This window comes from Ascaphus truei, chromosome 1, assembly GCF_040206685.1.
Source record: "Ascaphus truei isolate aAscTru1 chromosome 1, aAscTru1.hap1, whole genome shotgun sequence".
Classification (NCBI taxonomy): Eukaryota; Metazoa; Chordata; class Amphibia; order Anura; family Ascaphidae; genus Ascaphus; species Ascaphus truei.
This window is the reverse complement of record NC_134483.1, coordinates 288,401,808-288,690,165: the sequence shown is the minus strand read 5'-3', so window position 1 is coordinate 288,690,165 and position 288,358 is coordinate 288,401,808.

Below are 288,358 nucleotides of genomic sequence, written 5' to 3'. Positions count from 1 at the left end.
CCATTAACCCCTGACTATACCGGGGATACGCTTATCACAATGCCTTTCTGGTCTGTGCTGAAGCAGGGCATTCTGGCAGCCAAGTGGCTTGACCTTTATTAGTGAGCCTGGTTACCCCCTCTCGGAACCACAGACTTAGAAATCGCCAGCTCATATACAGTGCATAAAATATATTTTTTTATATACCCTTATACACCATTTTAATAAAAAATATCACAAAATTCTTCTAAGTCCCTCGGGAAGAGTGAAAGACGCGCACGTTCATTTTCAGAGCTCCTAGACCTTCCTATAAGAAGTTAGCCAAAAAGTAGCTTCGAAAAACGCTTAGGTTAAGTTTCAGAGTTGCTTCTAATGTACCAAAGCTGGACTTAGACATAATTTCACTCTCACAACATTATGGCTGGTTGGAGACAGTCCGAACCACAAGTACCGGGTCGATGGTTCTGGGCGTATACTGGGGGGACGGGGACGACTCCCATTAACCCCTGACTATACTGGGGATACGCTTATCACAATGCCTTTCTGGTCTGTGCTGAAGCAGGGCATTCTGGCAGCCAAGTGGCTTGACCTTTATTAGTGAGCCTGGTAACCCCCTCTCGGAACCACAGACTTAGAAATCGCCAGCTCATATACAGTGCATAAAATATATTTTTTTATATACCCTTATACACCATTTTAATAAAAAATATCACAAAATTCTTCTAAGTCCCTCGGGAAGAGTGAAAGACGCGCACGTTCATTTTCAGAGCTCCTAGACCTTCCTATAAGAAGTTAGCCAAAAAGTAGCTTCGAAAAACGCTTAGGTTAAGTTTCAGAGTTGCTTCTAATGTACCAAAGCTGGACTTAGACATAATTTCACTCTCACAACATTATGGCTGGTTGGAGACAGTCCGAACCACAAGTACCGGGTCGATGGTTCTGGGCGTATACTGGGGGGACGGGGACGACTCCCATTAACCCCTGACTATACCGGGGATACGCTTATCACAATGCCTTTCTGGTCTGTGCTGAAGCAGGGCATTCTGGCAGCCAAGTGGCTTGACCTTTATTAGTGAGCCTGGTTACCCCCTCTCGGAACCATAGACTTAGAAATCGCCAGCTCATATACAGTGCATAAAATATATTTTTTTATATACCCTTATACACCATTTTAATAAAAATTTCACAAAATTCTTCTAAGTCCCTCGGGAAGAGTGAAAGACGCGCACGTTAATTTTCAGAGCTCCTAGACCTTCCTATAAGAAGTTAGCCAAAAAGTAGCTTCGAAAAACGCTTAGGTTAAGTTTCAGAGTTGCTTCTAATGTACCAAAGCTGGACTTAGACATAATTTCACTCTCACAACATTATGGCTGGTTGGAGACAGTCCGAACCACAAGTACCGGGTCGATGGTTCTGGGCGTATACTGGGGGGACGGGGACGACTCCCATTAACCCCTGACTATACTGGGGATACGCTTAACACAATGCCTTTCTGGTCTGTGCTGAAGCAGGGCATTCTGGCAGCCAAGTGGCTTGACCTTTATTAGTGAGCCTGGTTACCCCCTCTCGGAACCACAGACTTAGAAATCGCCAGCTCATATACAGTGCATAAAATATATTTATATATATACCCTTATACACCATTTTAATAAAAAATATCACAAAATTCTTCTAAGTCCCTCGGGAAGAATGAAAGACGCGCACGTTCATTTTCAGAGCTCCTAGACCTTCCTATAAGAGGTTAGCCAAAAAGTAGCTTCGAAAAACGCTTAGGTTAAATTTCAGAGTTGCTTCTAATGTACCAAAGCTGGACTTAGACATAATTTCACTCTCACAACATTATGGCTGGTTGGAGACAGTCCGAACCACAAGTACCGGGTCCATGGTTCTGGGCGTATACTGGGGGGAGTGGGACGACTCCCATTAACCCCTGACTATACCGGGGATACGCTTATCACAATGCCTTTCTGGTCTGTGCTGAAGCAGGGCATTCTGGCAGCCAAGTGGCTTGACCTTTATTAGTGAGCCTGGTTACCCCCTCTCGGAACCATAGACTTAGAAATCGCCAGCTCATATACAGTGCATAAAATATATATTTTTATATACCCTTATACACCATTTTAATAAAAAATATCACAAAATTCTTCTAAGTCCCTCGGGAAGAGTGAAAGACGCGCACGTTCATTTTCAGAGCTCCTAGACCTTCCTATAAGAAGTTAGCCAAAAAGTAGCTTCGAAAAACGCTTAGGTTAAGTTTCAGAGTTGCTTCTAATGTACCAAAGCTGGACTTAGACATAATTTCACTCTCACAACATTATGGCTGGTTGGAGACAGTCCGAACCACAAGTACCGGGTCGATGGTTCTGGGCGTATACTGGGGGGACGGGGACGACTCCCATTAACCCCTGACTATACTGGGGATACGCTTATCACAATGCCTTTCTGGTCTGTGCTGAAGCAGGGCATTCTGGCAGCCAAGTGGCTTGACCTTTATTAGTGAGCCTGGTTACCCCCTCTCGGAACCACAGACTTAGAAATCGCCAGCTCATATACAGTGCATAAAATATATTTATATATATACCCTTATACACCATTTTAATAAAAAATATCACAAAATTCTTCTAAGTCCCTCGGGAAGAGTGAAAGACGCGCACGTTCATTTTCAGAGCTCCTAGACCTTCCTATAAGAAGTTAGCCAAAAAGTAGCTTCGAAAAACGCTTAGGTTAAGTTTCAGAGTTGCTTCTAATGTACCAAAGCTGGACTTAGACATAATTTCACTCTCACAACATTATGGCTGGTTGGAGACAGTCCGAACCACAAGTACCGGGTCGATGGTTCTGGGCGTATACTGGGGGGACGGGGACGACTCCCATTAACCCCTGACTATACCGGGGATACGCTTATCACAATGCCTTTCTGGTCTGTGCTGAAGCAGGGCATTCTGGCAGCCAAGTGGCTTGACCTTTATTAGTGAGCCTGGTTACCCCCTCTCGGAACCATAGACTTAGAAATCGCCAGCTCATATACAGTGCATAAAATATATTTTTTTATATACCCTTATACACCATTTTAATAAAAATTTCACAAAATTCTTCTAAGTCCCTCGGGAAGAGTGAAAGACGCGCACGTTAATTTTCAGAGCTCCTAGACCTTCCTATAAGAAGTTAGCCAAAAAGTAGCTTCGAAAAACGCTTAGGTTAAGTTTCAGAGTTGCTTCTAATGTACCAAAGCTGGACTTAGACATAATTTCACTCTCACAACATTATGGCTGGTTGGAGACAGTCCGAACCACAAGTACCGGGTCGATGGTTCTGGGCGTATACTGGGGGGACGGGGACGACTCCCATTAACCCCTGACTATACTGGGGATACGCTTAACACAATGCCTTTCTGGTCTGTGCTGAAGCAGGGCATTCTGGCAGCCAAGTGGCTTGACCTTTATTAGTGAGCCTGGTTACCCCCTCTCGGAACCACAGACTTAGAAATCGCCAGCTCATATACAGTGCATAAAATATATTTATATATATACCCTTATACACCATTTTAATAAAAAATATCACAAAATTCTTCTAAGTCCCTCGGGAAGAATGAAAGACGCGCACGTTCATTTTCAGAGCTCCTAGACCTTCCTATAAGAGGTTAGCCAAAAAGTAGCTTCGAAAAACGCTTAGGTTAAATTTCAGAGTTGCTTCTAATGTACCAAAGCTGGACTTAGACATAATTTCACTCTCACAACATTATGGCTGGTTGGAGACAGTCCGAACCACAAGTACCGGGTCCATGGTTCTGGGCGTATACTGGGGGGAGTGGGACGACTCCCATTAACCCCTGACTATACCGGGGATACGCTTATCACAATGCCTTTCTGGTCTGTGCTGAAGCAGGGCATTCTGGCAGCCAAGTGGCTTGACCTTTATTAGTGAGCCTGGTTACCCCCTCTCGGAACCATAGACTTAGAAATCGCCAGCTCATATACAGTGCATAAAATATATATTTTTATATACCCTTATACACCATTTTAATAAAAAATATCACAAAATTCTTCTAAGTCCCTCGGGAAGAGTGAAAGACGCGCACGTTCATTTTCAGAGCTCCTAGACCTTCCTATAAGAAGTTAGCCAAAAAGTAGCTTCGAAAAACGCTTAGGTTAAGTTTCAGAGTTGCTTCTAATGTACCAAAGCTGGACTTAGACATAATTTCACTCTCACAACATTATGGCTGGTTGGAGACAGTCCGAACCACAAGTACCGGGTCGATGGTTCTGGGCGTATACTGGGGGGACGGGGACGACTCCCATTAACCCCTGACTATACTGGGGATACGCTTATCACAATGCCTTTCTGGTCTGTGCTGAAGCAGGGCATTCTGGCAGCCAAGTGGCTTGACCTTTATTAGTGAGCCTGGTTACCCCCTCTCGGAACCACAGACTTAGAAATCGCCAGCTCATATACAGTGCATAAAATATATTTATATATATACCCTTATACACCATTTTAATAAAAAATATCACAAAATTCTTCTAAGTCCCTCGGGAAGAGTGAAAGACGCGCACGTTCATTTTCAGAGCTCCTAGACCTTCCTATAAGAAGTTAGCCAAAAAGTAGCTTCGAAAAACGCTTAGGTTAAGTTTCAGAGTTGCTTCTAATGTACCAAAGCTGGACTTAGACATAATTTCACTCTCACAACATTATGGCTGGTTGGAGACAGTCCGAACCACAAGTACCGGGTCGATGGTTCTGGGCGTATACTGGGGGGACGGGGACGACTCCCATTAACCCCTGACTATACTGGGGATACGCTTATCACAATGCCTTTCTGGTCTGTTCTGAAGCAGGGCATTCTGGCAGCCAAGTGGCTTGACCTTTATTAGTGAGCCTGGTTACCCCCTCTCGGAACCACAGACTTAGAAATCGCCAGCTCATATACAGTGCATAAAATATATTTATATATATACCCTTATACACCATTTTAATAAAAAATATCACAAAATTCTTCTAAGTCCCTCGGGAAGAGTGAAAGACGCGCACGTTCATTTTCAGAGCTCCTAGACCTTCCTATAAGAGGTTAGCCAAAAAGTAGCTTCGAAAAACGCTTAGGTTAAATTTCAGAGTTGCTTCTAATGTACCAAAGCTGGACTTAGACATAATTTCACTCTCACAACATTATGGCTGGTTGGAGACAGTCCGAACCACAAGTACCGGGTCCATGGTTCTGGGCGTATACTGGGGGGGACATGGACGACTCCCATTAACCCCTGACTATACCGGGGATACGCTTATCACAATGCCTTTCTGGTCTGTGCTGAAGCAGGGCATTCTGGCAGCCAAGTGGCTTGACCTTTATTAGTGAGCCTGGTTACCCCCTTTCGGAACCACAGACTTAGAAATCGCCAGCTCATATACAGTGCATAAAATATATTTATATGATATATTTATATATATACCCTTATACACCATTTTAATAAAAAATATCACAAAATACTTCTAAGTCCCTCGGGAAGAGTGAAAGACGCGCACGTTCATTTTCAGAGCTTCTAGACCTTCCTATAAGAAGTTAGCCAAAAAGTAGCTTCGAAAAACGCTTAGGTTAAGTTTCAGAGTTACTTCTAATGTACCAAAGCTGGACTTAGACATAATTTCACTCTCACAACATTATGGCTGGTTGGAGACAGTCCGAACCACAAGTACCGGGTCGATGGTTCTGGGCGTATACTGGGGGGACGGGGACGACTCCCATTAACCCCTGACTATACTGGGGATACGCTTATCACAATGCCTTTCTGGTCTGTGCTGAAGCAGGGCATTATGGCAGCCAAGTGGCTTGACCTTTATTAGTGAGCCTGGTTACCCCCTCTCGGAACCACAGACTTAGAAATCGCCAGCTCATATACAGTGCATAAAATATATTTATATATATACCCTTATACACCATTTTAATAAAAAATATCACAAAATTCTTCTAAGTCCCTCGGGAAGAGTGAAAGACGCGCACGTTCATTTTCAGAGCTCCTAGACCTTCCTATAAGAGGTTAGCCAAAAAGTAGCTTCGAAAAACGCTTAGGTTAAATTTCAGAGTTGCTTCTAATGTACCAAAGCTGGACTTAGACATAATTTCACTCTCACAACATTATGGCTGGTTGGAGACAGTCCGAACCACAAGTACCGGGTCCATGGTTCTGGGCGTATACTGGGGGGGACATGGACGACTCCCATTAACCCCTGACTATACCGGGGATACGCTTATCACAATGCCTTTCTGGTCTGTGCTGAAGCAGGGCATTCTGGCAGCCAAGTGGCTTGACCTTTATTAGTGAGCCTGGTTACCCCCTCTCGGAACCATAGACTTAGAAATCGCCAGCTCATATACAGTGCATAAAATATATTTTTTTATATACCCTTATACACCATTTTAATAAAAAATATCACAAAATTCTTCTAAGTCCCTCGGGAAGAGTGAAAGACGCGCACGTTCATTTTCAGAGCTCCTAGACCTTCCTATAAGAAGTTAGCCAAAAAGTAGCTTCGAAAAACGCTTAGGTTAAGTTTCAGAGTTGCTTCTAATGTACCAAAGCTGGACTTAGACATAATTTCACTCTCACAACATTATGGCTGGTTGGAGACAGTCCGAACCACAAGTACCGGGTCGATGGTTCTGGGCGTATACTGGGGGGACGGGGACGACTCCCATTAACCCCTGACTATACTGGGGATACGCTTATCACAATGCCTTTCTGGTCTGTGCTGAAGCAGGGCATTCTGGCAGCCAAGTGGCTTGACCTTTATTAGTGAGCCTGGTTACCCCCTCTCGGAACCACAGACTTAGAAATCGCCAGCTCATATACAGTGCATAAAATATATTTATATATATACCCTTATACACCATTTTAATAAAAAATATCACAAAATTCTTCTAAGTCCCTCGGGAAGAGTGAAAGACGCGCACGTTCATTTTCAGAGCTCCTAGACCTTCCTATAAGAAGTTAGCCAAAAAGTAGCTTCGAAAAACGCTTAGGTTAAGTTTCAGAGTTGCTTCTAATGTACCAAAGCTGGACTTAGACATAATTTCACTCTCACAACATTATGGCTGGTTGGAGACAGTCCGAACCACAAGTACCGGGTCGATGGTTCTGGGCGTATACTGGGGGGACGGGGACGACTCCCATTAACCCCTGACTATACTGGGGATACGCTTATCACAATGCCTTTCTGGTCTGTGCTGAAGCAGGGCATTCTGGCAGCCAAGTGGCTTGACCTTTATTAGTGAGCCTGGTTACCCCCTCTCGGAACCACAGACTTAGAAATCGCCAGCTCATATACAGTGCATAAAATATATTTATATATATACCCTTATACACCATTTTAATAAAAAATATCACAAAATTCTTCTAAGTCCCTCGGGAAGAGTGAAAGACGCGCACGTTCATTTTCAGAGCTCCTAGACCTTCCTATAAGAAGTTAGCCAAAAAGTAGCTTCGAAAAACGCTTAGGTTAAGTTTCAGAGTTGCTTCTAATGTACCAAAGCTGGACTTAGACATAATTTCACTCTCACAACATTATGGCTGGTTGGAGACAGTCCGAACCACAAGTACCGGGTCGATGGTTCTGGGCGTATACTGGGGGGACGGGGACGACTCCCATTAACCCCTGACTATACTGGGGATACGCTTATCACAATGCCTTTCTGGTCTGTGCTGAAGCAGGGCATTCTGGCAGCCAAGTGGCTTGACCTTTATTAGTGAGCCTGGTTACCCCCTCTCGGAACCACAGACTTAGAAATCGCCAGCTCATATACAGTGCATAAAATATATTTATATATATACCCTTATACACCATTTTAATAAAAAATATCACAAAATTCTTCTAAGTCCCTCGGGAAGAGTGAAAGACGCGCACGTTCATTTTCAGAGCTCCTAGACCTTCCTATAAGAAGTTAGCCAAAAAGTAGCTTCGAAAAACGCTTAGGTTAAGTTTCAGAGTTGCTTCTAATGTACCAAAGCTGGACTTAGACATAATTTCACTCTCACAACATTATGGCTGGTTGGAGACAGTCCGAACCACAAGTACCGGGTCGATGGTTCTGGGCGTATACTGGGGGGACGGGGACGACTCCCATTAACCCCTGACTATACTGGGGATACGCTTATCACAATGCCTTTCTGGTCTGTGCTGAAGCAGGGCATTATGGCAGCCAAGTGGCTTGACCTTTATTAGTGAGCCTGGTTACCCCCTCTCGGAACCACAGACTTAGAAATCGCCAGCTCATATACAGTGCATAAAATATATTTATATATATACCCTTATACACCATTTTAATAAAAAATATCACAAAATTCTTCTAAGTCCCTCGGGAAGAGTGAAAGACGCGCACGTTCATTTTCAGAGCTCCTAGACCTTCCTATAAGAGGTTAGCCAAAAAGTAGCTTCGAAAAACGCTTAGGTTAAATTTCAGAGTTGCTTCTAATGTACCAAAGCTGGACTTAGACATAATTTCACTCTCACAACATTATGGCTGGTTGGAGACAGTCCGAACCACAAGTACCGGGTCCATGGTTCTGGGCGTATACTGGGGGGGACATGGACGACTCCCATTAACCCCTGACTATACCGGGGATACGCTTATCACAATGCCTTTCTGGTCTGTGCTGAAGCAGGGCATTCTGGCAGCCAAGTGGCTTGACCTTTATTAGTGAGCCTGGTTACCCCCTCTCGGAACCACAGACTTAGAAATCGCCAGCTCATATACAGTGCATAAAATATATTTATATAATATATTTATATATATACCCTTATACACCATTTTAATAAAAAATATCACAAAATTCTTCTAAGTCCCTCGGGAAGAGTGAAAGACGCGCACGTTCATTTTCAGAGCTCCTAGACCTTCCTATAAGAAGTTAGCCAAAAAGTAGCTTCGAAAAACGCTTAGGTTAAGTTTCAGAGTTGCTTCTAATGTACCAAAGCTGGACTTAGACATAATTTCACTCTCACAACATTATGGCTGGTTGGAGACAGTCCGAACCACAAGTACCGGGTCCATGGTTCTGGCCGTATACTGGGGGGACGAGGACGAATCCCATTAACCCCTGACTATACCGGGGATACGCTTATCACAATGCCTTTCTGGTCTGTGCTGAAGCAGGGCATTCTGGCAGCCAAGTGGCTTGACCTTTATTAGTGAGCCTGGTTACCCCCTCTCGGAACCACAGACTTAGAAATCGCCAGCTCATATACAGTGCATAAAATATATTTATATATATACCCTTATACACCATTTTAATAAAAAATATCACAAAATTCTTCTAAGTCCCTCGGGAAGAGTGAAAGACGCGCACGTTCATTTTCAGAGCTCCTAGACCTTCCTATAAGAAGTTAGCCAAAAAGTAGCTTCGAAAAACGCTTAGGTTAAGTTTCAGAGTTGCTTCTAATGTACCAAAGCTGGACTTAGACATAATTTCACTCTCACAACATTATGGCTGGTTGGAGACAGTCCGAACCACAAGTACCGGGTCCATGGTTCTGGGCGTATACTGGGGGGACGGGGACGAATCCCATTAACCCCTGACTATACCGGGGATACGCTTATCACAATGCCTTTCTGGTCTGTGCTGAAGCAGGGCATTCTGGCAGCCAAGTGGCTTGACCTTTATTAGTGAGCCTGGTTACCCCCTCTCGGAACCACAGACTTAGAAATCGCCAGCTCATATACAGTGCATAAAATATATTTATATATATACCCTTATACACCATTTTAATAAAAAATATCACAAAATTCTTCTAAGTCCCTCGGGAAGAGTGAAAGACGCGCACGTTCATTTTCAGAGCTCCTAGACCTTCCTATAAGAAGTTAGCCAAAAAGTAGCTTCGAAAAACGCTTAGGTTAAGTTTCAGAGTTGCTTCTAATGTACCAAAGCTGGACTTAGACATAATTTCACTCTCACAACATTATGGCTGGTTGGAGACAGTCCGAACCACAAGTACCGGGTCCATGGTTCTGGGCGTATACTGGGGGGACGGGGACGACTCCCATTAACCCCTGACTATACTGGGGATACGCTTATCACAATGCCTTTCTGGTCTGTGCTGAAGCAGGGCATTCTGGCAGCCAAGTGGCTTGACCTTTATTAGTGAGCCTGGTTACCCCCTCTCGGAACCACAGACTTTGAAATCGCCAGCTCATATACAGTGCATAAAATATATTTTTTTATATACCCTTATACACCATTTTAATAAAAAATATCACAAAATTCTTCTAAGTCCCTCGGGAAGAGTGAAAGACGCGCACGTTCATTTTCAGAGCTCCTAGACCTTCCTATAAGAAGTTAGCCAAAAAGTAGCTTCGAAAAACGCTTAGGTTAAGTTTCAGTGTTGCTTCTAATGTACCAAAGCTGGACTTAGACATAATTTCACTCTCACAACATTATGGCTGGTTGGAGACAGTCCGAACCACAAGTACCGGGTCCATGGTTCTGGGCGTATACTGGGGGGACTGGGACGACTCCCATTAACCCCTGACTATACCGGGGATACGCTTATCACAATGCCTTTCTGGTCTGTGCTGAAGCAGGGCATTCTGGCAGCCAAGTGGCTTGACCTTTATTAGTGAGCCCGGTAACCCCCTCTCGGAACCACAGACTTTGAAATCGCCAGCTCATATACAGTGCATAAAATATATTTTTTTATATACCCTTATACACCATTTTAATAAAAAATATCACAAAATTCTTCTAAGTCCCTCGGGAAGAGTGAAAGACGCGCACGTTCATTTTCAGAGCTCCTAGACCTTCCTATAAGAAGTTAGCCAAAAAGTAGCTTCGAAAAACGCTTAGGTTAAGTTTCAGAGTTGCTTCTAATGTACCAAAGCTGGACTTAGACATAATTTCACTCTCACAACATTATGGCTGGTTGGAGACAGTCCGAACCACAAGTACCGGGTCCATGGTTCTGGGCGTATACTGGGGGGACGGGGACGACTCCCATTAACCCCTGACTATACCGGGGATACGCTTATCACAATGCCTTTCTGGTCTGTGCTGAAGCAGGGCATTCTGGCAGCCAAGTGGCTTGACCTTTATTAGTGAGCCTGGTTACCCCCTCTCGGAACCACAGACATAGAAATCGCCAGCTCATATACAGTGCATAAAATATATTTATATATATACCCTTATACACCATTTTAATAAAAAATATCACAAAATTCTTCTAAGTCCCTCGGGAAGAGTGAAAGACGCGCACGTTCATTTTCAGAGCTCCTAGACCTTCCTATAAGAAGTTAGCCAAAAAGTAGCTTCGAAAAACGCTTAGGTTAAGTTTCAGAGTTGCTTCTAATGTACCAAAGCTGGACTTAGACATAATTTCACTCTCACAACATTATGGCTGGTTGGAGACAGTCCGAACCACAAGTACCGGGTCCATGGTTCTGGGCGTATACTGGGGGGACTGGGACGACTCCCATTAACCTCTGACTATACCGGGGATACGCTTATCACAATGCCTTTCTGGTCTGTGCTGAAGCAGGGCATTCTGGCAGCCAAGTGGCTTGACCTTTATTAGTGAGCCTGGTAACCCCCTCTCGGAACCACAGACTTTGAAATCGCCAGCTCATATACAGTGCATAAAATATATTTTTTTATATACCCTTATACACCATTTTAATAAAAAATATCACAAAATTCTTCTAAGTCCCTCGGGAAGAGTGAAAGACGCGCACGTTCATTTTCAGAGCTCCTAGACCTTCCTATAAGAAGTTAGCCAAAAAGTAGCTTCGAAAAACGCTTAGGTTAAGTTTCAGAGTTGCTTCTAATGTACCAAAGCTGGACTTAGACATAATTTCACTCTCACAACATTATGGCTGGTTGGAGACAGTCCGAACCACAAGTACCGGGTCCATGGTTCTGGGCGTATACTGGGGGGACGGGGACGACTCCCATTAACCCCTGACTATACCGGGGATACGCTTATCACAATGCCTTTCTGGTCTGTGCTGAAGCAGGGCATTCTGGCAGCCAAGTGGCTTGACCTTTATTAGTGAGCCTGGTTACCCCCTCTCGGAACCACAGACATAGAAATCGCCAGCTCATATACAGTGCATAAAATATATTTATATATATACCCTTATACACCATTTTAATAAAAAATATCACAAAATTCTTCTAAGTCCCTCGGGAAGAGTGAAAGACGCGCACGTTCATTTTCAGAGCTCCTAGACCTTCCTATAAGAAGTTAGCCAAAAAGTAGCTTCGAAAAACGCTTAGGTTAAGTTTCAGAGTTGCTTCTAATGTACCAAAGCTGGACTTAGACATAATTTCACTCTCACAACATTATGGCTGGTTGGAGACAGTCCGAACCACAAGTACCGGGTCCATGGTTCTGGGCGTATACTGGGGGGACGGGGACGAATCCCATTAACCCCTGACTATACCGGGGATACGCTTATCACAATGCCTTTCTGGTCTGTGCTGAAGCAGGGCATTCTGGCAGCCAAGTGGCTTGACCTTTATTAGTGAGCCTGGTTACCCCCTCTCGGAACCACAGACTTAGAAATCGCCAGCTCATATACAGTGCATAAAATATATTTATATATATACCCTTATACACCATTTTAATAAAAAATATCACAAAATTCTTCTAAGTCCCTCGGGAAGAGTGAAAGACGCGCACGTTCATTTTCAGAGCTCCTAGACCTTCCTATAAGAAGTTAGCCAAAAAGTAGCTTCGAAAAACGCTTAGGTTAAGTTTCAGAGTTGCTTCTAATGTACCAAAGCTGGACTTAGACATAATTTCACTCTCACAACATTATGGCTGGTTGGAGACAGTCCGAACCACAAGTACCGGGTCCATGGTTCTGGGCGTATACTGGGGGGACGGGGACGACTCCCATTAACCCCTGACTATACTGGGGATACGCTTATCACAATGCCTTTCTGGTCTGTGCTGAAGCAGGGCATTCTGGCAGCCAAGTGGCTTGACCTTTATTAGTGAGCCTGGTTACCCCCTCTCGGAACCACAGACTTTGAAATCGCCAGCTCATATACAGTGCATAAAATATATTTTTTTATATACCCTTATACACCATTTTAATAAAAAATATCACAAAATTCTTCTAAGTCCCTCGGGAAGAGTGAAAGACGCGCACGTTCATTTTCAGAGCTCCTAGACCTTCCTATAAGAAGTTAGCCAAAAAGTAGCTTCGAAAAACGCTTAGGTTAAGTTTCAGTGTTGCTTCTAATGTACCAAAGCTGGACTTAGACATAATTTCACTCTCACAACATTATGGCTGGTTGGAGACAGTCCGAACCACAAGTACCGGGTCCATGGTTCTGGGCGTATACTGGGGGGACTGGGACGACTCCCATTAACCCCTGACTATACCGGGGATACGCTTATCACAATGCCTTTCTGGTCTGTGCTGAAGCAGGGCATTCTGGCAGCCAAGTGGCTTGACCTTTATTAGTGAGCCCGGTAACCCCCTCTCGGAACCACAGACTTTGAAATCGCCAGCTCATATACAGTGCATAAAATATATTTTTTTATATACCCTTATACACCATTTTAATAAAAAATATCACAAAATTCTTCTAAGTCCCTCGGGAAGAGTGAAAGACGCGCACGTTCATTTTCAGAGCTCCTAGACCTTCCTATAAGAAGTTAGCCAAAAAGTAGCTTCGAAAAACGCTTAGGTTAAGTTTCAGAGTTGCTTCTAATGTACCAAAGCTGGACTTAGACATAATTTCACTCTCACAACATTATGGCTGGTTGGAGACAGTCCGAACCACAAGTACCGGGTCCATGGTTCTGGGCGTATACTGGGGGGACGGGGACGACTCCCATTAACCCCTGACTATACCGGGGATACGCTTATCACAATGCCTTTCTGGTCTGTGCTGAAGCAGGGCATTCTGGCAGCCAAGTGGCTTGACCTTTATTAGTGAGCCTGGTTACCCCCTCTCGGAACCACAGACATAGAAATCGCCAGCTCATATACAGTGCATAAAATATATTTATATATATACCCTTATACACCATTTTAATAAAAAATATCACAAAATTCTTCTAAGTCCCTCGGGAAGAGTGAAAGACGCGCACGTTCATTTTCAGAGCTCCTAGACCTTCCTATAAGAAGTTAGCCAAAAAGTAGCTTCGAAAAACGCTTAGGTTAAGTTTCAGAGTTGCTTCTAATGTACCAAAGCTGGACTTAGACATAATTTCACTCTCACAACATTATGGCTGGTTGGAGACAGTCCGAACCACAAGTACCGGGTCCATGGTTCTGGGCGTATACTGGGGGGACTGGGACGACTCCCATTAACCCCTGACTATACCGGGGATACGCTTATCACAATGCCTTTCTGGTCTGTGCTGAAGCAGGGCATTCTGGCAGCCAAGTGGCTTGACCTTTATTAGTGAGCCTGGTAACCCCCTCTCGGAACCACAGACTTTGAAATCGCCAGCTCATATACAGTGCATAAAATATATTTTTTTATATACCCTTATACACCATTTTAATAAAAAATATCACAAAATTCTTCTAAGTCCCTCGGGAAGAGTGAAAGACGCGCACGTTCATTTTCAGAGCTCCTAGACCTTCCTATAAGAAGTTAGCCAAAAAGTAGCTTCGAAAAACGCTTAGGTTAAGTTTCAGAGTTGCTTCTAATGTACCAAAGCTGGACTTAGACATAATTTCACTCTCACAACATTATGGCTGGTTGGAGACAGTCCGAACCACAAGTACCGGGTCCATGGTTCTGGGCGTATACTGGGGGGACGGGGACGACTCCCATTAACCCCTGACTATACCGGGGATACGCTTATCACAATGCCTTTCTGGTCTGTGCTGAAGCAGGGCATTCTGGCAGCCAAGTGGCTTGACCTTTATTAGTGAGCCTGGTTACCCCCTCTCGGAACCACAGACATAGAAATCGCCAGCTCATATACAGTGCATAAAATATATTTATATATATACCCTTATACACCATTTTAATAAAAAATATCACAAAATTCTTCTAAGTCCCTCGGGAAGAGTGAAAGACGCGCACGTTCATTTTCAGAGCTCCTAGACCTTCCTATAAGAAGTTAGCCAAAAAGTAGCTTCGAAAAACGCTTAGGTTAAGTTTCAGAGTTGCTTCTAATGTACCAAAGCTGGACTTAGACATAATTTCACTCTCACAACATTATGGCTGGTTGGAGACAGTCCGAACCACAAGTACCGGGTCCATGGTTCTGGGCGTATACTGGGGGGACTGGGACGACTCCCATTAACCCCTGACTATACCGGGGATACGCTTATCACAATGCCTTTCTGGTCTGTGCTGAAGCAGGGCATTCTGGCAGCCAAGTGGCTTGACCTTTATTAGTGAGCCTGGTAACCCCCTCTCGGAACCACAGACTTTGAAATCGCCAGCTCATATACAGTGCATAAAATATATTTTTTTATATACCCTTATACACCATTTTAATAAAAAATATCACAAAATTCTTCTAAGTCCCTCGGGAAGAGTGAAAGACGCGCACGTTCATTTTCAGAGCTCCTAGACCTTCCTATAAGAAGTTAGCCAAAAAGTAGCTTCGAAAAACGCTTAGGTTAAGTTTCAGAGTTGCTTCTAATGTACCAAAGCTGGACTTAGACATAATTTCACTCTCACAACATTATGGCTGGTTGGAGACAGTCCGAACCACAAGTACCGGGTCCATGGTTCTGGGCGTATACTGGGGGGACGGGGACGACTCCCATTAACCCCTGACTATACTGGGGATACGCTTATCACAATGCCTTTCTGGTCTGTGCTGAAGCAGGGCATTCTGGCAGCCAAGTGGCTTGACCTTTATTAGTGAGCCTGGTTACCCCCTCTCGGAACCACAGACATAGAAATCGCCAGCTCATATACAGTGCATAAAATATATTTATATATATACCCTTATACACCATTTTAAAAAAACATATCACAAAATTCTTCTAAGTCCCTCGGGAAGAGTGAAAGACGCGCACGTTCATTTTCAGAGCTCCTAGACCTTCCTATAAGAAGTTAGCCAAAAAGTAGCTTCGAAAAACGCTTAGGTTAAGTTTCAGAGTTGCTTCTAATGTACCAAAGCTGGACTTAGACATAATTTCACTCTCACAACATTATGGCTGGTTGGAGACAGTCCGAACCACAAGTACCGGGTCCATGGTTCTGGGCGTATACTGGGGGGACTGGGACGACTCCCATTAACCCCTGACTATACCGGGGATACGCTTATCACAATGCCTTTCTGGTCTGTGCTGAAGCAGGGCATTCTGGCAGCCAAGTGGCTTGACCTTTATTAGTGAGCCTGGTAACCCCCTCTCGGAACCACAGACTTTGAAATCGCCAGCTCATATACAGTGCATAAAATATATTTTTTTATATACCCTTATACACCATTTTAATAAAAAATATCACAAAATTCTTCTAAGTCCCTCGGGAAGAGTGAAAGACGCGCACGTTCATTTTCAGAGCTCCTAGACCTTCCTATAAGAAGTTAGCCAAAAAGTAGCTTCGAAAAACGCTTAGGTTAAGTTTCAGAGTTGCTTCTAATGTACCAAAGCTGGACTTAGACATAATTTCACTCTCACAACATTATGGCTGGTTGGAGACAGTTCGAACCACAAGTACCGGGTCCATGGTTCTGGGCGTATACTGGGGGGACGGGGACGACTCCCATTAACCCCTGACTATACCGGGGATACGCTTATCACAATGCCTTTCTGGTCTGTGCTGAAGCAGGGCATTCTGGCAGCCAAGTGGCTTGACCTTTATTAGTGAGCCTGGTTACCCCCTCTCGGAACCACAGACATAGAAATCGCCAGCTCATATACAGTGCATAAAATATATTTATATATATACCCTTATACACCATTTTAATAAAAAATATCACAAAATTCTTCTAAGTCCCTCGGGAAGAGTGAAAGACGCGCACGTTCATTTTCAGAGCTCCTAGACCTTCCTATAAGAAGTTAGCCAAAAAGTAGCTTCGAAAAACGCTTAGGTTAAGTTTCAGAGTTGCTTCTAATGTACCAAAGCTGGACTTAGACATAATTTCACTCTCACAACATTATGGCTGGTTGGAGACAGTCCGAACCACAAGTACCGGGTCCATGGTTCTGGGCGTATACTGGGGGGACTGGGACGACTCCCATTAACCCCTGACTATACCGGGGATACGCTTATCACAATGCCTTTCTGGTCTGTGCTGAAGCAGGGCATTCTGGCAGCCAAGTGGCTTGACCTTTATTAGTGAGCCTGGTTACCCCCTCTCGGAACCATAGACTTAGAAATCGCCAGCTCATATACAGTGCATAAAATATATTTTTTTATTTACCCTTATACACCATTTTAATAAAAAATATCACAAAATTCTTCTAAGTCCCTCGGGAAGAGTGAAAGACGCGCACGTTCATTTTCAGAGCTCCTAGACCTTCCTATAAGAAGTTAGCCAAAAAGTAGCTTCGAAAAACGCTTAGGTTAAGTTTCAGAGTTGCTTCTAATGTACCAAAGCTGGACTTAGACATAATTTCACTCTCACAACATTATGGCTGGTTGGAGACAGTCCGAACCACAAGTACCGGGTCGATGGTTCTGGGCGTATACTGGGGGGACGGGGACGACTCCCATTAACCCCTGACTATACTGGGGATACGCTTATCACAATGCCTTTCTGGTCTGTGCTGAAGCAGGGCATTCTGGCAGCCAAGTGGCTTGACCTTTATTAGTGAGCCTGGTTACCCCCTCTCGGAACCACAGACTTAGAAATCGCCAGCTCATATACAGTGCATAAAATATATTTATATATATACCCTTATACACCATTTTAATAAAAAATATCACAAAATTCTTCTAAGTCCCTCGGGAAGAGTGAAAGACGCGCACGTTCATTTTCAGAGCTCCTAGACCTTCTTATAAGAGGTTAGCCAAAAAGTAGCTTCGAAAAACGCTTAGGTTAAATTTCAGAGTTGCTTCTAATGTACCAAAGCTGGACTTAGACATAATTTCACTCTCACAACATTATGGCTGGTTGGAGACAGTCCGAACCACAAGTACCGGGTCCATGGTTCTGGGCGTATACTGGGGGGACTGGGACGACTCCCATTAACCCCTGACTATACCGGGGATACGCTTATCACAATGCCTTTCTGGTCTGTGCTGAAGCAGGGCATTCTGGCAGCCAAGTGGCTTGACCTTTATTAGTGAGCCTGGTTACCCCCTCTCGGAACCATAGACTTAGAAATCGCCAGCTCATATACAGTGCATAAAATATATTTTTTTATATACCCTTATACACCATTTTAATAAAAAATATCACAAAATTCTTCTAAGTCCCTCGGGAAGAGTGAAAGACGCGCACGTTCATTTTCAGAGCTCCTAGACCTTCCTATAAGAAGTTAGCCAAAAAGTAGCTTCGAAAAACGCTTAGGTTAAGTTTCAGAGTTGCTTCTAATGTACCAAAGCTGGACTTAGACATAATTTCACTCTCACAACATTATGGCTGGTTGGAGACAGTCCGAACCACAAGTACCGGGTCCATGGTTCTGGGCGTATACTGGGGGGACTGGGACGACTCCCATTAACCCCTGACTATACCGGGGATACGCTTATCACAATGCCTTTCTGGTCTGTGCTGAAGCAGGGCATTCTGGCAGCCAAGTGGCTTGACCTTTATTAGTGAGCCTGGTAACCCCCTCTCGGAACCACAGACTTTGAAATCGCCAGCTCATATACAGTGCATAAAATATATTTTTTTATATACCCTTATACACCATTTTAATAAAAAATATCACAAAATTCTTCTAAGTCCCTCGGGAAGAGTGAAAGACGCGCACGTTCATTTTCAGAGCTCCTAGACCTTCCTATAAGAAGTTAGCCAAAAAGTAGCTTCGAAAAACGCTTAGGTTAAGTTTCAGAGTTGCTTCTAATGTACCAAAGCTGGACTTAGACATAATTTCACTCTCACAACATTATGGCTGGTTGGAGACAGTTCGAACCACAAGTACCGGGTCCATGGTTCTGGGCGTATACTGGGGGGACGGGGACGACTCCCATTAACCCCTGACTATACCGGGGATACGCTTATCACAATGCCTTTCTGGTCTGTGCTGAAGCAGGGCATTCTGGCAGCCAAGTGGCTTGACCTTTATTAGTGAGCCTGGTTACCCCCTCTCGGAACCACAGACATAGAAATCGCCAGCTCATATACAGTGCATAAAATATATTTATATATATACCCTTATACACCATTTTAATAAAAAATATCACAAAATTCTTCTAAGTCCCTCGGGAAGAGTGAAAGACGCGCACGTTCATTTTCAGAGCTCCTAGACCTTCCTATAAGAAGTTAGCCAAAAAGTAGCTTCGAAAAACGCTTAGGTTAAGTTTCAGAGTTGCTTCTAATGTACCAAAGCTGGACTTAGACATAATTTCACTCTCACAACATTATGGCTGGTTGGAGACAGTCCGAACCACAAGTACCGGGTCCATGGTTCTGGGCGTATACTGGGGGGACTGGGACGACTCCCATTAACCCCTGACTATACCGGGGATACGCTTATCACAATGCCTTTCTGGTCTGTGCTGAAGCAGGGCATTCTGGCAGCCAAGTGGCTTGACCTTTATTAGTGAGCCTGGTTACCCCCTCTCGGAACCATAGACTTAGAAATCGCCAGCTCATATACAGTGCATAAAATATATTTTTTTATTTACCCTTATACACCATTTTAATAAAAAATATCACAAAATTCTTCTAAGTCCCTCGGGAAGAGTGAAAGACGCGCACGTTCATTTTCAGAGCTCCTAGACCTTCCTATAAGAAGTTAGCCAAAAAGTAGCTTCGAAAAACGCTTAGGTTAAGTTTCAGAGTTGCTTCTAATGTACCAAAGCTGGACTTAGACATAATTTCACTCTCACAACATTATGGCTGGTTGGAGACAGTCCGAACCACAAGTACCGGGTCGATGGTTCTGGGCGTATACTGGGGGGACGGGGACGACTCCCATTAACCCCTGACTATACTGGGGATACGCTTATCACAATGCCTTTCTGGTCTGTGCTGAAGCAGGGCATTCTGGCAGCCAAGTGGCTTGACCTTTATTAGTGAGCCTGGTTACCCCCTCTCGGAACCACAGACTTAGAAATCGCCAGCTCATATACAGTGCATAAAATATATTTATATATATACCCTTATACACCATTTTAATAAAAAATATCACAAAATTCTTCTAAGTCCCTCGGGAAGAGTGAAAGACGCGCACGTTCATTTTCAGAGCTCCTAGACCTTCTTATAAGAGGTTAGCCAAAAAGTAGCTTCGAAAAACGCTTAGGTTAAATTTCAGAGTTGCTTCTAATGTACCAAAGCTGGACTTAGACATAATTTCACTCTCACAACATTATGGCTGGTTGGAGACAGTCCGAACCACAAGTACCGGGTCCATGGTTCTGGGCGTATACTGGGGGGACTGGGACGACTCCCATTAACCCCTGACTATACCGGGGATACGCTTATCACAATGCCTTTCTGGTCTGTGCTGAAGCAGGGCATTCTGGCAGCCAAGTGGCTTGACCTTTATTAGTGAGCCTGGTTACCCCCTCTCGGAACCATAGACTTAGAAATCGCCAGCTCATATACAGTGCATAAAATATATTTTTTTATATACCCTTATACACCATTTTAATAAAAAATATCACAAAATTCTTCTAAGTCCCTCGGGAAGAGTGAAAGACGCGCACGTTCATTTTCAGAGCTCCTAGACCTTCCTATAAGAAGTTAGCCAAAAAGTAGCTTCGAAAAACGCTTAGGTTAAGTTTCAGAGTTGCTTCTAATGTACCAAAGCTGGACTTAGACATAATTTCACTCTCACAACATTATGGCTGGTTGGAGACAGTCCGAACCACAAGTACCGGGTCGATGGTTCTGGGCGTATACTGGGGGGACGGGGACGACTCCCATTAACCCCTGACTATACTGGGGATACGCTTATCACAATGCCTTTCTGGTCTGTGCTGAAGCAGGGCATTCTGGCAGCCAAGTGGCTTGACCTTTATTAGTGAGCCTGGTTACCCCCTCTCGGAACCACAGACTTAGAAATCGCCAGCTCATATACAGTGCATAAAATATATTTATATATATACCCTTATACACCATTTTAATAAAAAATATCACAAAATTCTTCTAAGTCCCTCGGGAAGAGTGAAAGACGCGCACGTTCATTTTCAGAGCTCCTAGACCTTCCTATAAGAAGTTAGCCAAAAAGTAGCTTCGAAAAACGCTTAGGTTAAGTTTCAGAGTTGCTTCTAATGTACCAAAGCTGGACTTAGACATAATTTCACTCTCACAACATTATGGCTGGTTGGAGACAGTCCGAACCACAAGTACCGGGTCGATGGTTCTGGGCGTATACTGGGGGGACGGGGACGACTCCCATTAACCCCTGACTATACTGGGGATACGCTTATCACAATGCCTTTCTGGTCTGTGCTGAAGCAGGGCATTCTGGCAGCCAAGTGGCTTGACCTTTATTAGTGAGCCTGGTTACCCCCTCTCGGAACCACAGACTTAGAAATCGCCAGCTCATATACAGTGCATAAAATATATTTATATATATACCCTTATACACCATTTTAATAAAAAATATCACAAAATTCTTCTAAGTCCCTCGGGAAGAGTGAAAGACGCGCACGTTCATTTTCAGAGCTCCTAGACCTTCCTATAAGAGGTTAGCCAAAAAGTAGCTTCGAAAAACGCTTAGGTTAAATTTCAGAGTTGCTTCTAATGTACCAAAGCTGGACTTAGACATAATTTCACTCTCACAACATTATGGCTGGTTGGAGACAGTCCGAACCACAAGTACCGGGTCCATGGTTCTGGGCGTATACTGGGGGGGACATGGACGACTCCCATTAACCCCTGACTATACCGGGGATACGCTTATCACAATGCCTTTCTGGTCTGTGCTGAAGCAGGGCATTCTGGCAGCCAAGTGGCTTGACCTTTATTAGTGAGTCTGGTTACCCCCTCTCGGAACCACAGACTTAGAAATCGCCAGCTCATATACAGTGCATAAAATATATTTATATAATATATTTATATATATACCCTTATACACCATTTTAATAAAAAATATCACAAAATTCTTCTAAGTCCCTCGGGAAGAGTGAAAGACGCGCACGTTCATTTTCAGAGCTTCTAGACCTTCCTATAAGAAGTTAGCCAAAAAGTAGCTAGAAAAACGCTTAGGTTAAGTTTCAGAGTTGCTTCTAATGTACCAAAGCTGGACTTAGACATAATTTCACTCTCACAACATTATGGCTGGTTGGAGACAGTCCGAACCACAAGTACCGGGTCCATGGTTCTGGGCGTATACTGGGGGGACTGGGACGACTCCCATTAACCCCTGACTATACCGGGGATACGCTTATCACAATGCCTTTCTGGTCTGTGCTGAAGCAGGGCATTCTGGCAGCCAAGTGGCTTGACCTTTATTAGTGAGCCTGGTTACCCCCTCTCGGAACCATAGACTTAGAAATCGCCAGCTCATATACAGTGCATAAAATATATTTTTTTATATACCCTTATACACCATTTTAATAAAAAATATCACAAAATTCTTCTAAGTCCCTCGGGAAGAGTGAAAGACGCGCACGTTCATTTTCAGAGCTCCTAGACCTTCCTATAAGAAGTTAGCCAAAAAGTAGCTTCGAAAAACGCTTAGGTTAAGTTTCAGAGTTGCTTCTAATGTACCAAAGCTGGACTTAGACATAATTTCACTCTCACAACATTATGGCTGGTTGGAGACAGTCCGAACCACAAGTACCGGGTCGATGGTTCTGGGCGTATACTGGGGGGACGGGGACGACTCCCATTAACCCCTGACTATACTGGGGATACGCTTATCACAATGCCTTTCTGGTCTGTGCTGAAGCAGGGCATTCTGGCAGCCAAGTGGCTTGACCTTTATTAGTGAGCCTGGTTACCCCCTCTCGGAACCACAGACTTAGAAATCGCCAGCTCATATACAGTGCATAAAATATATTTATATATATACCCTTATACACCATTTTAATAAAAAATATCACAAAATTCTTCTAAGTCCCTCGGGAAGAGTGAAAGACGCGCACGTTCATTTTCAGAGCTCCTAGACCTTCCTATAAGAAGTTAGCCAAAAAGTAGCTTCGAAAAACGCTTAGGTTAAGTTTCAGAGTTGCTTCTAATGTACCAAAGCTGGACTTAGACATAATTTCACTCTCACAACATTATGGCTGGTTGGAGACAGTCCGAACCACAAGTACCGGGTCGATGGTTCTGGGCGTATACTGGGGGGACGGGGACGACTCCCATTAACCCCTGACTATACTGGGGATACGCTTATCACAATGCCTTTCTGGTCTGTGCTGAAGCAGGGCATTCTGGCAGCCAAGTGGCTTGACCTTTATTAGTGAGCCTGGTTACCCCCTCTCGGAACCACAGACTTAGAAATCGCCAGCTCATATACAGTGCATAAAATATATTTATATATATACCCTTATACACCATTTTAATAAAAAATATCACAAAATTCTTCTAAGTCCCTCGGGAAGAGTGAAAGACGCGCACGTTCATTTTCAGAGCTCCTAGACCTTCCTATAAGAGGTTAGCCAAAAAGTAGCTTCGAAAAACGCTTAGGTTAAATTTCAGAGTTGCTTCTAATGTACCAAAGCTGGACTTAGACATAATTTCACTCTCACAACATTATGGCTGGTTGGAGACAGTCCGAACCACAAGTACCGGGTCCATGGTTCTGGGCGTATACTGGGGGGGACATGGACGACTCCCATTAACCCCTGACTATACCGGGGATACGCTTATCACAATGCCTTTCTGGTCTGTGCTGAAGCAGGGCATTCTGGCAGCCAAGTGGCTTGACCTTTATTAGTGAGTCTGGTTACCCCCTCTCGGAACCACAGACTTAGAAATCGCCAGCTCATATACAGTGCATAAAATATATTTATATAATATATTTATATATATACCCTTATACACCATTTTAATAAAAAATATCACAAAATTCTTCTAAGTCCCTCGGGAAGAGTGAAAGACGCGCACGTTCATTTTCAGAGCTTCTAGACCTTCCTATAAGAAGTTAGCCAAAAAGTAGCTAGAAAAACGCTTAGGTTAAGTTTCAGAGTTGCTTCTAATGTACCAAAGCTGGACTTAGACATAATTTCACTCTCACAACATTATGGCTGGTTGGAGACAGTCCGAACCACAAGTACCGGGTCCATGGTTCTGGCCGTATACTGGGGGGACGGGGACGAATCCCATTAACCCCTGACTATACCGGGGATACGCTTATCACAATGCCTTTCTGGTCTGTGCTGAAGCAGGGCATTCTGGCAGCCAAGTGGCTTGACCTTTATTAGTGAGCCTGGTTACCCCCTCTCGGAACCACAGACTTAGAAATCGCCAGCTCATATACAGTGCATAAAATATATTTATATATATACCCTTATACACCATTTTAATAAAAAATATCACAAAATTCTTCTAAGTCCCTCGGGAAGAGTGAAAGACGCGCACGTTCATTTTCAGAGCTCCTAGACCTTCCTATAAGAAGTTAGCCAAAAAGTAGCTTCGAAAAACGCTTAGGTTAAGTTTCAGAGTTGCTTCTAATGTACCAAAGCTGGACTTAGACATAATTTCACTCTCACAACATTATGGCTGGTTGGAGACAGTCCGAACCACAAGTACCGGGTCGATGGTTCTGGGCGTATACTGGGGGGACGGGGACGACTCCCATTAACCCCTGACTATACCGGGGATACGCTTATCACAATGCCTTTCTGGTCTGTGCTGAAGCAGGGCATTCTGGCAGCCAAGTGGCTTGACCTTTATTAGTGAGCCTGGTTACCCCCTCTCGGAACCACAGACTTAGAAATCGCCAGCTCATATACAGTGCATAAAATATATTTATATATATACCCTTATACACCATTTTAATAAAAAATATCACAAAATTCTTCTAAGTCCCTCGGGAAGAGTGAAAGACGCGCACGTTAATTTTCAGAGCTCCTAGACCTTCCTATAAGAAGTTAGCCAAAAAGTAGCTTCGAAAAACGCTTAGGTTAAGTTTCAGAGTTGCTTCTAATGTACCAAAGCTGGACTTAGACATAATTTCACTCTCACAACATTATGGCTGGTTGGAGACAGTCCGAACCACAAGTACCGGGTCCATGGTTCTGGGCGTATACTGGGGGGACTGGGACGACTCCCATTAACCCCTTACTATACCGGGGATACGCTTATCACAATGACTTTCTGGTCTGTGCTGAAGCAGGGCATTCTGGCAGCCAAGTGGCTTGACCTTTATTAGTGAGCCTGGTTACCCCCTCTCGGAACCACAGACTTAGAAATCGCCAGCTCATATACAGTGCATAAAATATATTTATATATATACCCTTATACACCATTTTAATAAAAAATATCACAAAATTCTTCTAAGTCCCTCGGGAAGAGTGAAAGACGCGCACGTTCATTTTCAGAGCTCCTAGACCTTCCTATACAGTAAGAAGTTAGCCAAAAAGTAGCTTCGAAAAACGCTTAGGTTAAGTTTCAGAGTTGCTTCTAATGTACCAAAGCTGGACTTAGACATAATTTCACTCTCACAACATTATGGCTGGTTGGAGACAGTCCGAACCACAAGTACCGGGTCGATGGTTCTGGGCGTATACTGGGGGGACGGGGACGACTCCCATTAACCCCTGACTATACTGGGGATACGCTTATCACAATGCCTTTCTGGTCTGTGCTGAAGCAGGGCATTCTGGCAGCCAAGTGGCTTTACCTTTATTAGTGAGCCTGGTTACCCCCTCTCGGAACCACAGACTTAGAAATCGCCAGCTCATATACAGTGCATAAAATATATTTATATATATACCCTTATACACCATTTTAATAAAAAATATCACAAAATTCTTCTAAGTCCCTCGGGAAGAGTGAAAGACGCGCACGTTCATTTTCAGAGCTCCTAGACCTTCCTATAAGAAGTTAGCCAAAAAGTAGCTTCGAAAAACGCTTAGGTTAAGTTTCAGAGTTGCTTCTAATGTACCAAAGCTGGACTTAGACATAATTTCACTCTCACAACATTATGGCTGGTTGGAGACAGTCCGAACCACAAGTACCGGGTCCATGGTTCTGGGGGTATACTGGGGGGACTGGGACGACTCCCATTAACCCCTGACTATACCGGGGATACGCTTATCACAATGCCTTTCTGGTCTGTGCTGAAGCAGGGCATTCTGGCAGCCAAGTGGCTTGACCTTTATTAGTGAGCCTGGTTACCCCCTCTCGGAACCACAGACTTAGAAATCGCCAGCTCATATACAGTGCATAAAATATATTTATATATATACCCTTATACACCATTTTAATAAAAAATATCACAAAATTCTTCTAAGTCCCTCGGGAAGAGTGAAAGACGCGCACGTTCATTTTCAGAGCTCCTAGACCTTCCTATACAGTAAGAAGTTAGCCAAAAAGTAGCTTCGAAAAACGCTTAGGTTAAGTTTCAGAGTTGCTTCTAATGTACCAAAGCTGGACTTAGACATAATTTCACTCTCACAACATTATGGCTGGTTGGAGACAGTCCGAACCACAAGTACCGGGTCGATGGTTCTGGGCGTATACTGGGGGGACGGGGACGACTCCCATTAACCCCTGACTATACTGGGGATACGCTTATCACAATGCCTTTCTGGTCTGAGCTGAAGCAGGGCATTCTGGCAGCCAAGTGGCTTGACCTTTATTAGTGAGCCTGGTTACCCCCTCTCGGAACCACAGACTTAGAAATCGCCAGCTCATATACAGTGCATAAAATATATTTATATATATACCCTTATACACCATTTTAATAAAAAATATCACAAAATTATTCTAAGTCCCTCGGGAAGAGTGAAAGACGCGCACGTTCATTTTCAGAGCTCCTAGACCTTCCTATAAGAAGTTAGCCAAAAAGTAGCTTCGAAAAACGCTTAGGTTAAATTTCAGAGTTGCTTCTAATGTACCAAAGCTGGACTTAGACATAATTTCACTCTCACAACATTATGGCTGGTTGGAGACAGTCCGAACCACAAGTACCGGGTCCATGGTTCTGGGCGTATACTGGGGGGGACGGGGACGACTCCCATTAACCCCTGACTATACCGGGGATACGCTTATCACAATGCCTTTCTGGTCTGTGCTGAAGCAGGGCATTCTGGCAGCCAAGTGGCTTGACCTTTATTAGTGAGCCTGGTTACCCCCTCTCGGAACCACAGACTTAGAAATCGCCAGCTCATATACAGTGCATAAAATATATTTATATAATATATTTATATATGTACCCTTATACACCATTTTAATAAAAAATATCACAAAATTCTTCTAAGTCCCTCGGGAAGAGTGAAAGACGCGCACGTTCATTTTCAGAGCTCCTAGACCTTCCTATAAGAAGTTAGCCAAAAAGTAGCTTCGAAAAACGCTTAGGTTAAGTTTCAGAGTTGCTTCTAATGTACCAAAGCTGGACTTAGACATAATTTCACTCTCACAACATTATGGCTGGTTGGAGACAGTCCGAACCACAAGTACCGGGTCGATGGTTCTGGGCGTATACTGGGGGGACGGGGACGACTCCCATTAACCCCTGACTATACTGGGTATACGCTTATCACAATGCCTTTCTGGTCTGTGCTGAAGCAGGGCATTCTGGCAGCCAAGTGGCTTGACCTTTATTAGTGAGCCTGGTTACCCCCTCTCGGAACCACAGACTTAGAAATCGCCAGCTCATATACAGTGCATAAAATATATTTATATATATACCCTTATACACCATTTTAATAAAAAATATCACAAAATTCTTCTAAGTCCCTCGGGAAGAGTGAAAGACGCGCACGTTCATTTTCAGAGCTCCTAGACCTTCCTATAAGAGGTTAGCCAAAAAGTAGCTTCGAAAAACGCTTAGGTTAAATTTCAGAGTTGCTTCTAATGTACCAAAGCTGGACTTAGACATAATTTCACTCTCACAACATTATGGCTGGTTGGAGACAGTCCGAACCACAAGTACCGGGTCCATGGTTCTGATCGTATACTGGGGGGACTGGGACGAATCCCATTAACCCCTGACTATACCGGGGATACGCTTATCACAATGCCTTTCTGGTCTGTGCTGAAGCAGGGCATTCTGGCAGCCAAGTGGCTTGACCTTTATTAGTGAGCCTGGTTACCCCCTCTCGGAACCATAGACTTAGAAATCGCCAGCTCATATACAGTGCATAAAATATATTTTTTTATATACCCTTATACACCATTTTAATAAAAAATATCACAAAATTCTTCTAAGTCCCTCGGGAAGAGTGAAAGACGCGCACGTTCATTTTCAGAGCTCCTAGACCTTCCTATAAGAAGTTAGCCAAAAAGTAGCTAGAAAAACGCTTAGGTTAAGTTTCAGAGTTGCTTCTAATGTACCAAAGCTGGACTTAGACATAATTTCACTCTCACAACATTATGGCTGGTTGGAGACAGTCCGAACCACAAGTACCGGGTCCATGGTTCTGGCCGTATACTGGGGGGACGGGGACGAATCCCATTAACCCCTGACTATACCGGGGATACGCTTATCACAATGCCTTTCTGGTCTGTGCTGAAGCAGGGCATTCTGGCAGCCAAGTGGCTTGACCTTTATTAGTGAGCCTGGTTACCCCCTCTCGGAACCACAGACTTAGAAATCGCCAGCTCATATACAGTGCATAAAATATATTTATATATATACCCTTATACACCATTTTAATAAAAAATAACTCAAAATACTTCTAAGTCCCTCGGGAAGAGTGAAAGACGCGCACGTTCATTTTCAGAGCTCCTAGACCTTCCTATAAGAAGTTAGCCAAAAAGTAGCTTCGAAAAACGCTTAGGTTAAGTTTCAGAGTTGCTTCTAATGTACCAAAGCTGGACTTAGACATAATTTCACTCTCACAACATTATGGCTGGTTGGAGACAGTCCGAACCACAAGTACCGGGTCGATTGTTCTGGGCGTATACTGGGGGGACGGGGACGACTCCCATTAACCCCTGACTATACCGGGGATACGCTTATCACAATGCCTTTCTGGTCTGTGCTGAAGCAGGGCATTCTGGCAGCCAAGTGGCTTGAACTTTATTAGTGAGCCTGGTTACCCCCTCTCGGAACCACAGACTTAGAAATCGCCAGCTCATATACAGTGCATAAAATATATTTATATATATTCCCTTATACACCATTTTAATAAAAAATATCACAAAATTCTTCTAAGTCCCTCGGGAAGAGTGAAAGACGCGCACGTTCATTTTCAGAGCTCCTAGACCTTCCTATAAGAAGTTAGCCAAAAAGTAGCTTCGAAAAACGCTTAGGTTAAGTTTCAGAGTTGCTTCTAATGTACCAAAGCTGGACTTAGACATAATTTCACTCTCACAACATTATGGCTGGTTGGAGACAGTCCGAACCACAAGTACCGGATCCATGGTTCTGGGCGTATACTGGGGGGACTGGGACGACTCCCATTAACCCCTGACTATACCGGGGATACGCTTATCACAATGCCTTTCTGGTCTGTGCTGAAGCAGGGCATTCTGGCAGCCAAGTGGCTTGACCTTTATTAGTGAGCCTGGTTACCCCCTCTCGGAACCACAGACTTAGAAATCGCCAGCTCATATACAGTGCATAAAATATATTTATATATATACCCTTATACACCATTTTAATAAAAAATATCACAAAATTATTCTAAGTCCCTCGGGAAGAGTGAAAGACGCGCACGTTCATTTTCAGAGCTCCTAGACCTTCCTATACTGTAAGAAGTTAGCCAAAAAGTAGCTTCGAAAAACGCTTAGGTTAAGTTTCAGAGTTGCTTCTAATGTACCAAAGCTGGACTTAGACATAATTTCACTCTCACAACATTATGGCTGGTTGGAGACAGTCCGAACCACAAGTACTGGGTCGATGGTTCTGGGCGTATACTGGGGGGACGGGGACGACTCCCATTAACCCCTGACTATACTGGGGATACGCTTATCACAATGCCTTTCTGGTCTGAGCTGAAGCAGGGCATTCTGGCAGCCAAGTGGCTTGACCTTTATTAGTGAGCCTGGTTACCCCCTCTCGGAACCACAGACTTAGAAATCGCCAGCTCATATACAGTGCATAAAATATATTTATATATATACCCTTATACACCATTTTAATAAAAAATATCACAACATTATTCTAAGTCCCTCGGGAAGAGTGAAAGACGCGCACGTTCATTTTCAGAGCTCCTAGACCTTCCTATAAGAAGTTATCCAAAAAGTAGCTTCGAAAAACGCTTAGGTTAAATTTCAGAGTTGCTTCTAATGTACCAAAGCTGGACTTAGACATACTGTAATTTCACTCTCACAACATTATGGCTGGTTGGAGACAGTCCGAACCACAAGTACCGGGTCCATGGTTCTGGGCGTATACTGGGTTGGACGGGGACGACTCCCATTAACCCCTGACTATACTGGGGATACGCTTATCACAATGCCTTTCTGGTCTGAGCTGAAGCAGGGCATTCTGGCAGCCAAGTGGCTTGACCTTTATTAGTGAGCCTGGTTACCCCCTCTCGGAACCACAGACTTAGAAATCGCCAGCTCATATACAGTGCATAAAATATATTTATATATATACCCTTATACACCATTTTAATAAAAAATATCACAAAATTCTTCTAAGTCCCTCGGGAAGAGTGAAAGACGCGCACGTTCATTTTCAGAGCTCCTAGACCTTCCTATAAGAAGTTAGCCAAAAAGTAGCTTCGAAAAACGCTTAGGTTAAATTTCAGAGTTGCTTCTAATGTACCAAAGCTGGACTTAGACATAATTTCACTCTCACAACATTATGGCTGGTTGGAGACAGTCCGAACCACAAGTACCGGGTCCATGGTTCTGGGCGTATACTGGGGGGACGGGGACGACTCCCATTAACCCCTGACTATACCGGGGATACGCTTATCACAATGCCTTTCTGGTCTGTGCTGAAGCAGGGCATTCTGGCAGCCAAGTGGCTTGACCTTTATTAGTGAGCCTGGTTACCCCCTCTCGGAATCACAGACTTAGAATTCGCCGGCTCATATACAGTGCATAAAATATATTTATATATATACCCTTATACACCATTTTAATAAAAAATATCACAAAATTCTTCTAAGTCCCTCGGGAAGAGTGAAAGACGCGCACGTTCATTTTCAGAGCTCCTAGACCTTCCTATAAGAAGTTAGCCAAAAAGTAGCTTCGAAAAACGCTTAGGTTAAGTTTCAGAGTTGCTTCTAATGTACCAAAGCTGGACTTAGACATAATTTCACTCTCACAACATTATGGCTGGTTGGAGACAGTCCGAACCACAAGTACCGGGTCGATGGTTCTGGGCGTATACTGGGGGAACGGGGACGACTCCCATTAACCCCTGACTATACTGGGGATACGCTTATCACAATGCCTTTCTGGTCTGTGCTGAAGCAGGGCATTCTGGCAGCCAAGTGGCTTGACCTTTATTAGTGAGCCTGGTTACCCCCTCTCGGAACCACAGACTTAGAAATCGCCAGCTCATATACAGTGCATAAAATATATTTATATAATATATTTATATATGTACCCTTATACACCATTTTAATAAAAAATATCACAAAATTCTTCTAAGTCCCTAGGGAAGAGTGAAAGACGCGCACGTTCATTTTCAGAGCTCCTAGACCTTCCTATAAGAAGTTAGCCAAAAAGTAGCTTCGAAAAACGCTTAGGTTAAGTTTCAGAGTTGCTTCTAATGTACCAAAGCTGGACTTAGACATAATTTCACTCTCACAACATTATGGCTGGTTGGAGACAGTCCGAACCACAAGTACCGGGTCCATGGTTCTGGGCGTATACTGGGGGGACGGGGACGACTACCATTAACCCCTGACTATACCGGGGATACGCTTATCACAATGCCTTTCTGGTCTGTGCTGAAGCAGGGCATTCTGGCAGCCAAGTGGCTTGACCTTTATTAGTGAGCCTGGTTACCCCCTCTCGGAACCACAGACTTAGAAATCGCCAGCTCATATACAGTGCATAAAATATATTTATATATATACCCTTATACACCATTTTAATAAAAAATATCACAAAATTCTTCTAAGTCCCTCGGGAAGAGTGAAAGACGCGCACGTTCATTTTCAGAGCTCCTAGACCTTCCTATAAGAAGTTAGCCAAAAAGTAGCTTCGAAAAACGCTTAGGTTAAGTTTCAGAGTTGCTTCTAATGTACCAAAGCTGGACTTAGACATAATTTCACTCTCACAACATTATGGCTGGTTGGAGACAGTCCGAACCACAAGTACCGGGTCCATGGTTCTGGGCGTATACTGGGGGGGACGGGGACGACTCCCATTAACCCCTGACTATACCGGGGATACGCTTATCACAATGCCTTTCTGGTCTGTGCTGAAGCAGGGCATTCTGGCAGCCAAGTGGCTTGACCTTTATTAGTGAGCCTGGTTACCCCCTCTCGGAACCACAGACTTAGAAATCGCCAGCTCATATACAGTGCATAAAATATATTTATATAATATATTTATATATGTACCCTTATACACCATTTTAATAAAAAATATCACAAAATTCTTCTAAGTCCCTAGGGAAGAGTGAAAGACGCGCACGTTCATTTTCAGAGCTCCTAGACCTTCCTATAAGAAGTTAGCCAAAAAGTAGCTTCGAAAAACGCTTAGGTTAAGTTTCAGAGTTGCTTCTAATGTACCAAAGCTGGACTTAGACATAATTTCACTCTCACAACATTATGGCTGGTTGGAGACATTCCGAACCACAAGTACCGGGTCCATGGTTCTGGGCGTATACTGGGGGGACGGGGACGACTCCCATTAACCCCTGACTATACCGGGGATACGCTTATCACAATGCCTTTCTGGTCTGTGCTGAAGCAGGGCATTCTGGCAGCCAAGTGGCTTGACCTTTATTAGTGAGCCTGGTTACCCCCTCTCGGAACCACAGACTTAGAAATCGCCAGCTCATATACAGTGCATAAAATATATTTATATATATACCCTTATACACCATTTTAATAAAAAATATCACAAAATTCTTCTAAGTCCCTCGGGAAGAGTGAAAGACGCGCACGTTCATTTTCAGAGCTCCTAGACCTTCCTATAAGAAGTTAGCCAAAAAGTAGCTTCAAAAAACGCTTAGGTTAAGTTTCAGAGTTGCTTCTAATGTACCAAAGCTGGACTTAGACATAATTTCACTCTCACAACATTATGGCTGGTTGGAGACAGTCCGAACCACAAGTACCGGGTCGATGGTTCTGGGCGTATACTGGGGGGACGGGGACGACTCCCATTAACCCCTGACTATACCGGGGATACGCTTATCACAATGCCTTTCTGGTCTGTGCTGAAGCAGGGCATTCTGGCAGCCAAGTGGCTTGACCTTTATTAGTGAGCCTGGTTACCCCCTCTCGGAACCACAGACTTAGAAATCGCCAGCTCATATACAGTGCATAAAATATATTTATATATATATACCCTTATACACCATTTTAATAAAAAATATCACAAAATTCTTCTAAGTCCCTCGGGAAGAGTGAAAGACGCGCACGTTCATTTTCAGAGCTCCTAGACCTTCCTATAAGAAGTTAGCCAAAAAGTAGCTTCGAAAAACGCTTAGGTTAAGTTTCAGAGTTGCTTCTAATGTACCAAAGCTGGACTTAGACATAATTTCACTCTCACAACATTATGGCTGGTTGGAGACAGTCCGAACCACAAGTACCGGGTCCATGGTTCTGGGCGTATACTGGGGGGGACGGGGACGACTCCCATTAACCCCTGACTATACCGGGGATACGCTTATCACAATGCCTTTCTGGTCTGTGCTGAAGCAGGGCATTCTGGCAGCCAAGTGGCTTGACCTTTATTAGTGAGCCTGGTTACCCCCTCTCGGAACCACAGACTTAGAAATCGCCAGCTCATATACAGTGCATAAAATATATTTATATAATATATTTATATATGTACCCTTATACACCATTTTAATAAAAAATATCACAAAATTCTTCTAAGTCCCTAGGGAAGAGTGAAAGACGCGCACGTTCATTTTCAGAGCTCCTAGACCTTCCTATAAGAAGTTAGCCAAAAAGTAGCTTCGAAAAACGCTTAGGTTAAGTTTCAGAGTTGCTTCTAATGTACCAAAGCTGGACTTAGACATAATTTCACTCTCACAACATTATGGCTGGTTGGAGACATTCCGAACCACAAGTACCGGGTCCATGGTTCTGGGCGTATACTGGGGGGACGGGGACGACTCCCATTAACCCCTGACTATACCGGGGATACGCTTATCACAATGCCTTTCTGGTCTGTGCTGAAGCAGGGCATTCTGGCAGCCAAGTGGCTTGACCTTTATTAGTGAGCCTGGTTACCCCCTCTCGGAACCACAGACTTAGAAATCGCCAGCTCATATACAGTGCATAAAATATAATTATTTATATACACTTATACACCATTTTAATAAAAAATATCACAAAATTCTTCTAAGTCCCTCGGGAAGAGTGAAAGACGCGCACGTTCATTTTCAGAGCTCCTAGACCTTTCTATAAGAAGTTAGACAAAAAGTAGCTTCGAAAAACGCTTAGGTTAAGTTTCAGAGTTGCTTCTAATGTACCAAAGCTGGACTTAGACATAATTTCACTCTCACAACATTATGGCTGGTTGGAGACAGTCCGAACCACAAGTACCGGGTCGATGGTTCTGGGCGTATACTGGGGGGACGGGGACGACTCCCATTAACCCCTGACTATACCGGGGATACGCTTATCACAATGCCTTTCTGGTCTGTGCTGAAGCAGGGCATTCTGGCAGCCAAGTGGCTTGACCTTTATTAGTGAGCCTGGTTACCCCCTCTCGGAACCACAGACTTAGAAATCGCCAGCTCATATACAGTGCATAAAATATATTTATATATATATACCCTTATACACCATTTTAATAAAAAATATCACAAAATTCTTCTAAGTCCCTCGGGAAGAGTGAAAGACGCGCACGTTCATTTTCAGAGCTCCTAGACCTTCCTATAAGAAGTTAGCCAAAAAGTAGCTTCGAAAAACGCTTAGGTTAAGTTTCAGAGTTGCTTCTAATGTACCAAAGCTGGACTTAGACATAATTTCACTCTCACAACATTATGGCTGGTTGGAGACAGTCCGAACCACAAGTACCGGGTCGATGGTTCTGGGCGTATACTGGGGGGACGGGGACGACTCCCATTAACCCCTGACTATACTGGGGATACGCTTATCACAATGCTTTTCTGGTCTGTGCTGAAGCAGGGCATTCTGGCAGCCAAGTGGCTTGACCTTTATTAGTGAGCCTGGTTACCCCCTCTCGGAACCACAGACTTAGAAATCGCCAGCTCATATACAGTGCATAAAATATATTTATATATATACCCTTATACACCATTTTAATAAAAAATATCACAAAATTCTTCTAAGTCCCTCGGGAAGAGTGAAAGACGCGCACGTTCATTTTCAGAGCTCCTAGACCTTCCTATAAGAAGTTAGCCAAAAAGTAGCTTCGAAAAACGCTTAGGTTAAGTTTCAGAGTTGCTTCTAATGTACCAAAGCTGGACTTAGACATAATTTCACTCACAACATTATGGCTGGTTGGAGACAGTCCGAACCACAAGTACCGGGTCCATGGTTCTGGGCGTATACTGGGGGGACGGGGACGACTCCCATTAACCCCTGACTATACCGGGGATACGCTTATCACAATGCCTTTCTGGTCTGTGCTGAAGCAGGGCATTCTGGCAGCCAAGTGGCTTGACCTTTATTAGTGAGCCTGGTTACCCCCTCTCGGAACCACAGACTTAGAAATCGCCAGCTCATACACAGTGCATAAAATATATTTATATATATACCCTTATACACCATTTTAATAAAACATATCACAAAATTCTTCTAAGTCCCTCGGGAAGAGTGAAAGACGCGCACGTTCATTTTCAGAGCTCCTAGACCTTCCTATAAGAAGTTAGCCAAAAAGTAGCTTCGAAAAACGCTTAGGTTAAGTTTCAGAGTTGCTTCTAATGTACCAAAGCTGGACTTAGACATAATTTCACTCTCACAACATTATGGCTGGTTGGAGACAGTCCGAACCACAAGTACCGGGTCCATGGTTCTGGGCGTATACTGGGGGGACGGGGACGACTCCCATTAACCCCTGACTATACCGGGGATACGCTTATCACAATGCCTTTCTGGTCTGTGCTGAAGCAGGGCATTCTGGCAGCCAAGTGGCTTGACCTTTATTAGTGAGCCTGGTTACCCCCTCTCGGAACCACAGACTTAGAAATCGCCAGCTCATATACAGTGCATAAAATATATTTATATAATATATTTATATATATACCCTTATACACCATTTTAATAAAAAATATCACAAAATTCTTCTAAGTCCCTCGGGAAGAGTGAAAGACGCGCACGTTCATTTTCAGAGCTCCTAGACCTTCCTATAAGAAGTTAGCCAAAAAGTAGCTTCGAAAAACGCTTAGGTAAAGTTTCAGAGTTGCTTCTAATGTACCAAAGCTGGACTTAGACATAATTTCACTCTCACAACATTATGGCTGGTTGGAGACAGTCCGAACCACAAGTACCGGGTCGATGGTTCTGGGCGTATACTGGGGGGACGGGGACGACTCCCATTAACCCCTGACTATACTGGGGATACGCTTATCACAATGCTTTTCTGGTCTGTGCTGAAGCAGGGCATTCTGGCAGCCAAGTGGCTTGACCTTTATTAGTGAGCCTGGTTACCCCCTCTCGGAACCACAGACTTAGAAATCGCCAGCTCATATACAGTGCATAAAATATATTTATATATATACCCTTATACACCATTTTAATAAAAAATATCACAAAATTCTTCTAAGTCCCTCGGGAAGAGTGAAAGACGCGCACGTTCATTTTCAGAGCTCCTAGACCTTCCTATAAGAAGTTAGCCAAAAAGTAGCTTCGAAAAACGCTTAGGTTAAGTTTCAGAGTTGCTTCTAATGTACCAAAGCTGGACTTAGACATAATTTCACTCTCACAACATTATGGCTGGTTGGAGAAAGTCCGAACCACAAGTACCGGGTCCATGGTTCTGGGCGTATACTGGGGGGACGGGGACGACTCCCATTAACCCCTGACTATACCGGGGATACGCTTATCACAATGCCTTTCTGGTCTGTGCTGAAGCAGGGCATTCTGGCAGCCAAGTGGCTTGACTTTTATTAGTGCGCCTGGTTACCCCCTCTCGGAACCACAGACTTAGAAATCGCCAGCTCATATACAGTGCATAAAATATATTTATATATATACCCTTATACACTGGCGACACACTTTATTCGAGCTCGGCTAGTCCCACGAATTCGGGTATACCCGGGTGTATTGAGGTTTGTGACTGTTTTCTGCCCGAGTGCATTGAGGTATTTTCCATGCAGGGATTGAAGCATTTTATTCCCGCTGGCTGCAATACTGCACAGTATACATATATATACTGCATTACAATTCATGAATTTATGCCATCTGGTAGACACGCGAAGCATTGCAGCCTATTAAATCCTAATCATTATCATTTAACAGATTTGCCGCCCGTCAGCCAGGCATGAACCCAGGCTGGGAAGGCAAATGCAACGGGGCTTGTCAGAGGTGAGGAGCGGCGCATTCCAGGTATCTGCCAGGTACATACTGGGTATTTGCTCGAATAAAGTGTGTCGGTGCAGTACACCATTTTAATAAAAAATATCACAAAATTCTTCTAAGTCCCTCGGGAAGAGTGAAAGACGCGCACGTTCATTTTCAGAGCTCCTAGACCTTCCTATAAGAAGTTAGCCAAAAAGTAGCTTCGAAAAACGCTTAGGTAAAGTTTCAGAGTTGCTTCTAATGTACCAAAGCTGGACTTAGACATAATTTCACTCTCACAACATTATGGCTGGTTGGAGACAGTCCGAACCACAAGTACCGGGTCGATGGTTCTGGGCGTATACTGGGGGGACGGGGACGACTCCCATTAACCCCTGACTATACTGGGGATACGCTTATCACAATGCTTTTCTGGTCTGTGCTGAAGCAGGGCATTCTGGCAGCCAAGTGGCTTGACCTTTATTAGTGAGCCTGGTTACCCCCTCTCGGAACCACAGACTTAGAAATCGCCAGCTCATATACAGTGCATAAAATATATTTATATATATACCCTTATACACCATTTTAATAAAAAATATCACAAAATTCTTCTAAGTCCCTCGGGAAGAGTGAAAGACGCGCACGTTCATTTTCAGAGCTCCTAGACCTTCCTATAAGAAGTTAGCCAAAAAGTAGCTTCGAAAAACGCTTAGGTTAAGTTTCAGAGTTGCTTCTAATGTACCAAAGCTGGACTTAGACATAATTTCACTCTCACAACATTATGGCTGGTTGGAGAAAGTCCGAACCACAAGTACCGGGTCCATGGTTCTGGGCGTATACTGGGGGGACGGGGACGACTCCCATTAACCCCTGACTATACCGGGGATACGCTTATCACAATGCCTTTCTGGTCTGTGCTGAAGCAGGGCATTCTGGCAGCCAAGTGGCTTGACTTTTATTAGTGCGCCTGGTTACCCCCTCTCGGAACCACAGACTTAGAAATCGCCAGCTCATATACAGTGCATAAAATATATTTATATATATACCCTTATACACCATTTTAATAAAAAATATAACAAAATTCTTCTAAGTCCCTCGGGAAGAGTGAAAGACGCGCACGTTCATTTTCAGAGCTCCTAGACCTTCCTATAAGAAGTTAGCCAAAAAGTAGCTTCGAAAAACGCTTAGGTTAAGTTTCAGAGTTGCTTCTAATGTACCAAAGCTGGACTTAGACATAATTTCACTCTCACAACATTATGGCTGGTTGGAGACAGTCCGAACCAAAAGTACCGGATCGATGGTTCTGGGCGTATACTGGGGGGACGGGGACGACTCCCATTAACCCCTGACTATACCGGGGATACGCTTATCACAATGCCTTTCTGGACTGTGCTGAAGCAGGGCATTCTGGCAGCCAAGTGGCTTGACCTTTATTAGTGAGCCTGGTTACCCCCTCTCGGAACCACAGACTTAGAAATCGCCAGCTCATATACAGTGCATAAAATATATTTATATAATATATTTATATATATACCCTTATACACCTTTTTAATAAAAAATATCACAAAATTCTTCTAAGTCCCTCGGGAAGAGTGAAAGACGCGCACGTTCATTTTCAGAGCTCCTAGACCTTCCTACTGGTATAAGAAGTTAGCCAAAAAGTAGCTTCGAAAAACGCTTAGGTTAAGTTTCAGAGTTGCTTCTAATGTACCAAAGCTGAACTTAGACATAATTTCACTCTCACAACATTATGGCTGGTTGGAGACAGTCCGAACCACAAGTACCGGGTCCATGGTTCTGGCCGTATACTGGGGGGACGGGGACGACTCCCATTAACCCCTGACTATACTGGGGATACGCTTATCACAATGCCTTTCTGGTCTGTGCTGAAGCAGGGCATTCTGGCAGCCAAGTGGCTTGACCTTTATTAGTGAGCCTGGTTACCCCCTCTCGGAACCACAGACTTAGAAATCGCCAGCTCATATACAGTGCATAAAATATATTTATATATATACCCTTATACACCATTTTAATAAAAAATATCACAAAATTCTTCTAAGTCCCTCGGGAAGAGTGAAAGACGCGCACGTTCATTTTCAGAGCTCCTAGACCTTCCTATAAGAAGTTAGCCAAAAAGTAGCTTCGAAAAACGCTTAGATTAAGTTTCAGAGTTGCTTCTAATGTACCAAAGCTGGACTTAGACATAATTTCACTCTCACAACATTATGGCTGGTTGGAGACAGTCCGAACCACAAGTACCGGATCGATGGTTCTGGGCGTATACTGGGGGGACGGGGACGACTCCCATTAACCCCTGACTATACCGGGGATACGCTTATCACAATGCCTTTCTGGTCTGTGCTGAAGCAGGGCATTCTGGCAGCCAAGTGGCTTGACCTTTATTAGTGAGCCTGGTTACCCCCTCTCGGAACCACAGACTTAGAAATCGCCAGCTCATATACAGTGCATAAAATATATTTATATATATATACCCTTATACACCATTTTAATAAAAAATATCACAAAATTCTTCTAAGTCCCTCGGGAAGAGTGAAAGACGCGCACGTTCATTTTCAGAGCTCCTAGACCTTCCTACTGGTATAAGAAGTTAGCCAAAAAGTAGCTTCGAAAAACGCTTAGGTTAAGTTTCAGAGTTGCTTCTAATGTACCAAAGCTGAACTTAGACATAATTTCACTCTCACAACATTATGGCTGGTTGGAGACAGTCCGAACCACAAGTACCGGGTCCATGGTTCTGGCCGTATACTGGGGGGACGGGGACGACTCCCATTAACCCCTGACTATACCGGGGATACGCTTATCACAATGCCTTTCTGGTCTGTGCTGAAGCAGGGCATTCTGGCAGCCAAGTGGCTTGACCTTTATTAGTGAGCCTGGTTACCCCCTCTCGGAACCACAGACTTAGAAATCGCCAGCTCATATACAGTGCATAAAATATATTTATATAATATATTTATATATATACCCTTATACACCATTTTAATAAAAAATATCACAAAATTCTTCTAAGTCCCTCGGGAAGAGTGAAAGACGCGCACGTTCATTTTCAGAGCTCCTAGACCTTCCTATAAGAAGTTAGCCAAAAAGTAGCTTCGAAAAACGCTTAGGTAAAGTTTCAGAGTTGCTTCTAATGTACCAAAGCTGGACTTAGACATAATTTCACTCTCACAACATTATGGCTGGTTGGAGACAGTCCGAACCACAAGTACCGGGTCGATGGTTCTGGGCGTATACTGGGGGGACGGGGACGACTCCCATTAACCCCTGACTATACTGGGGATACGCTTATCACAATGCTTTTCTGGTCTGTGCTGAAGCAGGGCATTCTGGCAGCCAAGTGGCTTGACCTTTATTAGTGAGCCTGGTTACCCCCTCTCGGAACCACAGACTTAGAAATCGCCAGCTCATACACAGTGCATAAAATATATTTATATATATACCCTTATACACCATTTTAATAAAACATATCACAAAATTCTTCTAAGTCCCTCGGGAAGAGTGAAAGACGCGCACGTTCATTTTCAGAGCTCCTAGACCTTCCTATAAGAAGTTAGCCAAAAAGTAGCTTCGAAAAACGCTTAGGTTAAGTTTCAGAGTTGCTTCTAATGTACCAAAGCTGGACTTAGACATAATTTCACTCTCACAACATTATGGCTGGTTGGAGACAGTCCGAACCACAAGTACCGGATCGATGGTTCTGGGCGTATACTGGGGGGACGGGGACGACTCCCATTAACCCCTGACTATACCGGGGATACGCTTATCACAATGCCTTTCTGGTCTGTGCTGAAGCAGGGCATTCTGGCAGCCAAGTGGCTTGACCTTTATTAGTGAGCCTGGTTACCCCCTCTCGGAACCACAGACTTAGAAATCGCCAGCTCATATACAGTGCATAAAATATATTTATATATATATACCCTTATACACCATTTTAATAAAAAATATCACTTAATTCTTCTAAGTCCCTCGGGAAGAGTGAAAGACGCGCACGTTCATTTTCAGAGCTCCTAGACCTTCCTATAAGAAGTTAGCCAAAAAGTAGCTTCGAAAAACGCTTAGGTTAAGTTTCAGAGTTGCTTCTAATGTACCAAAGCTGGACTTAGACATAATTTCACTCTCAATACATTATGACTGGTTGGAGACAGTCCGAACCACAAGTACCGGCTCGATGGTTCTGGGCGTATACTGGGGGGACGGGGACGACTCCCATTAATCCCTGACTATACCGGGGATACGCTTATCACAATGCCTTTCTGGTCTGTGCTGAAGCAGGGCATTCTGGCAGCCAAGTGGCTTGACCTTTATTAGTGAGCCTGGTTACCCCCTCTCGGAACCACAGACTTAGAAATCGCCAGCTCATATACAGTGCATAAAATATATTTATATATATATACCCTTATACACCATTTAATAAAAAATATCACAAAATTCTTCTAAGTCCCTCGGGAAGAGTGAAAGACGCGCACGTTCATTTTCAGAGCTCCTAGACCTTCCTATAAGAAGTTAGCCAAAAAGTAGCTTCGAAAAACGCTTAGGTAAAGTTTCAGAGTTGCTTCTAATGTACCAAAGCTGGACTTAGACATAATTTCACTCTCACAACATTATGGCTGGTTGGAGACAGTCCGAACCACAAGTACCGGGTCGATGGTTCTGGGCGTATACTGGGGGGACGGGGACGACTCCCATTAACCCCTGACTATACTGGGGATACGCTTATCACAATGCTTTTCTGGTCTGTGCTGAAGCAGGGCATTCTGGCAGCCAAGTGGCTTGACCTTTATTAGTGAGCCTGGTTACCCCCTCTCGGAACCACAGACTTAGAAATCGCCAGCTCATATACAGTGCATAAAATATATTTATATATATACCCTTATACACCATTTTAATAAAAAATATCACAAAATTCTTCTAAGTCCCTCGGGAAGAGTGAAAGACGCGCACATTCATTTTCAGAGCTCCTAGACCTTCCTATAAGAAGTTAGCCAAAAAGTAGCTTCGAAAAACGCTTAGGTTAAGTTTCAGAGTTGCTTCTAATGTACCAAAGCTGGACTTAGACATAATTTCACTCTCACAACATTATGGCTGGTTGGAGAAAGTCCGAACCACAAGTACCGGGTCCATGGTTCTGGGCGTATACTGGGGGGACGGGGACGACTCCCATTAACCCCTGACTATACCGGGGATACGCTTATCACAATGCCTTTCTGGTCTGTGCTGAAGCAGGGCATTCTGGCAGCCAAGTGGCTTGACTTTTATTAGTGCGCCTGGTTACCCCCTCTCGGAACCACAGACTTAGAAATCGCCAGCTCATATACAGTGCATAAAATATATTTATATATATACCCTTATACACCATTTTAATAAAAAATATAACAAAATTCTTCTAAGTCCCTCGGGAAGAGTGAAAGACGCGCACGTTCATTTTCAGAGCTCCTAGACCTTCCTATAAGAAGTTAGCCAAAAAGTAGCTTCGAAAAACGCTTAGGTTAAGTTTCAGAGTTGCTTCTAATGTACCAAAGCTGGACTTAGACATAATTTCACTCTCACAACATTATGGCTGGTTGGAGACAGTCCGAACCAAAAGTACCGGATCGATGGTTCTGGGCGTATACTGGGGGGACGGGGACGACTCCCATTAACCCCTGACTATACCGGGGATACGCTTATCACAATGCCTTTCTGGACTGTGCTGAAGCAGGGCATTCTGGCAGCCAAGTGGCTTGACCTTTATTAGTGAGCCTGGTTACCCCCTCTCGGAACCACAGACTTAGAAATCGCCAGCTCATATACAGTGCATAAAATATATTTATATAATATATTTATATATATACCCTTATACACCTTTTTAATAAAAAATATCACAAAATTCTTCTAAGTCCCTCGGGAAGAGTGAAAGACGCGCACGTTCATTTTCAGAGCTCCTAGACCTTCCTACTGGTATAAGAAGTTAGCCAAAAAGTAGCTTCGAAAAACGCTTAGGTTAAGTTTCAGAGTTGCTTCTAATGTACCAAAGCTGAACTTAGACATAATTTCACTCTCACAACATTATGGCTGGTTGGAGACAGTCCGAACCACAAGTACCGGGTCCATGGTTCTGGCCGTATACTGGGGGGACGGGGACGACTCCCATTAACCCCTGACTATACTGGGGATACGCTTATCACAATGCCTTTCTGGTCTGTGCTGAAGCAGGGCATTCTGGCAGCCAAGTGGCTTGACCTTTATTAGTGAGCCTGGTTACCCCCTCTCGGAACCACAGACTTAGAAATCGCCAGCTCATATACAGTGCATAAAATATATTTATATATATACCCTTATACACCATTTTAATAAAAAATATCACAAAATTCTTCTAAGTCCCTCGGGAAGAGTGAAAGACGCGCACGTTCATTTTCAGAGCTCCTAGACCTTCCTATAAGAAGTTAGCCAAAAAGTAGCTTCGAAAAACGCTTAGATTAAGTTTCAGAGTTGCTTCTAATGTACCAAAGCTGGACTTAGACATAATTTCACTCTCACAACATTATGGCTGGTTGGAGACAGTCCGAACCACAAGTACCGGATCGATGGTTCTGGGCGTATACTGGGGGGACGGGGACGACTCCCATTAACCCCTGACTATACCGGGGATACGCTTATCACAATGCCTTTCTGGTCTGTGCTGAAGCAGGGCATTCTGGCAGCCAAGTGGCTTGACCTTTATTAGTGAGCCTGGTTACCCCCTCTCGGAACCACAGACTTAGAAATCGCCAGCTCATATACAGTGCATAAAATATATTTATATATATATACCCTTATACACCATTTTAATAAAAAATATCACAAAATTCTTCTAAGTCCCTCGGGAAGAGTGAAAGACGCGCACGTTCATTTTCAGAGCTCCTAGACCTTCCTACTGGTATAAGAAGTTAGCCAAAAAGTAGCTTCGAAAAACGCTTAGGTTAAGTTTCAGAGTTGCTTCTAATGTACCAAAGCTGAACTTAGACATAATTTCACTCTCACAACATTATGGCTGGTTGGAGACAGTCCGAACCACAAGTACCGGGTCCATGGTTCTGGCCGTATACTGGGGGGACGGGGACGACTCCCATTAACCCCTGACTATACCGGGGATACGCTTATCACAATGCCTTTCTGGTCTGTGCTGAAGCAGGGCATTCTGGCAGCCAAGTGGCTTGACCTTTATTAGTGAGCCTGGTTACCCCCTCTCGGAACCACAGACTTAGAAATCGCCAGCTCATATACAGTGCATAAAATATATTTATATAATATATTTATATATATACCCTTATACACCATTTTAATAAAAAATATCACAAAATTCTTCTAAGTCCCTCGGGAAGAGTGAAAGACGCGCACGTTCATTTTCAGAGCTCCTAGACCTTCCTATAAGAAGTTAGCCAAAAAGTAGCTTCGAAAAACGCTTAGGTTAAGTTTCAGAGTTGCTTCTAATGTACCAAAGCTGGACTTAGACATAATTTCACTCTCACAACATTATGGCTGGTTGGAGAAAGTCCGAACCACAAGTACCGGGTCGATGGTTCTGGGCGTATACTGGGGGGACGGGGACGACTCCCATTAACCCCTGACTATACCGGGGATACGCTTATCACAATGCCTTTCTGGTCTGTGCTGAAGCAGGGCATTCTGGCAGCCAAGTGGCTTGACCTTTATTAGTGAGCCTGGTTACCCCCTCTCGGAACCACAGACTTAGAAATCGCCAGCTCATATACAGTGCATAAAATATATTTATATATATACCCTTATACACCATTTTAATAAAAAATATCACAAAATTCTTCTAAGTCCCTCGGGAAGAGTGAAAGACGCGCACGTTCATTTTCAGAGCTCCTAGACCTTCCTATAAGAAGTTAGCCAAAAAGTAGCTTCGAAAAACGCTTAGGTTAAGTTTCAGAGTTGCTTCTAATGTACCAAAGCTGGACTTAGACATAATTTCACTCTCACAACATTATGGCTGGTTGGAGACAGTCCGAACCACAAGTACCGGATCGATGGTTCTGGGCGTATACTGGGGGGACGGGGACGACTCCCATTAACCCCTGACTATACCGGGGATACGCTTATCACAATGCCTTTCTGGTCTGTGCTGAAGCAGGGCATTCTGGCAGCCAAGTGGCTTGACCTTTATTAGTGAGCCTGGTTACCCCCTCTCGGAACCACAGACTTAGAAATCGCCAGCTCATATACAGTGCATAAAATATATTTATATATATATACCCTTATACACCATTTTAATAAAAAATATCACTTAATTCTTCTAAGTCCCTCGGGAAGAGTGAAAGACGCGCACGTTCATTTTCAGAGCTCCTAGACCTTCCTATAAGAAGTTAGCCAAAAAGTAGCTTCGAAAAACGCTTAGGTTAAGTTTCAGAGTTGCTTCTAATGTACCAAAGCTGGACTTAGACATAATTTCACTCTCAATACATTATGACTGGTTGGAGACAGTCCGAACCACAAGTACCGGCTCGATGGTTCTGGGCGTATACTGGGGGGACGGGGACGACTCCCATTAATCCCTGACTATACCGGGGATACGCTTATCACAATGCCTTTCTGGTCTGTGCTGAAGCAGGGCATTCTGGCAGCCAAGTGGCTTGACCTTTATTAGTGAGCCTGGTTACCCCCTCTCGGAACCACAGACTTAGAAATCGCCAGCTCATATACAGTGCATAAAATATATTTATATATATATACCCTTATACACCATTTAATAAAAAATATCACAAAATTCTTCTAAGTCCCTCGGGAAGAGTGAAAGACGCGCACGTTCATTTTCAGAGCTCCTAGACCTTCCTATAAGAAGTTAGCCAAAAAGTAGCTTCGAAAAACGCTTAGGTAAAGTTTCAGAGTTGCTTCTAATGTACCAAAGCTGGACTTAGACATAATTTCACTCTCACAACATTATGGCTGGTTGGAGACAGTCCGAACCACAAGTACCGGGTCGATGGTTCTGGGCGTATACTGGGGGGACGGGGACGACTCCCATTAACCCCTGACTATACTGGGGATACGCTTATCACAATGCTTTTCTGGTCTGTGCTGAAGCAGGGCATTCTGGCAGCCAAGTGGCTTGACCTTTATTAGTGAGCCTGGTTACCCCCTCTCGGAACCACAGACTTAGAAATCGCCAGCTCATACACAGTGCATAAAATATATTTATATATATACCCTTATACACCATTTTAATAAAACATATCACAAAATTCTTCTAAGTCCCTCGGGAAGAGTGAAAGACGCGCACGTTCATTTTCAGAGCTCCTAGACCTTCCTATAAGAAGTTAGCCAAAAAGTAGCTTCGAAAAACGCTTAGGTTAAGTTTCAGAGTTGCTTCTAATGTACCAAAGCTGGACTTAGACATAATTTCACTCTCACAACATTATGGCTGGTTGGAGACAGTCCGAACCACAAGTACCGGGTCCATGGTTCTGGGCGTATACTGGGGGGACGGGGACGACTCCCATTAACCCCTGACTATACCGGGGATACGCTTATCACAATGCCTTTCTGGTCTGTGCTGAAGCAGGGCATTCTGGCAGCCAAGTGGCTTGACCTTTATTAGTGAGCCTGGTTACCCCCTCTCGGAACCACAGACTTAGAAATCGCCAGCTCATATACAGTGCATAAAATATATTTATATATATATACCCTTATACACCATTTTAATAAAAAATATCACAAAATTCTTCTAAGTCCCTCGGGAAGAGTGAAAGACGCGCACGTTCATTTTCAGAGCTCCTAGACCTTCCTATAAGAAGTTAGCCAAAAAGTAGCTTCGAAAAACGCTTAGGTAAAGTTTCAGAGTTGCTTCTAATGTACCAAAGCTGGACTTAGACATAATTTCACTCTCACAACATTATGGCTGGTTGGAGACAGTCCGAACCACAAGTACCGGGTCGATGGTTCTGGGCGTATACTGGGGGGACGGGGACGACTCCCATTAACCCCTGACTATACTGGGGATACGCTTATCACAATGCTTTTCTGGTCTGTGCTGAAGCAGGGCATTCTGGCAGCCAAGTGGCTTGACCTTTATTAGTGAGCCTGGTTACCCCCTCTCGGAACCACAGACTTAGAAATCGCCAGCTCATACACAGTGCATAAAATATATTTATATATATACCCTTATACACCATTTTAATAAAACATATCACAAAATTCTTCTAAGTCCCTCGGGAAGAGTGAAAGACGCGCACGTTCATTTTCAGAGCTCCTAGACCTTCCTATAAGAAGTTAGCCAAAAAGTAGCTTCGAAAAACGCTTAGGTTAAGTTTCAGAGTTGCTTCTAATGTACCAAAGCTGGACTTAGACATAATTTCACTCTCACAACATTATGGCTGGTTGGAGACAGTCCGAACCACAAGTACCGGGTCCATGGTTCTGGGCGTATACTGGGGGGACGGGGACGACTCCCATTAACCCCTGACTATACCGGGGATACGCTTATCACAATGCCTTTCTGGTCTGTGCTGAAGCAGGGCATTCTGGCAGCCAAGTGGCTTGACCTTTATTAGTGAGCCTGGTTACCCCCTCTCGGAACCACAGACTTAGAAATCGCCAGCTCATATACAGTGCATAAAATATATTTATATATATATACCCTTATACACCATTTTAATAAAAAATATCACAAAATTCTTCTAAGTCCCTCGGGAAGAGTGAAAGACGCGCACGTTCATTTTCAGAGCTCCTAGACCTTCCTATAAGAAGTTAGCCAAAAAGTAGCTTCGAAAAACGCTTAGGTAAAGTTTCAGAGTTGCTTCTAATGTACCAAAGCTGGACTTAGACATAATTTCACTCTCACAACATTATGGCTGGTTGGAGACAGTCCGAACCACAAGTACCGGGTCGATGGTTCTGGGCGTATACTGGGGGGACGGGGACGACTCCCATTAACCCCTGACTATACTGGGGATACGCTTATCACAATGCTTTTCTGGTCTGTGCTGAAGCAGGGCATTCTGGCAGCCAAGTGGCTTGACCTTTATTAGTGAGCCTGGTTACCCCCTCTCGGAACCACAGACTTAGAAATTGCCAGCTCATATACAGTGCATAAAATATATTTATATAATATATTTATATATATACCCTTATACACCTTTTTAATAAAAAATATCACAAAATTCTTCTAAGTCCCTCGGGAAGAGTGAAAGACGCGCACGTTCATTTTCAGAGCTCCTAGACCTTCCTACTGGTATAAGAAGTTAGCCAAAAAGTAGCTTCGAAAAACGCTTAGGTTAAGTTTCAGAGTTGCTTCTAATGTACCAAAGCTGGACTTAGACATAATTTCACTCTCACAACATTATGGCTGGTTGGAGACAGTCCGAACCACAAGTACCGGGTCCATGGTTCTGGCCGTATACTGGGGGGACGGGGACGACTCCCATTAACCCCTGACTATACCGGGGATACGCTTATCACAATGCCTTTCTGGTCTGTGCTGAAGCAGGGCATTCTGGCAGCCAAGTGGCTTGACCTTTATTAGTGAGCCTGGTTACCCCCTCTCGGAACCACAGACTTAGAAATCGCCAGCTCATATACAGTGCATAAAATATATTTATATAATATATTTATATATATACCCTTATACACCATTTTAATAAAAAATATCACAAAATTCTTCTAAGTCCCTCGGGAAGAGTGAAAGACGCGCACGTTCATTTTCAGAGCTCCTAGACCTTCCTATAAGAAGTTAGCCAAAAAGTAGCTTCGAAAAACGCTTAGGTTAAGTTTCAGAGTTGCTTCTAATGTACCAAAGCTGGACTTAGACATAATTTCACTCTCACAACATTATGGCTGGTTGGAGACAGTCCGCACCACAAGTACCGGGTCCATGGTTCTGGGCGTATACTGGGGGAAGGGGACGACTCCCATTAACCCCTGACTATACCGGGGATACGCTTATCACAATGCCTTTCTGGTCTGTGCTGAAGCAGGGCATTCTGGCAGCCAAGTGGGTTGACCTTTATTAGTGAGCCTTGTTACCCCCTCTCGGAACCACAGACTTAGAAATCGCCAGCTCATATACAGTGCATAAAATATATTTATATATATACCCTTATACACCATTTTAATAAAAAATATAACAAAATTCTTCTAAGTCCCTCGGGAAGAGTGAAAGACGCGCACGTTCATTTTCAGAGCTCCTAGACCTTCCTATAAGAAGTTAGCCAAAAAGTAGCTTCGAAAAACGCTTAGGTTAAGTTTCAGAGTTGCTTCTAATGTACCAAAGCTGGACTTAGCCATAATTTTACTCTCACAACATTATGGCTGGTTGGAGACAGTCCGAACCACAAGTACCGGATCGATGGTTCTGGGCGTATACTGGGGGGACGGGGACGACTCCCATTAACCCCTGACTATACCGGGGATACGCTTATCACAATGCCTTTCTGGACTGTGCTGAAGCAGGGCATTCTGGCAGCCAAGTGCCTTGACCTTTATTAGTGAGCCTGGTTACCCCCTCTCGGAACCACAGACTTAGAAATCGCCAGCTCATATACAGTGCATAAAATATATTTATATAATATATTTATATATATACCCTTATACACCTTTTTAATAAAAAATATCACAAAATTCTTCTAAGTCCCTCGGGAAGAGTGAAAGACGCGCACGTTCATTTTCAGAGCTCCTAGACCTTCCTATAAGAAGTTAGCCAAAAAGTAGCTTCGAAAAACGCTTAGGTTAAGTTTCAGAGTTGCTTCTAATGTACCAAAGCTGGACTTAGACATAATTTCACTCTCACAACATTATGGCTGGTTGGAGACAGTCCGAACCACAAGTACCGGGTCCATGGTTCTGGGCGTATACTGGGGGGACGGGGAAGACTACCATTAACCCCTGACTATACCGGGGATACGCTTATCACAATGCCTTTCTGGTCTGTGCTGAAGCAGGGCATTCTGGCAGCCAAGTGGCTTGGCCTTTATTAGTGAGCCTGGTTACCCCCTCTCGGAACCACAGACTTAGAAATCGCCAGCTCATATACAGTGCATAAAATATATTTATATATATACCCTTATACACCATTTTAATAAAAAATATCACAAAATTCTTCTAAGTCCCTCGGGAAGAGTGAAAGACGCGCACGTTCATTTTCAGAGCTCCTAGACCTTCCTATAAGAAGTTAGCCAAAAAGTAGCTTCGAAAAACGCTTAGGTTAAGTTTCAGAGTTGCTTCTAATGTACCAAAGCTGGACTTTGACATAATTTCACTCTCACAACATTATGGCTGGTTGGAGACAGTCCGAACCACAAGTACCGGGTCCATGGTTCTGGGCGTATACTGGGGGGACGGGGACGACTCCCATTAACCCCTGACTATACCGGGGATACGCTTATCACAATGCCTTTCTGGTCTGTGCTGAAGCAGGGCATTCTGGCAGCCAAGTGGCTTGACCTTTATTAGTGAGCCTGGTTACCCCCTCTCGGAACCACAGACTTAGAAATCGCCAGCTCATATACAGTGCATAAAATATATTTATATATATACCCTTATACACCATTTTAATAAAAAATATCACAAAATTCTTCTAAGTCCCTCGGGAAGAGTGAAAGACGCGCACGTTCATTTTCAGAGCTCCTAGACCTTCCTATAAGAAGTTAGCCAAAAAGTAGCTTCGAAAAACGCTTAGGTTAAGTTTCAGAGTTGCTTCTAATGTACCAAAGCTGGACTTAGACATAATTTCACTCTCACAACATTATGGCTGGTTGGAGACAGTCCGAACCACAAGTACCGGGTCGATGGTTCTGGGCGTATACTGGGGGGACGGGGACGACTCCCATTAACCCCTGACTATACCGGGGATACGCTTATCACAATGCCTTTCTGGTCTGTGCTGAAGCAGGGCATTCTGGCAGCCAAGTGGCTTGACCTTTATTAGTGAGCCTGGTTACCCCCTCTCGGAACCACAGACTTAGAAATCGCCAGCTCATATACAGTGCATAAAATATATTTATATATATATACCCTTATACACCATTTTAATAAAAAATATCACAAAATTCTTCTAAGTCCCTCGGGAAGAGTGAAAGACGCGCACGTTCATTTTCAGAGCTCCTAGACCTTCCTATAAGAAGTTAGCCAAAAAGTAGCTTCGAAAAACGCTTAGGTTAAGTTTCAGAGTTGCTTCTAATGTACCAAAGCTGGACTTAGACATAATTTCACTCTCACAACATTATGGCTGGTTGGAGACAGTCCGAACCACAAGTACCGGGTCGATGGTTCTGGGCGTATACTGGGGGGACGGGGACGACTCCCATTAACCCCTGACTATACTGGGGATACGCTTATCACAATGCTTTTCTGGTCTGTGCTGAAGCAGGGCATTCTGGCAGCCAAGTGGCTTGACCTTTATTAGTGAGCCTGGTTACCCCCTCTCGGAACCACAGACTTAGAAATCGCCAGCTCATATACAGTGCATAAAATATATTTATATATATACCCTTATACACCATTTTAATAAAAAATATCACAAAATTCTTCTAAGTCCCTCGGGAAGAGTGAAAGACGCGCACGTTCATTTTCAGAGCTCCTAGACCTTCCTATAAGAAGTTAGCCAAAAAGTAGCTTCGAAAAACGCTTAGGTTAAGTTTCAGAGTTGCTTCTAATGTACCAAAGCTGGACTTAGACATAATTTCACTCACAACATTATGGCTGGTTGGAGACAGTCCGAACCACAAGTACCGGGTCCATGGTTCTGGGCGTATACTGGGGGGACGGGGACGACTCCCATTAACCCCTGACTATACCGGGGATACGCTTATCACAATGCCTTTCTGGTCTGTGCTGAAGCAGGGCATTCTGGCAGCCAAGTGGCTTGACCTTTATTAGTGAGCCTGGTTACCCCCTCTCGGAACCACAGACTTAGAAATCGCCAGCTCATACACAGTGCATAAAATATATTTATATATATACCCTTATACACCATTTTAATAAAACATATCACAAAATTCTTCTAAGTCCCTCGGGAAGAGTGAAAGACGCGCACGTTCATTTTCAGAGCTCCTAGACCTTCCTATAAGAAGTTAGCCAAAAAGTAGCTTCGAAAAACGCTTAGGTTAAGTTTCAGAGTTGCTTCTAATGTACCAAAGCTGGACTTAGACATAATTTCACTCTCACAACATTATGGCTGGTTGGAGACAGTCCGAACCACAAGTACCGGGTCCATGGTTCTGGGCGTATACTGGGGGGACGGGGACGACTCCCATTAACCCCTGACTATACCGGGGATACGCTTATCACAATGCCTTTCTGGTCTGTGCTGAAGCAGGGCATTCTGGCAGCCAAGTGGCTTGACCTTTATTAGTGAGCCTGGTTACCCCCTCTCGGAACCACAGACTTAGAAATCGCCAGCTCATATACAGTGCATAAAATATATTTATATATATATATACCCTTATACACCATTTTAATAAAAAATATCACAAAATTCTTCTAAGTCCCTCGGGAAGAGTGAAAGACGCGCACGTTCATTTTCAGAGCTCCTAGACCTTCCTATAAGAAGTTAGCCAAAAAGTAGCTTCGAAAAACGCTTAGGTTAAGTTTCAGAGTTGCTTCTAATGTACCAAAGCTGGACTTAGACATAATTTCACTCTCACAACATTATGGCTGGTTGGAGACAGTCCGAACCACAAGTACCGGGTCGATGGTTCTGGGCGTATACTGGGGGGACGGGGACGACTCCCATTAACCCCTGACTATACTGGGGATACGCTTATCACAATGCTTTTCTGGTCTGTGCTGAAGCAGGGCATTCTGGCAGCCAAGTGGCTTGACCTTTATTAGTGAGCCTGGTTACCCCCTCTCGGAACCACAGACTTAGAAATCGCCAGCTCATATACAGTGCATAAAATATATTTATATATATACCCTTATACACCATTTTAATAAAAAATATCACAAAATTCTTCTAAGTCCCTCGGGAAGAGTGAAAGACGCGCACGTTCATTTTCAGAGCTCCTAGACCTTCCTATAAGAAGTTAGCCAAAAAGTAGCTTCGAAAAACGCTTAGGTTAAGTTTCAGAGTTGCTTCTAATGTACCAAAGCTGGACTTAGACATAATTTCACTCTCACAACATTATGGCTGGTTGGAGAAAGTCCGAACCACAAGTACCGGGTCCATGGTTCTGGGCGTATACTGGGGGGACGGGGACGACTCCCATTAACCCCTGACTATACCGGGGATACGCTTATCACAATGCCTTTCTGGTCTGTGCTGAAGCAGGGCATTCTGGAAGCCAAGTGGCTTGACTTTTATTAGTGCGCCTGGTTACCCCCTCTCGGAACCACAGACTTAGAAATCGCCAGCTCATATACAGTGCATAAAATATATTTATATAATATATTTATATATATACCCTTATACACCTTTTTAATAAAAAATATCACAAAATTCTTCTAAGTCCCTCGGGAAGAGTGAAAGACGCGCACGTTCATTTTCAGAGCTCCTAGACCTTCCTACTGGTATAAGAAGTTAGCCAAAAAGTAGCTTCGAAAAACGCTTAGGTTAAGTTTCAGAGTTGCTTCTAATGTACCAAAGCTGAACTTAGACATAATTTCACTCTCACAACATTATGGCTGGTTGGAGACAGTCCGAACCACAAGTACCGGGTCCATGGTTCTGGCCGTATACTGGGGGGACGGGGACGACTCCCATTAACCCCTGACTATACTGGGGATACGCTTATCACAATGCCTTTCTGGTCTGTGCTGAAGCAGGGCATTCTGGCAGCCAAGTGGCTTGACCTTTATTAGTGAGCCTGGTTACCCCCTCTCGGAACCACAGACTTAGAAATCGCCAGCTCATATACAGTGCATAAAATATATTTATATATATACCCTTATACACAATTTTAATAAAAAATATCACAAAATTCTTCTAAGTCCCTCGGGAAGAGTGAAAGACGCGCACGTTCATTTTCAGAGCTCCTAGACCTTCCTATAAGAAGTTAGCCAAAAAGTAGCTTCGAAAAACGCTTAGATTAAGTTTCAGAGTTGCTTCTAATGTACCAAAGCTGGACTTAGACATAATTTCACTCTCACAACATTATGGCTGGTTGGAGACTGTCCGAACCACAAGTACCGGATCGATGGTTCTGGGCGTATACTGGGGGGACGGGGACGACTCCCATTAACCCCTGACTATACCGGGGATACGCTTATCACAATGCCTTTCTGGTCTGTGCTGAAGCAGGGCATTCTGGCAGCCAAGTGGCTTGACCTTTATTAGTGAGCCTGGTTACCCCCTCTCGGAACCACAGACTTAGAAATCGCCAGCTCATATACAGTGCATAAAATATATTTATATATATATACCCTTATACACCATTTTAATAAAAAATATCACAAAATTCTTCTAAGTCCCTCGGGAAGAGTGAAAGACGCGCACGTTCATTTTCAGAGCTCCTAGACCTTCCTACTGGTATAAGAAGTTAGCCAAAAAGTAGCTTCGAAAAACGCTTAGGTTAAGTTTCAGAGTTGCTTCTAATGTACCAAAGCTGAACTTAGACATAATTTCACTCTCACAACATTATGGCTGGTTGGAGACAGTCCGAACCACAAGTACCGGGTCCATGGTTCTGGCCGTATACTGGGGGGACGGGGACGACTCCCATTAACCCCTGACTATACCGGGGATACGCTTATCACAATGCCTTTCTGGTCTGTGCTGAAGCAGGGCATTCTGGCAGCCAAGTGGCTTGACCTTTATTAGTGAGCCTGGTTACCCCCTCTCGGAACCACAGACTTAGAAATCGCCAGCTCATATACAGTGCATAAAATATATTTATATAATATATTTATATATATACCCTTATACACCATTTTAATAAAAAATATCACAAAATTCTTCTAAGTCCCTCGGGAAGAGTGAAAGACGCGCACGTTCATTTTCAGAGCTCCTAGACCTTCCTATAAGAAGTTAGCCAAAAAGTAGCTTCGAAAAACGCTTAGATTAAGTTTCAGAGTTGCTTCTAATGTACCAAAGCTGGACTTAGACATAATTTCACTCTCACAACATTATGGCTGGTTGGAGACAGTCCGAACCACAAGTACCGGGTCCATGGTTCTGGCCGTATACTGGGGGGACGGGGACGACTCCCATTAACCCCTGACTATACTGGGGATACGCTTATCACAATGCCTTTCTGGTCTGTGCTGAAGCAGGGCATTCTGGCAGCCAAGTGGCTTGACCTTTATTAGTGAGCCTGGTTACCCCCTCTCGGAACCACAGACTTAGAAATCGCCAGCTCATATACAGTGCATAAAATATATTTATATATATACCCTTATACACCATTTTAATAAAAAATATCACAAAATTCTTCTAAGTCCCTCGGGAAGAGTGAAAGACGCGCACGTTCATTTTCAGAGCTCCTAGACCTTCCTATAAGAAGTTAGCCAAAAAGTAGCTTCGAAAAACGCTTAGGTTAAGTTTCAGAGTTGCTTCTAATGTACCAAAGCTGGACTTAGACATAATTTCACTCACAACATTATGGCTGGTTGGAGACAGTCCGAACCACAAGTACCGGGTCCATGGTTCTGGGCGTATACTGGGGGGACGGGGACGACTCCCATTAACCCCTGACTATACCGGGGATACGCTTATCACAATGCCTTTCTGGTCTGTGCTGAAGCAGGGCATTCTGGCAGCCAAGTGGCTTGACCTTTATTAGTGAGCCTGGTTACCCCCTCTCGGAACCACAGACTTAGAAATCGCCAGCTCATACACAGTGCATAAAATATATTTATATATATACCCTTATACACCATTTTAATAAAACATATCACAAAATTCTTCTAAGTCCCTCGGGAAGAGTGAAAGACGCGCACGTTCATTTTCAGAGCTCCTAGACCTTCCTATAAGAAGTTAGCCAAAAAGTAGCTTCGAAAAACGCTTAGGTTAAGTTTCAGAGTTGCTTCTAATGTACCAAAGCTGGACTTAGACATAATTTCACTCTCACAACATTATGGCTGGTTGGAGACAGTCCGAACCACAAGTACCGGGTCCATGGTTCTGGGCGTATACTGGGGGGACGGGGACGACTCCCATTAACCCCTGACTATACCGGGGATACGCTTATCACAATGCCTTTCTGGTCTGTGCTGAAGCAGGGCATTCTGGCAGCCAAGTGGCTTGACCTTTATTAGTGAGCCTGGTTACCCCCTCTCGGAACCACAGACTTAGAAATCGCCAGCTCATATACAGTGCATAAAATATATTTATATATATATATACCCTTATACACCATTTTAATAAAAAATATCACAAAATTCTTCTAAGTCCCTCGGGAAGAGTGAAAGACGCGCACGTTCATTTTCAGAGCTCCTAGACCTTCCTATAAGAAGTTAGCCAAAAAGTAGCTTCGAAAAACGCTTAGGTTAAGTTTCAGAGTTGCTTCTAATGTACCAAAGCTGGACTTAGACATAATTTCACTCTCACAACATTATGGCTGGTTGGAGACAGTCCGAACCACAAGTACCGGGTCGATGGTTCTGGGCGTATACTGGGGGGACGGGGACGACTCCCATTAACCCCTGACTATACTGGGGATACGCTTATCACAATGCTTTTCTGGTCTGTGCTGAAGCAGGGCATTCTGGCAGCCAAGTGGCTTGACCTTTATTAGTGAGCCTGGTTACCCCCTCTCGGAACCACAGACTTAGAAATCGCCAGCTCATATACAGTGCATAAAATATATTTATATATATACCCTTATACACCATTTTAATAAAAAATATCACAAAATTCTTCTAAGTCCCTCGGGAAGAGTGAAAGACGCGCACGTTCATTTTCAGAGCTCCTAGACCTTCCTATAAGAAGTTAGCCAAAAAGTAGCTTCGAAAAACGCTTAGGTTAAGTTTCAGAGTTGCTTCTAATGTACCAAAGCTGGACTTAGACATAATTTCACTCTCACAACATTATGGCTGGTTGGAGAAAGTCCGAACCACAAGTACCGGGTCCATGGTTCTGGGCGTATACTGGGGGGACGGGGACGACTCCCATTAACCCCTGACTATACCGGGGATACGCTTATCACAATGCCTTTCTGGTCTGTGCTGAAGCAGGGCATTCTGGAAGCCAAGTGGCTTGACTTTTATTAGTGCGCCTGGTTACCCCCTCTCGGAACCACAGACTTAGAAATCGCCAGCTCATATACAGTGCATAAAATATATTTATATAATATATTTATATATATACCCTTATACACCTTTTTAATAAAAAATATCACAAAATTCTTCTAAGTCCCTCGGGAAGAGTGAAAGACGCGCACGTTCATTTTCAGAGCTCCTAGACCTTCCTACTGGTATAAGAAGTTAGCCAAAAAGTAGCTTCGAAAAACGCTTAGGTTAAGTTTCAGAGTTGCTTCTAATGTACCAAAGCTGAACTTAGACATAATTTCACTCTCACAACATTATGGCTGGTTGGAGACAGTCCGAACCACAAGTACCGGGTCCATGGTTCTGGCCGTATACTGGGGGGACGGGGACGACTCCCATTAACCCCTGACTATACTGGGGATACGCTTATCACAATGCCTTTCTGGTCTGTGCTGAAGCAGGGCATTCTGGCAGCCAAGTGGCTTGACCTTTATTAGTGAGCCTGGTTACCCCCTCTCGGAACCACAGACTTAGAAATCGCCAGCTCATATACAGTGCATAAAATATATTTATATATATACCCTTATACACAATTTTAATAAAAAATATCACAAAATTCTTCTAAGTCCCTCGGGAAGAGTGAAAGACGCGCACGTTCATTTTCAGAGCTCCTAGACCTTCCTATAAGAAGTTAGCCAAAAAGTAGCTTCGAAAAACGCTTAGATTAAGTTTCAGAGTTGCTTCTAATGTACCAAAGCTGGACTTAGACATAATTTCACTCTCACAACATTATGGCTGGTTGGAGACTGTCCGAACCACAAGTACCGGATCGATGGTTCTGGGCGTATACTGGGGGGACGGGGACGACTCCCATTAACCCCTGACTATACCGGGGATACGCTTATCACAATGCCTTTCTGGTCTGTGCTGAAGCAGGGCATTCTGGCAGCCAAGTGGCTTGACCTTTATTAGTGAGCCTGGTTACCCCCTCTCGGAACCACAGACTTAGAAATCGCCAGCTCATATACAGTGCATAAAATATATTTATATATATATACCCTTATACACCATTTTAATAAAAAATATCACAAAATTCTTCTAAGTCCCTCGGGAAGAGTGAAAGACGCGCACGTTCATTTTCAGAGCTCCTAGACCTTCCTACTGGTATAAGAAGTTAGCCAAAAAGTAGCTTCGAAAAACGCTTAGGTTAAGTTTCAGAGTTGCTTCTAATGTACCAAAGCTGAACTTAGACATAATTTCACTCTCACAACATTATGGCTGGTTGGAGACAGTCCGAACCACAAGTACCGGGTCCATGGTTCTGGCCGTATACTGGGGGGACGGGGACGACTCCCATTAACCCCTGACTATACCGGGGATACGCTTATCACAATGCCTTTCTGGTCTGTGCTGAAGCAGGGCATTCTGGCAGCCAAGTGGCTTGACCTTTATTAGTGAGCCTGGTTACCCCCTCTCGGAACCACAGACTTAGAAATCGCCAGCTCATATACAGTGCATAAAATATATTTATATAATATATTTATATATATACCCTTATACACCATTTTAATAAAAAATATCACAAAATTCTTCTAAGTCCCTCGGGAAGAGTGAAAGACGCGCACGTTCATTTTCAGAGCTCCTAGACCTTCCTATAAGAAGTTAGCCAAAAAGTAGCTTCGAAAAACGCTTAGATTAAGTTTCAGAGTTGCTTCTAATGTACCAAAGCTGGACTTAGACATAATTTCACTCTCACAACATTATGGCTGGTTGGAGACAGTCCGAACCACAAGTACCGGGTCCATGGTTCTGGCCGTATACTGGGGGGACGGGGACGACTCCCATTAACCCCTGACTATACTGGGGATACGCTTATCACAATGCCTTTCTGGTCTGTGCTGAAGCAGGGCATTCTGGCAGCCAAGTGGCTTGACCTTTATTAGTGAGCCTGGTTACCCCCTCTCGGAACCACAGACTTAGAAATCGCCAGCTCATATACAGTGCATAAAATATATTTATATATATACCCTTATACACCATTTTAATAAAAAATATCACAAAATTCTTCTAAGTCCCTCGGGAAGAGTGAAAGACGCGCACGTTCATTTTCAGAGCTCCTAGACCTTCCTATAAGAAGTTAGCCAAAAAGTAGCTTCGAAAAACGCTTAGATTAAGTTTCAGAGTTGCTTCTAATGTACCAAAGCTGGACTTAGACATAATTTCACTCTCACAACATTATGGCTGGTTGGAGACTGTCCGAACCACAAGTACCGGATCGATGGTTCTGGGCGTATACTGGGGGGACGGGGACGACTCCCATTAACCCCTGACTATACCGGGGATACGCTTATCACAATGCCTTTCTGGTCTGTGCTGAAGCAGGGCATTCTGGCAGCCAAGTGGCTTGACCTTTATTAGTGAGCCTGGTTACCCCCTCTCGGAACCACAGACTTAGAAATCGCCAGCTCATATACAGTGCATAAAATATATTTATATATATATACCCTTATACACCATTTTAATAAAAAATATCACAAAATTCTTCTAAGTCCCTCGGGAAGAGTGAAAGACGCGCACGTTCATTTTCAGAGCTCCTAGACCTTCCTACTGGTATAAGAAGTTAGCCAAAAAGTAGCTTCGAAAAACGCTTAGGTTAAGTTTCAGAGTTGCTTCTAATGTACCAAAGCTGAACTTAGACATAATTTCACTCTCACAACATTATGGCTGGTTGGAGACAGTCCGAACCACAAGTACCGGGTCCATGGTTCTGGCCGTATACTGGGGGGACGGGGACGACTCCCATTAACCCCTGACTATACCGGGGATACGCTTATCACAATGCCTTTCTGGTCTGTGCTGAAGCAGGGCATTCTGGCAGCCAAGTGGCTTGACCTTTATTAGTGAGCCTGGTTACCCCCTCTCGGAACCACAGACTTAGAAATCGCCAGCTCATATACAGTGCATAAAATATATTTATATAATATATTTATATATATACCCTTATACACCATTTTAATAAAAAATATCACAAAATTCTTCTAAGTCCCTCGGGAAGAGTGAAAGACGCGCACGTTCATTTTCAGAGCTCCTAGACCTTCCTATAAGAAGTTAGCCAAAAAGTAGCTTCGAAAAACGCTTAGATTAAGTTTCAGAGTTGCTTCTAATGTACCAAAGCTGGACTTAGACATAATTTCACTCTCACAACATTATGGCTGGTTGGAGACAGTCCGAACCACAAGTACCGGATCGATGGTTCTGGGCGTATACTGGGGGGACGGGGACGACTCCCATTAACCCCTGACTATACCGGGGATACGCTTATCACAATGCCTTTCTGGTCTGTGCTGAAGCAGGGCATTCTGGCAGCCAAGTGGCTTGACCTTTATTAGTGAGCCTGGTTACCCCCTCTCGGAACCACAGACTTAGAAATCGCCAGCTCATATACAGTGCATAAAATATATTTATATATATATACCCTTATACACCATTTTAATAAAAAATATCACAAAATTCTTCTAAGTCCCTCGGGAAGAGTGAAAGACGCGCACGTTCATTTTCAGAGCTCCTAGACCTTCCTACTGGTATAAGAAGTTAGCCAAAAAGTAGCTTCGAAAAACGCTTAGGTTAAGTTTCAGAGTTGCTTCTAATGTACCAAAGCTGAACTTAGACATAATTTCACTCTCACAACATTATGGCTGGTTGGAGACAGTCCGAACCACAAGTACCGGGTCCATGGTTCTGGCCGTATACTGGGGGGACGGGGACGACTCCCATTAACCCCTGACTATACCGGGGATACGCTTATCACAATGCCTTTCTGGTCTGTGCTGAAGCAGGGCATTCTGGCAGCCAAGTGGCTTGACCTTTATTAGTGAGCCTGGTTACCCCCTCTCGGAACCACAGACTTAGAAATCGCCAGCTCATATACAGTGCATAAAATATATTTATATAATATATTTATATATATACCCTTATACACCATTTTAATAAAAAATATCACAAAATTCTTCTAAGTCCCTCGGGAAGAGTGAAAGACGCGCACGTTCATTTTCAGAGCTCCTAGACCTTCCTATAAGAAGTTAGCCAAAAAGTAGCTTCGAAAAACGCTTAGGTTAAGTTTCAGAGTTGCTTCTAATGTACCAAAGCTGGACTTAGACATAATTTCACTCTCACAACATTATGGCTGGTTGGAGAAAGTCCGAACCACAAGTACCGGGTCGATGGTTCTGGGCGTATACTGGGGGGACGGGGACGACTCCCATTAACCCCTGACTATACCGGGGATACGCTTATCACAATGCCTTTCTGGTCTGTGCTGAAGCAGGGCATTCTGGCAGCCAAGTGGCTTGACCTTTATTAGTGAGCCTGGTTACCCCCTCTCGGAACCACAGACTTAGAAATCGCCAGCTCATATACAGTGCATAAAATATATTTATATATATACCCTTATACACCATTTTAATAAAAAATATCACAAAATTCTTCTAAGTCCCTCGGGAAGAGTGAAAGACGCGCACGTTCATTTTCAGAGCTCCTAGACCTTCCTATAAGAAGTTAGCCAAAAAGTAGCTTCGAAAAACGCTTAGGTTAAGTTTCAGAGTTGCTTCTAATGTACCAAAGCTGGACTTAGACATAATTTCACTCTCACAACATTATGGCTGGTTGGAGACAGTCCGAACCACAAGTACCGGATCGATGGTTCTGGGCGTATACTGGGGGGACGGGGACGACTCCCATTAACCCCTGACTATACCGGGGATACGCTTATCACAATGCCTTTCTGGTCTGTGCTGAAGCAGGGCATTCTGGCAGCCAAGTGGCTTGACCTTTATTAGTGAGCCTGGTTACCCCCTCTCGGAACCACAGACTTAGAAATCGCCAGCTCATATACAGTGCATAAAATATATTTATATATATATACCCTTATACACCATTTTAATAAAAAATATCACTAAATTCTTCTAAGTCCCTCGGGAAGAGTGAAAGACGCGCACGTTCATTTTCAGAGCTTCTAGACCTTCCTATAAGAAGTTAGCCAAAAAGTAGCTTCGAAAAACGCTTAGGTTAAGTTTCAGAGTTGCTTCTAATGTACCAAAGCTGGACTTAGACATAATTTCACTCTCAATACATTATGACTGGTTGGAGACAGTCCGAACCACAAGTACCGGATCGATGGTTCTGGGCGTATACTGGGGGGACGGGGACGACTCCCATTAATCCCTGACTATACCGGGGATACGCTTATCACAATGCCTTTCTGGTCTGTGCTGAAGCAGGGCATTCTGGCAGCCAAGTGGCTTGACCTTTATTAGTGAGCCTGGTTACCCCCTCTCGGAACCACAGACTTAGAAATCGCCAGCTCATATACAGTGCATAAAATATATTTATATATATATACCCTTATACACCATTTAATAAAAAATATCACAAAATTCTTCTAAGTCCCTCGGGAAGAGTGAAAGACGCGCACGTTCATTTTCAGAGCTCCTAGACCTTCCTATAAGAAGTTAGCCAAAAAGTAGCTTCGAAAAACGCTTAGGTAAAGTTTCAGAGTTGCTTCTAATGTACCAAAGCTGGACTTAGACATAATTTCACTCTCACAACATTATGGCTGGTTGGAGACAGTCCGAACCACAAGTACCGGGTCGATGGTTCTGGGCGTATACTGGGGGGACGGGGACGACTCCCATTAACCCCTGACTATACTGGGGATACGCTTATCACAATGCTTTTCTGGTCTGTGCTGAAGCAGGGCATTCTGGCAGCCAAGTGGCTTGACCTTTATTAGTGAGCCTGGTTACCCCCTCTCGGAACCACAGACTTAGAAATCGCCAGCTCATACACAGTGCATAAAATATATTTATATATATACCCTTATACACCATTTTAATAAAACATATCACAAAATTCTTCTAAGTCCCTCGGGAAGAGTGAAAGACGCGCACGTTCATTTTCAGAGCTCCTAGACCTTCCTATAAGAAGTTAGCCAAAAAGTAGCTTCGAAAAACGCTTAGGTTAAGTTTCAGAGTTGCTTCTAATGTACCAAAGCTGGACTTAGACATAATTTCACTCTCACAACATTATGGCTGGTTGGAGACAGTCCGAACCACAAGTACCGGGTCCATGGTTCTGGGCGTATACTGGGGGGACGGGGACGACTCCCATTAACCCCTGACTATACCGGGGATACGCTTATCACAATGCCTTTCTGGTCTGTGCTGAAGCAGGGCATTCTGGCAGCCAAGTGGCTTGACCTTTATTAGTGAGCCTGGTTACCCCCTCTCGGAACCACAGACTTAGAAATCGCCAGCTCATATACAGTGCATAAAATATATTTATATATATATACCCTTATACACCATTTTAATAAAAAATATCACAAAATTCTTCTAAGTCCCTCGGGAAGAGTGAAAGACGCGCACGTTCATTTTCAGAGCTCCTAGACCTTCCTATAAGAAGTTAGCCAAAAAGTAGCTTCGAAAAACGCTTAGGTAAAGTTTCAGAGTTGCTTCTAATGTACCAAAGCTGGACTTAGACATAATTTCACTCTCACAACATTATGGCTGGTTGGAGACAGTCCGAACCACAAGTACCGGGTCGATGGTTCTGGGCGTATACTGGGGGGACGGGGACGACTCCCATTAACCCCTGACTATACTGGGGATACGCTTATCACAATGCTTTTCTGGTCTGTGCTGAAGCAGGGCATTCTGGCAGCCAAGTGGCTTGACCTTTATTAGTGAGCCTGGTTACCCCATCTCGGAACCACAGACTTAGAAATTGCCAGCTCATATACAGTGCATAAAATATATTTATATAATATATTTATATATATACCCTTATACACCTTTTTAATAAAAAATATCACAAAATTCTTCTAAGTCCCTCGGGAAGAGTGAAAGACGCGCACGTTCATTTTCAGCGCTCCTAGACCTTCCTATAAGAAGTTAGCCAAAAAGTAGCTTCGAAAAACGCTTAGGTTAAGTTTCAGAGTTGCTTCTAATGTACCAAAGCTGGACTTAGACATAATTTCACTCTCACAACCTTATGGCTGGTTGGAGACATTCTGAACCACAAGTACCGGGTCGATGGTTCTGAGCGTATACTGGGGGGACGGGGACGACTCCCATTAACCCCTGACTATACCGGGGATACGCTTATCACAATGCCTTTCTGGTCTGTGCTGAAGCAGGGCATTCTGGCAGCCAAGTGGCTTGACCTTTATTAGTGAGCCTGGTTACCCCCTCTCGGAACCACAGACTTAGAAATCGCCAGCTCATATACAGTACAGTGCATAAAATATATTTATATATTTACCCTTATACACCATTTTAATAAAAAATATCACAAAATTCTTCTAAGTCCCTCGGGAAGAGTGAAAGACGCGCACGTTCATTTTCAGAGCTCCTAGACCTTCCTATAAGAAGTTAGCCAAAAAGTAGCTTCGAAAAACGCTTAGGTTAAGTTTCAGAGTTGCTTCTAATGTACCAAAGCTGGACTTAGACATAATTTCACTCTCACAACATTATGGCTGGTTGGAGACAGTCCGAACCACAAGTACCGGGTCCATGGTTCTGGGCGTATACTGGGGGGACGGGGACGACTCCCATTAACCCCTGACTATACCGGGGATACGCTTATCACAATGCCTTTCTGGTCTGTGCTGAAGCAGGGCATTCTGGCAGCCAAGTGGCTTGACCTTTATTAGTGAGCCTGGTTACCCCCTCTCGGAACCACAGACTTAGAAATCGCCAGCTCATATACAGTGCATAAAATATATTTATATATATACCCTTATACACCATTTTAATAAAAAATATCACAAAATTCTTCTAAGTCCCTCGGGAAGAGTGAAAGACGCGCACGTTCATTTTCAGAGCTCCTAGACCTTCCTATAAGAAGTTAGCCAAAAAGTAGCTTCGAAAAACGCTTAGGTTAAGTTTCAGAGTTGCTTCTAATGTACCAAAGCTGGACTTAGACATAATTTCACTCTCACAACATTATAATGGTTGGAGACAGTCCGAACCACAAGTACCGGGTCCATGGTTCTGGGCGTATACTGGGGGGGACGGGGACGACTCCCATTAACCCCTGACTATACCGGGGATACGCTTATCACAATGCCTTTCTGGTCTGTGCTGAAGCAGGGCATTCTGGCAGCCAAGTGGCTTGACCTTTATTAGTGAGCCTGGTTACCCCCTCTCGGAAACACAGACTTAGAAATCGCCAGCTCATATACAGTGCATAAAATATATTTCTATATATACCCTTATACACCATTTTAATAAAAAATATCACAAAATTCTTCTAAGTCCCTCGGGAAGAGTGAAAGACGCGCACGTTCATTTTCAGAACTCCTAGACCTTCCTATAAGAAGTTAGCCAAAAAGTAGCTTCGAAAAACGCTTAGGTTAAGTTTCAGAGTTGCTTCTAATGTACCAAAGCTGGACTTAGACATAATTTCACTCTCACAACATTATGGCTGGTTGGAGACAGTCCGAACCACAAGTACCGGGTCCATGGTTCTGGGCGTATACTGGGGGGACGGGGACGACTCCCATTAACCCCTGACTATACTGGGGATACGCTTATCACAATGCCTTTCTGGTCTGTGCTGAAGCAGGGCATTCTGGCAGCCAAGTGGCTTGACCGTTATTAGTGAGCCTGGTTACCCCCTCTCGGAACCACAGACTTAGAAATCGCCAGCTCATATACAGTGCATAAAATATATTTATATATATACCCTTATACACCATTTTAATAAAAAATATCACAAAATTCTTCTAAGTCCCTCGGGAAAAGTGAAAGACGCGCACGTTCATTTTCAGAGCTCCTAGACCTTCCTATAAGAAGTTAGCCAAAAAGTAGCTTCGAAAAACGCTTAGGTTAAGTTTCAGAGTTGCTTCTAATGTACCAAAGCTGGACTTAGACATAATTTCACTCTCACAACATTATGGCTGGTTGGAGACAATCCGAACCACAAGTACCGGGTCCATGGTTCTGGGCGTATACTGGGGGGACGGGGACGACTCCCATTAACCCCTGACTATACCGGGGATACGCTTATCACAATGCCTTTCTGGTCTGTGCTGAAGCAGGGCATTCTGGCAGCCAAGTGGCTTGACCTTTATTAGTGAGCCTGGTTACCCCCTCTCGGAACCACAGACTTAGAAATCGCCAGCTCATATACAGTGCATAAAATATATTTATATAATATATTTATATATACCCTTATACACCATTTTAATAAAAAATATCACAAAATTCTTCTAAGTCCCTCGGGAAGAGTGAAAGACGCGCACGTTCATTTTCAGAACTCCTAGACCTTCCTATAAGAAGTTAGCCAAAAAGTAGCTTCGAAAAACGCTTAGGTTAAGTTTCAGAGTTGCTTCTAATGTACCAAAGCTGGACTTAGACATAATTTCACTCTCACAACATTATGGCTGGTTGGAGACAGTCCGAACCACAAGTACCGGGTCGATGGTTCTGGGCGTATACTGGGGGGACGGGGACGACTCCCATTAACCCCTGACTATACTGGGGATACGCTTATCACAATGCCTTTCTGGTCTGTGCTGAAGCAGGGCATTCTGGCAGCCAAGTGGCTTGACTTTTATTAGTGAGCCTGGTTACCCCCTCTCGGAACCACAGACTTAGAAATCGCCAGCTCATATACAGTGCATAAAATATATTTATATATATACCCTTATACACCATTTTAATAAAAAATATCACAAAATTCTTCTAAGTCCCTCGGGAAGAGTGAAAGACGCGCACGTTCATTTTCAGAGCTCCTAGACCTTCCTATAAGAAGTTAGCCAAAAAGTAGCTTCGAAAAACGCTTAGGTTAAGTTTCAGAGTTGCTTCTAATGTACCAAAGCTGGACTTAGACATAATTTCACTCTCACAACATTATGGCTGGTTAGAGACAATCCGAACCACAAGTACCGGGTCCATGGTTCTGGGCGTATACTGGGGGGACGGGGACGATTCCCATTAACCCCTGACTATACCGGGGATACGCTTATCACAATGCCTTTCTGGTCTGTGCTGAAGCAGGGCATTCTGGCAGCCAAGTGGCTTGACCTTTATTAGTGAGCCTGGTTATCCCCTCTCGGAACCACAGACTTAGAAATCGCCAGCTCATATACAGTGCATAAAATATATTTATATATATATACCCTTATACACCATTTTAATAAAAAATATCACAAAATTCTTCTAAGTCCCTCGGGAAGAGTGAAAGACGCGCACGTTCATTTTCAGAGCTCCTAGACCTTCCTATAAGAAGTTAGCCAAAAAGAAGCTTCGAAAAACGCTTAGGTTAAGTTTCAGAGTTGCTTCTAATGTACCAAAGTTGGACTTAGACATAATTTCACTCTCACAACATTATGGCTGGTTGGAGACAGTCCGAACCACAAGTACCGGGTCCATGGTTCTGGGCGTATACTGGGGGGACGGGGACGACTCCCATTAACCCCTGACTATACCGGGGATACGCTTATCACAATGCCTTTCTGGTCTGTGCTGAAGCAGGGCATTCTGGCAGCCAAGAGCTTGACCTTTATTAGTGCGCCTGGTTACCCCCTCTCGGAACCACAGACTTAGAAATCGCCAGCTCATATACAGTGCATAAAATATATTTATATATATACCCTTATACACCATTTTAATAAAAAATATCACAAAATTCTTCTAAGTCCCTCGGGAAGAGTGAAAGACTCGCACGTTCATTTTCAGAGCTCCTAGACCTTCCTATAAGAAGTTAGCCAAAAAGTAGCTTCGAAAAACGCTTAGGTTAAGTTTCAGAGTTGCTTCTAATGTACCAAAGCTGGACTTAGACATAATTTCACTCTCACAACATTATGGCTGGTTGGAGACAGTCCGAACCACAAGTACCGGGTCGATGGTTCTGGGCGTATACTGGGGGGACGGGGACGACTCCCATTAACCCCTGACTATACTGGGGATACGCTTATCACAATGCCTTTCTGGTCTGTGCTGAAGCAGGGCATTCTGGCAGCCAAGTGGCTTGACTTTTATTAGTGAGCCTGGTTACCCCCTCTCGGAACCACAGACTTAGAAATCGCCAGCTCATATACAGTGCATAAAATATATTTATATATATACCCTTATACACCATTTTAATAAAAAATATCACAAAATTCTTCTAAGTCCCTCGGGAAGAGTGAAAGACGCGCACGTTCATTTTCAGAGCTCCTAGACCTTCCTATAAGAAGTTAGCCAAAAAGTAGCTTCGAAAAACGCTTAGGTTAAGTTTCAGAGTTGCTTCTAATGTACCAAAGCTGGACTTAGACATAATTTCACTCTCACAACATTATGGCTGGTTGGAGACAATCCGAACCACAAGTACCGGGTCCATGGTTCTGGGCGTATACTGGGGGGACGGGGACGATTCCCATTAACCCCTGACTATACCGGGGATACGCTTATCACAATGCCTTTCTGGTCTGTGCTGAAGCAGGGCATTCTGGCAGCCAAGTGGCTTGACCTTTATTAGTGAGCCTGGTTACCCCCTCTCGGAACCACAGACTTAGAAATCGATAGCTCATATACAGTGCATAAAATATATTTATATAATATATTTATATATATATACCCTTATACACCATTTTAATAAAAAATATCACAAAATTCTTCTAAGTCCCTCGGGAAGAGTGAAAGACGCGCACGTTCATTTTCAGAGCTCCTAGACCTTCCTATAAGAAGTTAGCCAAAAAGTAGCTTCGAAAAACGCTTAGGTTAAGTTTCAGAGTTGCTTCTAATGTACCAAAGCTGGACTTAGACATAATTTCACTCTCACAACATTATGGCTGGTTGGAGACAGTCCGGACCACAAGTACCGGGTCCATGGTTCTGGGCGTATACTGGGGGGGACGGGGACGACTCCCATTAACCCCTGACTATACCGTGGATACGCTTATCACAATGCCTTTCTGGTCTGTGCTGAAGCAGGGCATTCTGGCAGCCAAGTGGCTTGACCTTTATTAGTGAGCCTGGTTACCCCCTCTCGGAACCACAGACTTAGAAATCGCCAGCTCATATACAGTGCATAAAATATATTTATATAATATATTTATATATATACCCTTATACACCATTTTAATAAAAAATATCACAAAATTCTTCTAAGTCCCTCGGGAAGAGTGAAAGACGCGCACGTTCATTTTCAGAGCTCCTAGACCTTCCTATAAGAAGTTAGCCAAAAAGAAGCTTCGAAAAACGCTTAGGTTAAGTTTCAGAGTTGCTTCTAATGTACCAAAGTTGGACTTAGACATAATTTCACTCTCACAACATTATGGCTGGTTGGAGACAGTCCGAACCACAAGTACCGGGTCCATGGTTCTGGGCGTATACTGGGGGGACGGGGACGACTCCCATTAACCCCTGACTATACCGGGGATACGCTTATCACAATGCCTTTCTGGTCTGTGCTGAAGCAGGGCATTCTGGCAGCCAAGAGCTTGACCTTTATTAGTGCGCCTGGTTACCCCCTCTCGGAACCACAGACTTAGAAATCGCCAGCTCATATACAGTGCATAAAATATATTTATATATATACCCTTATACACCATTTTAATTAAAAATATCACAAAATTCTTCTAAGTCCCTCGGGAAGAGTGAAAGACGCGCACGTTCATGTTCAGCGCTCCTAGACCTTCCTATAAGAAGTTAGCCAAAAAGTAGCTTCGAAAAACGCTTAGGTTAAGTTTCAGAGTTGCTTCTAATGTACCAAAGCTGGACTTACTGTAGACATAATTTCACTCTCACAACATTATGGCTGGTTGGAGACAGTCCGAACCACAAGTACCGGGTCGATGGTTCTGGGCGTATACTGGGGGGACGGGGACGACTCCCATTAACCCCTGACTATACCGGGGATACGCTTATCACAATGCCTTTCTGGTCTGTGCTGAAGCAGGGCATTCTGGCAGCCAAGTGGCTTGACCTTTATTAGTGAGCCTGGTTATCCCCTCTCGGAACCACAGACTTAGAAATCGCCAGCTCATATACAGTGCATAAAATATATTTATATATATATACCCTTATACACCATTTTAATAAAAAATATCACAAAATTCTTCTAAGTCCCTCGGGAAGAGTGAAAGACGCGCACGTTCATTTTCAGAGCTCCTAGACCTTCCTATAAGAAGTTAGCCAAAAAGTAGCTTCGAAAAACGCTTAGGTTAAGTTTCAGAGTTGCTTCTAATGTACCAAAGCTGGACTTAGACATAATTTCACTCTCACAACATTATGGCTGGTTGGAGACAGTCCGGACCACAAGTACCGGGTCCATGGTTCTGGGCGTATACTGGGGGGGACGGGGACGACTCCCATTAACCCCTGACTATACCGTGGATACGCTTATCACAATGCCTTTCTGGTCTGTGCTGAAGCAGGGCATTCTGGCAGCCAAGTGGCTTGACCTTTATTAGTGAGCCTGGTTACCCCCTCTCGGAACCACAGACTTAGAAATCGCCAGCTCATATACAGTGCATAAAATATATTTATATAATATATTTATATATATACCCTTATACACCATTTTAATAAAAAATATCACAAAATTCTTCTAAGTCCCTCGGGAAGAGTGAAAGACGCGCACGTTCATTTTCAGAGCTCCTAGACCTTCCTATAAGAAGTTAGCCAAAAAGAAGCTTCGAAAAACGCTTAGGTTAAGTTTCAGAGTTGCTTCTAATGTACCAAAGCTGGACTTAGACATAATTTCACTCTCACAACATTATGGCTGGTTGGAGACTGTCCGAACCACAAGTACCGGATCGATGGTTCTGGGCGTATACTGGGGGGACGGGGACGACTCCCATTAACCCCTGACTATACCGGGGATACGCTTATCACAATGCCTTTCTGGTCTGTGCTGAAGCAGGGCATTCTGGCAGCCAAGTGGCTTGACCTTTATTAGTGAGCCTGGTTACCCCCTCTCGGAACCACAGACTTAGAAATCGCCAGCTCATATACAGTGCATAAAATATATTTATATATATATACCCTTATACACCATTTTAATAAAAAATATCACAAAATTCTTCTAAGTCCTTCGGGAAGAGTGAAAGACGCGCACGTTCATTTTCAGAGCTCCTAGACCTTCCTACTGGTATAAGAAGTTAGCCAAAAAGTAGCTTCGAAAAACGCTTAGGTTAAGTTTCAGAGTTGCTTCTAATGTACCAAAGCTGAACTTAGACATAATTTCACTCTCACAACATTATGGCTGGTTGGAGACAGTCCGAACCACAAGTACCGGGTCCATGGTTCTGGCCGTATACTGGGGGGACGGGGACGACTCCCATTAACCCCTGACTATACCGGGGATACGCTTATCACAATGCCTTTCTGGTCTGTGCTGAAGCAGGGCATTCTGGCAGCCAAGTGGCTTGACCTTTATTAGTGAGCCTGGTTACCCCCTCTCGGAACCACAGACTTAGAAATCGCCAGCTCATATACAGTGCATAAAATATATTTATATAATATATTTATATATATACCCTTATACACCATTTTAATAAAAAATATCACAAAATTCTTCTAAGTCCCTCGGGAAGAGTGAAAGACGCGCACGTTCATTTTCAGAGCTCCTAGACCTTCCTATAAGAAGTTAGCCAAAAAGTAGCTTCGAAAAACGCTTAGATTAAGTTTCAGAGTTGCTTCTAATGTACCAAAGCTGGACTTAGACATAATTTCACTCTCACAACATTATGGCTGGTTGGAGACAGTCCGAACCACAAGTACCGGATCGATGGTTCTGGGCGTATACTGGGGGGACGGGGACGACTCCCATTAACCCCTGACTATACCGGGGATACGCTTATCACAATGCCTTTCTGGTCTGTGCTGAAGCAGGGCATTCTGGCAGCCAAGTGGCTTGACCTTTATTAGTGAGCCTGGTTACCCCCTCTCGGAACCACAGACTTAGAAATCGCCAGCTCATATACAGTGCATAAAATATATTTATATATATATACCCTTATACACCATTTTAATAAAAAATATCACAAAATTCTTCTAAGTCCCTCGGGAAGAGTGAAAGACGCGCACGTTCATTTTCAGAGCTCCTAGACCTTCCTACTGGTATAAGAAGTTAGCCAAAAAGTAGCTTCGAAAAACGCTTAGGTTAAGTTTCAGAGTTGCTTCTAATGTACCAAAGCTGAACTTAGACATAATTTCACTCTCACAACATTATGGCTGGTTGGAGACAGTCCGAACCACAAGTACCGGGTCCATGGTTCTGGCCGTATACTGGGGGGACGGGGACGACTCCCATTAACCCCTGACTATACCGGGGATACGCTTATCACAATGCCTTTCTGGTCTGTGCTGAAGCAGGGCATTCTGGCAGCCAAGTGGCTTGACCTTTATTAGTGAGCCTGGTTACCCCCTCTCGGAACCACAGACTTAGAAATCGCCAGCTCATATACAGTGCATAAAATATATTTATATAATATATTTATATATATACCCTTATACACCATTTTAATAAAAAATATCACAAAATTCTTCTAAGTCCCTCGGGAAGAGTGAAAGACGCGCACGTTCATTTTCAGAGCTCCTAGACCTTCCTATAAGAAGTTAGCCAAAAAGTAGCTTCGAAAAACGCTTAGGTTAAGTTTCAGAGTTGCTTCTAATGTACCAAAGCTGGACTTAGACATAATTTCACTCTCACAACATTATGGCTGGTTGGAGAAAGTCCGAACCACAAGTACCGGGTCGATGGTTCTGGGCGTATACTGGGGGGACGGGGACGACTCCCATTAACCCCTGACTATACCGGGGATACGCTTATCACAATGCCTTTCTGGTCTGTGCTGAAGCAGGGCATTCTGGCAGCCAAGTGGCTTGACCTTTATTAGTGAGCCTGGTTACCCCCTCTCGGAACCACAGACTTAGAAATCGCCAGCTCATATACAGTGCATAAAATATATTTATATAATATATTTATATATATACCCTTATACACCATTTTAATAAAAAATATCACAAAATTCTTCTAAGTCCCTCGGGAAGAGTGAAAGACGCGCACGTTCATTTTCAGAGCTCCTAGACCTTCCTATAAGAAGTTAGCCAAAAAGTAGCTTCGAAAAACGCTTAGGTTAAGTTTCAGAGTTGCTTCTAATGTACCAAAGCTGGACTTAGACATAATTTCACTCTCACAACATTATGGCTGGTTGGAGAAAGTCCGAACCACAAGTACCGGGTCGATGGTTCTGGGCGTATACTGGGGGGACGGGGACGACTCCCATTAACCCCTGACTATACCGGGGATACGCTTATCACAATGCCTTTCTGGTCTGTGCTGAAGCAGGGCATTCTGGCAGCCAAGTGGCTTGACCTTTATTAGTGAGCCTGGTTACCCCCTCTCGGAACCACAGACTTAGAAATCGCCAGCTCATATACAGTGCATAAAATATATTTATATATATACCCTTATACACCATTTTAATAAAAAATATCACAAAATTCTTCTAAGTCCCTCGGGAAGAGTGAAAGACGCGCACGTTCATTTTCAGAGCTCCTAGACCTTCCTATAAGAAGTTAGCCAAAAAGTAGCTTCGAAAAACGCTTAGGTTAAGTTTCAGAGTTGCTTCTAATGTACCAAAGCTGGACTTAGACATAATTTCACTCTCACAACATTATGGCTGGTTGGAGACAGTCCGAACCACAAGTACCGGATCGATGGTTCTGGGCGTATACTGGGGGGACGGGGACGACTCCCATTAACCCCTGACTATACCGGGGATACGCTTATCACAATGCCTTTCTGGTCTGTGCTGAAGCAGGGCATTCTGGCAGCCAAGTGGCTTGACCTTTATTAGTGAGCCTGGTTACCCCCTCTCGGAACCACAGACTTAGAAATCGCCAGCTCATATACAGTGCATAAAATATATTTATATATATATACCCTTATACACCATTTTAATAAAAAATATCACTAAATTCTTCTAAGTCCCTCGGGAAGAGTGAAAGACGCGCACGTTCATTTTCAGAGCTCCTAGACCTTCCTATAAGAAGTTAGCCAAAAAGTAGCTTCGAAAAACGCTTAGGTTAAGTTTCAGAGTTGCTTCTAATGTACCAAAGCTGGACTTAGACATAATTTCACTCTCAATACATTATGACTGGTTGGAGACAGTCCGAACCACAAGTACCGGATCGATGGTTCTGGGCGTATACTGGGGGGACGGGGACGACTCCCATTAATCCCTGACTATACCGGGGATACGCTTATCACAATGCCTTTCTGGTCTGTGCTGAAGCAGGGCATTCTGGCAGCCAAGTGGCTTGACCTTTATTAGTGAGCCTGGTTACCCCCTCTCGGAACCACAGACTTAGAAATCGCCAGCTCATATACAGTGCATAAAATATATTTATATATATATACCCTTATACACCATTTAATAAAAAATATCACAAAATTCTTCTAAGTCCCTCGGGAAGAGTGAAAGACGCGCACGTTCATTTTCAGAGCTCCTAGACCTTCCTATAAGAAGTTAGCCAAAAAGTAGCTTCGAAAAACGCTTAGGTAAAGTTTCAGAGTTGCTTCTAATGTACCAAAGCTGGACTTAGACATAATTTCACTCTCACAACATTATGGCTGGTTGGAGACAGTCCGAACCACAAGTACCGGGTCGATGGTTCTGGGCGTATACTGGGGGGACGGGGACGACTCCCATTAACCCCTGACTATACTGGGGATACGCTTATCACAATGCTTTTCTGGTCTGTGCTGAAGCAGGGCATTCTGGCAGCCAAGTGGCTTGACCTTTATTAGTGAGCCTGGTTACCCCCTCTCGGAACCACAGACTTAGAAATCGCCAGCTCATACACAGTGCATAAAATATATTTATATATATACCCTTATACACCATTTTAATAAAACATATCACAAAATTCTTCTAAGTCCCTCGGGAAGAGTGAAAGACGCGCACGTTCATTTTCAGAGCTCCTAGACCTTCCTATAAGAAGTTAGCCAAAAAGTAGCTTCGAAAAACGCTTAGGTTAAGTTTCAGAGTTGCTTCTAATGTACCAAAGCTGGACTTAGACATAATTTCACTCTCACAACATTATGGCTGGTTGGAGACAGTCCGAACCACAAGTACCGGGTCCATGGTTCTGGGCGTATACTGGGGGGACGGGGACGACTCCCATTAACCCCTGACTATACCGGGGATACGCTTATCACAATGCCTTTCTGGTCTGTGCTGAAGCAGGGCATTCTGGCAGCCAAGTGGCTTGACCTTTATTAGTGAGCCTGGTTACCCCCTCTCGGAACCACAGACTTAGAAATCGCCAGCTCATATACAGTGCATAAAATATATTTATATATATATACCCTTATACACCATTTTAATAAAAAATATCACAAAATTCTTCTAAGTCCCTCGGGAAGAGTGAAAGACGCGCACGTTCATTTTCAGAGCTCCTAGACCTTCCTATAAGAAGTTAGCCAAAAAGTAGCTTCGAAAAACGCTTAGGTAAAGTTTCAGAGTTGCTTCTAATGTACCAAAGCTGGACTTAGACATAATTTCACTCTCACAACATTATGGCTGGTTGGAGACAGTCCGAACCACAAGTACCGGGTCGATGGTTCTGGGCGTATACTGGGGGGACGGGGACGACTCCCATTAACCCCTGACTATACTGGGGATACGCTTATCACAATGCTTTTCTGGTCTGTGCTGAAGCAGGGCATTCTGGCAGCCAAGTGGCTTGACCTTTATTAGTGAGCCTGGTTACCCCCTCTCGGAACCACAGACTTAGAAATCGCCAGCTCATATACAGTGCATAAAATATATTTATATAATATATTTATATATATACCCTTATACACCATTTTAATAAAAAATATCACAACATTCTTCTAAGTCCCTCGGGAAGAGTGAAAGACGCGCACGTTCATTTTCAGCGCTCCTAGACCTTCCTATAAGAAGTTAGCCAAAAAGTAGCTTCGAAAAACGCTTAGGTTAAGTTTCAGAGTTGCTTCTAATGTACCAAAGCTGGACTTAGACATAATTTCACTCTCACAACCTTATGGCTGGTTGGAGACATTCTGAACCACAAGTACCGGGTCGATGGTTCTGAGCGTATACTGGGGGGACGGGGACGACTCCCATTAACCCCTGACTATACCGGGGATACGCTTATCACAATGCCTTTCTGGTCTGTGCTGAAGCAGGGCATTCTGGCAGCCAAGTGGCTTGACCTTTATTAGTGAGCCTGGTTACCCCCTCTCGGAACCACAGACTTAGAAATCGCCAGCTCATATACAGTACAGTGCATAAAATATATTTATATATTTACCCTTATACACCATTTTAATAAAAAATATCACAAAATTCTTCTAAGTCCCTCGGGAAGAGTGAAAGACGCGCACGTTCATTTTCAGAGCTCCTAGACCTTCCTATAAGAAGTTAGCCAAAAAGTAGCTTCGAAAAACGCTTAGGTTAAGTTTCAGAGTTGCTTCTAATGTACCAAAGCTGGACTTAGACATAATTTCACTCTCACAACATTATGGCTGGTTGGAGACAGTCCGAACCACAAGTACCGGGTCCATGGTTCTGGGCGTATACTGGGGGGACGGGGACGACTCCCATTAACCCCTGACTATACCGGGGATACGCTTATCACAATGCCTTTCTGGTCTGTGCTGAAGCAGGGCATTCTGGCAGCCAAGTGGCTTGACCTTTATTAGTGAGCCTGGTTACCCCCTCTCGGAACCACAGACTTAGAAATCGCCAGCTCATATACAGTGCATAAAATATATTTATATATATACCCTTATACACCATTTTAATAAAAAATATCACAAAATTCTTCTAAGTCCCTCGGGAAGAGTGAAAGACGCGCACGTTCATTTTCAGAGCTCCTAGACCTTCCTATAAGAAGTTAGCCAAAAAAGTAGCTTCGAAAAACGCTTAGGTTAAGTTTCAGAGTTGCTTCTAATGTACCAAAGCTGGACTTAGACATAATTTCACTCTCACAACATTATAATGGTTGGAGACAGTCCGAACCACAAGTACCGGGTCCATGGTTCTGGGCGTATACTGGGGGGGACGGGGACGACTCCCATTAACCCCTGACTATACCGGGGATACGCTTATCACAATGCCTTTCTGGTCTGTGCTGAAGCAGGGCATTCTGGCAGCCAAGTGGCTTGACCTTTATTAGTGAGCCTGGTTACCCCCTCTCGGAAACACAGACTTAGAAATCGCCAGCTCATATACAGTGCATAAAATATATTTCTATATATACCCTTATACACCATTTTAATAAAAAATATCACAAAATTCTTCTAAGTCCCTCGGGAAGAGTGAAAGACGCGCACGTTCATTTTCAGAACTCCTAGACCTTCCTATAAGAAGTTAGCCAAAAAGTAGCTTCGAAAAACGCTTAGGTTAAGTTTCAGAGTTGCTTCTAATGTACCAAAGCTGGACTTAGACATAATTTCACTCTCACAACATTATGGCTGGTTGGAGACAGTCCGAACCACAAGTACCGGGTCCATGGTTCTGGGCGTATACTGGGGGGGACGGGGACGACTCCCATTAACCCCTGACTATACCGGGGATACGCTTATCACAATGCCTTTCTGGTCTGTGCTGAAGCAGGGCATTCTGGCAGCCAAGTGGCTTGACCTTTATTAGTGAGCCTGGTTACCCCCTCTCGGAAACACAGACTTAGAAATCGCCAGCTCATATACAGTGCATAAAATATATTTCTATATATACCCTTATACACCATTTTAATAAAAAATATCACAAAATTCTTCTAAGTCCCTCGGGAAAAGTGAAAGACGCGCACGTTCATTTTCAGAGCTCCTAGACCTTCCTATAAGAAGTTAGCCAAAAAGTAGCTTCGAAAAACGCTTACAGTAGGTTAAGTTTCAGAGTTGCTTCTAATGTACCAAAGCTGGACTTAGACATAATTTCACTCTCACAACATTATGGCTGGTTGGAGACAATCCGAACCACAAGTACCGGGTCCATGGTTCTGGGCGTATACTGGGGGGACGGGGACGACTCCCATTAACCCCTGACTATACCGGGGATACGCTTATCACAATGCCTTTCTGGTCTGTGCTGAAGCAGGGCATTCTGGCAGCCAAGTGGCTTGACCTTTATTAGTGAGCCTGGTTACCCCCTCTCGGAACCACAGACTTAGAAATCGCCAGCTCATATACAGTGCATAAAATATATTTATATAATATATTTATATATACCCTTATACACCATTTTAATAAAAAATATCACAAAATTCTTCTAAGTCCCTCGGGAAGAGTGAAAGACGCGCACGTTCATTTTCAGAACTCCTAGACCTTCCTATAAGAAGTTAGCCAAAAAGTAGCTTCGAAAAACGCTTAGGTTAAGTTTCAGAGTTGCTTCTAATGTACCAAAGCTGGACTTAGACATAATTTCACTCTCACAACATTATGGCTGGTTGGAGACAGTCCGAACCACAAGTACCGGGTCGATGGTTCTGGGCGTATACTGGGGGGACGGGGACGACTCCCATTAACCCCTGACTATACTGGGGATACGCTTATCACAATGCCTTTCTGGTCTGTGCTGAAGCAGGGCATTCTGGCAGCCAAGTGGCTTGACTTTTATTAGTGAGCCTGGTTACCCCCTCTCGGAACCACAGACTTAGAAATCGCCAGCTCATATACAGTGCATAAAATATATTTATATATATACCCTTATACACCATTTTAATAAAAAATATCACAAAATTCTTCTAAGTCCCTCGGGAAGAGTGAAAGACGCGCACGTTCATTTTCAGAGCTCCTAGACCTTCCTATAAGAAGTTAGCCAAAAAGTAGCTTCGAAAAACGCTTAGGTTAAGTTTCAGAGTTGCTTCTAATGTACCAAAGCTGGACTTAGACATAATTTCACTCTCACAACATTATGGCTGGTTAGAGACAATCCGAACCACAAGTACCGGGTCCATGGTTCTGGGCGTATACTGGGGGGACGGGGACGATTCCCATTAACCCCTGACTATACCGGGGATACGCTTATCACAATGCCTTTCTGGTCTGTGCTGAAGCAGGGCATTCTGGCAGCCAAGTGGCTTGACCTTTATTAGTGAGCCTGGTTATCCCCTCTCGGAACCACAGACTTAGAAATCGCCAGCTCATATACAGTGCATAAAATATATTTATATATATATACCCTTATACACCATTTTAATAAAAAATATCACAAAATTCTTCTAAGTCCCTCGGGAAGAGTGAAAGACGCGCACGTTCATTTTCAGAGCTCCTAGACCTTCCTATAAGAAGTTAGCCAAAAAGTAGCTTCGAAAAACGCTTAGGTTAAGTTTCAGAGTTGCTTCTAATGTACCAAAGCTGGACTTAGACATAATTTCACTCTCACAACATTATGGCTGGTTGGAGACAGTCCGGACCACAAGTACCGGGTCCATGGTTCTGGGCGTATACTGGGGGGGACGGGGACGACTCCCATTAACCCCTGACTATACCGTGGATACGCTTATCACAATGCCTTTCTGGTCTGTGCTGAAGCAGGGCATTCTGGCAGCCAAGTGGCTTGACCTTTATTAGTGAGCCTGGTTACCCCCTCTCGGAACCACAGACTTAGAAATCGCCAGCTCATATACAGTGCATAAAATATATTTATATAATATATTTATATATATACCCTTATACACCATTTTAATAAAAAATATCACAAAATTCTTCTAAGTCCCTCGGGAAGAGTGAAAGACGCGCACGTTCATTTTCAGAGCTCCTAGACCTTCCTATAAGAAGTTAGCCAAAAAGTAGCTTCGAAAAACGCTTAGGTTAAGTTTCAGAGTTGCTTCTAATGTACCAAAGCTGGACTTAGACATAATTTCACTCTCACAACATTATGGCTGGTTGGAGACTGTCCGAACCACAAGTACCGGATCGATGGTTCTGGGCGTATACTGGGGGGACGGGGACGACTCCCATTAACCCCTGACTATACCGGGGATACGCTTATCACAATGCCTTTCTGGTCTGTGCTGAAGCAGGGCATTCTGGCAGCCAAGTGGCTTGACCTTTATTAGTGAGCCTGGTTACCCCCTCTCGGAACCACAGACTTAGAAATCGCCAGCTCATATACAGTGCATAAAATATATTTATATATATATACCCTTATACACCATTTTAATAAAAAATATCACAAAATTCTTCTAAGTCCCTCGGGAAGAGTGAAAGACGCGCACGTTCATTTTCAGAGCTCCTAGACCTTCCTACTGGTATAAGAAGTTAGCCAAAAAGTAGCTTCGAAAAACGCTTAGGTTAAGTTTCAGAGTTGCTTCTAATGTACCAAAGCTGGACTTAGACATAATTTCACTCTCACAACATTATGGCTGGTTGGAGACAATCCGAACCACAAGTACCGGGTCCATGGTTCTGGGCGTATACTGGGGGGACGGGGACGACTCCCATTAACCCCTGACTATACCGGGGATACGCTTATCACAATGCCTTTCTGGTCTGTGCTGAAGCAGGGCATTCTGGCAGCCAAGTGGCTTGACCTTTATTAGTGAGCCTGGTTACCCCCTCTCGGAACCACAGACTTAGAAATCGCCAGCTCATATACAGTGCATAAAATATATTTATATAATATATTTATATATATACCCTTATACACCATTTTAATAAAAAATATCACAAAATTCTTCTAAGTCCCTCGGGAAGAGTGAAAGACGCGCACGTTCATTTTCAGAGCTCCTAGACCTTCCTATAAGAAGTTAGCCAAAAAGTAGCTTCGAAAAACGCTTAGGTTAAGTTTCAGAGTTGCTTCTAATGTACCAAAGCTGGACTTAGACATAATTTCACTCTCACAACATTATGGCTGGTTGGAGACTGTCCGAACCACAAGTACCGGATCGATGGTTCTGGGCGTATACTGGGGGGACGGGGACGACTCCCATTAACCCCTGACTATACCGGGGATACGCTTATCACAATGCCTTTCTGGTCTGTGCTGAAGCAGGGCATTCTGGCAGCCAAGTGGCTTGACCTTTATTAGTGAGCCTGGTTACCCCCTCTCGGAACCACAGACTTAGAAATCGCCAGCTCATATACAGTGCATAAAATATATTTATATATATATACCCTTATACACCATTTTAATAAAAAATATCACAAAATTCTTCTAAGTCCCTCGGGAAGAGTGAAAGACGCGCACGTTCATTTTCAGAGCTCCTAGACCTTCCTACTGGTATAAGAAGTTAGCCAAAAAGTAGCTTCGAAAAACGCTTAGGTTAAGTTTCAGAGTTGCTTCTAATGTACCAAAGCTGGACTTAGACATAATTTCACTCTCACAACATTATGGCTGGTTGGAGACAATCCGAACCACAAGTACCGGGTCCATGGTTCTGGGCGTATACTGGGGGGACGGGGACGACTCCCATTAACCCCTGACTATACCGGGGATACGCTTATCACAATGCCTTTCTGGTCTGTGCTGAAGCAGGGCATTCTGGCAGCCAAGTGGCTTGACCTTTATTAGTGAGCCTGGTTACCCCCTCTCGGAACCACAGACTTAGAAATCGCCAGCTCATATACAGTGCATAAAATATATTTATATAATATATTTATATATACCCTTATACACCATTTTAATAAAAAATATCACAAAATTCTTCTAAGTCCCTCGGGAAGAGTGAAAGACGCGCACGTTCATTTTCAGAACTCCTAGACCTTCCTATAAGAAGTTAGCCAAAAAGTAGCTTCGAAAAACGCTTAGGTTAAGTTTCAGAGTTGCTTCTAATGTACCAAAGCTGGACTTAGACATAATTTCACTCTCACAACATTATGGCTGGTTGGAGACAGTCCGAACCACAAGTACCGGGTCGATGGTTCTGGGCGTATACTGGGGGGACGGGGACGACTCCCATTAACCCCTGACTATACTGGGGATACGCTTATCACAATGCCTTTCTGGTCTGTGCTGAAGCAGGGCATTCTGGCAGCCAAGTGGCTTGACTTTTATTAGTGAGCCTGGTTACCCCCTCTCGGAACCACAGACTTAGAAATCGCCAGCTCATATACAGTGCATAAAATATATTTATATATATACCCTTATACACCATTTTAATAAAAAATATCACAAAATTCTTCTAAGTCCCTCGGGAAGAGTGAAAGACGCGCACGTTCATTTTCAGAGCTCCTAGACCTTCCTATAAGAAGTTAGCCAAAAAGTAGCTTCGAAAAACGCTTAGGTTAAGTTTCAGAGTTGCTTCTAATGTACCAAAGCTGGACTTAGACATAATTTCACTCTCACAACATTATGGCTGGTTAGAGACAATCCGAACCACAAGTACCGGGTCCATGGTTCTGGGCGTATACTGGGGGGACGGGGACGATTCCCATTAACCCCTGACTATACCGGGGATACGCTTATCACAATGCCTTTCTGGTCTGTGCTGAAGCAGGGCATTCTGGCAGCCAAGTGGCTTGACCTTTATTAGTGAGCCTGGTTATCCCCTCTCGGAACCACAGACTTAGAAATCGCCAGCTCATATACAGTGCATAAAATATATTTATATATATATATACCCTTATACACCATTTTAATAAAAAATATCACAAAATTCTTCTAAGTCCCTCGGGAAGAGTGAAAGACGCGCACGTTCATTTTCAGAGCTCCTAGACCTTCCTATAAGAAGTTAGCCAAAAAGTAGCTTCGAAAAACGCTTAGGTTAAGTTTCAGAGTTGCTTCTAATGTACCAAAGCTGGACTTAGACATAATTTCACTCTCACAACATTATGGCTGGTTGGAGACAGTCCGGACCACAAGTACCGGGTCCATGGTTCTGGGCGTATACTGGGGGGGACGGGGACGACTCCCATTAACCCCTGACTATACCGTGGATACGCTTATCACAATGCCTTTCTGGTCTGTGCTGAAGCAGGGCATTCTGGCAGCCAAGTGGCTTGACCTTTATTAGTGAGCCTGGTTACCCCCTCTCGGAACCACAGACTTAGAAATCGCCAGCTCATATACAGTGCATAAAATATATTTATATAATATATTTATATATATACCCTTATACACCATTTTAATAAAAAATATCACAAAATTCTTCTAAGTCCCTCGGGAAGAGTGAAAGACGCGCACGTTCATTTTCAGAGCTCCTAGACCTTCCTATAAGAAGTTAGCCAAAAAGTAGCTTCGAAAAACGCTTAGGTTAAGTTTCAGAGTTGCTTCTAATGTACCAAAGCTGGACTTAGACATAATTTCACTCTCACAACATTATGGCTGGTTGGAGACTGTCCGAACCACAAGTACCGGATCGATGGTTCTGGGCGTATACTGGGGGGACGGGGACGACTCCCATTAACCCCTGACTATACCGGGGATACGCTTATCACAATGCCTTTCTGGTCTGTGCTGAAGCAGGGCATTCTGGCAGCCAAGTGGCTTGACCTTTATTAGTGAGCCTGGTTACACCCTCTCGGAACCACAGACTTAGAAATCGCCAGCTCATATACAGTGCATAAAATATATTTATATATATATACCCTTATACACCATTTTAATAAAAAATATCACAAAATTCTTCTAAGTCCCTCGGGAAGAGTGAAAGACGCGCACGTTCATTTTCAGAGCTCCTAGACCTTCCTACTGGTATAAGAAGTTAGCCAAAAAGTAGCTTCGAAAAACGCTTAGGTTAAGTTTCAGAGTTGCTTCTAATGTACCAAAGCTGAACTTAGACATAATTTCACTCTCACAACATTATGGCTGGTTGGAGACAGTCCGAACCACAAGTACCGGGTCCATGGTTCTGGCCGTATACTGGGGGGACGGGGACGACTCCCATTAACCCCTGACTATACCGGGGATACGCTTATCACAATGCCTTTCTGGTCTGTGCTGAAGCAGGGCATTCTGGCAGCCAAGTGGCTTGACCTTTATTAGTGAGCCTGGTTACCCCCTCTCGGAACCACAGACTTAGAAATCGCCAGCTCATATACAGTGCATAAAATATATTTATATAATATATTTATATATATACCCTTATACACCATTTTAATAAAAAATATCACAAAATTCTTCTAAGTCCCTCGGGAAGAGTGAAAGACGCGCACGTTCATTTTCAGAGCTCCTAGACCTTCCTATAAGAAGTTAGCCAAAAAGTAGCTTCGAAAAACGCTTAGATTAAGTTTCAGAGTTGCTTCTAATGTACCAAAGCTGGACTTAGACATAATTTCACTCTCACAACATTATGGCTGGTTGGAGACAGTCCGAACCACAAGTACCGGATCGATGGTTCTGGGCGTATACTGGGGGGACGGGGACGACTCCCATTAACCCCTGACTATACCGGGGATACGCTTATCACAATGCCTTTCTGGTCTGTGCTGAAGCAGGGCATTCTGGCAGCCAAGTGGCTTGACCTTTATTAGTGAGCCTGGTTACCCCCTCTCGGAACCACAGACTTAGAAATCGCCAGCTCATATACAGTGCATAAAATATATTTATATATATATACCCTTATACACCATTTTAATAAAAAATATCACAAAATTCTTCTAAGTCCCTCGGGAAGAGTGAAAGACGCGCACGTTCATTTTCAGAGCTCCTAGACCTTCCTACTGGTATAAGAAGTTAGCCAAAAAGTAGCTTCGAAAAACGCTTAGGTTAAGTTTCAGAGTTGCTTCTAATGTACCAAAGCTGAACTTAGACATAATTTCACTCTCACAACATTATGGCTGGTTGGAGACAGTCCGAACCACAAGTACCGGGTCCATGGTTCTGGCCGTATACTGGGGGGACGGGGACGACTCCCATTAACCCCTGACTATACCGGGGATACGCTTATCACAATGCCTTTCTGGTCTGTGCTGAAGCAGGGCATTCTGGCAGCCAAGTGGCTTGACCTTTATTAGTGAGCCTGGTTACCCCCTCTCGGAACCACAGACTTAGAAATCGCCAGCTCATATACAGTGCATAAAATATATTTATATAATATATTTATATATATACCCTTATACACCATTTTAATAAAAAATATCACAAAATTCTTCTAAGTCCCTCGGGAAGAGTGAAAGACGCGCACGTTCATTTTCAGAGCTCCTAGACCTTCCTATAAGAAGTTAGCCAAAAAGTAGCTTCGAAAAACGCTTAGGTTAAGTTTCAGAGTTGCTTCTAATGTACCAAAGCTGGACTTAGACATAATTTCACTCTCACAACATTATGGCTGGTTGGAGAAAGTCCGAACCACAAGTACCGGGTCGATGGTTCTGGGCGTATACTGGGGGGACGGGGACGACTCCCATTAACCCCTGACTATACCGGGGATACGCTTATCACAATGCCTTTCTGGTCTGTGCTGAAGCAGGGCATTCTGGCAGCCAAGTGGCTTGACCTTTATTAGTGAGCCTGGTTACCCCCTCTCGGAACCACAGACTTAGAAATCGCCAGCTCATATACAGTGCATAAAATATATTTATATAATATATTTATATATATACCCTTATACACCATTTTAATAAAAAATATCACAAAATTCTTCTAAGTCCCTCGGGAAGAGTGAAAGACGCGCACGTTCATTTTCAGAGCTCCTAGACCTTCCTATAAGAAATTAGCCAAAAAGTAGCTTCGAAAAACGCTTAGGTTAAGTTTCAGAGTTGCTTCTAATGTACCAAAGCTGGACTTAGACATAATTTCACTCTCACAACATTATGGCTGGTTGGAGAAAGTCCGAACCACAAGTACCGGGTCGATGGTTCTGGGCGTATACTGGGGGGACGGGGACGACTCCCATTAACCCCTGACTATACCGGGGATACGCTTATCACAATGCCTTTCTGGTCTGTGCTGAAGCAGGGCATTCTGGCAGCCAAGTGGCTTGACCTTTATTAGTGAGCCTGGTTACCCCCTCTCGGAACCACAGACTTAGAAATCGCCAGCTCATATACAGTGCATAAAATATATTTATATATATACCCTTATACACCATTTTAATAAAAAATATCACAAAATTCTTCTAAGTCCCTCGGGAAGAGTGAAAGACGCGCACGTTCATTTTCAGAGCTCCTAGACCTTCCTATAAGAAGTTAGCCAAAAAGTAGCTTCGAAAAACGCTTAGGTTAAGTTTCAGAGTTGCTTCTAATGTACCAAAGCTGGACTTAGACATAATTTCACTCTCACAACATTATGGCTGGTTGGAGACAGTCCGAACCACAAGTACCGGATCGATGGTTCTGGGCGTATACTGGGGGGACGGGGACGACTCCCATTAACCCCTGACTATACCGGGGATACGCTTATCACAATGCCTTTCTGGTCTGTGCTGAAGCAGGGCATTCTGGCAGCCAAGTGGCTTGACCTTTATTAGTGAGCCTGGTTACCCCCTCTCGGAACCACAGACTTAGAAATCGCCAGCTCATATACAGTGCATAAAATATATTTATATATATATACCCTTATACACCATTTTAATAAAAAATATCACTAAATTCTTCTAAGTCCCTCGGGAAGAGTGAAAGACGCGCACGTTCATTTTCAGAGCTCCTAGACCTTCCTATAAGAAGTTAGCCAAAAAGTAGCTTCGAAAAACGCTTAGGTTAAGTTTCAGAGTTGCTTCTAATGTACCAAAGCTGGACTTAGACATAATTTCACTCTCAATACATTATGACTGGTTGGAGACAGTCCGAACCACAAGTACCGGATCGATGGTTCTGGGCGTATACTGGGGGGACGGGGACGACTCCCATTAATCCCTGACTATACCGGGGATACGCTTATCACAATGCCTTTCTGGTCTGTGCTGAAGCAGGGCATTCTGGCAGCCAAGTGGCTTGACCTTTATTAGTGAGCCTGGTTACCCCCTCTCGGAACCACAGACTTAGAAATCGCCAGCTCATATACAGTGCATAAAATATATTTATATATATATACCCTTATACACCATTTAATAAAAAATATCACAAAATTCTTCTAAGTCCCTCGGGAAGAGTGAAAGACGCGCACGTTCATTTTCAGAGCTCCTAGACCTTCCTATAAGAAGTTAGCCAAAAAGTAGCTTCGAAAAACGCTTAGGTAAAGTTTCAGAGTTGCTTCTAATGTACCAAAGCTGGACTTAGACATAATTTCACTCTCACAACATTATGGCTGGTTGGAGACAGTCCGAACCACAAGTACCGGGTCGATGGTTCTGGGCGTATACTGGGGGGACGGGGACGACTCCCATTAACCCCTGACTATACTGGGGATACGCTTATCACAATGCTTTTCTGGTCTGTGCTGAAGCAGGGCATTCTGGCAGCCAAGTGGCTTGACCTTTATTAGTGAGCCTGGTTACCCCCTCTCGGAACCACAGACTTAGAAATCGCCAGCTCATACACAGTGCATAAAATATATTTATATATATACCCTTATACACCATTTTAATAAAACATATCACAAAATTCTTCTAAGTCCCTCGGGAAGAGTGAAAGACGCGCACGTTCATTTTCAGAGCTCCTAGACCTTCCTATAAGAAGTTAGCCAAAAAGTAGCTTCGAAAAACGCTTAGGTTAAGTTTCAGAGTTGCTTCTAATGTACCAAAGCTGGACTTAGACATAATTTCACTCTCACAACATTATGGCTGGTTGGAGACAGTCCGAACCACAAGTACCGGGTCCATGGTTCTGGGCGTATACTGGGGGGACGGGGACGACTCCCATTAACCCCTTACTATACCGGGGATACGCTTATCACAATGCCTTTCTGGTCTGTGCTGAAGCAGGGCATTCTGGCAGCCAAGTGGCTTGACCTTTATTAGTGAGCCTGGTTACCCCCTCTCGGAACCACAGACTTAGAAATCGCCAGCTCATATACAGTGCATAAAATATATTTATATATATACCCTTATACACCATTTTAATAAAAAATATCACAAAATTCTTCTAAGTCCCTCGGGAAGAGTGAAAGACGCGCACGTTCATTTTCAGAGCTCCTAGACCTTCCTATAAGAAGTTAGCCAAAAAGTAGCTTCGAAAAACGCTTAGGTTAAGTTTCAGAGTTGCTTCTAATGTACCAAAGCTGGACTTAGACATAATTTCACTCTCACAACATTATAATGGTTGGAGACAGTCCGAACCACAAGTACCGGGTCCATGGTTCTGGGCGTATACTGGGGGGGACGGGGACGACTCCCATTAACCCCTGACTATACCGGGGATACGCTTATCACAATGCCTTTCTGGTCTGTGCTGAAGCAGGGCATTCTGGCAGCCAAGTGGCTTGACCTTTATTAGTGAGCCTGGTTACCCCCTCTCGGAAACACAGACTTAGAAATCGCCAGCTCATATACAGTGCATAAAATATATTTCTATATATACCCTTATACACCATTTTAATAAAAAATATCACAAAATTCTTCTAAGTCCCTCGGGAAGAGTGAAAGACGCGCACGTTCATTTTCAGAACTCCTAGACCTTCCTATAAGAAGTTAGCCAAAAAGTAGCTTCGAAAAACGCTTAGGTTAAGTTTCAGAGTTGCTTCTAATGTACCAAAGCTGGACTTAGACATAATTTCACTCTCACAACATTATGGCTGGTTGGAGACAGTCCGAACCACAAGTACCGGGTCCATGGTTCTGGGCGTATACTGGGGGGACGGGGACGACTCCCATTAACCCCTGACTATACTGGGGATACGCTTATCACAATGCCTTTCTGGTCTGTGCTGAAGCAGGGCATTCTGGCAGCCAAGTGGCTTGACCTTTATTAGTGAGCCTGGTTACCCCCTCTCGGAACCACAGACTTAGAAATCGCCAGCTCATATACAGTGCATAAAATATATTTATATATATATACCCTTATACACCATTTTAATAAAAAATATCACTAAATTCTTCTAAGTCCCTCGGGAAGAGTGAAAGACGCGCACGTTCATTTTCAGAGCTCCTAGACCTTCCTATAAGAAGTTAGCCAAAAAGTAGCTTCGAAAAACGCTTAGGTTAAGTTTCAGAGTTGCTTCTAATGTACCAAAGCTGGACTTAGACATAATTTCACTCTCAATACATTATGACTGGTTGGAGACAGTCCGAACCACAAGTACCGGATCGATGGTTCTGGGCGTATACTGGGGGGACGGGGACGACTCCCATTAATCCCTGACTATACCGGGGATACGCTTATCACAATGCCTTTCTGGTCTGTGCTGAAGCAGGGCATTCTGGCAGCCAAGTGGCTTGACCTTTATTAGTGAGCCTGGTTACCCCCTCTCGGAACCACAGACTTAGAAATCGCCAGCTCATATACAGTGCATAAAATATATTTATATATATATACCCTTATACACCATTTAATAAAAAATATCACAAAATTCTTCTAAGTCCCTCGGGAAGAGTGAAAGACGCGCACGTTCATTTTCAGAGCTCCTAGACCTTCCTATAAGAAGTTAGCCAAAAAGTAGCTTCGAAAAACGCTTAGGTAAAGTTTCAGAGTTGCTTCTAATGTACCAAAGCTGGACTTAGACATAATTTCACTCTCACAACATTATGGCTGGTTGGAGACAGTCCGAACCACAAGTACCGGGTCGATGGTTCTGGGCGTATACTGGGGGGACGGGGACGACTCCCATTAACCCCTGACTATACTGGGGATACGCTTATCACAATGCTTTTCTGGTCTGTGCTGAAGCAGGGCATTCTGGCAGCCAAGTGGCTTGACCTTTATTAGTGAGCCTGGTTACCCCCTCTCGGAACCACAGACTTAGAAATCGCCAGCTCATACACAGTGCATAAAATATATTTATATATATACCCTTATACACCATTTTAATAAAACATATCACAAAATTCTTCTAAGTCCCTCGGGAAGAGTGAAAGACGCGCACGTTCATTTTCAGAGCTCCTAGACCTTCCTATAAGAAGTTAGCCAAAAAGTAGCTTCGAAAAACGCTTAGGTTAAGTTTCAGAGTTGCTTCTAATGTACCAAAGCTGGACTTAGACATAATTTCACTCTCACAACATTATGGCTGGTTGGAGACAGTCCGAACCACAAGTACCGGGTCCATGGTTCTGGGCGTATACTGGGGGGACGGGGACGACTCCCATTAACCCCTGACTATACCGGGGATACGCTTATCACAATGCCTTTCTGGTCTGTGCTGAAGCAGGGCATTCTGGCAGCCAAGTGGCTTGACCTTTATTAGTGAGCCTGGTTACCCCCTCTCGGAACCACAGACTTAGAAATCGCCAGCTCATATACAGTGCATAAAATATATTTATATATATACCCTTATACACCATTTTAATAAAAAATATCACAAAATTCTTCTAAGTCCCTCGGGAAGAGTGAAAGACGCGCACGTTCATTTTCAGAGCTCCTAGACCTTCCTATAAGAAGTTAGCCAAAAAGTAGCTTCGAAAAACGCTTAGGTTAAGTTTCAGAGTTGCTTCTAATGTACCAAAGCTGGACTTAGACATAATTTCACTCTCACAACATTATAATGGTTGGAGACAGTCCGAACCACAAGTACCGGGTCCATGGTTCTGGGCGTATACTGGGGGGGACGGGGACGACTCCCATTAACCCCTGACTATACCGGGGATACGCTTATCACAATGCCTTTCTGGTCTGTGCTGAAGCAGGGCATTCTGGCAGCCAAGTGGCTTGACCTTTATTAGTGAGCCTGGTTACCCCCTCTCGGAAACACAGACTTAGAAATCGCCAGCTCATATACAGTGCATAAAATATATTTCTATATATACCCTTATACACCATTTTAATAAAAAATATCACAAAATTCTTCTAAGTCCCTCGGGAAGAGTGAAAGACGCGCACGTTCATTTTCAGAACTCCTAGACCTTCCTATAAGAAGTTAGCCAAAAAGTAGCTTCGAAAAACGCTTAGGTTAAGTTTCAGAGTTGCTTCTAATGTACCAAAGCTGGACTTAGACATAATTTCACTCTCACAACATTATGGCTGGTTGGAGACAGTCCGAACCACAAGTACCGGGTCCATGGTTCTGGGCGTATACTGGGGGGACGGGGACGACTCCCATTAACCCCTGACTATACTGGGGATACGCTTATCACAATGCCTTTCTGGTCTGTGCTGAAGCAGGGCATTCTGGCAGCCAAGTGGCTTGACCGTTATTAGTGAGCCTGGTTACCCCCTCTCGGAACCACAGACTTAGAAATCGCCAGCTCATATACAGTGCATAAAATATATTTATATATATACCCTTATACACCATTTTAATAAAAAATATCACAAAATTCTTCTAAGTCCCTCGGGAAAAGTGAAAGACGCGCACGTTCATTTTCAGAGCTCCTAGACCTTCCTATAAGAAGTTAGCCAAAAAGTAGCTTCGAAAAACGCTTAGGTTAAGTTTCAGAGTTGCTTCTAATGTACCAAAGCTGGACTTAGACATAATTTCACTCTCACAACATTATGGCTGGTTGGAGACAATCCGAACCACAAGTACCGGGTCCATGGTTCTGGGCGTATACTGGGGGGACGGGGACGACTCCCATTAACCCCTGACTATACCGGGGATACGCTTATCACAATGCCTTTCTGGTCTGTGCTGAAGCAGGGCATTCTGGCAGCCAAGTGGCTTGACCTTTATTAGTGAGCCTGGTTACCCCCTCTCGGAACCACAGACTTAGAAATCGCCAGCTCATATACAGTGCATAAAATATATTTATATAATATATTTATATATACCCTTATACACCATTTTAATAAAAAATATCACAAAATTCTTCTAAGTCCCTCGGGAAGAGTGAAAGACGCGCACGTTCATTTTCAGAACTCCTAGACCTTCCTATAAGAAGTTAGCCAAAAAGTAGCTTCGAAAAACGCTTAGGTTAAGTTTCAGAGTTGCTTCTAATGTACCAAAGCTGGACTTAGACATAATTTCACTCTCACAACATTATGGCTGGTTGGAGACAGTCCGAACCACAAGTACCGGGTCGATGGTTCTGGGCGTATACTGGGGGGACGGGGACGACTCCCATTAACCCCTGACTATACTGGGGATACGCTTATCACAATGCCTTTCTGGTCTGTGCTGAAGCAGGGCATTCTGGCAGCCAAGTGGCTTGACTTTTATTAGTGAGCCTGGTTACCCCCTCTCGGAACCACAGACTTAGAAATCGCCAGCTCATATACAGTGCATAAAATATATTTATATATATACCCTTATACACCATTTTAATAAAAAATATCACAAAATTCTTCTAAGTCCCTCGGGAAGAGTGAAAGACGCGCACGTTCATTTTCAGAGCTCCTAGACCTTCCTATAAGAAGTTAGCCAAAAAGTAGCTTCGAAAAACGCTTAGGTTAAGTTTCAGAGTTGCTTCTAATGTACCAAAGCTGGACTTAGACATAATTTCACTCTCACAACATTATGGCTGGTTAGAGACAATCCGAACCACAAGTACCGGGTCCATGGTTCTGGGCGTATACTGGGGGGACGGGGACGATTCCCATTAACCCCTGACTATACCGGGGATACGCTTATCACAATGCCTTTCTGGTCTGTGCTGAAGCAGGGCATTCTGGCAGCCAAGTGGCTTGACCTTTATTAGTGAGCCTGGTTATCCCCTCTCGGAACCACAGACTTAGAAATCGCCAGCTCATATACAGTGCATAAAATATATTTATATATATATACCCTTATACACCATTTTAATAAAAAATATCACAAAATTCTTCTAAGTCCCTCGGGAAGAGTGAAAGACGCGCACGTTCATTTTCAGAGCTCCTAGACCTTCCTATAAGAAGTTAGCCAAAAAGTAGCTTCGAAAAACGCTTAGATTAAGTTTCAGAGTTGCTTCTAATGTACCAAAGCTGGACTTAGACATAATTTCACTCTCACAACATTATGGCTGGTTGGAGACAGTCCGAACCACAAGTACCGGATCGATGGTTCTGGGCGTATACTGGGGGGACGGGGACGACTCCCATTAACCCCTGACTATACCGGGGATACGCTTATCACAATGCCTTTCTGGTCTGTGCTGAAGCAGGGCATTCTGGCAGCCAAGTGGCTTGACCTTTATTAGTGAGCCTGGTTACCCCCTCTCGGAACCACAGACTTAGAAATCGCCAGCTCATATACAGTGCATAAAATATATTTATATATATATACCCTTATACACCATTTTAATAAAAAATATCACAAAATTCTTCTAAGTCCCTCGGGAAGAGTGAAAGACGCGCACGTTCATTTTCAGAGCTCCTAGACCTTCCTACTGGTATAAGAAGTTAGCCAAAAAGTAGCTTCGAAAAACGCTTAGGTTAAGTTTCAGAGTTGCTTCTAATGTACCAAAGCTGAACTTAGACATAATTTCACTCTCACAACATTATGGCTGGTTGGAGACAGTCCGAACCACAAGTACCGGGTCCATGGTTCTGGCCGTATACTGGGGGGACGGGGACGACTCCCATTAACCCCTGACTATACCGGGGATACGCTTATCACAATGCCTTTCTGGTCTGTGCTGAAGCAGGGCATTCTGGCAGCCAAGTGGCTTGACCTTTATTAGTGAGCCTGGTTACCCCCTCTCGGAACCACAGACTTAGAAATCGCCAGCTCATATACAGTGCATAAAATATATTTATATAATATATTTATATATATACCCTTATACACCATTTTAATAAAAAATATCACAAAATTCTTCTAAGTCCCTCGGGAAGAGTGAAAGACGCGCACGTTCATTTTCAGAGCTCCTAGACCTTCCTATAAGAAGTTAGCCAAAAAGTAGCTTCGAAAAACGCTTAGGTTAAGTTTCAGAGTTGCTTCTAATGTACCAAAGCTGGACTTAGACATAATTTCACTCTCACAACATTATGGCTGGTTGGAGAAAGTCCGAACCACAAGTACCGGGTCGATGGTTCTGGGCGTATACTGGGGGGACGGGGACGACTCCCATTAACCCCTGACTATACCGGGGATACGCTTATCACAATGCCTTTCTGGTCTGTGCTGAAGCAGGGCATTCTGGCAGCCAAGTGGCTTGACCTTTATTAGTGAGCCTGGTTACCCCCTCTCGGAACCACAGACTTAGAAATCGCCAGCTCATATACAGTGCATAAAATATATTTATATAATATATTTATATATATACCCTTATACACCATTTTAATAAAAAATATCACAAAATTCTTCTAAGTCCCTCGGGAAGAGTGAAAGACGCGCACGTTCATTTTCAGAGCTCCTAGACCTTCCTATAAGAAGTTAGCCAAAAAGTAGCTTCGAAAAACGCTTAGGTTAAGTTTCAGAGTTGCTTCTAATGTACCAAAGCTGGACTTAGACATAATTTCACTCTCACAACATTATGGCTGGTTGGAGAAAGTCCGAACCACAAGTACCGGGTCGATGGTTCTGGGCGTATACTGGGGGGACGGGGACGACTCCCATTAACCCCTGACTATACCGGGGATACGCTTATCACAATGCCTTTCTGGTCTGTGCTGAAGCAGGGCATTCTGGCAGCCAAGTGGCTTGACCTTTATTAGTGAGCCTGGTTACCCCCTCTCGGAACCACAGACTTAGAAATCGCCAGCTCATATACAGTGCATAAAATATATTTATATATATACCCTTATACACCATTTTAATAAAAAATATCACAAAATTCTTCTAAGTCCCTCGGGAAGAGTGAAAGACGCGCACGTTCATTTTCAGAGCTCCTAGACCTTCCTATAAGAAGTTAGCCAAAAAGTAGCTTCGAAAAACGCTTAGGTTAAGTTTCAGAGTTGCTTCTAATGTACCAAAGCTGGACTTAGACATAATTTCACTCTCACAACATTATGGCTGGTTGGAGACAGTCCGAACCACAAGTACCGGATCGATGGTTCTGGGCGTATACTGGGGGGACGGGGACGACTCCCATTAACCCCTGACTATACCGGGGATACGCTTATCACAATGCCTTTCTGGTCTGTGCTGAAGCAGGGCATTCTGGCAGCCAAGTGGCTTGACCTTTATTAGTGAGCCTGGTTACCCCCTCTCGGAACCACAGACTTAGAAATCGCCAGCTCATATACAGTGCATAAAATATATTTATATATATATACCCTTATACACCATTTTAATAAAAAATATCACTAAATTCTTCTAAGTCCCTCGGGAAGAGTGAAAGACGCGCACGTTCATTTTCAGAGCTCCTAGACCTTCCTATAAGAAGTTAGCCAAAAAGTAGCTTCGAAAAACGCTTAGGTTAAGTTTCAGAGTTGCTTCTAATGTACCAAAGCTGGACTTAGACATAATTTCACTCTCAATACATTATGACTGGTTGGAGACAGTCCGAACCACAAGTACCGGATCGATGGTTCTGGGCGTATACTGGGGGGACGGGGACGACTCCCATTAATCCCTGACTATACCGGGGATACGCTTATCACAATGCCTTTCTGGTCTGTGCTGAAGCAGGGCATTCTGGCAGCCAAGTGGCTTGACCTTTATTAGTGAGCCTGGTTACCCCCTCTCGGAACCACAGACTTAGAAATCGCCAGCTCATATACAGTGCATAAAATATATTTATATATATATACCCTTATACACCATTTAATAAAAAATATCACAAAATTCTTCTAAGTCCCTCGGGAAGAGTGAAAGACGCGCACGTTCATTTTCAGAGCTCCTAGACCTTCCTATAAGAAGTTAGCCAAAAAGTAGCTTCGAAAAACGCTTAGGTAAAGTTTCAGAGTTGCTTCTAATGTACCAAAGCTGGACTTAGACATAATTTCACTCTCACAACATTATGGCTGGTTGGAGACAGTCCGAACCACAAGTACCGGGTCGATGGTTCTGGGCGTATACTGGGGGGACGGGGACGACTCCCATTAACCCCTGACTATACTGGGGATACGCTTATCACAATGCTTTTCTGGTCTGTGCTGAAGCAGGGCATTCTGGCAGCCAAGTGGCTTGACCTTTATTAGTGAGCCTGGTTACCCCCTCTCGGAACCACAGACTTAGAAATCGCCAGCTCATACACAGTGCATAAAATATATTTATATATATACCCTTATACACCATTTTAATAAAACATATCACAAAATTCTTCTAAGTCCCTCGGGAAGAGTGAAAGACGCGCACGTTCATTTTCAGAGCTCCTAGACCTTCCTATAAGAAGTTAGCCAAAAAGTAGCTTCGAAAAACGCTTAGGTTAAGTTTCAGAGTTGCTTCTAATGTACCAAAGCTGGACTTAGACATAATTTCACTCTCACAACATTATGGCTGGTTGGAGACAGTCCGAACCACAAGTACCGGGTCCATGGTTCTGGGCGTATACTGGGGGGACGGGGACGACTCCCATTAACCCCTGACTATACCGGGGATACGCTTATCACAATGCCTTTCTGGTCTGTGCTGAAGCAGGGCATTCTGGCAGCCAAGTGGCTTGACCTTTATTAGTGAGCCTGGTTACCCCCTCTCGGAACCACAGACTTAGAAATCGCCAGCTCATATACAGTGCATAAAATATATTTATATATATACCCTTATACACCATTTTAATAAAAAATATCACAAAATTCTTCTAAGTCCCTCGGGAAGAGTGAAAGACGCGCACGTTCATTTTCAGAGCTCCTAGACCTTCCTATAAGAAGTTAGCCAAAAAGTAGCTTCGAAAAACGCTTAGGTTAAGTTTCAGAGTTGCTTGTAATGTACCAAAGCTGGACTTAGACATAATTTCACTCTCACAACATTATAATGGTTGGAGACAGTCCGAACCACAAGTACCGGGTCCATGGTTCTGGGCGTATACTGGGGGGGACGGGGACGACTCCCATTAACCCCTGACTATACCGGGGATACGCTTATCACAATGCCTTTCTGGTCTGTGCTGAAGCAGGGCATTCTGGCAGCCAAGTGGCTTGACCTTTATTAGTGAGCCTGGTTACCCCCTCTCGGAAACACAGACTTAGAAATCGCCAGCTCATATACAGTGCATAAAATATATTTCTATATATACCCTTATACACCATTTTAATAAAAAATATCACAAAATTCTTCTAAGTCCCTCGGGAAGAGTGAAAGACGCGCACGTTCATTTTCAGAACTCCTAGACCTTCCTATAAGAAGTTAGCCAAAAAGTAGCTTCGAAAAACGCTTAGGTTAAGTTTCAGAGTTGCTTCTAATGTACCAAAGCTGGACTTAGACATAATTTCACTCTCACAACATTATGGCTGGTTGGAGACAGTCCGAACCACAAGTACCGGGTCCATGGTTCTGGGCGTATACTGGGGGGACGGGGACGACTCCCATTAACCCCTGACTATACTGGGGATACGCTTATCACAATGCCTTTCTGGTCTGTGCTGAAGCAGGGCATTCTGGCAGCCAAGTGGCTTGACCTTTATTAGTGAGCCTGGTTACCCCCTCTCGGAACCACAGACTTAGAAATCGCCAGCTCATATACAGTGCATAAAATATATTTATATATATACCCTTATACACCATTTTAATAAAAAATATCACAAAATTCTTCTAAGTCCCTCGGGAAGAGTGAAAGACGCGCACGTTCATTTTCAGAGCTCCTAGACCTTCCTATAAGAAGTTAGCCAAAAAGTAGCTTCGAAAAACGCTTAGGTTAAGTTTCAGAGTTGCTTCTAATGTACCAAAGCTGGACTTAGACATAATTTCACTCTCACAACATTATGGCTGGTTGGAGACAGTCCGAACCACAAGTACCGGATCGATGGTTCTGGGCGTATACTGGGGGGACGGGGACGACTCCCATTAACCCCTGACTATACCGGGGATACGCTTATCACAATGCCTTTCTGGTCTGTGCTGAAGCAGGGCATTCTGGCAGCCAAGTGGCTTGACCTTTATTAGTGAGCCTGGTTACCCCCTCTCGGAACCACAGACTTAGAAATCGCCAGCTCATATACAGTGCATAAAATATATTTATATATATATACCCTTATACACCATTTTAATAAAAAATATCACTAAATTCTTCTAAGTCCCTCGGGAAGAGTGAAAGACGCGCACGTTCATTTTCAGAGCTCCTAGACCTTCCTATAAGAAGTTAGCCAAAAAGTAGCTTCGAAAAACGCTTAGGTTAAGTTTCAGAGTTGCTTCTAATGTACCAAAGCTGGACTTAGACATAATTTCACTCTCAATACATTATGACTGGTTGGAGACAGTCCGAACCACAAGTACCGGATCGATGGTTCTGGGCGTATACTGGGGGGACGGGGACGACTCCCATTAATCCCTGACTATACCGGGGATACGCTTATCACAATGCCTTTCTGGTCTGTGCTGAAGCAGGGCATTCTGGCAGCCAAGTGGCTTGACCTTTATTAGTGAGCCTGGTTACCCCCTCTCGGAACCACAGACTTAGAAATCGCCAGCTCATATACAGTGCATAAAATATATTTATATATATATACCCTTATACACCATTTAATAAAAAATATCACAAAATTCTTCTAAGTCCCTCGGGAAGAGTGAAAGACGCGCACGTTCATTTTCAGAGCTCCTAGACCTTCCTATAAGAAGTTAGCCAAAAAGTAGCTTCGAAAAACGCTTAGGTAAAGTTTCAGAGTTGCTTCTAATGTACCAAAGCTGGACTTAGACATAATTTCACTCTCACAACATTATGGCTGGTTGGAGACAGTCCGAACCACAAGTACCGGGTCGATGGTTCTGGGCGTATACTGGGGGGACGGGGACGACTCCCATTAACCCCTGACTATACTGGGGATACGCTTATCACAATGCTTTTCTGGTCTGTGCTGAAGCAGGGCATTCTGGCAGCCAAGTGGCTTGACCTTTATTAGTGAGCCTGGTTACCCCCTCTCGGAACCACAGACTTAGAAATCGCCAGCTCATACACAGTGCATAAAATATATTTATATATATACCCTTATACACCATTTTAATAAAACATATCACAAAATTCTTCTAAGTCCCTCGGGAAGAGTGAAAGACGCGCACGTTCATTTTCAGAGCTCCTAGACCTTCCTATAAGAAGTTAGCCAAAAAGTAGCTTCGAAAAACGCTTAGGTTAAGTTTCAGAGTTGCTTCTAATGTACCAAAGCTGGACTTAGACATAATTTCACTCTCACAACATTATGGCTGGTTGGAGACAGTCCGAACCACAAGTACCGGGTCCATGGTTCTGGGCGTATACTGGGGGGACGGGGACGACTCCCATTAACCCCTGACTATACCGGGGATACGCTTATCACAATGCCTTTCTGGTCTGTGCTGAAGCAGGGCATTCTGGCAGCCAAGTGGCTTGACCTTTATTAGTGAGCCTGGTTACCCCCTCTCGGAACCACAGACTTAGAAATCGCCAGCTCATATACAGTGCATAAAATATATTTATATATATACCCTTATACACCATTTTAATAAAAAATATCACAAAATTCTTCTAAGTCCCTCGGGAAGAGTGAAAGACGCGCACGTTCATTTTCAGAGCTCCTAGACCTTCCTATAAGAAGTTAGCCAAAAAGTAGCTTCGAAAAACGCTTAGGTTAAGTTTCAGAGTTGCTTCTAATGTACCAAAGCTGGACTTAGACATAATTTCACTCTCACAACATTATAATGGTTGGAGACAGTCCGAACCACAAGTACCGGGTCCATGGTTCTGGGCGTATACTGGGGGGGACGGGGACGACTCCCATTAACCCCTGACTATACCGGGGATACGCTTATCACAATGCCTTTCTGGTCTGTGCTGAAGCAGGGCATTCTGGCAGCCAAGTGGCTTGACCTTTATTAGTGAGCCTGGTTACCCCCTCTCGGAAACACAGACTTAGAAATCGCCAGCTCATATACAGTGCATAAAATATATTTCTATATATACCCTTATACACCATTTTAATAAAAAATATCACAAAATTCTTCTAAGTCCCTCGGGAAGAGTGAAAGACGCGCACGTTCATTTTCAGAACTCCTAGACCTTCCTATAAGAAGTTAGCCAAAAAGTAGCTTCGAAAAACGCTTAGGTTAAGTTTCAGAGTTGCTTCTAATGTACCAAAGCTGGACTTAGACATAATTTCACTCTCACAACATTATGGCTGGTTGGAGACAGTCCGAACCACAAGTACCGGGTCCATGGTTCTGGGCGTATACTGGGGGGACGGGGACGACTCCCATTAACCCCTGACTATACTGGGGATACGCTTATCACAATGCCTTTCTGGTCTGTGCTGAAGCAGGGCATTCTGGCAGCCAAGTGGCTTGACCGTTATTAGTGAGCCTGGTTACCCCCTCTCGGAACCACAGACTTAGAAATCGCCAGCTCATATACAGTGCATAAAATATATTTATATATATACCCTTATACACCATTTTAATAAAAAATATCACAAAATTCTTCTAAGTCCCTCGGGAAAAGTGAAAGACGCGCACGTTCATTTTCAGAGCTCCTAGACCTTCCTATAAGAAGTTAGCCAAAAAGTAGCTTCGAAAAACGCTTAGGTTAAGTTTCAGAGTTGCTTCTAATGTACCAAAGCTGGACTTAGACATAATTTCACTCTCACAACATTATGGCTGGTTGGAGACAATCCGAACCACAAGTACCGGGTCCATGGTTCTGGGCGTATACTGGGGGGACGGGGACGACTCCCATTAACCCCTGACTATACCGGGGATACGCTTATCACAATGCCTTTCTGGTCTGTGCTGAAGCAGGGCATTCTGGCAGCCAAGTGGCTTGACCTTTATTAGTGAGCCTGGTTACCCCCTCTCGGAACCACAGACTTAGAAATCGCCAGCTCATATACAGTGCATAAAATATATTTATATAATATATTTATATATACCCTTATACACCATTTTAATAAAAAATATCACAAAATTCTTCTAAGTCCCTCGGGAAGAGTGAAAGACGCGCACGTTCATTTTCAGAACTCCTAGACCTTCCTATAAGAAGTTAGCCAAAAAGTAGCTTCGAAAAACGCTTAGGTTAAGTTTCAGAGTTGCTTCTAATGTACCAAAGCTGGACTTAGACATAATTTCACTCTCACAACATTATGGCTGGTTGGAGACAGTCCGAACCACAAGTACCGGGTCGATGGTTCTGGGCGTATACTGGGGGGACGGGGACGACTCCCATTAACCCCTGACTATACTGGGGATACGCTTATCACAATGCCTTTCTGGTCTGTGCTGAAGCAGGGCATTCTGGCAGCCAAGTGGCTTGACTTTTATTAGTGAGCCTGGTTACCCCCTCTCGGAACCACAGACTTAGAAATCGCCAGCTCATATACAGTGCATAAAATATATTTATATATATACCCTTATACACCATTTTAATAAAAAATATCACAAAATTCTTCTAAGTCCCTCGGGAAGAGTGAAAGACGCGCACGTTCATTTTCAGAGCTCCTAGACCTTCCTATAAGAAGTTAGCCAAAAAGTAGCTTCGAAAAACGCTTAGGTTAAGTTTCAGAGTTGCTTCTAATGTACCAAAGCTGGACTTAGACATAATTTCACTCTCACAACATTATGGCTGGTTAGAGACAATCCGAACCACAAGTACCGGGTCCATGGTTCTGGGCGTATACTGGGGGGACGGGGACGATTCCCATTAACCCCTGACTATACCGGGGATACGCTTATCACAATGCCTTTCTGGTCTGTGCTGAAGCAGGGCATTCTGGCAGCCAAGTGGCTTGACCTTTATTAGTGAGCCTGGTTATCCCCTCTCGGAACCACAGACTTAGAAATCGCCAGCTCATATACAGTGCATAAAATATATTTATATATATATACCCTTATACACCATTTTAATAAAAAATATCACAAAATTCTTCTAAGTCCCTCGGGAAGAGTGAAAGACGCGCACGTTCATTTTCAGAGCTCCTAGACCTTCCTATAAGAAGTTAGCCAAAAAGTAGCTTCGAAAAACGCTTAGGTTAAGTTTCAGAGTTGCTTCTAATGTACCAAAGCTGGACTTAGACATAATTTCACTCTCACAACATTATGGCTGGTTGGAGACAGTCCGGACCACAAGTACCGGGTCCATGGTTCTGGGCGTATACTGGGGGGGACGGGGACGACTCCCATTAACCCCTGACTATACCGTGGATACGCTTATCACAATGCCTTTCTGGTCTGTGCTGAAGCAGGGCATTCTGGCAGCCAAGTGGCTTGACCTTTATTAGTGAGCCTGGTTACCCCCTCTCGGAACCACAGACTTAGAAATCGCCAGCTCATATACAGTGCATAAAATATATTTATATAATATATTTATATATATACCCTTATACACCATTTTAATAAAAAATATCACAAAATTCTTCTAAGTCCCTCGGGAAGAGTGAAAGACGCGCACGTTCATTTTCAGAGCTCCTAGACCTTCCTATAAGAAGTTAGCCAAAAAGAAGCTTCGAAAAACGCTTAGGTTAAGTTTCAGAGTTGCTTCTAATGTACCAAAGCTGGACTTAGACATAATTTCACTCTCACAACATTATGGCTGGTTGGAGACTGTCCGAACCACAAGTACCGGATCGATGGTTCTGGGCGTATACTGGGGGGACGGGGACGACTCCCATTAACCCCTGACTATACCGGGGATACGCTTATCACAATGCCTTTCTGGTCTGTGCTGAAGCAGGGCATTCTGGCAGCCAAGTGGCTTGACCTTTATTAGTGAGCCTGGTTACCCCCTCTCGGAACCACAGACTTAGAAATCGCCAGCTCATATACAGTGCATAAAATATATTTATATATATATACCCTTATACACCATTTTAATAAAAAATATCACAAAATTCTTCTAAGTCCCTCGGGAAGAGTGAAAGACGCGCACGTTCATTTTCAGAGCTCCTAGACCTTCCTACTGGTATAAGAAGTTAGCCAAAAAGTAGCTTCGAAAAACGCTTAGGTTAAGTTTCAGAGTTGCTTCTAATGTACCAAAGCTGAACTTAGACATAATTTCACTCTCACAACATTATGGCTGGTTGGAGACAGTCCGAACCACAAGTACCGGGTCCATGGTTCTGGCCGTATACTGGGGGGACGGGGACGACTCCCATTAACCCCTGACTATACCGGGGATACGCTTATCACAATGCCTTTCTGGTCTGTGCTGAAGCAGGGCATTCTGGCAGCCAAGTGGCTTGACCTTTATTAGTGAGCCTGGTTACCCCCTCTCGGAACCACAGACTTAGAAATCGCCAGCTCATATACAGTGCATAAAATATATTTATATAATATATTTATATATATACCCTTATACACCATTTTAATAAAAAATATCACAAAATTCTTCTAAGTCCCTCGGGAAGAGTGAAAGACGCGCACGTTCATTTTCAGAGCTCCTAGACCTTCCTATAAGAAGTTAGCCAAAAAGTAGCTTCGAAAAACGCTTAGATTAAGTTTCAGAGTTGCTTCTAATGTACCAAAGCTGGACTTAGACATAATTTCACTCTCACAACATTATGGCTGGTTGGAGACAGTCCGAACCACAAGTACCGGATCGATGGTTCTGGGCGTATACTGGGGGGACGGGGACGACTCCCATTAACCCCTGACTATACCGGGGATACGCTTATCACAATGCCTTTCTGGTCTGTGCTGAAGCAGGGCATTCTGGCAGCCAAGTGGCTTGACCTTTATTAGTGAGCCTGGTTACCCCCTCTCGGAACCACAGACTTAGAAATCGCCAGCTCATATACAGTGCATAAAATATATTTATATATATATACCCTTATACACCATTTTAATAAAAAATATCACAAAATTCTTCTAAGTCCTTCGGGAAGAGTGAAAGACGCGCACGTTCATTTTCAGAGCTCCTAGACCTTCCTACTGGTATAAGAAGTTAGCCAAAAAGTAGCTTCGAAAAACGCTTAGGTTAAGTTTCAGAGTTGCTTCTAATGTACCAAAGCTGAACTTAGACATAATTTCACTCTCACAACATTATGGCTGGTTGGAGACAGTCCGAACCACAAGTACCGGGTCCATGGTTCTGGCCGTATACTGGGGGGACGGGGACGACTCCCATTAACCCCTGACTATACCGGGGATACGCTTATCACAATGCCTTTCTGGTCTGTGCTGAAGCAGGGCATTCTGGCAGCCAAGTGGCTTGACCTTTATTAGTGAGCCTGGTTACCCCCTCTCGGAACCACAGACTTAGAAATCGCCAGCTCATATACAGTGCATAAAATATATTTATATAATATATTTATATATATACCCTTATACACCATTTTAATAAAAAATATCACAAAATTCTTCTAAGTCCCTCGGGAAGAGTGAAAGACGCGCACGTTCATTTTCAGAGCTCCTAGACCTTCCTATAAGAAGTTAGCCAAAAAGTAGCTTCGAAAAACGCTTAGGTTAAGTTTCAGAGTTGCTTCTAATGTACCAAAGCTGGACTTAGACATAATTTCACTCTCACAACATTATGGCTGGTTGGAGAAAGTCCGAACCACAAGTACCGGGTCGATGGTTCTGGGCGTATACTGGGGGGACGGGGACGACTCCCATTAACCCCTGACTATACCGGGGATACGCTTATCACAATGCCTTTCTGGTCTGTGCTGAAGCAGGGCATTCTGGCAGCCAAGTGGCTTGACCTTTATTAGTGAGCCTGGTTACCCCCTCTCGGAACCACAGACTTAGAAATCGCCAGCTCATATACAGTGCATAAAATATATTTATATAATATATTTATATATATACCCTTATACACCATTTTAATAAAAAATATCACAAAATTCTTCTAAGTCCCTCGGGAAGAGTGAAAGACGCGCACGTTCATTTTCAGAGCTCCTAGACCTTCCTATAAGAAGTTAGCCAAAAAGTAGCTTCGAAAAACGCTTAGGTTAAGTTTCAGAGTTGCTTCTAATGTACCAAAGCTGGACTTAGACATAATTTCACTCTCACAACATTATGGCTGGTTGGAGAAAGTCCGAACCACAAGTACCGGGTCGATGGTTCTGGGCGTATACTGGGGGGACGGGGACGACTCCCATTAACCCCTGACTATACCGGGGATACGCTTATCACAATGCCTTTCTGGTCTGTGCTGAAGCAGGGCATTCTGGCAGCCAAGTGGCTTGACCTTTATTAGTGAGCCTGGTTACCCCCTCTCGGAACCACAGACTTAGAAATCGCCAGCTCATATACAGTGCATAAAATATATTTATATATATACCCTTATACACCATTTTAATAAAAAATATCACAAAATTCTTCTAAGTCCCTCGGGAAGAGTGAAAGACGCGCACGTTCATTTTCAGAGCTCCTAGACCTTCCTATAAGAAGTTAGCCAAAAAGTAGCTTCGAAAAACGCTTAGGTTAAGTTTCAGAGTTGCTTCTAATGTACCAAAGCTGGACTTAGACATAATTTCACTCTCACAACATTATGGCTGGTTGGAGACAGTCCGAACCACAAGTACCGGATCGATGGTTCTGGGCGTATACTGGGGGGACGGGGACGACTCCCATTAACCCCTGACTATACCGGGGATACGCTTATCACAATGCCTTTCTGGTCTGTGCTGAAGCAGGGCATTCTGGCAGCCAAGTGGCTTGACCTTTATTAGTGAGCCTGGTTACCCCCTCTCGGAACCACAGACTTAGAAATCGCCAGCTCATATACAGTGCATAAAATATATTTATATATATATACCCTTATACACCATTTTAATAAAAAATATCACTAAATTCTTCTAAGTCCCTCGGGAAGAGTGAAAGACGCGCACGTTCATTTTCAGAGCTCCTAGACCTTCCTATAAGAAGTTAGCCAAAAAGTAGCTTCGAAAAACGCTTAGGTTAAGTTTCAGAGTTGCTTCTAATGTACCAAAGCTGGACTTAGACATAATTTCACTCTCAATACATTATGACTGGTTGGAGACAGTCCGAACCACAAGTACCGGATCGATGGTTCTGGGCGTATACTGGGGGGACGGGGACGACTCCCATTAATCCCTGACTATACCGGGGATACGCTTATCACAATGCCTTTCTGGTCTGTGCTGAAGCAGGGCATTCTGGCAGCCAAGTGGCTTGACCTTTATTAGTGAGCCTGGTTACCCCCTCTCGGAACCACAGACTTAGAAATCGCCAGCTCATATACAGTGCATAAAATATATTTATATATATATACCCTTATACACCATTTAATAAAAAATATCACAAAATTCTTCTAAGTCCCTCGGGAAGAGTGAAAGACGCGCACGTTCATTTTCAGAGCTCCTAGACCTTCCTATAAGAAGTTAGCCAAAAAGTAGCTTCGAAAAACGCTTAGGTAAAGTTTCAGAGTTGCTTCTAATGTACCAAAGCTGGACTTAGACATAATTTCACTCTCACAACATTATGGCTGGTTGGAGACAGTCCGAACCACAAGTACCGAGTCGATGGTTCTGGGCGTATACTGGGGGGACGGGGACGACTCCCATTAACCCCTGACTATACTGGGGATACGCTTATCACAATGCTTTTCTGGTCTGTGCTGAAGCAGGGCATTCTGGCAGCCAAGTGGCTTGACCTTTATTAGTGAGCCTGGTTACCCCCTCTCGGAACCACAGACTTAGAAATCGCCAGCTCATACACAGTGCATAAAATATATTTATATATATACCCTTATACACCATTTTAATAAAACATATCACAAAATTCTTCTAAGTCCCTCGGGAAGAGTGAAAGACGCGCACGTTCATTTTCAGAGCTCCTAGACCTTCCTATAAGAAGTTAGCCAAAAAGTAGCTTCGAAAAACGCTTAGGTTAAGTTTCAGAGTTGCTTCTAATGTACCAAAGCTGGACTTAGACATAATTTCACTCTCACAACATTATGGCTGGTTGGAGACAGTCCGAACCACAAGTACCGGGTCCATGGTTCTGGGCGTATACTGGGGGGACGGGGACGACTCCCATTAACCCCTGACTATACCGGGGATACGCTTATCACAATGCCTTTCTGGTCTGTGCTGAAGCAGGGCATTCTGGCAGCCAAGTGGCTTGACCTTTATTAGTGAGCCTGGTTACCCCCTCTCGGAACCACAGACTTAGAAATCGCCAGCTCATATACAGTGCATAAAATATATTTATATATATATACCCTTATACACCATTTTAATAAAAAATATCACAAAATTCTTCTAAGTCCCTCGGGAAGAGTGAAAGACGCGCACGTTCATTTTCAGAGCTCCTAGACCTTCCTATAAGAAGTTAGCCAAAAAGTAGCTTCGAAAAACGCTTAGGTAAAGTTTCAGAGTTGCTTCTAATGTACCAAAGCTGGACTTAGACATAATTTCACTCTCACAACATTATGGCTGGTTGGAGACAGTCCGAACCACAAGTACCGGGTCGATGGTTCTGGGCGTATACTGGGGGGACGGGGACGACTCCCATTAACCCCTGACTATACTGGGGATACGCTTATCACAATGCTTTTCTGGTCTGTGCTGAAGCAGGGCATTCTGGCAGCCAAGTGGCTTGACCTTTATTAGTGAGCCTGGTTACCCCCTCTCGGAACCACAGACTTAGAAATTGCCAGCTCATATACAGTGCATAAAATATATTTATATAATATATTTATATATATACCCTTATACACCTTTTTAATAAAAAATATCACAAAATTCTTCTAAGTCCCTCGGGAAGAGTGAAAGACGCGCACGTTCATTTTCAGCGCTCCTAGACCTTCCTATAAGAAGTTAGCCAAAAAGTAGCTTCGAAAAACGCTTAGGTTAAGTTTCAGAGTTGCTTCTAATGTACCAAAGCTGGACTTAGACATAATTTCACTCTCACAACCTTATGGCTGGTTGGAGACATTCTGAACCACAAGTACCGGGTCGATGGTTCTGAGCGTATACTGGGGGGACGGGGACGACTCCCATTAACCCCTGACTATACCGGGGATACGCTTATCACAATGCCTTTCTGGTCTGTGCTGAAGCAGGGCATTCTGGCAGCCAAGTGGCTTGACCTTTATTAGTGAGCCTGGTTACCCCCTCTCGGAACCACAGACTTAGAAATCGCCAGCTCATATACAGTGCATAAAATATATTTATATAATATATTTATATATACCCTTATACACCATTTTAATAAAAAATATCACAAAATTCTTCTAAGTCCCTCGGGAAGAGTGAAAGACGCGCACGTTCATTTTCAGAACTCCTAGACCTTCCTATAAGAAGTTAGCCAAAAAGTAGCTTCGAAAAACGCTTAGGTTAAGTTTCAGAGTTGCTTCTAATGTACCAAAGCTGGACTTAGACATAATTTCACTCTCACAACATTATGGCTGGTTGGAGACAGTCCGAACCACAAGTACCGGGTCGATGGTTCTGGGCGTATACTGGGGGGACGGGGACGACTCCCATTAACCCCTGACTATACTGGGGATACGCTTATCACAATGCCTTTCTGGTCTGTGCTGAAGCAGGGCATTCTGGCAGCCAAGTGGCTTGACTTTTATTAGTGAGCCTGGTTACCCCCTCTCGGAACCACAGACTTAGAAATCGCCAGCTCATATACAGTGCATAAAATATATTTATATATATACCCTTATACACCATTTTAATAAAAAATATCACAAAATTCTTCTAAGTCCCTCGGGAAGAGTGAAAGACGCGCACGTTCATTTTCAGAGCTCCTAGACCTTCCTATAAGAAGTTAGCCAAAAAGTAGCTTCGAAAAACGCTTAGGTTAAGTTTCAGAGTTGCTTCTAATGTACCAAAGCTGGACTTAGACATAATTTCACTCTCAATACATTATGACTGGTTGGAGACAGTCCGAACCACAAGTACCGGATCGATGGTTCTGGGCGTATACTGGGGGGACGGGGACGACTCCCATTAATCCCTGACTATACCGGGGATACGCTTATCACAATGCCTTTCTGGTCTGTGCTGAAGCAGGGCATTCTGGCAGCCAAGTGGCTTGACCTTTATTAGTGAGCCTGGTTACCCCCTCTCGGAACCACAGACTTAGAAATCGCCAGCTCATATACAGTGCATAAAATATATTTATATATATATACCCTTATACACCATTTAATAAAAAATATCACAAAATTCTTCTAAGTCCCTCGGGAAGAGTGAAAGACGCGCACGTTCATTTTCAGAGCTCCTAGACCTTCCTATAAGAAGTTAGCCAAAAAGTAGCTTCGAAAAACGCTTAGGTAAAGTTTCAGAGTTGCTTCTAATGTACCAAAGCTGGACTTAGACATAATTTCACTCTCACAACATTATGGCTGGTTGGAGACAGTCCGAACCACAAGTACCGAGTCGATGGTTCTGGGCGTATACTGGGGGGACGGGGACGACTCCCATTAACCCCTGACTATACTGGGGATACGCTTATCACAATGCTTTTCTGGTCTGTGCTGAAGCAGGGCATTCTGGCAGCCAAGTGGCTTGACCTTTATTAGTGAGCCTGGTTACCCCCTCTCGGAACCACAGACTTAGAAATCGCCAGCTCATACACAGTGCATAAAATATATTTATATATATACCCTTATACACCATTTTAATAAAACATATCACAAAATTCTTCTAAGTCCCTCGGGAAGAGTGAAAGACGCGCACGTTCATTTTCAGAGCTCCTAGACCTTCCTATAAGAAGTTAGCCAAAAAGTAGCTTCGAAAAACGCTTAGGTTAAGTTTCAGAGTTGCTTCTAATGTACCAAAGCTGGACTTAGACATAATTTCACTCTCACAACATTATGGCTGGTTGGAGACAGTCCGAACCACAAGTACCGGGTCCATGGTTCTGGGCGTATACTGGGGGGACGGGGACGACTCCCATTAACCCCTGACTATACCGGGGATACGCTTATCACAATGCCTTTCTGGTCTGTGCTGAAGCAGGGCATTCTGGCAGCCAAGTGGCTTGACCTTTATTAGTGAGCCTGGTTACCCCCTCTCGGAACCACAGACTTAGAAATCGCCAGCTCATATACAGTGCATAAAATATATTTATATATATATACCCTTATACACCATTTTAATAAAAAATATCACAAAATTCTTCTAAGTCCCTCGGGAAGAGTGAAAGACGCGCACGTTCATTTTCAGAGCTCCTAGACCTTCCTATAAGAAGTTAGCCAAAAAGTAGCTTCGAAAAACGCTTAGGTAAAGTTTCAGAGTTGCTTCTAATGTACCAAAGCTGGACTTAGACATAATTTCACTCTCACAACATTATGGCTGGTTGGAGACAGTCCGAACCACAAGTACCGGGTCGATGGTTCTGGGCGTATACTGGGGGGACGGGGACGACTCCCATTAACCCCTGACTATACTGGGGATACGCTTATCACAATGCTTTTCTGGTCTGTGCTGAAGCAGGGCATTCTGGCAGCCAAGTGGCTTGACCTTTATTAGTGAGCCTGGTTACCCCCTCTCGGAACCACAGACTTAGAAATTGCCAGCTCATATACAGTGCATAAAATATATTTATATAATATATTTATATATATACCCTTATACACCTTTTTAATAAAAAATATCACAAAATTCTTCTAAGTCCCTCGGGAAGAGTGAAAGACGCGCACGTTCATTTTCAGCGCTCCTAGACCTTCCTATAAGAAGTTAGCCAAAAAGTAGCTTCGAAAAACGCTTAGGTTAAGTTTCAGAGTTGCTTCTAATGTACCAAAGCTGGACTTAGACATAATTTCACTCTCACAACCTTATGGCTGGTTGGAGACATTCTGAACCACAAGTACCGGGTCGATGGTTCTGAGCGTATACTGGGGGGACGGGGACGACTCCCATTAACCCCTGACTATACCGGGGATACGCTTATCACAATGCCTTTCTGGTCTGTGCTGAAGCAGGGCATTCTGGCAGCCAAGTGGCTTGACCTTTATTAGTGAGCCTGGTTACCCCCTCTCGGAACCACAGACTTAGAAATCGCCAGCTCATATACAGTGCATAAAATATATTTATATAATATATTTATATATACCCTTATACACCATTTTAATAAAAAATATCACAAAATTCTTCTAAGTCCCTCGGGAAGAGTGAAAGACGCGCACGTTCATTTTCAGAACTCCTAGACCTTCCTATAAGAAGTTAGCCAAAAAGTAGCTTCGAAAAACGCTTAGGTTAAGTTTCAGAGTTGCTTCTAATGTACCAAAGCTGGACTTAGACATAATTTCACTCTCACAACATTATGGCTGGTTGGAGACAGTCCGAACCACAAGTACCGGGTCGATGGTTCTGGGCGTATACTGGGGGGACGGGGACGACTCCCATTAACCCCTGACTATACTGGGGATACGCTTATCACAATGCCTTTCTGGTCTGTGCTGAAGCAGGGCATTCTGGCAGCCAAGTGGCTTGACTTTTATTAGTGAGCCTGGTTACCCCCTCTCGGAACCACAGACTTAGAAATCGCCAGCTCATATACAGTGCATAAAATATATTTATATATATACCCTTATACACCATTTTAATAAAAAATATCAGAAAATTCTTCTAAGTCCCTCGGGAAGAGTGAAAGACGCGCACGTTCATTTTCAGAGCTCCTAGACCTTCCTATAAGAAGTTAGCCAAAAAGTAGCTTCGAAAAACGCTTAGGTTAAGTTTCAGAGTTGCTTCTAATGTACCAAAGCTGGACTTAGACATAATTTCACTCTCACAACATTATGGCTGGTTAGAGACAATCCGAACCACAAGTACCGGGTCCATGGTTCTGGGCGTATACTGGGGGGACGGGGACGATTCCCATTAACCCCTGACTATACCGGGGATACGCTTATCACAATGCCTTTCTGGTCTGTGCTGAAGCAGGGCATTCTGGCAGCCAAGTGGCTTGACCTTTATTAGTGAGCCTGGTTATCCCCTCTCGGAACCACAGACTTAGAAATCGCCAGCTCATATACAGTGCATAAAATATATTTATATATATATACCCTTATACACCATTTTAATAAAAAATATCACAAAATTCTTCTAAGTCCCTCGGGAAGAGTGAAAGACGCGCACGTTCATTTTCAGAGCTCCTAGACCTTCCTATAAGAAGTTAGCCAAAAAGTAGCTTCGAAAAACGCTTAGGTTAAGTTTCAGAGTTGCTTCTAATGTACCAAAGCTGGACTTAGACATAATTTCACTCTCACAACATTATGGCTGGTTGGAGACAGTCCGGACCACAAGTACCGGGTCCATGGTTCTGGGCGTATACTGGGGGGGACGGGGACGACTCCCATTAACCCCTGACTATACCGTGGATACGCTTATCACAATGCCTTTCTGGTCTGTGCTGAAGCAGGGCATTCTGGCAGCCAAGTGGCTTGACCTTTATTAGTGAGCCTGGTTACCCCCTCTCGGAACCACAGACTTAGAAATCGCCAGCTCATATACAGTGCATAAAATATATTTATATAATATATTTATATATATACCCTTATACACCATTTTAATAAAAAATATCACAAAATTCTTCTAAGTCCCTCGGGAAGAGTGAAAGACGCGCACGTTCATTTTCAGAGCTCCTAGACCTTCCTATAAGAAGTTAGCCAAAAAGAAGCTTCGAAAAACGCTTAGGTTAAGTTTCAGAGTTGCTTCTAATGTACCAAAGTTGGACTTAGACATAATTTCACTCTCACAACATTATGGCTGGTTGGAGACAGTCCGAACCACAAGTACCGGGTCCATGGTTCTGGGCGTATACTGGGGGGACGGGGACGACTCCCATTAACCCCTGACTATACCGGGGATACGCTTATCACAATGCCTTTCTGGTCTGTGCTGAAGCAGGGCATTCTGGCAGCCAAGAGCTTGACCTTTGTTAGTGCGCCTGGTTACCCCCTCTCGGAACCACAGACTTAGAAATCGCCAGCTCATATACAGTGCATAAAATATATTTATATATATACCCTTATACACCATTTTAATAAAAAATATCACAAAATTCTTCTAAGTCCCTCGGGAAGAGTGAAAGACTCGCACGTTCATTTTCAGAGCTCCTAGACCTTCCTATAAGAAGTTAGCCAAAAAGTAGCTTCGAAAAACGCTTAGGTTAAGTTTCAGAGTTGCTTCTAATGTACCAAAGCTGGACTTAGACATAATTTCACTCTCACAACATTATGGCTGGTTGGAGACAGTCCGAACCACAAGTACCGGGTCGATGGTTCTGGGCGTATACTGGGGGGACGGGGACGACTCCCATTAACCCCTGACTATACTGGGGATACGCTTATCACAATGCCTTTCTGGTCTGTGCTGAAGCAGGGCATTCTGGCAGCCAAGTGGCTTGACTTTTATTAGTGAGCCTGGTTACCCCCTCTCGGAACCACAGACTTAGAAATCGCCAGCTCATATACAGTGCATAAAATATATTTATATATATACCCTTATACACCATTTTAATAAAAAATATCACAAAATTCTTCTAAGTCCCTCGGGAAGAGTGAAAGACGCGCACGTTCATTTTCAGAGCTCCTAGACCTTCCTATAAGAAGTTAGCCAAAAAGTAGCTTCGAAAAACGCTTAGGTTAAGTTTCAGAGTTGCTTCTAATGTACCAAAGCTGGACTTAGACATAATTTCACTCTCACAACATTATGGCTGGTTGGAGACAATCCGAACCACAAGTACCGGGTCCATGGTTCTGGGCGTATACTGGGGGGACGGGGACGATTCCCATTAACCCCTGACTATACCGGGGATACGCTTATCACAATGCCTTTCTGGTCTGTGCTGAAGCAGGGCATTCTGGCAGCCAAGTGGCTTGACCTTTATTAGTGAGCCTGGTTATCCCCTCTCGGAACCACAGACTTAGAAATCGCCAGCTCATATACAGTGCATAAAATATATTTATATATATATACCCTTATACACCATTTTAATAAAAAATATCACAAAATTCTTCTAAGTCCCTCGGGAAGAGTGAAAGACGCGCACGTTCATTTTCAGAGCTCCTAGACCTTCCTATAAGAAGTTAGCCAAAAAGTAGCTTCGAAAAACGCTTAGGTTAAGTTTCAGAGTTGCTTCTAATGTACCAAAGCTGGACTTAGACATAATTTCACTCTCACAACATTATGGCTGGTTGGAGACAATCCGAACCACAAGTACCGGGTCCATGGTTCTGGGCGTATACTGGGGGGACGGGGACGATTCCCATTAACCCCTGACTATACCGGGGATACGCTTATCACAATGCCTTTCTGGTCTGTGCTGAAGCAGGGCATTCTGGCAGCCAAGTGGCTTGACCTTTATTAGTGAGCCTGGTTATCCCCTCTCGGAACCACAGACTTAGAAATCGCCAGCTCATATACAGTGCATAAAATATATTTATATATATATACCCTTATACACCATTTTAATAAAAAATATCACAAAATTCTTCTAAGTCCCTCGGGAAGAGTGAAAGACGCGCACGTTCATTTTCAGAGCTCCTAGACCTTCCTATAAGAAGTTAGCCAAAAAGAAGCTTCGAAAAACGCTTAGGTTAAGTTTCAGAGTTGCTTCTAATGTACCAAAGTTGGACTTAGACATAATTTCACTCTCACAACATTATGGCTGGTTGGAGACAGTCCGAACCACAAGTACCGGGTCCATGGTTCTGGGCGTATACTGGGGGGACGGGGACGACTCCCATTAACCCCTGACTATACCGGGGATACGCTTATCACAATGCCTTTCTGGTCTGTGCTGAAGCAGGGCATTCTGGCAGCCAAGAGCTTGACCTTTATTAGTGCGCCTGGTTACCCCCTCTCGGAACCACAGACTTAGAAATCGCCAGCTCATATACAGTGCATAAAATATATTTATATATATACCCTTATACACCATTTTAATAAAAAATATCACAAAATTCTTCTAAGTCCCTCGGGAAGAGTGAAAGACGCGCACGTTCATGTTCAGCGCTCCTAGACCTTCCTATAAGAAGTTAGCCAAAAAGTAGCTTCGAAAAACGCTTAGGTTAAGTTTCAGAGTTGCTTCTAATGTACCAAAGCTGGACTTACTGTAGACATAATTTCACTCTCACAACATTATGGCTGGTTGGAGACAGTCCGAACCACAAGTACCGGGTCGATGGTTCTGGGCGTATACTGGGGGGACGGGGACGACTCCCATTAACCCCTGACTATACCGGGGATACGCTTATCACAATGCCTTTCTGGTCTGTGCTGAAGCAGGGCATTCTGGCAGCCAAGTGGCTTGACCTTTATTAGTGAGCCTGGTTACCCCCTCTCGGAACCACAGACTTAGAAATCGCCAGCTCATATACAGTGCATAAAATATATTTATATAATATATTTATATATATACCCTTATACACCATTTTAATAAAAAATATCACAAAATTCTTCTAAGTCCCTCGGGAAGAGTGAAAGACGCGCACGTTCATTTTCAGAGCTCCTAGACCTTCCTATAAGAAGTTAGCCAAAAAGTAGCTTCGAAAAACGCTTAGGTTAAGTTTCAGAGTTGCTTCTAATGTACCAAAGCTGGACTTAGACATAATTTCACTCTCACAACATTATGGCTGGTTGGAGAAAGTCCGAACCACAAGTACCGGGTCGATGGTTCTGGGCGTATACTGGGGGGACGGGGACGACTCCCATTAACCCCTGACTATACCGGGGATACGCTTATCACAATGCCTTTCTGGTCTGTGCTGAAGCAGGGCATTCTGGCAGCCAAGTGGCTTGACCTTTATTAGTGAGCCTGGTTACCCCCTCTCGGAACCACAGACTTAGAAATCGCCAGCTCATATACAGTGCATAAAATATATTTATATAATATATTTATATATATACCCTTATACACCATTTTAATAAAAAATATCACAAAATTCTTCTAAGTCCCTCGGGAAGAGTGAAAGACGCGCACGTTCATTTTCAGAGCTCCTAGACCTTCCTATAAGAAGTTAGCCAAAAAGTAGCTTCGAAAAACGCTTAGGTTAAGTTTCAGAGTTGCTTCTAATGTACCAAAGCTGGACTTAGACATAATTTCACTCTCACAACATTATGGCTGGTTGGAGAAAGTCCGAACCACAAGTACCGGGTCGATGGTTCTGGGCGTATACTGGGGGGACGGGGACGACTCCCATTAACCCCTGACTATACCGGGGATACGCTTATCACAATGCCTTTCTGGTCTGTGCTGAAGCAGGGCATTCTGGCAGCCAAGTGGCTTGACCTTTATTAGTGAGCCTGGTTACCCCCTCTCGGAACCACAGACTTAGAAATCGCCAGCTCATATACAGTGCATAAAATATATTTATATATATACCCTTATACACCATTTTAATAAAAAATATCACAAAATTCTTCTAAGTCCCTCGGGAAGAGTGAAAGACGCGCACGTTCATTTTCAGAGCTCCTAGACCTTCCTATAAGAAGTTAGCCAAAAAGTAGCTTCGAAAAACGCTTAGGTTAAGTTTCAGAGTTGCTTCTAATGTACCAAAGCTGGACTTAGACATAATTTCACTCTCACAACATTATGGCTGGTTGGAGACAGTCCGAACCACAAGTACCGGATCGATGGTTCTGGGCGTATACTGGGGGGACGGGGACGACTCCCATTAACCCCTGACTATACCGGGGATACGCTTATCACAATGCCTTTCTGGTCTGTGCTGAAGCAGGGCATTCTGGCAGCCAAGTGGCTTGACCTTTATTAGTGAGCCTGGTTACCCCCTCTCGGAACCACAGACTTAGAAATCGCCAGCTCATATACAGTGCATAAAATATATTTATATATATATACCCTTATACACCATTTTAATAAAAAATATCACTAAATTCTTCTAAGTCCCTCGGGAAGAGTGAAAGACGCGCACGTTCATTTTCAGAGCTCCTAGACCTTCCTATAAGAAGTTAGCCAAAAAGTAGCTTCGAAAAACGCTTAGGTTAAGTTTCAGAGTTGCTTCTAATGTACCAAAGCTGGACTTAGACATAATTTCACTCTCAATACATTATGACTGGTTGGAGACAGTCCGAACCACAAGTACCGGATCGATGGTTCTGGGCGTATACTGGGGGGACGGGGACGACTCCCATTAATCCCTGACTATACCGGGGATACGCTTATCACAATGCCTTTCTGGTCTGTGCTGAAGCAGGGCATTCTGGCAGCCAAGTGGCTTGACCTTTATTAGTGAGCCTGGTTACCCCCTCTCGGAACCACAGACTTAGAAATCGCCAGCTCATATACAGTGCATAAAATATATTTATATATATATACCCTTATACACCATTTAATAAAAAATATCACAAAATTCTTCTAAGTCCCTCGGGAAGAGTGAAAGACGCGCACGTTCATTTTCAGAGCTCCTAGACCTTCCTATAAGAAGTTAGCCAAAAAGTAGCTTCGAAAAACGCTTAGGTAAAGTTTCAGAGTTGCTTCTAATGTACCAAAGCTGGACTTAGACATAATTTCACTCTCACAACATTATGGCTGGTTGGAGACAGTCCGAACCACAAGTACCGGGTCGATGGTTCTGGGCGTATACTGGGGGGACGGGGACGACTCCCATTAACCCCTGACTATACTGGGGATACGCTTATCACAATGCTTTTCTGGTCTGTGCTGAAGCAGGGCATTCTGGCAGCCAAGTGGCTTGACCTTTATTAGTGAGCCTGGTTACCCCCTCTCGGAACCACAGACTTAGAAATCGCCAGCTCATACACAGTGCATAAAATATATTTATATATATACCCTTATACACCATTTTAATAAAACATATCACAAAATTCTTCTAAGTCCCTCGGGAAGAGTGAAAGACGCGCACGTTCATTTTCAGAGCTCCTAGACCTTCCTATAAGAAGTTAGCCAAAAAGTAGCTTCGAAAAACGCTTAGGTTAAGTTTCAGAGTTGCTTCTAATGTACCAAAGCTGGACTTAGACATAATTTCACTCTCACAACATTATGGCTGGTTGGAGACAGTCCGAACCACAAGTACCGGGTCCATGGTTCTGGGCGTATACTGGGGGGACGGGGACGACTCCCATTAACCCCTGACTATACCGGGGATACGCTTATCACAATGCCTTTCTGGTCTGTGCTGAAGCAGGGCATTCTGGCAGCCAAGTGGCTTGACCTTTATTAGTGAGCCTGGTTACCCCCTCTCGGAACCACAGACTTAGAAATCGCCAGCTCATATACAGTGCATAAAATATATTTATATATATATACCCTTATACACCATTTTAATAAAAAATATCACAAAATTCTTCTAAGTCCCTCGGGAAGAGTGAAAGACGCGCACGTTCATTTTCAGAGCTCCTAGACCTTCCTATAAGAAGTTAGCCAAAAAGTAGCTTCGAAAAACGCTTAGGTAAAGTTTCAGAGTTGCTTCTAATGTACCAAAGCTGGACTTAGACATAATTTCACTCTCACAACATTATGGCTGGTTGGAGACAGTCCGAACCACAAGTACCGGGTCGATGGTTCTGGGCGTATACTGGGGGGACGGGGACGACTCCCATTAACCCCTGACTATACTGGGGATACGCTTATCACAATGCTTTTCTGGTCTGTGCTGAAGCAGGGCATTCTGGCAGCCAAGTGGCTTGACCTTTATTAGTGAGCCTGGTTACCCCCTCTCGGAACCACAGACTTAGAAATTGCCAGCTCATATACAGTGCATAAAATATATTTATATAATATATTTATATATATACCCTTATACACCTTTTTAATAAAAAATATCACAAAATTCTTCTAAGTCCCTCGGGAAGAGTGAAAGACGCGCACGTTCATTTTCAGAGCTCCTAGACCTTCCTACTGGTATAAGAAGTTAGCCAAAAAGTAGCTTCGAAAAACGCTTAGGTTAAGTTTCAGAGTTGCTTCTAATGTACCAAAGCTGGACTTAGACATAATTTCACTCTCACAACATTATGGCTGGTTGGAGACAGTCCGAACCACAAGTACCGGGTCCATGGTTCTGGCCGTATACTGGGGGGACGGGGACGACTCCCATTAACCCCTGACTATACCGGGGATACGCTTATCACAATGCCTTTCTGGTCTGTGCTGAAGCAGGGCATTCTGGCAGCCAAGTGGCTTGACCTTTATTAGTGAGCCTGGTTACCCCCTCTCGGAACCACAGACTTAGAAATCGCCAGCTCATATACAGTGCATAAAATATATTTATATATATACCATTATACACCATTTTAATAAAAAATATAACAAAATTCTTCTAAGTCCCTCGGGAAGAGTGAAAGACGAGCACGTTCATTTTCAGAGCTCCTAGACCTTCCTATAAGAAGTTAGCCAAAAAGTAGCTTCGAAAAACGCTTAGGTTAAGTTTCAGAGTTGCTTCTAATGTACCAAAGCTGGACTTAGACATAATTTCACTCTCACAACATTATGGCTGGTTGGAGACAGTCCGAACCACAAGTACCGGATCGATGGTTCTGGGCGTATACTGGGGGGACGGGGACGACTCCCATTAACCCCTGACTATACCGGGGATACGCTTATCACAATGCCTTTCTGGACTGTGCTGAAGCAGGGCATTCTGGCAGCCAAGTGGCTTGACCTTTATTAGTGAGCCTGGTTACCCCCTCTCGGAACCACAGACTTAGAAATCGCCAGCTCATATACAGTGCATAAAATATATTTATATAATATATTTATATATATACCCTTATACACCTTTTTAATAAAAAATATCACAAAATTCTTCTAAGTCCCTCGGGAAGAGTGAAAGACGCGCACGTTCATTTTCAGAGCTCCTAGACCTTCCTACTGGTAAAAGAAGTTAGCCAAAAAGTAGCTTCGAAAAACGCTTAGGTTAAGTTTCAGAGTTGCTTCTAATGTACCAAAGCTGGACTTAGACATAATTTCACTCTCACAACATTATGGCTGGTTGGAGACAATCCGAACCACAAGTACCGGGTCCATGGTTCTGGGCGTATACTGGGGGGACGGGGACGATTCCCATTAACCCCTGACTATACCGGGGATACGCTTATCACAATGCCTTTCTGGTCTGTGCTGAAGCAGGGCATTCTGGCAGCCAAGTGGCTTGACCTTTATTAGTGAGCCTGGTTATCCCCTCTCGGAACCACAGACTTAGAAATCGCCAGCTCATATACAGTGCATAAAATATATTTATATATATATACCCTTATACACCATTTTAATAAAAAATATCACAAAATTCTTCTAAGTCCCTCGGGAAGAGTGAAAGACGCGCACGTTCATTTTCAGAGCTCCTAGACCTTCCTATAAGAAGTTAGCCAAAAAGTAGCTTCGAAAAACGCTTAGGTTAAGTTTCAGAGTTGCTTCTAATGTACCAAAGCTGGACTTAGACATAATTTCACTCTCACAACATTATGGCTGGTTGGAGACAATCCGAACCACAAGTACCGGGTCCATGGTTCTGGGCGTATACTGGGGGGACGGGGACGATTCCCATTAACCCCTGACTATACCGGGGATACGCTTATCACAATGCCTTTCTGGTCTGTGCTGAAGCAGGGCATTCTGGCAGCCAAGTGGCTTGACCTTTATTAGTGAGCCTGGTTATCCCCTCTCGGAACCACAGACTTAGAAATCGCCAGCTCATATACAGTGCATAAAATATATTTATATATATATACCCTTATACACCATTTTAATAAAAAATATCACAAAATTCTTCTAAGTCCCTCGGGAAGAGTGAAAGACGCGCACGTTCATTTTCAGAGCTCCTAGACCTTCCTATAAGAAGTTAGCCAAAAAGTAGCTTCGAAAAACGCTTAGGTTAAGTTTCAGAGTTGCTTCTAATGTACCAAAGCTGGACTTAGACATAATTTCACTCTCACAACATTATGGCTGGTTGGAGACAGTCCGGACCACAAGTACCGGGTCCATGGTTCTGGGCGTATACTGGGGGGGACGGGGACGACTCCCATTAACCCCTGACTATACCGTGGATACGCTTATCACAATGCCTTTCTGGTCTGTGCTGAAGCAGGGCATTCTGGCAGCCAAGTGGCTTGACCTTTATTAGTGAGCCTGGTTACCCCCTCTCGGAACCACAGACTTAGAAATCGCCAGCTCATATACAGTGCATAAAATATATTTATATAATATATTTATATATATACCCTTATACACCATTTTAATAAAAAATATCACAAAATTCTTCTAAGTCCCTCGGGAAGAGTGAAAGACGCGCACGTTCATTTTCAGAGCTCCTAGACCTTCCTATAAGAAGTTAGCCAAAAAGAAGCTTCGAAAAACGCTTAGGTTAAGTTTCAGAGTTGCTTCTAATGTACCAAAGTTGGACTTAGACATAATTTCACTCTCACAACATTATGGCTGGTTGGAGACAGTCCGAACCACAAGTACCGGGTCCATGGTTCTGGGCGTATACTGGGGGGACGGGGACGACTCCCATTAACCCCTGACTATACCGGGGATACGCTTATCACAATGCCTTTCTGGTCTGTGCTGAAGCAGGGCATTCTGGCAGCCAAGAGCTTGACCTTTATTAGTGCGCCTGGTTACCCCCTCTCGGAACCACAGACTTAGAAATCGCCAGCTCATATACAGTGCATAAAATATATTTATATATATACCCTTATACACCATTTTAATAAAAAATATCACAAAATTCTTCTAAGTCCCTCGGGAAGAGTGAAAGACGCGCACGTTCATGTTCAGCGCTCCTAGACCTTCCTATAAGAAGTTAGCCAAAAAGTAGCTTCGAAAAACGCTTAGGTTAAGTTTCAGAGTTGCTTCTAATGTACCAAAGCTGGACTTACTGTAGACATAATTTCACTCTCACAACATTATGGCTGGTTGGAGACAGTCCGAACCACAAGTACCGGGTCGATGGTTCTGGGCGTATACTGGGGGGACGGGGACGACTCCCATTAACCCCTGACTATACCGGGGATACGCTTATCACAATGCCTTTCTGGTCTGTGCTGAAGCAGGGCATTCTGGCAGCCAAGTGGCTTGACCTTTATTAGTGAGCCTGGTTACCCCCTCTCGGAACCACAGACTTAGAAATCGCCAGCTCATATACAGTGCATAAAATATATTTATATAATATATTTATATATATACCCTTATACACCATTTTAATAAAAAATATCACAAAATTCTTCTAAGTCCCTCGGGAAGAGTGAAAGACGCGCACGTTCATTTTCAGAGCTCCTAGACCTTCCTATAAGAAGTTAGCCAAAAAGTAGCTTCGAAAAACGCTTAGGTTAAGTTTCAGAGTTGCTTCTAATGTACCAAAGCTGGACTTAGACATAATTTCACTCTCACAACATTATGGCTGGTTGGAGAAAGTCCGAACCACAAGTACCGGGTCGATGGTTCTGGGCGTATACTGGGGGGACGGGGACGACTCCCATTAACCCCTGACTATACCGGGGATACGCTTATCACAATGCCTTTCTGGTCTGTGCTGAAGCAGGGCATTCTGGCAGCCAAGTGGCTTGACCTTTATTAGTGAGCCTGGTTACCCCCTCTCGGAACCACAGACTTAGAAATCGCCAGCTCATATACAGTGCATAAAATATATTTATATAATATATTTATATATATACCCTTATACACCATTTTAATAAAAAATATCACAAAATTCTTCTAAGTCCCTCGGGAAGAGTGAAAGACGCGCACGTTCATTTTCAGAGCTCCTAGACCTTCCTATAAGAAGTTAGCCAAAAAGTAGCTTCGAAAAACGCTTAGGTTAAGTTTCAGAGTTGCTTCTAATGTACCAAAGCTGGACTTAGACATAATTTCACTCTCACAACATTATGGCTGGTTGGAGAAAGTCCGAACCACAAGTACCGGGTCGATGGTTCTGGGCGTATACTGGGGGGACGGGGACGACTCCCATTAACCCCTGACTATACCGGGGATACGCTTATCACAATGCCTTTCTGGTCTGTGCTGAAGCAGGGCATTCTGGCAGCCAAGTGGCTTGACCTTTATTAGTGAGCCTGGTTACCCCCTCTCGGAACCACAGACTTAGAAATCGCCAGCTCATATACAGTGCATAAAATATATTTATATATATACCCTTATACACCATTTTAATAAAAAATATCACAAAATTCTTCTAAGTCCCTCGGGAAGAGTGAAAGACGCGCACGTTCATTTTCAGAGCTCCTAGACCTTCCTATAAGAAGTTAGCCAAAAAGTAGCTTCGAAAAACGCTTAGGTTAAGTTTCAGAGTTGCTTCTAATGTACCAAAGCTGGACTTAGACATAATTTCACTCTCACAACATTATGGCTGGTTGGAGACAGTCCGAACCACAAGTACCGGATCGATGGTTCTGGGCGTATACTGGGGGGACGGGGACGACTCCCATTAACCCCTGACTATACCGGGGATACGCTTATCACAATGCCTTTCTGGTCTGTGCTGAAGCAGGGCATTCTGGCAGCCAAGTGGCTTGACCTTTATTAGTGAGCCTGGTTACCCCCTCTCGGAACCACAGACTTAGAAATCGCCAGCTCATATACAGTGCATAAAATATATTTATATATATATACCCTTATACACCATTTTAATAAAAAATATCACTAAATTCTTCTAAGTCCCTCGGGAAGAGTGAAAGACGCGCACGTTCATTTTCAGAGCTCCTAGACCTTCCTATAAGAAGTTAGCCAAAAAGTAGCTTCGAAAAACGCTTAGGTTAAGTTTCAGAGTTGCTTCTAATGTACCAAAGCTGGACTTAGACATAATTTCACTCTCAATACATTATGACTGGTTGGAGACAGTCCGAACCACAAGTACCGGATCGATGGTTCTGGGCGTATACTGGGGGGACGGGGACGACTCCCATTAATCCCTGACTATACCGGGGATACGCTTATCACAATGCCTTTCTGGTCTGTGCTGAAGCAGGGCATTCTGGCAGCCAAGTGGCTTGACCTTTATTAGTGAGCCTGGTTACCCCCTCTCGGAACCACAGACTTAGAAATCGCCAGCTCATATACAGTGCATAAAATATATTTATATATATATACCCTTATACACCATTTAATAAAAAATATCACAAAATTCTTCTAAGTCCCTCGGGAAGAGTGAAAGACGCGCACGTTCATTTTCAGAGCTCCTAGACCTTCCTATAAGAAGTTAGCCAAAAAGTAGCTTCGAAAAACGCTTAGGTAAAGTTTCAGAGTTGCTTCTAATGTACCAAAGCTGGACTTAGACATAATTTCACTCTCACAACATTATGGCTGGTTGGAGACAGTCCGAACCACAAGTACCGGGTCGATGGTTCTGGGCGTATACTGGGGGGACGGGGACGACTCCCATTAACCCCTGACTATACTGGGGATACGCTTATCACAATGCTTTTCTGGTCTGTGCTGAAGCAGGGCATTCTGGCAGCCAAGTGGCTTGACCTTTATTAGTGAGCCTGGTTACCCCCTCTCGGAACCACAGACTTAGAAATCGCCAGCTCATACACAGTGCATAAAATATATTTATATATATACCCTTATACACCATTTTAATAAAACATATCACAAAATTCTTCTAAGTCCCTCGGGAAGAGTGAAAGACGCGCACGTTCATTTTCAGAGCTCCTAGACCTTCCTATAAGAAGTTAGCCAAAAAGTAGCTTCGAAAAACGCTTAGGTTAAGTTTCAGAGTTGCTTCTAATGTACCAAAGCTGGACTTAGACATAATTTCACTCTCACAACATTATGGCTGGTTGGAGACAGTCCGAACCACAAGTACCGGGTCCATGGTTCTGGGCGTATACTGGGGGGACGGGGACGACTCCCATTAACCCCTGACTATACCGGGGATACGCTTATCACAATGCCTTTCTGGTCTGTGCTGAAGCAGGGCATTCTGGCAGCCAAGTGGCTTGACCTTTATTAGTGAGCCTGGTTACCCCCTCTCGGAACCACAGACTTAGAAATCGCCAGCTCATATACAGTGCATAAAATATATTTATATATATATACCCTTATACACCATTTTAATAAAAAATATCACAAAATTCTTCTAAGTCCCTCGGGAAGAGTGAAAGACGCGCACGTTCATTTTCAGAGCTCCTAGACCTTCCTATAAGAAGTTAGCCAAAAAGTAGCTTCGAAAAACGCTTAGGTAAAGTTTCAGAGTTGCTTCTAATGTACCAAAGCTGGACTTAGACATAATTTCACTCTCACAACATTATGGCTGGTTGGAGACAGTCCGAACCACAAGTACCGGGTCGATGGTTCTGGGCGTATACTGGGGGGACGGGGACGACTCCCATTAACCCCTGACTATACTGGGGATACGCTTATCACAATGCTTTTCTGGTCTGTGCTGAAGCAGGGCATTCTGGCAGCCAAGTGGCTTGACCTTTATTAGTGAGCCTGGTTACCCCCTCTCGGAACCACAGACTTAGAAATTGCCAGCTCATATACAGTGCATAAAATATATTTATATAATATATTTATATATATACCCTTATACACCTTTTTAATAAAAAATATCACAAAATTCTTCTAAGTCCCTCGGGAAGAGTGAAAGACGCGCACGTTCATTTTCAGAGCTCCTAGACCTTCCTACTGGTATAAGAAGTTAGCCAAAAAGTAGCTTCGAAAAACGCTTAGGTTAAGTTTCAGAGTTGCTTCTAATGTACCAAAGCTGGACTTAGACATAATTTCACTCTCACAACATTATGGCTGGTTGGAGACAGTCCGAACCACAAGTACCGGGTCCATGGTTCTGGGCGTATACTGGGGGGACGGGGACGACTCCCATTAACCCCTGACTATACCGGGGATACGCTTATCACAATGCCTTTCTGGTCTGTGCTGAAGCAGGGCATTCTGGCAGCCAAGTGGCTTGACCTTTATTAGTGAGCCTGGTTACCCCCTCTCGGAACCACAGACTTAGAAATCGCCAGCTCATATACAGTGCATAAAATAAATTTATATATATATACCCTTATACACCATTTTAATAAAAAATATCACAAAATTCTTCTAAGTCCCTCGGGAAGAGTGAAAGACGCGCACGTTCATTTTCAGAGCTCCTAGACCTTCCTATAAGAAGTTAGCCAAAAAGTAGCTTCGAAAAACGCTTAGGTAAAGTTTCAGAGTTGCTTCTAATGTACCAAAGCTGGACTTAGACATAATTTCACTCTCACAACATTATGGCTGGTTGGAGACAGTCCGAACCACAAGTACCGGGTCGATGGTTCTGGGCGTATACTGGGGGGACGGGGACGACTCCCATTAACCCCTGACTATACTGGGGATACGCTTATCACAATGCTTTTCTGGTCTGTGCTGAAGCAGGGCATTCTGGCAGCCAAGTGGCTTGACCTTTATTAGTGAGCCTGGTTACCCCCTCTCGGAACCACAGACTTAGAAATTGCCAGCTCATATACAGTGCATAAAATATATTTATATAATATATTTATATATATACCCTTATACACCTTTTTAATAAAAAATATCACAAAATTCTTCTAAGTCCCTCGGGAAGAGTGAAAGACGCGCACGTTCATTTTCAGAGCTCCTAGACCTTCCTACTGGTATAAGAAGTTAGCCAAAAAGTAGCTTCGAAAAACGCTTAGGTTAAGTTTCAGAGTTGCTTCTAATGTACCAAAGCTGGACTTAGACATAATTTCACTCTCACAACATTATGGCTGGTTGGAGACAGTCCGAACCACAAGTACCGGGTCCATGGTTCTGGCCGTATACTGGGGGGACGGGGACGACTCCCATTAACCCCTGACTATACCGGGGATACGCTTATCACAATGCCTTTCTGGTCTGTGCTGAAGCAGGGCATTCTGGCAGCCAAGTGGCTTGACCTTTATTAGTGAGCCTGGTTACCCCCTCTCGGAACCACAGACTTAGAAATCGCCAGCTCATATACAGTGCATAAAATAAATTTATATAATATATTTATATATATACCCTTATACACCATTTTAATAAAAAATATCACAAAATTCTTCTAAGTCCCTCGGGAAGAGTGAAAGACGCGCACGTTCATTTTCAGAGCTCCTAGACCTTCCTATAAGAAGTTAGCCAAAAAGTAGCTTCGAAAAACGCTTAGGTTAAGTTTCAGAGTTGCTTCTAATGTACCAAAGCTGGACTTAGACATAATTTCACTCTCACAACATTATGGCTGGTTGGAGACAGTCCGAACCACAAGTACCGGGTCCATGGTTCTGGGCGTATACTGGGGGGACGGGGACGACTCCCATTAACCCCTGACTATACCGGGGATACGCTTATCACAATGCCTTTCTGGTCTGTGCTGAAGCAGGGCATTCTGGCAGCCAAGTGGCTTGACCTTTATTAGTGAGCCTGGTTACCCCCTCTCGGAACCACAGACTTAGAAATCGCCAGCTCATATACAGTGCATAAAATATATTTATATATATACCATTATACACCATTTTAATAAAAAATATAACAAAATTCTTCTAAGTCCCTCGGGAAGAGTGAAAGACGAGCACGTTCATTTTCAGAGCTCCTAGACCTTCCTATAAGAAGTTAGCCAAAAAGTAGCTTCGAAAAACGCTTAGGTTAAGTTTCAGAGTTGCTTCTAATGTACCAAAGCTGGACTTAGACATAATTTCACTCTCACAACATTATGGCTGGTTGGAGACAGTCCGAACCACAAGTACCGGATCGATGGTTCTGGGCGTATACTGGGGGGACGGGGACGACTCCCATTAACCCCTGACTATACCGGGGATACGCTTATCACAATGCCTTTCTGGACTGTGCTGAAGCAGGGCATTCTGGCAGCCAAGTGGCTTGACCTTTATTAGTGAGCCTGGTTACCCCCTCTCGGAACCACAGACTTAGAAATCGCCAGCTCATATACAGTGCATAAAATATATTTATATAATATATTTATATATATACCCTTATACACCTTTTTAATAAAAAATATCACAAAATTCTTCTAAGTCCCTCGGGAAGAGTGAAAGACGCGCACGTTCATTTTCAGAGCTCCTAGACCTTCCTACTGGTAAAAGAAGTTAGCCAAAAAGTAGCTTCGAAAAACGCTTAGGTTAAGTTTCAGAGTTGCTTCTAATGTACCAAAGCTGGACTTAGACATAATTTCACTCTCACAACATTATGGCTGGTTGGAGACAGTCCGAACCACAAGTACCGGGTCCATGGTTCTGGGCGTATACTGGGGGGACGGGGACGACTCCCATTAACCCCTGACTATACCGGGGATACGCTTATCACAATGCCTTTCTGGTCTGTGCTGAAGCAGGGCATTCTGGCAGCCAAGTGGCTTGACCTTTATTAGTGCGCCTGGTTACCCCCTCTCGGAACCACAGACTTAGAAATCGCCAGCTCATATACAGTGCATAAAATATATTTATATATATACCCTTATACACCATTTTAATAAAAAATATCACAAAATTCTTCTAAGTCCCTCGGGAAGAGTGAAAGACGCGCACGTTAATTTTCAGAGCTCCTAGACCTTCCTATAAGAAGTTAGCCAAAAAGTAGCTTCGAAAAACGCTTAGGTTAAGTTTCAGAGTTGCTTCTAATGTACCAAAGCTGGACTTAGACATAATTTCACTCTCACAACATTATGGCTGGTTGGAGACAGTCCGAACCACAAGTACCGGGTCCATGGTTCTGGGCGTATACTGGGGGGACGGGGACGACTCCCATTAACCCCTGACTATACCGGGGATACGCTTATCACATTGCCTTTGTGGTCTGTGCTGAAGCAGGGCATTCTGGCAGCCAAGTGGCTTGACCTTTATTAGTGAGCCTGGTTACCCCCTCTCGGAACCACAGACTTAGAAATCGCCAGCTCATATACAGTGCATAAAATATATTTATACAATATATTTATATATATACCCTTATACACCATTTTAATAAAAAATATCACAAAATTCTTCTAAGTCCCTCGGGAAGAGTGAAAGACGCGCACGTTCATTTTCAGAGCTCCTAGACCTTCCTATAAGAAGTTAGCCAAAAAGAAGCTTCGAAAAACGCTTAGGTTAAGTTTCAGAGTTGCTTCTAATGTACCAAAGCTGGACTTAGACATAATTTCACTCTCACAACATTATGGCTGGTTGGAGACTGTCCGAACCACAAGTACCGGATCGATGGTTCTGGGCGTATACTGGGGGGACGGGGACGACTCCCATTAACCCCTGACTATACCGGGGATACGCTTATCACAATGCCTTTCTGGTCTGTGCTGAAGCAGGGCATTCTGGCAGCCAAGTGGCTTGACCTTTATTAGTGAGCCTGGTTACCCCCTCTCGGAACCACAGACTTAGAAATCGCCAGCTCATATACAGTGCATAAAATATATTTATATATATATACCCTTATACACCATTTTAATAAAAAATATCACAAAATTCTTCTAAGTCCCTCGGGAAGAGTGAAAGACGCGCACGTTCATTTTCAGAGCTCCTAGACCTTCCTACTGGTATAAGAAGTTAGCCAAAAAGTAGCTTCGAAAAACGCTTAGGTTAAGTTTCAGAGTTGCTTCTAATGTACCAAAGCTGAACTTAGACATAATTTCACTCTCACAACATTATGGCTGGTTGGAGACAGTCCGAACCACAAGTACCGGGTCCATGGTTCTGGCCGTATACTGGGGGGACGGGGACGACTCCCATTAACCCCTGACTATACCGGGGATACGCTTATCACAATGCCTTTCTGGTCTGTGCTGAAGCAGGGCATTCTGGCAGCCAAGTGGCTTGACCTTTATTAGTGAGCCTGGTTACCCCCTCTCGGAACCACAGACTTAGAAATCGCCAGCTCATATACAGTGCATAAAATATATTTATATAATATATTTATATATATACCCTTATACACCATTTTAATAAAAAATATCACAAAATTCTTCTAAGTCCCTCGGGAAGAGTGAAAGACGCGCACGTTCATTTTCAGAGCTCCTAGACCTTCCTATAAGAAGTTAGCCAAAAAGTAGCTTCGAAAAACGCTTAGATTAAGTTTCAGAGTTGCTTCTAATGTACCAAAGCTGGACTTAGACATAATTTCACTCTCACAACATTATGGCTGGTTGGAGACAGTCCGAACCACAAGTACCGGATCGATGGTTCTGGGCGTATACTGGGGGGACGGGGACGACTCCCATTAACCCCTGACTATACCGGGGATACGCTTATCACAATGCCTTTCTGGTCTGTGCTGAAGCAGGGCATTCTGGCAGCCAAGTGGCTTGACCTTTATTAGTGAGCCTGGTTACCCCCTCTCGGAACCACAGACTTAGAAATCGCCAGCTCATATACAGTGCATAAAATATATTTATATATATATACCCTTATACACCATTTTAATAAAAAATATCACAAAATTCTTCTAAGTCCCTCGGGAAGAGTGAAAGACGCGCACGTTCATTTTCAGAGCTCCTAGACCTTCCTACTGGTATAAGAAGTTAGCCAAAAAGTAGCTTCGAAAAACGCTTAGGTTAAGTTTCAGAGTTGCTTCTAATGTACCAAAGCTGAACTTAGACATAATTTCACTCTCACAACATTATGGCTGGTTGGAGACAGTCCGAACCACAAGTACCGGGTCCATGGTTCTGGCCGTATACTGGGGGGACGGGGACGACTCCCATTAACCCCTGACTATACCGGGGATACGCTTATCACAATGCCTTTCTGGTCTGTGCTGAAGCAGGGCATTCTGGCAGCCAAGTGGCTTGACCTTTATTAGTGAGCCTGGTTACCCCCTCTCGGAACCACAGACTTAGAAATCGCCAGCTCATATACAGTGCATAAAATATATTTATATAATATATTTATATATATACCCTTATACACCATTTTAATAAAAAATATCACAAAATTCTTCTAAGTCCCTCGGGAAGAGTGAAAGACGCGCACGTTCATTTTCAGAGCTCCTAGACCTTCCTATAAGAAGTTAGCCAAAAAGTAGCTTCGAAAAACGCTTAGGTTAAGTTTCAGAGTTGCTTCTAATGTACCAAAGCTGGACTTAGACATAATTTCACTCTCACAACATTATGGCTGGTTGGAGAAAGTCCGAACCACAAGTACCGGGTCGATGGTTCTGGGCGTATACTGGGGGGACGGGGACGACTCCCATTAACCCCTGACTATACCGGGGATACGCTTATCACAATGCCTTTCTGGTCTGTGCTGAAGCAGGGCATTCTGGCAGCCAAGTGGCTTGACCTTTATTAGTGAGCCTGGTTACCCCCTCTCGGAACCACAGACTTAGAAATCGCCAGCTCATATACAGTGCATAAAATATATTTATATAATATATTTATATATATACCCTTATACACCATTTTAATAAAAAATATCACAAAATTCTTCTAAGTCCCTCGGGAAGAGTGAAAGACGCGCACGTTCATTTTCAGAGCTCCTAGACCTTCCTATAAGAAGTTAGCCAAAAAGTAGCTTCGAAAAACGCTTAGGTTAAGTTTCAGAGTTGCTTCTAATGTACCAAAGCTGGACTTAGACATAATTTCACTCTCACAACATTATGGCTGGTTGGAGAAAGTCCGAACCACAAGTACCGGGTCGATGGTTCTGGGCGTATACTGGGGGGACGGGGACGACTCCCATTAACCCCTGACTATACCGGGGATACGCTTATCACAATGCCTTTCTGGTCTGTGCTGAAGCAGGGCATTCTGGCAGCCAAGTGGCTTGACCTTTATTAGTGAGCCTGGTTACCCCCTCTCGGAACCACAGACTTAGAAATCGCCAGCTCATATACAGTGCATAAAATATATTTATATATATACCCTTATACACCATTTTAATAAAAAATATCACAAAATTCTTCTAAGTCCCTCGGGAAGAGTGAAAGACGCGCACGTTCATTTTCAGAGCTCCTAGACCTTCCTATAAGAAGTTAGCCAAAAAGTAGCTTCGAAAAACGCTTAGGTTAAGTTTCAGAGTTGCTTCTAATGTACCAAAGCTGGACTTAGACATAATTTCACTCTCACAACATTATGGCTGGTTGGAGACAGTCCGAACCACAAGTACCGGATCGATGGTTCTGGGCGTATACTGGGGGGACGGGGACGACTCCCATTAACCCCTGACTATACCGGGGATACGCTTATCACAATGCCTTTCTGGTCTGTGCTGAAGCAGGGCATTCTGGCAGCCAAGTGGCTTGACCTTTATTAGTGAGCCTGGTTACCCCCTCTCGGAACCACAGACTTAGAAATCGCCAGCTCATATACAGTGCATAAAATATATTTATATATATATACCCTTATACACCATTTTAATAAAAAATATCACTAAATTCTTCTAAGTCCCTCGGGAAGAGTGAAAGACGCGCACGTTCATTTTCAGAGCTCCTAGACCTTCCTATAAGAAGTTAGCCAAAAAGTAGCTTCGAAAAACGCTTAGGTTAAGTTTCAGAGTTGCTTCTAATGTACCAAAGCTGGACTTAGACATAATTTCACTCTCAATACATTATGACTGGTTGGAGACAGTCCGAACCACAAGTACCGGATCGATGGTTCTGGGCGTATACTGGGGGGACGGGGACGACTCCCATTAATCCCTGACTATACCGGGGATACGCTTATCACAATGCCTTTCTGGTCTGTGCTGAAGCAGGGCATTCTGGCAGCCAAGTGGCTTGACCTTTATTAGTGAGCCTGGTTACCCCCTCTCGGAACCACAGACTTAGAAATCGCCAGCTCATATACAGTGCATAAAATATATTTATATATATATACCCTTATACACCATTTAATAAAAAATATCACAAAATTCTTCTAAGTCCCTCGGGAAGAGTGAAAGACGCGCACGTTCATTTTCAGAGCTCCTAGACCTTCCTATAAGAAGTTAGCCAAAAAGTAGCTTCGAAAAACGCTTAGGTAAAGTTTCAGAGTTGCTTCTAATGTACCAAAGCTGGACTTAGACATAATTTCACTCTCACAACATTATGGCTGGTTGGAGACAGTCCGAACCACAAGTACCGGGTCGATGGTTCTGGGCGTATACTGGGGGGACGGGGACGACTCCCATTAACCCCTGACTATACTGGGGATACGCTTATCACAATGCTTTTCTGGTCTGTGCTGAAGCAGGGCATTCTGGCAGCCAAGTGGCTTGACCTTTATTAGTGAGCCTGGTTACCCCCTCTCGGAACCACAGACTTAGAAATCGCCAGCTCATACACAGTGCATAAAATATATTTATATATATACCCTTATACACCATTTTAATAAAACATATCACAAAATTCTTCTAAGTCCCTCGGGAAGAGTGAAAGACGCGCACGTTCATTTTCAGAGCTCCTAGACCTTCCTATAAGAAGTTAGCCAAAAAGTAGCTTCGAAAAACGCTTAGGTTAAGTTTCAGAGTTGCTTCTAATGTACCAAAGCTGGACTTAGACATAATTTCACTCTCACAACATTATGGCTGGTTGGAGACAGTCCGAACCACAAGTACCGGGTCCATGGTTCTGGGCGTATACTGGGGGGACGGGGACGACTCCCATTAACCCCTGACTATACCGGGGATACGCTTATCACAATGCCTTTCTGGTCTGTGCTGAAGCAGGGCATTCTGGCAGCCAAGTGGCTTGACCTTTATTAGTGAGCCTGGTTACCCCCTCTCGGAACCACAGACTTAGAAATCGCCAGCTCATATACAGTGCATAAAATATATTTATATATATATACCCTTATACACCATTTTAATAAAAAATATCACAAAATTCTTCTAAGTCCCTCGGGAAGAGTGAAAGACGCGCACGTTCATTTTCAGAGCTCCTAGACCTTCCTATAAGAAGTTAGCCAAAAAGTAGCTTCGAAAAACGCTTAGGTAAAGTTTCAGAGTTGCTTCTAATGTACCAAAGCTGGACTTAGACATAATTTCACTCTCACAACATTATGGCTGGTTGGAGACAGTCCGAACCACAAGTACCGGGTCGATGGTTCTGGGCGTATACTGGGGGGACGGGGACGACTCCCATTAACCCCTGACTATACTGGGGATACGCTTATCACAATGCTTTTCTGGTCTGTGCTGAAGCAGGGCATTCTGGCAGCCAAGTGGCTTGACCTTTATTAGTGAGCCTGGTTACCCCCTCTCGGAACCACAGACTTAGAAATTGCCAGCTCATATACAGTGCATAAAATATATTTATATAATATATTTATATATATACCCTTATACACCTTTTTAATAAAAAATATCACAAAATTCTTCTAAGTCCCTCGGGAAGAGTGAAAGACGCGCACGTTCATTTTCAGAGCTCCTAGACCTTCCTACTGGTATAAGAAGTTAGCCAAAAAGTAGCTTCGAAAAACGCTTAGGTTAAGTTTCAGAGTTGCTTCTAATGTACCAAAGCTGGACTTAGACATAATTTCACTCTCACAACATTATGGCTGGTTGGAGACAGTCCGAACCACAAGTACCGGGTCCATGGTTCTGGCCGTATACTGGGGGGACGGGGACGACTCCCATTAACCCCTGACTATACCGGGGATACGCTTATCACAATGCCTTTCTGGTCTGTGCTGAAGCAGGGCATTCTGGCAGCCAAGTGGCTTGACCTTTATTAGTGAGCCTGGTTACCCCCTCTCGGAACCACAGACTTAGAAATCGCCAGCTCATATACAGTGCATAAAATATATTTATATAATATATTTATATATATACCCTTATACACCATTTTAATAAAAAATATCACAAAATTCTTCTAAGTCCCTCGGGAAGAGTGAAAGACGCGCACGTTCATTTTCAGAGCTCCTAGACCTTCCTATAAGAAGTTAGCCAAAAAGTAGCTTCGAAAAACGCTTAGGTTAAGTTTCAGAGTTGCTTCTAATGTACCAAAGCTGGACTTAGACATAATTTCACTCTCACAACATTATGGCTGGTTGGAGACAGTCCGAACCACAAGTACCGGGTCCATGGTTCTGGGCGTATACTGGGGGGACGGGGACGACTCCCATTAACCCCTGACTATACCGGGGATACGCTTATCACAATGCCTTTCTGGTCTGTGCTGAAGCAGGGCATTCTGGCAGCCAAGTGGCTTGACCTTTATTAGTGAGCCTGGTTACCCCCTCTCGGAACCACAGACTTAGAAATCGCCAGCTCATATACAGTGCATAAAATATATTTATATATATACCATTATACACCATTTTAATAAAAAATATAACAAAATTCTTCTAAGTCCCTCGGGAAGAGTGAAAGACGAGCACGTTCATTTTCAGAGCTCCTAGACCTTCCTATAAGAAGTTAGCCAAAAAGTAGCTTCGAAAAACGCTTAGGTTAAGTTTCAGAGTTGCTTCTAATGTACCAAAGCTGGACTTAGACATAATTTCACTCTCACAACATTATGGCTGGTTGGAGACAGTCCGAACCACAAGTACCGGATCGATGGTTCTGGGCGTATACTGGGGGGACGGGGACGACTCCCATTAACCCCTGACTATACCGGGGATACGCTTATCACAATGCCTTTCTGGACTGTGCTGAAGCAGGGCATTCTGGCAGCCAAGTGGCTTGACCTTTATTAGTGAGCCTGGTTACCCCCTCTCGGAACCACAGACTTAGAAATCGCCAGCTCATATACAGTGCATAAAATATATTTATATAATATATTTATATATATACCCTTATACACCTTTTTAATAAAAAATATCACAAAATTCTTCTAAGTCCCTCGGGAAGAGTGAAAGACGCGCACGTTCATTTTCAGAGCTCCTAGACCTTCCTACTGGTAAAAGAAGTTAGCCAAAAAGTAGCTTCGAAAAACGCTTAGGTTAAGTTTCAGAGTTGCTTCTAATGTACCAAAGCTGGACTTAGACATAATTTCACTCTCACAACATTATGGCTGGTTGGAGACAGTCCGAACCACAAGTACCGGGTCCATGGTTCTGGGCGTATACTGGGGGGACGGGGACGACTCCCATTAACCCCTGACTATACCGGGGATACGCTTATCACAATGCCTTTCTGGTCTGTGCTGAAGCAGGGCATTCTGGCAGCCAAGTGGCTTGACCTTTATTAGTGCGCCTGGTTACCCCCTCTCGGAACCACAGACTTAGAAATCGCCAGCTCATATACAGTGCATAAAATATATTTATATATATACCCTTATACACCATTTTAATAAAAAATATCACAAAATTCTTCTAAGTCCCTCGGGAAGAGTGAAAGACGCGCACGTTAATTTTCAGAGCTCCTAGACCTTCCTATAAGAAGTTAGCCAAAAAGTAGCTTCGAAAAACGCTTAGGTTAAGTTTCAGAGTTGCTTCTAATGTACCAAAGCTGGACTTAGACATAATTTCACTCTCACAACATTATGGCTGGTTGGAGACAGTCCGAACCACAAGTACCGGGTCCATGGTTCTGGGCGTATACTGGGGGGACGGGGACGACTCCCATTAACCCCTGACTATACCGGGGATACGCTTATCACAATGCCTTTCTGGTCTGTGCTGAAGCAGGGCATTCTGGCAGCCAAGTGGCTTGACCTTTATTAGTGCGCCTGGTTACCCCCTCTCGGAACCACAGACTTAGAAATCGCCAGCTCATATACAGTGCATAAAATATATTTATATATATACCCTTATACACCATTTTAATAAAAAATATCACAAAATTCTTCTAAGTCCCTCGGAAGAGTGAAAGACGCGCAGGTTCATTTTGAGAGCTCCTAGACCTTCCTATAAGAAGTTAGCCAAAAAGTAGCTTCGAAAAACGCTTAGGTTAAGTTTCAGAGTTGCTTCTAATGTACCAAAGCTGGACTTAGACATAATTTCACTCTCACAACATTATGGCTGGTTGGAGACAGTCCGAACCACAAGTACCGGGTCCATGGTTCTGGGCGTATACTGGGGGGACGGGGACGACTCCCATTAACCCCTGACTATACCGGGGATACGCTTATCACAATGCCTTTCTGGTCTGTGCTGAAGCAGGGCATTCTGGCAGCCAAGTTGCTTGACCTTTATTAGTGAGCCTGGTTACCCCCTCTCGGAACCACAGACTTAGAAATCGCCAGCTCATATACAGTGCATAAAATATATTTATATATATACCCTTATACACCATTTTAATAAAAAATATCACAAAATTCTTCTAAGTCCCTCGGGAAGAGTGAAAGACGCGCACGTTCATTTTGAGAGCTCCTATACCTTCCTATAAGAAGTTAGCCAAAAAGTAGCTTCGAAAAACGCTTAGGTTAAGTTTCAGAGTTGCTTCTAATGTACCAAAGCTGGACTTAGACATAATTTCACTCTCACAACATTATGGCTGGTTGGAGACAGTCCGCACCACAAGTACCGGGTCCATGGTTCTGGGCGTATACTGGGGGAAGGGGACGACTCCCATTAACCCCTGACTATACCGGGGATACGCTTATCACAATGCCTTTCTGGTCTGTGCTGAAGCAGGGCATTCTGGCAGCCAAGTGGCTTGACCTTTATTAGTGAGCCTTGTTACCCCCTCTCGGAACCACAGACTTAGAAATCGCCAGCTCATATACAGTGCATAAAATATATTTATATATATACCCTTATACACCATTTTAATAAAAAATATAACAAAATTCTTCTAAGTCCCTCGGGAAGAGTGAAAGACGCGCACGTTCATTTTCAGAGCTCCTAGACCTTCCTATAAGAAGTTAGCCAAAAAGTAGCTTCGAAAAACGCTTAGGTTAAGTTTCAGAGTTGCTTCTAATGTACCAAAGCTGGACTTAGACATAATTTTACTCTCACAACATTATGGCTGGTTGGAGACAGTCCGAACCACAAGTACCGGATCGATGGTTCTGGGCGTATACTGGGGGGACGGGGACAACTCCCATTAACCCCTGACTATACCGGGGATACGCTTATCACAATGCCTTTCTGGACTGTGCTGAAGCAGGGCATTCTGGCAGCCAAGTGCCTTGACCTTTATTAGTGAGCCTGGTTACCCCCTCTCGGAACCACAGACTTAGAAATCGCCAGCTCATATACAGTGCATAAAATATATTTATATAATATATTTATATATATACCCTTATACACCTTTTTAATAAAAAATATCACAAAATTCTTCTAAGTCCCTCGGGAAGAGTGAAAGACGCGCACGTTCATTTTCAGAGCTCCTAGACCTTCCTACTGGTATAAGAAGTTAGCCAAAAAGTAGCTTCGAAAAACGCTTAGGTTAAGTTTCAGAGTTGCTTCTAATGTACCAAAGCTGGACTTAGACATAATTTCACTCTCACAACATTATGGCTGGTTGGAGACAGTCCGAACCACAAGTACCGGATCCATGGTTCTGGCCGTATACTGGGGGGACGGGGACGACTCCCATTAACCCCTGACTATACCGGGGATACGCTTATCACAATGCCTTTCTGGTCTGTGCTGAAGCAGGGCATTCTGGCAGCCAAGTGGCTTGACCTTTATTAGTGAGCCTGGTTACCCCCTCTCGGAACCACAGACTTAGAAATCGCCAGCTCATGTACAGTGCATAAAATATATTTATATAATATATTTATATATATACCCTTATACACCATTTTAATAAAAAATATCACAAAATTCTTCTAAGTCCCTCGGGAAGAGTGAAAGACGCGCACGTTCATTTTCAGAGCTCCTTGACCTTCCTATAAGAAGTTAGCCAAAAAGTAGCTTCGAAAAACGCTTAGGTTAAGTTTCAGAGTTGCTTCTAATGTACCAAAGCTGGACTTAGACATAATTTCACTCTCACAACATTATGGCTGGTTGGAGACAGTCCGAACCACAAGTACCGGGTCCATGGTTCTGGGCGTATACTGGGGGGACGGGGACGACTCCCATTAACCCCTGACTATACCGGGGATACGCTTATCACAATGCCTTTCTGGTCTGTGCTGAAGCAGGGCATTCTGGCAGCCAAGTGGCTTGACCTTTATTAGTGCGCCTGGTTACCCCCTCTCGGAACCACAGACTTAGAAATCGCCAGCTCATATAGAGTGCATAAAATATATTTATATATATACCCTTATACACCATTTTAATAAAAAATATCACAAAATTCTTCTAAGTCCCTCGGGAAGAGTGAAAGACGCGCACGTTAATTTTCAGAGCTCCTAGACCTTCCTATAAGAAGTTAGCCAAAAAGTAGCTTCGAAAAACGCTTAGGTTAAGTTTCAGAGTTGCTTCTAATGTACCAAAGCTGGACTTAGACATAATTTCACTCTCACAACATTATGGCTGGTTGGAGACAGTCCGAACCACAAGTACCGGGTCCATGGTTCTGGGCGTATACTGGGGGGACGGGGATGACTCCCATTAACCCCTGACTATACCGGGGATACGCTTATCACAATGCCTTTCTGGTCTGTGCTGAAGCAGGGCATTCTGGCAGCCAAGTGGCTTGACCTTTATTAGTGCGCCTGGTTACCCCCTCTCGGAACCACAGACTTAGAAATCGCCAGCTCATATACAGTGCATAAAATATATTTATATATATACCCTTATACACCATTTTAATAAAAAATATCACAAAATTCTTCTAAGTCCCTCGGAAGAGTGAAAGACGCGCACGTTCATTTTGAGAGCTCCTAGACCTTCCTATAAGAAGTTAGCCAAAAAGTAGCTTCGAAAAACGCTTAGGTTAAGTTTCAGAGTTGCTTCTAATGTACCAAAGCTGGACTTAGACATAATTTCACTCTCACAACATTATGGCTGGTTGGAGACAGTCCGCACCACAAGTACCGGGTAAATGGTTCTGGGCGTATACTGGGGGAAGGGGACGACTCCCATTAACCCCTGACTATACCGGGGATACGCTTATCACAATGCCTTTCTGGTCTGTGCTGAAGCAGGGCATTCTGGCAGCCAAGTGGCTTGACCTTTATTAGTGAGCCTGGTTACCCCCTCTCGGAACCACAGACTTAGAAATCGCCAGCTCATATACAGTGCATAAAATATATTTATATATATACCCTTATACACCATTTTAATAAAAAATATCACAAAATTCTTCTAAGTCCCTCGGGAAGAGTGAAAGACGCGCACGTTCATTTTCAGCGCTCCTATACCTTCCTATAAGAAGTTAGCCAAAAAGTAGCTTCGAAAAACGCTTAGGTTAAGTTTCAGAGTTGCTTCTAATGTACCAAAGCTGGACTTAGACATAATTTCACTCTCACAACATTATGGCTGGTTGGAGACAGTCCGAACCACAAGTACCGGGTCCATGGTTCTGGGCGTATACTGGGGGAAGGGGACGACTCCCATTAACCCCTGACTATACCGGGGATACGCTTATCACAATGCCTTTCTGGTCTGTGCTGAAGCAGGGCATTCTGGCAGCCAAGTGGCTTGACCTTTATTAGTGAGCCTGGTTACCCCCTCTCGGAACCACAGACTTAGAAATCGCCAGCTCATATACAGTGCATAAAATATATTTATATATATACCCTTATACACCATTTTAATAAAAAATATAACAAAATTCTTCTAAGTCCCTCGGGAAGAGTGAAAGACGCGCACGTTCATTTTCAGAGCTCCTAGACCTTCCTATAAGAAGTTAGCCAAAAAGTAGCTTCGAAAAACGCTTAGGTTAAGTTTCAGAGTTGCTTCTAATGTACCAAAGCTGGACTTAGACATAATTTCACTCTCACAACATTATGGCTGGTTGGAGACAGTCCGAACCACAAGTACCGGATCGATGGTTCTGGGCGTATACTGGGGGGACGGGGACGACTCCCATTAACCCCTGACTATACCGGGGATACGCTTATCACAATGCCTTTCTGGACTGTGCTGAAGCAGGGCATTCTGGCAGCCAAGTGCCTTGACCTTTATTAGTGAGCCTGGTTACCCCCTCTCGGAACCACAGACTTAGAAATCGCCAGCTCATACAGTATACAGTGCATAAAATATATTTATATAATATATTTATATATATACCCTTATACACCTTTTTAATAAAAAATATCACAAAATTCTTCTAAGTCCCTCGGGAAGAGTGAAAGACGCGCACGTTCATTTTCAGAGCTCCTAGACCTTCCTACTGGTATAAGAAGTTAGCCAAAAAGTAGCTTCGAAAAACGCTTAGGTTAAGTTTCAGAGTTGCTTCTAATGTACCAAAGCTGGACTTAGACATAATTTCACTCTCACAACATTATGGCTGGTTGGAGACAGTCCGAACCACAAGTACCGGGTCCATGGTTCTGGGCGTATACTGGGGGGACGGGGACGACTCCCATTAACCCCTGACTATACCGGGGATACGCTTATCACAATGCCTTTCTGGTCTGTGCTGAAGCAGGGCATTCTGGCAGCCAAGTGGCTTGACCTTTATTAGTGCGCCTGGTTACCCCCTCTCGGAACCACAGACTTAGAAATCGCCAGCTCATATACAGTGCATAAAATATATTTATATATATACCCTTATACACCATTTTAATAAAAAATATCACAAAATTCTTCTAAGTCCCTCGGGAAGAGTGAAAGACGCGCACGTTAATTTTCAGAGCTCCTAGACCTTCCTACTGTATAAGAAGTTAGCCAAAAAGTAGCTTCGAAAAACGCTTAGGTTAAGTTTCAGAGTTGCTTCTAATGTACCAAAGCTGGACTTAGACATAATTTCACTCTCACAACATTATGGCTGGTTGGAGACAGTCCGAACCACAAGTACCGGGTCCATGGTTCTGGGCGTATACTGGGGGGACGGGGACGACTCCCATTAACCCCTGACTATACCGGGGATACGCTTATCACAATGCCTTTCTGGTCTGTGCTGAAGCAGGGCATTCTGGCAGCCAAGTGGCTTGACCTTTATTAGTGCGCCTGGTTACCCCCTCTCGGAACCACAGACTTAGAAATCGCCAGCTCATATACAGTGCATAAAATATATTTATATATATACCCTTATACACCATTTTAATAAAAAATATCACAAAATTCTTCTAAGTCCCTCGGAAGAGTGAAAGACGCGCACGTTCATTTTGAGAGCTCCTAGACCTTCCTATAAGAAGTTAGCCAAAAAGTAGCTTCGAAAAACGCTTAGGTTAAGTTTCAGAGTTGCTTCTAATGTACCAAAGCTGGACTTAGACATAATTTCACTCTCACAACATTATGGCTGGTTGGAGACAGTCCGAACCACAAGTACCGGGTCCATGGTTCTGGCCGTATACTGGGGGGACGGGGACGACTCCCATTAACCCCTGACTATACCGGGGATACGCTTATCACAATGCCTTTCTGGTCTGTGCTGAAGCAGGGCATTCTGGCAGCCAAGTGGCTTGACCTTTATTAGTGAGCCTGGTTACCCCCTCTCGGAACCACAGACTTAGAAATCGCCAGCTCATGTACAGTGCATAAAATATATTTATATAATATATTTATATATATACCCTTATACACCATTTTAATAAAAAATATCACAAAATTCTTCTAAGTCCCTCGGGAAGAGTGAAAGACGCGCACGTTCATTTTCAGAGCTCCTTGACCTTCCTATAAGAAGTTAGCCAAAAAGTAGCTTCGAAAAACGCTTAGGTTAAGTTTCAGAGTTGCTTCTAATGTACCAAAGCTGGACTTAGACATAATTTCACTCTCACAACATTATGGCTGGTTGGAGACAGTCCGAACCACAAGTACCGGGTCCATGGTTCTGGGCGTATACTGGGGGGACGGGGACGACTCCCATTAACCCCTGACTATACCGGGGATACGCTTATCACAATGCCTTTCTGGTCTGTGCTGAAGCAGGGCATTCTGGCAGCCAAGTGGCTTGACCTTTATTAGTGCGCCTGGTTACCCCCTCTCGGAACCACAGACTTAGAAATCGCCAGCTCATATACAGTGCATAAAATATATTTATATATATACCCTTATACACCATTTTAATAAAAAATATCACAAAATTCTTCTAAGTCCCTCGGGAAGAGTGAAAGACGCGCACGTTAATTTTCAGAGCTCCTAGACCTTCCTATAAGAAGTTAGCCAAAAAGTAGCTTCGAAAAACGCTTAGGTTAAGTTTCAGAGTTGCTTCTAATGTACCAAAGCTGGACTTAGACATAATTTCACTCTCACAACATTATGGCTGGTTGGAGACAGTCCGAACCACAAGTACCGGGTCCATGGTTCTGGGCGTATACTGGGGGGACGGGGACGACTCCCATTAACCCCTGACTATACCGGGGATACGCTTATCACAATGCCTTTCTGGTCTGTGCTGAAGCAGGGCATTCTGGCAGCCAAGTGGCTTGACCTTTATTAGTGCGCCTGGTTACCCCCTCTCGGAACCACAGACTTAGAAATCGCCAGCTCATATATACAGTACAGTGCATAAAATATATTTATATATATACCCTTATACACCATTTTAATAAAAAATATCACAAAATTCTTCTAAGTCCCTCGGAAGAGTGAGAGACGCGCACGTTCATTTTGAGAGCTCCTAGACCTTCCTATAAGAAGTTAGCCAAAAAGTAGCTTCGAAAAACGCTTAGGTTAAGTTTCAGAGTTGCTTCTAATGTACTAAAGCTGGACTTAGACATAATTTCACTCTCACAACATTATGGCTGGTTGGAGACAGTCCGAACCACAAGTACCGGGTCCATGGTTCTGGCCGTATACTGGGGGGACGGGGACGACTCCCATTAACCCCTGACTATACCGGGGATACGCTTATCACAATGCCTTTCTGGTCTGTGCTGAAGCAGGGCATTCTGGCAGCCAAGTGGCTTGACCTTTATTAGTGAGCCTGGTTACCCCCTCTCGGAACCACAGACTTAGAAATCGCCAGCTCATGTACAGTGCATAAAATATATTTATATAATATATTTATATATATACCCTTATACACCATTTTAATAAAAAATATCACAAAATTCTTCTAAGTCCCTCGGGAAGAGTGAAAGACGCGCACGTTCATTTTCAGAGCTCCTTGACCTTCCTATAAGAAGTTAGCCAAAAAGTAGCTTCGAAAAACGCTTAGGTTAAGTTTCAGAGTTGCTTCTAATGTACCAAAGCTGGACTTAGACATAATTTCACTCTCACAACATTATGGCTGGTTGGAGACAGTCCGAACCACAAGTACCGGGTCCATGGTTCTGGGCGTATACTGGGGGGACGGGGACGACTCCCATTAACCCCTGACTATACCGGGGATACGCTTATCACAATGCCTTTCTGGTCTGTGCTGAAGCAGGGCATTCTGGCAGCCAAGTGGCTTGACCTTTATTAGTGCGCCTGGTTACCCCCTCTCGGAACCACAGACTTAGAAATCGCCAGCTCATATACAGTGCATAAAATATATTTATATATATACCCTTATACACCATTTTAATAAAAAATATCACAAAATTCTTCTAAGTCCCTCGGGAGGAGTGAAAGACGCGCACGTTAATTTTCAGAGCTCCTAGACCTTCCTATAAGAAGTTAGCCAAAAAGTAGCTTCGAAAAACGCTTAGGTTAAGTTTCAGAGTTGCTTCTAATGTACCAAAGCTGGACTTAGACATAATTTCACTCTCACAACATTATGGCTGGTTGGAGACAGTCCGAACCACAAGTACCGGGTCCATGGTTCTGGGCGTATACTGGGGGGACGGGGACGACTCCCATTAACCCCTGACTATACCGGGGATACGCTTATCACAATGCCTTTCTGGTCTGTGCTGAAGCAGGGCATTCTGGCAGCCAAGTGGCTTGACCTTTATTAGTGCGCCTGGTTACCCCCTCTCGGAACCACAGACTTAGAAATCGCCAGCTCATATACAGTGCATAAAATATATTTATATATATACCCTTATACACCATTTTAATAAAAAATATCACAAAATTCTTCTAAGTCCCTCGGAAGAGTGAAAGACGCGCACGTTCATTTTGAGAGCTCCTAGACCTTCCTATAAGAAGTTAGCCAAAAAGTAGCTTCGAAAAACGCTTAGGTTAAGTTTCAGAGTTGCTTCTAATGTACCAAAGCTGGACTTAGACATAATTTCACTCTCACAACATTATGGCTGGTTGGAGACAGTCCGCACCACAAGTACCGGGTCCATGGTTCTGGGCGTATACTGGGGGGACGGGGACGACTCCCATTAACCCCTGACTATACCGGGGATACGCTTATCACAATGCCTTTCTGGTCTGTGCTGAAGCAGGGCATTCTGGCAGCCAAGTGGCTTGACCTTTATTAGTGCGCCTGGTTACCCCCTCTCGGAACCACAGACTTAGAAATCGCCAGCTCATATACAGTGCATAAAATATATTTATATATATACCCTTATACACCATTTTAATAAAAAATATCACAAAATTCTTCTAAGTGCCTCGGAAGAGTGAAAGACGCGCACGTTCATTTTGAGAGCTCCTAGACCTTCCTATAAGAAGTTAGCCAAAAAGTAGCTTCGAAAAACGCTTAGGTTAAGTTTCAGAGTTGCTTCTAATGTACCAAAGCTGGACTTAGACATAATTTCACTCTCACAACATTATGGCTGGTTGGAGACAGTCCGCACCACAAGTACCGGGTCCATGGTTCTGGGCGTATACTGGGGGAAGGGGACGACTCCCATTAACCCCTGACTATACCGGGGATACGCTTATCACAATGCCTTTCTGGTCTGTGCTGAAGCAGGGCATTCTGGCAGCCAAGTGGCTTGACCTTTATTAGTGAGCCTGGTTACCCCCTCTCGGAACCACAGACTTAGAAATCGCCAGCTCATATACAGTGCATAAAATATATTTATATATATAACCTTATACACCATTTTAATAAAAAATATCACAAAATTCTTCTAAGTCCCTCGGGAAGAGTGAAAGACGCGCACGTTCATTTTCAGCGCTCCTATACCTTCCTATAAGAAGTTAGCCAAAAAGTAGCTTCGAAAAACGCTTAGGTTAAGTTTCAGAGTTGTTTCTAATGTACCAAAGCTGGACTTAGACATAATATCACTCTCACAACATTATGGCTGGTTGGAGACAGTCCGAACCACAAGTACCGGATCGATGGTTCTGGGCGTATACTGGGGGGACGGGGACGACTCCCATTAACCCCTGACTATACCGGGGATACGCTTATCACAATGCCTTTCTGGTCTGTGCTGAAGCAGGGCATTCTGGCAGCCAAGTGGCTTGACCTTTATTAGTGAGCCTGGTTACCCCCTCTCGGAACCACAGACTTAGAAATCGCCAGCTCATATACAGTGCATAAAATATATTTATATAATATATTTATATATATACCCTTATACACCATTTTAATAAAAAATATCACAAAATTCTTCTAAGTCCCTCGGGAAAAGTGAAAGACGCGCACGTTCATTTTCAGAGCTCCTTGACCTTCCTATAAGAAGTTAGCCAAAAAGTAGCTTCGAAAAACGCTTAGGTTAAGTTTCAGAGTTGCTTCTAATGTTCCAAAGCTGGACTTAGACAAAATTTCACTCTCACAACATTATGGCTGGTTGGAGACAGTCCGAACCACAAGTACCGGGTCCATGGTTCTGGGCGTATACTGGGGGGATGGGGACGACTCCCATTAACCCCTGACTATACCGGGGATACGCTTATCACAATGCCTTTCTGGTCTGTGCTGAAGCAGGGCATTCTGGCAGCCAAGTGGCTTGACCTTTATTAGTGAGCCTGGTTACCCCCTCTCGGAACCACAGACTTAGAAATCGCCAGCTCATATACAGTGCATAAAATATATTTATATATATACCCTTATACACCATTTTAATAAAAAATATCACAAAATTCTTCTAAGTCCCTCGGAAAAGTGAAAGACGCGCACGTTCATTTTGAGAGCTCCTAGACCTTCCTATAAGAATTTAGCAAAAAGTTGCTTCGAAAAACGCTTAGGTTAAGTTTCAGAGTTGCTTCTAATGTACCAAAGCTGGACTTAGACATAATTTCACTCTCACAACATTATGGCTGGTTGGAGACAGTCCGAACCACAAGTACCGGGTCCATGGTTCTGGGCGTATACTGGGGGGACGGGGACGACTCCCATTAACCCCTGACTATATCGGGGATACGCTTATCACAATGCCTTTCTTTTCTGTGCTGAAGCAGGGCATTCTGGCAGCCAAGTGGCTTGACCTTTATTAGTGAGCCTGGTTACCCCCTCTCGGAACCACAGACTTAGAAATCGCCAGCTCATATACAGTGCTTAAAATATATTTATATAATATATTTATATATATACCCTTATACACCATTTTAATAAAAAATATCACAAAATTCTTCTAAGTCCCTCGGGAAGAGTGAAAGACGCGCACGTTCATTTTCAGCGCTCCTATACCTTCCTATAAGAAGTTAGCCAAAAAGTAGCTTCGAAAAACGCTTAGGTTAAGTTTCAGAGTTGTTTCTAATGTACCAAAGCTGGACTTAGACATAATATCACTCTCACAACATTATGGCTGGTTGGAGACAGTCCGAACCACAAGTACCGGATCGATGGTTCTGGGCGTATACTGGGGGGACGGGGACGACTCCCATTAACCCCTGACTATACCGGGGATACGCTTATCACAATGCCTTTCTGGTCTGTGCTGAAGCAGGGCATTCTGGCAGCCAAGTGGCTTGACCTTTATTAGTGAGCCTGGTTACCCCCTCTCGGAACCACAGACTTAGAAATCGCCAGCTCATATACAGTGCATAAAATATATTTATATATATACCCTTATACACCATTTTAATAAAAAATATCACAATATTCTTCTAAGTCCCTCGGAAGAGTGAAAGACGCGCACGTTCATTTTGAGAGCTCCTAGACCTTCCTATAAGAAGTTAGCCAAAAAGTAGCTTCGAAAAACGCTTAGGTTAAGTTTCAGAGTTGCTTCTAATGTACCAAAGCTGGACTTAGACATAATTTCACTCTCACAACATTATGGCTGGTTGGAGACAGTCCGAACCACAAGTACCGGGTCCATGGTTCTGGGCGTATACTGGGGGAAGGGGACGACTCTCATTAACCCCTGACTATACCGGGGATACGCTTATCACAATGCCTTTCTGGTCTGTGCTGAAGCAGGGCATTCTGGCAGCCAAGTGGCTTGACCTTTATTAGTGAGCCTGGTTACCCCCTCTCGGAACCACAGACTTAGAAATCGCCAGCTCATATACAGTGCATAAAATATATTTATATAATATATTTATATATATACCCTTATACACCATTTTAATAAAAAATATCACAAAATTCTTCTAAGTCCCTCGGGAAGAGTGAAAGACGCGCACGTTCATTTTCAGCGCTCCTAGACCTAACTATAAGACGTTAGCCAAAAAGTAGCTTCGAAAAACGCTTAGGTTAAGTTTCAGAGTTGCTTCTAATGTACCAAAGCTGGACATAGACATAATATCACTATCACAACATTATGGCTGGTTGGAGACAGTCCGAACCACAAGTACCGGATCGATGGTTCTGGGCGTATACTGGGGGGACGGGGACGACTCCCATTAACCCCTGACTATACCGGGGATACGCTTATCACAATGCCTTTCTGGTCTGTGCTGAAGCAGGGCATTCTGGCAGCCAAGTGGCTTGACCTTTATTAGTGAGCCTGGTTACCCCCTCTCGGAACCACAGACTTAGAAATCGCCAGCTCATATACAGTGCATAAAATATATTTATTTAATATATTTATATATATACCCTTATACACCATTTTAATAAAAAATATCACAAAATTCTTCTAAGTTCCTCGGGAAGAATGAAAGACGCGCACGTTCATTTTCAGAGCTCCTAGACCTTCCTATAAGAAGTTAGCCAAAAAGTAGCTTCGAAAAACGCTTAGGTTAAGTTTCAGAGTTGCTTCTAATGTACCAAAGCTGAACTTAGACATAATTTCACTCTCACAACATTATGGCTGGTTGGAGACAGTCCGAACCACAAGTACCGGGTCCATGGTTCTGGGCGTATACTGGGGGAAGGGGACGACTCTCATTAACCCCTGACTATACCGGGGATACGCTTATCACAATGCCTTTCTGGTCTGTGCTGAAGCAGGGCATTCTGGCAGTCAAGTGGCTTGACCTTTATTAGTGAGCCTGGTTACCCCCTCTCGGAACCACAGACTTAGAAATCGCCAGCTCATATACAGTGCATAAAATATATTTATATAATATATTTTTATATATACCCTTATACACCATTTTAATAAAAAATATCACAAAATTCTTCTAAGTCCCTCGGGAAGAGTGAAAGACGCGCACGTTCATTTTCAGCGCTCCTAGACCTAACTATAAGACGTTAGCCAAAAAGTAGCTTCGAAAAACGCTTAGGTTAAGTTTCAGAGTTGTTTCTAATGTACCAAAGCTGGACTTAGACATAATATCACTATCACAACATTATGGCTGGTTGGAGACAGTCCGAACCACAAGTACCGGATCGATGGTTCTGGGCGTATACTGGGGGGACGGGGACGACTCCCATTAACCCCTGACTATACCGGGGATACGCTTATCACAATGCCTTTCTGGTCTGTGCTGAAGCAGGGCATTCTGGCAGCCAAGTGGCTTGACCTTTATTAGTGAGCCTGGTTACCCCCTCTCGGAACCACAGACTTAGAAATCGCCAGCTCATATACAGTGCATAAAATATATTTATTTAATATATTTATATATATACCCTTATACACCATTTTAATAAAAAATATCACAAAATTCTTCTAAGTCCCTCTGGAAGAATGAAAGACGCGCACGTTCATTTTCAGAGCTCCTACACCTTCCTATAAGAAGTTAGCCAAAAAGTAGCTTCGAAAAACGCTTAGGTTAAGTTTCAGAGTTGCTTCTAATGTACCAAAGCTGGACTTAGACATAATTTCACTCTCACAACATTATGGCTGGTTGGAGACAGTCCGAACCACAAGTACCGGGTCCATGGTTCTGGGCGTATACTGTGGGAAGGGGACGACTCCCATTAACCCCTGACTATACCGGGGATACGCTTATCACAATGCATTTCTGGTCTGTGCTGAAGCAGGGCATTCTGGCAGCCAAGTGGCTTGACCTTTATTAGTGAGCCTGGTTACCCCCTCTCGGAACCACAGACTTAGAAATCGCCAGCTCATATACAGTGCATAAAATATATTTATATATATACCCTTATACACCATTTTAATAAAAAATATCACAAAATTCTTCTAAGTCCCTCGGGAAGAGTGAAAGACGCGCACGTTCATTTTCAGCGCTCCTAGACCTTCCTATAAGAAGTTAGCCAAAAAGTAGCTTCGAAAAACGCTTAGGTTAAGTTTCAGAGTTGCTTCTAATGTACCAAAGCTGGACTTAGACATAATTTCACTCTCACAACATTATGGCTGGTTGGAGACAGTCCGAACCACAAGTACCGGATCGATGGTTCTGGGCGTATACTGGGGGGACGGGGGGGACTCCCATTAACCCCTGACTATACCGGGGATACGCTTATCACAATGCCTTTCTGGTCTGTGCTGAAGCAGGGCATTCTGCCAGCCAAGTGGCTTGACCTTTATTAGTGAGCCTGGTTACCCCCTCTCGGAACCACAGACTTAGAAATCGCCAGCTCATATACAGTGCATAAAATATATTTACTGTATATAATATATTTATATATATACCCTTATACCCCATTTTAATAAAAAAATATCCCAAAATTCTTCTAAGTCCCTCGGGAAGAGTGAAAGACGCGCACGTTCATTTTCAGAGCTCCTAGACCTTCCTATAAGAAGTTAGCCAAAAAGTAGCTTCGAAAAACGCTTAGGTTAAGTTTCAGAGTTGCTTCTAATCTACCAAAGCTGGACTTAGACATAATTTCACTCTCACAACATTATGGCTGGTTGGAGACAGTCCGAACCACAAGCACCGGGTCCATGGTTCTGGGCGTATACTGGGGGAAGGGGACGACTCCCATTAACCCCTGACTATACCGGGGATACGCTTATCACAAAGCATTTCTGGTCTGTGCTGAAGCAGGGCATTCTGGCAGCCAAGTGGCTTGACCTTTATTAGTGAGCCTGGTTACCCCCTCTCGGAACCACAGACTTAGAAATCGCCAGCTCATATACAGTGCATAAAATATATTTATATAATATATTTATATATATACCCTTATACACCATTTTAATAAAAAATATCACAAAATTCTTCTAAGTCCCTCGGGAAGAGTGAAAGACGCGCACGTTCATTTTCAGCGCTCCTAGACCTTCCTATAAGAAGTTAGCCAATAAGTAGCTTCGAAAAACGCTTAGGTAAAGTTTCAGAGTTGCTTCTAATGTACCAAAGCTGGACTTAGACATAATTTCACTCTCACAACATTATGGCTGGTTGGAGACAGTCCGAACCACAAGTACCGGATCGATGGTTCTGGGCGTATACTGGGGGGACGGGGGGGACTCCCATTAACCCCTGACTATACCGGGGATACGCTTATCACAATGCCTTTCTGGTCTGTGCTGAAGCAGGGCATTCTGCCAGCCAAGTGGCTTGACCTTTATTAGTGAGCCTGGTTACCCCCTCTCGGAACCACAGACTTAGAAATCGCCAGCTCATATACAGTGCATAAAATATATTTATATATATACCCTTATACACAATTTTAATAAAAAATATCACAAAATTCTTCTAAGTCCCTCGGGAAGAGTGAAAGACGCGCACGTTCATTTTCAGAGCTCCTTGACCTTCCTATAAGAAGTTAGCCAAAAAGTAGCTTCGAAAAACGCTTAGGTTAAGTTTCAGAGTTGCTTCTAATGTACCAAAGCTGGACTTAGACATAATTTCACTCTCACAACATTATGGCTGGTTGGAGACAGTCCGAACCACAAGTACCGGGTCCATGGTTCTGGGCGTATACTGGGGGGACGGGGATTACTCCCATTAACCCCTGACAATACCGGGGATACGCTTATCACAATGCCTTTCTGGTCTGTGCTGAAGCAGGGCATTCTGGCAGCCAAGTGGCTTGACCTTTATTAGTGAGCCTGGTTACCCCCTCTCGGAACCACAGACTTAGAAATCGCCAGCTCATATACAGTGCATAAAATATATTTATATAATATATTTATATATATACCCTTATACACCATTTTAATACAAAATATCACAAAATTCTTCTAAGTCCCTCGGGAAGAGTGAAAGACGCGCACGTTCATTTTCAGCGCTCCTAGACCTTCCTATAAGAAGTTAGCCAAAAAGTAGCTTCGAAAAACGCTTAGGTTAAGTTTCAGAGTTGCTTCTAATGTACCAAAGCTGGACTTAGACATAATTTCACTCTCACAACATTATGGCTGGTTGGAGACAGTCCGAACCACAAGTACCGGATCGATGGTTCTGGGCGTATACTGGGGGAAGGGGACGACTCCCATTAACCCCTGACTATATCGGGGATACGCTTATCACAATGCATTTCTGGTCTGTGCTGAAGCAGGGCATTCTGGCAGCCAAGTGGCTTGACCTTTATTAGTGAGCCTGGTTACCCCCTCTCGGAACCACAGACTTAGAAATCGCCAGCTCATATACAGTGCATAAAATATATTTATATATATACCCTTATACACAATTTTAATAAAAAATATCACAAAATTCTTCTAAGTCCCTCGGGAAGAGTGAAAGACGCGCACGTTCATTTTCAGAGCTCCTTGACCTTCCTATAAGAAGTTAGCCAAAAAGTAGCTTCGAAAAACGCTTAGGTTAAGTTTCAGAGTTGCTTCTAATGTACCAAAGCTGGACTTAGACATAATTTCACTCTCACAACATTATGGCTGGTTGGAGACAGTCCGAACCACAAGTACCGGGTCCATGGTTCTGGGCGTATACTGGGGGGACGGGGATTACTCCCATTAACCCCTGACTATACCGGGGATACGCTTATCACAATGCCTTTCTGGTCTGTGCTGAAGCAGGGCATTCTGGCAGCCAAGTGGCTTGACCTTTATTAGTGAGCCTGGTTACCCCCTCTCGGAACCACAGACTTAGAAATCGCCAGCTCATATACAGTGCATAAAATATATTTATATATATATACCCTTATACACCATTTTAATAAAAAATATCACAAACATTTTCTAAGTCCCTCGGGAAGAGTGAAAGACGCGCACGTTCATTTTCAGCGCTCCTAGACCTTCCTATAAGAAGTTAGCCAAAAAGTAGCTTCGAAAAACGCTTAGGTTAAGTTTCAGAGTTGCTTCTAATGTACCAAAGCTGGACTTAGACATAATTTCACTCTCACAACATTATGGCTGGTTGGAGACAGTCCGAACCACAAGTACCGGATCGATGGTTCTGGGCGTATACTGGGGGGACGGGGGGGACTCCCATTAACCCCTGACTATACCGGGGATACGCTTATCACAATGCCTTTCTGGTCTGTGCTGAAGCAGGGCATTCTGGCAGCCAAGTGGCTTGACCTTTATTAGTGAGCCTGGTTACCCCCTCTCGGAACCACAGACTTAGAAATCGCCAGCTCATATACAGTGCATAAAATATATTTATATAATATATTTATATATATACCCTTATACACCATTTTAATACAAAATATCACAAAATTCTTCTAAGTCCCTCGGGAAGAGTGAAAGACGCGCACGTTCATTTTCAGCGCTCCTAGACCTTCCTATAAGAAGTTAGCCAAAAAGTAGCTTCGAAAAACGCTTAGGTTAAGTTTCAGAGTTGCTTCTAATGTACCAAAGCTGGACTTAGACATAATTTCACTCTCACAACATTATGGCTGGTTGGAGACAGTCCGAACCACAAGTACCGGGTCGATGGTTCTGGCCGTATATTGGGGGGACGGGGATGACTCACATTAACCCCTGACTATACCGGGGATACGCTTATCACAATGCCTTTCTGGTCTGTGCTGAAGCAGGGCATTCTGGCAACCAAGTGGCTTGACCTATATTAGTGAGCCTGGTTACCCCCTCTCGGAACCACAGACTTAGAAATCGCCAGCTCATATACAGTGCATAAAATATATTTATATAATATATTTATATATATACCCTTATACACCATTTTAATAAAAAATATCACAAAATTCTTCTAAGTCCCTCGGGAAGAGTGAAAGACGCGCACGTTCATTTTAAGAGCTCCTTGACCTTCCTATAAGAAGTTAGCCAATAAGTAGCTTCGAAAAACGCTTAGGTAAAGTTTCAGAGTTGCTTCTAATGTACCAAAGCTGGACTTAGACATAATTTCACTCTCACAACATTATGGCTGGTTGGAGACAGTCCGAACCACAAGTACCGGGTCCATGGTTCTGGGCGTATACTGGGGGAAGGGGACGACTCCCATTAACCCCTGACTATACCGGGGATACGCTTATCACAATGCATTTCTGGTCTGTGCTGAAGCAGGGCATTCTGGCAGCCAAGTGGCTTGACCTTTATTAGTGAGCCTGGTTACCCCCTCTCGGAACCACAGACTTAGAAATCGCCAGCTCATATACAGTGCATAAAATATATTTATATATATACCCTTATACACCATTTTAATAAAAAATATCACAAAATTCTTCTAAGTCCCTCGGGAAGAGTGAAAGACGCGCACGTTCATTTTCAGAGCTCCTTGACCTTCCTATAAGAAGTTAGCCAAAAAGTAGCTTCGAAAAACGCTTAGGTTAAGTTTCAGAGTTGCTTCTAATGTACCAAAGCTGGACTTAGACATAATTTCACTCTCACAACATCTCACAACATTATGGCTGGTTGGAGACAGTCCGAACCACAAGTACCGGGTCCATGGTTCTGGGCGTATACTGGGGGGACGGGGATTACTCCCATTAACCCCTGACTATACCGGGGATACGCTTATCACAATGCCTTTCTGGTCTGTGCTGAAGCAGGGCATTCTGGCAGCCAAGTGGCTTGACCTTTATTAGTGAGCCTGGTTACCCCCTCTCGGAACCACAGACTTAGAAATCGCCAGCTCATATACAGTGCATAAAATATATTTATATATATACCCTTATACACCATTTTAATAAAAAATATCACAAAATTCTTCTAAGTCCCTCGGGAAGAGTGAAAGACGCGCACGTTCATTTTCAGAGCTCCTTGACCTTCCTATAAGAAGTTAGCCAAAAAGTAGCTTCGAAAAACGCTTAGGTTAAGTTTCAGATTTTCTTCTAATGTACCAAAGCTGGACTTAGACATAATTTCACTCTCACAACATTATGGCTGGTTGGAGACAGTCCGAACCACAAGTACCGGGTCCATGGTTCTGGGCGTATACTGGGGGGACGGGGATTACTCCCATTAACCCCTGACTATACCGGGGATACGCTTATCACAATGCCTTTCTGGTCTGTGCTGAAGCAGGGCATTCTGGCAGCCAAGTGGCTTGACCTTTATTAGTGAGCCTGGTTACCCCCTCTCGGAACCACAGACTTAGAAATCGCCAGCTCATATACAGTGCATAAAATATATTTATATATATATACCCTTATACACCATTTTAATAAAAAATATCACAAACATTTTCTAAGTCCCTCGGGAAGAGTGAAAGACGCGCACGTTCATTTTCAGCGCTCCTAGACCTTCCTATAAGAAGTTAGCCAAAAAGTAGCTTCGAAAAACGCTTAGGTTAAGTTTCAGAGTTGCTTCTAATGTACCAAAGCTGGACTTAGACATAATTTCACTCTCACAACATTATGGCTGGTTGGAGACAGTCCGAACCACAAGTACCGGATCGATGGTTCTGGGCGTATACTGGGGGGACGGGGGGGACTCCCATTAACCCCTGACTATACCGGGGATACGCTTATCACAATGCCTTTCTGGTCTGTGCTGAAGCAGGGCATTCTGGCAGCCAAGTGGCTTGACCTTTATTAGTGAGCCTGGTTACCCCCTCTCGGAACCACAGACTTAGAAATCGCCAGCTCATATACAGTGCATAAAATATATTTATATAATATATTTATATATATACCCTTATACACCATTTTAATACAAAATATCACAAAATTCTTCTAAGTCCCTCGGGAAGAGTGAAAGACGCGCACGTTCATTTTCAGCGCTCCTAGACCTTCCTATAAGAAGTTAGCCAAAAAGTAGCTTCGAAAAACGCTTAGGTTAAGTTTCAGAGTTGCTTCTAATGTACCAAAGCTGGACTTAGACATAATTTCACTCTCACAACATTATGGCTGGTTGGAGACAGTCCGAACCACAAGTACCGGGTCGATGGTTCTGGCCGTATATTGGGGGGACGGGGACGACTCACATTAACCCCTGACTATACCGGGGATACGCTTATCACAATGCCTTTCTGGTCTGTGCTGAAGCAGGGCATTCTGGCAACCAAGTGGCTTGACCTATATTAGTGAGCCTGGTTACCCCCTCTCGGAACCACAGACTTAGAAATCGCCAGCTCATATACAGTGCATAAAATATATTTATATAATATATTTATATATATACCCTTATACACCATTTTAATAAAAAATATCACAAAATTCTTCTAAGTCCCTCGGGAAGAGTGAAAGACGCGCACGTTCATTTTAAGAGCTCCTTGACCTTCCTATAAGAAGTTAGCCAATAAGTAGCTTCGAAAAACGCTTAGGTAAAGTTTCAGAGTTGCTTCTAATGTACCAAAGCTGGACTTAGACATAATTTCACTCTCACAACATTATGGCTGGTTGGAGACAATCCGAACCACAAGTACCGGGTCCATGGTTCTGGGCGTATACTGGGGGAAGGGGACGACTCCCATTAACCCCTGACTATACCGGGGATACGCTTATCACAATGCATTTCTGGTCTGTGCTGAAGCAGGGCATTCTGGCAGCCAAGTGGCTTGACCTTTATTAGTGAGCCTGGTTACCCCCTCTCGGAACCACAGACTTAGAAATCGCCAGCTCATATACAGTGCATAAAATATATTTATATATATACCCTTATACACCATTTTAATAAAAAATATCACAAAATTCTTCTAAGTCCCTCGGGAAGAGTGAAAGACGCGCACGTTCATTTTCAGAGCTCCTTGACCTTCCTATAAGAAGTTAGCCAAAAAGTAGCTTCGAAAAACGCTTAGGTTAAGTTTCAGAGTTGCTTCTAATGTACCAAAGCTGGACTTAGACATAATTTCACTCTCACAACATTATGGCTGGTTGGAGACAGTCCGAACCACAAGTACCGGGTCCATGGTTCTGGGCGTATACTGGGGGGACGGGGATTACTCCCATTAACCCCTGACTATACCGGGGATACGCTTATCACAATGCCTTTCTGGTCTGTGCTGAAGCAGGGCATTCTGGCAGCCAAGTGGCTTGACCTTTATTAGTGAGCCTGGTTACCCCCTCTCGGAACCACAGACTTAGAAATCGCCAGCTCATATACAGTGCATAAAATATATTTATATATATACCCTTATACACCATTTTAATAAAAAATATCACAAAATTCTTCTAAGTCCCTCGGGAAGAGTGAAAGACGCGCACGTTCATTTTCAGAGCTCCTTGACCTTCCTATAAGAAGTTAGCCAAAAAGTAGCTTCGAAAAACGCTTAGGTTAAGTTTCAGAGTTTCTTCTAATGTACCAAAGCTGGACTTAGACATAATTTCACTCTCACAACATTATGGCTGGTTGGAGACAGTCCGAACCACAAGTACCGGGTCCATGGTTCTGGGCGTATACTGGGGGGACGGGGATTACTCCCATTAACCCCTGACTATACCGGGGATATGCTTATCACAATGCCTTTCTGGTCTGTGCTGAAGCAGGGCATTCTGGCAGCCAAGTGGCTTGACCTTTATTAGTGAGCCTGGTTACCCCCTCTCGGAACCACAGACTTAGAAATCGCCAGCTCATATACAGTGCATAAAATACATTTATATAATATATTTATATATATACCCTTATACACCATTTTATAAAAAATATCACAAAATTCTTCTAAGTCCCTCGGGAAGAGTGAAAGACGCGCACGTTCATTTTCAGAGCTCCTAGACCTTCCTATAAGAAGTTAGCCAAAAAGTAGCTTCGAAAAACGCTTAGGTTAAGTTTCAGAGTTGCTTCTAATGTACCAAAGCTGGACTTAGACATAATTTCACTCTCACAACATTATGGCTGGTTGGAGACAGTCCGAACCACAAGTACCGGGTCCATGGTTCTGGCCGTATACTGGGGGGACGGGGACGACTTCCATTAACCCCTGACTATACCGGGGATACGCTTATCACAATGCCTTTCTGGTCTGTGCTGAAGCAGGGCATTCTGGCAACCAAGTGGCTTGACCTTTATTAGTGAGCCTGGAAACCCCCTCTCGGAACCACAGACTTAGAAATCGCCAGCTCATATACAGTGCATAAAATATATTTATATATATACCCTTATACACCATTTTAATAAAAAATATCACAAAATTATTCTAAGTCCGTCGGGAAGAGTGAAAGATGCGCACGTTCATTTTTAGCGTTCCTAGACCTTCCTATAAGAAGTTAGCCAAAAAGTAGCTTCGAAAAACGCTTAGGTTAAGTTTCAGAGTTGCTTCTAATGTACCAAAGCTGGACTTAGACATAATTTCACTCTCACAACATTATGGCTGGTTGGAGACAGTCCGAACCACAAGTACCGGGTCGATGGTTCTGGGCGTATACTGGGGGACGGGGACGACTCCCATTAACCCCTGACTATATCGGGGATACGCTTATCACAATGCCTTTCTGGTCTGTGCTGAAGCAGGGCATTCTGGCAGCCAAGTGGCTTGACCTTTATTAGTGAGCCTGGTTACCCCCTCTCGGAACCACAGACTTAGAAATCGCCAGCTCATATACAGTGCATAAAATACATTTATATAATATATTTATATATATACCCTTATACACCATTTTAATAAAAAATATCACAAAATTCTTCTAAGTCCCTCGGGAAGAGTGAAAGACGCGCACGTTCATTTTCAGAGCTCCTAGACCTTCCTATAAGAAGTTAGCCAAAAAGTAGCTTCGAAAAACGCTTAGGTTAAGTTTCAGAGTTGCTTCTAATGTACCAAAGCTGGACTTAGACATAATTTCACTCTCACAACATTATGGCTGGTTGGAGACAGTCCGAACCACAAGTACCGGGTCCATGGTTCTGGCCGTATACTGGGGGGACGGGGACGACTTCCATTAACCCCTGACTATACCGGGGATACGCTTATCACAATGCCTTTCTGGTCTGTGCTGAAGCAGGGCATTCTGGCAACCAAGTGGCTTGACCTTTATTAGTGAGCCTGGAAACCCCCTCTCGGAACCACAGACTTAGAAATCGCCAGCTCATATACAGTGCATAAAATATATTTATATATATACCCTTATACACCATTTTAATAAAAAATATCACAAAATTATTCTAAGTCCCTCGGGAAGAGTGAAAGATGCGCATGTTCATTTTTAGCGTTCCTAGACCTTCCTATAAGAAGTTAGCCAAAAAGTAGCTTCGAAAAACGCTTAGGTTAAGTTTCAGAGTTGCTTCTAATGTACCAAAGCTGGACTTAGACATAATTTCACTCTCACAACATTATGGCTGGTTGGAGACAGTCCGAACCACAAGTACCGGGTCCATGGTTCTGGGCGTATACTGGGGGGACGGGGATTACTCCCATTAACCCCTGACTATACCGGGGATACGCTTATCACAATGCCTTTCTGGTCTGTGCTGAAGCAGGGCATTCTGGCAGCCAAGTGGCTTGACCTTTATTAGTGAGCCTGGTTACCCCCTCTCGGAACCACAGACTTAGAAATCGCCAGCTCATATACAGTGCATAAAATATATTTATATATATACCCTTATACACCATTTTAATAAAAAATATCACAAAATTCTTCTAAGTCCCTCGGGAAGAGTGAAAGACGCGCACGTTCATTTTCAGAGCTCCTTGACCTTCCTATAAGAAGTTAGCCAAAAAGTAGCTTCGAAAAACGCTTAGGTTAAGTTTCAGAGTTTCTTCTAATGTACCAAAGCTGGACTTAGACATAATTTCACTCTCACAACATTATGGCTGGTTGGAGACAGTCCGAACCACAAGTACCGGGTCCATGGTTCTGGGCGTATACTGGGGGGACGGGGATTACTCCCATTAACCCCTGACTATACCGGGGATATGCTTATCACAATGCCTTTCTGGTCTGTGCTGAAGCAGGGCATTCTGGCAGCCAAGTGGCTTGACCTTTATTAGTGAGCCTGGTTACCCCCTCTCGGAACCACAGACTTAGAAATCGCCAGCTCATATACAGTGCATAAAATACATTTATATAATATATTTATATATATACCCTTATACACCATTTTATAAAAAATATCACAAAATTCTTCTAAGTCCCTCGGGAAGAGTGAAAGACGCGCACGTTCATTTTCAGAGCTCCTAGACCTTCCTATAAGAAGTTAGCCAAAAAGTAGCTTCGAAAAACGCTTAGGTTAAGTTTCAGAGTTGCTTCTAATGTACCAAAGCTGGACTTAGACATAATTTCACTCTCACAACATTATGGCTGGTTGGAGACAGTCCGAACCACAAGTACCGGGTCCATGGTTCTGGCCGTATACTGGGGGGACGGGGACGACTTCCATTAACCCCTGACTATACCGGGGATACGCTTATCACAATGCCTTTCTGGTCTGTGCTGAAGCAGGGCATTCTGGCAACCAAGTGGCTTGACCTTTATTAGTGAGCCTGGAAACCCCCTCTCGGAACCACAGACTTAGAAATCGCCAGCTCATATACAGTGCATAAAATATATTTATATATATACCCTTATACACCATTTTAATAAAAAATATCACAAAATTATTCTAAGTCCGTCGGGAAGAGTGAAAGATGCGCACGTTCATTTTTAGCGTTCCTAGACCTTCCTATAAGAAGTTAGCCAAAAAGTAGCTTCGAAAAACGCTTAGGTTAAGTTTCAGAGTTGCTTCTAATGTACCAAAGCTGGACTTAGACATAATTTCACTCTCACAACATTATGGCTGGTTGGAGACAGTCCGAACCACAAGTACCGGGTCGATGGTTCTGGGCGTATACTGGGGGACGGGGACGACTCCCATTAACCCCTGACTATATCGGGGATACGCTTATCACAATGCCTTTCTGGTCTGTGCTGAAGCAGGGCATTCTGGCAGCCAAGTGGCTTGACCTTTATTAGTGAGCCTGGTTACCCCCTCTCGGAACCACAGACTTAGAAATCGCCAGCTCATATACAGTGCATAAAATACATTTATATAATATATTTATATATATACCCTTATACACCATTTTAATAAAAAATATCACAAAATTCTTCTAAGTCCCTCGGGAAGAGTGAAAGACGCGCACGTTCATTTTCAGAGCTCCTAGACCTTCCTATAAGAAGTTAGCCAAAAAGTAGCTTCGAAAAACGCTTAGGTTAAGTTTCAGAGTTGCTTCTAATGTACCAAAGCTGGACTTAGACATAATTTCACTCTCACAACATTATGGCTGGTTGGAGACAGTCCGAACCACAAGTACCGGGTCCATGGTTCTGGCCGTATACTGGGGGGACGGGGACGACTTCCATTAACCCCTGACTATACCGGGGATACGCTTATCACAATGCCTTTCTGGTCTGTGCTGAAGCAGGGCATTCTGGCAACCAAGTGGCTTGACCTTTATTAGTGAGCCTGGAAACCCCCTCTCGGAACCACAGACTTAGAAATCGCCAGCTCATATACAGTGCATAAAATATATTTATATATATACCCTTATACACCATTTTAATAAAAAATATCACAAAATTATTCTAAGTCCCTCGGGAAGAGTGAAAGATGCGCATGTTCATTTTTAGCGTTCCTAGACCTTCCTATAAGAAGTTAGCCAAAAAGTAGCTTCGAAAAACGCTTAGGTTAAGTTTCAGAGTTGCTTCTAATGTACCAAAGCTGGACTTAGACATAATTTCACACTCACAACATTATGGCTGGTTGGAGACAGTCCGAACCACAAGTACCGGGTCGATGGTTCTGGACGTATACTGGGGGACGGGGACGACTCCCATTAACCCCTGACTATATCGGGGATACGCTTATCACAATGCCTTTCTGGTCTGTGCTGAAGCAGGGCATTCTGGCAGCCAAGTGGCTTGACCTTTATTAGTGAGCCTGGTTACCCCCTCTCGGAACCACAGACTTAGAAATCGCCAGCTCATATACAGTGCATAAAATATATTTATATATATACCCTTATACACCATTTTAATAAAAAATATCACAAAATTATTCTAAGTCCCTCGGGAAGAGTGAAAGATGCGCACGTTCATTTTTAGCGTTCCTAGACCTTCCTATAAGAAGTTAGCCAAAAAGTAGCTTCGAAAAACGCTTAGGTTAAGTTTCAGAGTTGCTTCTAATGTACCAAAGCTGGACTTAGACATAATTTCACTCTCACAACATTATGGCTGGTTGGAGACAGTCCGAACCACAAGTACCGGGTCGATGGTTCTGGGCGTATACTGGGGGACGGGGACGACTCCCATTAACCCCTGACTATATCGGGGATACGCTTATCACAATGCCTTTCTGGTCTGTGCTGAAGCAGGGCATTCTGGCAGCCAAGTGGCTTGACCTTTATTAGTGAGCCTGGTTACCCCCTCTCGGAACCACAGACTTAGAAATCGCCAGCTCATATACAGTGCATAAAATATATTTATATAATATATTTATATATATACCCTTATACACCATTTTAATAAAAAATATCACAAAATTCTTCTAAGTCCCTCGGGAAGAGTGAAAGACGCGCACGTTCATTTTCAGAGCTCCTTGACCTTCCTATAAGAAGTTAGCCAAAAATTAGCTTCGAAAAACGCTTAGGTTAAGTTTCAGAGTTGCTTCTAATGTACCAAAGCTGGACTTAGACATAATTTCACTCTCACAACATTATGGCTGGTTGGAGACAGTCCGAACCACAAGTACCGGGTCCATGGTTCTGGGCGTATACTGGGGGGACGGGGATTACTCCCATTAACCCCTGACTATACCGGGGATACGCTTATCACAATGCCTTTCTGGTCTGTGCTGAAGCAGGGCATTCTGGCAGCCAAGTGGCTTGACCTTTATTAGTGAGCCTGGTTACCCCCTCTCGGAACCACAGACTTAGAAATCGCCAGCTCATATACAGTGCATAAAATATATTTATATATATACCCTTATACACCATTTTAATAAAAAATATCACAAAATTCTTCTAAGTCCCTCGGGAAGAGTGAAAGACGCGCACGTTCATTTTCAGAGCTCCTTGACCTTCCTATAAGAAGTTAGCCAAAAAGTAGCTTCGAAAAACGCTTAGGTTAAGTTTCAGAGTTGCTTCTAATGTACCAAAGCTGGACTTAGACATAATTTCACTCTCACAACATTATGGCTGGTTGGAGACAGTCCGAACCACAAGTACCGGGTCCATGGTTCTGGCCGTATACTGGGGGGACGGGGACGACTCCCATTAACCCCTGACTATACCGGGGATATGCTTATCACAATGCCTTTCTGGTCTGTGCTGAAGCAGGGCATTCTGGCAACCAAGTGGCTTGACCTTTATTAGTGAGCCTGGTTACCCCCTCTCGGAACCACAGACTTAGAAATCGCCAGCTCATATACAGTGCATAAAATATATTTATATAATATATTTATATATATACCCTTATACACCATTTTAATAAAAAATATCACAAAATTCTTCTAAGTCCCTCAGGAAGAGTGAAAGACGCGCACGTTCATTTTCAGAGCTCCTAGACCTTCCTATAAGAATTTAGCCAAAAAGTAGCTTGGAAAAACGCTTAGGTTAAGTTTCAGAGTTGCTTCTAATGTACCAAAGCTGGACTTAGACATAATTTCACTCTCACAACATTATGGCTGGTTGGAGACAGTCCGAACCACAAGTACCGGGTCCATGGTTCTGGCCGTATACTGGGGGGACGGGGACGACTTCCATTAACCCCTGACTATACCGGGGATACGCTTATCACAATGCCTTTCTGGTCTGTGCTGAAGCAGGGCATTCTGGCAACCAAGTGGCTTGACCTTTATTAGTGAGCCTGGAAACCCCCTCTCGGAACCACAGACTTAGAAATCGCCAGCTCATATACAGTGCATAAAATATATTTATATATATACCCTTATACACCATTTTAATAAAAAATATCACAAAATTATTCTAAGTCCCTCGGGAAGAGTGAAAGATGCGCATGTTCATTTTTAGCGTTCCTAGACCTTCCTATAAGAAGTTAGCCAAAAAGTAGCTTCGAAAAACGCTTAGGTTAAGTTTCAGAGTTGCTTCTAATGTACCAAAGCTGGACTTAGACATAATTTCACTCTCACAACATTATGGCTGGTTGGAGACAGTCCGAACCACAAGTACCGGGTCGATGGTTCTGGACGTATACTGGGGGACGGGGACGACTCCCATTAACCCCTGACTATATCGGGGATACGCTTATCACAATGCCTTTCTGGTCTGTGCTGAAGCAGGGCATTCTGGCAGCCAAGTGGCTTGACCTTTATTAGTGAGCCTGGTTACCCCCTCTCGGAACCACAGACTTAGAAATCGCCAGCTCATATACAGTGCATAAAATATATTTATATATATACCCTTATACACCATTTTAATAAAAAATATCACAAAATTATTCTAAGTCCCTCGGGAAGAGTGAAAGATGCGTACGTTCATTTTTAGCGTTCCTAGACCTTCCTATAAGAAGTTAGCCAAAAAGTAGCTTCGAAAAACGCTTAGGTTAAGTTTCAGAGTTGCTTCTAATGTACCAAAGCTGGACTTAGACATAATTTCACTCTCACAACATTATGGCTGGTTGGAGACAGTCCGAACCACAAGTACCGGGTCGATGGTTCTGGGCGTATACTGGGGGACGGGGACGACTCCCATTAACCCCTGACTATATCGGGGATACGCTTATCACAATGCCTTTCTGGTCTGTGCTGAAGCAGGGCATTCTGGCAGCCAAGTGGCTTGACCTTTATTAGTGAGCCTGGTTACCCCCTCTCGGAACCACAGACTTAGAAATCGCCAGCTCATATACAGTGCATAAAATATATTTATATAATATATTTATATATATACCCTTATACACCATTTTAATAAAAAATATCACAAAATTCTTCTAAGTCCCTCGGGAAGAGTGAAAGACGCGCACGTTCATTTTCAGAGCTCCTTGACCTTCCTATAAGAAGTTAGCCAAAAAGTAGCTTCGAAAAACGCTTAGGTTAAGTTTCAGAGTTGCTTCTAATGTACCAAAGCTGGACTTAGACATAATTTCACTCTCACAACATTATGGCTGGTTGGAGACAGTCCGAACCACAAGTACCGGGTCCATGGTTCTGGGCGTATACTGGGGGGACGGGGATTACTCCCATTAACCCCTGACTATACCGGGGATACGCTTATCACAATGCCTTTCTGGTCTGTGCTGAAGCAGGGCATTCTGGCAGCCAAGTGGCTTGACCTTTATTAGTGAGCCTGGTTACCCCCTCTCGGAACCACAGACTTAGAAATCGCCAGCTCATATACAGTGCATAAAATATATTTATATATATACCCTTATACACCATTTTAATAAAAAATATCACAAAATTCTTCTAAGTCCCTCGGGAAGAGTGAAAGACGCGCACGTTCATTTTCAGAGCTCCTTGACCTTCCTATAAGAAGTTAGCCAAAAAGTAGCTTCGAAAAACGCTTAGGTTAAGTTTCAGAGTTGCTTCTAATGTACCAAAGCTGGACTTAGAAATAATTTCACTCTCACAACATTATGGCTGGTTGGAGACAGTCCGAACCACAAGTACCGGGTCGATGGTTCTGGGCGTATACTGGGGGACGGGGACGACTCCCATTAACCCCTGACTATATCGGGGATACGCTTATCACAATGCCTTTCTGGTCTGTGCTGAAGCAGGGCATTCTGGCAGCCAAGTGGCTTGACCTTTATTAGTGAGCCTGGTTACCCCCTCTCGGAACCACAGACTTAGAAATCGCCAGCTCATATACAGTGCATAAAATATATTTATATAATATATTTATATATATACCCTTATACACCATTTTAATAAAAAATATCACAAAATTCTTCTAAGTCCCTCGGGAAAAGTGAAAGACGCGGACGTTCATTTTCAGAGCTCCTAGACCTTCCTATAAGAAGTTAGCCAAAAAGTAGCTTCGAAAAACGCTTAGGTTAAGTTTCAGAGTTGCTTCTAATGTACCAAAGCTGGACTTAGACATAATTTCACTCTCACAACATTATGGCTGGTTGGAGACAGTCCGAACCACAAGTACCGGGTCCATGGTTCTGGCCGTATACTGGGGGGACGGGGACGACTCCCATTAACCCCTGACTATACCGGGGATATGCTTATCACAATGCCTTTCTGGTCTGTGCTGAAGCAGGGCATTCTGGCAACCAAGTGGCTTGACCTTTATTAGTGAGCCTGGTTACCCCCTCTCGGAACCACAGACTTAGAAATCGCCAGCTCATATACAGTGCATAAAATATATTTATATAATATATTTATATATATACCCTTATACACCATTTTAATAAAAAATATCACAAAATTCTTCTAAGTCCCTCAGGAAGAGTGAAAGACGCGCACGTTCATTTTCAGAGCTCCTAGACCTTCCTATAAGAATTTAGCCAAAAAGTAGCTTGGAAAAACGCTTAGGTTAAGTTTCAGAGTTGCTTCTAATGTACCAAAGCTGGACTTAGACATAATTTCACTCTCACAACATTATGGCTGGTTGGAGACAGTCCGAACCACAAGTACCGGGTCCATGGTTCTGGGCGTATACTGGGGGAAGGGGACGACTCCCATTAACCCCTGACTATACCGGGGATACGCTTATCACAATGCATTTCTGGTCTGTGCTGAAGCAGGGCATTCTGGCAGCCAAGTGGCTTGACCTTTATTAGTGAGCCTGGTTACCCCCTCTCGGAACCACAGACTTAGAAATCGCCAGCTCATATACAGTGCATAAAATATATTTATATAATATATTTATATATATACCCTTATACACCATTTTAATAAAAAATATCACAAAATTCTTCTAAGTCCCTCGGGAAGAGTGAAAGACGCGCACATTCATTTTCAGAGCTCCTTGACCTTCCTATAAGAAGTTAGCCAAAAAGTAGCTTCGAAAAACGCTTAGGTTAAGTTTCAGAATTGCTTCTAATGTACCAAAGCTGGACTTAGACATAATTTCACTCTCACAACATTATGGCTGGTTGGAGACAGTCCGAACCACAAGTACCGGGTCCATGGTTCTGGGCGTATACTGGGGGGACCGGGATTACTCCCATTAACCCCTGACTATACCGGGGATACGCTTATCACAATGCCTTTCTGGTCTGTGCTGAAGCAGGGCATTCTGGCAGCCAAGTGGCTTGACCTTTATTAGTGAGCCTGGTTACCCCCTCTCGGAACCACAGACTTAGAAATCGCCAGCTCATATACAGTGCATAAAATATATTTATATAATATATTTATATATATACCCTTATACACCATTTTAATACAAAATATCACAAAATTCTTCTAAGTCCCTCGGGAAGAGTGAAAGACGCGCACGTTCATTTTCAGTGCTCCTCGACCTTCCTATAAGAAGTTAGCCAAAAAGTAGCTTCGAAAAACGCTTAGGTTAAGTTTCAGAGTTGCTTCTAATGTACCAAAGCTGGACTTAGACATAATTTCACTCTCACAACATTATGGCTGGTTGGAGACAGTCCGAACCACAAGTACCGGGTCCATGGTTCTGGCCGTATACTGGGGGGACGGGGACGACTTCCATTAACCCCTGACTATACCGGGGATACGCTTATCACAATGCCTTTCTGGTCTGTGCTGAAGCAGGGCATTCTGGCAACCAAGTGGCTTGACCTTTATTAGTGAGCCTGGAAACCCCCTCTCGGAACCACAGACTTAGAAATCGCCAGCTCATATACAGTGCATAAAATATATTTATATATATACCCTTATACACCATTTTAATAAAAAATATCACAAAATTATTCTAAGTCCCTCGGGAAGAGTGAAAGATGCGCACGTTCATTTTTAGCGTTCCTAGACCTTCCTATAAGAAGTTAGCCAAAAAGTAGCTTCGAAAAACGCTTAGGTTAAGTTTCAGAGTTGCTTCTAATGTACCAAAGCTGGACTTAGACATAATTTCACTCTCACAACATTATGGCTGGTTGGAGACAGTCCGAACCACAAGTACCGGGTCGATGGTTCTGGGCGTATACTGGGGGACGGGGACGACTCCCATTAACCCCTGACTATATCGGGGATACGCTTATCACAATGCCTTTCTGGTCTGTGCTGAAGCAGGGCATTCTGGCAGCCAAGTGGCTTGACCTTTATTAGTGAGCCTGGTTACCCCCTCTCGGAACCACAGACTTAGAAATCGCCAGCTCATATACAGTGCATAAAATATATTTATATAATATATTTATATATATACCCTTATACACCATTTTAATAAAAAATATCACAAAATTCTTCTAAGTCCCTCGGGAAAAGTGAAAGACGCGGACGTTCATTTTCAGAGCTCCTAGACCTTCCTATAAGAAGTTAGCCAAAAAGTAGCTTCGAAAAACGCTTAGGTTAAGTTTCAGAGTTGCTTCTAATGTACCAAAGCTGGACTTAGACATAATTTCACTCTCACAACATTATGGCTGGTTGGAGACAGTCCGAACCACAAGTACCGGGTCCATGGTTCTGGCCGTATACTGGGGGGACGGGGACGACTCCCATTAACCCCTGACTATACCGGGGATATGCTTATCACAATGCCTTTCTGGTCTGTGCTGAAGCAGGGCATTCTGGCAACCAAGTGGCTTGACCTTTATTAGTGAGCCTGGTTACCCCCTCTCGGAACCACAGACTTAGAAATCGCCAGCTCATATACAGTGCATAAAATATATTTATATAATATATTTATATATATACCCTTATACACCATTTTAATAAAAAATATCACAAAATTCTTCTAAGTCCCTCAGGAAGAGTGAAAGACGCGCACGTTCATTTTCAGAGCTCCTAGACCTTCCTATAAGAATTTAGCCAAAAAGTAGCTTGGAAAAACGCTTAGGTTAAGTTTCAGAGTTGCTTCTAATGTACCAAAGCTGGACTTAGACATAATTTCACTCTCACAACATTATGGCTGGTTGGAGACAGTCCGAACCACAAGTACCGGGTCCATGGTTCTGGGCGTATACTGGGGGAAGGGGACGACTCCCATTAACCCCTGACTATACCGGGGATACGCTTATCACAATGCATTTCTGGTCTGTGCTGAAGCAGGGCATTCTGGCAGCCAAGTGGCTTGACCTTTATTAGTGAGCCTGGTTACCCCCTCTCGGAACCACAGACTTAGAAATCGCCAGCTCATATACAGTGCATAAAATATATTTATATAATATATTTATATATATACCCTTATACACCATTTTAATAAAAAATATCACAAAATTCTTCTAAGTCCCTCGGGAAGAGTGAAAGACGCGCACGTTCATTTTCAGAGCTCCTTGACCTTCCTATAAGAAGTTAGCCAAAAAGTAGCTTCGAAAAACGCTTAGGTTAAGTTTCAGAATTGCTTCTAATGTACCAAAGCTGGACTTAGACATAATTTCACTCTCACAACATTATGGCTGGTTGGAGACAGTCCGAACCACAAGTACCGGGTCCATGGTTCTGGGCGTATACTGGGGGGACGGGGATTACTCCCATTAACCCCTGACTATACCGGGGATACGCTTATCACAATGCCTTTCTGGTCTGTGCTGAAGCAGGGCATTCTGGCAGCAGGGTGGCTTGACCTTTATTAGTGAGCCTGGTTACCCCCTCTCGGAACCACAGACTTAGAAATCGCCAGCTCATATACAGTGCATAAAATATATTTATATAATATATTTATATATATACCCTTATACACCATTTTAATACAAAATATCACAAAATTCTTCTAAGTCCCTCGGGAAGAGTGAAAGACGAGCACGTTCATTTTCAGAGCTCCTCGACCTTCCTATAAGAAGTTAGCCAAAAAGTAGCTTCGAAAAACGCTTAGGTTAAGTTTCAGAGTTGCTTCTAATGTACCAAAGCTGGACTTAGACATAATTTCACTCTCACAACATTATGGCTGGTTGGAGACAGTCCGAACCACAAGTACCGGGTCCATGGTTCTGGCCGTATACTGGGGGGACGGGGACGACTTCCATTAACCCCTGACTATACCGGGGATACGCTTATCACAATGCCTTTCTGGTCTGTGCTGAAGCAGGGCATTCTGGCAACCAAGTGGCTTGACCTTTATTAGTGAGCCTGGAAACCCCCTCTCGGAACCACAGACTTAGAAATCGCCAGCTCATATACAGTGCATAAAATATATTTATATATATACCCTTATACACCATTTTAATAAAAAATATCACAAAATTATTCTAAGTCCCTCGGGAAGAGTGAAAGATGCGCACGTTCATTTTTAGCGTTCCTAGACCTTCCTATAAGAAGTTAGCCAAAAAGTAGCTTCGAAAAACGCTTAGGTTAAGTTTCAGAGTTGCTTCTAATGTACCAAAGCTGGACTTAGACATAATTTCACTCTCACAACATTATGGCTGGTTGGAGACAGTCCGAACCACAAGTACCGGGTCGATGGTTCTGGGCGTATACTGGGGGACGGGGACGACTCCCATTAACCCCTGACTATATCGGGGATACGCTTATCACAATGCCTTTCTGGTCTGTGCTGAAGCAGGGCATTCTGGCAGCCAAGTGGCTTGACCTTTATTAGTGAGCCTGGTTACCCCCTCTCGGAACCACAGACTTAGAAATCGCCAGCTCATATACAGTGCATAAAATACATTTATATAATATATTTATATATATACCCTTATACACCATTTTAATAAAAAATATCACAAAATTCTTCTAAGTCCCTCGGGAAGAGTGAAAGACGCGCACGTTCATTTTCAGAGCTCCTAGACCTTCCTATAAGAAGTTAGCCAAAAAGTAGCTTCGAAAAACGCTTAGGTTAAGTTTCAGAGTTGCTTCTAATGTACCAAAGCTGGACTTAGACATAATTTCACTCTCACAACATTATGGCTGGTTGGAGACAGTCCGAACCACAAGTACCGGGTCCATGGTTCTGGCCGTATACTGGGGGGACGGGGACGACTTCCATTAACCCCTGACTATACCGGGGATACGCTTATCACAATGCCTTTCTGGTCTGTGCTGAAGCAGGGCATTCTGGCAACCAAGTGGCTTGACCTTTATTAGTGAGCCTGGAAACCCCCTCTCGGAACCACAGACTTAGAAATCGCCAGCTCATATACAGTGCATAAAATATATTTATATATATACCCTTATACACCATTTTAATAAAAAATATCACAAAATTATTCTAAGTCCCTCGGGAAGAGTGAAAGATGCGCATGTTCATTTTTAGCGTTCCTAGACCTTCCTATAAGAAGTTAGCCAAAAAGTAGCTTCGAAAAACGCTTAGGTTAAGTTTCAGAGTTGCTTCTAATGTACCAAAGCTGGACTTAGACATAATTTCACTCTCACAACATTATGGCTGGTTGGAGACAGTCCGAACCACAAGTACCGGGTCGATGGTTCTGGACGTATACTGGGGGACGGGGACGACTCCCATTAACCCCTGACTATATCGGGGATACGCTTATCACAATGCCTTTCTGGTCTGTGCTGAAGCAGGGCATTCTGGCAGCCAAGTGGCTTGACCTTTATTAGTGAGCCTGGTTACCCCCTCTCGGAACCACAGACTTAGAAATCGCCAGCTCATATACAGTGCATAAAATATATTTATATATATACCCTTATACACCATTTTAATAAAAAATATCACAAAATTATTCTAAGTCCCTCGGGAAGAGTGAAAGATGCGCACGTTCATTTTTAGCGTTCCTAGACCTTCCTATAAGAAGTTAGCCAAAAAGTAGCTTCGAAAAACGCTTAGGTTAAGTTTCAGAGTTGCTTCTAATGTACCAAAGCTGGACTTAGACATAATTTCACTCTCACAACATTATGGCTGGTTGGAGACAGTCCGAACCACAAGTACCGGGTCGATGGTTCTGGGCGTATACTGGGGGACGGGGACGACTCCCATTAACCCCTGACTATATCGGGGATACGCTTATCACAATGCCTTTCTGGTCTGTGCTGAAGCAGGGCATTCTGGCAGCCAAGTGGCTTGACCTTTATTAGTGAGCCTGGTTACCCCCTCTCGGAACCACAGACTTAGAAATCGCCAGCTCATATACAGTGCATAAAATATATTTATATAATATATTTATATATATACCCTTATACACCATTTTAATAAAAAATATCACAAAATTCTTCTAAGTCCCTCGGGAAGAGTGAAAGACGCGCACGTTCATTTTCAGAGCTCCTTGACCTTCCTATAAGAAGTTAGCCAAAAAGTAGCTTCGAAAAACGCTTAGGTTAAGTTTCAGAGTTGCTTCTAATGTACCAAAGCTGGACTTAGACATAATTTCACTCTCACAACATTATGGCTGGTTGGAGACAGTCCGAACCACAAGTACCGGGTCCATGGTTCTGGGCGTATACTGGGGGGACGGGGATTACTCCCATTAACCCCTGACTATACCGGGGATACGCTTATCACAATGCCTTTCTGGTCTGTGCTGAAGCAGGGCATTCTGGCAGCCAAGTGGCTTGACCTTTATTAGTGAGCCTGGTTACCCCCTCTCGGAACCACAGACTTAGAAATCGCCAGCTCATATACAGTGCATAAAATATATTTATATATATACCCTTATACACCATTTTAATAAAAAATATCACAAAATTCTTCTAAGTCCCTCGGGAAGAGTGAAAGACGCGCACGTTCATTTTCAGAGCTCCTTGACCTTCCTATAAGAAGTTAGCCAAAAAGTAGCTTCGAAAAACGCTTAGGTTAAGTTTCAGAGTTGCTTCTAATGTACCAAAGCTGGACTTAGACATAATTTCACTCTCACAACATTATGGCTGGTTGGAGACAGTCCGAACCACAAGTACCGGGTCCATGGTTCTGGGCGTATACTGGGGGAAGGGGACGACTCCCATTAACCCCTGACTATACCGGGGATATGCTTATCACAATGCCTTTCTGGTCTGTGCTGAAGCAGGGCATTCTGGCAACCAAGTGGCTTGACCTTTATTAGTGAGCCTGGTTACCCCCTCTCGGAACCACAGACTTAGAAATCGCCAGCTCATATACAGTGCATAAAATATATTTATATAATATATTTATATATATACCCTTATACACCATTTTAATAAAAAATATCACAAAATTCTTCTAAGTCCCTCAGGAAGAGTGAAAGACGCGCACGTTCATTTTCAGAGCTCCTAGACCTTCCTATAAGAATTTAGCCAAAAAGTAGCTTGGAAAAACGCTTAGGTTAAGTTTCAGAGTTGCTTCTAATGTACCAAAGCTGGACTTAGACATAATTTCACTCTCACAACATTATGGCTGGTTGGAGACAGTCCGAACCACAAGTACCGGGTCCATGGTTCTGGGCGTATACTGGGGGAAGGGGACGACTCCCATTAACCCCTGACTATACCGGGGATACGCTTATCACAATGCATTTCTGGTCTGTGCTGAAGCAGGGCATTCTGGCAGCCAAGTGGCTTGACCTTTATTAGTGAGCCTGGTTACCCCCTCTCGGAACCACAGACTTAGAAATCGCCAGCTCATATACAGTGCATAAAATATATTTATATAATATATTTATATATATACCCTTATACACCATTTTAATAAAAAATATCACAAAATTCTTCTAAGTCCCTCGGGAAGAGTGAAAGACGCGCACGTTCATTTTCAGAGCTCCTTGACCTTCCTATAAGAAGTTAGCCAAAAAGTAGCTTCGAAAAACGCTTAGGTTAAGTTTCAGAATTGCTTCTAATGTACCAAAGCTGGACTTAGACATAATTTCACTCTCACAACATTATGGCTGGTTGGAGACAGTCCGAACCACAAGTACCGGGTCCATGGTTCTGGGCGTATACTGGGGGGACGGGGATTACTCCCATTAACCCCTGACTATACCGGGGATACGCTTATCACAATGCCTTTCTGGTCTGTGCTGAAGCAGGGCATTCTGGCAGCCAAGTGGCTTGACCTTTATTAGTGAGCCTGGTTACCCCCTCTCGGAACCACAGACTTAGAAATCGCCAGCTCATATACAGTGCATAAAATATATTTATATAATATATTTATATATATACCCTTATACACCATTTTAATACAAAATATCACAAAATTCTTCTAAGTCCCTCGGGAAGAGTGAAAGACGAGCACGTTCATTTTCAGAGCTCCTCGACCTTCCTATAAGAAGTTAGCCAAAAAGTAGCTTCGAAAAACGCTTAGGTTAAGTTTCAGAGTTGCTTCTAATGTACCAAAGCTGGACTTAGACATAATTTCACTCTCACAACATTATGGCTGGTTGGAGACAGTCCGAACCACAAGTACCGGGTCCATGGTTCTGGCCGTATACTGGGGGGACGGGGACGACTTCCATTAACCCCTGACTATACCGGGGATACGCTTATCACAATGCCTTTCTGGTCTGTGCTGAAGCAGGGCATTCTGGCAACCAAGTGGCTTGACCTTTATTAGTGAGCCTGGAAACCCCCTCTCGGAACCACAGACTTAGAAATCGCCAGCTCATATACAGTGCATAAAATATATTTATATATATACCCTTATACACCATTTTAATAAAAAATATCACAAAATTATTCTAAGTCCCTCGGGAAGAGTGAAAGATGCGCACGTTCATTTTTAGCGTTCCTAGACCTTCCTATAAGAAGTTAGCCAAAAAGTAGCTTCGAAAAACGCTTAGGTTAAGTTTCAGAGTTGCTTCTAATGTACCAAAGCTGGACTTAGACATAATTTCACTCTCACAACATTATGGCTGGTTGGAGACAGTCCGAACCACAAGTACCGGGTCGATGGTTCTGGGCGTATACTGGGGGACGGGGACGACTCCCATTAACCCCTGACTATATCGGGGATACGCTTATCACAATGCCTTTCTGGTCTGTGCTGAAGCAGGGCATTCTGGCAGCCAAGTGGCTTGACCTTTATTAGTGAGCCTGGTTACCCCCTCTCGGAACCACAGACTTAGAAATCGCCAGCTCATATACAGTGCATAAAATACATTTATATAATATATTTATATATATACCCTTATACACCATTTTAATAAAAAATATCACAAAATTCTTCTAAGTCCCTCGGGAAGAGTGAAAGACGCGCACGTTCATTTTCAGAGCTCCTAGACCTTCCTATAAGAAGTTAGCCAAAAAGTAGCTTCGAAAAACGCTTAGGTTAAGTTTCAGAGTTGCTTCTAATGTACCAAAGCTGGACTTAGACATAATTTCACTCTCACAACATTATGGCTGGTTGGAGACAGTCCGAACCACAAGTACCGGGTCCATGGTTCTGGCCGTATACTGGGGGGACGGGGACGACTTCCATTAACCCCTGACTATACCGGGGATACGCTTATCACAATGCCTTTCTGGTCTGTGCTGAAGCAGGGCATTCTGGCAACCAAGTGGCTTGACCTTTATTAGTGAGCCTGGAAACCCCCTCTCGGAACCACAGACTTAGAAATCGCCAGCTCATATACAGTGCATAAAATATATTTATATATATACCCTTATACACCATTTTAATAAAAAATATCACAAAATTATTCTAAGTCCCTCGGGAAGAGTGAAAGATGCGCATGTTCATTTTTAGCGTTCCTAGACCTTCCTATAAGAAGTTAGCCAAAAAGTAGCTTCGAAAAACGCTTAGGTTAAGTTTCAGAGTTGCTTCTAATGTACCAAAGCTGGACTTAGACATAATTTCACTCTCACAACATTATGGCTGGTTGGAGACAGTCCGAACCACAAGTACCGGGTCGATGGTTCTGGACGTATACTGGGGGACGGGGACGACTCCCATTAACCCCTGACTATATCGGGGATACGCTTATCACAATGCCTTTCTGGTCTGTGCTGAAGCAGGGCATTCTGGCAGCCAAGTGGCTTGACCTTTATTAGTGAGCCTGGTTACCCCCTCTCGGAACCACAGACTTAGAAATCGCCAGCTCATATACAGTGCATAAAATATATTTATATATATACCCTTATACACCATTTTAATAAAAAATATCACAAAATTATTCTAAGTCCCTCGGGAAGAGTGAAAGATGCGCACGTTCATTTTTAGCGTTCCTAGACCTTCCTATAAGAAGTTAGCCAAAAAGTAGCTTCGAAAAACGCTTAGGTTAAGTTTCAGAGTTGCTTCTAATGTACCAAAGCTGGACTTAGACATAATTTCACTCTCACAACATTATGGCTGGTTGGAGACAGTCCGAACCACAAGTACCGGGTCGATGGTTCTGGGCGTATACTGGGGGACGGGGACGACTCCCATTAACCCCTGACTATATCGGGGATACGCTTATCACAATGCCTTTCTGGTCTGTGCTGAAGCAGGGCATTCTGGCAGCCAAGTGGCTTGACCTTTATTAGTGAGCCTGGTTACCCCCTCTCGGAACCACAGACTTAGAAATCGCCAGCTCATATACAGTGCATAAAATATATTTATATAATATATTTATATATATACCCTTATACACCATTTTAATAAAAAATATCACAAAATTCTTCTAAGTCCCTCGGGAAGAGTGAAAGACGCGCACGTTCATTTTCAGAGCTCCTTGACCTTCCTATAAGAAGTTAGCCAAAAAGTAGCTTCGAAAAACGCTTAGGTTAAGTTTCAGAGTTGCTTCTAATGTACCAAAGCTGGACTTAGACATAATTTCACTCTCACAACATTATGGCTGGTTGGAGACAGTCCGAACCACAAGTACCGGGTCCATGGTTCTGGGCGTATACTGGGGGGACGGGGATTACTCCCATTAACCCCTGACTATACCGGGGATACGCTTATCACAATGCCTTTCTGGTCTGTGCTGAAGCAGGGCATTCTGGCAGCCAAGTGGCTTGACCTTTATTAGTGAGCCTGGTTACCCCCTCTCGGAACCACAGACTTAGAAATCGCCAGCTCATATACAGTGCATAAAATATATTTATATATATACCCTTATACACCATTTTAATAAAAAATATCACAAAATTCTTCTAAGTCCCTCGGGAAGAGTGAAAGACGCGCACGTTCATTTTCAGAGCTCCTTGACCTTCCTATAAGAAGTTAGCCAAAAAGTAGCTTCGAAAAACGCTTAGGTTAAGTTTCAGAGTTGCTTCTAATGTACCAAAGCTGGACTTAGAAATAATTTCACTCTCACAACATTATGGCTGGTTGGAGACAGTCCGAACCACAAGTACCGGGTCGATGGTTCTGGGCGTATACTGGGGGACGGGGACGACTCCCATTAACCCCTGACTATATCGGGGATACGCTTATCACAATGCCTTTCTGGTCTGTGCTGAAGCAGGGCATTCTGGCAGCCAAGTGGCTTGACCTTTATTAGTGAGCCTGGTTACCCCCTCTCGGAACCACAGACTTAGAAATCGCCAGCTCATATACAGTGCATAAAATATATTTATATAATATATTTATATATATACCCTTATACACCATTTTAATAAAAAATATCACAAAATTCTTCTAAGTCCCTCGGGAAAAGTGAAAGACGCGGACGTTCATTTTCAGAGCTCCTAGACCTTCCTATAAGAAGTTAGCCAAAAAGTAGCTTCGAAAAACGCTTAGGTTAAGTTTCAGAGTTGCTTCTAATGTACCAAAGCTGGACTTAGACATAATTTCACTCTCACAACATTATGGCTGGTTGGAGACAGTCCGAACCACAAGTACCGGGTCCATGGTTCTGGCCGTATACTGGGGGGACGGGGACGACTCCCATTAACCCCTGACTATACCGGGGATATGCTTATCACAATGCCTTTCTGGTCTGTGCTGAAGCAGGGCATTCTGGCAACCAAGTGGCTTGACCTTTATTAGTGAGCCTGGTTACCCCCTCTCGGAACCACAGACTTAGAAATCGCCAGCTCATATACAGTGCATAAAATATATTTATAATATATTTATATATATACCCTTATACACCATTTTAATAAAAAATATCACAAAATTCTTCTAAGTCCCTCAGGAAGAATGAAAGACGCGCACGTTCATTTTCAGAGCTCCTAGACCTTCCTATAAGAATTTAGCCAAAAAGTAGCTTGGAAAAACGCTTAGGTTAAGTTTCAGAGTTGCTTCTAATGTACCAAAGCTGGACTTAGACATAATTTCACTCTCACAACATTATGGCTGGTTGGAGACAGTCCGAACCACAAGTACCGGGTCCATGGTTCTGGGCGTATACTGGGGGAAGGGGACGACTCCCATTAACCCCTGACTATACCGGGGATACGCTTATCACAATGCATTTCTGGTCTGTGCTGAAGCAGGGCATTCTGGCAGCCAAGTGGCTTGACCTTTATTAGTGAGCCTGGTTACCCCCTCTCGGAACCACAGACTTAGAAATCGCCAGCTCATATACAGTGCATAAAATATATTTATATAATATATTTATATATATACCCTTATACACCATTTTAATAAAAAATATCACAAAATTCTTCTAAGTCCCTCGGGAAGAGTGAAAGACGCGCACGTTCATTTTCAGAGCTCCTTGACCTTCCTATAAGAAGTTAGCCAAAAAGTAGCTTCGAAAAACGCTTAGGTTAAGTTTCAGAATTGCTTCTAATGTACCAAAGCTGGACTTAGACATAATTTCACTCTCACAACATTATGGCTGGTTGGAGACAGTCCGAACCACAAGTACCGGGTCCATGGTTCTGGGCGTATACTGGGGGGACGGGGATTACTCCCATTAACCCCTGACTATACCGGGGATACGCTTATCACAATGCCTTTCTGGTCTGTGCTGAAGCAGGGCATTCTGGCAGCCAAGTGGCTTGACCTTTATTAGTGAGCCTGGTTACCCCCTCTCGGAACCACAGACTTAGAAATCGCCAGCTCATATACAGTGCATAAAATATATTTATATAATATATTTATATATATACCCTTATACACCATTTTAATACAAAATATCACAAAATTCTTCTAAGTCCCTCGGGAAGAGTGAAAGACGCGCACGTTCATTTTCAGAGCTCCTCGACCTTCCTATAAGAAGTTAGCCAAAAAGTAGCTTCGAAAAACGCTTAGGTTAAGTTTCAGAGTTGCTTCTAATGTACCAAAGCTGGACTTAGACATAATTTCACTCTCACAACATTATGGCTGGTTGGAGACAGTCCGAACCACAAGTACCGGGTCCATGGTTCTGGGCGTATACTGGGGGAAGGGGACGACTCCCATTAACCCCTGACTATACCGGGGATACGCTTATCACAATGCATTTCTGGTCTGTGCTGAAGCAGGGCATTCTGGCAGCCAAGTGGCTTGACCTTTATTAGTGAGCCTGGTTACCCCCTCTCGGAACCACAGACTTAGAAATCGCCAGCTCATATACAGTGCATAAAATATATTTATATAATATATTTATATATATACCCTTATACACCATTTTAATAAAAAATATCACAAAATTCTTCTAAGTCCCTCGGGAAGAGTGAAAGACGCGCACGTTCATTTTCAGAGCTCCTAGACCTTCCTATAAGAAGTTAGCCAAAAAGTAGCTTCGAAAAACGCTTAGGTTAAGTTTCAGAGTTGCTTCTAATGTACCAAAGCTGGACTTAGACATAATTTCACTCTCACAACATTATGGCTGGTTGGAGACAGTCCGAACCACAAGTACCGGGTCCATGGTTCTGGCCGTATATTGGGGGGACGGGGACGACTCCCATTAACCCCTGACTATACCGGGGATACGCTTATCACAATGCCTTTCTGGTCTGTGCTGAAGCAGGGCATTCTGGCAACCAAGTGGCTTGACCTATATTAGTGAGCCTGGTTACCCCCTCTCGGAACCACAGACTTAGAAATCGCCAGCTCATATACAGTGCATAAAATATATTTATATAATATATTTATATATATACCCTTATACACCATTTTAATAAAAAATATCACAAAATTCTTCTAAGTCCCTCGGGAAGAGTGAAAGACGCGCACGTTCATTTTCAGAGCTCCTTGACCTTCCTATAAGAAGTTAGCCAATAAGTAGCTTCGAAAAACGCTTAGGTAAAGTTTCAGAGTTGCTTCTAATGTACCAAAGCTGGACTTAGACATAATTTCACTCTCACAACATTATGGCTGGTTGGAGACAGTCCGAACCACAAGTACCGGGTCCATGGTTCTGGGCGTATACTGGGGGGACGGGGATTACTCCCATTAACCCCTGACTATACCGGGGATACGCTTATCACAATGCCTTTCTGGTCTGTGCTGAAGCAGGGCATTCTGGCAGCCAAGTGGCTTGACCTTTATTAGTGAGCCTGGTTACCCCCTCTCGGAACCACAGACTTAGAAATCGCCAGCTCATATACAGTGCATAAAATATATTTATATATATACCCTTATACACCATTTTAATAAAAAATATCACAAAATTCTTCTAAGTCCCTCGGGAAGAGTGAAAGACGCGCACGTTCATTTTCAGAGCTCCTTGACCTTCCTATAAGAAGTTAGCCAAAAAGTAGCTTCGAAAAACGCTTAGGTTAAGTTTCAGAGTTGCTTCTAATGTACCAAAGCTGGACTTAGACATAATTTCACTCTCACAACATTATGGCTGGTTGGAGACAGTCCGAACCACAAGTACCGGGTCCATGGTTCTGGGCGTATACTGGGGGGGACGGGGATTACTCCCATTAACCCCTGACTATACCGGGGATACGCTTATCACAATGCCTTTCTGGTCTGTGCTGAAGCAGGGCATTCTGGCAGCCAAGTGGCTTGACCTTTATTAGTGAGCCTGGTTACCCCCTCTCGGAACCACAGACTTAGAAATCGCCAGCTCATATACAGTGCATAAAATATATTTATATAATATATTTATATATATACCCTTATACACCATTTTAATACAAAATATCACAAAATTCTTCTAAGTCCCTCGGGAAGAGTGAAAGACGCGCACGTTCATTTTCAGCGCTCCTAGACCTTCCTATAAGAAGTTAGCCAAAAAGTAGCTTCGAAAAACGCTTAGGTTAAGTTTCAGAGTTGCTTCTAATGTACCAAAGCTGGACTTAGACATAATTTGACTCTCACAACATTATGGCTGGTTGGAGACAGTCCGAACCACAAGTACCGGATCGATGGTTCTGGGCGTATACTGGGGGGACGGGGGGGATTCCCATTAACCCCTGACTATACCGGGGATACGCTTATCACAATGCCTTTCTGGTCTGTGCTGAAGCAGGGCATTCTGCCAGCCAAGTGGCTTGACCTTTATTAGTGAGCCTGGTTACCCCCTCTCGGAACCACAGACTTAGAAATCGCCAGCTCATATACAGTGCATAAAATATATTTATATAATATATTTATATATATATACCCTTATACACCATTTTAATAAAAAAATATCACAAAATTCTTCTAAGTCCCTCGGGAAGAGTGAAAGACGCGCACGTTCATTTTCAGAGCTCCTAGACCTTCCTATAAGAAGTTAGCCAAAAAGTAGCTTCGAAAAACGCTTAGGTTAAGTTTCAGAGTTGCTTCTAATGTACCAAAGCTGGACTTAGACATAATTTCACTCTCACAACATTATGGCTGGTTGGAGACAGTCCGAACCACAAGTACCGGGTCCATGGTTCTGGCCGTATATTGGGGGGACGGGGACGACTCCCATTAACCCCTGACTATACCGGGGATACGCTTATCACAATGCCTTTCTGGTCTGTGCTGAAGCAGGGCATTCTGGCAACCAAGTGGCTTGACCTATATTAGTGAGCCTGGTTACCCCCTCTCGGAACCACAGACTTAGAAATCGCCAGCTCATATACAGTGCATAAAATATATTTATATAATATATTTATATATATACCCTTATACACCATTTTAATAAAAAATATCACAAAATTCTTCTAAGTCCCTCGGGAAGAGTGAAAGACGCGCACGTTCATTTTCAGAGCTCCTTGACCTTCCTATAAGAAGTTAGCCAATAAGTAGCTTCGAAAAACGCTTAGGTAAAGTTTCAGAGTTGCTTCTAATGTACCAAAGCTGGACTTAGACATAATTTCACTCTCACAACATTATGGCTGGTTGGAGACAGTCCGAACCACAAGTACCGGGTCCATGGTTCTGGGCGTATACTGGGGGGACGGGGATTACTCCCATTAACCCCTGACTATACCGGGGATACGCTTATCACAATGCCTTTCTGGTCTGTGCTGAAGCAGGGCATTCTGGCAGCCAAGTGGCTTGACCTTTATTAGTGAGCCTGGTTACCCCCTCTCGGAACCACAGACTTAGAAATCGCCAGCTCATATACAGTGCATAAAATATATTTATATAATATATTTATATATATACCCTTATACACCATTTTAATACAAAATATCACAAAATTCTTCTAAGTCCCTCGGGAAGAGTGAAAGACGCGCACGTTCATTTTCAGCGCTCCTAGACCTTCCTATAAGAAGTTAGCCAAAAAGTAGCTTCGAAAAACGCTTAGGTTAAGTTTCAGAGTTGCTTCTAATGTACCAAAGCTGGACTTAGACATAATTTCACTCTCACAACATTATGGCTGGTTGGAGACAGTCCGAACCACAAGTACCGGATCGATGGTTCTGGGCGTATACTGGGGGGACGGGGGGGATTCCCATTAACCCCTGACTATACCGGGGATACGCTTATCACAATGCATTTCTGGTCTGTGCTGAAGCAGGGCATTCTGGCAGCCAAGTGGCTTGACGTTTATTAGTGAGCCTGGTTACCCCCTCTCGGAACCACAGACTTAGAAATCGCCAGCTCATATACAGTGCATAAAATATATTTATATAATATATTTATATATATACCCTTATACACCATTTTAATAAAAAATATCACAAAATTCTTCTAAGTCCCTCGGGAAGAGTGAAAGACGCGCACGTTCATTTTCAGAGCTCCTTGACCTTCCTATAAGAAGTTAGCCAATAAGTAGCTTCGAAAAACGCTTAGGTAAAGTTTCAGAGTTGCTTCTAATGTACCAAAGCTGGACTTAGACATAATTTCACTCTCACAACATTATGGCTGGTTGGAGACAGTCCGAACCACAAGTACCGGGTCCATGGTTCTGGGCGTATACTGGGGGAAGGGGACGACTCCCATTAACCCCTGACTATACCGGGGATACGCTTATCACAATGCATTTCTGGTCTGTGCTGAAGCAGGGCATTCTGGCAGCCAAGTGGCTTGACCTTTATTAGTGAGCCTGGTTACCCCCTCTCGGAACCACAGACTTAGAAATCGCCAGCTCATATACAGTGCATAAAATATATTTATATATATACCCTTATACACCATTTTAATAAAAAATATCACAAAATTCTTCTAAGTCCCTCGGGAAGAGTGAAAGACGCGCACGTTCATTTTCAGAGCTCCTTGACCTTCCTATAAGAAGTTAGCCAAAAAGTAGCTTCGAAAAACGCTTAGGTTAAGTTTCAGAGTTGCTTCTAATGTACCAAAGCTGGACTTAGACATAATTTCACTCTCACAACATTATGGCTGGTTGGAGACAGTCCGAACCACAAGTACCGGGTCCATGGTTCTGGGCGTATACTGGGGGGACGGGGATTACTCCCATTAACCCCTGACTATACCGGGGATACGCTTATCACAATGCCTTTCTGGTCTGTGCTGAAGCAGGGCATTCTGGCAGCCAAGTGGCTTGACCTTTATTAGTGAGCCTGGTTACCCCCTCTCGGAACCACAGACTTAGAAATCGCCAGCTCATATACAGTGCATAAAATATATTTATATATATACCCTTATACACCATTTTAATAAAAAATATCACAAAATTCTTCTAAGTCCCTCGGGAAGAGTGAAAGACGCGCACGTTCATTTTCAGAGCTCCTTGACCTTCCTATAAGAAGTTAGCCAAAAAGTAGCTTCGAAAAACGCTTAGGTTAAGTTTCAGAGTTTCTTCTAATGTACCAAAGCTGGACTTAGACATAATTTCACTCTCACAACATTATGGCTGGTTGGAGACAGTCCGAACCACAAGTACCGGGTCCATGGTTCTGGCCGTATACTGGGGGGACGGGGACGACTTCCATTAACCCCTGACTATACCGGGGATACGCTTATCACAATGCCTTTCTGGTCTGTGCTGAAGCAGGGCATTCTGGCAACCAAGTGGCTTGACCTTTATTAGTGAGCCTGGAAACCCCCTCTCGGAACCACAGACTTAGAAATCGCCAGCTCATATACAGTGCATAAAATATATTTATATATATACTGTACCCTTATACACCATTTTAATAAAAAATATCACAAAATTATTCTAAGTCCCTCGGGAAGAGTGAAAGATGCGCACGTTCATTTTTAGCGTTCCTAGACCTTCCTATAAGAAGTTAGCCAAAAAGTAGCTTCGAAAAACGCTTAGGTTAAGTTTCAGAGTTGCTTCTAATGTACCAAAGCTGGACTTAGACATAATTTCACTCTCACAACATTATGGCTGGTTGGAGACAGTCCGAACCACAAGTACCGGGTCGATGGTTCTGGGCGTATACTGGGGGACGGGGACGACTCCCATTAACCCCTGACTATATCGGGGATACGCTTATCACAATGCCTTTCTGGTCTGTGCTGAAGCAGGGCATTCTGGCAGCCAAGTGGCTTGACCTTTATTAGTGAGCCTGGTTACCCCCTCTCGGAACCACAGACTTAGAAATCGCCAGCTCATATACAGTGCATAAAATATATTTATATAATATATTTATATATATACCCTTATACACCATTTTAATAAAAAATATCACAAAATTCTTCTAAGTCCCTCGGGAAGAGTGAAAGACGCGCACGTTCATTTTCAGAGCTCCTTGACCTTCCTATAAGAAGTTAGCCAAAAAGTAGCTTCGAAAAACGCTTAGGTTAAGTTTCAGAGTTGCTTCTAATGTACCAAAGCTGGACTTAGACATAATTTCACTCTCACAACATTATGGCTGGTTGGAGACAGTCCGAACCACAAGTACCGGGTCCATGGTTCTGGGCGTATACTGGGGGGACGGGGATTACTCCCATTAACCCCTGACTATACCGGGGATACGCTTATCACAATGCCTTTCTGGTCTGTGCTGAAGCAGGGCATTCTGGCAGCCAAGTGGCTTGACCTTTATTAGTGAGCCTGGTTACCCCCTCTCGGAACCACAGACTTAGAAATCGCCAGCTCATATACAGTGCATAAAATATATTTATATATATACCCTTATACACCATTTTAATAAAAAATATCACAAAATTCTTCTAAGTCCCTCGGGAAGAGTGAAAGACGCGCACGTTCATTTTCAGAGCTCCTTGACCTTCCTATAAGAAGTTAGCCAAAAAGTAGCTTCGAAAAACGCTTAGGTTAAGTTTCAGAGTTGCTTCTAATGTACCAAAGCTGGACTTAGACATAATTTCACTCTCACAACATTATGGCTGGTTGGAGACAGTCCTAACCACAAGTACCGGGTCGATGGTTCTGGGCGTACACTGGGGGACGGGGACGACTCCCATTAACCCCTGACTATATCGGGGATACGCTTATCACAATGCCTTTCTGGTCTGTGCTGAAGCAGGGCATTCTGGCAGCCAAGTGGCTTGACCTTTATTAGTGAGCCTGGTTACCCCCTCTCGGAACCACAGACTTAGAAATCGATAGCTCATATACAGTGCATAAAATATATTTATATAATATATTTATATATATATACCCTTATACACCATTTTAATAAAAAATATCACAAAATTCTTCTAAGTCCCTCGGGAAGAGTGAAAGACGCGCACGTTCATTTTCAGAGCTCCTAGACCTTCCTATAAGAAGTTAGCCAAAAAGTAGCTTCGAAAAACGCTTAGGTTAAGTTTCAGAGTTGCTTCTAATGTACCAAAGCTGGACTTAGACATAATTTCACTCTCACAACATTATGGCTGGTTGGAGACAGTCCGAACCACAAGTACCGGGTCCATGGTTCTGGCCGTATACTGGGGGGACGGGGACGACTCCCATTAACCCCTGACTATACCGGGGATACGCTTATCACAATGCCTTTCTGGTCTGTGCTGAAGCAGGGCATTCTGGCAACCAAGTGGCTTGACCTTTATTAGTGAGCCTGGTTACCCCCTCTCGGAACCACAGACTTAGAAATCGCCAGCTCATATACAGTGCATAAAATATATTTATATAATATATTTATATATATACCCTTATACACCATTTTAATAAAAAATATCACAAAATTCTTCTAAGTCCCTCGGGAAGAGTGAAAGACGCGCACGTTCATTTTCAGAGCTCCTAGACCTTCCTATAAGAAGTTAGCCAAAAAGTAGCTTCGAAAAACGCTTAGGTTAAGTTTCAGAGTTGCTTCTAATGTACCAAAGCTGGACTTAGACATAATTTCACTCTCACAACATTATGGCTGGTTGGAGACAGTCCGAACCACAAGTACCGGGTCCATGGTTCTGGGCGTATACTGGGGGAAGGGGACGACTCCCATTAACCCCTGACTATACCGGGGATACGCTTATCACAATGCATTTCTGGTCTGTGCTGAAGCAGGGCATTCTGGCAGCCAAGTGGCTTGACCTTTATTAGTGAGCCTGGTTACCCCCTCTCGGAACCACAGACTTAGAAATCGCCAGCTCATATACAGTGCATAAAATATATTTATATATATACCCTTATACACCATTTTAATAAAAAATATCACAAATTTCTTCTAAGTCCCTCGGGAAGAGTGAAAGACGCGCACGTTCATTTTCAGAGCTCCTTGACCTTCCTATAAGAAGTTAGCCAAAAAGTAGCTTCGAAAAACGCTTAGGTTAAGTTTCAGAGTTGCTTCTAATGTACCAAAGCTGGACTTAGACATAATTTCACTCTCACAACATTATGGCTGGTTGGAGACAGTCCGAACCACAAGTACCGGGTCCATGGTTCTGGGCGTATACTGGGGGGACGGGGATTACTCCCATTAACCCCTGACTATACCGGGGATACGCTTATCACAATGCCTTTCTGGTCTGTGCTGAAGCAGGGCATTCTGGCAGCCAAGTGGCTTGACCTTTATTAGTGAGCCTGGTTACCCCCTCTCGGAACCACAGACTTAGAAATCGCCAGCTCATATACAGTGCATAAAATATATTTATATATATACCCTTATACACCATTTTAATAAAAAATATCACAAAATTCTTCTAAGTCCCTCGGGAAGAGTGAAAGACGCGCACGTTCATTTTCAGAGCTCCTTGACCTTCCTATAAGAAGTTAGCCAAAAAGTAGCTTCGAAAAACGCTTAGGTTAAGTTTCAGAGTTGCTTCTAATGTACCAAAGCTGGACTTAGACATAATTTCACTCTCACAACATTATGGCTGGTTGGAGACAGTCCGAACCACAAGTACCGGGTCCATGGTTCTGGGCGTATACTGGGGGAAGGGGACGACTCCCATTAACCCCTGACTATACCGGGGATACGCTTATCACAATGCATTTCTGGTCTGTGCTGAAGCAGGGCATTCTGGCAGCCAAGTGGCTTGACCTTTATTAGTGAGCCTGGTTACCCCCTCTCGGAACCATAGACTTAGAAATCGCCAGCTCATATACAGTGCATAAAATATATTTATATAATATATTTATATATATACCCTTATACACCATTTTAATAAAAAATATCACAAAATTCTTCTAAGTCCCTCGGGAAGAGTGAAAGACGCGCACGTTCATTTTCAGAGCTCCTAGACCTTCCTATAAGAAGTTAGCCAAAAAGTAGCTTCGAAAAACGCTTAGGTTAAGTTTCAGAGTTGCTTCTAATGTACCAAAGCTGGACTTAGACATAATTTCACTCTCACAACATTATGGCTGGTTGGAGACAGTCCGAACCACAAGTACCGGGTCCATGGTTCTGGCCGTATATTGGGGGGACGGGGACGACTCCCATTAACCCCTGACTATACCGGGGATACGCTTATCACAATGCCTTTCTGGTCTGTGCTGAAGCAGGGCATTCTGGCAACCAAGTGGCTTGACCTATATTAGTGAGCCTGGTTACCCCCTCTCGGAACCACAGACTTAGAAATCGCCAGCTCATATACAGTGCATAAAATATATTTATAAAATATATTTATATATATACCCTTATACACCATTTTAATAAAAAATATCACAAAATTCTTCTAAGTCCCTCGGGAAGAGTGAAAGACGCGCACGTTCATTTTCAGAGCTCCTTGACCTTCCTATAAGAAGTTAGCCAAAAAGTAGCTTCGAAAAACGCTTAGGTTAAGTTTCAGAGTTGCTTCTAATGTACCAAAGCTGGACTTAGACATAATTTCACTCTCACAACATTATGGCTGGTTGGAGACAGTCCGAACCACAAGTACCGGGTCCATGGTTCTGGGCGTATACTGGGGGGACGGGGATTACTCCCATTAACCCCTGACTATACCGGGGATACGCTTATCACAATGCCTTTCTGGTCTGTGCTGAAGCAGGGCATTCTGGCAGCCAAGTGGCTTGACCTTTATTAGTGAGCCTGGTTACCCCCTCTCGGAACCACAGACTTAGAAATCGCCAGCTCATATACAGTGCATAAAATATATTTATATATATACCCTTATACACCATTTTAATAAAAAATATCACAAAATTCTTCTAAGTCCCTCGGGAAGAGTGAAAGACGCGCACGTTCATTTTCAGAGCTCCTTGACCTTCCTATAAGAAGTTAGCCAAAAAGTAGCTTCGAAAAACGCTTAGGTTAAGTTTCAGAGTTGCTTCTAATGTACCAAAGCTGGACTTAGACATAATTTCACTCTCACAACATTATGGCTGGTTGGAGACAGTCCGAACCACAAGTACCGGGTCCATGGTTCTGGGCGTATACTGGGGGGACGGGGATTACTCCCATTAACCCCTGACTATACCGGGGATACGCTTATCACAATGCCTTTCTGGTCTGTGCTGAAGCAGGGCATTCTGGCAGCCAAGTGGCTTGACCTTTATTAGTGAGCCTGGTTACCCCCTCTCGGAACCACAGACTTAGAAATCGCCAGCTCATATACAGTGCATAAAATATATTTATATATATACCCTTATACACCATTTTAATAAAAAATATCACAAAATTCTTCTAAGTCCCTCGGGAAGAGTGAAAGACGCGCACGTTCATTTTCAGAGCTCCTTGACCTTCCTATAAGAAGTTAGCCAAAAAGTAGCTTCGAAAAACGCTTAGGTTAAGTTTCAGAGTTGCTTCTAATGTACCAAAGCTGGACTTAGACATAATTTCACTCTCACAACATTATGGCTGGTTGGAGACAGTCCGAACCACAAGTACCGGGTCCATGGTTCTGGGCGTATACTGGGGGGACGGGGATTACTCCCATTAACCCCTGACTATACCGGGGATACGCTTATCACAATGCCTTTCTGGTCTGTGCTGAAGCAGGGCATTCTGGCAGCCAAGTGGCTTGACCTTTATTAGTGAGCCTGGTTACCCCCTCTCGGAACCACAGACTTAGAAATCGCCAGCTCATATACAGTGCATAAAATATATTTATATAATATATTTATATATATACCCTTATACACCATTTTAATACAAAATATCACAAAATTCTTCTAAGTCCCTCGGGAAGAGTGAAAGACGCGCACGTTCATTTTCAGCGCTCCTAGACCTTCCTATAAGAAGTTAGCCAAAAAGTAGCTTCGAAAAACGCTTAGGTTAAGTTTCAGAGTTGCTTCTAATGTACCAAAGCTGGACTTAGACATAATTTCACTCTCACAATATTATGGCTGGTTGGAGACAGTCCGAACCACAAGTACCGGATCGATGGTTCTGGGCGTATACTGGGGGGACTGGCGGGACTCCCATTAACCCCTGACTATACCGGGGATACGCTTATCACAATGCCTTTCTGGTCTGTGCTGAAGCAGGGCATTCTGCCAGCCAAGTGGCTTGACCTTTATTAGTGAGCCTGGTTACCCCCTCTCGGAACCACAGACTTAGAAATCGCCAGCTCATATACAGTGCATAAAATATATTTATATAATATATTTATATATATACCCTTATACACCATTTTAATAAAGAAATATCACAAAATTCTTCTAAGTCCCTCGGGAAGAGTGAAAGACGCGCACGTTCATTTTCAGAGCTCCTAGACCTTCCTATAAGAAGTTAGCCAAAAAGTAGCTTCGAAAAACGCTTAGGTTAAGTTTCAGAGTTGCTTCTAATGTACCAAAGCTGGACTTAGACATAATTTCACTCTCACAACATTATGGCTGGTTGGAGACAGTCCGAACCACAAGTACCGGGTCCATGGTTCTGGGCGTATACTGGGGGAAGGGGACGACTCCCATTAACCCCTGACTATACCGGGGATACGCTTATCACAATGCATTTCTGGTCTGTGCTGAAGCAGGGCATTCTGGCAGCCAAGTGGCTTGACCTTTATTAGTGAGCCTGGTTACCCCCTCTCGGAACCACAGACTTAGAAATCGCCAGCTCATATACAGTGCATAAAATATATTTATATAATATATTTATATATATACCCTTATACACCATTTTAATAAAAAAATATCACAAAATTCTTCTAAGTCCCTCGGGAAGAGTGAAAGACGCGCACGTTCATTTTCAGAGCTCCTAGACCTTCCTATAAGAAGTTAGCCAAAAAGTAGCTTCGAAAAACGCTTAGGTTAAGTTTCAGAGTTGCTTCTAATGTACCAAAGCTGGACTTAGACATAATTTCACTCTCACAACATTATGGCTGGTTGGAGACAGTCCGAACCACAAGTACCGGGTCCATGGTTCTGGGCGTATACTGGGGGGACGGGGATTACTCCCATTAACCCCTGACTATACCGGGGATACGCTTATCACAATGCCTTTCTGGTCTGTGCTGAAGCAGGGCATTCTGGCAGCCAAGTGGCTTGACCTTTATTAGTGAGCCTGGTTACCCCCTCTCGGAACCACAGACTTAGAAATCGCCAGCTCATATACAGTGGATAAAATATATTTATATAATATATTTATATATATACCCTTATACACCATTTTAATACAAAATATCACAAAATTCTTCTAAGTCCCTCGGGAAGAGTGAAAGACGCGCACGTTCATTTTCAGCGCTCCTAGACCTTCCTATAAGAAGTTAGCCAAAAAGTAGCTTCGAAAAACGCTTAGGTTAAGTTTCAGAGTTGCTTCTAATGTACCAAAGCTGGACTTAGACATAATTTCACTCTCACAATATTATGGCTGGTTGGAGACAGTCCGAACCACAAGTACCGGATCGATGGTTCTGGGCGTATACTGGGGGGACTGGCGGGACTCCCATTAACCCCTGACTATACCGGGGATACGCTTATCACAATGCCTTTCTGGTCTGTGCTGAAGCAGGGCATTCTGCCAGCCAAGTGGCTTGACCTTTATTAGTGAGCCTGGTTACCCCCTCTCGGAACCACAGACTTAGAAATCGCCAGCTCATATACAGTGCATAAAATATATTTATATAATATATTTATATATATACCCTTATACACCATTTTAATAAAGAAATATCACAAAATTCTTCTAAGTCCCTCGGGAAGAGTGAAAGACGCGCACGTTCATTTTCAGAGCTCCTAGACCTTCCTATAAGAAGTTAGCCAAAAAGTAGCTTCGAAAAACGCTTAGGTTAAGTTTCAGAGTTGCTTCTAATGTACCAAAGCTGGACTTAGACATAATTTCACTCTCACAACATTATGGCTGGTTGGAGACAGTCCGAACCACAAGTACCGGGTCCATGGTTCTGGGCGTATACTGGGGGAAGGGGACGACTCCCATTAACCCCTGACTATACCGGGGATACGCTTATCACAATGCATTTCTGGTCTGTGCTGAAGCAGGGCATTCTGGCAGCCAAGTGGCTTGACCTTTATTAGTGAGCCTGGTTACCCCCTCTCGGAACCACAGACTTAGAAATCGCCAGCTCATATACAGTGCATAAAATATATTTATATAATATATTTATATATATACCCTTATACACCATTTTAATAAAAAAATATCACAAAATTCTTCTAAGTCCCTCGGGAAGAGTGAAAGACGCGCACGTTCATTTTCAGAGCTCCTAGACCTTCCTATAAGAAGTTAGCCAAAAAGTAGCTTCGAAAAACGCTTAGGTTAAGTTTCAGAGTTGCTTCTAATGTACCAAAGCTGGACTTAGACATAATTTCACTCTCACAACATTATGGCTGGTTGGAGACAGTCCGAACCACAAGTACCGGGTCCATGGTTCTGGGCGTATACTGGGGGAAGGGGACGACTCCCATTAACCCCTGACTATACCGGGGATACGCTTATCACAATGCATTTCTGGTCTGTGCTGAAGCAGGGCATTCTGGCAGCCAAGTGGCTTGACCTTTATTAGTGAGCCTGGTTACCCCCTCTCGGAACCACAGACTTAGAAATCGCCAGCTCATATACAGTGCATAAAATATATTTATATAATATATTTATATATATACCCTTATACACCATTTTAATAAAAAATATCACAAAATTCTTCTAAGTCCCTCGGGAAGAGTCAAAGACGCGCACGTTCATTTTCAGAGCTCCTAGACCTTCCTATAAGAAGTTAGCCAAAAAGTAGCTTCGAAAAACGCTTAGGTTAACTTTCAGAGTTGCTTCTAATGTACCAAAGCTGGACTTAGACATAATTTCACTCTCACAACATTATGGCTGGTTGGAGACAGTCCGAACCACAAGTACCGGGTCCATGGTTCTGGCCGTATATTGGGGGGACGGGGACGACTCCCATTAACCCCTGACTATACCGGGGATACGCTTATCACAATGCCTTTCTGGTCTGTGCTGAAGCAGGGCATTCTGGCAACCAAGTGGCTTGACCTATATTAGTGAGCCTGGTTACCCCCTCTCGGAACCACAGACTTAGAAATCGCCAGCTCATATACAGTGCATAAAATATATTTATATAATATATTTATATATATACCCTTATACACCATTTTAATAAAAAATATCACAAAATTCTTCTAAGTCCCTCGGGAAGAGTGAAAGACGCGCACGTTCATTTTCAGAGCTCCTTGACCTTCCTATAAGAAGTTAGCCAATAAGTAGCTTCGAAAAACGCTTAGGTAAAGTTTCAGAGTTGCTTCTAATGTACCAAAGCTGGACTTAGACATAATTTCACTCTCACAACATTATGGCTGGTTGGAGACAGTCCGAACCACAAGTACCGGGTCCATGGTTCTGGGCGTATACTGGGGGAAGGGGACGACTCCCATTAACCCCTGACTATACCGGGGATACGCTTATCACAATGCATTTCTGGTCTGTGCTGAAGCAGGGCATTCTGGCAGCCAAGTGGCTTGACCTTTATTAGTGAGCCTGGTTACCCCCTCTCGGAACCACAGACTTAGAAATCGCCAGCTCATATACAGTGCATAAAATATATTTATATAATATATTTATATATATACCCTTATACACCATTTTAATAAAAAATATCACAAAATTCTTCTAAGTCCCTCGGGAAGAGTGAAAGACGCGCACGTTCATTTTCAGAGCTCCTTGACCTTCCTATAAGAAGTTAGCCAAAAAGTAGCTTCGAAAAACGCTTAGGTTAAGTTTCAGAGTTGCTTCTAATGTACCAAAGCTGGACTTAGACATAATTTCACTCTCACAACATTATGGCTGGTTGGAGACAGTCCGAACCACAAGTACCGGGTCCATGGTTCTGGGCGTATACTGGGGGGACGGGGATTACTCCCATTAACCCCTGACTATACCGGGGATACAGTACGCTTATCACAATGCCTTTCTGGTCTGTGCTGAAGCAGGGCATTCTGGCAGCCAAGTGGCTTGACCTTTATTAGTGAGCCTGGTTACCCCCTCTCGGAACCACAGACTTAGAAATCGCCAGCTCATATACAGTGCATAAAATATATTTATATATATACCCTTATACACCATTTTAATAAAAAATATCACAAAATTCTTCTAAGTCCCTCGGGAAGAGTGAAAGACGCGCACGTTCATTTTCAGAGCTCCTTGACCTTCCTATAAGAAGTTAGCCAATAAGTAGCTTCGAAAAACGCTTAGGTAAAGTTTCAGAGTTGCTTCTAATGTACCAAAGCTGGACTTAGACATAATTTCACTCTCACAACATTATGGCTGGTTGGAGACAGTCCGAACCACAAGTACCGGGTCCATGGTTCTGGGCGTATACTGGGGGAAGGGGACGACTCCCATTAACCCCTGACTATACCGGGGATACGCTTATCACAATGCATTTCTGGTCTGTGCTGAAGCAGGGCATTCTGGCAGCCAAGTGGCTTGACCTTTATTAGTGAGCCTGGTTACCCCCTCTTGGAACCACAGACTTAGAAATCGCCAGCTCATATACAGTGCATAAAATATATTTATATATATACCCTTATACACCATTTTAATAAAAAATATCACAAAATTCTTCTAAGTCCCTCGGGAAGAGTGAAAGACGCGCACGTTCATTTTCAGAGCTCCTTGACCTTCCTATAAGAAGTTAGCCAAAAAGTAGCTTCGAAAAACGCTTAGGTTAAGTTTCAGAGTTGCTTCTAATGTACCAAAGCTGGACTTAGACATAATTTCACTCTCACAACATTATGGCTGGTTGGAGACAGTCCGAACCACAAGTACCGGGTCCATGGTTCTGGGCGTATACTGGGGGGACGGGGATTACTCCCATTAACCCCTGACTATACCGGGGATACGCTTATCACAATGCCTTTCTGGTCTGTGCTGAAGCAGGGCATTCTGGCAGCCAAGTGGCTTGACCTTTATTAGTGAGCCTGGTTACCCCCTCTCGGAACCACAGACTTAGAAATCGCCAGCTCATATACAGTGCATAAAATATATTTATATATATACCCTTATACACCATTTTAATAAAAAATATCACAAAATTCTTCTAAGTCCCTCGGGAAGAGTGAAAGACGCGCACGTTCATTTTCAGAGCTCCTTGACCTTCCTATAAGAAGTTAGCCAAAAAGTAGCTTAAAAAACGCTTAGGTTAAGTTTCAGAGTTGCTTCTAATGTACCAAAGCTGGACTTAGACATAATTTCACTCTCACAACATTATGGCTGGTTGGAGACAGTCCGAACCACAAGTACCGGGTCCATGGTTCTGGGCGTATACTGGGGGGACGGGGATTACTCCCATTAACCCCTGACTATACCGGGGATACGCTTATCACAATGCCTTTCTGGTCTGTGCTGAAGCAGGGCATTCTGGCAGCCAAGTGGCTTGACCTTTATTAGTGAGCCTGGTTACCCCCTCTCGGAACCACAGACTTAGAAATCGCCAGCTCATATACAGTGCATAAAATATATTTATATAATATATTTATATATATACCCTTATACACCATTTTAATAAAAAAATATCACAAAATTCTTCTAAGTCCCTCGGGAAGAGTGAAAGACGCGCACGTTCATTTTCAGATCTCCTAAACCTTCCTATAAGAAGTTAGCCAAAAAGTAGCTTCGAAAAACGCTTAGGTTAAGTTTCAGAGTTGCTTCTAATGTACCAAAGCTGGACTTAGACATAATTTCACTCTCACAACATTATGGCTGGTTGGAGACAGTCCGAACCACAAGTACCGGGTCCATGGTTCTGGGCGTATACTGGGGGAAGGGGACGACTCCCATTAACCCCTGACTATACCGGGGATACGCTTATCACAATGCATTTCTGGTCTGTGCTGAAGCAGGGCATTCTGGCAGCCAAGTGGCTTGACCTTTATTAGTGAGCCTGGTTACCCCCTCTCGGAACCACAGACTTAGAAATCGCCAGCTCATATACAGTGCATAAAATATATTTATATAATATATTTATATATATACCCTTATACACCATTTTAATAAAAAATATCACAAAATTCTTCTAAGTCCCTCGGGAAGAGTCAAAGACGCGCACGTTCATTTTCAGAGCTCCTAGACCTTCCTATAAGAAGTTAGCCAAAAAGTAGCTTCGAAAAACGCTTAGGTTAACTTTCAGAGTTGCTTCTAATGTACCAAAGCTGGACTTAGACATAATTTCACTCTCACAACATTATGGCTGGTTGGAGACAGTCCGAACCACAAGTACCGGGTCCATGGTTCTGGCCGTATATTGGGGGGACGGGGACGACTCCCATTAACCCCTGACTATACCGGGGATACGCTTATCACAATGCCTTTCTGGTCTGTGCTGAAGCAGGGCATTCTGGCAACCAAGTGGCTTGACCTATATTAGTGAGCCTGGTTACCCCCTCTCGGAACCACAGACTTAGAAATCGCCAGCTCATATACAGTGCATAAAATATATTTATATAATATATTTATATATATACCCTTATACACCATTTTAATAAAAAATATCACAAAATTCTTCTAAGTCCCTCGGGAAGAGTGAAAGACGCGCACGTTCATTTTCAGAGCTCCTTGACCTTCCTATAAGAAGTTAGCCAATAAGTAGCTTCGAAAAACGCTTAGGTAAAGTTTCAGAGTTGCTTCTAATGTACCAAAGCTGGACTTAGACATAATTTCACTCTCACAACATTATGGCTGGTTGGAGACAGTCCGAACCACAAGTACCGGGTCCATGGTTCTGGGCGTATACTGGGGGAAGGGGACGACTCCCATTAACCCCTGACTATACCGGGGATACGCTTATCACAATGCATTTCTGGTCTGTGCTGAAGCAGGGCATTCTGGCAGCCAAGTGGCTTGACCTTTATTAGTGAGCCTGGTTACCCCCTCTCGGAACCACAGACTTAGAAATCGCCAGCTCATATACAGTGCATAAAATATATTTATATAATATATTTATATATATACCCTTATACACCATTTTAATAAAAAATATCACAAAATTCTTCTAAGTCCCTCGGGAAGAGTGAAAGACGCGCACGTTCATTTTCAGAGCTCCTTGACCTTCCTATAAGAAGTTAGCCAAAAAGTAGCTTCGAAAAACGCTTAGGTTAAGTTTCAGAGTTGCTTCTAATGTACCAAAGCTGGACTTAGACATAATTTCACTCTCACAACATTATGGCTGGTTGGAGACAGTCCGAACCACAAGTACCGGGTCCATGGTTCTGGGCGTATACTGGGGGGACGGGGATTACTCCCATTAACCCCTGACTATACCGGGGATACAGTACGCTTATCACAATGCCTTTCTGGTCTGTGCTGAAGCAGGGCATTCTGGCAGCCAAGTGGCTTGACCTTTATTAGTGAGCCTGGTTACCCCCTCTCGGAACCACAGACTTAGAAATCGCCAGCTCATATACAGTGCATAAAATATATTTATATATATACCCTTATACACCATTTTAATAAAAAATATCACAAAATTCTTCTAAGTCCCTCGGGAAGAGTGAAAGACGCGCACGTTCATTTTCAGAGCTCCTTGACCTTCCTATAAGAAGTTAGCCAAAAAGTAGCTTCGAAAAACGCTTAGGTTAAGTTTCAGAGTTTCTTCTAATGTACCAAAGCTGGACTTAGACATAATTTCACTCTCACAACATTATGGCTGGTTGGAGACAGTCCGAACCACAAGTACCGGGTCCATGGTTCTGGGCGTATACTGGGGGGACGGGGATTACTCCCATTAACCCCTGACTATACCGGGGATACGCTTATCACAATGCCTTTCTGGTCTGTGCTGAAGCAGGGCATTCTGGCAGCCAAGTGGCTTGACCTTTATTAGTGAGCCTGGTTACCCCCTCTCGGAACCACAGACTTAGAAATCGCCAGCTCATATACAGTGCATAAAATATATTTATATAATATATTTATATATATACCCTTATACACCATTTTAATAAAAAATATCACAAAATTCTTCTAAGTCCCTCGGGAAGAGTGAAAGACGCGCACGTTCATTTTCAGAGCTCCTTGACCTTCCTATAAGAAGTTAGCCAAAAAGTAGCTTAGAAAAACGCTTAGGTTAAGTTTCAGAGTTGCTTCTAATGTACCAAAGCTGGACTTAGACATAATTTCACACTCACAACATTATGGCTGGTTGGAGACAGTCCGAACCACAAGTACCGGGTCGATGGTTCTGGGCGTATACTGGGGGACGGGGACGACTCCCATTAACCCCTGACTATATCGGGGATACGCTTATCACAATGCCTTTCTGGTCTGTGCTGAAGCAGGGCATTCTGGCAGCCAAGTGGCTTGACCTTTATTAGTGAGCCTGGTTACCCCCTCTCGGAACCACAGACTTAGAAATCGCCAGCTCATATACAGTGCATAAAATATATTTATATAATATATTTATATATATACCCTTATACACCATTTTAATAAAAAATATCACAAAATTCTTCTAAGTCCCTCGGGAAGAGTGAAAGACGCGCATGTTCATTTTCAGAGCTCCTAGACCTTCCTATAAGAAGTTAGCCAAAAAGTAGCTTCGAAAAACGCTTAGGTTAAGTTTCAGAGTTGCTTCTAATGTACCAAAGCTGGACTTAGACATAATTTCACTCTCACAACATTATGGCTGGTTGGAGACAGTCCGAACCACAAGTACCGGGTCCATGGTTCTGGCCGTATACTGGGGGGACGGGGACGACTCCCATTAACCCCTGACTATACCGGGGATACGCTTATCACAATGCCTTTCTGGTCTGTGCTGAAGCAGGGCATTCTGGCAACCAAGTGGCTTGACCTTTATTAGTGAGCCTGGTTACCCCCTCTCGGAACCACAGACTTAGAAATCGCCAGCTCATATACAGTGCATAAAATATATTTATATAATATATTTATATATATACCCTTATACACCATTTTAATAAAAAATATCACAAAATTCTTCTAAGTCCCTCGGGAAGAGTGAAAGACGCGCACGTTCATTTTCAGAGCTCCTAGACCTTCCTATAAGAAGTTAGCCAAAAAGTAGCTTCGAAAAACGCTTAGGTTAAGTTTCAGAGTTGCTTCTAATGTACCAAAGCTGGACTTAGACATAATTTCACTCTCACAACATTATGGCTGGTTGGAGACAGTCCGAACCACAAGTACCGGGTCCATGGTTCTGGCCGTATACTGGGGGGACGGGGACGACTCCCATTAACCCCTGACTATACCGGGGATACGCTTATCACAATGCCTTTCTGGTCTGTGCTGAAGCAGGGCATTCTGGCAGCCAAGTGGCTTGACCTTTATTAGTGAGCCTGGTTACCCCCTCTCGGAACCACAGACTTAGAAATCGCCAGCTCATATACAGTGCATAAAATATATTTATATATATACCCTTATACACCATTTTAATAAAAAATATCACAAAATTATTCTAAGTCCCTCGGGAAGAGTGAAAGATGCGCACGTTCATTTTCAGCGTTCCTAGACCTTCCTATAAGAAGTTAGCCAAAAAGTAGCTTCGAAAAACGCTTAGATTAAGTTTCAGAGTTGCTTCTAATGTACCAAAGCTGGACTTAGACATAATTTCACTCTCACAACATTATGGCTGGTTGGAGACAGTCCGAACCACAAGTACCGGGTCGATGGTTCTGGGCGTATACTGGGGGACGGGGACGACTCCCATTAACCCCTGACTATATCGGGGATACGCTTATCACAATGCCTTTCTGGTCTGTGCTGAAGCAGGTCATTCTGGCAGCCAAGTGTCTTGACCTTTATTAGTGAGCCTGGTTACCCCCTCTCGGAACCACAGACTTAGAAATCGCCAGCTCATATACAGTGCATAAAATATATTTATATAATATATTTATATATATACCCTTATACACCATTTTAATAAAAAATATCACAAAATTCTTCTAAGTCCCTCGGGAAGAGTGAAAGACGCGCACGTTCATTTTCAGAGCTCCGAAACCTTCCTATAAGAAGTTAGCCAAAAAGTAGCTTCGAAAAACGCTTAGGTTAAGTTTCAGAGTTGCTTCTAATGTACCAAAGCTGGACTTAGACATAATTTCACTCTCACAACATTATGGCTGGTTGGAGACAGTCCGAACCACAAGTACCGGGTCCATGGTTCTGGGCGTATACTGGGGGAAGGGGACGACTCCCATTAACCCCTGACTATATCGGGGATACGCTTATCACAATGCCTTTCTGGTCTGTGCTGAAGCAGGGCATTCTGGCAGCCAAGTGGCTTGACCTTTATTAGTGAGCCTGGTTACCCCCTCTCGGAACCACAGACTTAGAAATCGCCAGCTCATATACAGTGCATAAAATATATTTATATAATATATTTATTATATACCCTTATACACCATTTTAATAAAAAATATCACAAAATTCTTCTAAGTCCCTCTGGAAGAGTGAAAGACGCGCACATTCATTTTCAGAGCTCCTAGACCTTCCTATAAGAAGTTAGCCAAAAAGTAGCTTCGAAAAACGCTTAGGTTAAGTTTCAGAGTTGCTTCTAATGTACCAAAGCTGGACTTAGACATAATTTCACTCTCACAACATTATGGCTGGTTGGAGACAGTCCGAACCACAAGTACCGGGTCCATGGTTCTGGCCGTATACTGGGGGGACGGGGACGACTCCCATTAACCCCTGACTTTACCGGGGATACGCTTATCACAATGCCTTTCTGGTCTGTGCTGAAGCAGGGCATTCTGGCAACCAAGTGGCTTGACCTTTATTAGTGAGCCTGGTTACCCCCTCTCGGAACCACAGACTTAGAAATCGCCAGCTCATATACAGTGCATAAAATATATTTATATAATATATTTATATATATACCCTTATACACCATTTTAATAAAAAATATCACAAAATTCTTCTAAGTCCCTCGGGAAGAGTGAAAGACGCGCACGTTCATTTTCAGAGCTCCTAGACCTTCCTATAAGAAGTTAGCCAAAAAGTAGCTTGGAAAAACGCTTAGGTTAAGTTTCAGAGTTGCTTCTAATGTACCAAAGCTGGACTTAGACATAATTTCACTCTCACAACATTATGGCTGGTTGGAGACAGTCCGAACCACAAGTACCGGGTCCATGGTTCTGGGCGTATACTGGGGGGACGGGGACGACTCCAATTAACCCCTGACTATACCGGGGATACGCTTATCACAATGCCTTTCTGGTCTGTGCTGAAGCAGGGCATTCTGGCAGCCAAGTGGCTTGACAATAATTAGTGAGCCAGGTTACCCCCTCTCGGAACCACAGACTTAGAAATCGCCAGCTCATATACAGTGCATAAAATATATTTATATAATATATTTATATATATACCCTTATACACCATTTTAATAAAAAATATCACAAAATTCTTCTAAGTCCCTCGGGAAGATTGAAAGACGCGCACGTTCATTTTCAGAGCTCCTAGACCTTCCTATAAGAAGTTAGCCAAAAAGTAGCTTGGAAAAACGCTTAGGTTAAGTTTCAGAGTTGCTTCTAATGTACCAAAGCTGGACTTAGACATAATTTCACTCTCACAACATTATGGCTGGTTGGAGACAGTCCGAACCACAAGTACCGGGTCCATGGTTCTGGCCGTATACTGGGGGGACGGGGACGACTCCCATTAACCCCTGACTATACCGGGGATACGCTTATCACAATGCCTTTCTGGTCTGTGCTGAAGCAGGGCATTCTGGCGACCAAGTGGCTTGACCTTTATTAGTGAGCCTGGTTACCCCCTCTCGGAACCACAGACTTAGAAATCGCCAGCTCATATACAGTGCATAAAATATATTTATATAATATATTTATATATATACCCTTATACACCATTTTAATAAAAAATATCACAAAATTCTTCTAAGTCCCTAGGGAAGAGTGAAAGACGCGCACGTTCATTTTCAGAGCTCCTAGACCTTCCTATAAGAAGTTAGCCAAAAAGTAGCTTCGAAAAACGCTTAGGTTAAGTTTCAGAGTTGCTTCTAATGTACCAAAGCTGGACTTAGACATAATTTCACTCTCACAACATTATGGCTGGTTGGAGACAGTCCGAACCACAAGTACCGGGTCCATGGTTCTGGGCGTATACTGGGGGAAGGGGACGACTCCCATTAACCCCTGACTATACCGGGGATACGCTTATCACAATGCATTTCTGGTCTGTGCTGAAGCAGGGCATTCTGGCAGCCAAGTGGCTTGACCTTTATTAGTGAGCCTGGTTACCCCCTCTCGGAACCACAGACTTAGAAATCGCCAGCTCATATACAGTGCATAAAATATATTTATATAATATATTTATATATATACCCTTATACACCATTTTAATAAAAAATATCACAAAATTCTTCTAAGTCCCTCGGGAAGAGTGAAAGATGCGTACGTTCATTTTCAGCGTTCCTAGACCTTCCTATAAGAAGTTAGCCAAAAAGTAGCTTGGAAAAACGCTTAGGTTAAGTTTCAGAGTTGCTTCTAATGTACCAAAGCTGGACTTAGACATAATTTCACTCTCACAACATTATGGCTGGTTGGAGACAGTCCGAACCACAAGTACCGGGTCGATGGTTCTGGGCGTATACTGGGGGACGGGGACGACTCCCATTAACCCCTGACTATATCGGGGATACGCTTATCACAATGCCTTTCTGGTCTGTGCTGAAGCAGGGCATTCTGGCAGCCAAGTGGCTTGACCTTTATAAGTGAGCCTGGTTACCCCCTCTCGGAACCACAGACTTAGAAATCGCTACAGTAGCTCATATACAGTGCATAAAATATATTTATATAATATATTTATATATATACCCTTATACACCATTTTAATAAAAAATATCACAAAATTCTTCTAAGTCCCTCGGGAAGAGTGAAAGACGCGCACGTTCATTTTCAGAGCTCCTAGACCTTCCTATAAGAAGTTAGCCAAAAAGTAGCTTCGAAAAACGCTTAGGTTAAGTTTCAGAGTTGCTTCTAATGTACCAAAGCTGGACTTAGACATAATTTCACTCTCACAACATTATGGCTGGTTGGAGACAGTCCGAACCACAAGTACCGGGTCCATGGTTCTGGGCGTATACTGGGGGGACGGGGACGACTCCCATGAACCCCTGACTATACCGGGGATACGCTTATCACAATGCCTTTCTGGTCTGTGCTGAAGCAGGGCATTCTGGCAACCCAGTGGCTTGACCTTTATTAGTGAGCCTGGTTACCCCCTCTCGGAACCACAGACTTAGAAATCGCCAGCTCATATACAGTGCATAAAATATATTTATATAATATATTTATATATATACCCTTATACACCATTTTAATAAAAAATATCACAAAATTCTTCTAAGTCCCTCGGGAAGAGTGAAAGACGCGCACGTTCATTTTCAGAGCTCCTAGACCTTCCTATAAGAAGTTAGCCAAAAAGTAGCTTGGAAAAACGCTTAGGTTAAGTTTCAGAGTTGCTTCTAATGTACCAAAGCTGGACTTAGACATAATTTCACTCTCACAACATTATGGCTGGTTGGAGACAGTCCGAACCACAAGTACCGGGTCGATGGTTCTGGGCGTATACTGGGGGACGGGGACGACTCCCATTAACCCCTGACTATATCGGGGATACGCTTATCACAATGCCTTTCTGGTCTGTGCTGAAGCAGGGCATTCTGGCAGCCAAGTGGCTTGACCTTTATTAGTGAGCCTGGTTACCCCCTCTCGGAACCACAGACTTAGAAATCGCCAGCTCATATACAGTGCATAAAATATATTTATATAATATATTTATATATATACCCTTATACACCATTTTAATAAAAAATATCACAAAATTCTTCTAAGTCCCTCGGGAAGAGTGAAAGACGCGCACGTTCATTTTCAGAGCTCCTAGACCTTCCAATAAGAAGTTAGCCAAAAAGTAGCTTGGAAAAACGCTTAGGTTAAGTTTCAGAGTTGCTTCTAATGTACCAAAGCTGGACTTAGACATAATTTCACTCTCACAACATTATGGCTGGTTGGAGACAGTCCGAACCACAAGTACCGGGTCCATGGTTCTGGCCGTATACTGGGGGGACGGGGACGACTCCCATTAACCCCTGACTATACCGGGGATACGCTTATCACAATGCCTTTCTGGTCTGTGCTGAAGCAGGGCATTCTGGCAACCAAGTGGCTTGACCTTTATTAGTGAGCCTGGTTACCCCCTCTCGGAACCACAGACTTAGAAATCGCCAGCTCATATACAGTGCATAAAATATATTTATATAATATATTTATATATATACCCTTATACACCATTTTAATAAAAAATATCACAAAATTCTTCTAAGTCCCTCGGGAAGAGTGAAAGACGCGCACGTTCATTTTCAGAGCTCCTAGACCTTCCTATAAGAAGTTAGCCAAAAAGTAGCTTCGAAAAACGCTTAGGTTAAGTTTCAGAGTTGCTTCTAATGTACCAAAGCTGGACTTAGACATAATTTCACTCTCACAACATTATGGCTGGTTGGAGACAGTCCGAACCACAAGTACCGGGTCCATGGTTCTGGGCGTATACTGGGGGAAGGGGACGACTCCCATTAACCCCTGACTATACCGGGGATACGCTTATCACAATGCATTTCTGGTCTGTGCTGAAGCAGGGCATTCTGGCAGCCAAGTGGCTTGACCTTTATTAGTGAGCCTGATTACCCCCTCTCGGAACCACAGACTTAGAAATCGCCAGCTCATATACAGTGCATAAAATATATTTATATAATATATTTATTATATACCCTTATACACCATTTTAATAAAAAATATCACAAAATTCTTCTAAGTCCCTCGGGAAGAGTGAAAGACGCGCACGTTCATTTTCAGAGCTCCTTGACCTTCCTATAAGAAGTTAGCCAAAAAGTAGCTTCGAAAAACGCTTAGGTTAAGTTTCAGAGTTGCTTCTAATGTACCAAAGCTGGACTTAGACATAATTTCACTCTCACAACATTATGGCTGGTTGGAGACAGTCCGAACCACAAGTACCGGGTCCATGGTTCTGGGCGTATACTGGGGGGACGGGGACGACTCCCATTAACCCCTGACTATACCGGGGATACGCTTATCACAATGCCTTTCTGGTCTGTGCAGAAGCAGGGCATTCTGCCAGCCAAGTGGCTTGACCTTTATTAGTGAGCCTGGTTACCCCCTCTCCGAACCACAGACTTAGAAATCGCCAGCTCATATACAGTGCATAAAATATATTTATATATATACCCTTATACACCATTTTAATAAAAAATATCACAAAATTCTTCTAAGTCCCTCGGGAAGAGTGAAAGATGCGCTCGTTCATTTTCAGCGTTCCTAGACCTTCCTATAAGAAGTTAGCCAAAAAGTAGCTTCGAAAAACGCTTAGGTTAAGTTTCAGAGTTGCTTCTAATGTACCAAAGCTGGACTTAGACATAATTTCACTCTCACAACATTATGGCTGGTTGGAGACAGTCCGAACCACAAGTACCGGGTCGATGGTTCTGGGCGTATACTGGGGGACGGGGACGACTCCCATTAACCCCTGACTATATCGGGGATACGCTTATCACAATGCCTTTCTGGTCTGTGCTGAAGCAGGGCATTCTGGCAGCCAAGTGGCTTGACCTTTATAAGTGAGCCTGGTTACCCCCTCTCGGAACCACAGACTTAGAAATCGCTAGCTCATATACAGTGCATAAAATATATTTATATAATATATTTATATATATACCCTTATACACCATTTTAATAAAAAATATCACAAAATTCTTCTAAGTCCCTCGGGAAGAGTGAAAGACGCGCACGTTCATTTTCAGAGCTCCTAGACCTTCCTATAAGAAGTTAGCCAAAAAGTAGCTTCGAAAAACGCTTAGGTTAAGTTTCAGAGTTGCTTCTAATGTACCAAAGCTGGACTTAGACATAATTTCACTCTCACAACATTATGGCTGGTTGGAGACAGTCCGAACCACAAGTACCGGGTCCATGGTTCTGGGCGTATACTGGGGGGACGGGGACGACTCCCATTAACCCCTGACTATACCGGGGATACGCTTATCACAATGCCTTTCTGGTCTGTGCTGAAGCAGGGCATTCTGGCAGCCAAGTGGCTTGACCTTTATTAGTGCGCCTGGTTACCCCCTCTCGGAACCACAGACTTAGAAATCGCCAGCTCATATACAGTGCATAAAATATATTTATATATATACCCTTATACACCATTTTAATAAAAAATATCACAAAATTCTTCTAAGTCCCTCGGGAAGAGTGAAAGATGCGCACGTTCATTTTCAGCGTTCCTAGACCTTCCTATAAGAAGTTAGCCAAAAAGTAGCTTCGAAAAACGCTTAGGTTAAGTTTCAGAGTTGCTTCTAATGTACCAAAGCTGGACTTAGACATAATTTCACTCTCACAACATTATGGCTGGTTGGAGACAGTCCGAACCACAAGTACCGGGTCGATGGTTCTGGGCGTATACTGGGGGACGGGGACGACTCCCATTAACCCCTGACTATATCGGGGATACGCTTATCACAATGCCTTTCTGGTCTGTGCTGAAGCAGGGCATTCTGGCAGCCAAGTGGCTTGACCTTTATTAGTGAGCCTGGTTACCCCCTCTCGGAACCACAGACTTAGAAATCGCCAGCTCATATACAGTGCATAAAATATATTTATATAATATATTTATATATATACCCTTATACACCATTTTAATAAAAAATATCACAAAATTCTTCTAAGTCCCTCGGGAAGAGTGAAAGACGCGCACGTTCATTTTCAGAGCTCCTAGACCTTCCTATAAGAAGTTAGCCAAAAAGTAGCTTCGAAAAACGCTTAGGTTAAGTTTCAGAGTTGCTTCTAATGTACCAAAGCTGGACTTAGACATAATTTCACTCTCACAACATTATGGCTGGTTGGAGACAGTCCGAACCACAAGTACCGGGTCCATGGTTCTGGCCGTATACTGGGGGGACGGGGACGACTCCCATTAACCCCTGACTATACCGGGGATACGCTTATCACAATGCCTTTCTGGTCTGTGCTGAAGCAGGGCATTCTGGCAACCCAGTGGCTTGACCTTTATTAGTGAGCCTGGTTACCCCCTCTCGGAACCACAGACTTAGAAATCGCCAGCTCATATACAGTGCATAAAATATATTTATATAATATATTTATATATATACCCTTATACACCATTTTAATAAAAAATATCACAAAATTCTTCTAAGTCCCTCGGGAAGAGTGAAAGACGCGCACGTTCATTTTCAGAGCTCCTAGACCTTCCTATAAGAAGTTAGCCAAAAAGTAGCTTGGAAAAACGCTTACTGTAGGTTAAGTTTCAGAGTTGCTTCTAATGTACCAAAGCTGGACTTAGACATAATTTCACTCTCACAACATTATGGCTGGTTGGAGACAGTCCGAACCACAAGTACCGGGTCCATGGTTCTGGGCGTATACTGGGGGAAGGGGACGACTCCCATTAACCCCTGACTATACCGGGGATACGCTTATCACAATGCATTTCTGGTCTGTGCTGAAGCAGGGCATTCTGGCAGCCAAGTGGCTTGACCTTTATTAGTGAGCCTGGTTACCCCCTCTCGGAACCACAGACTTAGAAATCGCCAGCTCATATACAGTGCATAAAATATATTTATATAATATATTTATATATATACCCTTATACACCATTTTAATAAAAAATATCACAAAATTCTTCTAAGTCCCTCGGGAAGAGTGAAAGACGCGCACGTTCATTTTCAGAGCTCCTAGACCTTCCTATAAGAAGTTAGCCAAAAAGTAGCTTGGAAAAACGCTTAGGTTAAGTTTCAGAGTTGCTTCTAATGTACCAAAGCTGGACTTAGACATAATTTCACTCTCACAACATTATGGCTGGTTGGAGACAGTCCGAACCACAAGTACCGGGTCGATGGTTCTGGGCGTATACTGGGGGACGGGGACGACTCCCATTAACCCCTGACTATATCGGGGATACGCTTATCACAATGCCTTTCTGGTCTGTGCTGAAGCAGGGCATTCTGGCAGCCAAGTGGCTTGACCTTTATTAGTGAGCCTGGTTACCCCCTCTCGGAACCACAGACTTAGAAATCGCCAGCTCATATACAGTGCATAAAATATATTTATATAATATATTTATATATATACCCTTATACACCATTTTAATAAAAAATATCACAAAATTCTTCTAAGTCCCTCGGGAAGAGTGAAAGACGCGCACGTTCATTTTCAGAGCTCCTAGACCTTCCTATAAGAAGTTAGCCAAAAAGTAGCTTGGAAAAACGCTTAGGTTAAGTTTCAGAGTTGCTTCTAATGTACCAAAGCTGGACTTAGACATAATTTCACTCTCACAACATTATGGCTGGTTGGAGACAGTCCGAACCACAAGTACCGGGTCCATGGTTCTGGCCGTATACTGGGGGGACGGGGACGACTCCCATTAACCCCTGACTATACCGGGGATACGCTTATCACAATGCCTTTCTGGTCTGTGCTGAAGCAGGGCATTCTGGCAACCAAGTGGCTTGACCTTTATTAGTGAGCCTGGTTACCCCCTCTCGGAACCACAGACTTAGAAATCGCCAGCTCATATACAGTGCATAAAATATATTTATATAATATATTTATATATATACCCTTATACACCATTTTAATAAAAAATATCACAAAATTCTTCTAAGTCCCTCGGGAAGAGTGAAAGACGCGCACGTTCATTTTCAGAGCTCCTAGACCTTCCTATAAGAAGTTAGCCAAAAAGTAGCTTCGAAAAACGCTTAGGTTAAGTTTCAGAGTTGCTTCTAATGTACCAAAGCTGGACTTAGACATAATTTCACTCTCACAACATTATGGCTGGTTGGAGACAGTCCGAACCACAAGTACCGGGTCCATGGTTCTGGGCGTATACTGGGGGAAGGGGACGACTCCCATTAACCCCTGACTATACCGGGGATACGCTTATCACAATGCATTTCTGGTCTGTGCTGAAGCAGGGCATTCTGGCAGCCAAGTGGCTTGACCTTTATTAGTGAGCCTGATTACCCCCTCTCGGAACCACAGACTTAGAAATCGCCAGCTCATATACAGTGCATAAAATATATTTATATAATATATTTATTATATACCCTTATACACCATTTTAATAAAAAATATCACAAAATTCTTCTAAGTCCCTCGGGAAGAGTGAAAGACGCGCACGTTCATTTTCAGAGCTCCTTGACCTTCCTATAAGAAGTTAGCCAAAAAGTAGCTTCGAAAAACGCTTAGGTTAAGTTTCAGAGTTGCTTCTAATGTACCAAAGCTGGACTTAGACATAATTTCGCTCTAACAACATTATGGCTGGTTGGAGACAGTCCGAACCACAAGTACCGGGTCCATGGTTCTGGGCGTATACTGGGGGGACGGGGACGACTCCCATTAACCCCTGACTATACCGGGGATACGCTTATCACAATGCCTTTCTGGTCTGTGCAGAAGCAGGGCAATCTGCCAGCCAAGTGGCTTGACCTTTATTAGTGAGCCTGGTTACCCCCTCTCGGAACCACAGACTTAGAAATCGCCAGCTCATATACAGTGCATAAAATATTTTTATATATATACCCTTATACACCATTTTAATAAAAAATATCACAAAATTCTTCTAAGTCCCTCGGGAAGAGTGAAAGATGCGCTCGTTCATTTTCAGCGTTCCTAGACCTTCCTATAAGAAGTTAGCCAAAAAGTAGCTTCGAAAAACGCTTAGGTTAAGTTTCAGAGTTTCTTCTAATGTACCAAAGCTGGACTTAGACATAATTTCACTCTCACAACATTATGGCTGGTTGGAGACAGTCCGAACCACAAGTACCGGGTCGATGGTTCTGGGCGTATACTGGGGGACGGGGACGACTCCCATTAACCCCTGACTATATCGGGGATACGCTTATCACAATGCCTTTCTGGTCTGTGCTGAAGCAGGGCATTCTGGCAGCCAAGTGGCTTGACCTTTATAAGTGAGCCTGGTTACCCCCTCTCGGAACCACAGACTTAGAAATCGCTAGCTCATATACAGTGCATAAAATATATTTATATAATATATTTATATATATACCCTTATACACCATTTTAATAAAAAATATCACAAAATTCTTCTAAGTCCCTCGGGAAGAGTGAAAGACGCGCACGTTCATTTTCAGAGCTCCTAGACCTTCCTATAAGAAGTTAGCCAAAAAGTAGCTTCGAAAAACGCTTAGGTTAAGTTTCAGAGTTGCTTCTAATGTACCAAAGCTGGACTTAGACATAATTTCACTCTCACAACATTATGGCTGGTTGGAGACAGTCCGAACCACAAGTACCGGGTCCATGGTTCTGGGCGTATACTGGGGGGACGGGGACGACTCCCATTAACCCCTGACTATACCGGGGATACGCTTATCACAATGCCTTTCTGGTCTGTGCTGAAGCAGGGCATTCTGGCAGCCAAGTGGCTTGACCTTTATTAGTGCGCCTGGTTACCCCCTCTCGGAACCACAGACTTAGAAATCGCCAGCTCATATACAGTGCATAAAATATATTTATATATATACCCTTATACACCATTTTAATAAAAAATATCACAAAATTCTTCTAAGTCCCTCGGGAAGAGTGAAAGACGCGCACGTTCATTTTCAGATCTCCTAGACCTTCCTATAAGAAGTTAGCCAAAAAGTAGCTTGGAAAAACGCTTAGGTTAAGTTTCAGAGTTGCTTCTAATGTACCAAAGCTGGACTTAGACATAATTTCACTCTCACAACATTATGGCTGGTTGGAGACAGTCCGAACCACAAGTACCGGGTCCATGGTTCTGGCCGTATACTGGGGGGACGGGGACGACTCCCATTAACCCCTGACTATACCGGGGATACGCTTATCACAATGCCTTTCTGGTCTGTGCTGAAGCAGGGCATTCTGGCAACCAAGTGACTTGACCTTTATTAGTGAGCCTGGTTACCCCCTCTCGGAACCACAGACTTAGAAATCGCCAGCTCATATACAGTGCATAAAATATATTTATATAATATATTTATATATATACCCTTATACACCATTTTAATAAAAAATATCACAAAATTCTTCTAAGTCCCTCGGGAAGAGTGAAAGACGCGCACGTTCATTTTCAGAGCTCCTAGACCTTCCTATAAGAAGTTAGCCAAAAAGTAGCTTGGAAAAACGCTTAGGTTAAGTTTCAGAGTTGCTTCTAATGTACCAAAGCTGGACTTAGACATAATTTCACTCTCACAACATTATGGCTGGTTGGAGACAGTCCGAACCACAAGTACCGGGTCGATGGTTCTGGGCGTATACTGGGGGACGGGGACGACTCCCATTAACCCCTGACTATATCGGGGATACGCTTATCACAATGCCTTTCTGGTCTGTGCTGAAGCAGGGCATTCTGGCAGCCAAGTGGCTTGACCTTTATTAGTGAGCCTGGTTACCCCCTCTCGGAACCACAGACTTAGAAATCGCCAGCTCATATACAGTGCATAAAATATATTTATATAATATATTTATATATATACCCTTATACACCATTTTAATAAAAAATATCACAAAATTATTCTAAGTCCCTCGGGAAGAGTGAAAGACGCGCACGTTCATTTTCAGCGCTCCTAGACCTTCCTATAAGAAGTTAGCCAAAAAGTAGCTTGGAAAAACGCTTAGGTTAAGTTTCAGAGTTGCTTCTAATGTACCAAAGCTGGACTTAAACATAATTTCACTCTCACAACATTATGGCTGGTTGGAGACAGTCCGAACCACAAGTACCGGGTCCATGGTTCTGGCCATATACTGGGGGGACGGGGACGACTCCCATTAACCCCTGACTATACCGGGGATACGCTTATCACAATGCCTTTCTGGTCTGTGCTGAAGCAGGGCATTCTGGCAACCAAGTGGCTTGACCTTTATTAGTGAGCCTGGTTACCCCCTCTCGGAACCACAGACTTAGAAATCGCCAGCTCATATACAGTGCATAAAATATATTTATATAATATATTTATATATATACCCTTATACACCATTTTAATAAAAAATATCACAAAATTCTTCTAAGTCCCTCGGGAAGAGTGAAAGACGCGCACGTTCATTTTCAGAGCTCCTTGACCTTCCTACTGTATAAGAAGTTAGCCAAAAAGTAGCTTCGAAAAACGCTTAGGTTAAGTTTCAGAATTGCTTCTAATGTACCAAAGCTGGACTTAGACATAATTTCACTCTCACAACATTATGGCTGGTTGGAGACAGTCCGAACCACAAGTACCGGGTCCATGGTTCTGGGCGTATACTGGGGGGACGGGGATTACTCCCATTAACCCCTGACTATACCGGGGATACGCTTATCACAATGCCTTTCTGGTCTGTGCTGAAGCAGGGCATTCTGGCAGCCAAGTGGCTTGACCTTTATTAGTGAGCCTGGTTACCCCCTCTCGGAACCACAGACTTAGAAATCGCCAGCTCATATACAGTGCATAAAATATATTTATATAATATATTTATATATATACCCTTATACACCATTTTAATACAAAATATCACAAAATTCTTCTAAGTCCCTCGGGAAGAGTGAAAGACGCGCACGTTCATTTTCAGAGCTCCTCGACCTTCCTATAAGAAGTTAGCCAAAAAGTAGCTTCGAAAAACGCTTAGGTTAAGTTTCAGAGTTGCTTCTAATGTACCAAAGCTGGACTTAGACATAATTTCACTCTCACAACATTATGGCTGGTTGGAGACAGTCCGAACCACAAGTACCGGGTCCATGGTTCTGGCCGTATACTGGGGGGACGGGGACGACTTCCATTAACCCCTGACTATACCGGGGATACGCTTATCACAATGCCTTTCTGGTCTGTGCTGAAGCAGGGCATTCTGGCAACCAAGTGGCTTGACCTTTATTAGTGAGCCTGGAAACCCCCTCTCGGAACCACAGACTTAGAAATCGCCAGCTCATATACAGTGCATAAAATATATTTATATATATACCCTTATACACCATTTTAATAAAAAATATCACAAAATTATTCTAAGTCCCTCGGGAAGAGTGAAAGATGCGCACGTTCATTTTTAGCGTTCCTAGACCTTCCTATAAGAAGTTAGCCAAAAAGTAGCTTCGAAAAACGCTTAGGTTAAGTTTCAGAGTTGCTTCTAATGTACCAAAGCTGGACTTAGACATAATTTCACTCTCACAACATTATGGCTGGTTGGAGACAGTCCGAACCACAAGTACCGGGTCGATGGTTCTGGGCGTATACTGGGGGACGGGGACGACTCCCATTAACCCCTGACTATATCGGGGATACGCTTATCACAATGCCTTTCTGGTCTGTGCTGAAGCAGGGCATTCTGGCAGCCAAGTGGCTTGACCTTTATTAGTGAGCCTGGTTACCCCCTCTCGGAACCACAGACTTAGAAATCGCCAGCTCATATACAGTGCATAAAATATATTTATATATATACCCTTATACACCATTTTAATAAAAAATATCACAAAATTATTCTAAGTCCCTCGGGAAGAGTGAAAGATGCGCACGTTCATTTTTAGCGTTCCTAGACCTTCCTATAAGAAGTTAGCCAAAAAGTAGCTTCGAAAAACGCTTAGGTTAAGTTTCAGAGTTGCTTCTAATGTACCAAAGCTGGACTTAGACATAATTTCACTCTCACAACATTATGGCTGGTTGGAGACAGTCCGAACCACAAGTACCGGGTCCATGGTTCTGGGCGTATTCTGGGGGAAGGGGACGACTCCCATTAACCCCTGACTATACCGGGGATACGCTTATCACAATGCATTTCTGGTCTGTGCTGAAGCAGGGCATTCTGGCAGCCAAGTGGCTTGACCTTTATTAGTGAGCCTGGTTACCCCCTCTCGGAACCACAGACTTAGAAATCGCCAGCTCATATACAGTGCATAAAATATATTTATATAATATATTTATATATATACCCTTATACACCATTTTAATAAAAAATATCACAAAATTCTTCTAAGTCCCTCGGGAAGAGTGAAAGACGCGCACGTTCATTTTCAGAGCTCCTAGACCTTCCTATAAGAAGTTAGCCAAAAAGTAGCTTCGAAAAACGCTTAGGTTAAGTTTCAGAGTTGCTTCTAATGTACCAAAGCTGGACTTAGACATAATTTCACTCTCACAACATTATGGCTGGTTGGAGACAGTCCGAACCACAAGTACCGGGTCCATGGTTCTGGCCGTATATTGGGGGGACGGGGACGACTCCCATTAACCCCTGACTATACCGGGGATACGCTTATCACAATGCCTTTCTGGTCTGTGCTGAAGCAGGGCATTCTGGCAACCAAGTGGCTTGACCTATATTAGTGAGCCTGGTTACCCCCTCTCGGAACCACAGACTTAGAAATCGCCAGCTCATATACAGTGCATAAAATATATTTATATAATATATTTATATATATACCCTTATACACCATTTTAATAAAAAATATCACAAAATTCTTCTAAGTCCCTCGGGAAGAGTGAAAGACGCGCACGTTCATTTTCAGAGCTCCTTGACCTTCCTATAAGAAGTTAGCCAATAAGTAGCTTCGAAAAACGCTTAGGTAAAGTTTCAGAGTTGCTTCTAATGTACCAAAGCTGGACTTAGACATAATTTCACTCTCACAACATTATGGCTGGTTGGAGACAGTCCGAACCACAAGTACCGGGTCCATGGTTCTGGGCGTATACTGGGGGGACGGGGATTACTCCCATTAACCCCTGACTATACCGGGGATACGCTTATCACAATGCCTTTCTGGTCTGTGCTGAAGCAGGGCATTCTGGCAGCCAAGTGGCTTGACCTTTATTAGTGAGCCTGGTTACCCCCTCTCGGAACCACAGACTTAGAAATCGCCAGCTCATATACAGTGCATAAAATATATTTATATATATACCCTTATACACCATTTTAATAAAAAATATCACAAAATTCTTCTAAGTCCCTCGGGAAGAGTGAAAGACGCGCACGTTCATTTTCAGAGCTCCTTGACCTTCCTATAAGAAGTTAGCCAAAAAGTAGCTTCGAAAAACGCTTAGGTTAAGTTTCAGAGTTGCTTCTAATGTACCAAAGCTGGACTTAGACATAATTTCACTCTCACAACATTATGGCTGGTTGGAGACAGTCCGAACCACAAGTACCGGGTCCATGGTTCTGGGCGTATACTGGGGGGACGGGGATTACTCCCATTAACCCCTGACTATACCGGGGATACGCTTATCACAATGCCTTTCTGGTCTGTGCTGAAGCAGGGCATTCTGGCAGCCAAGTGGCTTGACCTTTATTAGTGAGCCTGGTTACCCCCTCTCGGAACCACAGACTTAGAAATCGCCAGCTCATATACAGTGCATAAAATATATTTATATAATATATTTATATATATACCCTTATACACCATTTTAATAAAAAATATCACAAAATTCTTCTAAGTCCCTCGGGAAGAGTGAAAGACGCGCACGTTCATTTTCAGAGCTCCTTGACCTTCCTATAAGAAGTTAGCCAATAAGTAGCTTCGAAAAACGCTTAGGTAAAGTTTCAGAGTTGCTTCTAATGTACCAAAGCTGGACTTAGACATAATTTCACTCTCACAACATTATGGCTGGTTGGAGACAGTCCGAACCACAAGTACCGGGTCCATGGTTCTGGGCGTATACTGGGGGAAGGGGACGACTCCCATTAACCCCTGACTATACCGGGGATACGCTTATCACAATGCATTTCTGGTCTGTGCTGAAGCAGGGCATTCTGGCAGCCAAGTGGCTTGACCTTTATTAGTGAGCCTGGTTACCCCCTCTCGGAACCACAGACTTAGAAATCGCCAGCTCATATACAGTGCATAAAATATATTTATATATATACCCTTATACACCATTTTAATAAAAAATATCACAAAATTCTTCTAAGTCCCTCGGGAAGAGTGAAAGACGCGCACGTTCATTTTCAGAGCTCCTTGACCTTCCTATAAGAAGTTAGCCAAAAAGTAGCTTCGAAAAACGCTTAGGTTAAGTTTCAGAGTTGCTTCTAATGTACCAAAGCTGGACTTAGACATAATTTCACTCTCACAACATTATGGCTGGTTGGAGACAGTCCGAACCACAAGTACCGGGTCCATGGTTCTGGGCGTATACTGGGGGGACGGGGATTACTCCCATTAACCCCTGACTATACCGGGGATACGCTTATCACAATGCCTTTCTGGTCTGTGCTGAAGCAGGGCATTCTGGCAGCCAAGTGGCTTGACCTTTATTAGTGAGCCTGGTTACCCCCTCTCGGAATCACAGACTTAGAAATCGCCAGCTCATATACAGTTCATAAAATATATTTATATATATACCCTTATACACCATTTTAATAAAAAATATCACAAAATTCTTCTAAGTCCCTCGGGAAGAGTGAAAGACGCGCACGTTCATTTTCAGAGCTCCTTGACCTTCCTATAAGAAGTTAGCCAAAAAGTAGCTTCGAAAAACGCTTAGGTTAAGTTTCAGAGTTTCTTCTAATGTACCAAAGCTGGACTTAGACATAATTTCACTCTCACAACATTATGGCTGGTTGGAGACAGTCCGAACCACAAGTACCGGGTCCATGGTTCTGGGCGTATACTGGGGGGACGGGGATTACTCCCATTAACCCCTGACTATACCGGGGATACGCTTATCACAATGCCTTTCTGGTCTGTGCTGAAGCAGGGCATTCTGGCAGCCAAGTGGCTTGACCTTTATTAGTGAGCCTGGTTACCCCCTCTCGGAACCACAGACTTAGAAATCGCCAGCTCATATACAGTGCATAAAATATATTTATATAATATATTTATATATATACCCTTATACACCATTTTAATAAAAAATATCACAAAATTCTTCTAAGTCCCTCGGGAAGAGTGAAAGACGCGCACGTTCATTTTCAGAGCTCCTAGACCTTCCTATAAGAAGTTAGCCAAAAAGTAGCTTGGAAAAACGCTTAGGTTAAGTTTCAGAGTTGCTTCTAATGTACCAAAGCTGGACTTAGACATAATTTCACTCTCACAACATTATGGCTGGTTGGAGACAGTCCGAACCACAAGTACCGGGTCCATGGTTCTGGCCGTATACTGGGGGGACGGGGACGACTCCCATTAACCCCTGACTATACCGGGGATACGCTTATCACAATGCCTTTCTGGTCTGTGCTGAAGCAGGGCATTCTGGCAACCAAGTGGCTTGACCTTTATTAGTGAGCCTGGTTACCCCCTCTCGGAACCACAGACTTAGAAATCGCCAGCTCATATACAGTGCATAAAATATATTTATATAATATATTTATATATATACCCTTATACACCATTTTAATAAAAAATATCACAAAATTCTTCTAAGTCCCTCGGGAAGAGTGAAAGACGCGCACGTTCATTTTCAGAGCTCCTAGACCTTCCTATAAGAAGTTAGCCAAAAAGTAGCTTCGAAAAACGCTTAGGTTAAGTTTCAGAGTTGCTTCTAATGTACCAAAGCTGGACTTAGACATAATTTCACTCTCACAACATTATGGCTGGTTGGAGACAGTCCGAACCACAAGTACCGGGTCCATGGTTCTGGGCGTATACTGGGGGAAGGGGACGACTCCCATTAACCCCTGACTATACCGGGGATACGCTTATCACAATGCATTTCTGGTCTGTGCTGAAGCAGGGCATTCTGGCAGCCAAGTGGCTTGACCTTTATTAGTGAGCCTGATTACCCCCTCTCGGAACCACAGACTTAGAAATCGCCAGCTCATATACAGTGCATAAAATATATTTATATAATATATTTATTATATACCCTTATACACCATTTTAATAAAAAATATCACAAAATTCTTCTAAGTCCCTCGGGAAGAGTGAAAGACGCGCACGTTCATTTTCAGAGCTCCTTGACCTTCCTATAAGAAGTTAGCCAAAAAGTAGCTTCGAAAAACGCTTAGGTTAAGTTTCAGAGTTGCTTCTAATGTACCAAAGCTGGACTTAGACATAATTTCGCTCTAACAACATTATGGCTGGTTGGAGACAGTCCGAACCACAAGTACCGGGTCCATGGTTCTGGGCGTATACTGGGGGGACGGGGACGACTCCCATTAACCCCTGACTATACCGGGGATACGCTTATCACAATGCCTTTCTGGTCTGTGCAGAAGCAGGGCAATCTGCCAGCCAAGTGGCTTGACCTTTATTAGTGAGCCTGGTTACCCCCTCTCGGAACCACAGACTTAGAAATCGCCAGCTCATATACAGTGCATAAAATATTTTTATATATATACCCTTATACACCATTTTAATAAAAAATATCACAAAATTCTTCTAAGTCCCTCGGGAAGAGTGAAAGATGCGCTCGTTCATTTTCAGCGTTCCTAGACCTTCCTATAAGAAGTTAGCCAAAAAGTAGCTTCGAAAAACGCTTAGGTTAAGTTTCAGAGTTTCTTCTAATGTACCAAAGCTGGACTTAGACATAATTTCACTCTCACAACATTATGGCTGGTTGGAGACAGTCCGAACCACAAGTACCGGGTCGATGGTTCTGGGCGTATACTGGGGGACGGGGACGACTCCCATTAACCCCTGACTATATCGGGGATACGCTTATCACAATGCCTTTCTGGTCTGTGCTGAAGCAGGGCATTCTGGCAGCCAAGTGGCTTGACCTTTATAAGTGAGCCTGGTTACCCCCTCTCGGAACCACAGACTTAGAAATCGCTAGCTCATATACAGTGCATAAAATATATTTATATAATATATTTATATATATACCCTTATACACCATTTTAATAAAAAATATCACAAAATTCTTCTAAGTCCCTCGGGAAGAGTGAAAGACGCGCACGTTCATTTTCAGAGCTCCTAGACCTTCCTATAAGAAGTTAGCCAAAAAGTAGCTTCGAAAAACGCTTAGGTTAAGTTTCAGAGTTGCTTCTAATGTACCAAAGCTGGACTTAGACATAATTTCACTCTCACAACATTATGGCTGGTTGGAGACAGTCCGAACCACAAGTACCGGGTCCATGGTTCTGGGCGTATACTGGGGGGACGGGGACGACTCCCATTAACCCCTGACTATACCGGGGATACGCTTATCACAATGCCTTTCTGGTCTGTGCTGAAGCAGGGCATTCTGGCAGCCAAGTGGCTTGACCTTTATTAGTGCGCCTGGTTACCCCCTCTCGGAACCACAGACTTAGAAATCGCCAGCTCATATACAGTGCATAAAATATATTTATATATATACCCTTATACACCATTTTAATAAAAAATATCACAAAATTCTTCTAAGTCCCTCGGGAAGAGTGAAAGACGCGCACGTTCATTTTCAGATCTCCTAGACCTTCCTATAAGAAGTTAGCCAAAAAGTAGCTTGGAAAAACGCTTAGGTTAAGTTTCAGAGTTGCTTCTAATGTACCAAAGCTGGACTTAGACATAATTTCACTCTCACAACATTATGGCTGGTTGGAGACAGTCCGAACCACAAGTACCGGGTCCATGGTTCTGGCCGTATACTGGGGGGACGGGGACGACTCCCATTAACCCCTGACTATACCGGGGATACGCTTATCACAATGCCTTTCTGGTCTGTGCTGAAGCAGGGCATTCTGGCAACCAAGTGACTTGACCTTTATTAGTGAGCCTGGTTACCCCCTCTCGGAACCACAGACTTAGAAATCGCCAGCTCATATACAGTGCATAAAATATATTTATATAATATATTTATATATATACCCTTATACACCATTTTAATAAAAAATATCACAAAATTCTTCTAAGTCCCTCGGGAAGAGTGAAAGACGCGCACGTTCATTTTCAGAGCTCCTAGACCTTCCTATAAGAAGTTAGCCAAAAAGTAGCTTGGAAAAACGCTTAGGTTAAGTTTCAGAGTTGCTTCTAATGTACCAAAGCTGGACTTAGACATAATTTCACTCTCACAACATTATGGCTGGTTGGAGACAGTCCGAACCACAAGTACCGGGTCGATGGTTCTGGGCGTATACTGGGGGACGGGGACGACTCCCATTAACCCCTGACTATATCGGGGATACGCTTATCACAATGCCTTTCTGGTCTGTGCTGAAGCAGGGCATTCTGGCAGCCAAGTGGCTTGACCTTTATTAGTGAGCCTGGTTACCCCCTCTCGGAACCACAGACTTAGAAATCGCCAGCTCATATACAGTGCATAAAATATATTTATATAATATATTTATATATATACCCTTATACACCATTTTAATAAAAAATATCACAAAATTATTCTAAGTCCCTCGGGAAGAGTGAAAGACGCGCACGTTCATTTTCAGCGCTCCTAGACCTTCCTATAAGAAGTTAGCCAAAAAGTAGCTTGGAAAAACGCTTAGGTTAAGTTTCAGAGTTGCTTCTAATGTACCAAAGCTGGACTTAAACATAATTTCACTCTCACAACATTATGGCTGGTTGGAGACAGTCCGAACCACAAGTACCGGGTCCATGGTTCTGGCCGTATACTGGGGGGACGGGGACGACTCCCATTAACCCCTGACTATACCGGGGATACGCTTATCACAATGCCTTTCTGGTCTGTGCTGAAGCAGGGCATTCTGGCAACCAAGTGGCTTGACCTTTATTAGTGAGCCTGGTTACCCCCTCTCGGAACCACAGACTTAGAAATCGCCAGCTCATATACAGTGCATAAAATATATTTATATAATATATTTATATATATACCCTTATACACCATTTTAATAAAAAATATCACAAAATTCTTCTAAGTCCCTCGGGAAGAGTGAAAGACGCGCACGTTCATTTTCAGAGCTCCTTGACCTTCCTACTGTATAAGAAGTTAGCCAAAAAGTAGCTTCGAAAAACGCTTAGGTTAAGTTTCAGAATTGCTTCTAATGTACCAAAGCTGGACTTAGACATAATTTCACTCTCACAACATTATGGCTGGTTGGAGACAGTCCGAACCACAAGTACCGGGTCCATGGTTCTGGGCGTATACTGGGGGGACGGGGATTACTCCCATTAACCCCTGACTATACCGGGGATACGCTTATCACAATGCCTTTCTGGTCTGTGCTGAAGCAGGGCATTCTGGCAGCCAAGTGGCTTGACCTTTATTAGTGAGCCTGGTTACCCCCTCTCGGAACCACAGACTTAGAAATCGCCAGCTCATATACAGTGCATAAAATATATTTATATAATATATTTATATATATACCCTTATACACCATTTTAATACAAAATATCACAAAATTCTTCTAAGTCCCTCGGGAAGAGTGAAAGACGCGCACGTTCATTTTCAGAGCTCCTCGACCTTCCTATAAGAAGTTAGCCAAAAAGTAGCTTCGAAAAACGCTTAGGTTAAGTTTCAGAGTTGCTTCTAATGTACCAAAGCTGGACTTAGACATAATTTCACTCTCACAACATTATGGCTGGTTGGAGACAGTCCGAACCACAAGTACCGGGTCCATGGTTCTGGCCGTATACTGGGGGGACGGGGACGACTTCCATTAACCCCTGACTATACCGGGGATACGCTTATCACAATGCCTTTCTGGTCTGTGCTGAAGCAGGGCATTCTGGCAACCAAGTGGCTTGACCTTTATTAGTGAGCCTGGAAACCCCCTCTCGGAACCACAGACTTAGAAATCGCCAGCTCATATACAGTGCATAAAATATATTTATATATATACCCTTATACACCATTTTAATAAAAAATATCACAAAATTATTCTAAGTCCCTCGGGAAGAGTGAAAGATGCGCACGTTCATTTTTAGCGTTCCTAGACCTTCCTATAAGAAGTTAGCCAAAAAGTAGCTTCGAAAAACGCTTAGGTTAAGTTTCAGAGTTGCTTCTAATGTACCAAAGCTGGACTTAGACATAATTTCACTCTCACAACATTATGGCTGGTTGGAGACAGTCCGAACCACAAGTACCGGGTCGATGGTTCTGGGCGTATACTGGGGGACGGGGACGACTCCCATTAACCCCTGACTATATCGGGGATACGCTTATCACAATGCCTTTCTGGTCTGTGCTGAAGCAGGGCATTCTGGCAGCCAAGTGGCTTGACCTTTATTAGTGAGCCTGGTTACCCCCTCTCGGAACCACAGACTTAGAAATCGCCAGCTCATATACAGTGCATAAAATATATTTATATATATACCCTTATACACCATTTTAATAAAAAATATCACAAAATTATTCTAAGTCCCTCGGGAAGAGTGAAAGATGCGCACGTTCATTTTTAGCGTTCCTAGACCTTCCTATAAGAAGTTAGCCAAAAAGTAGCTTCGAAAAACGCTTAGGTTAAGTTTCAGAGTTGCTTCTAATGTACCAAAGCTGGACTTAGACATAATTTCACTCTCACAACATTATGGCTGGTTGGAGACAGTCCGAACCACAAGTACCGGGTCCATGGTTCTGGGCGTATACTGGGGGGACGGGGATTACTCCCATTAACCCCTGACTATACCGGGGATACGCTTATCACAATGCCTTTCTGGTCTGTGCTGAAGCAGGGCATTCTGGCAGCCAAGTGGCTTGACCTTTATTAGTGAGCCTGGTTACCCCCTCTCGGAACCACAGACTTAGAAATCGCCAGCTCATATACAGTGCATAAAATATATTTATATATATACCCTTATACACCATTTTAATAAAAAATATCACAAAATTCTTCTAAGTCCCTCGGGAAGAGTGAAAGACGCGCACGTTCATTTTCAGAGCTCCTTGACCTTCCTATAAGAAGTTAGCCAAAAAGTAGCTTCGAAAAACGCTTAGGTTAAGTTTCAGAGTTGCTTCTAATGTACCAAAGCTGGACTTAGAAATAATTTCACTCTCACAACATTATGGCTGGTTGGAGACAGTCCGAACCACAAGTACCGGGTCGATGGTTCTGGGCGTATACTGGGGGACGGGGACGACTCCCATTAACCCCTGACTATATCGGGGATACGCTTATCACAATGCCTTTCTGGTCTGTGCTGAAGCAGGGCATTCTGGCAGCCAAGTGGCTTGACCTTTATTAGTGAGCCTGGTTACCCCCTCTCGGAACCACAGACTTAGAAATCGCCAGCTCATATACAGTGCATAAAATATATTTATATAATATATTTATATATATACCCTTATACACCATTTTAATAAAAAATATCACAAAATTCTTCTAAGTCCCTCGGGAAAAGTGAAAGACGCGGACGTTCATTTTCAGAGCTCCTAGACCTTCCTATAAGAAGTTAGCCAAAAAGTAGCTTCGAAAAACGCTTAGGTTAAGTTTCAGAGTTGCTTCTAATGTACCAAAGCTGGACTTAGACATAATTTCACTCTCACAACATTATGGCTGGTTGGAGACAGTCCGAACCACAAGTACCGGGTCCATGGTTCTGGCCGTATACTGGGGGGACGGGGACGACTCCCATTAACCCCTGACTATACCGGGGATATGCTTATCACAATGCCTTTCTGGTCTGTGCTGAAGCAGGGCATTCTGGCAACCAAGTGGCTTGACCTTTATTAGTGAGCCTGGTTACCCCCTCTCGGAACCACAGACTTAGAAATCGCCAGCTCATATACAGTGCATAAAATATATTTATATAATATATTTATATATATACCCTTATACACCATTTTAATAAAAAATATCACAAAATTCTTCTAAGTCCCTCAGGAAGAGTGAAAGACGCGCACGTTCATTTTCAGAGCTCCTAGACCTTCCTATAAGAATTTAGCCAAAAAGTAGCTTGGAAAAACGCTTAGGTTAAGTTTCAGAGTTGCTTCTAATGTACCAAAGCTGGACTTAGACATAATTTCACTCTCACAACATTATGGCTGGTTGGAGACAGTCCGAACCACAAGTACCGGGTCCATGGTTCTGGGCGTATACTGGGGGAAGGGGACGACTCCCATTAACCCCTGACTATACCGGGGATACGCTTATCACAATGCATTTCTGGTCTGTGCTGAAGCAGGGCATTCTGGCAGCCAAGTGGCTTGACCTTTATTAGTGAGCCTGGTTACCCCCTCTCGGAACCACAGACTTAGAAATCGCCAGCTCATATACAGTGCATAAAATATATTTATATAATATATTTATATATATACCCTTATACACCATTTTAATAAAAAATATCACAAAATTCTTCTAAGTCCCTCGGGAAGAGTGAAAGACGCGCACGTTCATTTTCAGAGCTCCTTGACCTTCCTATAAGAAGTTAGCCAAAAAGTAGCTTCGAAAAACGCTTAGGTTAAGTTTCAGAATTGCTTCTAATGTACCAAAGCTGGACTTAGACATAATTTCACTCTCACAACATTATGGCTGGTTGGAGACAGTCCGAACCACAAGTACCGGGTCCATGGTTCTGGGCGTATACTGGGGGGACGGGGATTACTCCCATTAACCCCTGACTATACCGGGGATACGCTTATCACAATGCCTTTCTGGTCTGTGCTGAAGCAGGGCATTCTGGCAGCCAAGTGGCTTGACCTTTATTAGTGAGCCTGGTTACCCCCTCTCGGAACCACAGACTTAGAAATCGCCAGCTCATATACAGTGCATAAAATATATTTATATAATATATTTATATATATACCCTTATACACCATTTTAATACAAAATATCACAAAATTCTTCTAAGTCCCTCGGGAAGAGTGAAAGACGCGCACGTTCATTTTCAGAGCTCCTCGACCTTCCTATAAGAAGTTAGCCAAAAAGTAGCTTCGAAAAACGCTTAGGTTAAGTTTCAGAGTTGCTTCTAATGTACCAAAGCTGGACTTAGACATAATTTCACTCTCACAACATTATGGCTGGTTGGAGACAGTCCGAACCACAAGTACCGGGTCCATGGTTCTGGGCGTATTCTGGGGGAAGGGGACGACTCCCATTAACCCCTGACTATACCGGGGATACGCTTATCACAATGCATTTCTGGTCTGTGCTGAAGCAGGGCATTCTGGCAGCCAAGTGGCTTGACCTTTATTAGTGAGCCTGGTTACCCCCTCTCGGAACCACAGACTTAGAAATCGCCAGCTCATATACAGTGCATAAAATATATTTATATAATATATTTATATATATACCCTTATACACCATTTTAATAAAAAATATCACAAAATTCTTCTAAGTCCCTCGGGAAGAGTGAAAGACGCGCACGTTCATTTTCAGAGCTCCTAGACCTTCCTATAAGAAGTTAGCCAAAAAGTAGCTTCGAAAAACGCTTAGGTTAAGTTTCAGAGTTGCTTCTAATGTACCAAAGCTGGACTTAGACATAATTTCACTCTCACAACATTATGGCTGGTTGGAGACAGTCCGAACCACAAGTACCGGGTCCATGGTTCTGGCCGTATATTGGGGGGACGGGGACGACTCCCATTAACCCCTGACTATACCGGGGATACGCTTATCACAATGCCTTTCTGGTCTGTGCTGAAGCAGGGCATTCTGGCAACCAAGTGGCTTGACCTATATTAGTGAGCCTGGTTACCCCCTCTCGGAACCACAGACTTAGAAATCGCCAGCTCATATACAGTGCATAAAATATATTTATATAATATATTTATATATATACCCTTATACACCATTTTAATAAAAAATATCACAAAATTCTTCTAAGTCCCTCGGGAAGAGTGAAAGACGCGCACGTTCATTTTCAGAGCTCCTTGACCTTCCTATAAGAAGTTAGCCAATAAGTAGCTTCGAAAAACGCTTAGGTAAAGTTTCAGAGTTGCTTCTAATGTACCAAAGCTGGACTTAGACATAATTTCACTCTCACAACATTATGGCTGGTTGGAGACAGTCCGAACCACAAGTACCGGGTCCATGGTTCTGGGCGTATACTGGGGGGACGGGGATTACTCCCATTAACCCCTGACTATACCGGGGATACGCTTATCACAATGCCTTTCTGGTCTGTGCTGAAGCAGGGCATTCTGGCAGCCAAGTGGCTTGACCTTTATTAGTGAGCCTGGTTACCCCCTCTCGGAACCACAGACTTAGAAATCGCCAGCTCATATACAGTGCATAAAATATATTTATATATATACCCTTATACACCATTTTAATAAAAAATATCACAAAATTCTTCTAAGTCCCTCGGGAAGAGTGAAAGACGCGCACGTTCATTTTCAGAGCTCCTTGACCTTCCTATAAGAAGTTAGCCAAAAAGTAGCTTCGAAAAACGCTTAGGTTAAGTTTCAGAGTTGCTTCTAATGTACCAAAGCTGGACTTAGACATAATTTCACTCTCACAACATTATGGCTGGTTGGAGACAGTCCGAACCACAAGTACCGGGTCCATGGTTCTGGGCGTATACTGGGGGGACGGGGATTACTCCCATTAACCCCTGACTATACCGAGGATACGCTTATCACAATGCCTTTCTGGTCTGTGCTGAAGCAGGGCATTCTGGCAGCCAAGTGGCTTGACCTTTATTAGTGAGCCTGGTTACCCCCTCTCGGAACCACAGACTTAGAAATCGCCAGCTCATATACAGTGCATAAAATATATTTATATAATATATTTATATATATACCCTTATACACCATTTTAATAAAAAATATCACAAAATTCTTCTAAGTCCCTCGGGAAGAGTGAAAGACGCGCACGTTCATTTTCAGAGCTCCTTGACCTTCCTATAAGAAGTTAGCCAATAAGTAGCTTCGAAAAACGCTTAGGTAAAGTTTCAGAGTTGCTTCTAATGTACCAAAGCTGGACTTAGACATAATTTCACTCTCACAACATTATGGCTGGTTGGAGACAGTCCGAACCACAAGTACCGGGTCCATGGTTCTGGGCGTATACTGGGGGAAGGGGACGACTCCCATTAACCCCTGACTATACCGGGGATACGCTTATCACAATGCATTTCTGGTCTGTGCTGAAGCAGGGCATTCTGGCAGCCAAGTGGCTTGACCTTTATTAGTGAGCCTGGTTACCCCCTCTCGGAACCACAGACTTAGAAATCGCCAGCTCATATACAGTGCATAAAATATATTTATATATATACCCTTATACACCATTTTAATAAAAAATATCACAAAATTCTTCTAAGTCCCTCGGGAAGAGTGAAAGACGCGCACGTTCATTTTCAGAGCTCCTTGACCTTCCTATAAGAAGTTAGCCAAAAAGTAGCTTCGAAAAACGCTTAGGTTAAGTTTCAGAGTTGCTTCTAATGTACCAAAGCTGGACTTAGACATAATTTCACTCTCACAACATTATGGCTGGTTGGAGACAGTCCGAACCACAAGTACCGGGTCCATGGTTCTGGGCGTATACTGGGGGGACGGGGATTACTCCCATTAACCCCTGACTATACCGGGGATACGCTTATCACAATGCCTTTCTGGTCTGTGCTGAAGCAGGGCATTCTGGCAGCCAAGTGGCTTGACCTTTATTAGTGAGCCTGGTTACCCCCTCTCGGAATCACAGACTTAGAAATCGCCAGCTCATATACAGTTCATAAAATATATTTATATATATACCCTTATACACCATTTTAATAAAAAATATCACAAAATTCTTCTAAGTCCCTCGGGAAGAGTGAAAGACGCGCACGTTCATTTTCAGAGCTCCTTGACCTTCCTATAAGAAGTTAGCCAAAAAGTAGCTTCGAAAAACGCTTAGGTTAAGTTTCAGAGTTTCTTCTAATGTACCAAAGCTGGACTTAGACATAATTTCACTCTCACAACATTATGGCTGGTTGGAGACAGTCCGAACCACAAGTACCGGGTCCATGGTTCTGGGCGTATACTGGGGGGACGGGGATTACTCCCATTAACCCCTGACTATACCGGGGATACGCTTATCACAATGCCTTTCTGGTCTGTGCTGAAGCAGGGCATTCTGGCAGCCAAGTGGCTTGACCTTTATTAGTGAGCCTGGTTACCCCCTCTCGGAACCACAGACTTAGAAATCGCCAGCTCATATACAGTGCATAAAATATATTTATATAATATATTTATATATATACCCTTATACACCATTTTAATAAAAAATATCACAAAATTCTTCTAAGTCCCTCGGGAAGAGTGAAAGACGCGCACGTTCATTTTCAGAGCTCCTAGACCTTCCTATAAGAAGTTAGCCAAAAAGTAGCTTCGAAAAACGCTTAGGTTAAGTTTCAGAGTTGCTTCTAATGTACCAAAGCTGGACTTAGACATAATTTCACTCTCACAACATTATGGCTGGTTGGAGACAGTCCGAACCACAAGTACCGGGTCCATGGTTCTGGCCGTATACTGGGGGGACGGGGACGACTTCCATTAACCCCTGACTATACCGGGGATACGCTTATCACAATGCCTTTCTGGTCTGTGCTGAAGCAGGGCATTCTGGCAACCAAGTGGCTTGACCTTTATTAGTGAGCCTGGAAACCCCCTCTCGGAACCACAGACTTAGAAATCGCCAGCTCATATACAGTGCATAAAATATATTTATATATATACTGTACCCTTATACACCATTTTAATAAAAAATATCACAAAATTATTCTAAGTCCCTCGGGAAGAGTGAAAGATGCGCACGTTCATTTTTAGCGTTCCTAGACCTTCCTATAAGAAGTTAGCCAAAAAGTAGCTTCGAAAAACGCTTAGGTTAAGTTTCAGAGTTGCTTCTAATGTACCAAAGCTGGACTTAGACATAATTTCACTCTCACAACATTATGGCTGGTTGGAGACAGTCCGAACCACAAGTACCGGGTCGATGGTTCTGGGCGTATACTGGGGGACGGGGACGACTCCCATTAACCCCTGACTATATCGGGGATACGCTTATCACAATGCCTTTCTGGTCTGTGCTGAAGCAGGGCATTCTGGCAGCCAAGTGGCTTGACCTTTATTAGTGAGCCTGGTTACCCCCTCTCGGAACCACAGACTTAGAAATCGCCAGCTCATATACAGTGCATAAAATATATTTATATAATATATTTATATATATACCCTTATACACCATTTTAATAAAAAATATCACAAAATTCTTCTAAGTCCCTCGGGAAGAGTGAAAGACGCGCACGTTCATTTTCAGAGCTCCTTGACCTTCCTATAAGAAGTTAGCCAAAAAGTAGCTTCGAAAAACGCTTAGGTTAAGTTTCAGAGTTGCTTCTAATGTACCAAAGCTGGACTTAGACATAATTTCACTCTCACAACATTATGGCTGGTTGGAGACAGTCCGAACCACAAGTACCGGGTCCATGGTTCTGGGCGTATACTGGGGGGACGGGGATTACTCCCATTAACCCCTGACTATACCGGGGATACGCTTATCACAATGCCTTTCTGGTCTGTGCTGAAGCAGGGCATTCTGGCAGCCAAGTGGCTTGACCTTTATTAGTGAGCCTGGTTACCCCCTCTCGGAACCACAGACTTAGAAATCGCCAGCTCATATACAGTGCATAAAATATATTTATATATATACCCTTATACACCATTTTAATAAAAAATATCACAAAATTCTTCTAAGTCCCTCGGGAAGAGTGAAAGACGCGCACGTTCATTTTCAGAGCTCCTTGACCTTCCTATAAGAAGTTAGCCAAAAAGTAGCTTCGAAAAACGCTTAGGTTAAGTTTCAGAGTTGCTTCTAATGTACCAAAGCTGGACTTAGACATAATTTCACTCTCACAACATTATGGCTGGTTGGAGACAGTCCTAACCACAAGTACCGGGTCGATGGTTCTGGGCGTATACTGGGGGACGGGGACGACTCCCATTAACCCCTGACTATATCGGGGATACGCTTATCACAATGCCTTTCTGGTCTGTGCTGAAGCAGGGCATTCTGGCAGCCAAGTGGCTTGACCTTTATTAGTGAGCCTGGTTACCCCCTCTCGGAACCACAGACTTAGAAATCGATAGCTCATATACAGTGCATAAAATATATTTATATAATATATTTATATATATATACCCTTATACACCATTTTAATAAAAAATATCACAAAATTCTTCTAAGTCCCTCGGGAAGAGTGAAAGACGCGCACGTTCATTTTCAGAGCTCCTAGACCTTCCTATAAGAAGTTAGCCAAAAAGTAGCTTCGAAAAACGCTTAGGTTAAGTTTCAGAGTTGCTTCTAATGTACCAAAGCTGGACTTAGACATAATTTCACTCTCACAACATTATGGCTGGTTGGAGACAGTCCGAACCACAAGTACCGGGTCCATGGTTCTGGCCGTATACTGGGGGACGGGGACGACTCCCATTAACCCCTGACTATATCGGGGATACGCTTATCACAATGCCTTTCTGGTCTGTGCTGAAGCAGGGCATTCTGGCAGCCAAGTGGCTTGACCTTTATTAGTGAGCCTGGTTACCCCCTCTCGGAACCACAGACTTAGAAATCGCCAGCTCATATACAGTGCATAAAATATATTTATATAATATATTTATATATATACCCTTATACACCATTTTAATAAAAAATATCACAAAATTCTTCTAAGTCCCTCGGGAAGAGTGAAAGACGCGCACGTTCATTTTCAGAGCTCCTTGACCTTCCTATAAGAAGTTAGCCAAAAAGTAGCTTCGAAAAACGCTTAGGTTAAGTTTCAGAGTTGCTTCTAATGTACCAAAGCTGGACTTAGACATAATTTCACTCTCACAACATTATGGCTGGTTGGAGACAGTCCGAACCACAAGTACCGGGTCCATGGTTCTGGGCGTATACTGGGGGGACGGGGATTACTCCCATTAACCCCTGACTATACCGGGGATACGCTTATCACAATGCCTTTCTGGTCTGTGCTGAAGCAGGGCATTCTGGCAGCCAAGTGGCTTGACCTTTATTAGTGAGCCTGGTTACCCCCTCTCGGAACCACAGACTTAGAAATCGCCAGCTCATATACAGTGCATAAAATATATTTATATATATACCCTTATACACCATTTTAATAAAAAATATCACAAAATTCTTCTAAGTCCCTCGGGAAGAGTGAAAGACGCGCACGTTCATTTTCAGAGCTCCTTGACCTTCCTATAAGAAGTTAGCCAAAAAGTAGCTTCGAAAAACGCTTAGGTTAAGTTTCAGAGTTGCTTCTAATGTACCAAAGCTGGACTTAGACATAATTTCACTCTCACAACATTATGGCTGGTTGGAGACAGTCCTAACCACAAGTACCGGGTCGATGGTTCTGGGCGTATACTGGGGGACGGGGACGACTCCCATTAACCCCTGACTATATCGGGGATACGCTTATCACAATGCCTTTCTGGTCTGTGCTGAAGCAGGGCATTCTGGCAGCCAAGTGGCTTGACCTTTATTAGTGAGCCTGGTTACCCCCTCTCGGAACCACAGACTTAGAAATCGATAGCTCATATACAGTGCATAAAATATATTTATATAATATATTTATATATATATACCCTTATACACCATTTTAATAAAAAATATCACAAAATTCTTCTAAGTCCCTCGGGAAGAGTGAAAGACGCGCACGTTCATTTTCAGAGCTCCTAGACCTTCCTATAAGAAGTTAGCCAAAAAGTAGCTTCGAAAAACGCTTAGGTTAAGTTTCAGAGTTGCTTCTAATGTACCAAAGCTGGACTTAGACATAATTTCACTCTCACAACATTATGGCTGGTTGGAGACAGTCCGAACCACAAGTACCGGGTCCATGGTTCTGGCCGTATACTGGGGGGACGGGGACGACTCCCATTAACCCCTGACTATACCGGGGATACGCTTATCACAATGCCTTTCTGGTCTGTGCTGAAGCAGGGCATTCTGGCAACCAAGTGGCTTGACCTTTATTAGTGAGCCTGGTTACCCCCTCTCGGAACCACAGACTTAGAAATCGCCAGCTCATATACAGTGCATAAAATATATTTATATAATATATTTATATATATACCCTTATACACCATTTTAATAAAAAATATCACAAAATTCTTCTAAGTCCCTCGGGAAGAGTGAAAGACGCGCACGTTCATTTTCAGAGCTCCTAGACCTTCCTATAAGAAGTTAGCCAAAAAGTAGCTTCGAAAAACGCTTAGGTTAAGTTTCAGAGTTGCTTCTAATGTACCAAAGCTGGACTTAGACATAATTTCACTCTCACAACATTATGGCTGGTTGGAGACAGTCCGAACCACAAGTACCGGGTCCATGGTTCTGGGCGTATACTGGGGGAAGGGGACGACTCCCATTAACCCCTGACTATACCGGGGATACGCTTATCACAATGCATTTCTGGTCTGTGCTGAAGCAGGGCATTCTGGCAGCCAAGTGGCTTGACCTTTATTAGTGAGCCTGGTTACCCCCTCTCGGAACCACAGACTTAGAAATCGCCAGCTCATATACAGTGCATAAAATATATTTATATATATACCCTTATACACCATTTTAATAAAAAATATCACAAAATTCTTCTAAGTCCCTCGGGAAGAGTGAAAGACGCGCACGTTCATTTTCAGAGCTCCTTGACCTTCCTATAAGAAGTTAGCCAAAAAGTAGCTTCGAAAAACGCTTAGGTTAAGTTTCAGAGTTGCTTCTAATGTACCAAAGCTGGACTTAGACATAATTTCACTCTCACAACATTATGGCTGGTTGGAGACAGTCCGAACCACAAGTACCGGGTCCATGGTTCTGGGCGTATACTGGGGGGACGGGGATTACTCCCATTAACCCCTGACTATACCGGGGATACGCTTATCACAATGCCTTTCTGGTCTGTGCTGAAGCAGGGCATTCTGGCAGCCAAGTGGCTTGACCTTTATTAGTGAGCCTGGTTACCCCCTCTCGGAACCACAGACTTAGAAATCGCCAGCTCATATACAGTGCATAAAATATATTTATATATATACCCTTATACACCATTTTAATAAAAAATATCACAAAATTCTTCTAAGTCCCTCGGGAAGAGTGAAAGACGCGCACGTTCATTTTCAGAGCTCCTTGACCTTCCTATAAGAAGTTAGCCAAAAAGTAGCTTCGAAAAACGCTTAGGTTAAGTTTCAGAGTTGCTTCTAATGTACCAAAGCTGGACTTAGACATAATTTCACTCTCACAACATTATGGCTGGTTGGAGACAGTCCGAACCACAAGTACCGGGTCCATGGTTCTGGGCGTATACTGGGGGAAGGGGACGACTCCCATTAACCCCTGACTATACCGGGGATACGCTTATCACAATGCATTTCTGGTCTGTGCTGAAGCAGGGCATTCTGGCAGCCAAGTGGCTTGACCTTTATTAGTGAGCCTGGTTACCCCCTCTCGGAACCATAGACTTAGAAATCGCCAGCTCATATACAGTGCATAAAATATATTTATATATATACCCTTATACACCATTTTAATAAAAAATATCACAAAATTCTTCTAAGTCCCTCGGGAAGAGTGAAAGACGCGCACGTTCATTTTCAGAGCTCCTTGACCTTCCTATAAGAAGTTAGCCAAAAAGTAGCTTCGAAAAACGCTTAGGTTAAGTTTCAGAGTTGCTTCTAATGTACCAAAGCTGGACTTAGACATAATTTCACTCTCACAACATTATGGCTGGTTGGAGACAGTCCGAACCACAAGTACCGGGTCCATGGTTCTGGGCGTATACTGGGGGGACGGGGATTACTCCCATTAACCCCTGACTATACCGGGGATACGCTTATCACAATGCCTTTCTGGTCTGTGCTGAAGCAGGGCATTCTGGCAGCCAAGTGGCTTGACCTTTATTAGTGAGCCTGGTTACCCCCTCTCGGAACCACAGACTTAGAAATCGCCAGCTCATATACAGTGCATAAAATATATTTATATATATACCCTTATACACCATTTTAATAAAAAATATCACAAAATTCTTCTAAGTCCCTCGGGAAGAGTGAAAGACGCGCACGTTCATTTTCAGAGCTCCTTGACCTTCCTATAAGAAGTTAGCCAAAAAGTAGCTTCGAAAAACGCTTAGGTTAAGTTTCAGAGTTGCTTCTAATGTACCAAAGCTGGACTTAGACATAATTTCACTCTCACAACATTATGGCTGGTTGGAGACAGTCCGAACCACAAGTACCGGGTCCATGGTTCTGGGCGTATACTGGGGGGACGGGGATTACTCCCATTAACCCCTGACTATACCGGGGATACGCTTATCACAATGCCTTTCTGGTCTGTGCTGAAGCAGGGCATTCTGGCAGCCAAGTGGCTTGACCTTTATTAGTGAGCCTGGTTACCCCCTCTCGGAACCACAGACTTAGAAATCGCCAGCTCATATACAGTGCATAAAATATATTTATATATATACCCTTATACACCATTTTAATAAAAAATATCACAAAATTCTTCTAAGTCCCTCGGGAAGAGTGAAAGACGCGCACGTTCATTTTCAGAGCTCCTTGACCTTCCTATAAGAAGTTAGCCAAAAAGTAGCTTCGAAAAACGCTTAGGTTAAGTTTCAGAGTTGCTTCTAATGTACCAAAGCTGGACTTAGACATAATTTCACTCTCACAACATTATGGCTGGTTGGAGACAGTCCTAACCACAAGTACCGGGTCGATGGTTCTGGGCGTATACTGGGGGACGGGGACGACTCCCATTAACCCCTGACTATATCGGGGATACGCTTATCACAATGCCTTTCTGGTCTGTGCTGAAGCAGGGCATTCTGGCAGCCAAGTGGCTTGACCTTTATTAGTGAGCCTGGTTACCCCCTCTCGGAACCACAGACTTAGAAATCGATAGCTCATATACAGTGCATAAAATATATTTATATAATATATTTATATATATATACCCTTATACACCATTTTAATAAAAAATATCACAAAATTCTTCTAAGTCCCTCGGGAAGAGTGAAAGACGCGCACGTTCATTTTCAGAGCTCCTAGACCTTCCTATAAGAAGTTAGCCAAAAAGTAGCTTCGAAAAACGCTTAGGTTAAGTTTCAGAGTTGCTTCTAATGTACCAAAGCTGGACTTAGACATAATTTCACTCTCACAACATTATGGCTGGTTGGAGACAGTCCGAACCACAAGTACCGGGTCCATGGTTCTGGCCGTATACTGGGGGGACGGGGACGACTCCCATTAACCCCTGACTATACCGGGGATACGCTTATCACAATGCCTTTCTGGTCTGTGCTGAAGCAGGGCATTCTGGCAACCAAGTGGCTTGACCTTTATTAGTGAGCCTGGTTACCCCCTCTCGGAACCACAGACTTAGAAATCGCCAGCTCATATACAGTGCATAAAATATATTTATATAATATATTTATATATATACCCTTATACACCATTTTAATAAAAAATATCACAAAATTCTTCTAAGTCCCTCGGGAAGAGTGAAAGACGCGCACGTTCATTTTCAGAGCTCCTAGACCTTCCTATAAGAAGTTAGCCAAAAAGTAGCTTCGAAAAACGCTTAGGTTAAGTTTCAGAGTTGCTTCTAATGTACCAAAGCTGGACTTAGACATAATTTCACTCTCACAACATTATGGCTGGTTGGAGACAGTCCGAACCACAAGTACCGGGTCCATGGTTCTGGGCGTATACTGGGGGAAGGGGACGACTCCCATTAACCCCTGACTATACCGGGGATACGCTTATCACAATGCATTTCTGGTCTGTGCTGAAGCAGGGCATTCTGGCAGCCAAGTGGCTTGACCTTTATTAGTGAGCCTGGTTACCCCCTCTCGGAACCACAGACTTAGAAATCGCCAGCTCATATACAGTGCATAAAATATATTTATATATATACCCTTATACACCATTTTAATAAAAAATATCACAAAATTCTTCTAAGTCCCTCGGGAAGAGTGAAAGACGCGCACGTTCATTTTCAGAGCTCCTTGACCTTCCTATAAGAAGTTAGCCAAAAAGTAGCTTCGAAAAACGCTTAGGTTAAGTTTCAGAGTTGCTTCTAATGTACCAAAGCTGGACTTAGACATAATTTCACTCTCACAACATTATGGCTGGTTGGAGACAGTCCGAACCACAAGTACCGGGTCCATGGTTCTGGGCGTATACTGGGGGGACGGGGATTACTCCCATTAACCCCTGACTATACCGGGGATACGCTTATCACAATGCCTTTCTGGTCTGTGCTGAAGCAGGGCATTCTGGCAGCCAAGTGGCTTGACCTTTATTAGTGAGCCTGGTTACCCCCTCTCGGAACCACAGACTTAGAAATCGCCAGCTCATATACAGTGCATAAAATATATTTATATATATACCCTTATACACCATTTTAATAAAAAATATCACAAAATTCTTCTAAGTCCCTCGGGAAGAGTGAAAGACGCGCACGTTCATTTTCAGAGCTCCTTGACCTTCCTATAAGAAGTTAGCCAAAAAGTAGCTTCGAAAAACGCTTAGGTTAAGTTTCAGAGTTGCTTCTAATGTACCAAAGCTGGACTTAGACATAATTTCACTCTCACAACATTATGGCTGGTTGGAGACAGTCCGAACCACAAGTACCGGGTCCATGGTTCTGGGCGTATACTGGGGGAAGGGGACGACTCCCATTAACCCCTGACTATACCGGGGATACGCTTATCACAATGCATTTCTGGTCTGTGCTGAAGCAGGGCATTCTGGCAGCCAAGTGGCTTGACCTTTATTAGTGAGCCTGGTTACCCCCTCTCGGAACCATAGACTTAGAAATCGCCAGCTCATATACAGTGCATAAAATATATTTATATATATACCCTTATACACCATTTTAATAAAAAATATCACAAAATTCTTCTAAGTCCCTCGGGAAGAGTGAAAGACGCGCACGTTCATTTTCAGAGCTCCTTGACCTTCCTATAAGAAGTTAGCCAAAAAGTAGCTTCGAAAAACGCTTAGGTTAAGTTTCAGAGTTGCTTCTAATGTACCAAAGCTGGACTTAGACATAATTTCACTCTCACAACATTATGGCTGGTTGGAGACAGTCCGAACCACAAGTACCGGGTCCATGGTTCTGGGCGTATACTGGGGGGACGGGGATTACTCCCATTAACCCCTGACTATACCGGGGATACGCTTATCACAATGCCTTTCTGGTCTGTGCTGAAGCAGGGCATTCTGGCAGCCAAGTGGCTTGACCTTTATTAGTGAGCCTGGTTACCCCCTCTCGGAACCACAGACTTAGAAATCGCCAGCTCATATACAGTGCATAAAATATATTTATATATATACCCTTATACACCATTTTAATAAAAAATATCACAAAATTCTTCTAAGTCCCTCGGGAAGAGTGAAAGACGCGCACGTTCATTTTCAGAGCTCCTTGACCTTCCTATAAGAAGTTAGCCAAAAAGTAGCTTCGAAAAACGCTTAGGTTAAGTTTCAGAGTTGCTTCTAATGTACCAAAGCTGGACTTAGACATAATTTCACTCTCACAACATTATGGCTGGTTGGAGACAGTCCGAACCACAAGTACCGGGTCCATGGTTCTGGGCGTATACTGGGGGAAGGGGACGACTCCCATTAACCCCTGACTATACCGGGGATACGCTTATCACAATGCATTTCTGGTCTGTGCTGAAGCAGGGCATTCTGGCAGCCAAGTGGCTTGACCTTTATTAGTGAGCCTGGTTACCCCCTCTCGGAACCATAGACTTAGAAATCGCCAGCTCATATACAGTGCATAAAATATATTTATATAATATATTTATATATATACCCTTATACACCATTTTAATAAAAAATATCACAAAATTCTTCTAAGTCCCTCGGGAAGAGTGAAAGACGCGCACGTTCATTTTCAGAGCTCCTAGACCTTCCTATAAGAAGTTAGCCAAAAAGTAGCTTCGAAAAACGCTTAGGTTAAGTTTCAGAGTTGCTTCTAATGTACCAAAGCTGGACTTAGACATAATTTCACTCTCACAACATTATGGCTGGTTGGAGACAGTCCGAACCACAAGTACCGGGTCCATGGTTCTGGCCGTATATTGGGGGGACGGGGACGACTCCCATTAACCCCTGACTATACCGGGGATACGCTTATCACAATGCCTTTCTGGTCTGTGCTGAAGCAGGGCATTCTGGCAACCAAGTGGCTTGACCTATATTAGTGAGCCTGGTTACCCCCTCTCGGAACCACAGACTTAGAAATCGCCAGCTCATATACAGTGCATAAAATATATTTATAAAATATATTTATATATATACCCTTATACACCATTTTAATAAAAAATATCACAAAATTCTTCTAAGTCCCTCGGGAAGAGTGAAAGACGCGCACGTTCATTTTCAGAGCTCCTTGACCTTCCTATAAGAAGTTAGCCAATAAGTAGCTTCGAAAAACGCTTAGGTAAAGTTTCAGAGTTGCTTCTAATGTACCAAAGCTGGACTTAGACATAATTTCACTCTCACAACATTATGGCTGGTTGGAGACAGTCCGAACCACAAGTACCGGGTCCATGGTTCTGGGCGTATACTGGGGGAAGGGGACGACTCCCATTAACCCCTGACTATACCGGGGATACGCTTATCACAATGCATTTCTGGTCTGTGCTGAAGCAGGGCATTCTGGCAGCCAAGTGGCTTGACCTTTATTAGTGAGCCTGGTTACCCCCTCTCGGAACCACAGACTTAGAAATCGCCAGCTCATATACAGTGCATAAAATATATTTATATATATACCCTTATACACCATTTTAATAAAAAATATCACAAAATTCTTCTAAGTCCCTCGGGAAGAGTGAAAGACGCGCACGTTCATTTTCAGAGCTCCTTGACCTTCCTATAAGAAGTTAGCCAAAAAGTAGCTTCGAAAAACGCTTAGGTTAAGTTTCAGAGTTGCTTCTAATGTACCAAAGCTGGACTTAGACATAATTTCACTCTCACAACATTATGGCTGGTTGGAGACAGTCCGAACCACAAGTACCGGGTCCATGGTTCTGGGCGTATACTGGGGGGACGGGGATTACTCCCATTAACCCCTGACTATACCGGGGATACGCTTATCACAATGCCTTTCTGGTCTGTGCTGAAGCAGGGCATTCTGGCAGCCAAGTGGCTTGACCTTTATTAGTGAGCCTGGTTACCCCCTCTCGGAACCACAGACTTAGAAATCGCCAGCTCATATACAGTGCATAAAATATATTTATATAATATATTTATATATATACCCTTATACACCATTTTAATACAAAATATCACAAAATTCTTCTAAGTCCCTCGGGAAGAGTGAAAGACGCGCACGTTCATTTTCAGCGCTCCTAGACCTTCCTATAAGAAGTTAGCCAAAAAGTAGCTTCGAAAAACGCTTAGGTTAAGTTTCAGAGTTGCTTCTAATGTAACAAAGCTGGACTTAGACATAATTTCACTCTCACAATATTATGGCTGGTTGGAGACAGTCCGAACCACAAGTACCGGATCGATGGTTCTGGGCGTATACTGGGGGGACTGGCGGGACTCCCATTAACCCCTGACTATACCGGGGATACGCTTATCACAATGCCTTTCTGGTCTGTGCTGAAGCAGGGCATTCTGCCAGCCAAGTGGCTTGACCTTTATTAGTGAGCCTGGTTACCCCCTCTCGGAACCACAGACTTAGAAATCGCCAGCTCATATACAGTGCATAAAATATATTTATATAATATATTTATATATATACCCTTATACACCATTTTAATAAAGAAATATCACAAAATTCTTCTAAGTCCCTCGGGAAGAGTGAAAGACGCGCACGTTCATTTTCAGAGCTCCTAGACCTTCCTATAAGAAGTTAGCCAAAAAGTAGCTTCGAAAAACGCTTAGGTTAAGTTTCAGAGTTGCTTCTAATGTACCAAAGCTGGACTTAGACATAATTTCACTCTCACAACATTATGGCTGGTTGGAGACAGTCCGAACCACAAGTACCGGGTCCATGGTTCTGGGCGTATACTGGGGGAAGGGGACGACTCCCATTAACCCCTGACTATACCGGGGATACGCTTATCACAATGCATTTCTGGTCTGTGCTGAAGCAGGGCATTCTGGCAGCCAAGTGGCTTGACCTTTATTAGTGAGCCTGGTTACCCCCTCTCGGAACCACAGACTTAGAAATCGCCAGCTCATATACAGTGCATAAAATATATTTATATAATATATTTATATATATACCCTTATACACCATTTTAATAAAAAAATATCACAAAATTCTTCTAAGTCCCTCGGGAAGAGTGAAAGACGCGCACGTTCATTTTCAGAGCTCCTAGACCTTCCTATAAGAAGTTAGCCAAAAAGTAGCTTCGAAAAACGCTTAGGTTAAGTTTCAGAGTTGCTTCTAATGTACCAAAGCTGGACTTAGACATAATTTCACTCTCACAACATTATGGCTGGTTGGAGACAGTCCGAACCACAAGTACCGGGTCCATGGTTCTGGCCGTACTGTTTATTGGGGGGACGGGGACGACTCCTATTAACCCCTGACTATACCGGGGATACGCTTATCACAATGCCTTTCTGGTCTGTGCTGAAGCAGGGCATTCTGGCAACCAAGTGGCTTGACCTATATTAGTGAGCCTGGTTACCCCCTCTCGGAACCACAGACTTAGAAATCGCAAGCTCATATACAGTGCATAAAATATATTTATATAATATATTTATATATATACCCTTATACACCATTTTAATAAAAAATATCACAAAATTCTTCTAAGTCCCTCGGGAAGAGTGAAAGACGCGCACGTTCATTTTCAGAGCTCCTTGACCTTCCTATAAGAAGTTAGCCAATAAGTAGCTTCGAAAAACGCTTAGGTAAAGTTTCAGAGTTGCTTCTAATGTACCAAAGCTGGACTTAGACATAATTTCACTCTCACAACATTATGGCTGGTTGGAGACAGTCCGAACCACAAGTACCGGGTCCATGGTTCTGGGCGTATACTGGGGGAAGGGGACGACTCCCATTAACCCCTGACTATACCGGGGATACGCTTATCACAATGCATTTCTGGTCTGTGCTGAAGCAGGGCATTCTGGCAGCCAAGTGGCTTGACCTTTATTAGTGAGCCTGGTTACCCCCTCTTGGAACCACAGACTTAGAAATCGCCAGCTCATATACAGTGCATAAAATATATTTATATATATACCCTTATACACCATTTTAATAAAAAATATCACAAAATTCTTCTAAGTCCCTCGGGAAGAGTGAAAGACGCGCACGTTCATTTTCAGAGCTCCTTGACCTTCCTATAAGAAGTTAGCCAAAAAGTAGCTTCGAAAAACGCTTAGGTTAAGTTTCAGAGTTGCTTCTAATGTACCAAAGCTGGACTTAGACATAATTTCACTCTCACAACATTATGGCTGGTTGGAGACAGTCCGAACCACAAGTACCGGGTCCATGGTTCTGGGCGTATACTGGGGGGACGGGGATTACTCCCATTAACCCCTGACTATACCGGGGATACGCTTATCACAATGCCTTTCTGGTCTGTGCTGAAGCAGGGCATTCTGGCAGCCAAGTGGCTTGACCTTTATTAGTGAGCCTGGTTACCCCCTCTCGGAACCACAGACTTAGAAATCGCCAGCTCATATACAGTGCATAAAATATATTTATATATATACCCTTATACACCATTTTAATAAAAAATATCACAAAATTCTTCTAAGTCCCTCGGGAAGAGTGAAAGACGCGCACGTTCATTTTCAGAGCTCCTAAACCTTCCTATAAGAAGTTAGCCAAAAAGTAGCTTCGAAAAACGCTTAGGTTAAGTTTCAGAGTTGCTTCTAATGTACCAAAGCTGGACTTAGACATAATTTCACTCTCACAACATTATGGCTGGTTGGAGACAGTCCGAACCACAAGTACCGGGTCCATGGTTCTGGGCGTATACTGGGGGAAGGGGACGACTCCCATTAACCCCTGACTATACCGGGGATACGCTTATCACAATGCATTTCTGGTCTGTGCTGAAGCAGGGCATTCTGGCAGCCAAGTGGCTTGACCTTTATTAGTGAGCCTGGTTACCCCCTCTCGGAACCACAGACTTAGAAATCGCCAGCTCATATACAGTGCATAAAATATATTTATATAATATATTTATATATATACCCTTATACACCATTTTAATAAAAAATATCACAAAATTCTTCTAAGTCCCTCGGGAAGAGTCAAAGACGCGCACGTTCATTTTCAGAGCTCCTAGACCTTCCTATAAGAAGTTAGCCAAAAAGTAGCTTCGAAAAACGCTTAGGTTAACTTTCAGAGTTGCTTCTAATGTACCAAAGCTGGACTTAGACATAATTTCACTCTCACAACATTATGGCTGGTTGGAGACAGTCCGAACCACAAGTACCGGGTCCATGGTTCTGGCCGTATATTGGGGGGACGGGGACGACTCCCATTAACCCCTGACTATACCGGGGATACGCTTATCACAATGCCTTTCTGGTCTGTGCTGAAGCAGGGCATTCTGGCAACCAAGTGGCTTGACCTATATTAGTGAGCCTGGTTACCCCCTCTCGGAACCACAGACTTAGAAATCGCCAGCTCATATACAGTGCATAAAATATATTTATATAATATATTTATATATATACCCTTATACACCATTTTAATAAAAAATATCACAAAATTCTTCTAAGTCCCTCGGGAAGAGTGAAAGACGCGCACGTTCATTTTCAGAGCTCCTTGACCTTCCTATAAGAAGTTAGCCAATAAGTAGCTTCGAAAAACGCTTAGGTAAAGTTTCAGAGTTGCTTCTAATGTACCAAAGCTGGACTTAGACATAATTTCACTCTCACAACATTATGGCTGGTTGGAGACAGTCCGAACCACAAGTACCGGGTCCATGGTTCTGGGCGTATACTGGGGGAAGGGGACGACTCCCATTAACCCCTGACTATACCGGGGATACGCTTATCACAATGCATTTCTGGTCTGTGCTGAAGCAGGGCATTCTGGCAGCCAAGTGGCTTGACCTTTATTAGTGAGCCTGGTTACCCCCTCTCGGAACCACAGACTTAGAAATCGCCAGCTCATATACAGTGCATAAAATATATTTATATAATATATTTATATATATACCCTTATACACCATTTTAATAAAAAATATCACAAAATTCTTCTAAGTCCCTCGGGAAGAGTGAAAGACGCGCACGTTCATTTTCAGAGCTCCTTGACCTTCCTATAAGAAGTTAGCCAAAAAAGTAGCTTCGAAAAACGCTTAGGTTAAGTTTCAGAGTTGCTTCTAATGTACCAAAGCTGGACTTAGACATAATTTCACTCTCACAACATTATGGCTGGTTGGAGACAGTCCGAACCACAAGTACCGGGTCCATGGTTCTGGGCGTATACTGGGGGGACGGGGATTACTCCCATTAACCCCTGACTATACCGGGGATACAGTACGCTTATCACAATGCCTTTCTGGTCTGTGCTGAAGCAGGGCATTCTGGCAGCCAAGTGGCTTGACCTTTATTAGTGAGCCTGGTTACCCCCTCTCGGAACCACAGACTTAGAAATCGCCAGCTCATATACAGTGCATAAAATATATTTATATAATATATTTATATATATACCCTTATACACCATTTTAATACAAAATATCACAAAATTCTTCTAAGTCCCTCGGGAAGAGTGAAAGACGCGCACGTTCATTTTCAGCGCTCCTAGACCTTCCTATAAGAAGTTAGCCAAAAAGTAGCTTCGAAAAACGCTTAGGTTAAGTTTCAGAGTTGCTTCTAATGTAACAAAGCTGGACTTAGACATAATTTCACTCTCACAATATTATGGCTGGTTGGAGACAGTCCGAACCACAAGTACCGGATCGATGGTTCTGGGCGTATACTGGGGGGACTGGCGGGACTCCCATTAACCCCTGACTATACCGGGGATACGCTTATCACAATGCCTTTCTGGTCTGTGCTGAAGCAGGGCATTCTGCCAGCCAAGTGGCTTGACCTTTATTAGTGAGCCTGGTTACCCCCTCTCGGAACCACAGACTTAGAAATCGCCAGCTCATATACAGTGCATAAAATATATTTATATAATATATTTATATATATACCCTTATACACCATTTTAATAAAGAAATATCACAAAATTCTTCTAAGTCCCTCGGGAAGAGTGAAAGACGCGCACGTTCATTTTCAGAGCTCCTAGACCTTCCTATAAGAAGTTAGCCAAAAAGTAGCTTCGAAAAACGCTTAGGTTAAGTTTCAGAGTTGCTTCTAATGTACCAAAGCTGGACTTAGACATAATTTCACTCTCACAACATTATGGCTGGTTGGAGACAGTCCGAACCACAAGTACCGGGTCCATGGTTCTGGGCGTATACTGGGGGAAGGGGACGACTCCCATTAACCCCTGACTATACCGGGGATACGCTTATCACAATGCATTTCTGGTCTGTGCTGAAGCAGGGCATTCTGGCAGCCAAGTGGCTTGACCTTTATTAGTGAGCCTGGTTACCCCCTCTCGGAACCACAGACTTAGAAATCGCCAGCTCATATACAGTGCATAAAATATATTTATATAATATATTTATATATATACCCTTATACACCATTTTAATAAAAAAATATCACAAAATTCTTCTAAGTCCCTCGGGAAGAGTGAAAGACGCGCACGTTCATTTTCAGAGCTCCTAGACCTTCCTATAAGAAGTTAGCCAAAAAGTAGCTTCGAAAAACGCTTAGGTTAAGTTTCAGAGTTGCTTCTAATGTACCAAAGCTGGACTTAGACATAATTTCACTCTCACAACATTATGGCTGGTTGGAGACAGTCCGAACCACAAGTACCGGGTCCATGGTTCTGGCCGTACTGTTTATTGGGGGGACGGGGACGACTCCTATTAACCCCTGACTATACCGGGGATACGCTTATCACAATGCCTTTCTGGTCTGTGCTGAAGCAGGGCATTCTGGCAACCAAGTGGCTTGACCTATATTAGTGAGCCTGGTTACCCCCTCTCGGAACCACAGACTTAGAAATCGCAAGCTCATATACAGTGCATAAAATATATTTATATAATATATTTATATATATACCCTTATACACCATTTTAATAAAAAATATCACAAAATTCTTCTAAGTCCCTCGGGAAGAGTGAAAGACGCGCACGTTCATTTTCAGAGCTCCTTGACCTTCCTATAAGAAGTTAGCCAATAAGTAGCTTCGAAAAACGCTTAGGTAAAGTTTCAGAGTTGCTTCTAATGTACCAAAGCTGGACTTAGACATAATTTCACTCTCACAACATTATGGCTGGTTGGAGACAGTCCGAACCACAAGTACCGGGTCCATGGTTCTGGGCGTATACTGGGGGAAGGGGACGACTCCCATTAACCCCTGACTATACCGGGGATACGCTTATCACAATGCATTTCTGGTCTGTGCTGAAGCAGGGCATTCTGGCAGCCAAGTGGCTTGACCTTTATTAGTGAGCCTGGTTACCCCCTCTTGGAACCACAGACTTAGAAATCGCCAGCTCATATACAGTGCATAAAATATATTTATATATATACCCTTATACACCATTTTAATAAAAAATATCACAAAATTCTTCTAAGTCCCTCGGGAAGAGTGAAAGACGCGCACGTTCATTTTCAGAGCTCCTTGACCTTCCTATAAGAAGTTAGCCAAAAAGTAGCTTCGAAAAACGCTTAGGTTAAGTTTCAGAGTTGCTTCTAATGTACCAAAGCTGGACTTAGACATAATTTCACTCTCACAACATTATGGCTGGTTGGAGACAGTCCGAACCACAAGTACCGGGTCCATGGTTCTGGGCGTATACTGGGGGGACGGGGATTACTCCCATTAACCCCTGACTATACCGGGGATACGCTTATCACAATGCCTTTCTGGTCTGTGCTGAAGCAGGGCATTCTGGCAGCCAAGTGGCTTGACCTTTATTAGTGAGCCTGGTTACCCCCTCTCGGAACCACAGACTTAGAAATCGCCAGCTCATATACAGTGCATAAAATATATTTATATATATACCCTTATACACCATTTTAATAAAAAATATCACAAAATTCTTCTAAGTCCCTCGGGAAGAGTGAAAGACGCGCACGTTCATTTTCAGAGCTCCTAAACCTTCCTATAAGAAGTTAGCCAAAAAGTAGCTTCGAAAAACGCTTAGGTTAAGTTTCAGAGTTGCTTCTAATGTACCAAAGCTGGACTTAGACATAATTTCACTCTCACAACATTATGGCTGGTTGGAGACAGTCCGAACCACAAGTACCGGGTCCATGGTTCTGGGCGTATACTGGGGGAAGGGGACGACTCCCATTAACCCCTGACTATACCGGGGATACGCTTATCACAATGCATTTCTGGTCTGTGCTGAAGCAGGGCATTCTGGCAGCCAAGTGGCTTGACCTTTATTAGTGAGCCTGGTTACCCCCTCTCGGAACCACAGACTTAGAAATCGCCAGCTCATATACAGTGCATAAAATATATTTATATAATATATTTATATATATACCCTTATACACCATTTTAATAAAAAATATCACAAAATTCTTCTAAGTCCCTCGGGAAGAGTCAAAGACGCGCACGTTCATTTTCAGAGCTCCTAGACCTTCCTATAAGAAGTTAGCCAAAAAGTAGCTTCGAAAAACGCTTAGGTTAACTTTCAGAGTTGCTTCTAATGTACCAAAGCTGGACTTAGACATAATTTCACTCTCACAACATTATGGCTGGTTGGAGACAGTCCGAACCACAAGTACCGGGTCCATGGTTCTGGCCGTATATTGGGGGGACGGGGACGACTCCCATTAACCCCTGACTATACCGGGGATACGCTTATCACAATGCCTTTCTGGTCTGTGCTGAAGCAGGGCATTCTGGCAACCAAGTGGCTTGACCTATATTAGTGAGCCTGGTTACCCCCTCTCGGAACCACAGACTTAGAAATCGCCAGCTCATATACAGTGCATAAAATATATTTATATAATATATTTATATATATACCCTTATACACCATTTTAATAAAAAATATCACAAAATTCTTCTAAGTCCCTCGGGAAGAGTGAAAGACGCGCACGTTCATTTTCAGAGCTCCTTGACCTTCCTATAAGAAGTTAGCCAATAAGTAGCTTCGAAAAACGCTTAGGTAAAGTTTCAGAGTTGCTTCTAATGTACCAAAGCTGGACTTAGACATAATTTCACTCTCACAACATTATGGCTGGTTGGAGACAGTCCGAACCACAAGTACCGGGTCCATGGTTCTGGGCGTATACTGGGGGAAGGGGACGACTCCCATTAACCCCTGACTATACCGGGGATACGCTTATCACAATGCATTTCTGGTCTGTGCTGAAGCAGGGCATTCTGGCAGCCAAGTGGCTTGACCTTTATTAGTGAGCCTGGTTACCCCCTCTCGGAACCACAGACTTAGAAATCGCCAGCTCATATACAGTGCATAAAATATATTTATATAATATATTTATATATATACCCTTATACACCATTTTAATAAAAAATATCACAAAATTCTTCTAAGTCCCTCGGGAAGAGTGAAAGACGCGCACGTTCATTTTCAGAGCTCCTTGACCTTCCTATAAGAAGTTAGCCAAAAAAGTAGCTTCGAAAAACGCTTAGGTTAAGTTTCAGAGTTGCTTCTAATGTACCAAAGCTGGACTTAGACATAATTTCACTCTCACAACATTATGGCTGGTTGGAGACAGTCCGAACCACAAGTACCGGGTCCATGGTTCTGGGCGTATACTGGGGGGACGGGGATTACTCCCATTAACCCCTGACTATACCGGGGATACAGTACGCTTATCACAATGCCTTTCTGGTCTGTGCTGAAGCAGGGCATTCTGGCAGCCAAGTGGCTTGACCTTTATTAGTGAGCCTGGTTACCCCCTCTCGGAACCACAGACTTAGAAATCGCCAGCTCATATACAGTGCATAAAATATATTTATATATATACCCTTATACACCATTTTAATAAAAAATATCACAAAATTCTTCTAAGTCCCTCGGGAAGAGTGAAAGACGCGCACGTTCATTTTCAGAGCTCCTTGACCTTCCTATAAGAAGTTAGCCAAAAAGTAGCTTCGAAAAACGCTTAGGTTAAGTTTCAGAGTTTCTTCTAATGTACCAAAGCTGGACTTAGACATAATTTCACTCTCACAACATTATGGCTGGTTGGAGACAGTCCGAACCACAAGTACCGGGTCCATGGTTCTGGGCGTATACTGGGGGGACGGGGATTACTCCCATTAACCCCTGACTATACCGGGGATACGCTTATCACAATGCCTTTCTGGTCTGTGCTGAAGCAGGGCATTCTGGCAGCCAAGTGGCTTGACCTTTATTAGTGAGCCTGGTTACCCCCTCTCGGAACCACAGACTTAGAAATCGCCAGCTCATATACAGTGCATAAAATATATTTATATAATATATTTATATATATACCCTTATACACCATTTTAATAAAAAATATCACAAAATTCTTCTAAGTCCCTCGGGAAGAGTGAAAGACGCGCACGTTCATTTTCAGAGCTCCTTGACCTTCCTATAAGAAGTTAGCCAAAAAGTAGCTTAGAAAAACGCTTAGGTTAAGTTTCAGAGTTGCTTCTAATGTACCAAAGCTGGACTTAGACATAATTTCACACTCACAACATTATGGCTGGTTGGAGACAGTCCGAACCACAAGTACCGGGTCGATGGTTCTGGGCGTATACTGGGGGACGGGGACGACTCCCATTAACCCCTGACTATATCGGGGATACGCTTATCACAATGCCTTTCTGGTCTGTGCTGAAGCAGGGCATTCTGGCAGCCAAGTGGCTTGACCTTTATTAGTGAGCCTGGTTACCCCCTCTCGGAACCACAGACTTAGAAATCGCCAGCTCATATACAGTGCATAAAATATATTTATATAATATATTTATATATATACCCTTATACACCATTTTAATAAAAAATATCACAAAATTCTTCTAAGTCCCTCGGGAAGAGTGAAAGACGCGCATGTTCATTTTCAGAGCTCCTAGACCTTCCTATAAGAAGTTAGCCAAAAAGTAGCTTCGAAAAACGCTTAGGTTAAGTTTCAGAGTTGCTTCTAATGTACCAAAGCTGGACTTAGACATAATTTCACTCTCACAACATTATGGCTGGTTGGAGACAGTCCGAACCACAAGTACCGGGTCCATGGTTCTGGCCGTATACTGGGGGGACGGGGACGACTCCCATTAACCCCTGACTATACCGGGGATACGCTTATCACAATGCCTTTCTGGTCTGTGCTGAAGCAGGGCATTCTGGCAACCAAGTGGCTTGACCTTTATTAGTGAGCCTGGTTACCCCCTCTCGGAACCACAGACTTAGAAATCGCCAGCTCATATACAGTGCATAAAATATATTTATATAATATATTTATATATATACCCTTATACACCATTTTAATAAAAAATATCACAAAATTCTTCTAAGTCCCTCGGGAAGAGTGAAAGACGCGCACGTTCATTTTCAGAGCTCCTAGACCTTCCTATAAGAAGTTAGCCAAAAAGTAGCTTCGAAAAACGCTTAGGTTAAGTTTCAGAGTTGCTTCTAATGTACCAAAGCTGGACTTAGACATAATTTCACTCTCACAACATTATGGCTGGTTGGAGACAGTCCGAACCACAAGTACCGGGTCCATGGTTCTGGCCGTATACTGGGGGGACGGGGACGACTCCCATTAACCCCTGACTATACCGGGGATACGCTTATCACAATGCCTTTCTGGTCTGTGCTGAAGCAGGGCATTCTGGCAGCCAAGTGGCTTGACCTTTATTAGTGAGCCTGGTTACCCCCTCTCGGAACCACAGACTTAGAAATCGCCAGCTCATATACAGTGCATAAAATATATTTATATATATACCCTTATACACCATTTTAATAAAAAATATCACAAAATTATTCTAAGTCCCTCGGGAAGAGTGAAAGATGCGCACGTTCATTTTCAGCGTTCCTAGACCTTCCTATAAGAAGTTAGCCAAAAAGTAGCTTCGAAAAACGCTTAGATTAAGTTTCAGAGTTGCTTCTAATGTACCAAAGCTGGACTTAGACATAATTTCACTCTCACAACATTATGGCTGGTTGGAGACAGTCCGAACCACAAGTACCGGGTCGATAGTTCTGGGCGTATACTGGGGGACGGGGACGACTCCCATTAACCCCTGACTATATCGGGGATACGCTTATCACAATGCCTTTCTGGTCTGTGCTGAAGCAGGTCATTCTGGCAGCCAAGTGTCTTGACCTTTATTAGTGAGCCTGGTTACCCCCTCTCGGAACCACAGACTTAGAAATCGCCAGCTCATATACAGTGCATAAAATATATTTATATAATATATTTATATATATACCCTTATACACCATTTTAATAAAAAATATCACAAAATTCTTCTAAGTCCCTCGGGAAGAGTGAAAGACGCGCACGTTCATTTTCAGAGCTCCTAGACCTTCCTATAAGAAGTTAGCCAAAAAGTAGCTTCGAAAAACGCTTAGGTTAAGTTTCAGAGTTGCTTCTAATGTACCAAAGCTGGACTTAGACATAATTTCACTCTCACAACATTATGGCTGGTTGGAGACAGTCCGAACCACAAGTACCGGGTCCATGGTTCTGGGCGTATACTGGGGGAAGGGGACGACTCCCATTAACCCCTGACTATATCGGGGATACGCTTATCACAATGCCTTTCTGGTCTGTGCTGAAGCAGGGCATTCTGGCAGCCAAGTGGCTTGACCTTTATTAGTGAGCCTGGTTACCCCCTCTCGGAACCACAGACTTAGAAATCGCCAGCTCATATACAGTGCATAAAATATATTTATATAATATATTTATTATATACCCTTATACACCATTTTAATAAAAAATATCACAAAATTCTTCTAAGTCCCTCTGGAAGAGTGAAAGACGCGCACGTTCATTTTCAGAGCTCCTAGACCTTCCTATAAGAAGTTAGCCAAAAAGTAGCTTCGAAAAACGCTTAGGTTAAGTTTCAGAGTTGCTTCTAATGTACCAAAGCTGGACTTAGACATAATTTCACTCTCACAACATTATGGCTGGTTGGAGACAGTCCGAACCACAAGTACCGGGTCCATGGTTCTGGCCGTATACTGGGGGGACGGGGACGACTCCCATTAACCCCTGACTATACCGGGGATACGCTTATCACAATGCCTTTCTGGTCTGTGCTGAAGCAGGGCATTCTGGCAACCACGTGGCTTGACCTTTATTAGTGAGCCTGGTTACCCCCTCTCGGAACCACAGACTTAGAAATCGCCAGCTCATATACAGTGCATAAAATATATTTATATAATATATTTATATATATACCCTTATACACCATTTTAATAAAAAATATCACAAAATTCTTCTAAGTCCCTCGGGAAGAGTGAAAGACGCGCACGTTCATTTTCAGAGCTCCTTGACCTTCCTATAAGAAGTTAGCCAATAAGTAGCTTCGAAAAACGCTTAGGTAAAGTTTCAGAGTTGCTTCTAATGTACCAAAGCTGGACTTAGACATAATTTCACTCTCACAACATTATGGCTGGTTGGAGACAGTCCGAACCACAAGTACCGGGTCCATGGTTCTGGGCGTATACTGGGGGAAGGGGACGACTCCCATTAACCCCTGACTATACCGGGGATACGCTTATCACAATGCATTTCTGGTCTGTGCTGAAGCAGGGCATTCTGGCAGCCAAGTGGCTTGACGTTTATTAGTGAGCCTGGTTACCCCCTCTTGGAACCACAGACTTAGAAATCGCCAGCTCATATACAGTGCATAAAATATATTTATATATATACCCTTATACACCATTTTAATAAAAAATATCACAAAATTCTTCTAAGTCCCTCGGGAAGAGTGAAAGACGCGCACGTTCATTTTCAGAGCTCCTTGACCTTCCTATAAGAAGTTAGCCAAAAAGTAGCTTCGAAAAACGCTTAGGTTAAGTTTCAGAGTTGCTTCTAATGTACCAAAGCTGGACTTAGACATAATTTCACTCTCACAACATTATGGCTGGTTGGAGACAGTCCGAACCACAAGTACCGGGTCCATGGTTCTGGGCGTATACTGGGGGGACGGGGATTACTCCCATTAACCCCTGACTATACCGGGGATACGCTTATCACAATGCCTTTCTGGTCTGTGCTGAAGCAGGGCATTCTGGCAGCCAAGTGGCTTGACCTTTATTAGTGAGCCTGGTTACCCCCTCTCGGAACCACAGACTTAGAAATCGCCAGCTCATATACAGTGCATAAAATATATTTATATATATACCCTTATACACCATTTTAATAAAAAATATCACAAAATTCTTCTAAGTCCCTCGGGAAGAGTGAAAGACGCGCACGTTCATTTTCAGAGCTCCTTGACCTTCCTATAAGAAGTTAGCCAAAAAGTAGCTTAAAAAACGCTTAGGTTAAGTTTCAGAGTTGCTTCTAATGTACCAAAGCTGGACTTAGACATAATTTCACTCTCACAACATTATGGCTGGTTGGAGACAGTCCGAACCACAAGTACCGGGTCCATGGTTCTGGGCGTATACTGGGGGGACGGGGATTACTCCCATTAACCCCTGACTATACCGGGGATACGCTTATCACAATGCCTTTCTGGTCTGTGCTGAAGCAGGGCATTCTGGCAGCCAAGTGGCTTGACCTTTATTAGTGAGCCTGGTTACCCCCTCTCGGAACCACAGACTTAGAAATCGCCAGCTCATATACAGTGCATAAAATATATTTATATAATATATTTATATATATACCCTTATACACCATTTTAATAAAAAAATATCACAAAATTCTTCTAAGTCCCTCGGGAAGAGTGAAAGACGCGCACGTTCATTTTCAGAGCTCCTAAACCTTCCTATAAGAAGTTAGCCAAAAAGTAGCTTCGAAAAACGCTTAGGTTAAGTTTCAGAGTTGCTTCTAATGTACCAAAGCTGGACTTAGACATAATTTCACTCTCACAACATTATGGCTGGTTGGAGACAGTCCGAACCACAAGTACCGGGTCCATGGTTCTGGGCGTATACTGGGGGAAGGGGACGACTCCCATTAACCCCTGACTATACCGGGGATACGCTTATCACAATGCATTTCTGGTCTGTGCTGAAGCAGGGCATTCTGGCAGCCAAGTGGCTTGACCTTTATTAGTGAGCCTGGTTACCCCCTCTCGGAACCACAGACTTAGAAATCGCCAGCTCATATACAGTGCATAAAATATATTTATATAATATATTTATATATATACCCTTATACACCATTTTAATAAAAAATATCACAAAATTCTTCTAAGTCCCTCGGGAAGAGTCAAAGACGCGCACGTTCATTTTCAGAGCTCCTAGACCTTCCTATAAGAAGTTAGCCAAAAAGTAGCTTCGAAAAACGCTTAGGTTAACTTTCAGAGTTGCTTCTAATGTACCAAAGCTGGACTTAGACATAATTTCACTCTCACAACATTATGGCTGGTTGGAGACAGTCCGAACCACAAGTACCGGGTCCATGGTTCTGGCCGTATATTGGGGGGACGGGGACGACTCCCATTAACCCCTGACTATACCGGGGATACGCTTATCACAATGCCTTTCTGGTCTGTGCTGAAGCAGGGCATTCTGGCAACCAAGTGGCTTGACCTATATTAGTGAGCCTGGTTACCCCCTCTCGGAACCACAGACTTAGAAATCGCCAGCTCATATACAGTGCATAAAATATATTTATATAATATATTTATATATATACCCTTATACACCATTTTAATAAAAAATATCACAAAATTCTTCTAAGTCCCTTGGGAAGAGTGAAAGACGCGCACGTTCATTTTCAGAGCTCCTTGACCTTCCTATAAGAAGTTAGCCAATAAGTAGCTTCGAAAAACGCTTAGGTAAAGTTTCAGAGTTGCTTCTAATGTACCAAAGCTGGACTTAGACATAATTTCACTCTCACAACATTATGGCTGGTTGGAGACAGTCCGAACCACAAGTACCGGGTCCATGGTTCTGGGCGTATACTGGGGGGACGGGGATTACTCCCATTAACCCCTGACTATACCGGGGATACGCTTATCACAATGCCTTTCTGGTCTGTGCTGAAGCAGGGCATTCTGGCAGCCAAGTGGCTTGACCTTTATTAGTGAGCCTGGTTACCCCCTCTCGGAACCACAGACTTAGAAATCGCCAGCTCATATACAGTGCATAAAATATATTTATATATATACCCTTATACACCATTTTAATAAAAAATATCACAAAATTCTTCTAAGTCCCTCGGGAAGAGTGAAAGACGCGCACGTTCATTTTCAGAGCTCCTTGACCTTCCTATAAGAAGTTAGCCAAAAAGTAGCTTAAAAAACGCTTAGGTTAAGTTTCAGAGTTGCTTCTAATGTACCAAAGCTGGACTTAGACATAATTTCACTCTCACAACATTATGGCTGGTTGGAGACAGTCCGAACCACAAGTACCGGGTCCATGGTTCTGGGCGTATACTGGGGGGACGGGGATTACTCCCATTAACCCCTGACTATACCGGGGATACGCTTATCACAATGCCTTTCTGGTCTGTGCTGAAGCAGGGCATTCTGGCAGCCAAGTGGCTTGACCTTTATTAGTGAGCCTGGTTACCCCCTCTCGGAACCACAGACTTAGAAATCGCCAGCTCATATACAGTGCATAAAATATATTTATATAATATATTTATATATATACCCTTATACACCATTTTAATAAAAAAATATCACAAAATTCTTCTAAGTCCCTCGGGAAGAGTGAAAGACGCGCACGTTCATTTTCAGAGCTCCTAAACCTTCCTATAAGAAGTTAGACAAAAAGTAGCTTCGAAAAACGCTTAGGTTAAGTTTCAGAGTTGCTTCTAATGTACCAAAGCTGGACTTAGACATAATTTCACTCTCACAACATTATGGCTGGTTGGAGACAGTCCGAACCACAAGTACCGGGTCCATGGTTCTGGGCGTATACTGGGGGAAGGGGACGACTCCCATTAACCCCTGACTATACCGGGGATACGCTTATCACAATGCATTTCTGGTCTGTGCTGAAGCAGGGCATTCTGGCAGCCAAGTGGCTTGACCTTTATTAGTGAGCCTGGTTACCCCCTCTCGGAACCACAGACTTAGAAATCGCCAGCTCATATACAGTGCATAAAATATATTTATATAATATATTTATATATATACCCTTATACACCATTTTAATAAAAAATATCACAAAATTCTTCTAAGTCCCTCGGGAAGAGTCAAAGACGCGCACGTTCATTTTCAGAGCTCCTAGACCTTCCTATAAGAAGTTAGCCAAAAAGTAGCTTCGAAAAACGCTTAGGTTAACTTTCAGAGTTGCTTCTAATGTACCAAAGCTGGACTTAGACATAATTTCACTCTCACAACATTATGGCTGGTTGGAGACAGTCCGAACCACAAGTACCGGGTCCATGGTTCTGGCCGTATATTGGGGGGACGGGGACGACTCCCATTAACCCCTGACTATACCGGGGATACGCTTATCACAATGCCTTTCTGGTCTGTGCTGAAGCAGGGCATTCTGGCAACCAAGTGGCTTGACCTATATTAGTGAGCCTGGTTACCCCCTCTCGGAACCACAGACTTAGAAATCGCCAGCTCATATACAGTGCATAAAATATATTTATATAATATATTTATATATATACCCTTATACACCATTTTAATAAAAAATATCACAAAATTCTTCTAAGTCCCTCGGGAAGAGTGAAAGACGCGCACGTTCATTTTCAGAGCTCCTTGACCTTCCTATAAGAAGTTAGCCAATAAGTAGCTTCGAAAAACGCTTAGGTAAAGTTTCAGAGTTGCTTCTAATGTACCAAAGCTGGACTTAGACATAATTTCACTCTCACAACATTATGGCTGGTTGGAGACAGTCCGAACCACAAGTACCGGGTCCATGGTTCTGGGCGTATACTGGGGGAAGGGGACGACTCCCATTAACCCCTGACTATACCGGGGATACGCTTATCACAATGCATTTCTGGTCTGTGCTGAAGCAGGGCATTCTGGCAGCCAAGTGGCTTGACCTTTATTAGTGAGCCTGGTTACCCCCTCTCGGAACCACAGACTTAGAAATCGCCAGCTCATATACAGTGCATAAAATATATTTATATAATATATTTATATATATACCCTTATACACCATTTTAATAAAAAATATCACAAAATTCTTCTAAGTCCCTCGGGAAGAGTGAAAGACGCGCACGTTCATTTTCAGAGCTCCTTGACCTTCCTATAAGAAGTTAGCCAAAAAGTAGCTTCGAAAAACGCTTAGGTTAAGTTTCAGAGTTGCTTCTAATGTACCAAAGCTGGACTTAGACATAATTTCACTCTCACAACATTATGGCTGGTTGGAGACAGTCCGAACCACAAGTACCGGGTCCATGGTTCTGGGCGTATACTGGGGGGACGGGGATTACTCCCATTAACCCCTGACTATACCGGGGATACAGTACGCTTATCACAATGCCTTTCTGGTCTGTGCTGAAGCAGGGCATTCTGGCAGCCAAGTGGCTTGACCTTTATTAGTGAGCCTGGTTACCCCCTCTCGGAACCACAGACTTAGAAATCGCCAGCTCATATACAGTGCATAAAATATATTTATATATATACCCTTATACACCATTTTAATAAAAAATATCACAAAATTCTTCTAAGTCCCTCGGGAAGAGTGAAAGACGCGCACGTTCATTTTCAGAGCTCCTTGACCTTCCTATAAGAAGTTAGCCAAAAAGTAGCTTCGAAAAACGCTTAGGTTAAGTTTCAGAGTTTCTTCTAATGTACCAAAGCTGGACTTAGACATAATTTCACTCTCACAACATTATGGCTGGTTGGAGACAGTCCGAACCACAAGTACCGGGTCCATGGTTCTGGGCGTATACTGGGGGGACGGGGATTTCTCCCATTAACCCCTGACTATACCGGGGATACGCTTATCACAATGCCTTTCTGGTCTGTGCTGAAGCAGGGCATTCTGGCAGCCAAGTGGCTTGACCTTTATTAGTGAGCCTGGTTACCCCCTCTCGGAACCACAGACTTAGAAATCGCCAGCTCATATACAGTGCATAAAATATATTTATATAATATATTTATATATATACCCTTATACACCATTTTAATAAAAAATATCACAAAATTCTTCTAAGTCCCTCGGGAAGAGTGAAAGACGCGCACGTTCATTTTCAGAGCTCCTTGACCTTCCTATAAGAAGTTAGCCAAAAAGTAGCTTAGAAAAACGCTTAGGTTAAGTTTCAGAGTTGCTTCTAATGTACCAAAGCTGGACTTAGACATAATTTCACACTCACAACATTATGGCTGGTTGGAGACAGTCCGAACCACAAGTACCGGGTCGATGGTTCTGGGCGTATACTGGGGGACGGGGACGACTCCCATTAACCCCTGACTATATCGGGGATACGCTTATCACAATGCCTTTCTGGTCTGTGCTGAAGCAGGGCATTCTGGCAGCCAAGTGGCTTGACCTTTATTAGTGAGCCTGGTTACCCCCTCTCGGAACCACAGACTTAGAAATCGCCAGCTCATATACAGTGCATAAAATATATTTATATAATATATTTATATATATACCCTTATACACCATTTTAATAAAAAATATCACAAAATTCTTCTAAGTCCCTCGGGAAGAGTGAAAGACGCGCATGTTCATTTTCAGAGCTCCTAGACCTTCCTATAAGAAGTTAGCCAAAAAGTAGCTTCGAAAAACGCTTAGGTTAAGTTTCAGAGTTGCTTCTAATGTACCAAAGCTGGACTTAGACATAATTTCACTCTCACAACATTATGGCTGGTTGGAGACAGTCCGAACCACAAGTACCGGGTCCATGGTTCTGGCCGTATACTGGGGGGACGGGGACGACTCCCATTAACCCCTGACTATACCGGGGATACGCTTATCACAATGCCTTTCTGGTCTGTGCTGAAGCAGGGCATTCTGGCAACCAAGTGGCTTGACCTTTATTAGTGAGCCTGGTTACCCCCTCTCGGAACCACAGACTTAGAAATCGCCAGCTCATATACAGTGCATAAAATATATTTATATAATATATTTATATATATACCCTTATACACCATTTTAATAAAAAATATCACAAAATTCTTCTAAGTCCCTCGGGAAGAGTGAAAGACGCGCACGTTCATTTTCAGAGCTCCTTGACCTTCCTATAAGAAGTTAGCCAAAAAGTAGCTTAGAAAAACGCTTAGGTTAAGTTTCAGAGTTGCTTCTAATGTACCAAAGCTGGACTTAGACATAATTTCACACTCACAACATTATGGCTGGTTGGAGACAGTCCGAACCACAAGTACCGGGTCGATGGTTCTGGGCGTATACTGGGGGACGGGGACGACTCCCATTAACCCCTGACTATATCGGGGATACGCTTATCACAATGCCTTTCTGGTCTGTGCTGAAGCAGGGCATTCTGGCAGCCAAGTGGCTTGACCTTTATTAGTGAGCCTGGTTACCCCCTCTCGGAACCACAGACTTAGAAATCGCCAGCTCATATACAGTGCATAAAATATATTTATATAATATATTTATATATATACCCTTATACACCATTTTAATAAAAAATATCACAAAATTCTTCTAAGTCCCTCGGGAAGAGTGAAAGACGCGCATGTTCATTTTCAGAGCTCCTAGACCTTCCTATAAGAAGTTAGCCAAAAAGTAGCTTCGAAAAACGCTTAGGTTAAGTTTCAGAGTTGCTTCTAATGTACCAAAGCTGGACTTAGACATAATTTCACTCTCACAACATTATGGCTGGTTGGAGACAGTCCGAACCACAAGTACCGGGTCCATGGTTCTGGCCGTATACTGGGGGGACGGGGACGACTCCCATTAACCCCTGACTATACCGGGGATACGCTTATCACAATGCCTTTCTGGTCTGTGCTGAAGCAGGGCATTCTGGCAACCAAGTGGCTTGACCTTTATTAGTGAGCCTGGTTACCCCCTCTCGGAACCACAGACTTAGAAATCGCCAGCTCATATACAGTGCATAAAATATATTTATATAATATATTTATATATATACCCTTATACACCATTTTAATAAAAAATATCACAAAATTCTTCTAAGTCCCTCGGGAAGAGTGAAAGACGCGCACGTTCATTTTCAGAGCTCCTTGACCTTCCTATAAGAAGTTAGCCAAAAAGTAGCTTAGAAAAACGCTTAGGTTAAGTTTCAGAGTTGCTTCTAATGTACCAAAGCTGGACTTAGACATAATTTCACACTCACAACATTATGGCTGGTTGGAGACAGTCCGAACCACAAGTACCGGGTCGATGGTTCTGGGCGTATACTGGGGGACGGGGACGACTCCCATTAACCCCTGACTATATCGGGGATACGCTTATCACAATGCCTTTCTGGTCTGTGCTGAAGCAGGGCATTCTGGCAGCCAAGTGGCTTGACCTTTATTAGTGAGCCTGGTTACCCCCTCTCGGAACCACAGACTTAGAAATCGCCAGCTCATATACAGTGCATAAAATATATTTATATAATATATTTATATATATACCCTTATACACCATTTTAATAAAAAATATCACAAAATTCTTCTAAGTCCCTCGGGAAGAGTGAAAGACGCGCATGTTCATTTTCAGAGCTCCTAGACCTTCCTATAAGAAGTTAGCCAAAAAGTAGCTTCGAAAAACGCTTAGGTTAAGTTTCAGAGTTGCTTCTAATGTACCAAAGCTGGACTTAGACATAATTTCACTCTCACAACATTATGGCTGGTTGGAGACAGTCCGAACCACAAGTACCGGGTCCATGGTTCTGGCCGTATACTGGGGGGACGGGGACGACTCCCATTAACCCCTGACTATACCGGGGATACGCTTATCACAATGCCTTTCTGGTCTGTGCTGAAGCAGGGCATTCTGGCAACCAAGTGGCTTGACCTTTATTAGTGAGCCTGGTTACCCCCTCTCGGAACCACAGACTTAGAAATCGCCAGCTCATATACAGTGCATAAAATATATTTATATAATATATTTATATATATACCCTTATACACCATTTTAATAAAAAATATCACAAAATTCTTCTAAGTCCCTCGGGAAGAGTGAAAGACGCGCACGTTCATTTTCAGAGCTCCTAGACCTTCCTATAAGAAGTTAGCCAAAAAGTAGCTTCGAAAAACGCTTAGGTTAAGTTTCAGAGTTGCTTCTAATGTACCAAAGCTGGACTTAGACATAATTTCACTCTCACAACATTATGGCTGGTTGGAGACAGTCCGAACCACAAGTACCGGGTCCATGGTTCTGGCCGTATACTGGGGGGACGGGGACGACTCCCATTAACCCCTGACTATACCGGGGATACGCTTATCACAATGCCTTTCTGGTCTGTGCTGAAGCAGGGCATTCTGGCAGCCAAGTGGCTTGACCTTTATTAGTGAGCCTGGTTACCCCCTCTCGGAACCACAGACTTAGAAATCGCCAGCTCATATACAGTGCATAAAATATATTTATATAATATATTTATTATATACCCTTATACACCATTTTAATAAAAAATATCACAAAATTCTTCTAAGTCCCTCTGGAAGAGTGAAAGACGCGCACGTTCATTTTCAGAGCTTCTAGACCTTCCTATAAGAAGTTAGCCAAAAAGTAGCTTCGAAAAACGCTTAGGTTAAGTTTCAGAGTTGCTTCTAATGTACCAAAGCTGGACTTAGACATAATTTCACTCTCACAACATTATGGCTGGTTGGAGACAGTCCGAACCACAAGTACCGGGTCCATGGTTCTGGCCGTATACTGGGGGGACGGGGACGACTCCCATTAACCCCTGACTATACCGGGGATACGCTTATCACAATGCCTTTCTGGTCTGTGCTGAAGCAGGGCATTCTGGCAACCACGTGGCTTGACCTTTATTAGTGAGCCTGGTTACCCCCTCTCGGAACCACAGACTTAGAAATCGCCAGCTCATATACAGTGCATAAAATATATTTATATAATATATTTATATATATACCCTTATACACCATTTTAATAAAAAATATCACAAAATTCTTCTAAGTCCCTCGGGAAGAGTGAAAGACGCGCACGTTCATTTTCAGAGCTCCTAGACCTTCCTATAAGAAGTTAGCCAAAAAGTAGCTTCGAAAAACGCTTAGGTTAAGTTTCAGAGTTGCTTCTAATGTACCAAAGCTGGACTTAGACATAATTTCACTCTCACAACATTATGGCTGGTTGGAGACAGTCCGAACCACAAGTACCGGGTCCATGGTTCTGGGCGTATACTGGGGGAAGGGGACGACTCCCATTAACCCCTGACTATACCGGGGATACGCTTATCACAATGCATTTCTGGTCTGTGCTGAAGCAGGGCATTCTGGCGACCAAGTGGCTTGACCTTTATTAGTGAGCCTGGTTACCCCCTCTCGGAACCACAGACTTAGAAATCGCCAGCTCATATACAGTGCATAAAATATATTTATATAATATATTTATATATATACCCTTATTCACCATTTTAATAAAAAATATCACAAAATTCTTCTAAGTCCCTCGGGAAGAGTGAAAGACGCGCACGTTCATTTTCAGAGCTCCTAGACCTTCCTATAAGAAGTTAGCCAAAAAGTAGCTTCGAAAAACGCTTAGGTTAAGTTTCAGAGTTGCTTCTAATGTACCAAAGCTGGACTTAGACATAATTTCACTCTCACAACATTATGGCTGGTTGGAGACAGTCCGAACCACAAGTACCGGGTCCATGGTTCTGGGCGTATACTGGGGGAAGGGGACGACTCCCATTAACCCCTGACTATATCGGGGATACGCTTATCACAATGCCTTTCTGGTCTGTGCTGAAGCAGGGCATTCTGGCAGCCAAGTGGCTTGACCTTTATTAGTGAGCCTGGTTACCCCGTCTCGGAACCACAGACTTAGAAATCGCCAGCTCATATACAGTGCATAAAATATATTTATATAATATATTTATTATATACCCTTATACACCATTTTAATAAAAAATATCACAAAATTCTTCTAAGTCCCTCTGGAAGAGTGAAAGACGCGCACGTTCATTTTCAGAGCTCCTAGACCTTCCTATAAGAAGTTAGCCAAAAAGTAGCTTCGAAAAACGCTTAGGTTAAGTTTCAGAGTTGCTTCTAATGTACCAAAGCTGGACTTAGACATAATTTCACTCTCACAACATTATGGCTGGTTGGAGACAGTCCGAACCACAAGTACCGGGTCCATGGTTCTGGCCGTATACTGGGGGGACGGGGACGACTCCCATTAACCCCTGACTATACCGGGGATACGCTTATCACAATGCCTTTCTGGTCTGTGCTGAAGCAGGGCATTCTGGCAACCAAGTGGCTTGACCTTTATTAGTGAGCCTGGTTACCCCCTCTCGGAACCACAGACTTAGAAATCGCCAGCTCATATACAGTGCATAAAATATATTTATATAATATATTTATATATATACCCTTATACACCATTTTAATAAAAAATATCACAAAATTCTTCTAAGTCCCTCGGGAAGAGTGAAAGACGCGCACGTTCATTTTCAGAGCTCCTAGACCTTCCTATAAGAAGTTAGCCAAAAAGTAGCTTCGAAAAACGCTTAGGTTAAGTTTCAGAGTTGCTTCTAATGTACCAAAGCTGGACTTAGACATAATTTCACTCTCACAACATTATGGCTGGTTGGAGACAGTCCGAACCACAAGTACCGGGTCCATGGTTCTGGGCGTATACTGGGGGAAGGGGACGACTCCCATTAACCCCTGACTATACCGGGGATACGCTTATCACAATGCATTTCTGGTCTGTGCTGAAGCAGGGCATTCTGGCAGCCAAGTGGCTTGACCTTTATTAGTGAGCCTGGTTACCCCCTTTCGGAACCACAGACTTAGAAATCGCCAGCTCATATACAGTGCATAAAATATATTTATATAATATATTTATATATATACCCTTATACACCATTTTAATAAAAAATATCACAAAATTCTTCTAAGTCCCTCAGGAAGAGTGAAAGACGCGCACGTTCATTTTCAGAGCTCCTAGACCTTCCTATAAGAAGTTAGCCAAAAAGTAGCTTGGAAAAACGCTTAGGTTAAGTTTCAGAGTTGCTTCTAATGTACCAAAGCTGGACTTAGACATAATTTCACTCTCACAACATTATGGCTGGTTGGAGACAGTCCGAACCACAAGTACCGGGTCCATGGTTCTGGGCGTATACTGGGGGGACGGGGACGACTCCAATTAACCCCTGACTATACCGGGGATACGCTTATCACAATGCCTTTCTGGTCTGTGCTGAAGCAGGGCATTCTGGCAGCCAAGTGGCTTGACAATAATTAGTGAGCCAGGTTACCCCCTCTCGGAACCACAGACTTAGAAATCGCCAGCTCATATACAGTGCATAAAATATATTTATATAATATATTTATATATATACCCTTATACACCATTTTAATAAAAAATATCACAAAATTCTTCTAAGTCCCTCGGGAAGATTGAAAGACGCGCACGTTCATTTTCAGAGCTCCTAGACCTTCCTATAAGAAGTTAGCCAAAAAGTAGCTTGGAAAAACGCTTAGGTTAAGTTTCAGAGTTGCTTCTAATGTACCAAAGCTGGACTTAGACATAATTTCACTCTCACAACATTATGGCTGGTTGGAGACAGTCCGAACCACAAGTACCGGGTCCATGGTTCTGGCCGTATACTGGGGGGACGGGGACGACTCCCATTAACCCCTGACTATACCGGGGATACGCTTATCACAATGCCTTTCTGGTCTGTGCTGAAGCAGGGCATTCTGGCGACCAAGTGGCTTGACCTTTATTAGTGAGCCTGGTTACCCCCTCTCGGAACCACAGACTTAGAAATCGCCAGCTCATATACAGTGCATAAAATATATTTATATAATATATTTATATATATACCCTTATACACCATTTTAATAAAAAATATCACAAAATTCTTCTAAGTCCCTCGGGAAGAGTGAAAGACGCGCACGTTCATTTTCAGAGCTCCTAGACCTTCCTATAAGAAGTTAGCCAAAAAGTAGCTTCGAAAAACGCTTAGGTTAAGTTTCAGAGTTGCTTCTAATGTACCAAAGCTGGACTTAGACATAATTTCACTCTCACAACATTATGGCTGGTTGGAGACAGTCCGAACCACAAGTACCGGGTCCATGGTTCTGGGCGTATACTGGGGGGACGGGGACGACTCCCATTAACCCCTGACTATACCGGGGATACGCTTATCACAATGCCTTTCTGGTCTGTGCTGAAGCAGGGCATTCTGGCAGCCAAGTGGCTTGACCTTTATTAGTGCGCCTGGTTACCCCCTCTCGGAACCACAGACTTAGAAATCGCCAGCTCATATACAGTGCATAAAATATATTTATATATATACCCTTATACACCATTTTAATAAAAAATATCACAAAATTCTTCTAAGTCCCTCGGGAAGAGTGAAAGATGCGCACGTTCATTTTCAGCGTTCCTAGACCTTCCTATAAGAAGTTAGCCAAAAAGTAGCTTCGAAAAACGCTTAGGTTAAGTTTCAGAGTTGCTTCTAATGTACCAAAGCTGGACTTAGACATAATTTCACTCTCACAACATTATGGCTGGTTGGAGACAGTCCGAACCACAAGTACCGGGTCGATGGTTCTGGGCGTATACTGGGGGACGGGGACGACTCCCATTAACCCCTGACTATATCGGGGATACGCTTATCACAATGCCTTTCTGGTCTGTGCTGAAGCAGGGCATTCTGGCAGCCAAGTGGCTTGACCTTTATTAGTGAGCCTGGTTACCCCCTCTCGGAACCACAGACTTAGAAATCGCCAGCTCATATACAGTGCATAAAATATATTTATATAATATATTTATATATATACCCTTATACACCATTTTAATAAAAAATATCACAAAATTCTTCTAAGTCCCTCGGGAAGAGTGAAAGACGCGCACGTTCATTTTCAGAGCTCCTAGACCTTCCTATAAGAAGTTAGCCAAAAAGTAGCTTCGAAAAACGCTTAGGTTAAGTTTCAGAGTTGCTTCTAATGTACCAAAGCTGGACTTAGACATAATTTCACTCTCACAACATTATGGCTGGTTGGAGACAGTCCGAACCACAAGTACCGGGTCCATGGTTCTGGCCGTATACTGGGGGGACGGGGACGACTCCCATTAACCCCTGACTATACCGGGGATACGCTTATCACAATGCCTTTCTGGTCTGTGCTGAAGCAGGGCATTCTGGCAACCCAGTGGCTTGACCTTTATTAGTGAGCCTGGTTACCCCCTCTCGGAACCACAGACTTAGAAATCGCCAGCTCATATACAGTGCATAAAATATATTTATATAATATATTTATATATATACCCTTATACACCATTTTAATAAAAAATATCACAAAATTCTTCTAAGTCCCTCGGGAAGAGTGAAAGACGCGCACGTTCATTTTCAGTGCTCCTAGACCTTCCTATAAGAAGTTAGCCAAAAAGTAGCTTCGAAAAACGCTTAGGTTAAGTTTCAGAGTTGCTTCTAATGTACCAAAGCTGGACTTAGACATAATTTCACTCTCACAACATTATGGCTGGTTGGAGACAGTCCGAACCACAAGTACCGGGTCCATGGTTCTGGGCGTATACTGGGGGAAGGGGACGACTCCCATTAACCCCTGACTATACCGGGGATACGCTTATCACAATGCATTTCTGGTCTGTGCTGAAGCAGGGCATTCTGGCAGCCAAGTGGCTTGACCTTTATTAGTGAGCCTGGTTACCCCCTCTCGGAACCACAGACTTAGAAATCGCCAGCTCATATACAGTGCATAAAATATATTTATATAATATATTTATATATATACCCTTATACACCATTTTAATAAAAAATATCACAAAATTCTTCTAAGTCCCTCGGGAAGAGTGAAAGACGCGCACGTTCATTTTCAGAGCTCCTAGACCTTCCTATAAGAAGTTAGCCAAAAAGTAGCTTGGAAAAACGCTTAGGTTAAGTTTCAGAGTTGCTTCTAATGTACCAAAGCTGGACTTAGACATAATTTCACTCTCACAACATTATGGCTGGTTGGAGACAGTCCGAACCACAAGTACCGGGTCGATGGTTCTGGGCGTATACTGGGGGACGGGGACGACTCCCATTAACCCCTGACTATATCGGGGATACGCTTATCACAATGCCTTTCTGGTCTGTGCTGAAGCAGGGCATTCTGGCAGCCAAGTGGCTTGACCTTTATTAGTGAGCCTGGTTACCCCCTCTCGGAACCACAGACTTAGAAATCGCCAGCTCATATACAGTGCATAAAATATATTTATATAATATATTTATATATATACCCTTATACACCATTTTAATAAAAAATATCACAAAATTCTTCTAAGTCCCTCGGGAAGAGTGAAAGACGCGCACGTTCATTTTCAGAGCTCCTAGACCTTCCAATAAGAAGTTAGCCAAAAAGTAGCTTGGAAAAACGCTTAGGTTAAGTTTCAGAGTTGCTTCTAATGTACCAAAGCTGGACTTAGACATAATTTCACTCTCACAACATTATGGCTGGTTGGAGACAGTCCGAACCACAAGTACCGGGTCCATGGTTCTGGCCGTATACTGGGGGGACGGGGACGACTCCCATTAACCCCTGACTATACCGGGGATACGCTTATCACAATGCCTTTCTGGTCTGTGCTGAAGCAGGGCATTCTGGCAACCAAGTGGCTTGACCTTTATTAGTGAGCCTGGTTACCCCCTCTCGGAACCACAGACTTAGAAATCGCCAGCTCATATACAGTGCATAAAATATATTTATATAATATATTTATATAAAACCCTTATACTGTACACCATTTTAATAAAAAATATCACAAAATTCTTCTAAGTCCCTCGGGAAGAGTGAAAGACGCGCACGTTCATTTTCAGAGCTCCTAGACCTTCCTATAAGAAGTTAGCCAAAAAGTAGCTTCGAAAAACGCTTAGGTTAAGTTTCAGAGTTGCTTCTAATGTACCAAAGCTGGACTTAGACATAATTTCACTCTCACAACATTATGGCTGGTTGGAGACAGTCCGAACCACAAGTACCGGGTCCATGGTTCTGGGCGTATACTGGGGGACGGGGACGACTCCCATTAACCCCTGACTATATCGGGGATACGCTTATCACAATGCCTTTCTGGTCTGTGCTGAAGCAGGGCATTCTGGCAGCCAAGTGGCTTGACCTTTATAAGTGTGCCTGGTTACCCCCTCTCGGAACCACAGACTTAGAAATCGCTAGCTCATATACAGTGCATAAAATATATTTATATAATATATTTATATATATAACCTTATACACCATTTTAATAAAAAATATCACAAAATTCTTCTAAGTCCCTCGGGAAGAGTGAAAGACGCGCACGTTCATTTTCAGAGCTCCTAGACCTTCCTATAAGAAGTTAGCCAAAAAGTAGCTTGGAAAAACGCTTAGGTTAAGTTTCAGAGTTGCTTCTAATGTACCAAAGCTGGACTTAGACATAATTTCACTCTCACAACATTATGGCTGGTTGGAGACAGTCCGAACCACAAGTACCGGGTCCATGGTTCTGGCCGTATACTGGGGGGACGGGGACGACTCCCATTAACCCCTGACTATACCGGGGATACGCTTATCACAATGCCTTTCTGTTCTGTGCTGAAGCAGGGCATTCTGGCGACCAAGTGGCTTGACCTTTATTAGTGAGCCTGGTTACCCCCTCTCGGAACCACAGACTTAGAAATCGCCAGCTCATATACAGTGCATAAAATATATTTATATAATATATTTATATATATACCCTTATACACCATTTTAATAAAAAATATCACAAAATTCTTCTAAGTCCCTAGGGAAGAGTGAAAGACGCGCACGTTCATTTTCAGAGCTCCTAGACCTTCCTATAAGAAGTTAGCCAAAAAGTAGCTTCGAAAAACGCTTAGGTTAAGTTTCAGAGTTGCTTCTAATGTACCAAAGCTGGACTTAGACATAATTTCACTCTCACAACATTATGGCTGGTTGGAGACAGTCCGAACCACAAGTACCGGGTCCATGGTTCTGGGCGTATACTGGGGGAAGGGGACGACTCCCATTAACCCCTGACTATACCGGGGATACGCTTATCACAATGCATTTCTGGTCTGTGCTGAAGCAGGGCATTCTGGCAGCCAAGTGGCTTGACCTTTATTAGTGAGCCTGGTTACCCCCTCTCGGAACCACAGACTTAGAAATCGCCAGCTCATATACAGTGCATAAAATATATTTATATAATATATTTATATATATACCCTTATACACCATTTTAATAAAAAATATCACAAAATTCTTCTAAGTCCCTCGGGAAGAGTGAAAGATGCGTACGTTCATTTTCAGCGTTCCTAGACCTTCCTATAAGAAGTTAGCCAAAAAGTAGCTTCGAAAAACGCTTAGGTTAAGTTTCAGAGTTGCTTCTAATGTACCAAAGCTGGACTTAGACATAATTTCACTCTCACAACATTATGGCTGGTTGGAGACAGTCCGAACCACAAGTACCGGGTCGATGGTTCTGGGCGTATACTGGGGGACGGGGACGACTCCCATTAACCCCTGACTATATCGGGGATACGCTTATCACAATGCCTTTCTGGTCTGTGCTGAAGCAGGGCATTCTGGCAGCCAAGTGGCTTGACCTTTATAAGTGAGCCTGGTTACCCCCTCTCGGTACCACAGACTTATAAATCGCTACAGTAGCTCATATACAGTGCATAAAATATATTTATATAATATATTTATATATATACCCTTATACACCATTTTAATAAAAAATATCACAAAATTCTTCTAAGTCCCTCGGGAAGAGTGAAAGACGCGCACGTTCATTTTCAGAGCTCCTAGACCTTCCTATAAGAAGTTAGCCAAAAAGTAGCTTCGAAAAACGCTTAGGTTAAGTTTCAGAGTTGCTTCTAATGTACCAAAGCTGGACTTAGACATAATTTCACTCTCACAACATTATGGCTGGTTGGAGACAGTCCGAACCACAAGTACCGGGTCCATGGTTCTGGGCGTATACTGGGGGGACGGGGACGACTCCCATTAACCCCTGACTATACCGGGGATACGCTTATCACAATGCCTTTCTGGTCTGTGCTGAAGCAGGGCATTCTGGCAGCCAAGTGGCTTGACCTTTATTAGTGCGCCTGGTTACCCCCTCTCGGAACCACAGACTTAGAAATCGCCAGCTCATATACAGTGCATAAAATATATTTATATATATACCCTTATACACCATTTTAATAAAAAATATCACTAAATTCTTCTAAGTCCCTCGGGAAGAGTGAAAGACGCGCACGTTCATTTTCAGAGCTCCTAGACCTTCCTATAAGAAGTTAGCCAAAAAGTAGCTTCGAAAAACGCTTAGGTTAAGTTTCAGAGTTGCTTCTAATGTACCAAAGCTGGACTTAGACATAATTTCACTCTCAATACATTATGACTGGTTGGAGACAGTCCGAACCACAAGTACCGGATCGATGGTTCTGGGCGTATACTGGGGGGACGGGGACGACTCCCATTAATCCCTGACTATACCGGGGATACGCTTATCACAATGCCTTTCTGGTCTGTGCTGAAGCAGGGCATTCTGGCAGCCAAGTGGCTTGACCTTTATTAGTGAGCCTGGTTACCCCCTCTCGGAACCACAGACTTAGAAATCGCCAGCTCATATACAGTGCATAAAATATATTTATATATATATACCCTTATACACCATTTAATAAAAAATATCACAAAATTCTTCTAAGTCCCTCGGGAAGAGTGAAAGACGCGCACGTTCATTTTCAGAGCTCCTAGACCTTCCTATAAGAAGTTAGCCAAAAAGTAGCTTCGAAAAACGCTTAGGTAAAGTTTCAGAGTTGCTTCTAATGTACCAAAGCTGGACTTAGACATAATTTCACTCTCACAACATTATGGCTGGTTGGAGACAGTCCGAACCACAAGTACCGGGTCGATGGTTCTGGGCGTATACTGGGGGGACGGGGACGACTCCCATTAACCCCTGACTATACTGGGGATACGCTTATCACAATGCTTTTCTGGTCTGTGCTGAAGCAGGGCATTCTGGCAGCCAAGTGGCTTGACCTTTATTAGTGAGCCTGGTTACCCCCTCTCGGAACCACAGACTTAGAAATCGCCAGCTCATACACAGTGCATAAAATATATTTATATATATACCCTTATACACCATTTTAATAAAACATATCACAAAATTCTTCTAAGTCCCTCGGGAAGAGTGAAAGACGCGCACGTTCATTTTCAGAGCTCCTAGACCTTCCTATAAGAAGTTAGCCAAAAAGTAGCTTCGAAAAACGCTTAGGTTAAGTTTCAGAGTTGCTTCTAATGTACCAAAGCTGGACTTAGACATAATTTCACTCTCACAACATTATGGCTGGTTGGAGACAGTCCGAACCACAAGTACCGGGTCCATGGTTCTGGGCGTATACTGGGGGGACGGGGACGACTCCCATTAACCCCTGACTATACCGGGGATACGCTTATCACAATGCCTTTCTGGTCTGTGCTGAAGCAGGGCATTCTGGCAGCCAAGTGGCTTGACCTTTATTAGTGAGCCTGGTTACCCCCTCTCGGAACCACAGACTTAGAAATCGCCAGCTCATATACAGTGCATAAAATATATTTATATATATATACCCTTATACACCATTTTAATAAAAAATATCACAAAATTCTTCTAAGTCCCTCGGGAAGAGTGAAAGACGCGCACGTTCATTTTCAGAGCTCCTAGACCTTCCTATAAGAAGTTAGCCAAAAAGTAGCTTCGAAAAACGCTTAGGTAAAGTTTCAGAGTTGCTTCTAATGTACCAAAGCTGGACTTAGACATAATTTCACTCTCACAACATTATGGCTGGTTGGAGACAGTCCGAACCACAAGTACCGGGTCGATGGTTCTGGGCGTATACTGGGGGGACGGGGACGACTCCCATTAACCCCTGACTATACTGGGGATACGCTTATCACAATGCTTTTCTGGTCTGTGCTGAAGCAGGGCATTCTGGCAGCCAAGTGGCTTGACCTTTATTAGTGAGCCTGGTTACCCCCTCTCGGAACCACAGACTTAGAAATCGCCAGCTCATATACAGTGCATAAAATATATTTATATAATATATTTATATATATACCCTTATACACCATTTTAATAAAAAATATCACAAAATTCTTCTAAGTCCCTCGGGAAGAGTGAAAGACGCGCACGTTCATTTTCAGCGCTCCTAGACCTTCCTATAAGAAGTTAGCCAAAAAGTAGCTTCGAAAAACGCTTAGGTTAAGTTTCAGAGTTGCTTCTAATGTACCAAAGCTGGACTTAGACATAATTTCACTCTCACAACATTATGGCTGGTTGGAGACAGTCCGAACCACAAGTACCGGGTCCATGGTTCTGGCCGTATACTGGGGGGACGGGGACGACTCCCATTAACCCCTGACTATACCGGGGATACGCTTATCACAATGCCTTTCTGGTCTGTGCTGAAGCAGGGCATTCTGGCAACCAAGTGGCTTGACCTTTATTAGTGAGCCTGGTTACCCCCTCTCGGAACCACAGACTTAGAAATCGCCAGCTCATATACAGTGCATAAAATATATTTATATAATATATTTATATAAAACCCTTATACACCATTTTAATAAAAAATATCACAAAATTCTTCTAAGTCCCTCGGGAAGAGTGAAAGACGCGCACGTTCATTTTCAGAGCTCCTAGACCTTCCTATAAGAAGTTAGCCAAAAAGTAGCTTCGAAAAACGCTTAGGTTAAGTTTCAGAGTTGCTTCTAATGTACCAAAGCTGGACTTAGACATAATTTCACTCTCACAACATTATGGCTGGTTGGAGACAGTCCGAACCACAAGTACCGGGTCCATGGTTCTGGGCGTATACTGGGGGACGGGGACGACTCCCATTAACCCCTGACTATATCGGGGATACGCTTATCACAATGCCTTTCTGGTCTGTGCTGAAGCAGGGCATTCTGGCAGCCAAGTGGCTTGACCTTTATAAGTGTGCCTGGTTACCCCCTCTCGGAACCACAGACTTAGAAATCGCTAGCTCATATACAGTGCATAAAATATATTTATATAATATATTTATATATATAACCTTATACACCATTTTAATAAAAAATATCACAAAATTCTTCTAAGTCCCTCGGGAAGAGTGAAAGACGCGCACGTTCATTTTCAGAGCTCCTAGACCTTCCTATAAGAAGTTAGCCAAAAAGTAGCTTGGAAAAACGCTTAGGTTAAGTTTCAGAGTTGCTTCTAATGTACCAAAGCTGGACTTAGACATAATTTCACTCTCACAACATTATGGCTGGTTGGAGACAGTCCGAACCACAAGTACCGGGTCCATGGTTCTGGCCGTATACTGGGGGGACGGGGACGACTCCCATTAACCCCTGACTATACCGGGGATACGCTTATCACAATGCCTTTCTGGTCTGTGCTGAAGCAGGGCATTCTGGCGACCAAGTGGCTTGACCTTTATTAGTGAGCCTGGTTACCCCCTCTCGGAACCACAGACTTAGAAATCGCCAGCTCATATACAGTGCATAAAATATATTTATATAATATATTTATATATATACCCTTATACACCATTTTAATAAAAAATATCACAAAATTCTTCTAAGTCCCTAGGGAAGAGTGAAAGACGCGCACGTTCATTTTCAGAGCTCCTAGACCTTCCTATAAGAAGTTAGCCAAAAAGTAGCTTCGAAAAACGCTTAGGTTAAGTTTCAGAGTTGCTTCTAATGTACCAAAGCTGGACTTAGACATAATTTCACTCTCACAACATTATGGCTGGTTGGAGACAGTCCGAACCACAAGTACCGGGTCCATGGTTCTGGGCGTATACTGGGGGAAGGGGACGACTCCCATTAACCCCTGACTATACCGGGGATACGCTTATCACAATGCATTTCTGGTCTGTGCTGAAGCAGGGCATTCTGGCAGCCAAGTGGCTTGACCTTTATTAGTGAGCCTGGTTACCCCCTCTCGGAACCACAGACTTAGAAATCGCCAGCTCATATACAGTGCATAAAATATATTTATATAATATATTTATATATATACCCTTATACACCATTTTAATAAAAAATATCACAAAATTCTTCTAAGTCCCTCGGGAAGAGTGAAAGATGCGTACGTTCATTTTCAGCGTTCCTAGACCTTCCTATAAGAAGTTAGCCAAAAAGTAGCTTCGAAAAACGCTTAGGTTAAGTTTCAGAGTTGCTTCTAATGTACCAAAGCTGGACTTAGACATAATTTCACTCTCACAACATTATGGCTGGTTGGAGACAGTCCGAACCACAAGTACCGGGTCGATGGTTCTGGGCGTATACTGGGGGACGGGGACGACTCCCATTAACCCCTGACTATATCGGGGATACGCTTATCACAATGCCTTTCTGGTCTGTGCTGAAGCAGGGCATTCTGGCAGCCAAGTGGCTTGACCTTTATAAGTGAGCCTGGTTACCCCCTCTCGGTACCACAGACTTATAAATCGCTACAGTAGCTCATATACAGTGCATAAAATATATTTATATAATATATTTATATATATACCCTTATACACCATTTTAATAAAAAATATCACAAAATTCTTCTAAGTCCCTCGGGAAGAGTGAAAGACGCGCACGTTCATTTTCAGAGCTCCTAGACCTTCCTATAAGAAGTTAGCCAAAAAGTAGCTTCGAAAAACGCTTAGGTTAAGTTTCAGAGTTGCTTCTAATGTACCAAAGCTGGACTTAGACATAATTTCACTCTCACAACATTATGGCTGGTTGGAGACAGTCCGAACCACAAGTACCGGGTCCATGGTTCTGGGCGTATACTGGGGGGACGGGGACGACTCCCATTAACCCCTGACTATACCGGGGATACGCTTATCACAATGCCTTTCTGGTCTGTGCTGAAGCAGGGCATTCTGGCAGCCAAGTGGCTTGACCTTTATTAGTGCGCCTGGTTACCCCCTCTCGGAACCACAGACTTAGAAATCGCCAGCTCATATACAGTGCATAAAATATATTTATATATACCCTTATACACCATTTTAATAAAAAATATCACTAAATTCTTCTAAGTCCCTCGGGAAGAGTGAAAGACGCGCACGTTCATTTTCAGAGCTCCTAGACCTTCCTATAAGAAGTTAGCCAAAAAGTAGCTTCGAAAAACGCTTAGGTTAAGTTTCAGAGTTGCTTCTAATGTACCAAAGCTGGACTTAGACATAATTTCACTCTCAATACATTATGACTGGTTGGAGACAGTCCGAACCACAAGTACCGGATCGATGGTTCTGGGCGTATACTGGGGGGACGGGGACGACTCCCATTAATCCCTGACTATACCGGGGATACGCTTATCACAATGCCTTTCTGGTCTGTGCTGAAGCAGGGCATTCTGGCAGCCAAGTGGCTTGACCTTTATTAGTGAGCCTGGTTACCCCCTCTCGGAACCACAGACTTAGAAATCGCCAGCTCATATACAGTGCATAAAATATATTTATATATATATACCCTTATACACCATTTAATAAAAAATATCACAAAATTCTTCTAAGTCCCTCGGGAAGAGTGAAAGACGCGCACGTTCATTTTCAGAGCTCCTAGACCTTCCTATAAGAAGTTAGCCAAAAAGTAGCTTCGAAAAACGCTTAGGTAAAGTTTCAGAGTTGCTTCTAATGTACCAAAGCTGGACTTAGACATAATTTCACTCTCACAACATTATGGCTGGTTGGAGACAGTCCGAACCACAAGTACCGGGTCGATGGTTCTGGGCGTATACTGGGGGGACGGGGACGACTCCCATTAACCCCTGACTATACTGGGGATACGCTTATCACAATGCTTTTCTGGTCTGTGCTGAAGCAGGGCATTCTGGCAGCCAAGTGGCTTGACCTTTATTAGTGAGCCTGGTTACCCCCTCTCGGAACCACAGACTTAGAAATCGCCAGCTCATACACAGTGCATAAAATATATTTATATATATACCCTTATACACCATTTTAATAAAACATATCACAAAATTCTTCTAAGTCCCTCGGGAAGAGTGAAAGACGCGCACGTTCATTTTCAGAGCTCCTAGACCTTCCTATAAGAAGTTAGCCAAAAAGTAGCTTCGAAAAACGCTTAGGTTAAGTTTCAGAGTTGCTTCTAATGTACCAAAGCTGGACTTAGACATAATTTCACTCTCACAACATTATGGCTGGTTGGAGACAGTCCGAACCACAAGTACCGGGTCCATGGTTCTGGGCGTATACTGGGGGGACGGGGACGACTCCCATTAACCCCTGACTATACCGGGGATACGCTTATCACAATGCCTTTCTGGTCTGTGCTGAAGCAGGGCATTCTGGCAGCCAAGTGGCTTGACCTTTATTAGTGAGCCTGGTTACCCCCTCTCGGAACCACAGACTTAGAAATCGCCAGCTATACAGTGCATAAAATATATTTATATATATATACCCTTATACACCATTTTAATAAAAAATATCACAAAATTCTTCTAAGTCCCTCGGGAAGAGTGAAAGACGCGCACGTTCATTTTCAGAGCTCCTAGACCTTCCTATAAGAAGTTAGCCAAAAAGTAGCTTCGAAAAACGCTTAGGTAAAGTTTCAGAGTTGCTTCTAATGTACCAAAGCTGGACTTAGACATAATTTCACTCTCACAACATTATGGCTGGTTGGAGACAGTCCGAACCACAAGTACCGGGTCGATGGTTCTGGGCGTATACTGGGGGGACGGGGACGACTCCCATTAACCCCTGACTATACTGGGGATACGCTTATCACAATGCTTTTCTGGTCTGTGCTGAAGCAGGGCATTCTGGCAGCCAAGTGGCTTGACCTTTATTAGTGAGCCTGGTTACCCCCTCTCGGAACCACAGACTTAGAAATCGCCAGCTCATATACAGTGCATAAAATATATTTATATAATATATTTATATATATACCCTTATACACCATTTTAATAAAAAATATCACAAAATTCTTCTAAGTCCCTCGGGAAGAGTGAAAGACGCGCACGTTCATTTTCAGCGCTCCTAGACCTTCCTATAAGAAGTTAGCCAAAAAGTAGCTTCGAAAAACGCTTAGGTTAAGTTTCAGAGTTGCTTCTAATGTACCAAAGCTGGACTTAGACATAATTTCACTCTCACAACCTTATGGCTGGTTGGAAACATTCTGAACCACAAGTACCGGGTCGATGGTTCTGAGCGTATACTGGGGGGACGGGGACGACTCCCATTAACCCCTGACTATACCGGGGATACGCTTATCACAATGCCTTTCTGGTCTGTGCTGAAGCAGGGCATTCTGGCAGCCAAGTGGCTTGACCTTTATTAGTGAGCCTGGTTACCCCCTCTCGGAACCACAGACTTAGAAATCGCCAGCTCATATACAGTACAGTGCATAAAATATATTTATATATTTACCCTTATACACCATTTTAATAAAAAATATCACAAAATTCTTCTAAGTCCCTCGGGAAGAGTGAAAGACGCGCACGTTCATTTTCAGAGCTCCTAGACCTTCCTATAAGAAGTTAGCCAAAAAGTAGCTTCGAAAAACGCTTAGGTTAAGTTTCAGAGTTGCTTCTAATGTACCAAAGCTGGACTTAGACATAATTTCACTCTCACAACATTATGGCTGGTTGGAGACAGTCCGAACCACAAGTACCGGGTCCATGGTTCTGGGCGTATACTGGGGGGACGGGGACGACTCCCATTAACCCCTGACTATACCGGGGATACGCTTATCACAATGCCTTTCTGGTCTGTGCTGAAGCAGGGCATTCTGGCAGCCAAGTGGCTTGACCTTTATTAGTGAGCCTGGTTACCCCCTCTCGGAACCACAGACTTAGAAATCGCCAGCTCATATACAGTGCATAAAATATATTTATATAATATATTTATTATATACCCTTATACACCATTTTAATAAAAAATATCACAAAATTCTTCTAAGTCCCTCTGGAAGAGTGAAAGACGCGCACGTTCATTTTCAGAGCTTCTAGACCTTCCTATAAGAAGTTAGCCAAAAAGTAGCTTCGAAAAACGCTTAGGTTAAGTTTCAGAGTTGCTTCTAATGTACCAAAGCTGGACTTAGACATAATTTCACTCTCACAACATTATGGCTGGTTGGAGACAGTCCGAACCACAAGTACCGGGTCCATGGTTCTGGCCGTATACTGGGGGGACGGGGACGACTCCCATTAACCCCTGACTATACCGGGGATACGCTTATCACAATGCCTTTCTGGTCTGTGCTGAAGCAGGGCATTCTGGCAACCACGTGGCTTGACCTTTATTAGTGAGCCTGGTTACCCCCTCTCGGAACCACAGACTTAGAAATCGCCAGCTCATATACAGTGCATAAAATATATTTATATAATATATTTATATATATACCCTTATACACCATTTTAATAAAAAATATCACAAAATTCTTCTAAGTCCCTCGGGAAGAGTGAAAGACGCGCACGTTCATTTTCAGAGCTCCTAGACCTTCCTATAAGAAGTTAGCCAAAAAGTAGCTTCGAAAAACGCTTAGGTTAAGTTTCAGAGTTGCTTCTAATGTACCAAAGCTGGACTTAGACATAATTTCACTCTCACAACATTATGGCTGGTTGGAGACAGTCCGAACCACAAGTACCGGGTCCATGGTTCTGGGCGTATACTGGGGGAAGGGGACGACTCCCATTAACCCCTGACTATACCGGGGATACGCTTATCACAATGCATTTCTGGTCTGTGCTGAAGCAGGGCATTCTGGCGACCAAGTGGCTTGACCTTTATTAGTGAGCCTGGTTACCCCCTCTCGGAACCACAGACTTAGAAATCGCCAGCTCATATACAGTGCATAAAATATATTTATATAATATATTTATATATATACCCTTATTCACCATTTTAATAAAAAATATCACAAAATTCTTCTAAGTCCCTCGGGAAGAGTGAAAGACGCGCACGTTCATTTTCAGAGCTCCTAGACCTTCCTATAAGAAGTTAGCCAAAAAGTAGCTTCGAAAAACGCTTAGGTTAAGTTTCAGAGTTGCTTCTAATGTACCAAAGCTGGACTTAGACATAATTTCACTCTCACAACATTATGGCTGGTTGGAGACAGTCCGAACCACAAGTACCGGGTCCATGGTTCTGGGCGTATACTGGGGGAAGGGGACGACTCCCATTAACCCCTGACTATATCGGGGATACGCTTATCACAATGCCTTTCTGGTCTGTGCTGAAGCAGGGCATTCTGGCAGCCAAGTGGCTTGACCTTTATTAGTGAGCCTGGTTACCCCGTCTCGGAACCACAGACTTAGAAATCGCCAGCTCATATACAGTGCATAAAATATATTTATATAATATATTTATTATATACCCTTATACACCATTTTAATAAAAAATATCACAAAATTCTTCTAAGTCCCTCTGGAAGAGTGAAAGACGCGCACGTTCATTTTCAGAGCTCCTAGACCTTCCTATAAGAAGTTAGCCAAAAAGTAGCTTCGAAAAACGCTTAGGTTAAGTTTCAGAGTTGCTTCTAATGTACCAAAGCTGGACTTAGACATAATTTCACTCTCACAACATTATGGCTGGTTGGAGACAGTCCGAACCACAAGTACCGGGTCCATGGTTCTGGCCGTATACTGGGGGGACGGGGACGACTCCCATTAACCCCTGACTATACCGGGGATACGCTTATCACAATGCCTTTCTGGTCTGTGCTGAAGCAGGGCATTCTGGCAACCAAGTGGCTTGACCTTTATTAGTGAGCCTGGTTACCCCCTCTCGGAACCACAGACTTAGAAATCGCCAGCTCATATACAGTGCATAAAATATATTTATATAATATATTTATATATATACCCTTATACACCATTTTAATAAAAAATATCACAAAATTCTTCTAAGTCCCTCGGGAAGAGTGAAAGACGCGCACGTTCATTTTCAGAGCTCCTAGACCTTCCTATAAGAAGTTAGCCAAAAAGTAGCTTCGAAAAACGCTTAGGTTAAGTTTCAGAGTTGCTTCTAATGTACCAAAGCTGGACTTAGACATAATTTCACTCTCACAACATTATGGCTGGTTGGAGACAGTCCGAACCACAAGTACCGGGTCCATGGTTCTGGGCGTATACTGGGGGAAGGGGACGACTCCCATTAACCCCTGACTATACCGGGGATACGCTTATCACAATGCATTTCTGGTCTGTGCTGAAGCAGGGCATTCTGGCAGCCAAGTGGCTTGACCTTTATTAGTGAGCCTGGTTACCCCCTTTCGGAACCACAGACTTAGAAATCGCCAGCTCATATACAGTGCATAAAATATATTTATATAATATATTTATATATATACCCTTATACACCATTTTAATAAAAAATATCACAAAATTCTTCTAAGTCCCTCAGGAAGAGTGAAAGACGCGCACGTTCATTTTCAGAGCTCCTAGACCTTCCTATAAGAAGTTAGCCAAAAAGTAGCTTGGAAAAACGCTTAGGTTAAGTTTCAGAGTTGCTTCTAATGTACCAAAGCTGGACTTAGACATAATTTCACTCTCACAACATTATGGCTGGTTGGAGACAGTCCGAACCACAAGTACCGGGTCCATGGTTCTGGGCGTATACTGGGGGGACGGGGACGACTCCAATTAACCCCTGACTATACCGGGGATACGCTTATCACAATGCCTTTCTGGTCTGTGCTGAAGCAGGGCATTCTGGCAGCCAAGTGGCTTGACAATAATTAGTGAGCCAGGTTACCCCCTCTCGGAACCACAGACTTAGAAATCGCCAGCTCATATACAGTGCATAAAATATATTTATATAATATATTTATATATATACCCTTATACACCATTTTAATAAAAAATATCACAAAATTCTTCTAAGTCCCTCGGGAAGATTGAAAGACGCGCACGTTCATTTTCAGAGCTCCTAGACCTTCCTATAAGAAGTTAGCCAAAAAGTAGCTTGGAAAAACGCTTAGGTTAAGTTTCAGAGTTGCTTCTAATGTACCAAAGCTGGACTTAGACATAATTTCACTCTCACAACATTATGGCTGGTTGGAGACAGTCCGAACCACAAGTACCGGGTCCATGGTTCTGGCCGTATACTGGGGGGACGGGGACGACTCCCATTAACCCCTGACTATACCGGGGATACGCTTATCACAATGCCTTTCTGGTCTGTGCTGAAGCAGGGCATTCTGGCGACCAAGTGGCTTGACCTTTATTAGTGAGCCTGGTTACCCCCTCTCGGAACCACAGACTTAGAAATCGCCAGCTCATATACAGTGCATAAAATATATTTATATAATATATTTATATATATACCCTTATACACCATTTTAATAAAAAATATCACAAAATTCTTCTAAGTCCCTCGGGAAGAGTGAAAGACGCGCACGTTCATTTTCAGAGCTCCTAGACCTTCCTATAAGAAGTTAGCCAAAAAGTAGCTTCGAAAAACGCTTAGGTTAAGTTTCAGAGTTGCTTCTAATGTACCAAAGCTGGACTTAGACATAATTTCACTCTCACAACATTATGGCTGGTTGGAGACAGTCCGAACCACAAGTACCGGGTCCATGGTTCTGGGCGTATACTGGGGGGACGGGGACGACTCCCATTAACCCCTGACTATACCGGGGATACGCTTATCACAATGCCTTTCTGGTCTGTGCTGAAGCAGGGCATTCTGGCAGCCAAGTGGCTTGACCTTTATTAGTGCGCCTGGTTACCCCCTCTCGGAACCACAGACTTAGAAATCGCCAGCTCATATACAGTGCATAAAATATATTTATATATATACCCTTATACACCATTTTAATAAAAAATATCACAAAATTCTTCTAAGTCCCTCGGGAAGAGTGAAAGATGCGCACGTTCATTTTCAGCGTTCCTAGACCTTCCTATAAGAAGTTAGCCAAAAAGTAGCTTCGAAAAACGCTTAGGTTAAGTTTCAGAGTTGCTTCTAATGTACCAAAGCTGGACTTAGACATAATTTCACTCTCACAACATTATGGCTGGTTGGAGACAGTCCGAACCACAAGTACCGGGTCGATGGTTCTGGGCGTATACTGGGGGACGGGGACGACTCCCATTAACCCCTGACTATATCGGGGATACGCTTATCACAATGCCTTTCTGGTCTGTGCTGAAGCAGGGCATTCTGGCAGCCAAGTGGCTTGACCTTTATTAGTGAGCCTGGTTACCCCCTCTCGGAACCACAGACTTAGAAATCGCCAGCTCATATACAGTGCATAAAATATATTTATATAATATATTTATATATATACCCTTATACACCATTTTAATAAAAAATATCACAAAATTCTTCTAAGTCCCTCGGGAAGAGTGAAAGACGCGCACGTTCATTTTCAGAGCTCCTAGACCTTCCTATAAGAAGTTAGCCAAAAAGTAGCTTCGAAAAACGCTTAGGTTAAGTTTCAGAGTTGCTTCTAATGTACCAAAGCTGGACTTAGACATAATTTCACTCTCACAACATTATGGCTGGTTGGAGACAGTCCGAACCACAAGTACCGGGTCCATGGTTCTGGCCGTATACTGGGGGGACGGGGACGACTCCCATTAACCCCTGACTATACCGGGGATACGCTTATCACAATGCCTTTCTGGTCTGTGCTGAAGCAGGGCATTCTGGCAACCCAGTGGCTTGACCTTTATTAGTGAGCCTGGTTACCCCCTCTCGGAACCACAGACTTAGAAATCGCCAGCTCATATACAGTGCATAAAATATATTTATATAATATATTTATATATATACCCTTATACACCATTTTAATAAAAAATATCACAAAATTCTTCTAAGTCCCTCGGGAAGAGTGAAAGACGCGCACGTTCATTTTCAGAGCTCCTAGACCTTCCTATAAGAAGTTAGCCAAAAAGTAGCTTCGAAAAACGCTTAGGTTAAGTTTCAGAGTTGCTTCTAATGTACCAAAGCTGGACTTAGACATAATTTCACTCTCACAACATTATGGCTGGTTGGAGACAGTCCGAACCACAAGTACCGGGTCCATGGTTCTGGGCGTATACTGGGGGAAGGGGACGACTCCCATTAACCCCTGACTATACCGGGGATACGCTTATCACAATGCATTTCTGGTCTGTGCTGAAGCAGGGCATTCTGGCAGCCAAGTGGCTTGACCTTTATTAGTGAGCCTGGTTACCCCCTCTCGGAACCACAGACTTAGAAATCGCCAGCTCATATACAGTGCATAAAATATATTTATATAATATATTTATATATATACCCTTATACACCATTTTAATAAAAAATATCACAAAATTCTTCTAAGTCCCTCGGGAAGAGTGAAAGACGCGCACGTTCATTTTCAGAGCTCCTAGACCTTCCTATAAGAAGTTAGCCAAAAAGTAGCTTGGAAAAACGCTTAGGTTAAGTTTCAGAGTTGCTTCTAATGTACCAAAGCTGGACTTAGACATAATTTCACTCTCACAACATTATGGCTGGTTGGAGACAGTCCGAACCACAAGTACCGGGTCGATGGTTCTGGGCGTATACTGGGGGACGGGGACGACTCCCATTAACCCCTGACTATATCGGGGATACGCTTATCACAATGCCTTTCTGGTCTGTGCTGAAGCAGGGCATTCTGGCAGCCAAGTGGCTTGACCTTTATTAGTGAGCCTGGTTACCCCCTCTCGGAACCACAGACTTAGAAATCGCCAGCTCATATACAGTGCATAAAATATATTTATATAATATATTTATATATATACCCTTATACACCATTTTAATAAAAAATATCACAAAATTCTTCTAAGTCCCTCGGGAAGAGTGAAAGACGCGCACGTTCATTTTCAGAGCTCCTAGACCTTCCAATAAGAAGTTAGCCAAAAAGTAGCTTGGAAAAACGCTTAGGTTAAGTTTCAGAGTTGCTTCTAATGTACCAAAGCTGGACTTAGACATAATTTCACTCTCACAACATTATGGCTGGTTGGAGACAGTCCGAACCACAAGTACCGGGTCCATGGTTCTGGCCGTATACTGGGGGGACGGGGACGACTCCCATTAACCCCTGACTATACCGGGGATACGCTTATCACAATGCCTTTCTGGTCTGTGCTGAAGCAGGGCATTCTGGCAACCAAGTGGCTTGACCTTTATTAGTGAGCCTGGTTACCCCCTCTCGGAACCACAGACTTAGAAATCGCCAGCTCATATACAGTGCATAAAATATATTTATATAATATATTTATATAAAACCCTTATACACCATTTTAATAAAAAATATCACAAAATTCTTCTAAGTCCCTCGGGAAGAGTGAAAGACGCGCACGTTCATTTTCAGAGCTCCTAGACCTTCCTATAAGAAGTTAGCCAAAAAGTAGCTTCGAAAAACGCTTAGGTTAAGTTTCAGAGTTGCTTCTAATGTACCAAAGCTGGACTTAGACATAATTTCACTCTCACAACATTATGGCTGGTTGGAGACAGTCCGAACCACAAGTACCGGGTCCATGGTTCTGGGCGTATACTGGGGGACGGGGACGACTCCCATTAACCCCTGACTATATCGGGGATACGCTTATCACAATGCCTTTCTGGTCTGTGCTGAAGCAGGGCATTCTGGCAGCCAAGTGGCTTGACCTTTATAAGTGTGCCTGGTTACCCCCTCTCGGAACCACAGACTTAGAAATCGCTAGCTCATATACAGTGCATAAAATATATTTATATAATATATTTATATATATAACCTTATACACCATTTTAATAAAAAATATCACAAAATTCTTCTAAGTCCCTCGGGAAGAGTGAAAGACGCGCACGTTCATTTTCAGAGCTCCTAGACCTTCCTATAAGAAGTTAGCCAAAAAGTAGCTTGGAAAAACGCTTAGGTTAAGTTTCAGAGTTGCTTCTAATGTACCAAAGCTGGACTTAGACATAATTTCACTCTCACAACATTATGGCTGGTTGGAGACAGTCCGAACCACAAGTACCGGGTCCATGGTTCTGGGCGTATACTGGGGGAAGGGGACGACTCCCATTAACCCCTGACTATACCGGGGATACGCTTATCACAATGCATTTCTGGTCTGTGCTGAAGCAGGGCATTCTGGCAGCCAAGTGGCTTGACCTTTATTAGTGAGCCTGGTTACCCCCTCTCGGAACCACAGACTTAGAAATCGCCAGCTCATATACAGTGCATAAAATATATTTATATAATATATTTATATATATACCCTTATACACCATTTTAATAAAAAATATCACAAAATTCTTCTAAGTCCCTCGGGAAGAGTGAAAGATGCGTACGTTCATTTTCAGCGTTCCTAGACCTTCCTATAAGAAGTTAGCCAAAAAGTAGCTTCGAAAAACGCTTAGGTTAAGTTTCAGAGTTGCTTCTAATGTACCAAAGCTGGACTTAGACATAATTTCACTCTCACAACATTATGGCTGGTTGGAGACAGTCCGAACCACAAGTACCGGGTCGATGGTTCTGGGCGTATACTGGGGGACGGGGACGACTCCCATTAACCCCTGACTATATCGGGGATACGCTTATCACAATGCCTTTCTGGTCTGTGCTGAAGCAGGGCATTCTGGCAGCCAAGTGGCTTGACCTTTATAAGTGAGCCTGGTTACCCCCTCTCGGTACCACAGACTTATAAATCGCTACAGTAGCTCATATACAGTGCATAAAATATATTTATATAATATATTTATATATATACCCTTATACACCATTTTAATAAAAAATATCACAAAATTCTTCTAAGTCCCTCGGGAAGAGTGAAAGACGCGCACGTTCATTTTCAGAGCTCCTAGACCTTCCTATAAGAAGTTAGCCAAAAAGTAGCTTCGAAAAACGCTTAGGTTAAGTTTCAGAGTGGCTTCTAATGTACCAAAGCTGGACTTAGACATAATTTCACTCTCACAACATTATGGCTGGTTGGAGACAGTCCGAACCACAAGTACCGGGTCCATGGTTCTGGGCGTATACTGGGGGGACGGGGACGACTCCCATTAACCCCTGACTATACCGGGGATACGCTTATCACAATGCCTTTCTGGTCTGTGCTGAAGCAGGGCATTCTGGCAGCCAAGTGGCTTGACCTTTATTAGTGCGCCTGGTTACCCCCTCTCGGAACCACAGACTTAGAAATCGCCAGCTCATATACAGTGCATAAAATATATTTATATATATACCCTTATACACCATTTTAATAAAAAATATCACAAAATTCTTCTAAGTCCCTCGGGAAGAGTGAAAGATGCGCACGTTCATTTTCAGCGTTCCTAGACCTTCCTATAAGAAGTTAGCCAAAAAGTAGCTTCGAAAAACGCTTAGGTTAAGTTTCAGAGTTGCTTCTAATGTACCAAAGCTGGACTTAGACATAATTTCACTCTCTCAACATTATGGCTGGTTGGAGACAGTCCGAACCACAAGTACCGGGTCGATGGTTCTGGGCGTATACTGGGGGACGGGGACGACTCCCATTAACCCCTGACTATATCGGGGATACGCTTATCACAATGCCTTTCTGGTCTGTGCTGAAGCAGGGCATTCTGGCAGCCAAGTGGCTTGACCTTTATTAGTGAGCCTGGTTACCCCCTCTCGGAACCACAGACTTAGAAATCGCCAGCTCATATACAGTGCATAAAATATATTTATATAATATATTTATATATATACCCTTATACACCATTTTAATAAAAAATATCACAAAATTCTTCTAAGTCCCTCGGGAAGAGTGAAAGACGCGCACGTTCATTTTCAGAGCTCCTAGACCTTCCTATAAGAAGTTAGCCAAAAAGTAGCTTCGAAAAACGCTTAGGTTAAGTTTCAGAGTTGCTTCTAATGTACCAAAGCTGGACTTAGACATAATTTCACTCTCACAACATTATGGCTGGTTGGAGACAGTCCGAACCACAAGTACCGGGTCCATGGTTCTGGCCGTATACTGGGGGGACGGGGACGACTCCCATTAACCCCTGACTATACCGGGGATACGCTTATCACAATGCCTTTCTGGTCTGTGCTGAAGCAGGGCATTCTGGCAACCCAGTGGCTTGACCTTTATTAGTGAGCCTGGTTACCCCCTCTCGGAACCACAGACTTAGAAATCGCCAGCTCATATACAGTGCATAAAATATATTTATATAATATATTTATATATATACCCTTATACACCATTTTAATAAAAAATATCACAAAATTCTTCTAAGTCCCTCGGGAAGAGTGAAAGACGCGCACGTTCATTTTCAGAGCTCCTAGACCTTCCTATAAGAAGTTAGCCAAAAAGTAGCTTCGAAAAACGCTTAGGTTAAGTTTCAGAGTTGCTTCTAATGTACCAAAGCTGGACTTAGACATAATTTCACTCTCACAACATTATGGCTGGTTGGAGACAGTCCGAACCACAAGTACCGGGTCCATGGTTCTGGGCGTATACTGGGGGAAGGGGACGACTCCCATTAACCCCTGACTATACCGGGGATACGCTTATCACAATGCATTTCTGGTCTGTGCTGAAGCAGGGCATTCTGGCAGCCAAGTGGCTTGACCTTTATTAGTGAGCCTGGTTACCCCCTCTCGGAACCACAGACTTAGAAATCGCCAGCTCATATACAGTGCATAAAATATATTTATATAATATATTTATATATATACCCTTATACACCATTTTAATAAAAAATATCACAAAATTCTTCTAAGTCCCTCGGGAAGAGTGAAAGACGCGCACGTTCATTGTCAGAGCTCCTAGACCTTCCTATAAGAAGTTAGCCAAAAAGTAGCTTGGAAAAACGCTTAGGTTAAGTTTCAGAGTTGCTTCTAATGTACCAAAGCTGGACTTAGACATAATTTCACTCTCACAACATTATGGCTGGTTGGAGACAGTCCGAACCACAAGTACCGGGTCGATGGTTCTGGGCGTATACTGGGGGACGGGGACGACTCCCATTAACCCCTGACTATATCGGGGATACGCTTATCACAATGCCTTTCTGGTCTGTGCTGAAGCAGGGCATTCTGGCAGCCAAGTGGCTTGACCTTTATTAGTGAGCCTGGTTACCCCCTCTCGGAACCACAGACTTAGAAATCGCCAGCTCATATACAGTGCATAAAATATATTTATATAATATATTTATATATATACCCTTATACACCATTTTAATAAAAAATATCACAAAATTCTTCTAAGTCCCTCGGGAAGAGTGAAAGACGCGCACGTTCATTTTCAGAGCTCCTAGACCTTCCAATAAGAAGTTAGCCAAAAAGTAGCTTGGAAAAACGCTTAGGTTAAGTTTCAGAGTTGCTTCTAATGTACCAAAGCTGGACTTAGACATAATTTCACTCTCACAACATTATGGCTGGTTGGAGACAGTCCGAACCACAAGTACCGGGTCCATGGTTCTGGCCGTATACTGGGGGGACGGGGACGACTCCCATTACCCCCTGACTATACCGGGGATACGCTTATCACAATGCCTTTCTGGTCTGTGCTGAAGCAGGGCATTCTGGCAACCAAGTGGCTTGACCTTTATTAGTGAGCCTGGTTACCCCCTCTCGGAACCACAGACTTAGAAATCGCCAGCTCATATACAGTGCATAAAATATATTTATATAATATATTTATATAAAACCCTTATACACCATTTTAATAAAAAATATCACAAAATTCTTCTAAGTCCCTCGGGAAGAGTGAAAGACGCGCACGTTCATTTTCAGAGCTCCTAGACCTTCCTATAAGAAGTTAGCCAAAAAGTAGCTTCGAAAAACGCTTAGGTTAAGTTTCAGAGTTGCTTCTAATGTACCAAAGCTGGACTTAGACATAATTTCACTCTCACAACATTATGGCTGGTTGGAGACAGTCCGAACCACAAGTACCGGGTCCATGGTTCTGGGCGTATACTGGGGGACGGGGACGACTCCCATTAACCCCTGACTAT